The 271,668-nt window shown below is 44.1% G+C and overlaps 4 protein-coding genes across 4 annotated transcripts; all 4 read right to left on the bottom strand.

Moving 5' to 3' along the window:
* Window positions 1-337: 337 nt before the first annotated feature.
* Window positions 338-29,948, bottom strand: LOC130367285 (extracellular calcium-sensing receptor-like). The gene is made up of 7 exons (XM_056569690.1): window positions 29,781-29,948; window positions 28,093-28,313; window positions 20,633-20,924; window positions 15,730-16,545; window positions 7,351-7,575; window positions 7,125-7,248; window positions 338-1,266 (listed from the first exon to the last, which is right to left on the bottom strand). Exons 1-7 carry the CDS (start codon window positions 29,946-29,948, stop codon window positions 338-340), a joined length of 2,775 nt encoding a protein of 924 aa, XP_056425665.1.
* A 19,531-nt stretch (window positions 29,949-49,479) lies between these two features.
* LOC130367286 (extracellular calcium-sensing receptor-like) lies at window positions 49,480-107,679 on the bottom strand. Its single transcript, XM_056569691.1, has 6 exons — window positions 107,614-107,679; window positions 86,393-86,653; window positions 64,386-65,213; window positions 54,645-54,872; window positions 52,323-52,446; window positions 49,480-50,402 (listed from the first exon to the last, which is right to left on the bottom strand). The coding sequence occupies exons 1-6, from the start codon at window positions 107,677-107,679 to the stop codon at window positions 49,480-49,482; spliced, it is 2,430 nt and encodes an 809-aa protein (XP_056425666.1).
* A 16,771-nt stretch (window positions 107,680-124,450) lies between these two features.
* LOC130367287 (extracellular calcium-sensing receptor-like) lies at window positions 124,451-180,227 on the bottom strand. Its single transcript, XM_056569692.1, has 7 exons — window positions 180,179-180,227; window positions 170,973-171,217; window positions 166,437-166,634; window positions 163,834-164,661; window positions 145,573-145,800; window positions 137,795-137,918; window positions 124,451-125,367 (listed from the first exon to the last, which is right to left on the bottom strand). Exons 1-7 carry the CDS (start codon window positions 180,225-180,227, stop codon window positions 124,451-124,453), a joined length of 2,589 nt encoding a protein of 862 aa, XP_056425667.1.
* A 17,175-nt stretch (window positions 180,228-197,402) lies between these two features.
* Window positions 197,403-263,677, bottom strand: LOC130367288 (extracellular calcium-sensing receptor-like). The gene is made up of 7 exons (XM_056569694.1): window positions 263,559-263,677; window positions 256,694-256,985; window positions 246,346-247,173; window positions 229,878-229,955; window positions 222,182-222,409; window positions 211,347-211,470; window positions 197,403-198,328 (listed from the first exon to the last, which is right to left on the bottom strand). Exons 1-7 carry the CDS (start codon window positions 263,675-263,677, stop codon window positions 197,403-197,405), a joined length of 2,595 nt encoding a protein of 864 aa, XP_056425669.1.
* Between the last annotated feature and the right edge of the window lie 7,991 nt (window positions 263,678-271,668).

The following is a 271,668-nucleotide window of genomic DNA, read 5'->3' on the forward strand; positions in this document are numbered from 1 at the left end:
TTCAAACTAGTATTAGGGAAGGGGTTAACTCACATTTATAAAAAAAAAAAAAAATTTACTTTTTTTTTAGTCCCCATAGGGGATTATTACATGCATTGTTCTTGGACTGCATACACTGATCAATGCTATATCATAGCCTAGCATTGATCAGTGTCATTTGTGATTGATTGCTCCAGGCTGCTGAGGCTTCCTGGAGCATTGAGGAAGAGATTCGACAGTAAAGGCCAAATAACATCAACACCTTGTACTTTTATGTAGATTTATTCTATATATAAACCTTAACATGGATGGACAATGCTCATGGATGGACAACCTAAAACCCGATTTAACCCAATGTTCACATTCTCCAGGCTTTGACCGCAGGATATCTGTGTCCTTGCATCACATAGTCTTTAGAATTCCTATCAGGTCTGAACACTATAATAAAACATTTTGGTAGAAACATACATATTAAGATAGCCCAGCTGGAGGCCATGATAGCAAAAATTTCCATAGCCACTGTATACTTTCCCTGGGCACTGAGGGTGGCAGGAATGAAGGACACCCACACACAAAGAAAAGCCAACATGCTGAATGTTATATACTGGGCCTCATTGAAGCTGTTGGGAAGCCTCCTGACCAGGAAAGCCACCAAGAAGCTTATTGAAGCCAAGATGAACAAGTATCCCAACATAGACCAGAAAGCGATGGGCGATCCTTCATTACACTCAACAATAATGAGTGATGGGTTGGTGTGAATATTGTTCTCCATGAAGGGCGGTCTAAGAGAAAGCCAGCTAATGCAGAGGAGGAACTGAAATAGGAAGCAGGTAGATATTATAACGTAAGAAACTCGAGTGTTGGTCCATTTCTTCATGTTACTTCTTGGTTTTATGGCCATGAATGCGAACAGCACAATAATAGTTTTAGCCAAGATGCAGGATACACAGAGAACAAAGGCCATACCAAACGCAGCCTGCCTCAGGAGACATTTCTCGGGCTTGGGGTAGCCAATAAAAAAGAGAGAGCAAAGGAAGCACAATGAGAGGGATCCTAGAAGAAGACAACTTACAGAGTAGTTACTGGCCTTCACCAGGGCACTCGACCTATTCAGTGTTAGAATCCGCAAAATAAGGTAAGGACCCAGAGAAGACAGGATGTTAATGACAGCCAAGGTTGTCCCTAAGGGCTCCTCATAGGAGAGGTAATCTTCAGTTTTTTGGACACATTTGGTTTTCTGAAGATCTGGCCACTTGTCCCATGGACATTTGAAGCACCCGAGAGCATCTAAAATACATAAAACATTAGGGCTTTATGTTAAAGAGTACCTGTCACCAAATAAACTTTTCTAAACTAACCAGGCAGCATTCCCTAACTACTCCTAACACTCCTGCCACCTTTAAAAAAAAAAATTCAGGGCTTTAAAAAGCGGTGTATTATACTTTTATTTCTGCTCACACAGTGCAATCTCCAAGCAGGAGAAAGTGGGCATTTTCCAGCAGGCGTGACATCACTGAAGCCTGCTGGGGGATCACTTCCGCCCTCACATTGTTGCAGTGCTAGGATGAAAAGTAGACCTCAAGCTCAGTGCAGCAGCTTTCAGTCTGTGTATCTTTCAGTGAGGCTCTTTGCAGCTTCCAGTCTGTGCAGCTTTTAGTCTGTGCGGCTCTTTGCAGCAATCAATCAAGCTCAGTGCAGAGAAACACTTACTGATTTTGGTCTCCTGCCATTACAAGCACGAGACCAAAATCTGAGATTTTGACCAGACGGAATGTATTCTGGCCAAGAAGGGAGACCCCTGGTGGACAGAAGTATACAGCAGAAAAACTAACATAAAAAGTTTTTTTTTCATGGAAGCCATTTACAAAAGTTATTTATTTGGCATAAGGAATCAAATATTAAAATTAATGTTTAATGACAGTGCCCATTTAAGGAACTATTCATAAGACCTGAATTTAAAGGAAAACTTTAATGCAGAAAAACGTATCCCCTATCCAAATGGTAGGGGCTAAGTTTTAGTTTGCGGGAGGATGACCAATGGGACCCCCCCCCCCCCCCGCAATCTCCTGCACAGGCCCCCGGCTGTCCCTGGCTTTGTGAGGGGGTCAGCAAGCATCTGCCATATATCTCTATGGGGGGTGCCGGCCGCTGCATTGTGCAGGAGTTCACACGGTCCATTCCCTGGGAGAGCTCGGGTCCTATGCAGGAGAACGCGGAGGGGAGGGGGGGGGATCAGCTGTCAGACCCCCCGCGATCTAAAACATATCCCCCATTCTTTGGAGGGGATGTCATGGAAAACAGTAATTATAACTGGAAATTAACCTCAACCCCAGCCAAATAGTGGGTGCAGCTCTGGAGTATAAAACATATTAAATTAAGCAGTAAGCCAAAAAATAGTTTTCTAATAGTCATAAAGGAGTCCCCAGAGGTGTTGATCACTTTTTGGCTACTATTCCTTCAATCAGTCCAACTCATCCCAAAACATTTCCATTGTGTTAAGGTTGGGTGGTTGTGGAGGCCATGTCAGCCCTCCATCACTCTTCTTCTTGGTCAAATAGCCCTTACATAACCTGGAGATGTACTTGTGGGTCAGTGACCTGTTTAAAAACAAATGACGGTCCCACTAGATGCAAACTAGAGGCGATGACATGTCACTGCAGAATTGTGTGGTAGTTATTCTGTATAAGTTTGCCTCACATTTTGAATAAATCCCCAACAGTGTTACCATGAAAGCACCCCCACACCATTATACCTCCTCCTCCATGCTTCACGGGGGAAAACACACATGTGGAATCCATCCGCTTATATTTCCTGTATCTTTTCTCCGCTTCCTTTTCTGGAACAAAACATTAAAATTTTGTCTCATCTGATCAAGTATAGATTTTTATAGACCCAATGTCCATTCCTTGTGTCACCTGGACAACAAAATTCTCCTCTTTTTGGTTGATCGTCAGTTGTGGGTTCTTTGCAGCAATTCCACCAAAAAAGCCGCATCCTTCTAGTCTCCTCTGAACAGTTGAGGTTGAGAGGTGTCTTGTAATTGATCTCTGTGTAACATTTATGTCGCTCTAATTTTAGTTGATGGTATTTGCCGTTTCTGAGGCTGTTGGCTCCAATGAACTTATCCTCTAAATTAATTATTGGTCTTCTTTTCCTGGGGTGATTCCCCAGTTTCATTACAGCATTTTATGGGTTTGTTTCACTGCACTCAAGGAAAAAATTCAAAGTCCCTTCAATTGACTGGATTGACTGACCCTTACGTCTTAAATTAAAGGGGTTTTCTGGCCATAGGATAGGCTTTAAAGGAGTAGTCTAGTAGTGAACAAGTGGTGAACAACTTATCCCCTATCCTAAGGATAGGGGATAAGTTGCAGATCACGGGGGGTCCGACCGCTGGGGCCCCCCACGATCTCCTGTACGGGGCCCCGACGACGAAGCGGCGGTCAACATGCCCCCTCAATACAACTCTATGGCAGAGCCGGAGTGCTGCCTTCAGCAATCTCCAGCTCTGCAATAGCGATGCATTGAGGGGACGTGTCAGCCGCCGCTTCGTGCGGGGGTCGACACTTGCTATCTGGCCGGAGAGCCTGGCCCCCGTACAGAGAGATCGCAGGGTGCCCCAGCGGTCGGACCCCCTGCGATCTCAAACTTATCCCCTATCCTTATGATAGGGGATACGTTTTTCACCACTGGACTACCCCTTCAAGGATGAAGCCTTCAGCGAAACATTGGGTGGTGGAGGCTCGCACGTTCATTCCTCTCCATTGTGGTAATGATACTGGGTTAAAGGAGTAGTCCGGCACGCACTTTTTTCATTTTATCCCGTCCGGGCTGCAAAATAAAAGAAAACACACTTTCTCTTACCTGCCAACGAACCCCCGGAGCTTCGGTACACTCCGGTACAGGTGTTCGGTCCCCGGGCTGTATTCTTCTTACTTCCTGTTAGCCCGGCACGTCACACGGAGCTTCAGCCTATCACTGGCCACAGCAATGTCCCGCCTCGGCCAGTGATAGGCTGAAGCTCCGTGTGACATGCCGGGCTAACAGGAAGTAAGAAGAATTCAGCCCCGGGAACCGAACACCTGAACCGGAGCTCCGGGGGCTCGTTGGCAGGTAAGAGAAAGTGTGTTTTCTTTTATTTTGCAGCCCGGACGGGATAAAATGATAAAAGTGCGCACCGGACTACTCCTTTAATGTGCTTTTGTTTACATGTGTGATCTTCTTGAGGACCTCTGTGATTTATATGTCTCATGCACTATGCCACTTTACTTTTTAACATATTGTAACCACTATGGTCCCTATGATGTATATGGATTATATTCATTTGTTACTAAGTTTCCTGTTAAGTGTGTAGTCTCTACCTGTCAGTCGGTTCCTCCAGCACATTTGCTTTTAAATGTATGTCATTCAGTATTCAGTATATTTGTTCAATAAAGTATTTTATTAATTTAAACTTTTTTGGGTCGTCATGCGCTTATATCTGGTGTTTCTCTTAACTGCTATTCCTCTTTCTGTAGCTTCCAATCTTTCTATGCCTGCAAATTTTACAAAAAAAAAAAAAACAGATTTCCTGCATGTAATTCATGCATATGATTAATGAACCTTGTAGCCCCAGATTTCGATTTCTGGTGTTTCTCTTAGCTGATGTTCATAGTGTAGGTCTGCTTTATCTTTGGGACCCATGTTTAAAATATTGATGATTATAAAGAGGAATAGATTGCGATTCTTTATTATTAAGAAGATAAGCCGCCTTAATGCTTTGGGCCCCCTGGGGCTCAATGACCGTAACAACCTTTCCTCTTTTCTATAGCACAGATGATGTAAGATAGGTTCTTAGTGCAATATTGTGCTTTTAACTATGTACACGCCCCCCCCCCCCCACACTGTATTTGCATAAATGCACTATTCACCTGTGTGGAAACCAGACCGGAAGAAGCATCCGAGTGACATGAAACAGTCTCTTGTCTGTTTCCCTCCCCTGCACCCGTGTCCCCGCTGTTTGTTGGTTTCGCTTGTCTAGCTGTACACATCAAGACCCAGGATACAATAAATATCCACGCAGATGAACAGCAATTACGTGTGGGGAGTGCATTATTTTATCTCTCCAATGACTTTCAGTCTGTGACACTGTATTCACGGAAGGGCACCCCACATCCATTGCTCCAGGACATCTATCAAGGCTAGCAGTGCCTAGTGACTCTATACCTCTCATGGTTTCATGCTACTACTTTATGTGTTCCCCGCTAATGTTTATGCCTTTAAATGGGTACTCCGGTGGAAAACATTTATATATATATATATATATATATATATATATATATATATATATATATATACTGGTGCCAGAAAGTTAAACAGAATTGAAAATTACTTTTATTAAAAAATCTTAATCCTTCCAGTACTTTTTAGCGGCTTTATACTACAGAGGAAATGCTTTTCTTTTTGGATCTCTCTTTTTGCTCTCTACTGACCTCTGCTGTCCATTTTAGGAACTGTCCAGAGCAGCATATGTTTTCTATGGGGATTTTCTCCTGCTCTGGACGGTTCCTAAAATGGAAAGCAGAAGTCAGTAGAGAACAAAAAGAAGAGAGATCCAAAAAGAAAAGCATTTCCTCTGTAGTATAAAGCCGCCAAAAAGTACTGGAAGGATTAAGATTTTTTAATAAAAGTAATTTTCAAATCTGTTTAACTTTCTGGCACCAGTATATATATATATATATATATATATATATATATATATAAAATGTTTTCCACCGGAGTACCCATTTAATATGAATATACAATGTAAAAAATTGAAAAAACTAGCAAACATGGAATGAAAACGTGTGTCCAAAGTTTTGACTGATACTGTAATAGAGCCAGCAGAGATCCATTGGATAGGTTAAAAAATATGTCAAAACATTGGGTGGTATTCATGAAAAGTGGAGTAGGCACCAACTTTATGACATGGTGCAGGGCTTGTGATAAATCTGGTGCTGATCACATTTTGTTACATCAGTACTCCTCTTTGTATGATGTTTTTCTGGGACTTTATGTGCATTTTTTTAGTCCAAGGTACAATTATGCGACTTTTTAATAACATTTTTAACAGTTAGTTTGTAAGCTCTTATTTATCTGGTGGTGATTAATGCCGTTTTGGTGGGTTGTGCCAAAGTATGCCACTTTTTTAAAAAGTATAATTTTTATAAATCCCTGACCGGTGCAAAAAATAATTCAAAAACTCATCTACCACAGCAACAATCCAAAATCCAACCCAACTCATAGGGAAGGTGGTGGGAGGAAAATTTGCGATTACCTGCGGCTCGGCACGACATCACACACGTAGGGTCCGGGCTGCCGCCAGAATTCAAGTGCTAAATCAGTGTTGTAAACCAGGGTGCCTCTGGCTATTGCAAAACTAGAACTCCCAGCATGCCCGGACAGCCGAAGGCATGCCGGGAGTTGTAGCTTTGCAACAGCTAGAGGCACCCTGATTGACAAACACTGTCCTAAGCAATAATATGAGCACCTGATACTCACCTAGCCCCGGTCCCCTTATGTCTGACACAGATCCGTTCTCCTCCGTGCGGTCCCGATATCTTCTCTGTGATCCCGACAAGCAACTGGATCCAGGACCTTTCCCGCTCAGCCAATCAGTGGTCGCAGTGGTGTCACATGTCAGGCCAGTGATTGGCTAAGCAGGAAGGTCCTGTAAGTCTCATAAGATAATGGAGTGAACGGAGGAGAACAGGATCTGTGGTCCCTATAAGTGAGCATTAGAGATTTGTTTCCCTCACACAAGATTAATGGAAAGATGTGACATGGGGGGTGTGGACAGGAAATGGGGAGGATGCGACATTGGTAGGGGGAGGGGTGCGGTGGGGATGTGACATGAGAGGGAGAGATGTGACATGGAGGGGGGGAGATGTGACATGAGAGGGAGAAATGTGACATGTAAGAGGGGAGGGATGTACATGGAAGTGGGTGAGAGGGAGAGATGTGAAGTCGCAGGAAGAGTCGTACTGCGTCAAAATGTGGTGACAAATTTACCCAAGAAAACCAGGGTTAAATGCTTCATAAATAGCCCCCATTATGTTCCGCTGCCTGGTGAGACAGCTGTAACTATGAATGGAGCTTGGAAGTTTTTCTTCTAGAGGACAATTTACCTGTCTGGTTGGAGACTTCACCCAGTGGACAAGGGACACATTGGAAACAACAGACTGGTTCTCTCGAATTGGTAGCTTTCCAGTATCCTAAAGGACAAGCCTTACTGCAAACAGACTGAGGGACCTAAAGGAAAAGTAGGTATTAAGACATAAAATGTGTTGATGTCTATTTCTCCGTATGACATGCAGTGGCTTCATATCCAATACCCAATTATTCCAGACCTACCTGTGTTTCTCCGTTGTCCCATAGGATAGCTCCAGTTTTTATTGTGAAGATCCCGTTAGAAGTTGTGGAGTCATAACTTCCAATTTTTGCAGGTTGTATGGTGCCTTCTGGCCTCAGCTGCCAGTTTACAATGTCATAGATGGCGGGAGCGTCTCCATTCTCATCAAAGTAAAATTCTTTTCCATTACTCAACGTCACTCTCGCCTTCTTCATATAATACAGGAGCTGAAAGGTGACAGCACAGCTTTTACCCTTCACCTTAATTTTGCCTTTGATTATAATATGACGTTCTCAGACCAACAGGGTTAGATAAGACCACTAGAGGCAAGGCTGGTGCAAGGATTTTTCCCACCCTAGGCGAAAGCTAATTTTGCCAGCCCTTGACCCCACCCATTGGCTCTGCCCTTTGGCAGTCCCCACCTTACTACTGGGGTGACACACTGTAACAAACCTCCTCCTCATGGGGCGGATTTATGGAGGTGCGCGCAATGTCAGGATGCTGGATGGTCCTGACCTGCCTGTCTGGCCTTGGAGGTGGCACTGCGCTCCTCCAGCAGGCTGAAGAATTCAGATTATTATGGTATCAGGGGGGTATCATGCGACAGGGGTGCTGGCTGGGCGGGTGCTTTGGATACTGGCTGGCTACTAACTTTCTTGCAGCCTATAGGCAGAACAGGCCCTGACTAGATGAGTTGATTTTGAGGCCCACCCTCCATACCATATTGTTAGAGGTATGTTAAAAGTGGAAATCAGGGAACTCTGTTGTGACTAGTGTTGAGCGCAAATATTCAAAATGCAAATTTTTACCGCGAATATTGGCACTTCTTGATTTCGGGAATATTTAGAATATAGTGATGTATATTTGTAATGACAAATATTCATAATTTTATTTAGAATATGCGTATATATATGAGAATATATGCAAATATGCAAATATTCGCAAATATTGGCACTTCCAGTCAGAGGACACTGATCCCTCCCTTCTTTTAGGTGAAAGATATAATTGCTCATGCGCACTATGTGAATTTCATAAAAAATTTTCACATGAAAAAAAAAAGAGAACATACATAGCGAATATGCGAATTTCGCGAACATAGGACGAATATTCATACATATATTTGTGAAATATCGCAAATTCAAATTTGGTCCCTGCTGCTCATCACTAGTTGTGACATCAACAAGAGACGCTGTTACGCCGAGCGCTCCGGGTCCCCGCTCCTCCCCGGAGCGCTCGCTACACTCTCGCTACTGCAGCGCTCCGGTCAGATCCACTGACCCGGGGCGCTGCGATACCACCTCCAGCCGGGATGCGATTCGCGATGCGGGTGGCGCCCGCTCGCGATGCGCACCCCGGCTCCCGTACCTGACTCGCTCTCCGTCGGTCCTGTCCCGGCGCGCGCGGCCCCGCTCCCTAGGGCGCGCGCGCGCCGGGTCTCTGCGATTTAAAGGGCCACTGCGCCGCTGATTGGCGCAGTGGTTCTAATTAGTGTGTTCACCTGTGCACTCCCTATTTATCCTCACTTCCCCTGCACTCCCTCGCCGGATCTTGTTGCCATTGTGCCAGTGAAAGCGTTTCCTTGTGTGTTCCTAGCCTGTGTTCCAGACCTCCTGCCGTTGCCCCTGACTACGATCCTTGCTGCCTGCCCCGACCTTCTGCTACGTCCGACCTTGCTTCTGTCTACTCCCTTGTACCGCGCCTATCTTCAGCAGTCAGAGAGGTTGAGCCGTTGCTAGTGGATACGACCTGGTCACTACCGCCGCAGCAAGACCATCCCGCTTTGCGGCGGGCTCTGGTGAAAACCAGTAGTGACTTAGAACCGATCCACTAGCACGGTCCACGCCAATCCCTCTCTGGCACAGAGGATCCACCTCCTGCCAGCCGGCATCGTGACAGTAGATCCGGCCATGGATCCCGCTGAAGTTCCTCTGCCAGTTGTCGCCGACCTCACCACGGTGGTCGCCCAGCAGTCACAACAGATAGCGCAACAAGGCCAACAGCTGTCTCAACTGACCGTGATGCTACAGCAGCTACTACCACAGCTTCAGCAATCATCTCCTCCGCCAGCTCCTGCACCTCCTCCGCAGCGAGTGGCCGCTTCTGGCCTACGACTATCCTTGCCGGATAAATTTGATGGGGACTCTAAATTTTGCCGTGGCTTTCTTTCCCAATGTTCCCTGCACTTGGAGATGATGTCGGACCAGTTTCCTACTGAAAGGTCTAAGGTGGCTTTCGTAGTCAGCCTTCTGTCTGGAAAAGCTCTGTCATGGGCCACACCGCTCTGGGACCGCAATGACCCCGTCACTGCCTCTATACACTCCTTCTTCTCGGAAATTCGAAGTGTCTTTGAGGAATCTGCCCGAGCCTCTTCTGCTGAGACTGCCCTGTTGAACCTGGTCCAGGGTAATTCTTCCGTTGGCGAGTACGCCGTACAATTCCGTACTCTTGCTTCAGAACTATCCTGGAATAATGAGGCCCTCTGCGCGACCTTTAAAAAAGGCCTATCCAGCAACATTAAAGATGTTCTGGCCGCACGAGAAATCCCTGCTAACCTACATGAACTCATTCATCTAGCCACTCGCATTGACATGCGTTTTTCCGAAAGGCGTCAGGAGCTCCGCCAGGATATGGACTTTGTTCGCACGAGGCGTTTTTTCTCCCCGGCTCCTCTCTCCTCTGGTCCCCTGCAATCCGTTCCTGTGCCTCCCGCCGTGGAGGCTATGCAGGTCGACCGGTCTCGCCTGACACCTCAAGAGAGGACAAGACGCCGTATGGAGAATCTCTGCCTGTACTGTGCCGGTACCGAACACTTCCTGAAGGATTGTCCTATCCGTCCTCCCCGCCTGGAAAGACGTACGCTGACTCCGCACAAAGGTGAGGCAGTCCTTGATGTCAACTCTGCTTCTCCACGTCTTACTGTGCCTGTGCGGATATCTGCCTCTACCTTCTCCTTCTCTACTATGGCCTTCTTGGATTCCGGATCTGCAGGAAATTTTATTTTGGCCTCTCTCGTCAACAGGTTCAACATCCCGGTGACCAGTCTCGCCAGACCCCTCTACATCAATTGTGTTAACAATGAAAGATTGGACTGTACCATACGTGTCCGCACGGAGCCCCTTCTAATGTGCATCGGACCTCATCACGAGAAAATTGAATTTTTGGTCCTCCCCAATTGCACTTCCGAAATTCTCCTTGGACTACCCTGGCTTCAACACCATTCCCCAACCCTGGATTGGTCCACTGGGGAAATCAAGAGTTGGGGCTCCTCTTGTTTCAAGGACTGCCTTAAACCGGTTCCCAGTACCCCTTGCCGTGACTCTGTGGTTCCCCCTGTAACCGGTCTCCCTAAGGCCTATATGGACTTTGCGGATGTTTTTTGCAAAAAACAAGCTGAGACTCTACCTCCTCACAGGCCTTATGATTGTCCTATTGACCTCCTCCCGGGTACTACTCCACCCCGGGGCAGAATTTATCCCCTCTCTGCCCCAGAGACTCTTGCTATGTCGGAGTACATCCAGGAAAATTTAAAAAAGGGCTTTATCCGCAAATCCTCCTCTCCTGCCGGAGCCGGATTTTTCTTTGTGTCCAAAAAAGATGGCTCCCTACGTCCTTGCATTGACTACCGCGGTCTTAATAAAATCACGGTAAAGAACCGCTACCCCCTACCTCTCATCTCTGAACTCTTTGATCGCCTCCAAGGTGCCCACATCTTTACCAAACTGGACTTAAGAGGTGCTTATAATCTCATCCGCATCAGAGAGGGGGATGAATGGAAAACGGCATTTAACACTAGAGATGGACACTTTGAGTATCTGGTCATGCCCTTTGGCCTGTGCAACGCCCCTGCCGTCTTCCAAGACTTTGTTAATGAAATTTTTCGTGACCTCTTATACTCCTGTGTTGTTGTATATTTGGACGATATCCTGATTTTTTCTGCCAATCTAGAAGAACACCGCCAGCATGTCCGTATGGTTCTTCAGAGACTTCGTGACAATCAACTTTATGCCAAGATGGAGAAATGTCTGTTTGAATGCCAATCTCTTCCTTTCCTAGGATACTTGGTCTCTGGCCAGGGACTACAAATGGATCCAGACAAACTCTCTGCCGTCTTAGATTGGCCACGCCCCTCCGGACTCCGTGCTATCCAACGTTTTTTGGGGTTCGCCAATTATTACAGACAATTTATTCCACATTTTTCTACCATTGTGGCTCCTATCGTGGCTTTAACCAAAAAAAATGCCAATCCTAAGTCATGGCCTCCTCAAGCGGAAGACGCCTTTAAACGGCTCAAGTCTGCCTTTTCTTCGGCTCCCGTGCTCTCCAGACCTGACCCATCTAAACCCTTCCTATTGGAGGTTGATGCCTCCTCAGTAGGAGCTGGAGCTGTCCTTCTACAAAAAAATTCTTCTGGGCATCCTGTTACTTGTGGTTTTTTTTCTAGGACCTTCTCTCCGGCGGAGAGGAACTACTCCATCGGGGATCGAGAGCTTCTAGCCATTAAATTAGCACTTGAGGAATGGAGGCATCTGCTGGAGGGATCAAGATTTCCAGTTATTATTTACACCGATCACAAGAACCTCTCCTATCTCCAGTCTGCCCAACGGCTGAATCCTCGCCAGGCCAGGTGGTCTCTGTTCTTTGCCCGATTTAATTTTGAAATTCATTTTCGGCCTGCCGATAAGAACATTAGGGCCGATGCTCTCTCTCGTTCCTCGGATGCCTCGGAAGTAGAACTCTCTCCGCAACACATCATTCCTCCTGACTGCCTGATCTCCTCTTCTCCAGCCTCCATCAGGCAAACTCCTCCAGGGAAGACCTTCGTCTCTCCACGCCAACGCCTCGGAATCCTCAAATGGGGTCACTCCTCCCACCTCGCAGGTCATGCGGGCATCAAGAAATCCGTGCAACTCATCTCTCGCTTCTATTGGTGGCCGACTCTGGAGACGGATGTCGTGGACTTTGTGCGAGCCTGCACTGTCTGTGCCCGGGATAAGACTCCTCGCCAGAAGCCCGCTGGTCTTCTTCATCCTCTGCCTGTCCCCGAACAGCCTTGGTCTCTGATTGGTATGGACTTTATTACAGACCTACCCCCATCCCGTGGCAACACTGTTGTTTGGGTAGTCGTTGATCGATTCTCCAAAATGGCACATTTCATCCCTCTTCCTGGTCTCCCTTCAGCGCCTCAGTTGGCAAAACAATTTTTTGTACACATTTTTCGTCTTCACGGGTTGCCCACGCAGATCGTCTCGGATCGAGGCGTCCAATTTGTGTCAAAATTTTGGAGGGCTCTCTGTAAACAACTCAAGATTAAATTAAACTTTTCTTCTGCATATCATCCTCAATCCAATGGGCAAGTAGAAAGAATTAACCAGGTCTTAGGTGATTATTTACGACATTTTGTTTCCTCCCGCCAGGATGACTGGGCAGATCTTCTACCATGGGCCGAATTCTCGTATAACTTCAGAGTCTCTGAATCTTCCTCCAAATCCCCATTTTTCGTGGTGTACGGCCGTCACCCTCTTCCCCCCCTCCCTACCCCCTTGCCCTCTGGTTTGCCCGCTGTGGATGAAATATCTCGTGATCTTTCCACCATATGGAAAGAGACCCAAAATTCTCTCTTACAGGCTTCATCACGCATGAAGAAGTTTGCTGATAAGAAAAGAAGAGCTCCCCCCATTTTTTCTCCTGGAGACAAGGTATGGCTCTCCGCTAAATATGTCCGCTTCCGTGTCCCTAGCTACAAGTTGGGACCACGCTATCTTGGTCCTTTCAAAATTTTGTGCCAGATTAATCCTGTCTCTTACAAACTTCTTCTTCCTCCTTCTCTTCGTATCCCTAATGCCTTTCACGTTTCTCTTCTTAAACCACTCATTATCAACCGTTTCTCTCCCAAACTTGTTTCCCCCACTCCTGTTTCCGGCTCCTCGGACATCTTCTCCGTTAAAGAGATACTGGCATCCAAAAAGGTCAGGGGTAAAACTTTTTTTTTAGTTGATTGGGAGGGTTGTGGTCCAGAAGAGAGATCCTGGGAACCTGAGGAGAATATCCTAGACAAAAGTCTGCTCCTCAGGTTCTCAGGCTCTAAGAAGAGGGGGAGACCCAAGGGGGGGGGTACTGTTACGCCGAGCGCTCCGGGTCCCCGCTCCTCCCCGGAGCGCTCGCTACACTCTCGCTACTGCAGCGCTCCGGTCAGATCCACTGACCCGGGGCGCTGCGATACCACCTCCAGCCGGGATGCGATTCGCGATGCGGGTGGCGCCCGCTCGCGATGCGCACCCCGGCTCCCGTACCTGACTCGCTCTCCGTCGGTCCTGTCCCGGCGCGCGCGGCCCCGCTCCCTAGGGCGCGCGCGCGCCGGGTCTCTGCGATTTAAAGGGCCACTGCGCCGCTGATTGGCGCAGTGGTTCTAATTAGTGTGTTCACCTGTGCACTCCCTATTTATCCTCACTTCCCCTGCACTCCCTCGCCGGATCTTGTTGCCATTGTGCCAGTGAAAGCGTTTCCTTGTGTGTTCCTAGCCTGTGTTCCAGACCTCCTGCCGTTGCCCCTGACTACGATCCTTGCTGCCTGCCCCGACCTTCTGCTACGTCCGACCTTGCTTCTGTCTACTCCCTTGTACCGCGCCTATATTCAGCAGTCAGAGAGGTTGAGCCGTTGCTAGTGGATACGACCTGGTCACTACCGCCGCAGCAAGACCATCCTGCTTTGCGGCGGGCTCTGGTGAAAACCAGTAGTGACTTAGAACCGATCCACTAGCACGGTCCACGCCAATCCCTCTCTGGCACAGAGGATCCACCTCCTGCCAGCCGGCATCGTGACAGACGCATTGTGTAAGCCTTTCCCATGTGTGAAGGTAAGGAGAATGGAGCTGCTAAAATGGGCGAATTTCCTACCACCTTGAACATCTTAAATGAGTTTACTTGGTTTAGAAAATCTATTCTTATATAATCTATATAGTCCTTTATTCAGGGCTTCCAAAAATTAGCTAATGCTGTAAAAAGCACCTCTCTCTCTCCAGACGACCAAGGTTGTCCTAGCTTTACACAGAAACCTCATATATTTGAATGGACACTAGAGCTGAGCGAATTTTTATAAAATTGTCCCCCCAATTTTTTTTTTATTGTCCAAAAAAATTAGTTTCGGTCTGAATTTTTTTCTTGGCAAATCGCTATTAAGAGAGCCTCAATAGGGGTGTAGAACACGTTAACTTGCTGTTACATGCATAGGTGTGTGCTGGGTTAGTGAAATAATACTGTTATTCAGTATGACATGCAGATCAGAGGCGTCGCTATTAGAATCACTGTCGCAGAGAAGCACAATGACAGAGCCTGGAGGTGGCATCAGTATGAGGAGACCATATAGTGGCTGAATGGCACAGAGTGGAGGTGGCGGCAGCATAAGGAGAACATAAAGTGGCTGAATGACTCAACCTGGAGGTGGACATATGGTGGCAGAATGAGACAGCCTTGAGCTGGTATCAGCATGAGGAGAAAGTATGGTGGCAGAATGAGACAGCCTGGAGCTGGAAACAGCAGCATCAGGAGTCCTGAAAGTGACCAGATGACAGAGTGGTGTGGTGGGTGGCAATACCAGTACCCAGTGACGAAGGGGGAGGAAAAAAGCAGAACTTGGCATCAGATGTGTGGCATCAGGCGGGTGGCAGGATCAGAATAGTAGCTGAGGCAGGTAGCCTGAAGAAATTTGCTGCAGAAAATCTGCAGCGTATTTTGCTACCATTGACTTCAATGGGTCAGCAGAAAATCTGCAATAGAGGCCGATTTGCAGATATTCCTTCAGACCAATTGAAGTTAATGGTAGCAAAATTCGCAGCAGATTTTCCGCAGCAAATACGTTGCAGGAATTCCGCAGGTAATCCGCCCATGTGAACGTACCTTTAGGGTGCTCTGTGATCAGATTAGTATTAGACAGAACCTCTTCCTAAATTGGGTTTGTCCAATACGGAAAACCCAACTTTTATTATATTACTATAGACCCTTCAAGGGGTACTCCGGTTCTTCTGCGTTCTGAACATTTTGTCAGAGGCCATGATCGTGACGTCACGACCATGTCCCCTCGTGACATCCCACCAAGCCCCCTCCATTAATGTCTATGGGAGGGTGCGTGTCTACCAACACTTGACCTCCCATAGACCTGAATGGAGGGGGCGTGGTGTGACATCACAAGGGGGTGTGCACGTGATGTCACGACCACTTCTGCAGGAACCTGCCATTTTTTTAGAATGCTGGGTGCTGCGGGAGATTGCGGGGGACCCCAGCAGTGGGACCCCCGCGATCAGACATCTTATCCCCTATCTTTTGGATAGAAGTCTAGCAGTGGAATACCCTTTCAAGTGGATAGAGAATAGAAATGTATCAGATTACCTGCCATGGCTTGAAATCCAGAATATCAGCACAGCTTTTATTGATAAATGGCCCATTTCCCTTGTTACAAGTCTGGAGATCCATTAAAGCATTAGCAAAAGTATAAACTGCAGTGTAGACGTTGTACGTTGTCCTGAGGTTTGAGACGTCAATGTAACTATTTTGGAAACTTGTTAGACTTTCTGTTCCTGTGCATTGTCTTACAGTTTTTGTTCTATTTCCAATATCCAAAAATGTACAGTTGAAAACTACTTCCCAAAAGATCTTTTTCCAGGTTTGTGAATCGTCAAAAGGTTGGACCTTGTGTAGGAAGTGTTCATATCCTGGAATGATTCCACTGTAGAGGGCTAAACCAATGGTGCCTGAAAAGAATGGAGCAAATTTTTCCATGGAGTATAAGAAGGACGTTGACCAACCTTCACTGGCAACAAATATTTTCCCTCTGAGATTTTGCCTCAATATCTCGTCCGCAACCGGGATAAAGTCAAGTTCAGTAGAGAAGACAATGACCACCCTCACGGTGGACTCCTTCATGACTTTTACAATGTGTGGAGCGTTGCGGTCCGGTTTGCTTCCCAGGATATATGCAGTGAATGCAACGCAAGCACCAGCCTTCACTATGTCCTGAATGACCAGCTGTATTCCCTGATGACCGTAGTCATTGTCAACAGCCACCAGTCCCACCCAAGTCCAACCAAAATGCAGCACTAGATTAGCAAGGCCTTGTGACTGAAATGCATCACTGGGTACAGTCCTGAAGAAGGAGGGGAACTTGTTCCTGTCACTCAGAAGACGGCTTGTTGAGAAATGGCTGACCTGCATGGAAACAAAGGTTTAGTTAGATGGAAAAAAGACCTTACAGCGCATTTCTAAAATTGGGTTTCATCTGATGCTTGCTTATGGTATCTTCAGGGCCAGACTAGGGATGAAAACCAGCCCTGGAAATTATTGCATACCAGCCCCACCTGGCAGCGACACCCAGATTTATCCCTTTATAGTATACTATATGTCTATCTATTAAGCTGTTACTATCTTTTACCATCATACTGTTACTGAATACATAAAAAGAAATATATAACCAATCCTTCTAGGATTTTACCCCGAAGGGTACACAATGAATTCAAAAATAATATAGAGAAATTTCAATTGATATAAATTTTATTAGACATAGATAAAACAATTATATGAGATTGTATAAAATTACTCTAATCCTGGCACAGATATAATATAGGTGAATATTCCACTGGGCCCTAGTGGTATTGATCACCTAAAGTAGGAAGTATTTGTTCTGACAACCATAGATATGTAAAAAAAAAAAATTTAAAATTATAAAAAATTATAAAAATATACCGGTCTGGAAAAAGGTATTATGTCCTTCTCTGATGCAGCTGATATAATATATCTTTGCGGTAAATAGATGGGCAAGTGATGTATCCACTGTGCAGTTATTTTTTTCAGTCTATTTGACTAATACAGGCTTGGTCTGGTCTGTATTAAATACTGCTGTTACAATATATCTCACCCGCTCCTGGCGCTCGATGATATCTCCGTCCACCATACGCCGGCTGTGCTGGCACAGGGCTGTCACTTGTGCAGAGTTTTACTTGTGCAGGAGTACGTTTGGCACAACGTCCCCAGTGGCCTCCGTGTTGCTCCTGTGATGGTATTGCAGGGCGGGCGCAGCGCTGGCGTCCCTCGTGGTGGATGATGATGGAGAGTGGTAATTTCTCAGGGCGGGTGGAAGATGGATCTTTCCCAGCAGGTTCAGGTTGGTGGAAAATCACGGTGTAAGTCCAGATCAGACTGCAGCTGCGGTGGTTGTTGCTTCCAGTAAATGGTAAGTCTCTTTGCCAGGTTCACACCATCAATATATTGCTAGGTTAATTGCCGCACCTTGCAATGTATTGATGGTGTGAACGTGGCATAGAGACTTACCATTTACTGGAAGCAACAACCACCGCAGCTGCAGTCTGATCTGGACTTACACCGTGATTTTCCACCAACCTGAACCTGCTGGGAAAGATCCATCTTCCACCCGCCCTGAGAAATTACCACTCTCCATCATCATCCACCACGAGGGACGCCAGCGCTGCGCCCGCCCTGCAATACCATCACAGGAGCAACACGGAGGCCACTGGGGACGTTGTGCCAAACACACCCCTGCACAAGTAAAACTCTGCACAAGTGACAGCCCTGTGCCAGCGCAGCCGGCGTATGGTGGACGGAGACAACATCGAGCGCCAGGAGCGGGTGAGATACATTGTAACAGCAGTATCCAATACAGACCAGACCAAGCCTGTATTAGTCAAATAGACTGAAAAAAATAACTGCACAGTGGATACATCACTTGTCCATCTATTTACCGCAAAGATATATTATATCAGCTGCATCAGAGAAGGACATAATACCTTTTTCCAGACCGGTATGTTTTTATAATTTTTTATACATTTTTTGATAAATTTTTTACATATCTATGGTTGTCAGAACAAATACTTCCTGCTTTAGGTGATCAATACCACTAGGGCCCAGTGGAATATTCACCTATATTATATCTGTGCCAGGATTAGAGTAATTTTATACAATCTCATATAATTGTTTTATATATGTCTAATAAAATTTATATCAATTGAAATTTCTCTATATTATTTTGGAATTCATTGTGTACCTTTCGGGGTAAAATCCTAGAAGGATTGGTTATATATTTCTTTTTATATATTATTTATTCCCGGCCGTTGGGGTTTCGGCATATAACCAATTATATCCTCGGATTTTTGATTTGTGAGCTGCACACATTTTTTCCTTGTTACTGAATACATCCTGTATACAAAGACCAATAACACCAGTATTCAATGAGGAAATATTATCACGTTAATTATTACCACCATACTGGTAATGACCAAATCCTGTATACTGAGACCAATATTATCAATAATACCAGTATATAAGGAGAAATATCACCATACATATTATCATCATACTGTTACTGACCAAATCATGTATACTGAGACCAACATTATCAATAATACCAGTATATAAGGAGAAATATTAGCACTATACATATTACCATCATACTGTTACTGACCAAATACTGTATACTGAGGCCAATATTATCAATAATACCAGTATACAAGAAGGAGAGGAATATCATCACTAGAGATGGGCGAATCGAAGCTGACGAAGTCAAATTCATTCCGAATTTCATGAAAAATTTGAACAAATCCGAATTTCCTTGATCTTCGTGGTAAAAAATCACTTTATTCACTATTTTGTGCGGACCGGGGGGCTTAAATGATGGCTACACATGTGACGACATGGGGCAAGGAAGTCTGGGAAGTTGGATAGGTGGGATGACCCTGAATCACATGGCGGCATGCAGCCTATCAGCAGCCAGCCAACCAGCCCTGTGATGTCACGGCCCTATATATTTGTCAGCCATTGCCAAAGACGGCATTTCCTTCCCTGACGTTTTGCTGAGAGAGCAGAGTTTGTGTGCGCACTAATCACCGTTACTGAAAATACAGATCTTTACAGTGACGAATCCATTCACCTCAAGCCCGCATTCGTTTTGGTTAGAGAGAGAGCAGACACTGTGTGGTCACTAAACAGAGTTACTGACAATACAGATCAGCACTTGGGAAATCGATTGACCTCAAGCCCTCATCACTGCAGGCAGGCAGGCAAAGTTTAGAAGTCGTTTCATAGTCTGCAAATTGAGAACATCAAAGGAAGCAATCCCCATTCAAATACTGTATGCAACCATAGTGCAGGCAGGGAATACTGAATAACAGTATTATTTCACTACCCAAGCACACTCCCTATACGTGTTACGGCAAGGCAAAGTGTTCTACACCCCTATTGAGGCTCTCTGTAGCCCAGAAATAACAGTTTTTAATAGTAATTCACCACAAATATATCGAACCAAATTTTATTCCGAAAATGTGAAGAATCGAATTTTTGAAAAATTCGCCCATCTCTTATCATCACCATACCTATGTCCATCCCATTGTTACCGACCAAATCCTATATACTCAGACCAATACTATCCATAATACCAGTATACAAGGAGGAAATATTCCCTCCATACAGTGACCACATAGTGGTAGAAAGCAGTTGTACAGAAACTCTGCAGACTATATAAGTGATTGCATACAGTTACATCAAGTGACGTCTTTTCTGAACTCGGCTGCGGCACCCCAGATGACTGGCGATGAGTGACGGAGGCTCGTGATGTCACTGCCAAGGCCCGCTCGTGATGTCTCGGCCACGCCCCCTCAATGCAAGTCTGTGGGAGGGAGCGTGGCGTCAGTCACGCCCCCTCCCATAGACTTGTCTTGAGAGGGCATGGCCGTGATGTCACTAGCATTGAGCGGCATAGGCCATATTCAAATTTGCGATATTTCGTCATATATTCTCTAAGTTCGCATATTCGTAATATTCACGTTTTATTCTCACATATGTGAAAAGTCGCGTATGCGAAAATTAGCATATGCTAAAATTAGCATAAACCAAAATTAGCATAAGCGAAAATTTGCACGCCAGTCTCACACAGTCTCACACAGTAGTATTAGAGCCTTCTTTACACCACACAAGCTGGAAGCAGAGAGGGATGATCACTGTGATGTGTACTGTGAAAAAAAAAAAAAATGCGATATTCGCGAATAAAATTTGCATTGTGAATATTCGCAAGCAACACTAGATGTCACGAGCCTCCGCAGCTGCACCCGACACTCTAAATGAACACCGGGTGCAACAGGGAGATCGCGGGGGGTCCCCAGCGGCTAGATGCCCACAATTTGACATCTTATTCCCTATCCTTTGGATAGAGGATAAGATATCTAGGGGCGGAGTACCCCTTCAATAAAATCAAAAAGTCCATGGACCTGACACAGTAGATGATACTGACCTGTGGATACCTGAAGAGCCCGAGAATATGAGCCAATAGAAGTGAATTAGAGGAGACTGCAGCTCCTATGACACCACCGAGAGGAACATCCAATAGACAGCGGTAGTTTGGGGTAACTCTTCCGGATCCTGTCAATACTTGTAAGGCTCCTTCTAGATCGTATTGAAGAACGTTACAGGAATCGTAGACATGGTAGCCCAGGGTTATATTGGGGAGAATACTGGGATTGTTATTAATCTCCTCGACAGCGAAGAGCAGGGCCTGGATCTGCTGATAACTCTCCAGGTGAAACCTTCAGGATATGACATAAAAAAAAAACGACAAATCAAAATAAAAACATAAATCATCTCCTAACAAGAACCACCTGTAAGTATTATGAAGAGAACATGGTTAGAGGGGAGCAGGACCTGTTATATTTTTTGCACTGGGGCCCAAGTTACTTCTCTGCATGTATCCCTGGATGACCAAAGAAGGACCCCACTTACTAAGCATTCTAAGGGTTCGTTCAGACGAGCGGATTTACAGCAGATTTTACTCTGCAGATCCGCCGCTGAAGGACCGCTGTATGGTGCCTTTACATGGGCCTGCTCGGAGCGGCAATACGCCTCTACGTGCAGACACATTGAAGGGACGTGTGAGTCGCTGCGCATGCGCGGTGTACTCGTACATATCGTGGCCGCTCCTACTGCTCAATGAGCTAGGCTGAGAGCTGCCGCGATGTGCGATTATATTGCGCATGCATGCGGCGAATCGCACATCGCAGTGTGTCTGCTCAAAGCGGCATATTGGCGCTCCGAGCAGGCACATGTAAAGGCAGCATATAGAGGTCCTTCAGCAGCGGATGCGCAGCGAAATGCGCACGGAAAATCCGCTCGTCTGAACGTACCCTAAAGCACTTTTTCTTTAAATTAAAATCTTACACTTGTGAAATAATACCGCCACAATACCTTGCCTATATAAAGTATATCTATAATGTGACCGTTTGGTGGCCTGATAGCACTGCCATATACTGCCCACTAAATAGAAATACTCGATAGTCCAATAAACATGCTATACCATGATCCAATAATACCGTCATACAATATCTAATAATATTCTAACATTCTCATGAGGCGTCGACAAAATGCTGAATTTACAGCCCACATACGTGAATGTCCCCAGGTAGATCAGTGCAGGAGACAAGGCTGTAATTGTGACTGATCCCTTTGATAGGTATTATCCTGATTGTTACACGTGCACTATAGAGAAATTATACATTATAGTCGAGTACTTGACATCATGGGCATGCACAGACATTTGGAGGTCAGGGGCTCAAGTAAAACAAAAGGGCCAGTTACTGTGTGTATTACTCCTGTACTGTGACATCACTGTGTGTATTATTTCTGTACTGTGACATCCTTGTGTGTATTATCCCTGTACTGTGACATCACTGTGTATTATCCCTGTACTGTGACATTACTGTGTGTATTATCCCTGTACTGTGACATCCCTGTGTATATTATCCCTGTACTGTGACATCACTGTGTATTATCCCTGTACTGTGACATCACTGTGTATATTATCCCTGTACTGTGACATCACTGTGTATATTATCTCTGTATCGTGACATCACTGTGTATATTATCCCTGTACTGTGACATTACTGTGTGTATTATCCCTGTACTGTGACATCCCTGTGTATATTATCCCTGTACTGAGAAATCACTGTGTGTGTTATCCCTGTACTGTGACATCACTGTGTGTATTATACTTGTACTGTGACATCACTGTGTGTATTATCCCTGTACTGTGACATCACTGTGTGTATTATCCCTGAACTGTGACATTACTGTGTGTATTATCCCTGTACTGTGACATCACTGTGTATATTATCCCTGTACTGTGACATTACTGTGTGTATTATCCCTGTACTGTGACATCACTGTGTATATTATCCCTGTATTGTGACATCACTGTGTGTATTATCCCTGAACTGTGACATCACTGTGTGTATTATCCCTGTACTGTGATGTCACTGTGTGTATTATCCCTGTACTGTGACATCACTGTGTGTATTATCCCTGTACTGTGACATCACTGTGTGTATTATCCCTGTACTGTGACATCCCTGTGTATATTATCCCTGTACTGTGACATCCCTGTGTATATTATCCCTGTACTGAGACATCACTGTGTATATTATCCCTGTACTGTGACATCACTGTGTATATTATCCCTGTACTGTGACATCACTGTGTATATTATCTCTGTATTGTGACATCACTGTGTATATTATCCCTGTACTGTGACATTACTGTGTGTATTATCCCTGTACTGTGACATCACTGTGTATATTATTCCTGTACTGTGACATTACTGTGTGTATTATCCCTGTACTGTGACATCCCTGTGTATATTATTCCTGTACTGTGACATCACTGTGTATATTATCCCTGTATTGTGACATCACTGTGTGTATTATCCCTAAACTGTGACATCACTGTGTGTATTATCCCTGTACTGTGATGTCACTGTGTGTATTATCCCTGTACTGTGACATCACTGTGTGTATTATCCCTGTACTGTGACATCCCTGTGTATATTATCCCTGTACTGTGACATCACTGTGTGTATTATCCCTGAACTGTGACATTACTGTGTGTATTATCCCTGTACTCTGACATCACTGTGTGTATTATCCCTGTACTGTGACATCACTATGTGAATTTTCCCTGCACTGTGACATCACCATGTGTATTATGCCTGTATTGTGACATCACAGTGTGAATTATCCCTGTACTGTGATATCACTGTATATATTATCCCTGTACTCTGACATCACTGTGTATATTATCCCTGTACTCTGACATCACTGTGTATTATCCCTGTACTGTGACATCACTGTGTATTATCCCTGTACTGTGACATCACTGTGTATTATCCCTGTACTGACATCACTGTGTATTATGCCTGTACTGTGACATCACTGTGTATTATCCCTGTACTGACATCACTGTGTATTATCCCTGTACTGTGACATCACTGTGTGTATTATGCCTGTACTGTGACATCACTGCGTGTATTATCCCTGTATTGTGACATCACTGTGTGTATTATCCCTGTACTGTGACATCACTGTACTGTGACATCACCGTGTGCATTATGCCTGTACTGTGACATCACTGTGTGAATTATCCCTGTACTGTGACATCACTGTGTATTATCCCTGTACTGTGACATCACTGTGTATTATCCCTGTACTGTGACATCACTGTGTATATTATTTATGTACTGTGACATCACTGTGTATTATCCCTGTACTGTGACATCACTGTGTGAATTATCCCTGTACTGTGACATCACTGTGTGAATTATCCCTGTACTGTGACATCACTGTGTATTATCCCTGTACTGTGACATCACTGTGTATTATCCCTGTACTCTGACATCACTGTGTATTATCCCTGTACTGTGACATCACTGTGTATTATCCCTGTACTGTGACATCACTGTGTATTAACCCTGTACTGACATCACTGTGTATTATGCCTGTACTGTGACATCACTGTGTGTATTATGCCTGTACTGTGACATCACTGTGTGTATTATCCCTGTATTGTGACATCACTGTGTGTATTATCCATGTACTGTGACATCACTGTATTGTGACATCACCGTGTGCATTATGCCTGTACTGTGACATCACTGTGTGAATTATCCCTGTACTGTGACATCACTGTGTATTATCCCTGTACTGTGGCATCACTGTGTATATTATTTATGTACTGTGACATCACTGTGTATTATCCCTGTACTGTGACATCACTGTGTGAATTATCCCTGTACTGTGACATCACTGTGTGTATTATCCCTGTACTGTGACATCACTGTGTATATTATTTATGTACTGTGACATCACTGTGTATTACCCCTGTACTGTGACATCACTGTGTATTATGCCTGTACTGTGACATCACTGTGTGTATTATCTCTGTACTGTGACATCACTGTGTGTATTATCCCTGTACTGTGACATCACTGTGTAATATTCCTGTACTGTGACATCACTGTGTATTATCCCTGTACTGTGACATCACTGTGTATTATCCCTGTACTGTGACATCACTGTGTATTATGCCTGCACTGTGACATCACTGTGTGTATTATCTCTGTACTGTGACATCACTGTGTGTATTATCCCTGTACTGTGACATCACTGTGTAATATTCCTGTACTGTGACATCACTGTGTATTATCCCTGTATTGTGACATCACTGTGTTTATTATCCCTGTACTGTGACATCACTGTATATTAACCATGTACTGTGCACAAATCGCTGCAAAATGCTATAATGTGCCTGATACAAGGGCATCAAAGGGCAAGTGCAGAAAAAGGGCAGGAGCTCAAGTCACCTTATATGTCTGTATGTGCACGTCCCTGCTTGACATGTGCTGCTGCTATTGTTCTGTGTGCATTTTACTGGCACTAGTGATTTACTGTACACGGTATGTATTGTACTAGTGTCATACATGGAATTTATTGGTTCTGTTGTTATACATGCACTATACTGGCACAATTGTTATATATATACACTATAGTGATACTGGAGTAAATCATGCAATGTATGCACTATATTATACTAATGTCATACGTGCACAGGTACAATTATTCTGCACGTAATATGCTGTTGTTATATATGGACAGTACTGTACTATTGTTACAAGGCACTCTATAGGTACTGTTATATGTGCACTATACTGGTACTGTTATACTGACTGTTATACATGCACTGTATAGGTACTGTTATATGTGCACTAAACTGGTACTGTTATTCTGACTGTTATACAAGCACTGTATAGGTACTGTTATATGTGCACTATACTGGTACTGTTAAACTGACTGTTATATATGCACTATATGGGTACTGTTATATGTGCACTATTCTGGTACTGTCATACTGACTGTTATATATGCACTATATAGGTACTGTTATATGTACACTATACTGGTACTTTTATACTGACTGTTATAAGGCACTTTAGAGGTACTGTTATATGTGCACTATACTGGTACTCTCATACTGACTGTTATAAGGCACTCTATAGGTACTGTTATATGTGCACTATACTGGTTCTGTTATACTGACTGTTATACAGGCACTACATAGGTACTGTTATATGTGCAATATACTGGTACTGTCATACTGACGGTTATACAGGCACTCTGTAGGTACTATTATATGTGCACTATACTGGTACTGTTATAATGACTGTTATGCAGGCACTCTATAGGTACTGTTATATGTACACTATACTGGTACTGTTATACTGACTGTTATATAGGTACTGTTTTAGGTGCACTATACTTGTATTGTTAAACTGACTGTCATATATGCACTGTATAGGTACTGTTATATGTGCACTTTACTGGTACTGTTATACTGACTGTTATACATGCACTCTATAGGTACTGTTATATGTGCACTATTCTGGTACTGTTATACTGACTGTTATACATGCACTGTATAGATACTCTTATATGTGCACTCTACTGGTAATGTTATACTGTAAACCAGTGATTCAAAGCTCCTATATAGAAGACACCAGAGGACCAGGTCTGCAGACATGCATGGGCGCTAAGAGGCGACCCACACGTTTCTGCAGACCTGGTCCTCTGGTGTCCTCTATATAGGAGCTTCGAGTCACTGGTTTAGCAGAGAGTGCAGGATACTTTGCATTGCTTTGCTGTACTACACTGTTATATGTGCACTATACTGGTACTGTTATATTGACTTATACAGGCTCTATATAGCTACTGTTATCTGTGCACTATACTGGTACTGTTATACTGACTGTTATCTGTGCACTATACTGGTACTGTTATACTGACTGTTATATGTGCACTATACTGGTACTGTTATACTGACTGTTATATATGCACGATACAGGTACTGTTATATATATATATACACTATACTGGTACTCTTATACTGACTGTTATACAGTATATGCACTATATAGGCACTGTTATATGTGCACTATACTGTACTGATTTACTGATTGCTATATATGCACTATATAGGTACTGTTATATGTGCACTATACTGGTACTGTTATACTGACTGTTATATATGCACTCTTTAGGTACTGTTATATGTGCACTATACCGGTACTGATTTACTGATTGTTATATATGCACTATATAGGTACTGTTATATGTGCACTATACCGGTACTGATTTACTGATTGTTATATATGCACTATATAGGTACTGTTATATGTGCACTATACTGGTACTGTTATACTGATTGTTATATATGCACGATACAGGCACTGTTATATGTACACTATACTGGTACTGTTATACTGATTGTTATATATGCACGATACAGGCACTGTTATATGTGCACTATACTGGAACTGTAATACTAACTGTTATATATGCACTGTATAGGTACTGTTATATGTACACTATACTGGTACTGTTATACTGACTGTTATATATGCACTATATAGGTACTGTTATATGTGCAGTATACCGGTACTGATTTACTGATTGTTATATATGCACTATATAGGTACTGTTATATGTGCACTATACCGGTACTGATTTACTGATTGTTATATATGCACTATATAGGTACTGTTATATGTGCACTATGCCGGTACTGATTTACTGATTGTTATATATGCACGATATAGGTACTGTTATACGTGCACTATACTGGTACTGATTTACTGACTGTTATATATGCACTATATAGGTACTGTTATACGTGCACTATACCGGTACTGATTTACTGATTGTTATATATGCACTGTATAGGTACTGTTATGTGTGCACTATACCGGTACTGATTTACTGATTGTTATATATGCACTATATAGGTATTGTTATGTGTGCACTATAATGGTACTGTATACTATTATACATGCACTACACTGATACTGTTGTTATACGTGCACCATATTGGTACTGTTCTACTGACTAGTACTGTTGTTATATGTGCTCTATACTGATACTGTTATACTGTTTTATGTGCACTATACTGATACTAGTCTTACATAGTCACAGTTATACATGTACATTTACTATGCTGGTGCTATTACTGGGCTGTACAGACACTTTTCTGATACGGTTGTTACACATGTACTATGTTGGTGCCATTGTTATACTATATGCACTATTCTGCTATTTTTGTTGTTTGTGCACAGGTGCAGTTATTCTACACATATTATTCTACTCACAACATTGTTATATTTATTGTGTAACTCATGTCACGGTATTGATGTGTTTTTTGAGAGTCCATGAAAGACTATCGGTAATACTATCACGTTCTGTTATCATCTCAATACAGAAAAGATCAATCACAAAAATGCACCAATTCACTTCCGGTCGATATAAGCCATATGTAAGAAATTGTGTGCCCCCCCCCCCCCCTCCTCCCCTCCCCAACCGTTCCCATTAAAGTCCTACTTACATGGTGCACATAGTCTTTGAAGGTCTCTTGTCAAAGGAAACTTTTTGATAAATTCTGTCCAAGTGAAGCGGTATGAGGGCCCCCAGCATGATATCTCCGGGTTGGCTCATCCCCTCCAGTTTCGAGGCTGAGATTAGGTCACATCCGCCTCCGCCGGTGACTGGGACTAGATAAAATAGGACCAGGGCCCAGAGAACTCGGTGGACCATCTCCACTTTTGGCTGCAAAGAGAACCGGATACAATTAGATTGGCAGTCAGTTGGGATGTGTGTGTTGGGATGTGTGTTTGGCATCATCTATGGGGTCCTGGAAAGAACGTTGACGATCGGAACACTTAAGAACCTACTTGTACGAAATGTTGACTATATATATATATATATATATATATATATATATATATATATGTAGCAGAGCCAAGTTTGTCTCCATAGGACTCCATAGGACTGCTTTCTAGACCTGATATCTCAGGTGGTTTGCCTATTGTTTACATAAATGTTTCCCAACTGAAAGCATTAAGCTGTTGAAAAACTACAATTTCCGTCATGCCCGGACAGCCTTTGGCTGTCCGGGCATGGCGGAATTTGTAGTTTTCCAACAGCTGTACACACCCTGACTGGGAAACACTGGTTTACATGAAGACAGCCCATGTCCATGTTCTCTGTTAGGACATATAGATGTCATAGGAGATGTTGGGGGTCCCCTTTGGAAGTTATAGTATTGGGGTATGATCTGACATAGTTTGGAGACATACCCCAGATCAGGACCTCTGGTATTAAATGGGTACTCCGCTGAAAAACTTTATTTTTGTTTTTTAAATCAACTGGTGCCAGAAAGTTAAACAGATTTGTAAATCCCTTCTATTAAAAAAATCTTAATCCTTCCAGTACTTTTTAGGGGCTGTATACTAAAGAGAAATCCAAAAAAGAAATGCATTTCCTCTGATGTCATGACCACAGTGCTCTCTGCTGACCTCTGCTGTCCATTTAAGGAACTGTCCAGAGCAGGAAAAAATCCCCATAGCAAACATATGCTAATCTGGACAGTTCCTAAAATGGACAGCAGAGGTCAGCAGAGAGCACTGTGGTCATGACATCAGAGGAAATGCATTTCTTTTTTGGATTTCTCTTTAGTATACAGCCCCTAAAAAGTACTGGAAGGATTAAGATTTTTTTAATAGAAGTGATTTACAAATCTGTTTAACTTTCTGGCACCAGTTGATTTAAAAAAAAAAAAAAATAAGTTTTCCACAAGAGTACCCCTTTAAATTGGGAATTGTAAGGGAAAAGGGGGTTTGCGGATTTATATGGGTGATGTGAGATGTTTATATGCTAAAGATTTTATATATTGAGCTTAAATAAAAATTAAAAATAAAGTCAAATACAGGGCAATAACGTGTATTTTGACTGACAGGAATGGGTCTAATCCTAAAGACACAAATTTTTATTTTTAAAAAATTACAGAAAAATTCAGCTCTACCATGTGTCCAGAGTATATAGAAAAACTTTACTAAGTAGGGGTGTGCTACTGTTACTGATAGTTTTTAAGATGGTCACCAAGATTCCGAAGAAGTTGGCTTAACTAAAATACCAAGATGGCTCATAAATGGCTTACCATTACGTCTAAAAGACCAAGTAGGCCCATAGTGCAGGGGTTATCTCTGGGTTGCCCAAGAAGGGATACTAACTGACATCTGGATTGTCAAGTAATGTCCAAAGTGAAGCCTCCTCAGATATGTCCCACATGGGTTTCCTAGGACTGAGATGGTGTTCTGGATGGAAATGGCTTTGGGAGGTTGAGAGCGGATAAGATGTGTCTCGTATGGCTTCTCCCCTTCCTATAGCTCGCACAGTGTCCATGCTACACCTTTATAGAGATTGCTCACTGATAATTATGGTGTCATTAACCCTTGATTTTCTGGCACCATCTATAGTTTGAGTAGGTCTTGTCCATAATTATACTTCAAGAAGAGTTAACGGGATAGAATGTGAGGTAAGTGGATTGGGCCCTTGAACTATTTCCTTAGAGGAAAATTATTTCAATTTGCAGTGTAGATGAGATGTCACCAGGGCAGGATAATTGAAGTAAAACCCTATGGGATGAGTCCTGAACCAGAGTGACAGGAAACATGGTTACTGATGGCTTGTTGTAAATCTAACACCAAACAATAGAACTTAAATCAGCAACCAGATATACTGGAAATATGCAAAACTTTATTTAATCGTATAAAACAGGCACAATAAAATATATGTACTGCACAGTGCACAAGGCTGGTAGAAGAGGGCAGGACAATACAGGCTGTGACACAAGGTGTGTAAAAAGAAGATGGCTGACAGAAGTTGCTAAACTAACATGTATAATAAGACTTTAGAACTTGCGGATGTAACAATCAGACAACATGATGAATGGAAAGTACACATCTTAACCCCTTAAGGACGCAGCCCTTTTTCATCTTAAGGACTGAGCCTTTTTTCGCAGTTCTGACCACCGTCGCTTTACGAATTAATAACTCGAAAATGCTTTTAGCGAATATTCTGATTCTGAGATTGTTTTTTCGTGACATATTCTACTTTATTTTGGTGGTAAATTTTCGGCGTTACTTGCATCCTTTTTTGGTGAAAAATCCCAAAATTTCATGAGAATTTTGAAAATTTTGCATTTTTCTAACTTTGAAGTTCTCTACTTGTAAGGAAAATGGATATTCCCAATAAATTTGATTTTTCTGCACAAATACAATATGTCCACTTTATGTTGGCATCATAAAATGGACATATTTGGAAGGCGACATCCAGGGAAGTGGTGAAAGCAGTAAAAACAAGTTTGTCATTTGGCTCAATGAAAGTGCAGGGCCAATTGACCGTTACATGAAGGACCAATGCTTACAATGGTGGTCCCATTTGTTTTAATAAACCAATTGTAGTCTACTAATGACTACATTGAATCAATTTCGAGAACGTATAATATGGTCTGTTACCCTTTTGAATACTGCAATTAAATACATATCTTTTGGAAATTGACTTAAAGGAGTACTCTAGTCCTGAAAAACTAGTTTCAAATCGCTAGGGGGTCCGACCGCTGGGGCCTCCTGCGGTCTCCCGTATGGGGCCCCGGCTCGCTGGCCAGAGAGTGCGTGTCGACCACCGCATGAAGCGGCTCTGCCATAGAGTTGTATTGAGGGGGCATGACAATTGCCGCTTCGTGCGGTGGTTGACACTCCCCCATCTCGCGGGAAAAACTTATCCCCTATCTTAAAGGGGTACTCCACTGGAAAACATGTTTAATGTTTTCTGGTGGCAGAAAGTTAAACAGATTTGTAAATTACTTCTATTAAAAATCTTAATCCTTCCAATACTTATCAGCTGCTGTTATGATCCACAGGAATTTCTTTTTGAATTTCCTTTCTGCCTGACCACAGTGCTCTCTGCTGATACCTCCATTTTAGGAACTGTCCAGAGCAGGATAGGTTTTCTATGGGGATTTGCTCCTGCTCTGGACGGTTCCTAAAATGGACAGAGGTATCAGCGGAGAGCACTGTGGTCAGGCAGAATGGAAATTCAAAAAGAAAATAACTTCCTGTGGATCATACAGAAGCTGATAAATACTGGAAGGATTAAGATTTTTTAATAGAAGTAATTAACAAATCTGTTTAAGTTTCCAGCACCAGTTAATAATAATAAAAAAAAAAATTCCAGTGGAGTACCCCTTTAAAATAGGGGATAAGTTTTTCAAGACTGGAGATCTCTTTTAATATTGACTGAATTACAATGTAGAGGCACAAAGAAGGCCAACCTGGAGGTTGGGTGCACATCAGGTGGCCTAGATACAGTTTAGGGGCACAAATAGGTCCTAACTTCAGTGTAGCGACACAAGGGGCCTTATTACTTTTTGGGAGCAAAGAAGGGGGCACTGTTACTTTGTGGGACATTAAAAACAGTAGTATTACTTTGTGGGAGTAAATGGGGCATTATTATTATCTGGGGCACTGGAGATGGGGAGTTTATGTTGAGGCGAGTTGTGGGTGGAAAAAGTATTCATGGTTGTCTGGCATGGATGGAAAACCCTAAAAAGCCAACCACTCCATTTATGAAGACCAGACTATGTGTCCAGTAACTACACTACCCATTTTGACCTTATGGACGGGAGCATTTTTTGCAAATCTGACCTCCATCTTTTTATGCATTAATAACTCTGGGATGCTTTTACTCATGAACTTGATTCTGAGATTGTTGTCGATACTTGCATCATTTCTTGGTGGAAAAATTCGAAAATTTTATGAAAAATTCGAACATTTAGCATTTTCAAATTTAACCCCTTGGGGACGGAGTTTTTTTTTTCCATTTTTGCACTTTCGTTTTTTCCTCCTTATCTTTTAAAAATCCTAACCTTTTCAATTTTGCACCTAGAAATCCATATGATGGCTTAGTTATTGCACCATCAATTCTTCTTTGTAATGACGTCAGTCATTTTACCAAAAAATCTACGGTGAAACAGAAAAAAAATTATTGTGCGTCAAAATTGAAGAAAAAACGCCTTTTTGTTAATTTTGTGGGCTTCCGTTTCTACGCAGTACGTTTTTTGGTAAAAATTACATCTTCTCTTTATTCCGTAGGTCCATACAATTAAAATGATCCCCTACTTATATAGGTCTGATTTTGTCATACATCTGGAAAAAAATCCTAACTACGTGCAGGAAAATGTATACGTTTAAAATTGTCATCTTCTGACCCCTATAACTTTATTTTTCCGTGTATGGGGCGGTATGCAGGCTCATTTTTTGCGCCGTGATCTGAAGTTTTTAGCGGTACCATTTTTGCATTGATCAGACTTTTTGATCGCTTTTTATTCATTTTGTATTGTATAAAAAGTGACCAAAAATATGCTATTTTGGACTTTGGAATTTTTTTGCACGTACGCCATTGACCGTGTGATTTAATAAATGATATATATTTACAATTCAGACATTTCCACACGTGGCGATATCACATATGTTTATTTTTATTTACACTGTTTTTTTTTTTATGGGAAATGGGGGGGATTCAAACTTTTATTAGGGAAGGGTTAAATGATTAATGTTATAGCTCCCATAGGGGGCGATAACACTGCACACACTGATCTTTTACATTGATTTATGGTTTCTCATAGGAAACCATTGATCAATGATTCTGCCGCTTGACTGCTCATGCCTGGATATCAGGCACTGAGCAGTCATTCGGCGATCGGACACCAGGAGGCAAGGTGAAGGACCCTCCTGCTGTCCTAGAGCTGTTTGAGATGCCCTGATTTCACAGCGGCTATCCCGAACAGCCCTCTGAGCTAACCGGCAAGGTTTTACTTTCACTTTAGACGCGGCGTTCAACTTTGAGCGCCCGTCTAAAGGGTTAATAGCGCGCGGCACTGCGATCATTAGCCATGGGTCCCGGCCGTTGCTAGGTGATGGGCCTGACCCGCTATAACACGGGGCCACGGCATGGCCCTGTGTTACAGACAGGGAGTGGGCGGAGGGCGTACAGGTAGGCCCTCCATCCCCAACAGGTTAAGGAAAATGGTCATACCAAATAAATTATATATTGGTTCACATATACAGTGGCCTTTATTTACTATTGTAAACCCAACATATTTTGTCGGGTTGTGCACCAGATTCTGGCGCATTGCACCATTAAATTTGTCTCCACCGGAATTTGCGCCAGAATTCTGTCTCATTGCGTCAGAATTTTGTCTGCGGCAGAAAGGAAAAACCTGACCAACTCTCCATTTTACTGAGAAAACCCGGAAGAAGAATCTGTCTGAAATCTGTCTGAAAAAGGGGCATGGTCACAGAAAAGGGGCATGTTCCCCGACATTTTCACAAAAACCCAACATATTTACTAAGGTTTCCACAGAAAATGTGGTGGATTTGAGCTGAGGAAAATCTGACAGATCAGAACAGGTGTAAAAAAAGCAAAATGTAGGGAAAGTGCAAAATGGAGGGAAACCTTAGGAAACATGGTGGAAATAAATTGTAGAGAATTAAAACCCACAAAGAAACCTACACTCCACTCTCAGTAAATCAGGGCCAAGGTGTCTACTTTATGTTGGCATCATAAAGTTGACATGTTTTTATTTTTGGAAGACATTAGAGGGCTTCGAAGGAAAGCAGCAATTTCCCAATTTTAAAATATATAATAAATACTGACACAGAGAAAAATAGGATTTACTGTTTTATTTTATTATACAAGTTCAATAAAGTGCATATGCAAACGAACTGCCAATAAGGTGCTTTTGTAGGTCCTGTTAGTGGTCCAATTATAACTGTAACATGAACATATATAGATAAACTCAGGATTGTAATATAATGCAATTTAAAAAAAATACTATCTACAGTGAACGGGGGGTGATTACCTACCTATTCAGATGCTTAACCCCTTAAGGACCAAGGACGTTCTGGAACGTCCCCGCACCCTGGGCTTTAATGACAAAAGACGTTCCAGAACGTCCTGGTGTTTCTCTGGTCTCTGCCGCGCGCCGGGCAGAGATCGGAACTGCATGTCTGCTGTAATCGTTCAGCAGGCATGCCGTGCAAATGCCTAGGGGGGTCCCGGGACCCCTGCATGTCGGCAATTGCCGGAGGTCGCTTGCAAAATCACGCAAGCGATCTTCGGCGATTCGGGTCATTCGGGTCACTTGTGACCTGGTAATAAATGGGGATCGGCGGTGTACAATTCACCCGCAATCACCTGCCGCTGCTGGTGAGCGGTGACAATACTGTCACCGCCCCAGAAACGCTGCTATTGGCCAACGGGTGGAGCAGTGAGAAGAAGCCGTGAATCCCCCCTCGGAGCCAGAGCCCCCTCAGGAGCCGTAGAATAGGGAAAGCTGATTGCAGGGACAGGTAGGAGTTAATAGGTTAAAAAAAGTTCTATAAAAGTAAAAAAAAGTACCTCCCTCCCTCTGACCCCCTAATAGGTCCCCCAGGGTCTGATCCCTGACCCTGGGTCCTATTAGGGGTTCAGGGAGCTGCATGCGCCATCCCACTTTTTTTTTTTTTGGCCGCAGCTTTTATTTATTTTTATTAAAAAAATCCCCCCCCTGACCCCCTAATAGGTCCCCCAGGGTCCTATTATGGTCTGATCCCTTACCCCGGGTCCTATTAGTGGTTCAGGGAGCTGCGTTTGCCACCCTTTTTTTTTTTTGGCCGCAGCTTTTCTTTTATTTTTTTTCCTATTACTGTTATACACTTTTTACACCAGGCACCACACAGTACATACTTCCCCGCCCCCCCCCCGCACACACCCCCTCCCCCCCCCGCCACTGCCCCCCCCCCGCCACCGTAGAAAAAAGGCAATGACCCGCCGGGCATTTTCGGCAGCGGAGGCTTACGCTTTTTTAGCCTCCGACTCCAAATCTGCCAGTGAGGACGAGGAAGATCCTACTTTTTTATGTTCTTCCTCGCCCTCCTCCTCATCTAGTATTGATGATGAGTCCCCTATATGACGGCGGTGACGCCGCCAGGCGAGGACACGCACCCCCCATGACAGTGACCCAGTGGCCAACACTAGTACGAGTGGCAATGCCGCTAGTAATAGGAGTCCGGCCCCCCAGACAAGTGCACCGGAGCCCCGTTCCGATGACCCTGCCTGGAGCCCCCCAGAGGGCTATCAGCCACGGATTCCTGAGTTTGTTGGTGACTCAGGAATCCGGATTGATCAATCACATGGTGGAGCAAACGAACTTGTATGCTCAGCAGTTCATTGCCCACCACCCCGATTCACTTTTGGCCAGGCCCAATGAATGGTACGCCATTGATGCAGCGGAAATGAGGACATTTTGAGGCCTCTCGCTGCATATGGGCCTGGTCAAAAAACCAAGTGCTTGTCATTACTCTACCAGACCCCGCTTTACAGTATGGCGATGACACGGAGGCGGTTCGAGGCCATTCGGAAATGCCTGCATTATGCAGATAATGCGGCATGTCCAACCCGAGGTGATCCCGCCCATGACCAGCTTTACAAAGTGAGGCCGGTCATCGATCACTTTGGGTCCAAATTTTTTGGAGGCCTACGTATCGTTCAGGGACCTCTCGGTAGATGAGTCTCTCATCAGTTTTAAGGGGAGACTCATCTTCCGCCAGTATATTCCCTCGAAGCGGGCGTGGTATGGCGTGAAGCTTTATAAACTTTGTGAGAGTACATCCGGGTACACTTAAAAGTTTATAGTGTATGAGGGACGAGATTCCCGTATTGAACCCCCAGAATGTCCCCCCACTCTGGGTGTTAGCGGGAAACACCTTTGGGACCTTGCACACCCATTGCTGGATAAGGGTTTCCACATATACGTGGAAAACTTTATACCAGCATCCCTCTGTTCAAATCCCTTTCCGCCAGATCCACGTCCGCTTGTGGGACCATGCGGAAGAACCAGAGAGTCCTCCCTCTAAATTTTGCTAAGACGCCTGTCCCCAAGGGTGAGTCCCATGCCCTCACCCATGATAACCTGTTGTTGGTGAAGTATAAGGATAAGAGGGATGTCTTTATGCTCACCACAATTCATGGGAATGGCAGCACCCCTGTCCCTGTGCGAGGTACCGTGGGACCAGTCCTCAAGCCCGATTGTATTCTGGACTACAATCGGTATATGGGGGGAGTTGATCTCTCAGATCAAGTCCTCAAGCCATACAACGCCATGCGGAAAACACGGGCATGGTAAAAAAAAAGTTGCGGTCTACTTGGTATAGGTAGCCATGTATAGCGCTTTTGTACTATCCCAGTACGCTGGCAACACAGGGACATTCCTCCAGTACCAAGAAGAAGTCTTAAGGTTCCTGATCTTTGCAGACTGGGAAAGATCAGGCCGGACTTCCCAAGGGTCTGGAGTTATAGGCGCCAGGATCATCCCAGGCCAACACTTTCCAGGTGAGGTCCCCCTCCCCCAGTGGAAAGAAGGGACGATCCCAGAAAAAATGCAGAGTGTGTTACAGGAAGGGGAGATGGAGGGACACCACCATTCAGTGTGACACTTGCCCAGATAATCCGGGCCTCTGCATAGGCTTCAGGGAGTATCACACTTCCATGGAGCCCTAAATTTTCCCTTTTTATTAGAATTTTCCATAATTTGACCAATGTAACAAGTCCAGAGTACATTCCAAAATATAACCCCCATAAATCACTAAATTGCCCAAAAAAAAACCTTAAAAAAAAAAAAACTGATAAGACCTCTGGGGGTGTTTTGTCAAAAATGGGTCATAGGTCACTGAGTCACTATCATCGGGGTCTTTTTTTTGTTGCCTCAAATGTGCAGCGCTTTCTCTCCACCTGAGCAGGTGCGCATTTGAGGCAACAGGTTAGGGACGTCCACACACATCACATTCTAAGAATGATGACTCAGAGCATAGGGTTTGGGGCGGGCATATTTTTTTAGTTTTGGCTATGCTCTGGGATCATATCCTGTTTTATTATGTTTTATAATTTTCTGGCCTACTGTACCCCATATTACGGGCCTATGTACCCCACCTGTCTACCCCAGTTACGGCCCGTTGTCCCCCATAGTGTTCCCCTATTTTAGGGCTCAGTGCTCAGCCCATTAACGCTCCTTGAGGGGGGGGTCCCACATCCTGGCTCCATATCAAGCTCATGGTCCCTGACTGCGCTCCCACTCAAGCAAGACCTGCTGTGCACCCGCCAAGCCTAAATCATCAAAAAATAAGGTGTGTCCTTACTCCAAAGAAAAGTATTTACAAATTGTGGGGTGTCTTTTCTGCTATTAACCCTTGTAAAAATGTAAAATTTTGGGGGAAACACACATTTTAGTGAAATTTTTTTTTTTTACATATGCAAAAGTTGTGAAACCCCTGTGGGGTATTAAGGCTTACTTTACCCCTTGTTACATTCCTCAAGGAGTCTAGTTTCCAAAATGGTATGCCATGTGGGGGTATTTTGCTGTCCTGGCATCATAGGGGCTTCCTAAATGCGACATGTCCCCCCATTTCAGCAATTGGACATGTCCCCCCCACTTCTGAGCATTGTGGCGCTCCTGCATTGCACTTGATGTCCACTTATGGGATACCTCCATACTCAGAAGAGATGGGGTTACAAATTTTGGGGGGTCTTTTCTGCTATTAACCCTTGTAAAAATGTAAAATTTTGGGGGAAACACACATTTTAGTGAAATTTTTTTTTTTTACATATGCAAAAGTTGTGAAACCCCTGTGGGGTATTAAGGCTTACTTTACCCCTTGTTACATTCCTCAAGGGGTCTAGTTTCCAAAATGGTATGCCATGTGGGGGTATTTTGCTGTCCTGGCATCATAGGGGCTTCCTAAATGCGACATGTCCCCCCATTTCAGCAATTGGACATGTCCCCCCCACTTCTGAGCATTGTGGCGCTCCTGCATTGCACTTGATGTCCACTTATGGGATACCTCCATACTCAGAAGAGATGGGGTTACAAATTTTGGGGGGTCTTTTCTACTATTAACCCTTGCAAAAATGTGAAATTTGTGGGGAAACCCACATTGTAGTGAAAAAAAAAATATTTTTTACATATGCAAAAGTCGTGCAATCCCTGTGGGGTATTAAGGTTCACTTTACCCCTTATTACTTTCCCCAAGGGGTCTAGTTTCCAAAATATAATACCATGCAGGTTTTTTTGTGCTGTCCTGGCAGCATAGGGGCTTCCTAAATGCAGCATGCCCCCAGAGCAAAATTTGCTTCCAAAAATCCAAATGTGACTACCCCTCTTCTAAAACCTGTAGTGCGCCATCAGAGCACCTTTCACCCCACTATGGGGTGTTTTCTGAAATTGGGTTTCAAATTTTGGGGGGTATTTTCTGCTTTAACCCTTTGTAAAAATGTAAAATTTTTGAGAAACCAAGCATTTTCGGTAATTTTTTTTTTTACATATGTAAAAGTTGTGAAACCCCTGTGGGGTATTAAGGTTCACTTTACCCCTTTTTACGTTCCCCAAGGGGTCTAGTTTCCAAAATATAATGCCATGTGTTTTTTTTTTTTTTTTTTTGCTGTACTGGCACCATAGGGGCTTCCTAAATGCGGCATGCTCCCAGAGCAAAATTTGCTTCCAAAAAGCCAAATGTGACTACTCCTCTTCTGAGACCTGTAGTGCGCCAGTAGAGCACTTTTCGCCATCATATGGGGTGTTTCCTGAATCGGGAGAAATTGGGCTTCAAATTTTGGGGGGTATTTTCTGCTATTACCCTTTTTAAAAATTTCAAATTTGTGGGAAAACAAGCATTTTATGTAAAAAAAATTTTTTTTTTTTACATTTGCAAAAGTCATGAAACACCTTTGGGGTATTAAGGCTCACTTAATTCCTTGTTACATTCCCCGAGTGGTCTAGTTTCCAAAATGGTATGCCATGTGTTTTTTTTTGCTGTTTTGGCACCCTAGGGGCTTCCTAAAGGTGACATGCCCCCCAAAAACCATTTCAGAAAAATTTTCTCTCCAAAATCCCCTTGTCGCTCCTTCCCTTCTGAGCCCTCTACTGCGCCCGGCGAACAATTTACATAGAAATATGAGGTATGTGCTTACTCAAGAGAAATTGGGCTACAAACAACAGTAAACATTTTCTCCTTTTAAAATTGGGTCTACAAGAACATGCGAGTGTAAAAAATGAAGATTTTGAATTTTCTCCTTCACTTTGCTGCTATTCCTGTGAAACACCTAAAGGGTTAAAACACTTACTGTATGTCATTTTGAATACTTTGGGGGGTTTAGTTTTTATAATGAGGTCATTTATGGGGTATTTCTAATATGAAGACCCTTCAAATCCACTTCAAAACTGAACTGGTCACTGAAAAATAGTGAGTTTGAAAATTTTGTAAAAAATTTGAAAATTGCTGCTGAACTTTGAAGCTCTCTGGTGTCTTCCAAAAGTAAAAACTCATCAATTTTATGATGCAAACATAAAGTAGACATATTGTATATGTGATCCAATTTTTTTTTTTATTTTGAATATCCATTTTCCTTACAAGCAGAGAGCTTCAAAGTTAGAAAAATGCAAAATGTTAATTTTTTTCATCAAATTTTGGGATTTTTCACGATGAAAGGATGCAAGTTGCCACAAAATGTTACCACTATGTTAAAGTAGAATATGTCACGAAAAAACAATCTCGGAATCAGAATGATAACTAAAAGCATTCCAGAGTTATTAATGTTTAAAGTGACAGTGGTCAGATGTTCAAAAAACGCTCTGGTCCTAAGGTGTAAAATGGCCTGGTCCTTAAGGGGTTAAAAGGGGTATTCCGGGCAAAAACATCTTATCCCCTATCAAAAGTATAGGGGATAAGTTGTCTGATTGTGGGGGGCCCACCGCTGGGACTCCCCCGCGATCTCCCTGAAGCAGCCCACATTCTATGCGTAGCTGCGTCTGAAGTTTCGAAAACCGCCTGGCTTCCGAGACGGGGACGTGACGTCACGCCACGCCCCCTCAATTCATTTCTATGGGAGGGGGCGTAATGGCCACAACGCCCCCTCCCATAGACATGAATGGAGGGGGCGTGGATTGACGTCACGTCCCCGTCTTGGAAGCCCGGCGGTTTCTGAAACTTCAGACGCAGCTACGCTTAGAATGCGGGCTGCTGCAGGGAGATCGCGGGGGATCCCAGTGGCGGGCCCCCAGCGATCAGACATCTTATGCCTTATCCTTTCGATAGGGGATAAGATGGTTTTGCCCGGAATACCCCTTTAAGGATGTATACAGATAGAATAAGAGGCTCTTAAATGTAAAGTGCTAGAATTGCCATATTGCCATATTGCTGTATTAGGATCTATAATTCTAAGCCTATTTTAACATATACTTACTTATTCCAGATCCTAATACAGCAATATGGCACTTCCAGCACTTTACATTTAAGAGCCTCTTATTCTATCTGTATACATCCTTAAGCATCTGAATAGGTAGGTAATCACCCCCCCCCCTCCCCCTGTTCACTGTAGATAGTATTTTTTAATTTGCATAATATTACAATCCTGAATTTATCTTTATATGTTCATGTTATATAGATTGGTTGGAGCACTTTACATCCACATATGGGGTTACAAATATTGTGGTACTTTTTTTAATCTATTACTCATTGGTAACACCAGCATTTCAGTAAAAAAATAAAGAAAATTTTTCATTTTCACATCCAACTTTAATAAAAAATGCGTCAAACACATGTGGGGTGTTAAGGCTTACTGCACCACTTCTTATGTTCCTTCAGGGGTGTAGTTTCAAAAATGGGGTCACATTTGGGTGTTTTCCTTTTTGCGTTTATGTCAGAATTGCTGTAACTAATAGCCACCCCTGTGCAAATCAATAATTAAGCCTCAAATGTACATGGTGCGCCCTCACTCCTGAGCCCTGTTGTGCGCCCGCAAGAGCACGTTCACATATGGGGTATTTCTGTACAAATTTTGGGGTTCTTTTTCTCCTTATATCTATTGTGAAAATGAAAAATATGGGGCAACACCAGCATGTTAGTGTAAAAATGAAAATTTTTCTACAATAACAGGCTGGTGTAGCACTTAACTTTTCCTTTTCATAAGGGGTAAAAGGAGAAAAAGCCCCCCAAAATGTATACAGAAATTTGTACGGAAATACCCCATATGTGGCACTAAACTGTTGCCTTGAAATTTGACAGGGCTCCAAAATGAGAGAGCGCCATGCCTATTTGAGGCCTAAATTAGGAATTTACATAGGAGCGGACCCGGATGCAAGCATGGCCTCTGTCTGCTGCACCAACAATACCCTACAGCACTGTTTCCCAAACAGGGTTCCTCCAGCTGTTGCAAAACTCCCAGCATGCCTGGATAGTCAATGTCTCTCCAGCAATGATTTGAAATAGCTGAAGGCGCTGTTTAGAAAATAGAGCTGTACAAGATGTTTTTCATTTTTATTGGATGGGAGGGGGGGGTTCAGTGTTAGGGGTGTATATGTAGTGATTTACTCTTTATTTTGTGTAAGTGTAGTGTAGTGTTTTTAGGGTAAATTCACACAGGCGAGGGTGAACAGTGAGTTTCCCACTGGGAGTTTGAGCTGGGGCATAATATTTGCCACAGCTCACACTTGCATTGGGAAACTCACTGTTAACCACCCGCCCGTGTGAATGTACGCTGAACATTCACATGAGGGGGGGGGGGGGTTGATTGTGGATGCTTGGAGTTGTATTTTTGCAACAGCTAGAGGCACCCTGGTGGGGAAACACTCAGTTAGTCTGTTGCCTAACTCAGTGGTTTGCCACCAGTTTGCCTCCAGCTGTGGAAAAACTACAACTCCCATTATCGACGGTCTGTCCATGCATGCTGAGAGTTGTAGATATGCAACAGCTGGAAGCACACAACTACCACTCCCAGCATGCCCAGACAGCCGTTTGCTGTTCATGCATGCTGGAAGTAGTTTTTCAAAATCTGGAGGTCCACAGTTTAGAGACCACCACACAGTGATCTCCAAACTGTAGCCCTCCAGATCTTGCAAAACTACAATTGCCAGCATGCACAGACAGCAAACAACTGTCTGGGCATGCTGGGAGTTGTAGTTATGTTTACTTTTCTTATTGTAAAATTGTTCTGACACATGAATCTTTTTGGGTACTGATCACCACTTAGCTGAGTGTATTAGAAAGCTGTGTCCTATCATTATGATACCTTTGGACAAGCTGCATTATATAGTAGCAGTGCCAACTTCAACTCTGTATATGCTTACTATATGGGATGCCAAACTACTTTATGTGGGGGGCTAACTACTATATTGTTGAGCCTACCTATTATTTGATTTGGTCTAACTATTATACAAGCGGGATAACTACTAAACGAGACGGTTTATCTAATATATATTATATATATATATTACTAAAGATAGGTCAAACTACTACATGGGGGCTAACTACTATATGGGGCTAACTACTAAAGAGGAGCCCAACTACTACATGGGGAGTCTTATAACTATTTGGAGGGGCCTAACTACTGTATGGGAGACCAAACTCCTATATGAGGTTCTAACTACCATATGGGGGCCTAAATACTATATGGGGTCCTAACTAGTGGATGGGGACACAGCTTAAGGGGATTAACTACCATCTGGGGGGACAAAGGGGCCAAACTACTATGTGAGGCACAATTGGGCACTATCACTATGTGGGGCAATATAGAAAGGAGGTTGTAAAGAGGGGAAGATTGTGCTGGAGCAAGGAGCCTAAAATGTTTGGTCAGAAGATTTGATAAAGACCAGTTGTGGCAGTGGAAAGTCTTTATGGCAGTCTAAAGAGGATGGAAAAGAAATCGAGAAAAGGAAACTTGAACAACTTTTATCAGAGAAGAAGTTTGTAAGTCACTGGATATAACTGGACAGTAATCGCTTATATGGACTGCAGTATCTCATGTCCACTATTACCAGAACACCAGGGCAAAAAAAATGGCAAAGTCTGTGTAGTATGGATATATACTGCTATACGGTAACAGTATGTAGAGTATTTTGATCTTGGTATAGTGTTTCTGTAGTAACAGAATGGTGGTAATGGTGTGATAATATTATTAGGTAACAGTGTGGTAAGGTAATTAAGTCACTATGTGGTGGTCATGATGTGACAGCATAATTTGGCCCTTTTATATTGACAGTATTGATCTCCGTATACAGGATTTGGTTAGTAACTTTATGATGGTAATATACATGGTGACAATATTTTTCCAATATTTTATACTGGTATTATTAATAATATTGGTCTCAGTATACAGAATTTGTTCAGTAACAGTATGTTAGTATTATATATATTGAGATATTATTTCTTCCTGCATACTGATATTATTAGTATTATTGGTCTCAGTATACAGGATTTGGTCAGTATTATTGGTCTCAGTATACAGGATGTGGCATTAATCTAACTTAATGCTGGCATATTGTGTTTAATTTCGGTATGGACATATCTTTCTTGTTGCATATTTGGGTTATTGATTAGGAATTTTATTATATTTCTATTTATTGTTTCACAATTAACTGTAGGTTTATGAATGTATTCCTGTTCTGTGTTTACTCATTGCAACACCATAAATTACTCTATATAAAAGAACTTTTAGTAGAATGGTGCAGCCGGCACTAAATCTAAACACCAATATGGTCAACTCACCCCTGTGTTTGTTTATATGGAGCCAACTTGGTGTTTCTTGCTGTGTCCAGGTGCTCAATCGTCAACAGCATCAGGCTCTTTGAAAATGACCAAAAAGGAGGAAGAAACGATGATGGCACCCTCTGCAGCGTAAATGAGCTTTTCTTTATTGATGAGGTGACATAGGCAAAACAACACTGGAGCAGTAAGCAACGACCGTTTTGCAGGGGCCACCTGCTTCAACTGCAGAGAGTGCCATCATTGTTTCCTCCTCCTTTGTGGTCATAAAAGAACTTAACTTAAATTTGGGAATTTTTATGTCAATGTCAGGCCCAAATCATCTGAATTGCATGATAGCACGTTGCTGTATATCTGAATCAATGTCTGAACTTGGATCATGATGTGGATGGTTGGAGATCTGATTTGCACACTAAGGCCAAGAAATACCGCCATTATGTGTGCACGAGAAACTTAACCCCTTAAGGACCGGGGTTTTTTCCGTTTTTGCATTTTCGTTTTTTGCTCCTTGCCTTAAAAAAATCATAACTCTTTCAATTTTGCACCTAAAAATCCATATGATTGCTTATTTTTTGTGTGACCAATTCTACTTTGTAATGACGTCAGTCATTTTGCCCAAAAATCTACGGTGAAACGGAAAAAAAAATCATTGTGCTACAAAATTGGAAAAAAAACGGCGTTTTGTAAATTTTGGGGGCTTCCGTTTCTACGTAGTAAATTTTTCGGTAAAAATGACACCTTATCTTTATTCAGTAGGTCCATACGATTAAAATGATACCCTACTTATATAGGTTTGATTTTGTTGGACTTCTGGAAAAAAATCATAACTACATGCAGGAAAATTAATATGTTTAAAATTGTCATCTTCTGACCCCTATAACTTTTCTATTTTTCCATGTATGGGGCGATATGAGGGCTAATTTTTTGCCCCGTGATCTGAAGTTTTTAACGGTACCATTTTGGCATTGAAAGGACTTATTGATCGCTTTTTATTCATTTTTAAATGATATAAAAAGTGACCAAAAATGCACTATTTTGGACTTTGGAATTTTTTTGTGCGTACGCCATTGACCGAGAGGTTTAATTAATGATATATTTTTTATAATTCGGACATTCCGCACGCGGTGATACCATATATGTTTATTTTTATTTTTATTTACACTGTGGTTTTTTTTATGGGAAAAGGGGGGTGATCCAAACTTTTAATAGGGGAGGGGTTAAATGATCTTTATTCACTTTTTTTTTCACTTTTTTTTTTGCAGTGTTATAGCTACCATAGGGACCTATAACACTGCACACACTGATCTTCATCATTGATCACTGGTTTCTCATAGGAAACCAGTGATCGATGATTCTGCCGCTTGACTGCTCATGCCTGGATCTCAGGCACTGAGCAGTCATTTGGCGATCGGACAGCGAGGAGGCAGGTAGGGGCCCTCCCGCTGTCCTGTAAGCTGTTCGGGATGCTGCGATATCACCACGGCTATCCCGAACAGCCCACTGAGTTAACCGGAACTTTTTACTTTCACTTTTAGCCACGTGTCTCAGCTATGAGCGCGCGGCTAAAGGGTTAATAGCGCGCGGCGCCGCGATCGGCGCTGCACGCTATTAGTGGCGGGTCCCGGCTTCACTATGACGCCGGGCCCGCCGTAATATGATGTGGGGTTATATCACGGGAGCAGGACCAAGGACGTATCTGTGCATCCTTGGTCCTTAAGGGGTTAAAGGGGTTATCCACCATAAGGGGATTTTAGTACGTACCTGCCAGACTTTAATGCAGATGCTTAGGCTAAGTTTCCACTTGGTTTTTCTTTCTGGCAGTTTTTGGAAAACTGCCACAGCAGTTTTTGAGCCAAAGCCAGAAGTGTATTCAAAAGGAATGGGAAATATAAAGGAAGGACTTACACTTCTCATCCCTTATGGATCCACTTCTGACTTTGCCTCAAAAACTGCAGTGGCAGTTTTCCAAAAACTGCCAGAAAAAAAAAACAAGTGGAAACTTAGCCTTAGGAAGGATCTGTGCTTGTCTTGGGGCCAAATGGCTATGTTGTAAGATTACCATAACGCTGTGGCTAGCTTTTTGTGAACAGCTATTTCCTGTTTGAGTTTTCTTCTTTGCCTACAAATCCCATAATTCCATTTTCCTCCCTCCCACACATTAGCCACCCCACCCATGGAAACATAAATGAGCTGCATCCATTTAAAAGACCTGTGGTTTTCAATCAGGGTGTCTACTGTTGCATTAGTTGCCGATTGGTCACTCTCCCACCAAGTGATTGCTCCACCCATTGAAGCAGACAGGCTCCCTGTCATCAGATGACAACAGTCATTTTGTATGCTGTCAAAAATAAATATTGGGGTTAAAATCACAGAAGAATTGTGACACACACACAGGTACAGACACTATATTATGAACTACACTAACTTTACAGCCCCTGTAGCATAGTCAAATAAAAAAATCATGGAATCCCTCTTTAACCTATTTGTTTGCAATAACTCAAGTAAAGATCAACATCTCTTACAGATTTAACCAACAGTCCTTTATGCAGCCTTGGAAGGTGATACCTTTTCAAAGACAGAAACTGCCTATATACAGTCATGGCTGTAAATGTTGGCACCCCTGAAATTTTTCAAGAAAATGAACTATTTCTCACAGTAAAGGATTGCAGTAACATGTTTTGCTATACATATGTTTACTCTCATTGAGGGACATTTATCAATGTTTGCTTATGTATTCTTTTTTTTAGTAATTTTTTCCTTACTTTTTTTTTGCTTATGTGCGACGTATTTATCAACTGCTTTCAGCCTGTTGATAATTTTCTTTCACGTAAGCAATTTTTCCTTTTCTACTTTGGTAGTAGCTTTTTCTGCTCCATGTTTGAGGTGGAGTAAATTTAGTCAATTTTTAACGCTGTTGCGACTTTTTTTTGCGCAGTTGCGACTGTCGCAGTTAATAAATACCTAACTACCCGTAGTCCATTTTAAAATTATTACTACATAGTCAATTTTAGGAAAACTTGCTTTTCTCGCTTTCCAGTCAAAATGTCGCACGAAAAATCGTGTAGTCGCAGTTGCGACAATTTTGCGACAATTATAGTAAAGAAAACCTGACTAAACCCGTTGATAAATGTCCATATTTGTGTGTATTGGAACTAAACCAAAATCAGGAGGGAAAAAGCTAATTGGACATAATGTCACACCAAACTCCAAAAATGGGCTGGACAAAATTATTGCCACCCTTAACTTAATATTTGGTTGCACACCCTTTGGAAAGAATAACTGAAATCAGTGGCTTCCTACAACCATCAATAAACTTCTTACACCTCTCAGCCGGAATGTTGGACCACTCTTCCGTTACAAACTGCTCCAGGTCTCTCTTATTGCAATTTTAAGATATCTCCACAGGTGTTCAATAAGATTTAGATCTGGACTCATTGTTGGCCACTTCAGAACTCTCCAGCGCTTTGTTGCCATCCATTTCTGGGGGCTAAAACATGCAATCTTCTATGCCATTGCAAAGCACTGATCAGTGTAACCGGCGATCTGCTGCTGTCGATCAGACAACAGAGAGGCAGATGAGGACCCTCCCGTAGTCCGATAAGCTGATGGGGACATCGCGATTTTGTCGAGATAGTCCGGATCAGCTCCGCAAAGCTCCCGGGATTCTTTTACTTTCTTTTTAGATGCCGCAATCAACTTTGATTGCGTTGTCTAAAGGGGTAATGCCGGGCATCGGCCTGATCGGCCATGCCTGGCATTAGCCGTGGGTCCTGGCTGCCCGTAGCAACCAGGACCCACAGGGTTTAACCCGTTCTCTGCCGTTGAGAATGGTTTAAACCTGTTATACCCGAACAGGGCGTACAGTTACGCCCTGAGTCCTCAAGGATCAGGGATGCAGGGCATTTGCATACATCCTGTGTTCCCAAGAGGTTAAATATATCATTGCTTTTACTTACTCATTAATGTTTATTACCTATAACCAAGAAATCTGTATCATTTTATAGTAGCTGTGTATTATTTTATTTTGCATTGCAAAACTACTTCCTTAACATTAAAGGGGTACTCCGGCCCTTATACATCTTATTCCCTATCCAAAGGATAGGGGATGAGATGTCTGACTGCCGGGGACCTGCCGCTGGGGACCCCCACAATCTGTCATTCAGCACCCACCTTTGCGAGCTCTCCGCAGCGCTGGAGGCTCCGAGTGTGCAGGGTGATGACCACGGGGCCGGAGTATCGTGGTGTCACAACTCCGCCCCCCGTGGGACTTCACACCCCACCCCCTCAATGCAAGTCTATGGAAAGGGTCATGCCCCCTCCCATAGACTACCCCTTTAGTCATCTCATATCCTCAAAAAAAAAACAAAAACATTAACATATCTGAGAAATTGTCAACTTAGATGTGAATTGTATCGTTTATACTTGTCTGCAATTCACTGGGGTATACTTTTGATAATTTTATAATTTTCACTTTTTAAGTTATTTTAAATAATTTGTTATGACCATATTTCATGAGTCATAATTAGATTATGATATGCCGTTAAAATTACAGACATTTAGGCACCTGTACATAAGAAGGATATGACTGAATTGGAGAGAGTGCAGAGGAGGGCAACAAAGATAATAATGGTTTGGGACGATTACAGGACCAAGACAGGTTATCACTTGGGGTTATTTAGTTTGGAGAAATTATGTCTTTGGGGCAATTTGATCACAATGTACAAATATATGAATGTACAATACATAGATCTTTATAGTGATCTTTTTATACCTAGGTCGGTAACCGTGACAAGGGGGCATCCTCTTCTGTCTAGAGGAAAGAAGATTTCACCATCACCACAGACAGGAAATCTTTACTGTAAGAGCAGTGAGACTATGGAACTCTCTGCCATAAGATGTAGTGGTGTCTGACTCAATAAACAAGTTCAACGGAGGTCTGGATGTTTTTCTGGAAAAATACAACATTACAGATTGTGGATACTAGATCTATGGGGATAGAACGTTGATCCAGGGATTTATTCTGATGCCACATTGGGGTCAAAAAGGAATTTTTTCCCTCTGTCATGGCAAAATTGGCTTCAGCCTGCTCTCGATCAACACAATAGGGTTTTAGATTGAACTCGATGGACTCTTGTCTTTTTTTTTAACCTCACAAACTATGTTACTGTTAAAGTTAGGCCATATTTAAAATAGTAAATTATTATATAAATCGATTTCTAGGATGAATCCAGAATAATAAGATCATTTTTTTTAGCTATTCTAAGAATTGTATACATTATATTTCTGAAGGTTTATTCGGTCTATTATCTGCTTGTTGTCTCTTTATCCTTATTCCTCATCGTGAGATATTCTTTGGAATTCATCTCTGGTCTGAACAGTAAAATGAAACATTTGGGTAAAAACATACAAATCAACAATGCCCAACTAGAGGCCAGGATGGCGAATACCTCCATGGAGACTGTATATTTACCCTGGGCACTGAGATAGGCTGGAATAAAAGATATCCAAACACACAGAAAGGCCAACATACTAAATGTTATAAACTGGGCTTCATTAAAACTGTCTGGAAGTTTTCTTGCCAAGAAGGCCACTATAAAACTAATAGTAGCCAGAAGAAATAGATAGCCCAGCATGGCCCAGAAGGCGATGGGTGACCCATTATTACAGTCGACTATAATAAGTCCTGGTTTATCTTCAGTGTTGAATTGTGGGAATGGAGGAGCCACTGATATCCAAGTGATACACAATAATAATTGTAGAAGGACGCAGATAGAAATGATTGAGTAGGAGACTCTTAGGTTGGTCCATTTTCTTAGACTGCTCCCAGGTCTTGTGGCCATGAAAGCAAAAACCACCATGATCGTCTTGGCCAATATACATGCAACACAGAGAGTGAATACCAGACCAAAAGACACCTGACGTAGAAGACATTTATCATGATCAGGGTAACCAATAAATCCTAAGGAGCAGAAAAAGCAGAGACTGAGGGACATGAGTAGAAGACAACTTAGGGAGTAATTGCTGGCTTTCACAAGTGGAGTATTCCTGCGACTGAAAAAAAGCCTTAAGATAAGAGCTGTAAATATCGAAGACATTATACTGATAGCAGCTAGGCTGGCTCCTAGTATATCTTCATAAGACAGGCACTCTGTGGGTTTAGGGAGGCACCTGGATTTTTCAGGATTTGGCCATTGGTCCCATGGACATCTAAAGCAGTTCAAGGAATCTAAAATAAAAAAATAACATATTGTTTATAGGGACTTATGATATTTTTTGTGGTACAGTGTATCCAGTGGTGTACATTTGTCATGTATTTTGGATACCTCAAAAATGAATCACTATGTTTTAATATGTTTCATAGCATAATAGCATGATGTCAGCCATTTTGTGTATGTTCTGACATAGACCAAAATTAATTCTAAAGTCCTTCTGTGTATAAATGCCAGTCTGGGAGTACAATGCTGCTTGTATCTTCAGCTTATTTATGGTGTTTAGACAAGAGACTGATAAGGGGTCTGGTTACATTCTCTAAAACATTCACACATCTGTGAAAGAGACCTACATCAAACTCTTATCTCTTCAATAAGTTAAATTGTCTAATTGGAGACTCTATGTCTATGAGAATCCAGGTTTTGATTACTTATAGACGTCAAAAGTAATCCCTGTTTGTTAATTATTGGTCCATTCGTCAAAGTGTGGAATGTTGGTTTAAGACCAATTATTGACAAGTTAACCCTTAATGGTAATTATGCTAATTGCTTATGCAATAGCAACCCCTAGTGGATGGGTAGTTGACATTACACTGACAGGAAAGGCATTATGCGTGATGTGCTCAGTGCATTCTGGGTAGTAAGGTGATGTCATAGTCATTACCATATGTACACGCCCAACCTAGATTCATTGGGGAATTCCAATTTAGGAGGTTGTGTCTAACTAATTAAAAAGTCTGGTAAACCAGATGTTAGAAGGCTGATACTGAAGAGCTGAGACTGAAGTCTGAACTGCTCTAACTGGGAACTGGAGATAGGAGACTCTCTGTGCTGAGGGCTGTACTCTAGAGAAGACAAAGGAAAGAGGTCCACAAGATGGAAGCCATGTAGATCCCTGCAAGTCGGACTGATCAAACGGTACCAGAAAAATGGCTGTCCCTGACGATGAGATGGACCGTTCAGTGTTCCTCAGAGCAGAAGTAAGGTTCTTACAAATTTTTGGTAAGAGACACAAAAATGGTATTCCATTTAATTAAGACTAATTGGAATAATGTGGATGGAATTATACCCTTTAGATTGGCAAATAAATTAATTAAATAAAATAATTAATTATCTCGACATTGAGATTATAGTTTTAGGATATTGTGAGAAGAATCAAGCAGAAGAATCAAGACTCATAATCTATCAAAGCATTAAATAATTGCTTATCCATATTGATAGAATTCCTACTCGCCAAGCTAAGTGTTACAATATATTTCCCACACAGTAAACTTGTTTCAAGTTCTTCCTCCTAAAATATATTGCAAGATCCTATATCTCTGCTAATTGTCTTAATGTCTTAACAAAGTCATGTATAGAAAATAGTCCAGAATGGGGAGGAAATATATCATAACTCGCCTCTTCCTTTACATAATAATTTACATTATACCAAATGCAAGTACAATGTCAACACCAGAGCTACATATTCCATGAAGGACAGGAAGACAAATATTTACTAGAAAATGCAAAGGAAATAAACCACACAAAATCAACAAAAAATTGGTGCCAAAAAACAATGTCAGTTGAAAACATTTAAAAACATAACATGGAAATCTTGTCAACACCCGAAATAAAGGTGTGTGAATCATTCACTGGGCATCACCCATAATAAATAACCAAGGCCGATAGGTGTAAAAGTATAAAAAAAAAAAAAAATCAATGGCTGCTCCAGTGACTGACACAATTCCTTTGTTCTGTAGATTGGAGTAGTTCCCTATCGGTTATACTGTATATTGATGGCTTATCCTAAAGAAGTGTATTAAAAGCATTAGAAACATTTGAGAAGAAATATCACCCTAAGAAAACCCCTTTCTAAATTTTGGAAATGAGTAAGGGAGTTTGGGTTGAGGGAAAAATTATCTTTTAGGAGACATATATATTTTGTTGCTGAATATTACCTGTCTGATTTGAGATCTCCCCCTGTAGACATGGAACACAGGCGTAACAACATGTCGGTTTCCCCTGCAGAGGGGCCTTCCTGAATCCCACGATGCACCTGTCACTACAGTCTGAGGAAGGGACCTGGGAACATTAAACATTTAATTTTATGAATTATCACTAGAAAGTTCAAATCACTTTGTTTAGATTCCATATAAGTGATATCATATAATGTCCACATAGCATAAAAGACCATAAAAGTAAATGGAGTAAGTAGAATAAACTAGGGAGAGCTGTGTCCATTCAACTTGTGACTTTATATTTTATTGTTAAATTATCTTATTAAAAATATATAATAAATCAGGAATTTACTCTATAGGTGAATAAGGGGTGGGTGGAGTATCAATGTCAAGGATAATTGCCTCTCACTTACATTCCTTTTCTTCATCTTTCTATGATGTCCACCACCCCACACTCCTTACAATCTCCTCTCTCCATCCTTCACTCCATTTCTTTGCTAAGTCATTTACTTCTTCCTTCAATTATCACTCAATCTCTCACTCCTTCATTCCTTCACTCAGTCACTTCATTTTTACTCTCTTTTTTCCTCCTACTCTTCCCCACCTGAACTGTCTTCTTCTTACGATACTCTACTGCCAACTCTAACTCTACATCTCTATTCCTCCTTCCTTCACTGTATCTCTTAATTTTTCTCTCTTCGTCATTCCCTCGCTTTCCTGCCTCACTTCTTCTCTCTCCCTCCATCGTTTCTTTATCCTTTACTCCCTCCCTCTCTCCCACTTTCATTCCTTACCCATTTCCCATTTACCCAGTTCCTTCGTTCTTTTACTTCCTCCCTGTTTCCCTCCTTCATCTCTTTTTTCTTCACACTCTTCTTCCTCTTTCCTTTCGTAATTTTCTCCCCATCCCCTTTACTGTTTTCTCCTATCACTTACTGTACCAACAACTTTGTTGTCCTGCTTCTATAATCTCCTTTTCTATCCACCTCTCTTTCCACATCTATTTCTCTAGAGGTTTAACTTGAAAATCTTGGCCACCAGCACAATATATAAGAGGGCCTCCACCTACAATGTGTCTTTTATAGTAATGGCAAAAGGGACCTGGTCACCTTCCCTTTTGCTTGCATCTCTCCACCCATGTGTCATTCACTTTCTTCTTGTCCTTATTTCCTTTTATTTCTCCATCCCTCTTCAGTCAGCACTCGGAGGAGGGTTGGGACAGGGGACAGTAGGGCATATGCCCCCAGGCTGGTGCCCCAGTAGATGCTAAGGCCATGGCTGCCAGTAGTGTAATGATCATCCCCTCCAAGGAATCTGGGGCATATGTCCCGATATACATATAGTATGATGCAGGAAAAATTATGTTAACCATGTACAGATGGACAAGTGCTGTATTGTTGCCATCCAGGCTAAAATTTGCCAGCCATCACCTGTCAGCAATACTGCCAGGCCTCCTCTCCCACACCTCCTTTGTTGTGTCATTCGCTTTTCCCTCCTTTGTCCTTCCTGCTTTGTCCTTTTCCAGATCACTGCTTACTACTCATACATTAACTTTGATAGGAGTTGTTTTATTATTTACTTCTTGGTCTGGAAGCAGCAGAAGACACTGGAGAGCTCATAGTTTTCGTTTTGCCAGTAAAAGTGTTGACGTTTCTTAAAGGGGTACTCCAGTGATTTTTTTTTTTTTAATCAACTGGTGTCAGAACGTTAAACAGATTTGTAGGTTTCTTCTATTTAAAAATCTCAACCCTTCCATTACATATCAGCTGCTGTATGCTCCACAGGAAGTTATTTTCTATATGATCACAGTGCTCTCTGCTGACACCTCTGTCTGTCTCAGGAACTTTCAAGAGCAGGAGCAAATCACCATATCAAACCTATCCTGTTCTTGACAGTTCCTGAAAAAGACAGAGGTGTCAGCAGAGAGCACTGTGGTCAGACAGAAAAGACATTTAAAAAGAAAATAACTTCCTGTGAAGCATAAAGCAGCTGAAGGATTAGGATTTTTAAATAGAAGTAACAATTGATTTAAAAAAATTGTTTTTCTCCTGAATACCCCTTTAAATGTGATGCATTTTGAGAAACCTATGACATCCCCATCCAGCTCTTGTAAATATTTCTACTTTTAGGGGGAGATTTATCAAAATCTGTACAGAGGAAATGTTGATGAGTTGCCCATAGCAACCAATCAGATCGCTTCTTTCATTTTTAACAAGGCCTCTGCAAAATGAAAGAAGCGATCTGATTGGTTGCTATTGGCAACTCAGCAACTTTTCCTCTGGACAGATTTTGATAAATTTCCCCCTTAGTATTTTTACCCACCTGTTTACTCCCCAGCTTCCATGCAATCAGACTTGTATCCATGGTCAAAGTCTGAGAAGAAGGGGCTTTACTGTTATAGCCGCCAATCTTAATCTGTGTCAGGGTCCCGTCTGCCTTCAGCTGCCAGTTAATGATGTGGTAGACTGCAGGAGGATCCCCATTCTCATCGAAATATTTCTCATTCTCCACATTAATGTTAAGCCGGACCCTCCGTATATAGTAAGTGAGCTGTAGTGGGAAAAAGATTAGAATAAAAAATATCAATGATGTTATTCTGAATAATAATTTGATATGACAGAAATGACACTAAAAGCAGTGTAATGAATGTATGAGACCAGTCTGTGTATATTTATTTCCTAGTTAGGAAAGAGTTACAGTCTTAGACCAATAGGCAGCTAGGAGGGGTTATTTCAGGCCTCTAGAGACTTTTAGCCCTTGCTGCTTTTTTAAATTTGCTTTGCTATATACGTCTTTGTACTTTGTATAGCCATGGATTATTAGTTCTGTCCTATTTAGTTTTTACCTTGTTCTGTTTCTGTCGTTTATTCAAAGCCTTTAGTGTTATATGGTTATGATGCATTTAAATGGGCACTGTAAGATACAAAAACTTTTATTACGTTGTAAGGCATGTATAACCAATAGGTTTTGCAACTGCTTTCATTAGAAAATGTTCAGTATTTCATACTGAATAAGCCAGTCAAACAACTGCCCCCCCCCCTGCCTGCTTGGACACATACTAGTCCTGCTGTGTCCATGAGTCATCACCTATGTCATGGACACACTTCCTTGATTGACAGCTGTGTCAGCTTGTGTCCCGCTACTGTCAGTGAGGACAAGCTGGCAGTTGTAGTTTTGCTAATGCTAGGGGAGATGTGAGCAGACAGCATGAACAGACATGTTTTCTCTGCCACCTGGTGGAAAACAATTTATTTTAAATCAACCAGAAAGTGCCAGAAAGTTAAACAGATTTGTAATTTATGTTGTGCAAAAATAGCCCAAACCTCAAGGGTAGTATTTTTTTTTTTTTAGAAAAATATATTTACGAGACCGTGCTTCAATTAAACAAATATTTTATTAGATGTCAAATTTTTATTGGATATATTCCTCACACAGGGCCCTTGTGGGAGGAAGAATAAATGGCAAATATAGTATATTAAATAAGCAGTGATAAAATCAATATAAATCATTTTTATATTGAGTTTATACTATCCTTGAGGTTTCAGCTATTTTTGCACAACATATTTAGATTATTTCATCACTTCGGGTATAAGTGATTGCCCAGATTCCTCTGACAGTAGTACATTGTGAGCTGTACCAACCTTTTTTTCTTTTTTAGATTTGTAATTTACTTCTATTAAAAAAATCTTAATCCTTCCAGTACTTATGAGCTGCTGTATACTACAGAGGATTCTTTTTGAATTTCTTTTCTGTCTGTCCACAGTGCTCTCTGCTAACACCTCTGTCCTTGTCAAGAACTGTCCTGATTAGGAGAGGTTTGCTATGGAGATTTGCTCCTGCTTTGGACAGTTCCTTACATGGACAGATGTGTCAGCAGGGAGCACTGTGGACAGGCAGAAAATAAATTCAAAAAGAAAAGAACTTTCTCTGTAGTATACAGCAGCTGATAAGTACTGGAAGGATTAAGATTTTTTAATAGAAGTAATTTACAAATCTGTATAGCTTTCTGGCACCAGTTGACTTAAAATGAATTATTTTCCACCACAGTACCCCTATAAGTAACAAGTATCTAGCCTGTAGTGATATACGGTTCTGATGCATTTAATATTGTTACGCAAACACCTTCAGTACTTATTGTGCTGTCATCCCTGGGACGCAAAAAGCATGTTAAAGTTACACGTATCTGGCCTGTAGTGTTATACAGTTCTGGTGCATTTAATAATGTTCCTTAAATTTATTAGGCTGTCATCTCTGCTAAGCAAAAAGCATTCAAAGAGTTGAAAATTTGACAAGTAGGTTGGTGAAAATGCGCCCAAAAAGGATGAAAGTAACCAAAAAAAACATCTTGGGAAAACGAATTGGTAGACATGGTAGAGGGCAGAATGCCCCTGCCATGTTCTCTGCCAGTAAGAATGTTCATGGCAGTACTAGCACAGGTAGTGGTAACAGCAGCCAGGAGTAGTGTGGTAGCCATGTCAGCCATCTCAAGTTCTCACTGCCTGAGAGAGGTTATCTGGTTTTACAGTATGATCCGGCTTCTTCTTCTTCTGAAGAGGAAGACTCTGACAATCTGACACTGATCCACCAGTCAGTGAATTCCTTTGTATCTACTCTCACATGGGGAAGTGGAAAGGTCCTTCCTAGAAGCTATGCTTCCTCATCTCTGGCTTTGGCTCCCGCCGCTGCTATGCAGAAGGATAGCACTAGCCATGAGGAGGAGTTGCATTGGAGTGTGTTGGCGAGGTGGTGGAGGTGGAATCAGTGGTCGAGCCCAGCACAAGCTGGACTGGTGCTGGTAGGCATGTGGGGATACTGTAAGGCATCGAGGTGGCTTTGCTGATGGGGAGTAAGGGGCCCAAGAAGTTCATGCAGAGAGGTGTGGACAATGAGTAGTTTGACATCAATGATGATGTAATGTTGGACAGGACGTGGGAACCACCTGGGCACTAGCTAATGTGTTCAGAGCAGGAGGGTAGTGGCAGTGTCAGAAAAGAAGAGCGTAGCCAAGGTAGGGAAAAAAACTGAAACGTAACAGATGTAGGGCTGCAGGTGTGATGAGCTCAGGTGAAAGCAATATAGCTGCATGTTCAGGTTCCATTAAAAACCATCCATAGGAGAGGCACAGTCAGATGGTGCAGTCCCTGATGCAGAAAACATGGCAGTATGTCATCTCTGTAAACAGAAAGTAAGAGTGTATGAACCACGTCTCTACGTAGGCATATGGAATGTCACCACAAGGCCGCGTGGGACAGTCAAGAGGCCCCACAATGTAAGGAAAAAGCTGCTGCTACTGATGATCCTCCACATCCATCCCAACTGTCTAACAGCCAGGTCTCTTCCACAGGAAGCACATTTTTGGGAATTGCCTCCTCTGTGTGGTGACCTGCTCCTCCCTGATCCCGTTAGTTATATATTGGGGAATCCATGTCCTCCAGACAACAGTATTCTCCCAGTCATCCTGTTGTAGTGCAACTCAATTTGTACCTGACCAAGTTGGTGGTGATGCAGACCCTCCCATACCATCTTCTGGACTCCACGGCCTTTTGGCAAATAACGGAGTGTGCCCAGCTCAGGTGGCGTGTACTTAGTTGCCATTATTTTGCAAAGAAAGCTGTCCCCACTTTGCACAAGCATGTAGCGAAGAGGGTGGGCCACTCCATTAACTTGTCTGTGTGCAGAACAGTGCATGCCACTGTTGATTTGTGTTGTAGTAACTACAGCCAGGGGTAATACATGTCTTTTACGGCCCACTAGGTCAACATTCTGCAGAACGCGGCTCCACCGTAACGAGGCCAGGAAATTGTAGTGTCACCTCCACAGTTGCGCCTATCCTCCACGGACATCTTGCCCCTCACGGGAAAAAGCGTAGCTTATTCTCCTTCTCCTCCCCCACTCTCCTTTCATTGCTGCAAAATCAAGTGTTGCCATGCTGTGTTAGACCTGCTGAGCCTGGGCCAGAAAAGCCACACGGCGGAGGAACTGCTGCCCTATCTGCAACAAGAGGTTTCATACTGGTTCCCAACTCATGAGCTGACATTGGGAAATGTTGTTACCGATAACGGCACAAACAGCGCTGCGTCTAGGTAGCATGACACACTCTCCCTGTTTGGCACACGGGCTAAACCTTATAGTAAAACATTTCTTGGCAACTGGTCCGGGTTTAGCCGTTCGTATGCTTTTAAACATGACTTGCTTCCCCTACAGCTCCAAAACACTATTTCACAAAACTGCCTTATTTGCGACGTTCCAACACTTTACACATGTTGGATCGTCTCTATTAGCAGCACAAAGCGATAACCGGCTTTCCCATGCAAGAGCAAGACAATTTCTGGAACCAGTCGGATTAACAGCTAAGGGATTGGCAGCTAATCATGGACATTTTTTCAAACACCCTGCGGCCAGCCAGGGCTGCTGGCCAAATTAAGTAGCAACTGGCTACTTCCAGCCAGGCCTGTGCCACCTGGCTGGCTGGGGCAAAATTCAACTTTATTGCCCTTGCTTTTGCAAACAACGTGCAGCCAGCCAGGGCTGCTGGCCAATTTCAAATTGAATGAACGGGGGTCCAGTCTCCGCTCTCCGCAGAGTCAACGCTACTCAACCTCTGCCAGTAAAATTCAAATTAATTACAGTTTCTTTTGTTGGCAACTGGCTACTTCCAGCCAGGCCGGGGCTGCCACTCTGACATGCTGAAGGTTGCTGTTGCAACCTCCCTGCAGCCAGCCAGGCCTTGGTCACCTGGCTGGCCAAATTTGAATTAATTTTAAAGTGTCACAACCTGTTGCTTTACGCAGACTACTACTATTTTTCCTCTAGTAAGCCACTATGGCATGTTCTGCTAGCAGTTTCAGCCAGGTCTACGCACACACAACCCATGCATGTCAGCATCACCAGTTCAGGAACCATATAATTAAATTTTAATTGTTACGCCGATCGCTCCGGGTCCCTGCTCCTCCCCGGAGCGCTCGCGGCGTTCTTCTGTCTGCAGCGCCCCGGTCAGACCCGCTGACCGGGAGCGCTGCACTGTTACTGCCGGCGGGGATGCGATCCGCGTAGCGAGACGCGCCCGCCCATGGGTCGCATCCCATTTGTCTCACCTGTCCTGTTCCCCTGCTGTCATGTCCCGGAGCGTGCGGCCCCGCTCTCTAGGGCGCGCGCGCACCGGCTCTCTGAAACTTAAAGGGCCAGTGCACCACTAATTGGTGCCTGGCACAATCAGTTGTTAATCACTCCCATTCCTTATAAAACCCACTTCCCCTTCCTGTCCTTGCGGATCTTGCTGCCCTAGTGCCCTGAGAAAGCGTTTTGTGTCTCCCAAGCCTGTGTATCCAGAGCCGTTGCCCCTGACTACGAACCATTGCTGCCTGCCCTGACCTTCTGCTACGTCCGACCTTGCTCTTGCCTTATCCCTGTGTACCGTGCCTGTCTCAGCTGTCAGTGGGGTTGAGTCGCTATCGGGTGGAACAACCTGGGGGTTACCTGCCGCTGCAAGTCCATCCCGCTTTGCGGCGGGCTCTGGTGAAAACCAGTAACCCCTTAGATTCCGTTCCCCTGGTACGGCCCACGCCATCACCTCACTGATACAGAGGATCCACCTCCAGTGTCCTCTCTGCATACCAGTCCGGATCCTGACAGTAGATCCGGCCATGGATCCCGCTGAGGTCCCGCTGCCTAGTGTCGCTGACCTAACCTCCGTGGTCGCCCAGCAATCACAGCAGATCGCGCAACAAGGACAGCAGCTGACTCAACTGACCGTTATGCTGCAACAGCTTCTGCCGCAACTACAGCAATCATCTCCTCCGCCAGCTCCTGCATCTCCTCCACAGCGAGTGGCTGCTCCCAGTTTCCGCCTGTCTCTTCCAGACAAGTTTGATGGGGACTCTAAACTGTGCCGTGGATTCTTGTCCCAGTGTTCCCTACATCTGGAGAGGATGTCGGACCTATTCCCTACTGAACGATCTAAGGTGGTTTTCGTGGTCAGTCTCCTGTCTGGAAAGGCCTTGTCATGGGCCACACCGCTTTGGGACCGCAACGATCCTGCCACCGCTACTATCCAGTCCTTCTTCTCTGAAGTACGTAGTGTTTTTGAGGAGCCAGCCTGGGCTTCCTCAGCCGAGACTGCTGTGTTGAACCTTGTCCAAGGGAGTTCTTCTGTGGGTGAATACGCCATCCAGTTCCGCACCCTCGCCTCAGAGCTATCCTGGAATAATGAGGCCCTCTGCGCGACCTTCAAGAAAGGCGTATCCAGTAATATCTAAGATGTCCTGGCCGCACAAGAAATTTCTGCTAATCTGACAGAACTCATCCATTTTGCCACCCGCATCGACATGCGTTTCTCGGAAAGACGCCAGGAACTTTGTCAGGAAAAGGATCTTGTTCGCACCAGACGGTTTTTCTCCCAGGCCCCTCTCTTCCAACGTCCTTTGCAATCTGTTCCTGTGCCTTTCGCCGAGGAGGCTATGCAAGTGGATCGGTCTTGCGTGACCCTACAAGAGAGGACTCTCCGCCGAAACGAGAATTTGTGCCTGTACTGTGCTAGTACCGAACATTTCCTAAAAGACTGTCCTATCCGCCCTCCGCATCAGGAGAAACGCACGCACCTAATTCACAAGGATGAAACGACACTTGGTGTGAATTCTGCCTCTCCACGTCTGACTGTACCTGTGCGGATTTCTCCTTCTGCCAACTCCTCCTTCTCAGCAGTGGCCTTCTTGGACTCAGGTTCTGCAGGAAACTTTATCTTGGCCTCTTTCGTTAATAGGTTCAGTATTCCAGTAACCCGTCTCGTCAAGCCGCTCTTTATCTCTTCAGTAAACGGAGAGAAATTGGACTGCACTGTGCGCTACCGCACTGAACACCTGCCCATGAGCATTGGACTTCACCATGAAAAAATTGAATTTTTCGTTCTGCCTAACTGCACCTCTGAAGTTCTTCTTGGCTTGCCGTTGCTGCACCGTCATGCTCCTACCCTCGACTGGACCACCGGGGAGATCAAAAGTTGGGGTCCTTCTTGTCACAAGCAATGTCTCACATCTGCTTCCACTAGTCAAACCCCTGAGGCTTCTTCTTTACCGGGCCTTCCCAAGGCTTACCAGGACTATTCAAATGTATTCTGCAAAAAGCAAGCAGAGGTCTTACCTCCTCATAGACCTTATGATTGTCCCATTGACCTTCTTCCTGGTACCACTCCGCCCCGTGGAAGGATTTACCCTCTGTCAGCCCCAGAGACTCAAGCCATGTCAGAGTATATCCAGGAGAACCTAAAGAGAGGTTTTATTCTGAAATCTTTATCCCCTGCTGGAGCGGGGTTCTTCTTTGTTTCTAAAAAGGATTGATCCTTACGCCCATGTATTGACTATCGCAGTTTAAACAAGATTACCATCAAAAACCACTATCCCCTGCCTTTGATCTCCGAACTCTTTGACTGTCTACGCGGAGCAAGTATCTTCACTAAACTGGACTTAAGGGGCGTGTATAATCTTATTCGCATCCGTAAAGGTGATGGCTTTCAATACCAGAGATGGACATTTTGAATATCTAGTTATGGCCTTTGGGCTCTGCAACGCCTCTGCACTCTTCCAGGACTTTGTTAATGAGATCTTTCGGGACTTATTGTATACCTGTGTTGTGGTCTACTTGGATGACATCTTGATTTTTTCCTCTAACTTAGAGGAACACCGTCGTCATGTCCGTCAAGTGCTCCAAAGACTCCGTGAAAACCAGCTGTACACTAAATTTGAAAAATGTCTCTTTCAATGCAACAGTCTTCCCTTCCTAGGTTACCTAGTCTCTGGCCAAGGGCTTCAAATGGATCCAGATAAACTGTCGGCGGTTTTGGATTGGCAACGCCCTTCTGGACTCTGTGCTATCCAACGCTTCCTGGGATTCGCCAACTATTATCGACATTTTATTCCCCATTTCTCCACCATTGTGGCCCCGACTTCATATCCCATCCTCATATGCTGTCCTCATATCCTGTCCTTATGTCTCATCCTCATATCCTGTCTTTATGTCCCATCCTCATATCCTGTCCTTATGTCCCATCCTCATATCCTGTCCTTATGTCCCATCCTCATATCCTGTCCTTATGTCCCATCCTCATATCCTGTCCTCAGGTGGGACTGATTTGTGATGAAGATATTTTAAGCTAAAAATAGAAGGGGACATGACTTTGTGGGACTGAGCGTGATTTGCAAGCCAGACTGATGCGCAAAAAGGGTAGAGAATAAAAAGGGTGGGGATTAAACAGTGGGCGTGTCTTTGCGTGATGGGGTGTGGCTTGCAAGCCGGACTAACACATTCACCAGGAGATGCAGAGCGGAGCTTGTGGAGTAAGGTACTGAAAGTCCCATATACTTGCATGGGACTTGAAACAAAAAACATCTTTTATATAAGGGTGTAGGTAAGGGTTAATCTAACTATCATATATTTTTATTTTGCATATAAGTAATATGTGTACTAGGTATTACAGAAATATTTCCTGCTGTACGGAAGTTATGGGGAAACCTACATTTCCCGTAGATTTACATGGGACTTTAAACAAAAACCCCGACCCTCACAAATGGGGGTAGTTAAAGGTTAAATTAACTATCCTATATTTTAAGTGGACATAACTGTGATACATGTGACCAAGTATTATCAAAATATCTCCAGCCATTTGGAAGTTATGAAGTAACATATATTTCCCATAGACCTGTTTGGGACTTTAAACAAAAACCCCAACCCTGGTAAGTGGGGCTGAGTAATGGTTAAATTACCTATCCTATGTTTGTTGTTGACACATAAGTAACATGTGGCCAAGTTTCATGTTAATATCTTTAGCCGTTTGGATGTGATGCTGGAACATACACACATACACATACACACATACATACACATATTGGCCCTGATTACTAAGAGTGGACGTTTTTTGTGGTGCACTAGTGAATTGTGTCGCACAAACTCCGAGCTAAAGAAATTAGTTGTGTGAGTCAAAATGGTTTAGACTTGTTTGTTTAAAAATGTTTTCATGAATTAAAAGTATTCATGTGTTATCATTTTTCAAACATTACAATTATCCTTGTTTATCATCTTGGGTGTTAAAATGATTTAAACCTAATATTGCAAAATTTGTTAAAATGAAAAAAAAATTAAACATTAACTATCACAATAGCATTCAATATTTTATTCATAAAAGTGTTGAACTGTACAAAATATTTTCAGGTTATAAAACAAGTTACTTTCACAAAAAGCACAATGGCAAACAGTCCCTTGTTAGAAATTACTAAATTTTTTGAATTTCACTCGACCTCTTGGCTGTCGGTTATTGTGTGAGGCAAACTCACACTTTTTCTCGAGTAATTTTGAAAGTACTTTGAGTGTTTTTTTGTTTTTTGTTGGTAAAACGCCTATTTTTGCATGATGAGCAGGGGGCCATGATGAGCAGGGGGCCATGATGAGCAGGGGGGCATGATGAGCAGGGGGGCATGATGAGCAGGGGGGCATGATGAGCAGGGGGGCATGATGAGCAGGGGGGGCATGATGAGCAGGGGGCCATGATGAGCAGGGGGCCATGATGAGCAGGGGGCCATGATGAACAGGGGGCCATGATGAGCAGGGGGGCATGATGAGCAGGGGGCCATGATGAGCAGGGGGCCATGATGAGCAGGGGGCCATGATGAGCAGGGGGGCATGATAAGCAGGGGGGCATGATGAGCAGGGGGGCATGATGAGCAGGGGGCCATGATGAGCAGTGGGGCATGATGAGCAGGGGGGCATGATGGGCAGGGGGGCATGATGAACAGTGGGGCATGATGAGACAGTGGGGGAATGATGAGAGGGTAAGGAGGGGGGGGGATGGGTGTAAATGTGGCACAGGGGCTGATAAAAGGGGAGGAATGATGTGGCACTGGAAGGGGGGACCAAACTGAAGTTCAGGCAAAATCAAAGTTAGAGGGATGATGTGGCATTTAGTCTGTCATTTATCTTATATGTATTTTTTTTAACTTAAATTTCTCTATTAAAATGGGGGTGCATGTTATACACCTGTGCGTGTTATACGCCGATAAATACGGTATATATTATTACCTGCCATGGGTTAAAGTTCCAAGTGTTTGGACAGGTCCCATAAAAAAATGGTCCTTCACCTATTTTGCAGCTTTTCAGATCATCTAACGCTGTGGATATGACCTGGACTGCAGCAAACATAGCATAATTCAATTGCAAGCCAGCCATATAGCTGGAATTGTTCTTAATATCTTCTAGACGTTCTGATCCCGTACATATCTTTATTGGGTTCTCTGAAGAAATAGTTTGATTCTCAGGAAGAAATTTGCAGTTGAACACTGTCTCCCAATACATCCTGGTCCACTGTGATGTTATATTTGTAGATGGATCTATCTTGGCCAGAAATTGGCTTAATCCTGGGACAACATAATCATTGAAGGCCAAATTTAGACTACCAGATAAAATAGTAGAATAAGCACTTATGGACAATAACAAAGACCTGGCCCAACCCACATTCCCAATGAAAATCTTCCCTGTGACATTCTGCTTCACCATCTCATTCAAAATAGGAACCAAATCAACTCCAATAGCAAAAACAACTATAACCGTAGCTGTGGACTCTTTTATGGTCTTCACTACATATGGGGCATTGTAATCAGGTTGGCCAAGGCGAATATATTCCATAAAGGCCACACACGCTCCAGCCTTGACTATTTCTTCCCTTATTGGTTGAATTCCCTGAAGGCCATAATCAGTGTCAGTAGCTACAAGACCAATCCAGGTCCAGCCAAAGCTGAGAATAAGCTCAGCCATTCCTTTAGACTGGAACTTGTCACTCGGGAAAGTCCTGAAGAAGGATGGAAACATTTTCCTGTTACTTAAGAGGGAAACACTGGAAAAGGGACTGACCTGAAAATTAAAGAAAATGCACATGAAATATAAGGCAATAGGAATGCAAACAACTGATTTTTGCACTGTTATGCTAGAAGGATTTCCAGATGATAAACACATCTTAGGGTGTCCTACTATTGGGACTAGGGATGAGAGAATCAAAGCTGATGAATCTGAATTGGTTACGAATCTCATGAAAAAATTGTTTAGAAACTAATGCGAATATCGCCGCTTTTTTATTGTGGGAATCGCTTCATTAAACTCCATTTAGTGAGGTCCAGGCACCAGGGCATCTAAAATGGCAGATTAACATGTGAGGACATGGGGAAAGGAATCCTGGGAAGGCCGGAACAAGGGTAGGCGGGATGACCCTGAATCACATGCAGGATGCAGCCTATCAGCAGTCAGTCCTCCCTGTGATATCACAGCCCTATATAATCAGCAGCCATATTCCGGTCAGTCACTTAATCTTTACACTGCAGAGAGAGAGAGGACAGAGCTGTGTTACACAGAAAAGCTTTTTAAAAGCAGCGTTTCACTTCCTAGTCACCTCAGCCTTCTGTTTGCCAGAGAGCAGTGAGTTTTTGCACAGAAAATAATTCTTACTGCAGCACTTAACCTCCTAGTCACTGTCCAAAGCATTGTATTACAGAGAGAGACAGAGAGCTGTGTGTTGCCTCATACTTTTGAACAAGCTGGCTCAGCTGCAGAAATGTTAGCAGAGGAGGGAGAAATAATTTTTTAGGGAAAATTTGTGTTTTTGTTCCACAATAACTGGTCTGCGGGTTATACTAGTCTGTAGACGGTATAATACATACCCAGCAGTCCATTCCTAATAGTCTGTGAGAGAGTGCAGTTTTGGGTTTAGTACACAGTGACTGTGCTGCAGCACTGTTGTGTACTGCTGGTGTTGTGCAAAAATAAAATTTTTAAGTGCACTGTAGAGCATTTTTCTGCCCTCATAAGTGAATACCACATACCTACACCTAAGTAGTGTACTATTTTGTACCTGTTAATCTGTCAAGGGCCTAGATACTGTGAAAGGCCAGGCAAAAGTAATCACCGGCTGGTGTTTTACTCCAATATGTTTTTTAAGCGTACTATAGCGCATTTTTCTCCCCTCATAAGTGAATACCACATACCTACATCTAAGTGGGGTACTGTTTTGTACCTGTTAATCAGTAAAGGGCCTACATACTGTGGAAGTCCAGGCAAAAGTAATCACTGGTGTTGGTGTTTTACTCAAATAATTTTTTAAGCTTACTGTAGCACATTTTTCTGCCCTCAAAAGTGAATACCACATACGTACATCTAAGCGGTGTACAATTTTGTTCCTGTTTAAGTCTCAAGGGCCTAGATAATGTGAAAGGCCAGGCAAAAGTACGCACCATCTGGTGTTGTACACAAATAATTATTTAAGCGTACAGTAGGGCATTTTTCTGCCCTCATAGGTACATACCACATGCCTACATCTAAGTAGTGTACTATTTTGTACCTGTTAAAGTCTCAAGGGCCTAGTTACTGTAAAAGGCCAGCCAAAAGTATACACCTGCTGCTGTTCTAGCAAATACTGTTTTAAGCGTAGTGAATCACATTGCACTCCCCTCATATAAGAATGTCAGGCAAAGAAGTGCCTGGACGTGTACAGAGGAGAGGCAGATGCCTAAATTCAGCATGCAGAGGTCGTAGCAGACTAGGGGCCAGTGGAAGCAGGATTGACAGCGAGAGGCAAGATCTCCTGGTATCAGCTAGTGGTGATGTCTCGACCAGCAACCCATCTGCCATCATCGATTGGTTAACACGGTCATCCACTTCATCACAAGTGACATCTGACACCCCAGTCAACAGTCGGTGGGTTCCTCAGACACAACCCTCAGTTAGCATGGCCAAGGAGCAGACCCTGTTCTCCCATTGCCTCTGTCCTATGCTGGTCCCTCCCCTAAAGAATTATCTAACGCAGTGGGTTCAGCTCCACTATTCAGTAAGGGAGATCTAATAGAGGACAGTCAGCAGCTACTGCCCAGCCAAGAAGTGGAGGAGACATCCGCCATTTCCTCCGCTAGGTCGGACAAGTAGTGATGAGGAGAGTGACGTGGGAGGTGGTGTTTCCAGCATTCAGGGTTCTGAAGCAGACACTGTTGAGGAACCTGAGGAGGACATCAGTGACGTGCAGATACTTGTTGATGATGATGAAGCCGATCGCAATTGGGAGAGGCTTCATGATAATTAGGAGAAGAGGGTTGCAGGTTGCCCGTGAGGCAGCAGCTGAGCCAGCAAGGCAGTAATATGGTGTGCAGCAGCATGATGGCAGAAGTGGAAAATCTGGAGCCAAACGTTCCCGGGGGAGACAACCTGCTTTGCGGCAGCCTACCTTCCCGAGAGGTAGTTGAACAGGGGTTTCTGGAGACGGCACCAGTAGCAGTCAATTAGTGCGGACTGTTGGTGGGAAAATCAGCGGTGTGGCAGTTTTTCATCAAGCATCCGGAGGAGGTTAACATAGCAAGATGTGTTGCCAGAAGGTGAAGTGTGGCCAGGGTCCCAATGTTGGCACCACGGCCCTCCGTCAACATATGCTGCACCACCATAAAGCGGCCTGGGACAACTGTGGCTCAGATGTGGTGGTCCAGCCTGCTGCATCACCCTGTGGCAAGCCGCTCCTTCTTTCAGCCAGCCAAGAGTCCGCCACCTCAGCTGAAGGGAGCTGTGTGTCATACACTCTTGTCGCTCCAGATGCTCCTGCTCCTCCTACTTTCAGTCAGTCATTCCGCCAGCAATCCATCAGCTATGTCCAAGAGCCAACAGTGTGCACCCACTCATCCAACAGTGCAGAAGCTGAATGTGCTCCTGTCCAAATTGCTGGTGCTGCAGTCCCTCCCTTTTCAAATTGTGGACTCTGTATCTTACAGAGAATTGATGGCTTGTGCCGAGCCAAAGGTGGAGAGTGCCATGCAGTCATTTCTTTGCGAAGAAGTCAGTACCATCCCTGCACAATTTTGTGGAAGAGAAGGTGGGCCAGTCCTTGAGCCTGTCGGTGTATACTAAAGTGCACGGCAAACCCGATGTTTGGAGCTGTAACTACGGTCAGAGACAATACATGTCCTTTATGGCCCACTGGGTTAATGTGGTTCCTGCACAGCCACAACAGCAACTTGGACAGGTCACATCGCTTCCTCCTCCACGCTCTAAGGCCTTTTGTCCTGTCACAGTGTGCGACTCTGCCTCCTTATCCTCCACTGTTTCCTCAGCCTCCACTGCACGGACAAGTCTCAGTGGCCCTTCAGAATACCATGTGTGCAGGGCACGGCGGTGTCACACTGTTCTTCACATGGTTTGCCTTGGCGAAAAGAGTCACACAGGGGAGGAACTGTTAAAAATCATACGTAAAGAAATCGGAGCCTTGCTTACTCCACAAAAACTGGAAATGGGAACCATGGTGACTGACAATGGGAAGAACCTCTTGTCTGCGATGCGACAAGGAAGGCTGAGACATGAGCCCTGCATGGCACACATGTTCAATCTGGTTGTCAAGCGGTTCCTGAAGTGTTCCCCCCATTTGCAAGACATTGGAATTCCATCCTCCATATGTTGAACCGACTATAAAAAAGGGGAAAAGCCATCACCGATTTCTTGATGATCAAAGTGGATTGCGGTACTCCCCTGTGTAACTTCAATGTCAACCAGTGGCAGCTCACACGTAACACCTGCCGTTTGCTCAGGCCCTTTGAGGAAGCCACATTGTTAGTCAGTCGCCAGGATTACGGAATGAACAATATCATTCCACTGCTCCATTTCCTACAACACGTGTTGGAAACAATAGCTGGTCAGGGCACTGGCGCCTACATCTCACCAACATCTCACAGTCACATGAGCCCTGGGGGGCTGAACTGGAGGAGAGGGAGGGGAACAGTGGAGCACAGTTTAGGATTCGGCAAATGGTTGTTTTTTCTAGTCATCTGACAGGAGAGGAGGAGCAGGAGCAGCCAGAGGAGCTAGAGGGTTATGAAAAAGCGAGACCGAGGACCCCGACACGCTGTGGCATTATTCGAGTCACTTTGACAAATGGTACAATGCATGCTCACTTGCTTGCGTAGTGACCGCCGAATTGTCACCTTTCAGCAGCGGGATGACTTCTGGCTCTCCACCTTATTGGACCCTCGCTACCGCCACAAAATAGGGGCCTTTTTTTACACCCAATGAGAGGGAGGTCAAACTGACCTATTGCAAAGACATCCTACCGTTTGCTCAGGCTCTTTGAGGAAGCCACATTGTTAGTCAGTCGCCAGGATTAGGGAATGAACAACATCATTCCACTGCTCCATTTCCTACAACACGTGTTGGAAACAAAAGCTGGTCAGGGCACTGGAGACGAGGCGCCTACATCTCACAGTCACATGAGCCCTGGGGGGCTGAACTGGAGGAGAGGGAGGGGTACAGTGGAGCACAGTTTAGGTTTCGGCAAATGGGTGGTTTTTCTAGTCATCTGACAGGAGAGGAGGAACAGGAGCAGCCAGAGGAGCTAGAGGGTTATGAAAAAGCGAGAAAGAGGACCCCGACACACTGTGGCAGTATTCGAGTCACTTTGACAAATGGTACAATGCATGCTCACTTGCTTGCGTAGTGACCGCCGAATTGTCACCTTTCAGCAGCGGAATGACTTCTGGCTCTCCACCTTATTGGACCCTCGCTACCGCCACAAAATAGGGGCCTTTTTTTACACTCAATGAGAGGGAGGTCAAATTGACCTATTGCAGAGACATTCTACGTAGTCAGTCGGGGCCATCGTCCACCCTCTCGCAGGTCTGAGTCAGGGGCCCTATGCGTTCACCTTCCACTGCCATGGCTGCTGGGGTGGCAGGAGAAGTACCAGCTTCTTCAGCAGCAGCCTGGGTCTACAGTCGCTGATGAGCACCTTTCTTCACCCGCATAGTGAAGCAACTCATCAGCAGCAAGTAGACCTGGAGCAGGACCTGAAACGGCAGATGGTGGCATAGCTTGACATGCCCATGCCAACACAGCTTTAAGATCCGCTGGACTTCTGTGCAGCCAAACTTGATTTATGGCCGCAACTAGCAGAGTTTGCCCTGGAAAAGTGTGCCATCAGAGCAGGTGTTTAGTGCGGCTGGGGCCATAGTCACCCCAAGGAGAACTCGTCTGTCCATGAAAAATGTGGAGAGACTGACCTTTTGGGAAGTTAAATCAGGCATGGATCAGCCAGGATTTCCACCCACCAATGCCTGATGCATCAGAGTAGATTGACCATGGGGCCACACAAACACTTCACAAATATGGATAGTGCAAAACAGATTTAAGGCGCTGATCCCCAGTTACAAACATTCCTCTACATCAGACCTTATTTCACCCACCTTTGTCACCGGGTACTGGTATTGCCATGCACCACACCACTCTGTCACCGGGTCACTTTCAGGACTCCTGATGCTGCGGCTGCCACCTCCAGGCTGTCTCATTCTGCCACCATATGTTCTCCTCTTGCTGCCACCAACTCCAGGCTGTGCCATTCAGCCACTATATGGTCTCCTCATGCTTCAGCCAACTTCAGGCTTTGCCATGCAGATACTATATGATCTCCTCATGCTTCATCCACCTCCAGGCTGTGCCATTCAGCTGCTATATGGTCTCCTCTTGCTTCCGCCACCTCCAAGCTGTGCCATTCAGCCACTATATGGTCTCCTCATGCTTCAGCCAACTCCTGGCTGTGCCATTCAGCCACTATATGGTCTCCTCATGCTTCAGCCACCTCCAGGCTGTGCCATTCAGTCACTACATGGTCTCCTCATGCTTTAGCCAGCTCCAGGCTGTGCCATTCAGCCACTATATTTTCACCTCATACTTCAGCAAACTCCAGGCTGTGCCATTCAGCCACTATATTGTCTCCTCATGCTTCAACCACCACCAGGCTGTGCCATTCAGCCACTATATGGTCTCCTTATGCTTCAACCACCTCCAGGCTGTGCCATTCAGACACTATATGGTCTTTTGATGCTTCAGTCACCTGAAGGCTGTGCCATTCAGCCACTATATGGTCTCCTCATGCTTCAGCCACCTCCAGACTGTGCATTTCAGCCACCATATGGTCTCCTCATGATTCAACCAACTCCAGGCTGTGCCAATCAGCCACTATATGGTCTCCTCATGCTTCAGCCAACTCCAGGCTTCTTCCATTCTGCCACTATATGGTCTCCTAATGCTTTGGCCACCTCCAGGATGTGCCATTCAGCCAATATATGATCTCCTCATGCTTCAGCCAATTCCAGCCTGTGCCATTCAGCCACTATATGGTCTCATGCTTCAGCCAACTCCAAGCTGTTTCATGCAGCCACTATATGGTCTCATCATGCTTCAGCCACCTCCAGACTGTGCATTTCAGCCACCATATGGTCTCCTCATGATTCAACCAACTCCAGGCTGTGCCAATCAGCCACTATATGGTCTCCTCATGCTTCAGCCAACTCCAGGCTTCTTCCATTCTGCCACTATATGGTCTCCTAATGCTTTGGCCACCTCCAGGATGTGCCATACAGCCACTATATTGTCTCCTCATGCTTCAACCACCACCAGGCTGTGCCATTCAGCCACTATATGGTCTCCTTATGCTTCAACCACCTCCAGGCTGTGCCATTCAGACACTATATGGTCTTTTGATGCTTCAGTCACCTGAAGGCTGTGCCATTCAGCCAATATATGGTCTCCTCATGCTTCAGCCAATTCCAGCCTGTGCCATTCAGCCACTATATGGTCTCATGCTTCAGCCAACTCCAAGCTGTTTCATGCAGCCACTATATGGTCTCCTCATGCTTCAGCCACCTCCAGACTGTGCATTTCAGCCACCATATGGTCTCCTCATGATTCAACCAACTCCAGGCTGTGCCAATCAGCCACTATATGGTCTCCTCATGCTTCAGCCAACTCCAGGCTTCTTCCATTCTGCCACTATATGGTCTCCTAATGCTTTGGCCACCTCCAGGATGTGCCATTCAGCCAATATATGATCTCCTCATGCTTCAGCCAATTCCAGCCTGTGCCATTCAGCCACTATATGGTCTCATGCTTCAGCCAACTCCAAGCTGTTTCATGCAGCCACTATATGGTCTCCTCATGCTTCAGCCACCTCCAGACTGTGCCTTTCAGCCACCATATGGTCTCCTCATGATTCAACCAACTCCAGGCTGTGCCAATCAGCCACTATATGGTCTCCTCATGCTTCAGCCAACTCCAGGCTTCTGCCATTCTGCCACTATATGGTCTCCTAATGCTTTGGCCACCTCCAGGATGTGCCATTCAGCCACTATATGGTCTCCTCATGCTTCTGCCACCTCACGGCTGTGTCATTCAGCCAATATATGGTTTACTAATGCTGCTGGGCCTGGGACAATACCTAAACAAATTTAAAATTTAAATTTCAAAATTCATATTCTAATCTTAGAGATTGTGAAGCCCTATTGCCTACTCATGCTGATCCAAGCTGTGTCATTCAGCCACAATATGGTCTCCTCATGCTGGCGCCAATTCCAGGCTGTGTCATTCTGACAGATTATGATCTCCTCATGCTGCTGCCACCTCTTGGCTCTGTCATTGTGCCGCCATGTTACTCCTTGTTAGATTGGGTTTTGTGGTCATACAGTATTAGTTCAAAGTAAACACTGGGGCATTAAACTTGGGAATCTAATATAAATCTTAAATTTTAATTTAAAAAAAATCAATGTAATCTTTTCAAGACTTAGACCCTATGGTTGTTGACGTCATTTTACCTGTGGAATTATCACAAGAATCCAATGAAACAGCTTGGAGCGATAACAATGAACCATAACTGATTAAATGAAGCAAACAGTCAGGGGGGCGCTGAGAGGCAGGGGCTGAGACAGGGATGTCTGCCATGACTAAGGGCCAAATGGCCTGAAACGCGTCGGTGTCCAGAGGTGCTCCAACCTTGCACATATGCACTTTTGTCCTAGTGCTCATTTTTTCCTCCGCTTGTCTATGGACTTTTAACCTGGATTTCAATAAAGGAATGGTTTTACATAGTGCTGGCTCCACCTGTTCCTTTGTTTGCAGATTTGTAAATTACTTCTATTTGTAAAAATATTAATCCTTTCAGTACTCATGGGCTGCTGAAATTGAGTTGTTCTTTTCTTTCTAAGTGCTCTCTGGTGACACCTGTCTCGGGAACTGTCCATGGTAGAAGCAAATCCCCATAGCAAACCTCTTCTACTCTATGCAGTTCCTGAGACAAGCAGAGATGTAAGCAGAGAGCACTGTTGCCAGACAGAAAAGAACAACTCAACTTCAGCTTCAGCTGATTTTTTTTTAATAGAAGTAATTTACAAATCTGTTTAACTTTCTGGAGCCAGAAATAATAATAATTTATTTTCTATCAACTGGCTGCAGAAAGTTAAATCTGTATAACTTTCTGGAGCCAGTTAATATAAAATAAATTATTTTTTTCCTGGAATACCCCTTTAAGGGTAAAATTAAAGATGTCATTAAAAAGTATAATTAATTGAACAAAAAAAAGTCCTTTTATGGGTCTGTAGATGGAAAAATTCAACTTAATTAAACCTTAACCTGTTAAGGACCACGGGCGTACCTGTACGCCCTAAGTCCGCTCCCGTTCTATAACACGGGGCCACGGCGTGGTGGGGCCCGGCCTCTAACAACAGCCCGGACCCATGGCTAATACCACATGGCACTATTAACCCTTTTGACGCGGCTTTCAAAGTTGAACGCCACATTTAAAGTGAAAGTAAATCATTGCCGGTTGGCTCAGGGGGCTGTTCGGGATGTCTGGTGAAATCCTGAACAGCTGTGACAGAGCAAGAGCCTCCTGGTGTCTGATCGCCAAATGACTGCTCAGTGCCTGAGATCCAGGCATGAGCAGTCAAGCGGCAGAATCATTAATCAATGGTTTCCTATGAGAAACCATTTATCAATGTAAAATATCAGTATGTGCAGTGTTATAGCCCCTATGGGAATTATAACATTGCAAAAAAAAACACTGCACATACTGATATTTTACATTGATAAATGGTTTCTCATAGGAAACCATTGATTAATGATTCTGCCGCTTGACTGCTCATGCCTGGATCTCAGGCACTGAGCAGTCATTTGGCGATCAGACACCAGGAGGCTCTTTCCCATTAAAAAAAAACAGTATGAATAAAAATAAAAATAAACAAATGTGATATTGTGTGGTATTTTTTGGAAATATCTGAATTCAAAAAATATATCATTAATTAAACCGCACGGTCAATGGTGTGCGCGCAAAAAAATTCCAAAGTCCAAAATAGTGTATTTTTGGTCACTTTTTAAATCATGAAAAAATGAATAAAAAGCGATCAAAAAGTCCAATCAATACAAAAATGGTACTGCTAAAAACTTCAGATCAAGGCGCAAAAAATGAGCCCTCATACAACCCCATATGCTGAAAAATAAAAAAGTTATAGGGGTTAGAATATGACAATTTTAAACGGATGTGTCAGGATTCGGCAGGCTGGAGGTGGATCCTCTGTGTCAGAGAGGGATTGGCGTGGACCGTGCCAGCGGACCGGCTCTAAGTTGCTACTGGTATTCACCAGAGCCCGCTGCAAAGCGGGATGGTCTTGCAGCGGCGGTAGCAACCAGGTCGTATCCACCGGCAACGGCTCAACCTCTCTGACTGCTGAGATAGGCGCGGTACAAGGGATTAGGCAAGAGCAAGGTGGGACGTAGCAGAAGGTCAGGGCAGGCAGCAAGGATCGTAGTCAGGGGCAACGGCAAGAGGTCTGGAACACTCGCTTGGGATACACAAGGAACGCTTTCACTGGCACAATGGCAACAAGATCCGGCAAGGAAATGAAGGGGAAGTGAGGTAATATAGGGAAGTGCACAGGTGAACACACTAATTAAAACCATGCGCCAATCAGTGGCGCACTGGCCCTTTAAATCGCAGAGAGCCAGCGCTTGCGCGCCCTAGGGAGCGGGGCCGCGCGGTCGGGACAGCACAGACGGGGATCGAGTCTGGTAAGCGGGCCGGGATGCGCACCGCGAGCGGGCGCGTCCTGCATCGCGAATCGCATACCGGCTAGGGACATTATCGCAGCGCTCCCGGTCAGCGGGTCTGACCGGGGCGCTGCGAACAGGAGAACTCTGTGAGCGCTCCGGGGAGAAGCGGGGACCCGGAGCGTTCGGCGTAACAGTACCCCCCCCCTTGGGTCTCCCCCTCTTTTTAGAACCTGAAAATCTGTGAATAAGGTCCTTGTCGAGAATGTTATCCTCGGGTTCACATGACCTCTCCTCAGGACCGCAATTCTCCCAATCTACAAGAATTTTTTTTTTACCTCTGAGCGTCTTAGACGCGAGAATTTCTTTAACCGAGAAGACATCTGAGGACCTGGAGACAGGAGTAGGAGCAACAACCTTGGGAGAGAAGCGGTTAAGGATAAGCGGTTTAAGGAGAGAGACATGAAAAGCATTGGGAATACGGAGAGAAGGGGGAAGAAGGAGTTTGTAGGAGACAGGATTGATTTGGAACTTGATTTTAAAGGGTCCAAGATAACGTGGTCCCAGTTTATAACTGGGAACACGGAAGCGGATATATTTGACGGAGAGCCACACTTTGTCTCCAGGAAGAAAGACAGGAGGAGTTCTTCTTTTTTTGTCGGCATGCTTCTTCATCCGGGATGAGGCCTGTATGAGGGATTTTTGAGTCTCTTTCCAGATGGTGGAGAAGTCCCGGGTAACCTCATCAACAGCGGGCAAACCAGAAGGCGTGGGAGTAGGGAGGGGGGGAAGAGGGTGACGACCGTACACCACAAAGAACAGGGATTTAGTGGAGGACTCAGAGACTTTGAAATTGTACGAGAATTCGGCCCAGGGTAGAAAATCGGCCCAATCATCCTGGCGGGAGGAAACAAAATGTCGCAAATAGTCACCAAGAACCTGGTTAACTCTCTCCACTTGCCCATTGGATTGGGGATGATAGGAAGACGAGAAATGTAATTTGATTTTAAGCTGATTACAGAGGGCCCTCCAGAATTTTGACACAAATTGAACCCTCTATCTGAGACGATATGCGTGGAAAGCCCGTGAAGGCGAAAAATGTGCACAAAAAATTGTTGCAGAAGGAAGACCTGGAAGTGGAATAAAATGTGCCATCTTGGAGAAACGATCAACGACCACCCAAATGACTGTGTTGCCATGGGATAAAGGCAGGTCTGTTATAAAGTCCATAGCAATCTGAGACCATGGTAGCTCGGGAATAGGCAGAGGGTGAAGGAGGCCGGCAGGCTTCTGATGAGGAGTCTTGTCCCGGGCACAGACTGTACAAGCCCGAACAAAATCAGCAACATCTGCTTCCAGGGTAGGCCACCAATAAAAACGAGAGATGAGCTGGATGGACTTTTTGACGCTAACATGGCCGGCGAGGTGTGAGGAGTGTCCCCACCTGAGAATCCTGAGGCGCTGGCGTGAAGGGACGAAGGTCTTTCCAGGAGGAGCTTGTCTGATGGAAGCTGAGGAAGCGGAGATCAGACACTCAGGAGGAACGATGTGTTGCAGGGGGGCTTCCATTTCGGAGACATCAGAGGAACGAGAAAGGGCGTCAGCCCTGATGTTTTTGTCAGCAGGGCGAAAATGGATCTCAAAGTTAAAACGGGCAAAAAACAACGACCACCTAGCCTGGCGTGGGTTCAGCCGTTGGGTAGACTGAAGATAAGAGAGGTTCTTGTGATCAGTGTATATAATAATTGGGTATTTGGACGCCTCCAGCAGGTGCCTCCATTCCTCGAGGGCTAGTTTTATGGCCAGCAGTTCTCGATCACCAATGGAATAATTTTTCTCCGCCGGAGAGAAGGTCCTAGAAAAGAAACCACAAGTAATGTTATGTCCAGAAGAGTTTTTTTGTAGGAGTACAGCTCCGGCTCCCACCGAGGAGGCGTCTTCCTCCAGTGAGAAGGGTTTAGATGGATCAGGTCTGGAGAGTACGGGAGCAGAAGAAAAGGCAGTTTTGAGACGGTTGAACGCCACGTCCGCTTGAGGAGGCAAGGACTTAGGGCTGTCGTTTTTCTTGGTTAGGGCCACAATAGGGGCCACAATGGTGGAAAAATGAGGAATAAATTGTCTGCAGTAATTGGCAAACCCCAAGAAACGTTGGATAGCTCGGAGTCCGGAGGGGCGTGGCCAATCCAACACGGCAGACAGTTTGTCCGGGTCCATTTGAAGTCCCTGGCCAGAGACTAAATATCCTAGGAAGGGAAGAGATTGGCATTCAAAGAGACATTTCTCCATCTTGGCATATAATTGATTGTCCCGGAGTCTCTGAAGAACCAGGCGGACATGATGGCGGTGTTCTTCGAGGTTAGAAGAGAAAATCAAAATGTCGTCCAAGTAGACCACAACACAGGTGTCACGATGCCGGCTGGCAGGTAGTGGATCCTCTGTGCCAGAGAGGGATTGGCGTGGACCGTGCTAGTGGACCGGTTCTAAGCCACTACTGGTTTTCACCAGAGCCCGCCGCAAAGCGGGATGGTCTTGCTGCGGCGGTAGTGACCAGGTCGTATCCACTAGCAACGGCTCACCTCTCTGGCTGCTGAAGATAGGCGCGGTACAAGGGAGTAGGCAAAAGCAAGGTCGGACGTAGCAGAAGGTCGGGGCAGGCAGCAAGGATCGTAGTCAGGGGCAACGGCAGAAGGTCTGGAAACACAGGCAAGGAACACACAAGGAACGCTTTCACTGGCACTAAGGCAACAAGATCCGGCAAGGGAGTGCAGGGGAAGTGAGGTGATATAGGGAAGTGCACAGGTGAACACACTAATTGGAACCACTGCGCCAATCAGCGGCGCAGTGGCCCTTTAAATCGCAGAGACCCGGCGCGCGCGCGCCCTAGGGAGCGGGGCCGCGCGCGCCGGGACAGAACAGACGGAGAGCGAGTCAGGTAGGGGAGCCGGGGTGCGCATCGCGAGCGGGCGCTACCCGCATCGCGAATCGCATCCCGGCTGGCAGTGGAATCGCAGCGCCCCGGGTCAGAGGACGTGACCGGAGCGCTGCCGCGGGGAGAGTGAAGCGAGCGCTCCGGGGAGGAGCGGGGACCCGGAGCGCTCGGCGTAACAGTACCCCCCCCCCTTGGGTCTCCCCCTCTTCTTAGAGCCTGAGAACCTGAGGAGCAGACTTTTGTCTAGGATGTTGTCCTCAGGTTCCCAGGATCTCTCTTCAGGACCACAACCCTCCCAGTCCACTAAAAAAAAATTTTTCCCTCTGACCTTTTTGGCAGCTAAAATTTCCTTGACCGAGAAGATGTCCGAGGAGCCGGAAACAGGAGTGGGAGGAACAGATTTGGGAGAAAAACGGTTGAGGATGAGTGGTTTGAGAAGAGAGACGTGAAAGGCATTAGGGATACGAAGAGAGGGAGGAAGAAGAAGTTTATAAGAGACAGGATTAATTTGACACAAAATTTTGAAAGGACCAAGATAGCGTGGTCCCAACTTGTAGCTAGGGACACGGAAGCGGACATATTTAGCGGAGAGCCATACCTTGTCTCCAGGGGAAAAAACGGGGGGAGCTCTTCTTTTCTTATCCGCGAACTTCTTCATGCGTGAAGAAGCCTGTAAGAGAGAATTTTGGGTCTCTCTCCATATGATGGAAAGGTCACGAGAAATTTCATCCACAGCGGGCAGACCAGAGGGCAAGGGAGTAGGGAGGGGGGGAAGAGGGTGACGGCCGTACACCACGAAAAATGGGGATTTGGAGGAAGACTCAGAGACCCTGAAGTTATACGAGAATTCGGCCCATGGGAGGAGATCTGCCCAGTCATCCTGGCGGGAGGAAACAAAATGTCGCAAATAATCACCCAAGATCTGGTTAATCCTTTCTACTTGTCCATTGGACTGGGGATGATATGCAGAAGAAAAATTTAATTTAATCTTGAGTTGTATACAGAGAGCCCTCCAGAATTTAGACACGAATTGGACGCCTCTATCCGAGACAATCTGCGTAGGCAACCCGTGAAGACGAAAAATGTGTACAAAAAATTGTTTAGCCAACTGAGGCGCAGAAGGAAGACCAGGAAGAGGGATGAAATGTGCCATTTTGGAGAATCGATCAACGACCACCCAAATAACAGTGTTGCCACGGGAAGGGGGTAAATCAGTAATAAAATCCATACCAATCAGAGACCAAGGCTGTTCGGGGACAGGCAGAGGATGAAGAAAACCAGCGGGCTTCTGGCGAGGAGTCTTATCCCGGGCACAGATAGTGCAGGCTCGCACAAAGTCCACAACATCCGTCTCCAGAGTCGGCCACCAATAGAAGCGGGAGATGAGTTGCACAGATTTCTTGATACCCGCATGACCTGCGAGATGGGAGGAGTGACCCCATTTGAGGATTCCGAGGCGTTGGCGAGGAGAAACAAAGGTCTTTCCTGGAGGAGTCTGCCTGATGGAGGCAGGAGAAGTGGAGATCAGGCAGTCAGGTGGAATGATGTGTTGCGGAGAGAGTTCAACTTCTGAGGCATCCGAGGAACGAGAGAGAGCATCGGCCCTAATGTTCTTATCGGCAGGACGAAAGTGAATCTCAAAATTAAATCGGGCAAAGAACAGAGACCACCGGGCCTGGCGAGGATTCAGCCGTTGGGCAGACTGGAGGTAGGAGAGGTTCTTGTGGTCGGTGTAGATAATAACAGGAGAACTTGATCCCTCCAGCAGATGCCTCCATTCCTCAAGTGCTAATTTAATGGCTAGAAGCTCTCGATCCCCGATGGAGTAGTTCCTCTCCGCTGGAGAGAAGGTCCTAGAGAAAAAACCACAAGTGACAGCATGCCCGGAAGAATTCTTTTGTAGAAGAACAGCTCCAGCTCCCACTGAGGAGGCATCAACCTCCAATAGGAAGGGTTTGGAAGGGTCAGGTCTGGAGAGGACGGGAGCCGAAGAAAAGGCAGACTTGAGTCGTTTAAAGGCGTCTTCTGCTTGAGGAGGCCAGGACTTGGGATCAGCATTCTTTTTGGTTAAAGCCACGATAGGAGCCACAATGGTAGAAAAATGTGGAATAAATTGCCTGTAATAATTGGCGAACCCCAAAAAGCGTTGGATAGCACGGAGTCCAGAGGGGCGTGGCCAATCTAAGACGGCAGAGAGTTTGTCTGGATCCATCTGTAGTCCCTGGCCAGAGACCAAATATCCTAGAAAAGGAAGAGATTGGCATTCAAACAGACATTTCTCAATTTTGGCATAGAGTTGGTTGTCACGAAGTCTCTGAAGAACCATACGGACATGCTGGCGGTGTTCTTCTAGATTGGCAGAAAAAATTAGGATATCGTCCAGATATACAACAACACAGGAGTATAACAGATCACGAAAAATTTCATTGACAAAGTCTTGGAAGACGGCAGGGGCGTTGCACAGTCCAAAGGGCATGACCAGATACTCAAAGTGTCCATCTCTGGTGTTAAATGCCGTTTTCCACTCGTCCCCCTCTCTGATGCGGATGAGGTTATAGGCGCCTCTTAAGTCCAATTTAGTGAAGATGTGGGCACCTTGGAGGCGATCAAAGAGTTCAGAGATGAGGGGTAAGGGGTAGCGGTTCTTAACCGTGATTTTATTAAGACCGCGGTAGTCAATGCAAGGACGTAGGGAGCCATCTTTTTTGGACACAAAGAAAAATCCGGCTCCGGCAGGAGAGGAGGATTTACGGATAAAGCCCTTTTTTAGATTCTCCTGGACGTATTCGGACATGGCAAGAGTCTCTGGGGCAGAGAGAGGATAAATTCTGCCCCGGGGTGGAGTAGTGCCCGGGAGGAGGTCGATAGGGCAATCATAAGGCCTGTGAGGAGGTAGAGTCTCAGCTTGTTTTTTGCAGAAAACATCCGCGAAGTCCATATAGGCCTTAGGGAGACCGGTTACTGGAGGAACCACAGAGTTACGGCAAGGGTTACTGGGAACCGGTTTTAGACAGTTCTTGGAACAAGAGGACCCCCAACTCTTGATCTCCCCAGTGGACCAATCCAGGGTAGGGGAATGAAGTTGAAGCCAGGGAAGTCCAAGGAGAATTTCCGAGGTGCAATTGGGGAGGACCAAAAGTTCAATCCTCTCATGATGAGATCCGATGCTCATAAGAAGGGGCTCCGTGCGGAAACGTATGGTACAGTCCAATCTTTCATTATTTACACAATTGATGTAGAGGGGTCTGGCGAGACTGGTCACCGGGATGTTGAACCTTTTGACGAGAGAGGCCAAAATAAAATTTCCTGCAGATCCAGAGTCCAAGAAGGCCACTGTAGAGAAGGAGAAGGCAGAGGCAGACATCCGCACAGGCACAGTAAGACGTGGAGAAGCAGAGTAGACATCAAGGACTGTCTCACCTTTGTGCGGAGTCAGCGTACGTCTTTCCAGGCGGGGAGGACGGATAGGACAATCTCTCAGGAAGTGTTCGGTACTAGCACAGTACAGGCAGAGGTTCTCCATACGGCGTCGTGTCCTCTCTTGAGGTGTCAGGCGAGACCGGTCGACCTGCATAGCCTCCACGGCGGGAGGCACAGGAACAGATTGCAGGGGACCAGAGGAGAGAGGAGCCGAGGAGAAGAAACGCCTCGTGCGAACAGAGTCCATATCTTGGCGGAGTTCCTGACGCCTTTCGGAAAAACGCATGTCAATGCGAGTGGCTAGGTGAATAAGTTCATGTAGATTAGCAGGAATTTCTCGTGCGGCCAGAACATCTTTAATGTTGCTGGATAGGCCTTTTTTGAAGGTCGCGCAGAGGGCCTCATTATTCCAGGACAATTCTGAAGCAAGAGTACGGAATTGTACGGCATACTCGCCAACGGAAGAATTACCCTGGACCAGGTTCAACAGGGCAGTCTCAGCAGAAGAGGCTCGGGCAGGTTCCTCAAAGACACTTCGGATTTCCGAGAAGAAGGAGTGTACGGAGGCAGTGACGGGGTCATTGCGGTCCCAGAGCGGTGTGGCCCATGACAGGGCTTTTCCGGACAGAAGGCTGACTACGAAAGCCACCTTAGACCTTTCAGTGGGAAACAGGTCCGACATCATCTCCAGATGCAGGGAACATTGGGAAAGAAAGCCACGGCAAAACTTAGAGTCCCCATCAAATTTATCCGGCAAGGATAAGCGTATCCCAGGAGCGGCCACTCGCTGCGGAGGAGGTGCAGGAGCTGGCGGAGGAGATGACTGCTGAAGCTGTGGTAGTAACTGTTGTAGCATAACGGTCAGTTGAGACAGCTGTTGGCCTTGTTGCGCTATCTGTTGTGACTGCTGGGCGACCACCGTGGTGAGGTCAGCGACAACTGGCAGAGGAACTTCAGCGGGATCCATGGCCGGATCTACTGTCACGATGCCGGCTGGCAGGTAGTGGATCCTCTGTGCCAGAGAGGGATTGGCGTGGACCGTGCTAGTGGACCGGTTCTAAGCCACTACTGGTTTTCACCAGAGCCCGCCGCAAAGCGGGATGGTCTTGCTGCGGCGGTAGTGACCAGGTCGTATCCACTAGCAACGGCTCACCTCTCTGGCTGCTGAAGATAGGCGCGGTACAAGGGAGTAGGCAAAAGCAAGGTCGGACGTAGCAGAAGGTCGGGGCAGGCAGCAAGGATCGTAGTCAGGGGCAACGGCAGAAGGTCTGGAAACACAGGCAAGGAACACACAAGGAACGCTTTCACTGGCACTAAGGCAACAAGATCCGGCAAGGGAGTGCAGGGGAAGTGAGGTGATATAGGGAAGTGCACAGGTGAACACACTAATTGGAACCACTGCGCCAATCAGCGGCGCAGTGGCCCTTTAAATCGCAGAGACCCGGCGCGCGCGCGCCCTAGGGAGCGGGGCCGCGCGCGCCGGGACAGAACAGACGGAGAGCGAGTCAGGTAGGGGAGCCGGGGTGCGCATCGCGAGCGGGCGCTACCCGCATCGCGAATCGCATCCCGGCTGGCAGTGGAATCGCAGCGCCCCGGGTCAGAGGACGTGACCGGAGCGCTGCCGCGGGGAGAGTGAAGCGAGCGCTCCGGGGAGGAGCGGGGACCCGGAGCGCTCGGCGTAACAACAGGTATATAATAAATCACAAAAAATATCAATTATAAAGTCCTGGAACACAGCAGGGGCATTGCAAAGCCCAAAGGGCATAACCAGATATTCATAGTGTCCGTCTCTGCTGTTAAATGCGGTCTTCCACTCGTCCCCTTCCCTGATGCGGATGAGATTATATGCACCTCTTAAATCCAATTTGGTAAAGATGTTGGTGCCACGTAGCGGTCAAAGAGTTCCGAGATAAGAGGCAGGGGATAGCGTTTTTTTATAGTGATTTTATTAAGACCGCGGTAATAAATGCATGGTCGTAAGGAACTGTCTTTTTTGGAGACAAAGAAGAACCCTGCTCCGGCAGGGGAGGATAAATCCCCTTTTAAAATTTTCTTCGATGTATTCCGTCATGGCTTGTGTTTCAGGAGCTGACAGGGGATAGATTCTTCCCCGGGGTGGAGTAGTACCAGGAAGGAGATCAATAGGACAGTCATAAGGCCTGTGAGGAGGCAAAGTTTCTGCTTGTTTTTTGCAAAAAAAATTGGCATAGTCCAGATAGGCCTTGGGGAGACCTGGTATCGGAGGAGCCATAGGGTTTTGACTGGCAAGACTGGGAGCAGACGTAAGGCATTTTTTGTAGCAAGAAGTACCTCAGTTCTTGATTTCCCCGGTGGTCCAGTCAAGGGTAGGGGAATGGCGTTGAAGCCAAGGCAGTCCGAGAAGAATTTCAGAAGTGCAGTTAGAAAGGATCAGAAATTCAATCTTTTCGTGATGGGGTCCAATGCACATTAACAGGGGTTCTGTGCGGTAACGCACAGTACAGTCCAATCTTTCACCATTAACTGAGGCGATGTAGAGAGGTCTGGCGAGACTGGTCACTGGGATGTTGAACCTGTTAACGAAAGAGGCCAAAATAAAATTTCCTGCAGATCCAGAATTCAAGAAGGCCACAGCTGAGAAGGAGGAGTTAGAAGAAGAAATCTGCACAGGCACAGTAAGACGTGGAGAAGCAGAGTTCACACCTAGAGGTGTCTCACCTTTGTGCGGAATCGGAGTGCGTCTTTCTTGACGTGGAGGACGGATAGGACAATCCTTCAAGAAGTGTTCGGTACTGGCACAGTACAGGCATAGGTTCTCATTGCGGCGGCGTGTCCTCTCTTGTGGTGTCAGGCGAGACCGGTCTACTTGCATAGCCTCCACGGCGGAAGGCACAGGAACAGATTGCAGCGGACCAGAGAAGAGAGGAGCCGGGGAGAGAAACCGCCTAGTGCGAACAAAGTCCATATCCTGGCGGAGCTCCTGGCGGAGCTCCTGGCGTCTTTCGGAAAAACGCATGTCAATGCGGGTGGCCAAATGAATGATTTCATGCAGGTTGGCAGGGATTTCTCGTGCGGCCAGCACATCTTTGATGTTACTGGATAGTCCTTTTTTGAAGATCGTGCAGAGGGCCTCGTTATTCCAAGATAATTCGGAGGCTAGAGTACGAAATTGGATGGCGTACTCGCCTACAGAAGAATTACCCTAGACCAGGTTCAGCAGGGCAGTCTCGGCAGAAGAGGCTCGGGCTGGTTCCTCGAAGACACTTCGAATCTCCACGAAGAAAGAGTGTACGGAGGCAGTGACAGGATCATTGCGGTCCCAGAGCAGTGTGGCCCATGACAGGGCCTTCCCAGACAGGAGACTAACCACAAAAGCCACCTTTGACCGTTCAGTTGGAAATTGGTCCGACATCATCTCCAAATGCAGGGAACATTGCGAGAGAAAACCGCGGCAAAGTTTAGAGTCCCCATCAAACTTGTCCGGCAACGATAAACGGAGGCTGGATGCGGCCACTCACTGCGGAGGAGGTGCAGGAGCTGGCGGAGGAGATGGTTGCTGGAGCTGTGGTAGAAGCTGCTGTAGCATAACATTCAGTTGAGACAGCTGATGGCCTTGTTGCGCTATCTGTTGCGACTGATGGGCGACCACCGTGGTAAGGTCAGCGACAACTGGCAGCGGGACCTCAGCGGGATCCATGGCCGGATCTACTGTCAGGATTCGGCAGGCTGGAGGTGGATCCTCTGTGTCAGAGAGGGATTGGCATGGACCGTGCCGGCGGACCGGTTCTAAGTTGCTACTGGTATTCACCAGAGCCCGCCGCAAAGCGGGACGGTCTTGCAGCGGCGGTAGCAACCAGGTCGTATCCACCGGCAACGGCTCAACGTCTCTGACTGCTGAGATAGGCGCGGTACAAGGGATTAGGCAAGAGCAAGGTCGGACGTAGCAGAAGGTCAGGGCAGGCAGCAAGGATCGTAGTCAGGGGCAACGGCAAGAGGTCTGGAACACTGGCTTGGGATACACAAGGAACGCTTTCACTGGCACAATGGCAACAAGATCCGGCAAGGAAGTGAAGGGGAAGTGAGGTAATATAGGGAAGTGCACAGGTGAACACACTAATTAAAACCAGGCGCCAATCAGTGGCGCAGTGGCCCTTTAAATCACAGAGAGGCGGCGCGCACGCGCCCTAGGGAGCGGGGCCGCGCGCGCCGGGACAGCACAGACGGGGAACGAGTCTGGTAAGCAGGCCGGGATGCGCACCGCGAGCGGGCGCGTCCCGCATCGCGAATCGCATCCCGGCTAGGGACATTATCGCAGTGCTCCCGGTCAGCAGGTCTGACTGGGGCGCTGCGAACAGGAGAACGCTGTGAGCGCTCTGGGGAGGAGCGGGGACCCGGGGGGCTCGGCGTAACAGTATGAATTTTCCTGCATGTAGTTATGATTTTTTTCAGAAGTATGACAAAATCAAACCTATAACAGTAGAGTATCATTTTAATTGTATAAACATACAGAATAAAGAGAAGTTGTAATTGTTACCGAAAAATGTACGGTGTAGAAACAGAAGCCCCCAAAATCACAAAATGATGGGGTTTTTTTCAATTTTGTCTCACAATGATTTTCCTTTCCATTCCGCCGTAATTTTTTGGGTAAAATGACTGATGTCATTACAAAGTAGAATTGGTGGCGCAAAAAATAAGCCATCATATGGATTTTTAGGTGCAGAATTGAAAGAGTTCAGATTTTTTAAAGGTAAGGAAGAAAAAATGAAAGTACAAAAATGGAAAAACCCCTGGTCCTTAAGGAGTTAAACATGAGAAAAAAACTGAAATGCAACAACAACAAAAAAAATTCTATGTTCTAAGGGTCAAAGCTTCTTACCTGTGGGTATCTGAAGGCCCCCAAAACATGAGCCAAGATGATGGAATTGACCGAAAATGTGGACCCAATAACGGCAGAGAACAGTAGTCTAGAATTACACTGGTTGTCGTTGAAAGATCTACTAGAGTCAGTCAGGAACTGTAAAGCCCCTTGTAATTCATAGTGAGGTATATTACAGGTGTCATACATCTGGAATCCAATAGTCATGTTTGACAGAATATTGTGATCCTTGTTGATTTCCTCAACTGTAAATAAGAACGACTGCAAGCGGAGGTAAAATTCCAGGTTGAATCTTCCAAATACATAAAAGGAAAGAAAATTAACATTTTATAGATTCTTTTTTTTAAATTCCAAACTAAAGTACTGATTTAGCATTATCATAGTTAATTTTCTAATATGCCATCATCATGTCTTGTTCTTCTGTATCTTAATAATTTAAATTAAGTCATTATTCTTCCTTCACCAGCCTTTTGAGCACTTGGATCCAGTGTAATGACCTTTATACAGTAAAATATTTATTGAGTTGTTACTGTTACACTGGATAATACTTTGTGTGGTGCCTTCTATTGGCAACATATAAAGCCAAATTATCAGCGTCAAGAGTTTTGTCATAACAATGCCAGACATTGGCCAAATAACACATAAAAAAGACTTGTGGCCAACACAATGTGCCCCCTCAATGTAAAACATTTACAACCCTGATTGAATAATTCTACCCATCAACCGATAGTTCCGTTACTAAAATTAAGTTCACACCTATCTGATTTTTTCAGTTACTAAATAGTAATGCTATTTCATGCCACCACTGTTAAAAAATGTGTATATGTATATACCGTATTTTAAGCCTAAAGTCTATGTGCGTGTTATACGCCGATAAGCCGCTGCAGTTCAATGATTTAAAGCGGGCGCTTTAAATCAATGAACTGCAGCGGCTTTACCCTGGGGTCTAGAGCCCTGCTGCCGCCCTTCTCTCCCCCTGGGTATCTGCGCCGCTGCCCGTTCTCTCCCCCTGACTATCGGTGCCGGGGGGAGAGAAGGGGCAGCCGGCGCCGCTGCCCCGTTGCCTCCCCCCATCCCCGGTTGCATAATTACCTGTTGCCGGGGTCGAGTCCGCGCTGCTTCAGGCCTCCGGCGTGCGTCCCCTGCGTCGTTGCATGACGTCAGTGCGCCGCGCCGTGAAGTGCATAGCAACGACGCAGGGGACGCACACCGGAGGCCTGAAGCAGCGCGGACCCGACCCCGGCAACAGGTAATTATGCAACCGGGGATGGGGGGAGGCAACGGGGCAGCGGCGCCGGCAATGGGTGCCGCTGCCCCTTCTCTCACCCTGGCTATCGGCGCCGGCAATGGGGCACCGGCACCGACAGCCAGTGGGAGAGAAGCGGCGGCAGCAGGGCTCTAGACCCCAGGAAAGGCAGGGGCAGAGAAGCGGCAGCGACGGCCTCTCTCCCCCTGCCTTTCCGGGGGGTGTATCGGGGTATACACGCGCACACACGCACCCTCATTTTCCCATGGATATTTGGGTAAAAAACTTTTTTTACCCAAATATCTCTGGTAAAATGAGGGTGCGTGTTATAGGCCGGTGCGTGGTATACCCCAATAAATACGGTATATATATATATATATATATATATATATATATATATATATATATATCACTCTAAAGTGTCTAAATAGCAGTGACACACATTATACAAATACCACAATACATGGTGGAACACAAAAGTTAGATTACATATCATGGTGTAGTTCCTACTTACGATCGGCAGGTAGTCTTAAGTGGCCGGACACGGAATGTACTTTTTTGGTAAACTTTTTCAGAATTCATAGGCAGTAATACTCCTATCATGATGTCCCCAGGTTGTCTTATCCCCTCCAGATCTGACGTAGGTGGCAATCTACACATTGGACTCATAGAATAGGTAAATGGCAGGACGTGTAACAGAAGGATCTTTATTAATTCTTTATATATAGAAAACACATAATTGTAATGATCCATTGGCTGTGAATATAAAATATACATTATCACCTACTATGCATTATACCATACTGTATGGCTGAATAAGGTAAAGTACCCATTATGGGGGACTTTTATCAATGTTTGCTTATGTATTCCTTTTTTTAGTTTATGTGCAATTTATTTATCAACTGGTTTCAGCCTGTTGATAAATTTCTTTCACTTAAGCAATATTAATTTTATTTTTTTTGCTTTGGTAGTGGCTATTTCTGCTCCATGTCAGAGCTGGAGTAAATTTTTTTTTTTATGTGATGCGACTTTTTTGCGACTTTCGCACTTGATAAATCTCTGACCACTGCAAGTCAAAAAACACTTTTTGCTTTGGTAAGCAAGTTTCTTTTTTATAATTTTTTTTTTGCTTATGGCACTGCACAATCAAAAAGTCGCACAAAAAGTAGTTGCACATGAGAATTTTTTTGAGACAATTTTAAGAAAAAACCTACTAAATGCTTTGATAAATGTCCCCCTATATTTTAGAGAAGTCTCAAAAGACTTGTAAGTCAGAATAAAGTTAAAGGGGTACTCCGGCACTTAGACAACTTATGCCCCCGCCGCTGGGGACCCCCGTTATCTTGCATGCCGCACCCCATTAAAATCAGCCCCCGGAGCGTGTTCGCTCCGAGTCTGATTACTGTCGATCACGGGGCCGGAGCGTTGTGACGTCAACGCTCCGCCCCATGTGCGTCACGCTCCGCCCCCCGCAATGCAAGCCCATGGGAGGGGGCGTGACAGCTGTATCGACAGTGATCAGACCCTGAGCGAACACGCTCCGCGGGCTGATTTTAACGGGGTGCGGCATGCAAGATCACGGGGGTCCCCAGCAGCGGGACCCCCGCAATCAGGCATCTTATCCCCTATCCTTTGGATAGGGGATAAGATGTCTAAGTGCCAGAATACCCCTTTAAGTTAAAATAACCTCTTATAAATCTATAGTTTTATCTCATTTTTCACTATGATAAAGAAGTAGGAAGAGGTAATGTAATTGTTTATGGATTGTAGTTAACATTACCTATTAAAACAGTTACCATTTACTAAAAAGATCAATTAAATGTTGTACAAAGTAAACATTTCAAAGAAAAATTATATGTTATACATGAATTATAATTTCTAGAAAAAAACGTTATTATTTAGCTGTTTTTTAATTAAACATATCCAAAATATAACGGAGCTGGATGTGGATCCTCTAATCTGTGTGGCTGATGACTCGGACCGTATCGGGGAGCAGAGTCTAAGGTGCCGCTGGTCTTCACCAGAGCCCGCTGCAAGGCAAAATGAGCTTGCTGCGGCAGGCAACACCCAGGTCCTACCTCCAACATGGCTCTACCACACAGGTAGCTGAGCAAAGCGAGGTACCAGAGGATAAGGGAGTAGCGTAGTCAAACATAGCAGAAGGTCAAGGCAGACGGCAAAGGTGCAGAGTCAAATAACGTAGCGGGAAGGTCTGGATACACGGTAATGCAAACAAGCAATAATGAACGCTTAATCTCAGGCGCGGGGCACTAGCAGGGAAGTGTGGGAGGTGCAGGGACTTATAATGTGGTGTCAGGTGCAAACACTAATTATGGGCGCACTGGCCTTTTAAATTTCAGAGCTCCGGCGCGTGCCCCCTAGGAGACGGGGACGTGCATGCTGAGACACAGAAGCAGCACAGCGGGGTGAGTGAAAGCTGGAATTCACATGCGGGCGCGTCCCGTGATGCGAATCCCTGCCCCCCCAGCAGACGGGGACCCCGGGACACTGTGCTCTCGGCTGGAGCTTGCTGCCACAGCGCAGCGCGTGACACAAGAATTAATTTTACATTGAGCAATAATAATAATAATAATAATAATATAATTTTTATTCTATTTTTGGAAATGATTTATTTATTTATTTGAATACTGAAATTAAGGAAGTAGGAACAGATAATTCAATTGTTATATTAATTACATTGTTATATTTTAACATTAGGAAAAACTTTGACATGCCCTAGCAACACGTGAAATGTTTTGATCGGCTAGGGACTGAGTGTTTAGATCTCAATTATCAGGAGAACAAGTCGGGAGAAGTCTATGCTGCCACATGCTCCTCGCCCTGCTTCATGTCACGTGATCCAGACACGCTCCATAGACTTTCATTGCTAGTGTGCTTGATCACATGACACGGAGCCAGGAGAGAAGACACTGAAGGTGAAATTCTCCTGGCTAATCCTCCTGATCAGCAAAGGACTGAATACTCAGACCCCCTTTGAACAGAACTTTTGACATGTCGCTTGGATATGTCAAAATTTTTTCCAAATGATAGTGACCTTTCAACTATTAAAATGGTTAACATTTACAAAAATTATTGATAGCATTGAATGATTAATTTTTTGAATTTAGGAAAAAATATTCAATATTTTTTACATTTAGAGATTATTTGCAAAAGGTTGAATGTATTTTAGGATTAAAGAATAACATAGGTAAGTAGTTATAGCAGAAGTAAAGGGGTACTCCGGTGGAAAACATTTTTTTTTTTTTAGGTCTTTTATAAGTCAACTGGTGCCAAAAAGTTAAACAGATTTGTAAATTACTTCTATAAAAAAAATCCTGGAAATTCTGTTCTTTTTTCATTTATTTTTTTGTCTTGTCCACAGAGCTCTCTACTGACACCTCTGTCTGTGACAAGAACTGTCAAGAGCAGCATAGGTTTGCTATGGGGAATTTCTTCTGCTCTGGAGAGTTCCTGATACGGGCATCAGACGCCAGCAGAGAGCACTGGAGACAAGACAAAAAAGAAATTCAAATAGAACAGAATTTCCTCTGTAGCATACAGCTGCTAAAAAGTACAGGAAGGGTAAATTATTTTTTAATAGAAGTATTTTACAAATCTGTTTAACTTTCTGGCACCAGTTAATAAAAAAAAAAGTACTCCTTTAATAACTTAAGGACGGCGGGCGTATGCATACGCCCCCGTTTTAAAGTCCTTAAGGACTGAGGGCGTATGGATAAGCCCGTGGGAATTCCGGTCCCCGCCGCTCGCCGGGTGGGGACTGGACCGGGTTGACTGCTGATATCTATCAGCAGGCACCCCGTGCAAACCCCTGAGACCCCCCCCCATGATCGCCGCAAATTGTCGGTCAATTCAGACCAATGATTTGCAGCTTTTCCGGGTCAATTGGGTCTCTGGTGACCTGGAATAAAAGGGTGAATGGGGCTGTCCGAGACAGCCCCATTCACCCTTACCCAGCAGGAGTGAGGTGGCACAGGTGCAGCCTCACGATCACGTGATTGATCGGTCGGAACGACCGATCAATCACGACCCTGCTGGGCGGCGATCGGGATGGCGAAGATGTCGGAGATCGGCGTCGGCGGGCGTCTCCTACCATGCCCTGGTCCGGCGGGGGTCCCCTCGGGATCGGGGGCGGCGACAGGAGCAGCAGGATCGGCGGCAACCACGGTGGCAGTCCCAGCGGAAGGATACAGCAAGAGGTGAGGTTTGGTCACTTCCTGCTGTTGCTTAGCAACAAATCGCAGCATGCACAGGCAAAGGGCATGCTGGGAGTTGTAGTTTTGCAACAGCTGGAGTCCCTAATACAACTCCCAGCTGTCAATGCATGCTGATTGTTGCAGTTTTGCAACACACAATGAGTTTGTCAGCTAACTCAGTGTTTTGCAACCAGTGTGCCTCCAGCTGTTGCAAAAATACTAAAATACTCAAACTCCTAGCGAGAAGCTCATTGTAAACCTGCGCTTGTGTGAATGTATCCTAAAAACACTACACTTACACATAATAAAGGGTAAAACACTACATATACACATATCCCTAGTCCCCCCCACTCCAAAAAAAAACGTATTGTGTTTCCAAAACGGAGCCGCCAGCTGTTAAGAAACAACAACTCACAGTATTGCTGACAGCCACTGACTGTCAAGGCATGCTGAGAGTTTTGCAACAGCTGGAGACACACTGTATGGGGAAACACTGCCATAGGGTATTTTTGTGGCAGATTCAAATACCCTATTTAGTCCTCAAATGGGCATGGCACTCTCTCGCCCTGTCGTGTTTCAAGGAAAGAGTTTAGGGCCACATATGGGGTATCTCCGTACTCGGGAGAAATTGCGTTACAAATTTTGGGGGGCTTTTTCTCCTTTTACCCCTTATGAAAAGGAAAGGTTGGGGTCTACACCAGCATGTTAGTGTAAAAAAAAACAAAACATTTTTTTACACTAACATGCTGGTGTTGCCCCATACTTTTAATTTTCACAAGCGGTAAAAGAAAAAAAAGACCCCCAAAATTTGTAACACAATTTCTCCTGAGTAGTGTTGCTTGCGAATATTCGCAATGCGAATTTTATTCGCAAATATCACATATTCGCGAATTCGCGAATATTCGCGAATATAGCACTATATATTCGTAATTACGAATATTCGTTTTTTTTTTCACAGTACACATCACAGTGATCATCCCTCTCTGCTTCCAGCTTGTGTGGTGTAAAGAAGGCTCTAATGCTACTGTGTGAGACTGGTGTGCGAATTTTCGCATATGCAAATTTTTCCTTATGCTAATTTTGTATATGCTAATTTTTTTATATGTAAATTTTCGCATTCGCAAATTTTCTCATATGCGAAAATAAAACAAGAATATTGCGAATATTCGCGAATATATGATTAATATTCGTCCATATATTCGCGAATTCGAATATGGCCTATGCCGCTCAACACTACTCCTGAGTACAAAACTACCCCATAGGTGGGCGTTAACTGCTCTGCGAGCACACAACATGGCTTGGAAGTGAGAGCGCACCATGTACATTTGAGGTCCAAATTGGTGATTTGCACAAGGGTGACAAAACAATAAATACTCAGATGTGACCCCATTTTGGAAACTACACCCCTCACATAATGTAATAGGGGTACAGTGAGCATTTACACCTCACAGGTGTCTGACAGATTTTTGGAACAGTGGTCCGTGAAAATGAAAAATTGAATTTTTTATTTGCACAGCCCACTGCTCCAAAGATCTGTCAAATGCCAGTGGGGTATAAATGTTCACTGCAACCCTTATTCAATTCTTTGAGGGGTGTAGTTTCCAAAATAGAGTCCTATGTGGGGGGGGGTCCACTGTTCTGACCCCACGGGGGGCTTTGTAAACGCACATGGCCCCTGACTTCCATTCCAAACAAATTCTATCGCCATAAGCTCATTGGCGCTCCTTCTCTTCTAAGCATTGTAGTTCGCCCGCAGAACACTTTACATCCATATATGGGGTATTTCCATACTCAGAAGAAATGGGGTTACAAATTTTGGGAGGCTTTTTCTCCAATTACCCCTTGTTAAAATGAAAAATTTGGGGTAAAACCAGCATTTCAGTGAAAAAAAAATCTAATTTTTCATTTTCATGTCCAACTTTAGCAGAAATTTGTCAACCACCTGTGGTGTGTTAAGGCTCACTGTACCCCTTGTTATGTTCCTTGAGGGGTGTAGTTTCCAAAATAGTATGCCATGTTTGTTCCTTTTGCTGTTCTGGCACCATGGGGGCTTCCTAAATGTGACATGCCCCCAAAAAAACATTTCAGCAAAATTCACTCTCCAAAATCCCATTGTTGCTCCTTCCCTTCTGAGCCCAATACTGCCCCCGCCGAACACTTGACATACACATTTGATGTATTTCCTTACTTAAGAGAAATTGGGTTACAAATTTTGGGGGGCTTTTTCTCCTTTTACCCCTTGTAAAATTTGAAAAACTGGGTCTACAAGAACACGCAAGTGTAAAAAATGAAGATTTAGAATTTTCTCCTTCACCTTGCTGCTATTCCTGTGAAACACCTAAAGGGTTAACACACTTTCTGAATGTCATTTTGAATAGTTGGAGGGGTGCAGTTTTTATAATGGGGTCATTTGTGGGATATTTCTAATATGAAGACCCCTCAAATCCACTTCGAAACTGAACTGGTCCCTGAAAAATTCTGATTTTGCAAATTTTGTGGAAAATTGATGCTGAACTTTGAAGCCCTCTGATGTCTTCCAAAAGTAAAAATATGTCCATTTTATGATGCAAACATAAAGTGGACATATTGTATTTATTAATCAATATATCATTTATTTGGAATATTCATTTTCTTTACAAGCAGAGAGTTTCAAAGTTAGAAAAATGCTACATTTTCAAAATTTTGATGACATTTGGGGATTTTTCACCAAGAAAGGATGCAAGTAACAACGCAAATTTACCACTGTGTTTTTAAAGTATAATATGTCACGAAAAAACTTACTCGGAATCAAAATAATGGGTAAAAGCATCCCAGAGTTATTAATGCTTAAAGTGACAGTGGTCAGAATTGCAAAAAAGGGCTCAGTCCTTAAGGTGAAAAAAGGCTCAGTCCTTAAGGGGTTAACAAGTTCCATGATACCATACTGTATGTCTGCGTAAGGAAGAGTATCCATTAGATTTAAAAAAGTTTAAACAGAATTTAGTCAAAAGAACTTCACATAAATATTTGGAAATTGATGTTTAACCCCTTAAGGATGGAGCCCATTGTAACCCTAAGGACGGGAGCATTTTTTGCAAATCTAACCACTGTCACTTTATGTATTAATAACTCTGGTATGCTTTTACTTATAAATTTGATTCCAAGATTGTTTTTTCGTGACATATTCTACTTTATGTTAGTGGTAAATTTACGTCGATACTTGCATCATTTCTTGGTGAAAAATTCCTAAATTTCACGAAAAATTTGAAAATTTAGCATTTTTTTTAACTTTGAAGCTCTCTGCTTGTAAGGAAAAGGGACATGCCAAATAAATTACATATTGATTCACATATACAATATGTCTACTTTATGTTGGCATCATAAAGTTGACATGTTTTAACTTTTTGAAGACATTACATGGCTTCAAAGTATAGCACTTATTTTCCAATTTTTCCCGAACATTTCAAAATCCGAATTTTTCAGATACCAGTTCAGTTTAGAAGTGAATTTGAGGGTCTTTATGTTGGAAATCCCCTATAATGGACCCCATTATGAAAATTGCACCCCTCAAAGTATTCAAAATGAGATTCAAAAAGTTTGTTAACCCTTTAGGTGTTTCACAGAAATAGCAGCAAAATGGAGGAGAAAAATAAAAAAATCTCCATTTTTTACACTAAAATGTTATTGTAGCCCAATTATTTTTCATTTTTACAAGGGGTAAAAGGTAAAAAGGCCCCCCAAAACTTGTAATTCATTTTCTCTTGAGTAAGGAAATACCTCATATGTGGATGTAAAGTGCTTTGTGGGTGCACTAGAGGGCTCAGAAGGGAAGGTGCGACAATGGCATTTTGGAGAGCTAATTCTACTGAAATGGTTTTTGGGGGGCATATCCTATTTAGGAAGCCCCCATGACGCCAGAACAGTAAAAAAAAACACATGGCATACAATTTTGGAAATTACACCCCTCAAGGAATGTAACAAGGGGTAAAGTGAGCCTTAACACCCCACAGGTGATTGACGAACTTTCGTTAAAGTGGGACGTGAAAATGAAAAATTTGACTTTTAACACTAAAATGCTGGTGTTTACCCCAAACTTTACATTTTCACAAGGAGTAATAGGAGAAAATGCCCCACAAAATTTGTAATCCCATTTCTCTTGAGTAAGGAAATACCTCATATGTGGATGTAAAGTTCTCTGTGGGTGCACTAGAGGGCTCAGAAGGGAAGGAGCAACATTGGGCTTTTGGAGAGCGAATTTTGCTGAAATGGTTTTTGGGGGGCATTTCCCATTTAGGAAGCCCCCATGATGCCAGAACAGTAAAAAAAAAATAAAAATAAAAAAAAACACATGGCTTACTATTTTGGAAACTACACCCCTTAAGGAAGGTAACAAGGAGTACAGTGAGCCTTAATACCCCACAGGTGATTGACTAACTTTCGTAAAACTGGGACGTAAAGATTAAAAAAAAAAAGTTTTTCAATAAAATGCTGGTTTTACCCCAAATTTTTCATTTTCACAAGGGGTAATAGGAGAAAAAGCCCCCAAGAATGTTTAACCCCATTTCTTCTGAGTATGGAAATACTACATATGTGGATGCAAAGTGCTCTGCGGGAGAACTACAATGCTCAGAAGAGAAGGAGCGCCATTTTGCTTTTGGAGAGAGAATTTGGTTGGAATGGAAGTCGGGGGCCATGTGCGTTTACAAAGCCCCCCCATGGTGCCAGAACAGTGGACCCCCCACATGTGACGCCATTTTGGAAACTACATCCCTCACAGAATTTAATAAGGGGTGCAGTGAGCATTTACACCCCACTGGCGTTTGACAGATCTTTGAAACAGTGGGCTGTGCAAATGAAAAATTCCTTTTTTCATTTTAACGGACGACTGTTCAAAAAATCTGTCAGACATCTGTGGGGCGTAAATGCTCACTGTACCCCTTATTACATTACGTGAGGGGTGTAGTTTCCAAAATGGGGTCACATATGGGCGGGTTCCACTGTTCTGGCACCATGGGGGCTTTGTAAACACACATAGCCTTCAATTCCAGCCTAATTCTCTCTCAAAAAGCCCAATGGCATCCCTCTCTTCTGAGCATTGTAGTTCACCCGCAGAGCACTTTACATCCACATATGGGGCATGTCCTTACTCAGAAAAAAATGGTGTTACAAATTTTGGGAGGCTTTTTTCCTATTACCCCTTGTGAAAATGAAAAATTGGGATAATATCAGCATTTCAGGGAAAAAACAAACACATTTTTAATTTTTTTATTGGGGGGGGGGTGGAAGTGTAAGGGGGTGTATATGTAGTGTTCTACTTTTTATTATTTGTTAATGTAGTGTAGTGTTTTTACGGTACATTCACACTGGAGGGGGTTCACAGTGAGTTTTCTGCTGGGAGTTAGAGCTGCGGTGGAAAATTTGTCGCAGCTCAAACGTGTAGAAGGAAACTCACTGTAAACCTGCTCGTGTGAATGTACCCTGTAAACCTTCAGCTGTGGCAAAACTATAACTGCCAGAATGCACTGACAGACCATACATGCTGAGAGTTGTAGTTTTGCAACAGCTGTAGGCACATTGGTGGGGAACCACTGAGTTAAGAAACAGATCCTAGCTCAGTGACTCCAACCAGTGTGACTCCAGCTGTTGCAAAATTACAACTGCCAGCATGTACGGTCTGTCAGTGCATTTTGGGAGTTGTAGTTTTGCAACAGCTGGAGGCACACGGGTTGGAATCACTGAGTTAGGAAACAGACTCTAGCTCAGTGTTTCCCAACCAGTGTGCCTACAGCTGTTGCAAAACTACAATTCCCAGCATGCCCAGACAGTCAGGGATGCTGGGCGTGTAGTTCTGCAATATCAGGCCGTTATGCAACAACTGGGGAAGAACAGTATGGAGACCGCTAAGTAGTGGTCTCCAAACTGTAGTCCTCGATATGTTGCAAAACTGCAACTCCAAGCATGCCCAGACTGTCCAGGCATGGGAGGGAGTTGTAGTTCTGCAACATATGAAGGGCCAGACATTACAGAACTACACGCCCAGCATCCCTAACTGTCTGGTCACGCTGGGAATTGTAGTTTTTGCAACATCTGGAGGGCTACAGTTTGGTCTCCAAACTGTGCCACTTCAGATGTTGCAAAACTACAACTCCCAGCATGCCAAGAGAGTCAATGCATGCTGAAAGTTGTAGTTTTGCAACATCTGGAGGACCACAGTTTAGAGATCACTGCACAGTAGTCTCAAAACTGTGGCCCTCCAGATGTTGCAAAACTACAACTCCCAGCATGCCCAGACAGCCTTTGGCTGTCTGGGCATACTGGGAGTTGTAGTTTTACAACTTTTAGAATGCCACAGTGAAGATCACCTACCGGCGATCTTCACTGCAGCCTCCTCCACCGCCGCACTTTCTGGCCACACTCCTCCTTCTGCTGCGATCCCGCAGCTGCTACATGTTGCTGCCGGTCCAGTAAGCCGGCCATGATCCCCCCCTCGCCGCTCGTGTCCCCCCCCCCCTCTGTACTGGACTTCGATCGGTGGGTGGGCAAAGCAGGGGAAATGAACTCTAACCCCCCCCCAACTGCCATTGGTGGTCGTACTGACCGACCAATGGCAGGGGATAGAAGGAGGTTGCAACACTGTCACCTCGCTCCTATCCTTTAGGATGATCGGGGCTGTCGATGAAAGCTCTGATAATTCTTAATTTCCGTGCGCAATCACCGCACATCGTCGATCTGAATTGACCAGCAATTTGCGACAATCGCCAACATAGGGGGAGTCTCAGGACCCCCCTAGGTATTGCCACGGGATGCCTGCTGATAGATATCAGCAGTCATCCAAGTCTGATCACCACGCAGTGATCGGAAATACGGAGGGCTTACAGGTACGCCCTCCTTCCTTAAGTATGGGGACGCGAGGGCGTATCCATACGCCCTCCGTCCCCAACAGGTTAAAAATGTTAATTTAATTACATTTTTTTTATTTTTGTTTTTATTTTAACCAATGTTGTACAAGATAAAGCTTTTGAAAATAAATTATATATACTAATTCATTATAATTTATATATACTAATTCATTATAATTTCTGGCAAATAAACATTTTTGTTTAGCTTTTTTTTTTTTTTTTTTCTCAACCTATCCAATAATATATTATTATTATTATTCTAACTATTAATATTATTATTATTTTAAATATTAGTTATATTAATTTTGGAAATTATGTATTTATTTACTAATTATATTTTGGTATCAAATTCAAAATGAAAAGCCAAATAGTGTATGCAAAATTTGTATAAAGTTTTTCACTATGAAAAAGTAATGGTAACAGATTATTTAACCCCTTAACGACGCAGGACGTATATGTACATCCTGGTGATGTGGTACTTAACGCACCAGGACATACATTTACGTCCTGAGCATATCCGCAGGCATCGGAGCGATGCCGGCATCATGCGCGACAGGTCCCGGCTGTGGATCGCAGCCAGGGACCCGCCGGTAATGACGGACACCCGCGATCCCATGGATGTCCGCCATTAACCCCTCAGATTCCGTGATCAATACAGATCACGGCATCTGCAGCATCGCGGTCACTTAACAGGATGATCGGATCGCCCGCAGTGCTGCCGCGGTGATCCGATCATCCTGCACGACAGACGGAGTTCCCCTCACCTGCCTCTGCTGTCTTCCTGGAGTCTTCCGCTCTGATCTGCCTTCCCGCAGACCAGAGCAGAAGATGACCGATAACCTTGATCAGTGCTATGTCCTATACGTAGCACTGAACAGGATTAGCAATCAAATGGTTGCTATAAATAGTCCCCTATGGGGACTATAAGAGTGTAAAAATAAAAGTAAAAAGAGTTAAAAAAAATAAAGTAAAAAAAATGTGAAAAACCCCCTCCCCCAATAAAAACGTAAATTGTCCCATTTTCCCTATTTTACCCCCAAAAAGTGTAAAAAAATATTTTATATACATATTTGGTATCGCCGCGTGCGTAAATATCCAAACTATTAAAATAAAATGTAAATGATCCCATACGGTGAACGGCGTGAACGTAAAAGAAAAATCCAAAATAACTGCTTTTTTATAACATTTTATTCCAAAAATTTTTTTATAAAAAATTTAATAAAAGTTTTGTATAAGCAAATCTGGTATTAATAAAAAGTACAGATCACGGCACAAAAAATGAGCCCTCATAACCCCACATATACAGAAAAAGGAAAAAGTTATAGGTCTTCAAAATAGGGGGATTTTAAACGTACTAATTTGGTTAAAAAGTTTGCGATTTTTTTTAAGCGCAACAGTAATAGAAAAGTGTATAATCATGGGTATCATTTTAATCATATTGACCCAGAGAATAAAAAACACGTCATTTTTACCATAAATTGTACGGCGTGAAAACAAAACCTTCCAAAATTTGCAAAATTGCGGTTTTCTTTTTCATTTCCCCACACAAATAGTATTTTTTTTGGTTGCGCCATACATTTTATGGAAAAGTGAGTGATGGCATTACAACGGACAACTGGTCGCGCAAAAAATAAGCCCTCATACTAGTCTGTGGGTGAAAATATGTTTTTTTGAAGGGGAAGAGGAAAAAACGAAAGAGTAAAAATAAAATTGTCCTTAAGGTCCAATTGGGCTGAGTCCTTAAGGGGTTCATTATTGTATTTGTCATAATTAACATTGACTAGAAAAATAGTTAGCATTTACTAAAATGGTCTATTATTGTTATACTTTGTTTAAAAAGATTTTTAAGAAAAATTATATTTAATAAGTGAATTATAATTTCTAGCAAGCAAAAAAATTTTTGTTTAGTTTTTCTTAATTCAATTTAATACACAATTATTTTTAATATAAGATACAATTGTTAAAGGGGTATTCCGTACAAAAACATCTTATACCCTATCGAAAGGATAGGGGATAAGATGTCTGATCATAGGGGCCCGCTGCTGGGACCCCCCGCGGTCTCCCTGCAGCATTTGCATTCTATGCGGGGCTGCGTCTCCAGTTTTGTAAACCTCCAGGGTTCTGGGATTGGGGATGTGACGGCCGTCACGCCCCTTCCTATAGACATGAATGGAGAGGGCGTGGAGGGACATCACATCCCCAGTCCCGGAAACCCAGAGGTTTCTGAAACTGGAGACGCAAAGAAAAAGGAACAGGTAACTAAATTGTTGTATTTATAGTTTTTAACGTCAACTTATTAAATGGGCACTCTCATTAAAAGCAATTTTTGTAATTGCACTCCTTATGGTAAAAAAAAATATTTCTAATATACTTTGTTTAAAAAAATAAAGTTTTCTACGTTTTATTTGTGCTTAAAAAAGCTCAAGAGCACATTTTCCCCCATCTTACACACAGACTTTGGACCGAAGTCCAAACACAGGAAGTGCAGCCTAGAGTGCTGAGGGGGGGGTTCTCTAACCAACAGCATATGGCAGTTAAGTGTGAGAGGAGCTATGATTGGATGAGGCTGGACTACCCCTTCTCAGCACTCCAGGCTGCACTTTGTGTGTTTGGACTTCTGTCCAAAGACTGTGTATAAGACGGGTGGAAATGTGCTCTTGAGCTTTTTTAAGCACAAATAAAACATAGAAAACTTCTTTTTTTTTTAAACAAAGTATATTAGAAATATTTTTTATTTACCATAAGGAGTGCAATAGCAAAACTTTGTTTTAATGAGAGTTACCCTTTAACATAGTTAACATTTATAAAAATCAAGTAAATTGGTTTAAATAATTTTTATTGGATTTTTTTTTTGAGAAATTTACAAAAAAGGAAAGATTGGCCAAAGAAAACAACGTGGCCAAGGAACAATACATAACAAATATAACACAGTTATATAAATATTACTAAAGCAATCACTCAGCTGTATGTAGAAATATTAATTTGCAGAATCATGTCTTTGGATGTTGCGGATATTATAGACATATCCAGTAGATCATTATAGGTCACCTTGAAAAGTAAAAACTTCACATAAGCAGTTTTAAAGTATTTTATAGTCATACCTATAACTTCTTGCATTTAGAAAAATTATTTATATTTTGAGATCATTTGCAGATATCCTATCTGTTCTAGACATTAGTATATTACATACTGCAGAGAGGTAATTTCATGAGTCCCATGATACCATACAGTATGTCTGCATAAGATAAAGTATCTATTATATTAAGTGACATTTTAAAAGACTTGTAGCTCAGAAATGTATTCAGTAAAAAGAAAATAATTATTATACATTTTTTTTAACGCTATTGATGTTTCAATTTACTTTTTTTTCATACACCTATGACATTTTAAGAAATAATTTTTAATATAAGAAAAACCAATACTGAATTTATATCTTATTTTCCATTGTGATAAATTGTTAAATATATTAATGTATTTTTATTTTTCAATTCAACCTACCAATAATGTATTTTGACATAAAATTGACAATTATTATTACTAGTAATGTCCTTTCTAAATTTTTGTAAATTATTTATTTATTTAATCATTCATTTTTTGTAAAAAATGGAATAAACAATTAATATGTGTAGAATTTGTATAACATTTTTCACTATAAAAAAGAAGTAGAAACAGGTAATTCAAATGTTATATTTGTTGTAATTAAAATTAACTATGCAAATAGCCAATATTTAGTAAAATGATCTATTAATGTTATATGTTAATGATTAGAAAGAAAAATTATATATGATAAGGGAATTATAATTTCTACCAAATAAAAAAAATGTTTAAGCTTTTTTTTCATTCAATATATTTTTACAATTAAGACAAAACAATTGTTATTATTAATGCAATTTTTATACACTTATAACATTTTAAGAAAAAATATATATGTGTAAAATGTAGAATTTATATCTAATTTTTTTTACATAATAAACAAGGGGGACTGGTAACTAAATTGTTGTATTTATTGTTATTAACAATAACTATTAATAAAGTTAACATTTCTAAAAAAAAAAAACAATTCAATTGAAAAATGATTTATATTTTGAGATAATTTGTAGATAATATCTAATCTGTTATAGACATTGATATCTTACATTCTGCAGAGGTTTATTTTCTGATTCCCATGATACCATACTGTATCTCTGAATAAGGTAAAGTATCCATTATATTTAGAGAAATTTCAAATTACTTGTAGGCCAGAACAGAATTCAGTTAAAAGAACTTCATATAAATATTTTAAAAAAATTACATTTAAAAGTTTTAAATTAATTGAAATTATTTTATTGTGCTTGTTTTTTTTCAGCCAATGTTATAGAAGATATATATATATATATATATATATATATATATATATATATATATATTTTTTTTTTTTTTTTTAAACTAAATATAAGGGAATTTTTATTTCTAGCTAACAGTAATTTTTTAAATTTATTTAATACATCCAATAATGTATTTGTATATTAAAGACACTACAATTATATTATTATTATTATTATCATTATTATTATTATTATTATTAATAATAATAATAGTAGTAGCGTCAGTAATAGTAGTAGAATTTTTATTGCTTTTTTGGAAACGATTAATATATCTATTTGCTAATTTTTATATACTAATATGACATTTTAGTAAAAAAGTTTTTAATAAGAAAATAAACAAAAAAAATGTGTATGTAGAATTTATATCAAATTTTTCACTGTGATACATTTCTATATTTATTAACATCAACTATAAAAATTTACTGTAAAATATCTATAAAATGTGTTGTACAGATAAAGATTTCAAAGCTATAATAAAAAGATCAATTGAATAAGAACGTGAATATTTTGAGATTATTTGCTAAAGTAGTTATAGCAGAATTACATCTATAAGTATATATACATACATGATAACAGGCACACAAATTGTGTATGTCAGGAAATATAATGGACTCACTTAGAATATGCTTTATACTCACAGTTCCAATGGTCCTCCAGTCTGAACTTTTATCCATGTTGGTCATCTTTTATAGATATTGGTGTTTTATAGACTGTGGAGGAATAATTTCAGAGTCCCATAAGGGCATTGTATGAGTGATTGATTATGATGACAATATAATAGTCGCTGAGATCTGAGTTCCTCGAAAGGTAACTGTTCACATGACCCCTGGGAAAATAATGATGTGATAAGTAAGCAGATGTGACCTCTCCGCTGTATAGATTTAACTCCTTTTTCAGTGTAAAAAATCCTGACCGTACAATCACAATGTAGGACAGCATTAAGGTCCATACACACAAAAAGGAAAGAATTTTTGTAACATCTTCAAACAGCCACAATTCTTTCAAACAGATTCACATAAGGGCCTATGGGTTAATTTTTTTTTGTTGTAATATGCACAGTGAAACAGAAATGAGAAAAAAAACAAAAAAAACCCTGCAATTTGAGTACATTTTTGTGCTTTTCCCTTTGCAGTCATCTTTATTCTACAGGCCAGCATGATTCCAGTGATACCCAATTCATATTAACTTTTGAGATGTTTTAGTATTTTTTTCAAAAGTTAAAACATAAATAAAAAAACATTTTTTTCACCATATTCTGATCTGCATTAGTTTTTTTTTAGGGATGCACCGAAAGGGAAATTTTGGTCCGAAACCGAAAATTTAGGCTGTGATCGGCCGAAATCCAAGACCAAAAATGCATTGCCCCGCCCACCTTTTTTTCAATATGGTTTTTGTAAAATTGTATTATCAGAATTTTTCAATTACAGATTTACTTGAAGGTGACACCAGAACACATGTGGGGTGGCTCTAGAAGGTACTGGCCGGGCTTGGAGTCACAGCACTGCCACTCACTATACATTGACTCTATGACACACTACAGGGGTAAACACTTATCTGATTGGTTGGTATGGGCAACTACTCAATTTTTCCTCAGCACTTTTTCATAAATCTCCCCCTTATATCTTAAAAAAAAATATCAGTATGCTTAAAATGTTCTCTTCTGACCCCTAAAACTTTCTTATTTTTTCCATATATGGGGTTGTATAGGGCCTAATTTTTGCACTGTGATCTGTATTTTTTATCTGTACCATTTTTATTTTGATGTGACTTTTTGGATCCCTTTTTTTTCTTCTACATAAGTGAACAAAAATCAGCAATTCTGGCCATTGGTATTTTTTTTTTTACATTTACACCATTGACTGTGCGGTTTCATTAACATTATATTTTAATAGTTTGGACATTTATGCACATGGCGTTACCAAATATGTTTATTTTGGTTAACTTTATTTGAAAATGGGGGAGGGGGTTATTTAATCTTTTATTTAGGGGGAGGGGCTTTTTTTTTTTTTTTACATTTATTGCCTTTTTATTTTATACTAATTTATTTTCATAATCTTCTTTGTCCCCATAGGGCAGTGTTTTCCACAGTGTGCCTCCAGTTGTTGCAAAACTACAACTCTCAGCATGCCCAGACAGCCAATGTCTGTAGGGCATGCTGGGAGTTGTAGTTTTGTAACAGCTGGAGACACACAGATTCAAGTTTTCTACTTCTAGACACAGATCAATGCTGTGCCATAGGAGTCTATAGCATATCACTGATCAGTGTTATCAGCATTCCATTACTACAGGCTGCTAAGGCTGCCTGCAATATTGGAGCACCGATCGGACAGGATGGATAAAGGTAAGGAACCTCTGATTGTTTTCGGCATCTAAAAGGTTAATGCCAGACATCACATGCATCAGCGATGTCTGGCATTAGCCAGTATGAAGCGAGCTCAGGAGTATACACATGGCGGTCAGCCATGTAAGGGTTAAATCACCTCCTCCCAGCGCTTGGCACTGCTGGGAGGAGTGACAGTGGGCCCTTAATGGAGGGCCTGGATTGGACTGCACCACTCAAGACCTGGGGAAGGGGGGCAGGGGGATGCACTGCCGACTGCCCACAGTTCCCTCCCACGGCACAGGGAGGATGAGGCAGTATAGCTCGGGTGTACAGTTCTGCACCTCACACCAGAGACAGAAAAAGTTGAAAGCCATGCCCCTAATTTAGGTAATGGCCTTATTTAATTTTTTTCTCTATGAAACTTCATAAGGACACATTTTTTTGCCGCTATACTTTTTATTGGTGCTATTTTGGTGTTAAATGTGCACTCCTGTGCTCCAGTGTTCTGAACATTTTGTTCAGAGTGCTCTGAGCCGAAGGCCGTGATCGGGATGTCAAGAATAGGAGAAGGGATGAGGAACACATGGTATTGGCACAGTTTCAGTATAGCAGCACTAAGTAGGGACACAGATATGACATGACTCATTAGGGAAGTCCATCAGGCTGTGCAAGAAGAAGAAAGCATAATCTGACCTCAGGGTAGCCAATAATGGCTTGCACACAGTTCCAAGCCAATTAGGAGTCATTATAGGGGTAGTACAGAGGCCCCAGAAAAACATATGCATGGAGCGGCAGTGGCCATTTTGGAGATAATATCTCTGCTAGGGGCAGTGCTTGTTTTCAAAGGCTAGAAAAGCAGTGCTGCACTCCATTTGTTCACTATAATAGCACTATTGTGGCTGCATTGTGGTCAAATTATGGGTTGCATTTGCTTTGACAGGTCATGGTCAGAAAAAGATCTTTGAGGAACAGTTAGACTTGGTAAGGATAGAGTTTCACTTATTTTTTTGTCTGTGTTGTTTGGCAGCAAAATTGCCAGAAAACTGCCCCCTGCATTTTCCTGTGTTTTTTCCTTTTTTTCCTGGCGTTTTTACCTTAGTGTGGAAATGTTTTCCCCTTTCGCAGTTTTCCCTGAAAATCTGAGATAGCAATGGTGGTAGCACACAGGCAGCTTTTGAGAATTTCGTTGGGTACCACAAAAAATAGATGTAGCAGTGGTGTCTGAGGCATGTAGAATCTTTGTGGTTAGTGGTTATTCACAATCATTCATAAATACATAAAAAGGTATTTGTCTAGAACAGCAGCTGGTGTGTACTTTTGCCTGGCCTTTCACAGTATTTAGGCCCTTGACAGATTACCATGTAAAAATAGTAAACTACTTAGATGTACCTATGTGTTATGCACTTATGAGGGCAGAAAAATGCGCTACAGTATGCTTAAAAAAGTATTGGAGTAAAACACCAGATGGTGATTACTTTTGCCTGGACTTTCACAGTATCTAGGCCCTTGTCAGCTAACAGGTACAAATTGAATCCAATCAGTTTCTAGACAGGATTATTTATTTAAAAAAAGAAAAAAAAAAAGTAAAAAAATAAGAAAAATCCCCTTCGCCAATAAAAACATAAATCATCTGTTTTTCCCATTTTACCCCCCAAAAAGGTTAAAAAAAATAATTAATAAAAATATTTGGTATCACCACATGCATAAAAGTCTGAACTATCAAAATATATAGTTAATTGTCCCATATGGTGGATGGCATACACATAAAAAAAGGCTAAAATTGCTGCTTTTTTGTCACATTTTATTAAAAAAAATTAAAGTTAATTAAAACAAAAATATAAGCAAACATTGTACCGATAAAAACTACAGATTATGGAGCAAAAAATGAGCCCTTGTACCTCCCCGTATTTGGAAAACTGAGAAAGTTATAGTTGGTCAAAATAGTGCAATTTCAAACATACAAATTTTGTTGGAAAAATTTGAGATTTGAGATTTTTTTTAAACCATACGAATTATAAAAAAAAGGCATATAACGGGGGGCATGGCTTGGTGCGCTGGCGAGCAGAAGCATGATGTGAGGGCTCCGACCGGGCTGCCGTATAAACGGGCGAAATAGGAGGTGATTGGCAGTAAATCACGGGCAAAACTAGCCAGGAAGAAAGCTAAGCAGCAAGGACATCTCCCGGGCACCATTACCCGCTTCTTCACCCTCCCGCTACTCGCCTCTGGGACCCGGGAACAACCACAGCCTTCAGGCGCCATCTTGCCTCAGCAGAACTGCACTCCCGATTCCACGGGTGGTCCTGAGTCTCTCCACACACCCGCCGAAAGCCACCTGAAGGCCGGGGGGACACCTGTACCTGACTGTGACACCGCTGCCTCTCCTGTGCATCTAACGGAGTCTTTCCCCTCGGCTGCTGATCTACTTCTCGGTCTGCCGGGAGACGCTGGTGACTCCACGCGGCCTGCGCAAGTAAGTGCAACACAGGAGGCGCGGCGCACGGAAGCTCTGGGGCGACGTCTGCACTCTCAGAGCTTACAGCCTGCAGTGGGGATCTCACATTCTCCCCTCATGTCCTCTAAATCTCTGAAAGCCCTACTAGTGGAGGGGCAGGGGGAGCCCCCTACCACCCCATCCTATGCTGTGGTTGCCTCCAAGGGTCCCTCCGAAGGAGCTGCAGGGGTGATCGTCATACAGAGGGACACAGCTACCCAGGACCCTGTTTCTCCCACAGTACAGCCTCGCCCCGTGGCCCCGCCGGGAACCACGCCAAGACCGCAAGCCCTGAGCACTGCAGTTACCCCAATGGGCCCCACTTCCACCTCGGCTATTCCCACTGCGTCTCCCCATGGTGAGGAGTCCTGGCAAGTGATCTCTGGCAAGCACGGGCACATAGTCAAACTCTCACATACCCCACCCTCTATGCCAGCTGCACAGGGTAGCCAGCCAACCCCTGCATTAAGCCCTACCCCAGTCCTTGGACCCCCGGCGTGGGATGTCACGGACTGGTCCGCCAATATGGACTCTGATAACTCCCAGTCAGGGAGGGACTCTAATGACTCTTCTGTGGACAGCGATAATCCTGATTACTGGGGGAAGAGCCCCCCTGCAAAGAAGAAGTTATTCAAGACACCCTCAAAGCAAAGACAGAGTAGACGCTGTCATTCAGATTGTTCCTCTTCTGATGACTCCCACACCCCCACAGAGGACTCTGCTCAGGGTTTTCAACCATACCCAGTAAGTGCACCGCTTACCCTTGCGTCTCCATCTCTACCGTCACCTGTGATGGCTCTCCAGGCATTGCAGGACCACCCGGAGTTAAAGGCTTTACTGACCCTGCTGCCTACCAAAAACGACCTGCTTACCTTAGCGTCTGAATTGAAAACAGCTTGGAAACCAGATCTACAGCCAGTCAAAATGGCGGTTTCAGCCATGCAAGTGAAAATACAGTCCTTGGATGACTTTCACTCCTCAGCCTCCTCACAGCTCCAGAAACTACAGGACGCAACTGTTAGTCTGACCCTGCAACAGGCCCAACTGACTGATCACATGGACGATTTAGACAACATGAACAGACGCAATAATATTAGGATTAAAGGTCTACATGAGTCGGTGCTACCTCATTCCCTGCCTGACAACCTGCAAAAGCTCTTCAATGAGGTTCTGAAAAAGCCTCCTGATGACGTGATAGAACTGGACCGAGCGCATAGAGCCCTCAAGGCCAAGAACCCCGATCCTGGGAAGCCGCGAGATGTCATATGCAGAGTACACCACTTCTTGCAGAAAGATGAAATTATGCGCAAGGCACGTGATATTAAAAGTCTTACTTACAATGGGACTCAGATCCAGCTTTACCCAGACCTGTCACTACGAACCCTACGACTCCGGGCTTCCCTCAAGCCGTTACTGCAGCTGCTGCAGAGAGCCCAGATACAATATCGATGGGGATTCCCGTTATCTCTCATGGCGCGACATGGAACGACTCAGTCCACCTTACACAACCCAGGGGACTTGTACAAGGCACCACCACACACCTTACCCCGGAGATACTTGAGGCGTTCAGGCGGTACTATGCAGACCTGTACAATTTACCGGTCTCTAGTCCGTCTCCATCTGTCCCTTCCCTAACTGATTATCTTACGGAGACTGCACTCCCGGGTCTCTCCCATGACGCCAATGAATTGATGGAATGGCCGTTCGCGGCAGATGAATTGGAGGCTGCAATTTCGGCCCTCCCGACAGGCAAGAGTCCGGGCCCAGATGGGTACTCCTCCAAATTCTACAAGTCTTTCAGACAGGAACTCTCCAGTTCTCTGTTAAGTGCTTTCAATGATGTCACAGGAGACTCTCAGCTACCCCAATCTTTTCTTAGCGCTTACATTACAGTTATCCCCAAGGACGGGAAAGATCGGCTCCACTGCTCGAGGTATCGTCCCATCTCACTAATCAATACCGATACTAAACTATTTGCCAAGTTGCTAACCAACAGATTGTCCCCCTATATGTCTTCCCTAGTCCACCCGGATCAAGTGGGCTTCATACGTGGGAGAGAGGCGAGAGATAATACGCTCCGGGCTTTCTCGGTGGTGCATCTCGCTCGCAAATCACATACACTTTTATTCTTGCTCTCTCTAGACGCGGAAAAGGCGTTTGACAGGGTGGACTGGGAATTCTTGCAGGCTTCTTTATTGCAAATGGGATTAGGCCCCATGATGTCCCAGAGAATAGTTGCTTTATATTCAAACCCTAGAGCCCAAGTACGTTTAAACGGCCGGCTGTCTGCACCGCTTAGCATTTGCAACGGAACAAGGCAGGGGTGTCCGTTGTCTCCCCTCCTCTATGTACTCTGCATGGAGCACCTACTAGTGGCCATTCGCCAAAACCCAGACATCAGGAGTCTCTCCATGCCCTCGTGCCACTTTAAGTGTTTGGCGTTCGCAGACGACGTGCTATTGTTTGTTTCCTCCCCGCTCACTATGCTCCCCTCCCTACTGGCCACTCTAAAAAGATTCTCTGATTACAGCAATTATAAACTGAATCCGGCAAAAAGTTAGGCCTTAAATATAACCCTTACCCCCCAGACAGTGGAACTCATTAAATCATCTTACCCCTTTAAGTGGCAGCCTAAGTCCATTAAGTATCTGGGTATCCAGGTTCCGGCAGACACATCCCATGTGTTTAGTATTAATTTCCCCCCTTTCCTGCACACACTGCGCTCGGATCTGGCCAAATGGGAAAGAAAGGATTTCTCGTGGTTGGGTAGGGTCAATATATTTAAAATGAACGCCTTTCCCCGATTGCTTTACCTATTCTCCTGTGTCCCCACACACATTGCCCGCTCTTTCTTTAGGGAGGTTGCGATACTTCAATCTGGCTTTGTGTGGTCCCATAGACACCCGCGGATAGCCAGGGAGACTCTGTATAGACGTAAGGTGAGGGGAGGCTTGGCATTACCGGATTGCTTCTCCTACTACCTCACCGCGGTTCTCTCCAGGGTGCTGGATTGTTTCCACGGTGCAGAACTTAAGCAATGGGTCACCTTGGAACGCTTATCAAGTGGCCTCAACCCCAAATATATGTTGTGGATGCCATCCCTTCCCCCCGCCTTTCATGGCTTATTTACTCTTCCTCCAGTAATACATTCTATACTGAAGTCACATACCTCATACCTTAGACACCTCCGGGTTTACCTACCAGGACACCTACCAGTTTACCTACCCCTGACACCGTTGTTTGGTAATAGTAGAGCAATGGTCAGCACTATCTGAAAAGTGGTGGTGCACGAGGAAAAAAGTACTGTAATATAATAAAGGAGGTCCCAGCACTCACCGATGCAAGCAATTGGTATTTATTGTATATCCAAAGTCACAGGACGCGTTTCGGCACTTAGCCTTCCTCTGCTGTCAACTGGTTCGCTCGCAGGCGCCAGTTATATGCACGAGGAGGCGCCCTAAAATGACGTCACTTCCACTGGCCGGCACGCCAGGAGTGACGTCACGTTGTCATAGTAACATATCAACAAGGCGTCAAAATGTAAACACAGAGCGTTACATGTACAGTGTCAAATAGCAGTGTAATTCATACATAGTAACAAGAAGAACAAGAAGAAAGAGTGCGCCTCTTCCCCTCAGGAGCCACAGCGGGGGAAGAAACATCAGGTAGTAACAGTCATATAACTGTTCACTGCTGGATGGACGCGGTGCGCGCTCCCCCTGCAGGGGGGAGTTGGCGCAGCTAGCCGTCCGAAGACGTATTGCAAAACGCCTATGGCGGTAAGGTACTGTGACCCCAAAAGCCGCTCACGTCTGGCAGTGAACAGTGGCGCAATAAAAACCTGTCATTTAAGGGTGGAGCGCAGCCGCGCATCCAGCCGAAGCTGGTCACCCACTGAGTGACATTCAGGGAGGACCCACCAGAGCATATTTGCTCATGGGACCTGGTCGCAAAAAAGTTATGGTGGTATGATCCCATATCTGAAAAAAGGAGTGCAAAGTAGGTATAATGTCAGACAGATAGCTATTAATTGCAGCATAGCGTCCATATGTCATCCTAGAATAAAAAATCCAACAATCAACTGGTGGTCTGATCCTGGCAATCGGGGAGGTGGGTTGGCTTAGTCTATCCCCTCGGCTGATGGGTATGTTTTCTATATTTAAGTTCGTGTGCCTTCTCAGTATATAACTTGGTCTTCAGTTAGACCATATTGTTTTGCTACAATGTAACTAGGTGACTTTTACTACTTTGTTACGTGCCACAATGTCACCTCGTTATTACTTATTTTTCCCTGTGACCACTCAGTGGAAGTGACGTCATTTTAGGGCGCCTCCTCGTGCATATAACTGGCGCCTGCGAGCGATCCAGTTGACAGCAGAGGAAGGCTAAGATGCGAAATGCGTCCTGTGCCTTTGGATATACAATAAATACCAATTGCTTGCATCGGTGAGTGCTGGGACCTCCTTTATTATATTACCGTTGTTTGGTAACACTGCCTTCCCACCGGCGCTCTCGGCACCCACATTTCTATCATTTACAAGGGAGACCGCCCCACACATGGGTCACATGCTGACTGAAAAGGGAGTAAAGGACCTTGCGGTTATACTCGGCACATCGTCACATACTCTTATGCATAAATTCCAACATGCCCAACTGAAACACTGCTATGCCTCCTCTAGCCAGGACTTACAACTTCACAGTCCCTTGACTACATTTGAAAACTTGTGTGTGGCCTCCTCTCCCATCCCTCACATGATTAGCACCCTGTATGGCCTCATCTTGGACCTTAAGTCACAAGGGACCCCCCCTTTTTGCCGGGCATGGGAGAATGAACTGGGAGTATTGATCCCGGAAGATGTCTGGTACCGGGTTTTTGCCCGGTGCCACAAGTCGTCCATTTCTTGTAGGGCTCAGGAAACCTCCTTTAAGGTCCTTACTAGATGGTATAGGTTCCCTTCGCATCTGGCCAAAATATACCCCACGGTGACGGATACTTGCTGGAGGTGTGGTAGGGCTGGGGGAACTATGTCACATGTGTGGTCTAGCTGCCCATTACTGCTTCCTTACTGGACGAGGGTGTTGGAGGTCACCTCTCAATTAACCTCATTCACTATTACCCACTGTCCACAGACGACCTTACTCTCCATGCTTCCCTACCCAGCCTCCCGTGAATCTCTTAAGCTAGCTCGCTTTCTCCTGATAGCAGCCAGAGCGGTAATCCCGCGTCTCTGGAAATCAACATCCCCCCTGACTTTTTCAGCATGGCTTACTGAGGTATCTCACATTTGCCGTATGGAGGAGCTACTGGCTGACTCCAGACGCCAAATTGACAAGTTTAATTCCATCTGGTCTCCCTGGGTGACGTACATGGAGTCACCTGACTTCTTGACTCAACATCTCATAACATAACACGCACATATGGCCATCCTCCCCCCAAGTGAATACATAGTGCCACCTTCTGCCACTGCTACAGTCAATGTACAGGGTCTCAGCTCTGTTGTCCAGGTAGGTAACCTTTTCGTTTTCTCTACGGTCCTGCATCTCTCCTCATGCTCTTTTCCTCTCCCTGTTCCTCCCCCTCCCTCCTTCCTTCTTTTCTTTCCTTTCCCACTTTATGGTGGGTTTTCCCGACACGCTACCATTTGACGGCCTTTCCTGTGTAGCAGACACACGTTATTGCCAATATAGGCCGCACGTTGGTTTTTAATAGGATCTACAATCGGGGACTTGCCTGCCTTGGTATGTTGCATTGCATTACTGTATGATAACATTGCTTTATGTCATTCATTGGATCCGATGTGTGCTCATGTTATTATGTTGTTGCTTATACCTAAAAATTTTAATAAAAATTTTGAATTGAAAAAAGAAAAAAAAGGCATATAATATGGGTATCCTTTTAATCGTATTGACCCACACAATAAAGAAAACATGTCATTGTTACCGTAAAGTGTACAGCGTGAAAACATAACCTTCCAAAATTTGCTAAATTGCGGTTTTCTTTTCAATTATCCCACATAATTAATTGTTTTTTGTTGCGCCATACATTTTATGGTAAAATAAGTGATGTCATTACAAAGTAAAATTGGTGAGGCAAAACACAAGCCCTCATGTGGGTCTGTGGATGGAAATATAAAAGAGTTATGATTTTCAGAAGGCGAGGAGGAAAAAACGAAAATGCAAAAATAAAATTGGCCTGGTCCTTAATTAAGGGGTTAATACCACATGGATTTTATTTTGTTCTTTACCAATCTAAAATGGATCCATTACAACACAAACAGCCTCCACAAACAGCCTCAACCATGTTTCACCCAGCTTTCCTAGAGACCTACCATGCCCTCTGTATTCCATAGCACTAAGCACTCCTCATCATTATCTTCACTCTTCCCCCCACCATTGGAAAAAAATATTAATGGAACCTCACACATCTGGAAGTTATTATCCACACCCTGAAACAAAGGGCTATCTCTATTTAACATCCCATCAACAGCTACCAAAACTATTGGATGCTCACACGTTGCTGTATATCTGAATGAATGTCTGAACATGGATAATGATGTAGATGGTTGGAGATCTGATTTGCACTCTGAGGCCAAGAAAGACCGTCTTGATGTGTGTATGGGAAACTTAACCTATTTGTATGGAATAACTCAAGTAAAGATCAACAACTCTTACAGATGTTGCCAACAGTCCTTTATGCAGCATTGGAAGATGATACCTTTTCAAAGACAGAAACTGCCCATATAGCAGAGGACCTGAAGCCTGCTAACCTGTTTTGCTAGTGAAAAGCGCAAAACTTTATTTAAATGCTTCTGTAAACTAAGTCCTGTTTGTTATAGAATCTCCTAAGAAGGGGGATCTGTGGGTGAGAGCAGTTTGAAGAGAATTGCATAGCAGTTTTTTGTTATTTTAGGTCACACAGCTATGCCCATCTATAGGGGAGAGGGGAATGAGTGCACTACTCAGCCTCTAGTTTGCTATAACAGCATGTCAGTCTTCCTAGTAAAAGATCATTGTAATGGTCTGACCATAACCGCTGAGTAGTGGATCCGCTGTCCTGTGTGAACTATGACTGAACTGTACCAGGGAGAGGAGTCTAAGGTACCGCTGGTTTTCACCACAGCCTGCCGCAAAGCTTGATGGACTTGCAGCAGCAGGCGGCATCCAGGTCACTCCCCCTGTCACGATCCATCCACACAGGTTGCCCAGATTTAACTTGGCACAGATGATATAGCGTAGTCAGGACAGAGCACAGGTCAGAAGGCAGGCGGCAAAGGAGCAAGGTCAGGTCACAGGCTGGAGGTCAGGAACACTAATATGGCACACACAATGAAACGCTTTCTCTAAGCCACTAAGCACGAAGATCCGCCACCATGATAGGAAGGTGCTGGGCTAATATAGAGTCCGCCCTGCAGGCAACCAATTATGGGCATACTTGCCCTTTAAATCTAGTAATGCCGACTCGCACGTGCCCTAATGAAAGGGGATGCACGCGACATCAAAGTACAGAAGGAGAACGAGTAGGGACAGTGAGTGGTGAGGAGATGCAAGACTGAGACAGGGCTAACGGCCGAACAGAACACCCAGGACACGCGTGCGGACACGTCCTGGGACCGCTAATGTCAGGAAGATGGAGTGCTTAAGGCCAGAATGAAAGGCTGCAGCACTGCCCCTAACAGTCATAATGCTGAAGTGAGGGGTAATTGTTTTTATTTTAGGTTTGAAAAAGGCAAAGTCTCTGTGCCTTATGTCATGGACAACCTAGACATAAAAGCAAAGTCTTTGCTCATGTCTCTAAGAGGGATCCATAGAAAGCCAAGAAGATCTAAGATCAAAGCAACAATCAAAACCTGATGATGAGAAAACATCATAAATAAGTGGAATTTATTACGTTGTCACTGTGTTTCATTGAAAACATAAGTATCCTCTACCTAGCTAGTATATGGCATAAGGCCCAAAAAACAGGTGTATGTATGCTATCGTCCATGTGTATTTTTACTAATACTGGCTGCTGTTTTCTTCAGTCTACATGAAGCCCAAGGTGGGATAAAGTGTTGATGGAAGGACAGATGGCAGAATCCTAAACATCTTTTATCCGGTGCTGTGAGCTTGGGTACAGCGCTAACTGATACATGTTACATCAAGTTGAGGCCAACCCAGCTAACTCAAAAATGTGTTCAGCAGGGACAAGTGGGCAGAGCCCAAGAGATTCGTCAGCCGCCTCCAAAGTACATAAACGTGGGGAGATTCAACATAATGTATCAAGGTCACAGACATGAAGACATGATGCCAAAACACCATTTGCAAATCCGAGTCGCCAAGTGCCTGACAAGCAAGAAAGCCATTACTCTGAGTTAGAGGACCAAATAAACAATTTCAATAACGACATGTTTCCACAAAGTGCCTGACCAAAAAGATTTCTCTCTACAGTGGTCATTCAAATATTTTTGAATGAAATGATGTGATATGAACTGGCGCGTTTACCACTAATACCGTATCAATTAACGCATGTGAAGTTATCTAACGGAAAGGTTTGTGCGTTGGGTGTGTTTCGTAAAAATTGTGATTAATTTTTTCCAAGGTTTCAGCATTTCACCTTAAAGGGGTAATCTAGGGAACTAAACTTATAGCCCATCATTTCCCTTTCACCAACCTATTTATTTGTCTAAAAATCATTCATTAGCTATATAAAGCAGTTTCTCTCTTTCAGCTGTCACTTACATACAGGGAGTAAGAGAATGATGTCATATTCAGATCCTGCTTGTCTTTGTGTAAACCCCTCAATGAGACCAAACCCCCATTCTCCTGGAAGAAAAACACAGTCACACCTCCCCTCCCTCTCCCTGTGTGTCAGCAGAGAATCCCAGTGAAGATTCTCAGTCAAAACTCAGCATATAACACTGCTCTTTTCCTGTTGTAGATCTTATCACTGACTGCTGCCATTCAGAGCTTAGCATGATTTATTGCTGGGGGAAGGAAGGAAAAGACATGTAGTGCGTGCTGCTGACAACAACACAGCATGCACAAAGATAGTGAAAGCAATTGGCTGGTAACCATTACACAGAGCTGCACTGACTTGTGGGAGTCTGGGCTGCAGGAAAAATTATATTATGAAGACAACAGGGGTCACAAAAGCTGCAAAACTACATGGATGACTACAGGGGACACCGTACAAGTATTGTGGTGGCTTTGGGGCATTCTATTTTTTCTTATCTTCCCCGGAGTGTTACACAGGATCATTAGCATCTGTCAACATTCCAAAGGTGAATTGTAACATTACGCTCTAGGCTGCGCCAGGATGTGCATTACATTCTAACACTAATTAGAATCAACAATGATACTTTGTCTCTAAAGTGTCGAAGAGGTATACATTGTTTACCTTACACCTTCAGACTACAAACATGTAACAATTATGGTCTGAAAAGTCTGAGATGCCACCATGAAGTCTACTTAAAGGGGTGCTTCCTGGGAAAACTTTTTTTTTTAAATCAAATGGTGCCAGATTTATTAATTACTTCTATTTAAAAATCTTAATCCTTCTAGTACTTATCAGCTTCTATTTGCTCCACAGGAAGTTATTTTCTATTTGAATTTTATTTTCAGTCTGACCACAGTGCTCTCTGCGGACCCCTCTGTTGATTTTAGGAACTGTGTGGAGCAGGAGAGGTTTGCTATGGGGATTTGCTCTTACTCTGGACAGTTCCTAAAATGAACAGAGGTGTCAGCAGAGAGCAATGTGGTCAGACAGAAAGGAAATTCGAAAAGAAAAGGACTTCATGTGGAGCAAATAGAAGCTGATAAGTACTAGAAGGATTAAGATTTTTAAATAGAAGTAATTTACAAATATGTTTCTGTCTGGCACCAGTTTATTTGAAAAAAAAAAAAAATGTTTTCCACAGGACTACTCCTTTAAGGATTCAGCCCTTTTTTGCAATTCTGACCAGGGGAGTACCCTTTTAATTGCTCTGAAGTGTCATAGTTTGAGTTTGACAAGTTGAAAAGTCTCAAAACAGTTAACCCTTACTGGTAATGAGTCTAGACAGATATTGATGACATAGATTGTAATTTCCATATGTGCACACCCAGTACCAATTCATTGGTTGATTTCAATTCAGGGGAGCATGTGTAACAGATAACAGATTTGGTTTAACCCAGATTTTAAACAGACAAAAGAGGAACAAAATCAGCACTCTCTAGAGAGGTCCACCAATTTGAGAGACCATCATCATAAGAAGTCTACTTGAGTGATCTGGAACAGAGATTCTGAGACCAAAGTAGATCAGGGCCAATCCTTCATCTAGCTAAGTGTTATAAATGTATATTTACCACAATTAAAGGTGTTATCCACCATAAGGTTTAGTACTTACCTGCCAGAACTGGGTATTTCCTGTAGGAATTTGTACTCTAAACTACACATCCCACAGTTTCATGCTTGAAAGTTTGAGATCACTTTCCTTCCTCCCAAACATCAGCCACCCCACCCATTGAAGCACAGTGTTTTCTAACCAGGGGGCCTACAGCTGTTGCAAAATTGAGGCAGGAAAGGCTTCCTCTGATCACCTGACTAGTGATGTCAGGTCTCGACGCACTACAACCTGGGAAATCCCGAGACATGAGTAATTTTGTATGCTGTTAAAAATAAATATGGGGGCAATAATAAAATAAGAATTGTGAGACCACCTTTACAGCCTTTACAGACCCGGTAGCATAGTGAAAAATATTAAATAATTCCTGGAATACCCCTTTAAAAACTTGCTTCAAGTTTTTCCCGAAAAATTATAGTACAACAGGATCATATATCTCTGCTTGCTGTCTTAAATTTCTTACCAAAAGTCAGCTGAGGAAAAATAGTTCCTAATAGGCGGAGTGATACAGATCACCTCCATATTTGAATTTCTAAAATTGGATCTGCCAATTATAAATATCAAAAGGTCCTTTCCCCTCTACCAGAGTAAATGAATTATGTCTGAAGTAACTCAGTATCAGATGATACATCCAAGGGAGAAGTTAAAAGGATTTATTTCCCATGATGCAACGCGTTTCACGGTCACCCGCTTCCTCAGGCATCCTGTTGTTCCTTTTAACTTCTTATTTGGTCTCAGCACTTCCATTGATCCCGCTCTGCTACCTGGAGATTGCTTGTTTTTATCGTGATTCTATTTCAGCGGGACGAAGCTGCGGAGACCCTTTGATGATACGCCCTGTTCCATTGTTGTACTTGGTTGGAGTACAACTTCATGTGGTAAGCACAATTCACACTTAGCGTTACCAACTCACCTTTGTTGTTACACTACGGAGCGCATCCGTTTGTGCTTTTTTATTTCAATATCCAGGGGAGGACTGACACCACCACCAAATAAAGCAAGGGCCCCCAGCAAGACTCCACCCCTTCCCCCACCTCTGTCCCGCCCCTATTCCCACCCAGTATGCATATGAATATTTGCCATGGAAATGAATAGGGGATGCAGTGCGCTTGAGGCTATGGGGTACTTTGAGGGATGGCAATGCCAATTCCCTTAACCACACCGAGGGGAAGATTTATCAAAACTTGTGCAGAGGAAAAGTTGTCCAGTTGCCCATAGCAACCAGTCAAATTGCTTCTCTCATTTTCCGGAGGCCTTTTCAAAAATGAAAGAAATGATCTGATTGGTTGCTATGGGCAACTCAGCAACTTTTCTTCTGGACAGGTTTTGATGAATCTCCCCCCAAGTGCCTTAAAACACAGAACTCCTCCTTTTTGTGCCAAGTTGGGATCTCTCTTTGTGATACCCAGTCCAACTTGGCTCCAGCCTACACTCACCTTTAAAGGGGTACTCCGGTGGAAAACTTTTTTTTTTTATCAACTGGTGCCAGAAAGTTAAACAGATTTGTAAATTACTTCTATTAAAAATTCTTAATCCTTCCAGCACCTATTAGCTGCTGTATACTACAGAGGAAATTCTCTTCTATTTGGTATTTCTTTTCTGTCACGACCACAGTGCTCTCTGCTGACACCTCTGTCCATTTTGGGAAATGTCCAGAGCAGCATTTGTTTGCTATGGGGATTTTCTTCTGCTCTGGACAGTTCCTAAAATGGACAGAGGTGTCAGTAGAGAGCACTGTGGTCGTGACAGAAAAGAAATACCAAATAGAAAATAAATTGTTCTGTAGTATACAGCTGCTAATAAGTACTGAAAGGATTATAACATTTTAATAGAAATAATTTAAATATCTGTTTAACTTTCTGGTACCAGTTGATTTAAAAAAAAAAAAAAAGTTTTTCACAGGAGAGGTGCCTTTCACTGCTCACTACATGATGGCACAGTCAGATATATAACTCATCTCTGACCTCATATAGTGAGCAGTGAAAGGCAGGTAGAAAATAGCAACTAGTCCAAGTCACACACTTTACCTTTTTTGCCTCCTGCTTGAGTGAGGCCTCTTAGATTTATTACAGAAATAGCACAGCAGCACAGAGTATTTCTGGAGGGAACTGTAGTGAGGCAGACTGTCTGAAACACTCTGTGCTGCTGGTTAGCCTACTCTATCTTCTATCTGCCTTTTACCACCCCCTACATGATGGCACAGTCAGAGCTATAAGTTATATTTCACATATAACTAAGTCAGACTGTTCCATCATGTAGGGAGCCGTGTAGGCCACCCACCTGGCCAGCATACCCTGTTTATGTGTCCATGCAGATGCCGACTGAGAAAGCTGGAAGAGATCAGGGCACTTCTTCAGCAGGGCTCTGTACACCGAGGACAAGCGGGGCTCTGTACACCGAAACCAGGCGGGGATCTGTACATCGAGGACAGGCGGGGATTTGTACACCGAGGACAGGCGGGGTTCTGTACACTGAGGAAAAGCAGGGTTCTGTACACTGAGGACAAGCAGGGTTCTGTACACTGAGGATAAGCGGGGTTCTGTACACTGAGGACAGGCGGGGCTCTGTACACTGAAGACAGGCAGGGATCTGTACACCGAGGACAAGCAGGGCTCTGTACACTGAGGACAAGGGGGGCTCTGTACACCGAGGACAGGCGGGGCTCTGTACACCGAGGACAGGCGGGGCTCTGCACACAGTGTACAGAGTTCCGCTTATCCTCAGTGTACAGAGCACCGTTTGTCCTCAGTGTACTGAGCCCCGCTTGTCCTCAGTGTACAGAGCCCCGCTTGTCCTCGGAGGACAAGTGGGGCCCTGTACACTGAGGACAAGCGGGGCCCTGTACACTGAGGACAAGCGGGGCCCTGTACACTGAGGACAAGCGGGGCCCTGTACACTGAGGACAAGCAGGGCCCTGTACACTGAGGACAAGCGGGGCCCTGTACACTGAGGACAAGCGGGGCCCTGTACACTGAGGACAAGCAGGGCCCTGTACACTGAGGACAAGCGGGGCCCTGTACACTGAGGACAAGCAGGACCCTGCACACTGAGGACAAGCCGGGCTCTGTACACTGAGGACAAGCGGGGCCCTGTACACTGAGGACAAGCAGGACCCTGTACACTGAAGACATGCGGGGCTCTGTACACCGAGGACAAGCGGGGCCCTGTACACTGAGGACAAACAGGACCCTGCACACTGAGGACAAGCGGGGCCCTGCACACTGAGGACAAGCGGGGCTCCGTACACTGAGGAAAAGCGGGGTTCCGTACCTGAGGACAAGTGGGCCCTGTGAGAGCAGGTCGGCGGGCGCACAGTGAGCTCCAACGCGGCGCTTAGATGTGAGGTCACGTCACCCCCCACGGTGACGTGACCTCACGCGCCGCAGTGCCATGCTGGAGTTCAAAGTGCATCTCCCAGGCAGCCACTGTGGTTCTCTTTCAGGGCTGCCGTGGCTGTTTGGGAGATGCCAAACAGCAGCCAGCAGCACCATTCTCCGGGTCCGGGTGTGTGCCGGGCAATTAGATAAAAAATAGTTTTTATTTTATGTGGCAGGTGGCGGACAGCGGGCCCTTTCCCCCGTCCGGGCCTTCGGACCAGGGCCGATTGGACTGGCCTGCAGTCCGCCCTTGGATATAGCCATAACTCAAGTAAATCACTTCTTTATGCTTTTATTTCTACTGTATGTAGATTCTAACATAAGGTTATATTACTTTATTTATACCTTGATATACTCAAGTCTAATAGGTATTAATTTAAATATATAATTGTTTTTATTAAGTCATTAATGTTTATTACCTATAACCAAGAAATGTGTATAATTTTATAATAAATATGTATTATTCTATTTTGCATTGCAAACTTACCTCCTTAACCCCTTAAGGACCAAGCCCATTTTCACCTTAAGGACCAGGCCAATTTTATTTTTGGGTTTTTGTTTTTTCCTCCTCGCCTTCTAAAATGCATAACTCCTTTATATTTCCATCTACAGATCCATATAAGGGCTTGTTTTTTGCATGACCAATTTTACTCTGTAATGAAACCTCTCATTTCACCATAAAATATACAGCGAACCCCCAAATACATTTGATAGGGAGGAAATTTAAATGAAAACCACAATTTTGCGCATTTTGGAGGGTTTTGTTTTCACACTATACACTTTACGGTAAAAATGACATGTGTTCTTTATTCTGTTGGTCAGTACAACTAAAATGATACCCATGGCTAGATACTTTTATATTTTTGTACCGCTTACAAAAAATCTAAAACTTTTTGTACAAAATCAGTAATCTAACATAACCTTATTTTGACCACCTATAACATTTTCATTTTTCCATATACAGGGCGGTATGAGGGCTCATTTTTTTCACCGTCATCTGTACTTTTTATCGATATCACATTTGCATATATAAAACATTTAAAATCATTTTTTATTAATTTTTTTAACTAAAATGTGACAAAAAAGCAGCATTTTTGGACTTTTTTAATTTTTAACGTTTACGCCATTCACCGTACGGGACAATTAACATTATATTTTGATAGTATGGACATTTACGCACGTGGCGATACCAAATATGTTGATAAAAAAAATGTTTAAGCTCTTTGGGGGTAAAATGGGAAAAACTGACAATTTTCATTTTTATTGGGGGAGGGGATTTTTCACTTTTTTTTAACTTTTTATTCTTACATTTTTCTACTTTTATTTTACACTTTTTATGTCCCCATAGGGGACTATCTATAGCAATCCTTGAATTGCTAATACTGTTCAGTGCTATGTATGAGACATAGCATTGATCAGTATTATCGGTGATCGCAGACCAGAGCAGAAGAGCCGGGAGATGGCCGGAGCCAGGAGAGGGGACCTCCGGCCGCCACGCTGGATGATCGGATCGCCGCAACAGTGCTGCGGGCAATCCGATCATCCATTCAAAGTACCGCACTGCCGCAAATGTCGTGATCTATATTGATCACGGCATCTGAGGGGTTAATGGCGGACATCGGAGATCGCGGATTTCGGCCATTACTGGCGTGTCCCCGGCTGCTACCAGCAGCCGAAACCTGCCGTGTATGACGCGAGTATCGTTCCGATGCTCGCGGTCATACACAGGACATAAATGTACATCCTGGTGCGGGAAGTCCCGCCAACCAGGACGTACATTTACGCCCGTGGTCGTTAAGGGGTTAACATTAAAGGTGTGGGGACCCCCGTAATCTGTCATTCAGCACCCACCTTTGCGAGCTTTCCGCAGCACTGTAGGCTCTGAGGCTGGAGTATCGTGAAGTCACACGCCACACCCTCAATGCAAGTCTATGGGAGAGGCCGTCATGCCCCCTCCCATAGAGAACCCCTTTAATTTAATCTCATATCCTCAAAAATAACTTAACATATCTGAGAAATAGTCAGCTTAAATGTAAATTGTATCATTTATACTTGTCTGCAATTAATTTGGGCATACTTTTGATAATTTTATAATTTTCACAATTTAATTTTTTTATATGATTTGTTATGACCATATTTCTTGATTCATAATTAAGTTATGATATGCCGTTAAAATTACCGACTTTTGGACACCTGTTTACAAGAAGGACTTGACTGAATTGGAGAGAGTGCAGAGGAGGGCCACAAAGAAAATATTGGTATGGGAGAATTACAGGACCAAGAGGGTAAACATGACAAGGGGGCATCCTCTACTGCCAAGAGGAAAGAAGGTTTCACCATCATCACAGACAGGGAATCTTTACTGTAAGAGCAGTGAGACTATGGAACTCTGCCACATGATGTTGTGATGTCTGACTCAAACAAGTTCAACGGGGTTTTGGATGTTTTTCTGGAAAAATATAACATTACAGGTTATGGATACTAGATTTATGGTGATAGAACTTTGATCCGGGACTTATTCTGATGCCATGTTGGGGTCGAGAAGGAATTTTTCCTCTGTCATGGAAAAAATTGGCTTCAACCTCCTCTCAATCAACACAGTAGGGTTTTAGATTGAACTCAATAGACTCTTGTCTTTTTTTTAACCTCACAAACTATGTTACTATTAAATTTAGGCCATATTTAAAATAATAAAAAATTATATAAGTAATTTTCTAGGATGATTCCAGAATAATAAGATAATTTTTTTTAGCTATTCTAAGCATTGTATACATTATATTTCTGAAGGTTTATTCTTTATATTATCTGCTTTCTTTATCCTTATTCCTCATTGTGAGATATTCTTTGGAATTCATCTCTGGTCTGAACAGTAAAATGAAACATTTGGGAAAAAACATACAAATCAACAATGCCCAACTAGATGCCAGGATGGCGAATACCTCCATGGCGACTGTATATTTACCCTGGGCACTGAGATAGGCTGGAATAAAAGATATCCAAACACACAGAAAGGCCAACATACTAAATGTTATAAACTGGGCTTCATTAAAACTGTCTGGAAGTTTTCTTGCCAAGAAGGCCACTATAAAACTAATAGTAGCCAGAAGAAATAGATAGCCCAGCATGGCCCAGAAGGCGATGGGTGACCCATTATTACAGTCAACTATAATAAGTTCTGGTTTATCTTCAGTGTTGTATTGTGGGAATGGAGGAGCCACTGATATCCAAGTGATACACAATAATAATTGTAGAAGGACGCAGATAGAAATGATTGAGTAGGAGACTCTTAGGTTGGTCCATTTTCTTAGACTGCTCCCAGGTCTTGTGGCCATGAAAGCAAAAACCACCATGATCGTCTTGGCCAATATACATGCAACACAGAGAGTGAATACCAGACCAAAAGACACCTGACGTAGAAGACATTTATCAGGATCAGGGTAACCAATAAATCCTAAGGAGCAGAAGAAGCAGAGACTGAGGGACATGAGTAGAAGACAACTTAGGGAGTAATTGCTGGCTTTCACAAGTGGAGTGCTCCTGCGACTGAAAAAAAGCCTTAAAATAAGAGCAGGAAATATCGAAGACATTATACTGATAGCAGCTAAGCTGGCTCCTAATATATCTTCATAAGACAGGCACTCTGTGGGTTTAGGAAGGCATCTGGATTTTTCAGGGTTTGGCCATTGGTCCCATGGACATCTGAAGCAGTTCAAGGAATCTAAAATAAAAAAATAACATATTGTTTGTAGGGACTTATGATATTTTTTGTGGTACAGTGTATTCAGTGATATACATTAGGAGGATTTCTTGACATGCCTCCAATGGATTTATCCAACATATGGCACTGCAAAGACGTTAAGTGTCATACAGCATCCATTGGTGCTCATATTAAAAAAAAACGTAGACAAGTTTTTATTGGATGTATCTGCATGGAAAAGCCCAGGTAAAGAAAATCTGTCATTTGAATTACCGCACTAACCTATTGGTATAGGCTTATTGTGCCAGTGATACTGGTGAAAAAAATACTTACCACTCCCTGATCCGTGCTTTCATTACACTGATATTTTTTTTTATATGTTAATCAGGAGCTTGGTGCACAGGGAGCGATTCCAAGTCGCAATTGCACCATGAGGTCTGTCTTCAATCTTCAGAGGAAGCGCTTCCTCCCCTGTGCTGAGGCTCATAAACTGCAGAAAGGAGCTCCACTCTACAGCATAAAACCTCTCATATGCATTGAAATATCTTTTGAGAGAAGAGAGATTTCACTTCATACCAGCTGCGCAGGCGGAGGAGAGGCAAAGTAAAGTGCAGTAAATCCCTCGAGCACCAAACTCCTGATTAGCATCTGAAGAAAATAGAAGAATATCGGTAGAACAAAAACACGGATCAGGGACATGTAAGTATCATTTTCGTCAGTATCACCTGCACTACAAGCCTTTACCAATAGATTAGTACGTGTGATACTGAAGACAGATTCTCTTTGCTATGATATACAGAAAAAAAGTGTAGCCCCATGATGGAGGCCAAAAGGACACTATTTTGGCCAATTTTGTTGAGGTCAGCTTGGGTACATTTAGAAAGAAGTAGGAAGGATACAATGATCTGAATCACAAAATGAAGAAAGACGTCATTGAATCATAGAAATTACAGGACTGAGGAAACAAATATTTAGTACATATTGATTTATTCAGCATCGAGTAGGAGGGCCACATGAGTAATTACAGGCACATACATGCCTTGGAATGCTATCAATCAAGTTATTATGGTTGTCTGAGGAATGTTCTGCACATAAGTGCGCAAATCATCAAGATCTGCTGCCGGCCACTCTCTTTGCAATTGCTGACCAATAATGTCCCAGATGTGCTCTATGGAAGAAAAGTTCAAAAGTGCTGATGGCTAACATTATGCTACCTGGTATTGTCAAGTTGAAAAATGTCTCCTGAGACACTTCAGGGATATGGCCTTAACTAAATCAATGGAACGCCAAGCTGTTAGTGTACCAAAATTATGCCACCCCATACCATAATCCTAGAAATAGGACATTCCCTCTTAAAGGCCTCTTCGTGGCATTGTCCATGTGGCCTGCAGAGCAATATCCAGCTATTGTTGCATCCAAAACAAAAAAGGTACTAATTGCTAAAGAGCATAGACCTCCATTTCAGTCTCCATTGTCATCTTGCTCTAAGCCATGATAGCTTTTAGGAGCCAAGGCATGATGTCAAAGGAACTCCTATAGAAAGACATTAGGCTCGCAGCCCAATGTTGTGTAAGCACCTTCTAATGGTTTGTGTAGAGACTGTTTGATGCCCTAGACTCAGCGTGTAACTTAAACTTTCACTTGCACAGAATGGATCACTATACTCTTCCAATCGGATCATCCGTCTGTGCAGACTTTTACCTCTGTGCACCTCTCGCTTTACATAATAATTTACATTATACCAAATACAAGTACCATGTCAAAACCAGAGCTACATATTCCATGAAGAACAGGAGGACAAATATTTATTCTAAAATGCAAATGAAATAGACCACACAAAATCAACTAAAAAATTTGTGCCAAAAAACAATGTCAGTTAAAAACATTTAAAAACATGACATTGCATGGGACCGCCTTGACGGCATGACGCGTTAGCCATCTCTCCGCCCTCTCCCCCTCACCTCTCCTCCCGATGTTTGGGCGGGCCCCTGGGACCGATGGACTCCGGGCTTGATGGGCACTTGAGGCGTGTGGCCGCCCTGACTGTGTGCTGCGGCTTCCACGGGCCGGATCCCTTTGGAGATGCCTGGAGTGCCCTTCTTTGCCAGGATGATGGGTGCCGGGGGCTTTCCGGTCTCTCGCGAGACTGGTGGTGATGTCTTGAGACTCGAGACTACGCTGGGTTGTGCGTCGGTCACGTGATGGTGAGTGTCTCACGTGTCCGTGCACAGCGTTTGGCGCACTTGCCTCCGGACGGACTGCCGCGCTGGAGTGGGCGCTCGCAGGGAGAGACTCTGGACTGAGGTAGGACACCTTGGAATGCATTGTGTTGCCACATATGTTATCGTTCCCCCCCCCCTTTTCCTGGACTTGCACCGGGTCTGCTGGATGGACGGTCCCTGCGCTTGACATGTGGGGTGAATGGAGGCCGCCATTGTTGGTATTGGGAGGGGGGCAGGGTCTACCCTGGAAACTCTGTGGAGTGCATTTGGGGGGGGGCATTGGGTGGCAGACAGGAGACCCCCTCTTGAAGTTACTTTTGTTGTCCCCCCCTCCTTGCCTCACTTTTACTCAGGGTGGCTTAAATGCCCCTCCACTTGGTTTTCAGGTTGACTCAGGCTGCACCTGTACAGGCTCCAGAGGACCGTTGGCTACGTGGAAGTTACATCAGGATATGTGAGTGTGTATTTTATTATGTTGATGCTCTGACCTCCTGGATATCTGGGAAACGGAAGACTAAAGGGAACTATGAGGCACACTTACAGTCCATTTTCTGCCCCCCTCCTCTGATTTTGCTTTCCCTTTTGTACTCTCTGGCTTTATTCTAGCGTGGAGTGGCTTTTTGGGATATGGCACCAAAAAGAAATCCGGCTAATAGTCCCCTTAAGGATAAAGAAAAATCATGTACGGGAAAGTTGGACAAGTTGTGGTCCTCCCCATCTGTTACTAATAAAAATAAAGGTCCCTCTCCTTCAGTCAATAGGACTCAAGATATGAAGTGCTGGCTCGGGAGGAGGGAGAGAGTGAGAGGGAGAAGGAGAGAGTGAGAGGGAGAAGCAGCCTAATGAACAGATCTTACAGAACATACTTGCGGAGCTACAGCAGTGCAATCTGGGACTTAAAGATTTAGCTACTCAGCTGAGGACTGTATCCACTGAAGTGTCATTTATTCCGGATGACCTTAATAAAATCAGAGAGAGGGTGATGGCAATAGAAAAAGATGTTCCCGAAACTAAAACCAAAGTCGACCTGGTTAAATTAACAACGGATAAACTCTGTGAGGAGAACAATGATGGAAGGGGGGTTGGGGGGTTTAGGGGTGGGTGGGTACTCCGCCGATGCATTTTCAGATGTTTTTTTTCTCTCATTATATAGATGATAAGGATTTGTTCCTGGAATGTGAGGGGAATGTCGGACAAGATGAAGAGATGTGCTATTTTTGATCAAATTTCCCATTCACTCCCGGCAGTTGTAGCCCTCCTTGAAACCCACTTGACGCACGAAACTAAATCTAAAGTTGCTAGACGCTGGGCGGGTAAGGAATTTCACGCAGTGTACTCAAACTATTTGGCCGGGGTATCTGTCTATGTACATAGATCTATTACTTGTGAGATTATTGCTAAGGAGATAGATTTTAGCAAATATTTTTTTACATGGTCTTTTTGATCAGGTAGAATTGATTTTGGCTTTTCTGTATATTCCCCTGCCATTCTCATTGGAGGTTTTTGTTGAGTTGCTCCGATTTCTCCAGTCTTGGTCTGGCGTCCCACTTGTTGTTGCAGGGGACATAAATGCAGTTGTTGACCCCACAAGAGATAGGGTGGGCAGGACATCTACGACACCAAATAGGACTATGCTTAGTAAATTTCTGGAGGAAGTAGGTTGGCTGGACCTATGGAGGGCTCTGTATGGGGATTACACTAAATATACATGTTTTAGTACCTCTTACCAAGCAGCCTTTCATATTGATTTATTTTTAGGTAATAGAGAGGTGAGGGATAGAGTTAAAAAGATTCCATGCTATCCCTGCTCTATCGCTGATCATACCCCAATGGTCTTGTATTTGGAGACCGGGAAAGGTAGGGAACCCAAATTGTCTCTAAGAATTAACTCCCACTGGCATACAGCCCTTGGGAAGGATGAATTCTTGGAGGAAGAAATTAAGGTCTTTTGGTTAATAAATAAGAACTCGGACGATATTGGAGTAGTTTGGGATGCGTTTAAAGCTTTTTTTTAGAGGACTGCTGGTCTTTGAAATTAATAAGAAAAAAAAGTTTTTTAGGGAAAGAGAGGAGGCGTTAACTAACTTAGTTAGGGAAGCAGAAAATGAATTCTTTACACTTAAAACCACTGCTAATTTGAATAAATTAAAAGGGGCCCAAGGGATCCTGGCTATGTGGCAAAGGGAGAAAGCGCAGAATACGGTATTCTTTGCAGGCCAAAGGTATTTTTGTGAGGGAGGAAAGCTGAACGCCATGTTAGCCCGCTTACTTAAGTCCCAGGGTTCTAGCCAGATTAGTGGATCTATATATGATAATAATGGGGATTTGGTGAACGAGCCTGCGAAGGTAGTGGAGGTGTTTGAGCAGGCCTTCAAGAAAATATATGCCTCGGAAATTCATGTGGGGGAGTCTGACTGTAAGTGCTTCCTTGAACAGGCTAACTTACCAAGAATAACGCCTCAGGAGAGCTTGGAGTTGGACTCTCCCATAGAATTAAGTGAGGTGAGAGCAGTTATTCTCTCCTCTCCAGTTAAATCAGCCCCGGGACCAGATGGATTGCCCTTTGGTATTTATAGAAAATTTGTCAATGTACTGGCCCCTATAATCTTAGATATAATTAATAAATCCTGTAAGGGGGGGACACTCCCTAAATCCATGTTAGAAGCTCACATTTTACTAATCCCAAAAAAGAATAAATTTTTTTTATTTGCTGAGTCATATAGACCAATATCTTTACTGAACTCTGATGCGAAGATCTTTGCTAAGATCTTGGCGAGGAGATTCAGTCGCATTATTGGAAATTTAGTTAATAAGGATCAATCTGGTTTTATTCCGCAGAGAAGCTTATTTACCAATATTCAAAGGACATATGAGAATATTCAAAGGGGTGAGGGTAGGCTCCACTCCATCCTGTCTTTGGATGCCACAAAGGTGTTTGACAGGGTGGAGTGGAGCTTTCTGTGGGAAGTATTGAGGACAGTCGGGGTTGGGGAAAGATTTATAGCTCAGATTAAACTATTATACCTATCCCCGTCCGCTAGAATTATATGTGGTAAATATTTATCTAGAGGTTTTGTACTAGGTAGAGGGACTCGCCAGGGTTGCCCCGTCACCCCTCCTTTTCGCATTGTATATAGAGCCCCTGGCTAACTTGATTCGATCTCTATCTACAGTAGAGGGATTAAGATTATATGGCGAGGAACATAGACTTTCGTTATATGCGGATGACCTCCTTCTCTTCGTACAGGACCCAAGAGTGGCTTTGCCAGAAATTATAGAATTATTTGCAAATTTCGGAAAATATGCAGGGTTGGAGATTTACTGGCTGAAATAATATATTATGCCTATCGGGTTTAGTTTGGGGGTAGGGGATGTACCACTAAGAATAGTGAATGAGGAACAGAGTTTGGAATAATTGGGAGTTAAGATTACAGTCAAGCCGCAAAAATTTATGGAAGTTAATCTAAACCCCCTAGTTAAGAAAATGGAGAAAAGGATGCAGGTATGGGGGAAACTCCCACTCTCTATGGCTGATATGGTAGCCCTGATAAAAATGATAACTTTGCCCCAGCTTCTTTTTCTGTTAAATTCGTCTCCAGTCTGTATTCCAGAATTTTGGTTCGATCAATTCAGTAGGAAGTTAAATCGTTTTATTTGGGGGAGGAAAAGGCCGAGATTGAAATATGAGGTGTTGTGTGCAAAATCTGGGGAGGGGGGCTGCGCGGCCCCAAACTTCAAATTACCTGGCCCGTATAGTTAAGCTTATTTTGGATAAGGACAATTGCTTGTGCTTACAACACTGTAGGTTTGTCACGCTCCGGCTGGCAGAAGGTGGATATTCTGTGCCAGAGAGGGATTGGCGTGGACCGTGCTGGTGGACCGGTTCTAAGTTGCTACTGGTATTCACCAGAGCCCGCCGCAAAGCGGGATGGTCTTGCAGCGGCGGTAGCAACCAGGTCGTATCCACCAGCAACGGCTCAACCTCTCTGACTGCTGAAGATAGACGCGGTACAAGGGAGTAGACAAGAGCAAGGTCGGACGTAGCAGAAGGTCGGGGCAGGCAGCAAGGATCGTAGTCAGGGGCAACGGCAGGAGGTCTGGAACACAGGCTAGGAACACACAAGGAAACGCTTTCACTGGCACAATGGCAACAAGATCCGGCGAGGGAGTGCAGGGGAAGTGAGGTATAAATAGGGAGTGCACAGGTGAACACACTAATTAAGCCAACTGCGCCAATCAGTGGCGCAGTGGCCCTTTAAATTGCAGAGACCCGGCGCGCGCGCGCCCTAAGGAGCGGGGCCGCGCGCGCCGGGACAAGACCGACGGAGAGCGAGTCAGGTACGGGAGCCGGGATGCGCATCGCGAGCGGGCGCCTCCCGCATCGCGAATCGCATCCCGGCTGGGAGAGGTATCGCAGCGCACCCGGTCAGCAGGTCTGACAGGGGCGCTGCAATTGCGAGGATGTTGCGAGCGCTCCGGGGAGGAGCGGGGACCCGGAGCGCTCGGCGTAACAGTACCCCCCCCCCTTGGGTCTCCCCCTCTTCTTGGAGCCTGAGAACCTGAGGACAAGACTTTTGTCTAGGATGTTGACCTCAGGTTCCCAGGATCTCTCTTCTGGGCCACAGCCCTCCCAATCCACCAAGAAATTTTTTTTTCCTCTGACCGTCTTGGAGGCCAGAATCTCCTTCACGGAGAAGACGTCAGAAGAACCGGAAACAGGAGTGGGAGAAACAAGTTTGGGAGAGAAGCGGTTAATGATGAGTGGTTTAAGGAGAGAGACATGGAAGGCATTGGGAATACGAAGAGAGGGAGGAAGAAGGAGTTTGTAAGAGACAGGATTAATCTGGCACAAGACTTTGAAAGGACCAAGATAGCGTGGTCCCAGTTTGTAACTGGGGACACGAAAGCGGACATATTTAGCGGAGAGCCATACCTTGTCTCCGGGAGCAAAAATGGGGGGAGTTCTTCTTTTCTTATCGGCAAACCTTTTCATGCGGGATGAAGCCTGTAAAAGAGAATTTTGGGTCTCTTTCCATATGGTGGAAAGATCACGAGTCACTTCATCCACAGCGGGCAAACCGGAGGGCAAGGGAGTAGGGAGGGGGGGAAGAGGGTGACGGCCGTACACCACGAAAAATGGGGACTTAGCAGAAGATTCTGAGACTCTGAAGTTGTATGAGAATTCGGCCCATGGTAGAAGATCTGCCCAGTCATCCTGGCGGGAGGAAACAAAATGCCGTAAATAGTCACCCAGGACCTGGTTAATTCTTTCTACTTGCCCATTGGATTGGGGATGATAAGAAGAAGAGAAGTTTAATTTAATCTTGAGCTGTTTACAGAGGGCCCTCCAGAATTTAGACACGAATTGGACGCCTCTATCCGAGATGATCTGCGTGGGCAAACCGTGAAGACGAAAAATGTGTACAAAAAATTGTTTTGCCAACTGAGGCGCTGAAGGAAGACCAGGAAGAGGAATAAAATGTGCCATCTTGGAAAATCGATCAACGACCACCCAAACAACAGTGTTGCCACGGGATGGGGGTAAGTCTGTAATAAAGTCCATACCAATCAGTGACCAAGGCTGTTCGGGGACAGGCAGAGGATGAAGGAGACCAGCAGGCTTCTGGCGAGGAGTCTTATCCCGGGCACAGACAGTACAGGCCCGCACAAAATCAACAACATCCGTCTCCAGAGTCGGCCACCAATAGAAACGAGAGATGAGTTGCAAGGATTTTTTGATGCCCGCATGGCCTGCGAGGTGGGAGGAGTGTCCCCATTTGAGAATCCCGAGACGTTGGCGTGGAGAAACGAAGGTCTTCCCTGGAGGAGTTTGCCTGATGGAGGCTGGAGAAGTGGAGATCAGACAGTCAGGAGGAATGATGTGTTGCGGAGAGACCTCTACTTCCGAGGCATCCGAGGAACGAGAGAGGGCATCGGCCCTAATGTTCTTGTCGGCAGGGCGAAAATGAATTTCAAAGTTAAAACGGGCAAAGAACAACGACCACCTGGCCTGGCGAGGGTTCAGCCGTTGGGCAGACTGGAGATAGGAGAGATTCTTGTGATCGGTGTATATGATAACTGGAAATTTTGATCCCTCCAGCAGATGCCTCCATTCCTCAAGCGCCAATTTAATGGCCAGTAGTTCTCGATCCCCGATGGAGTAGTTTCTCTCCGCCGGAGAGAAGGTCCTAGAAAAAAAACCACAAGTAACAGCATGCCCGGAAGAATTTTTTTGTAGAAGGACAGCTCCAGCTCCCACTGAGGAGGCATCTACCTCCAATAGGAAGGGTTTAGATGGGTCAGGTCTGGAGAGCACGGGAGCAGAAGAAAAGGCAGACTTGAGCCGTTTAAATGCGTCTTCCGCTTGGGGAGACCAGGACTTGGGATTGGCATTTTTCTTGGTTAAAGCCACGATAGGAGCCACAATAGTGGAAAAGTGTGGAATAAATTGTCTGTAATAATTGGCGAACCCCAAAAAACGTTGGATAGCACGGAGTCCGGAGGGGCGTGGCCAATCTAAGACGGCAGAGAGTTTATCTGGGTCCATTTGTAATCCCTGGCCAGAGACCAAGTATCCTAGGAAAGGAAGAGATTGACATTCAAACAGACATTTCTCCATTTTGGCATAAAGTTGATTGTCTCGAAGTCTCTGAAGAACCATGCGGACATGCTGGCGGTGTTCTTCTAAGTTGGCAGAAAAAATCAGAATATCGTCCAGATAAACCACAACACAGGAATATAAGAGATCACGAAAAATTTCATTAACAAAGTCTTGGAAGACGGCCAAAGGGCATGACCAGATACTCAAAGTGTCCATCTCTGGTGTTAAATGCAGTCTTCCATTCGTCCCCCTCCCTGATGCGGATGAGATTATAAGCACCTCTTAAGTCCAGTTTGGTAAAGATGTGGGCACCTTGAAGGCGATCAAAGAGTTCTGAGATAAGAGGTAGGGGGTAGCGGTTCTTTACCGTGATTTTATTAAGTCCGCGGTAATCAATGCAAGGACGTAGGGAGCCATCTTTTTTGGACACAAAAAAAAATCCAGCTCCGGCAGGAGAGGAGGATTTGCGGATAAACCCCTTTTTTAAATTTTCCTGGATGTATTCAGACATAGCAAGAGTCTCTGGAGCAGACAGAGGATAAATTCTGCCCCGGGGTGGAGTAGTACCCGGGAGGAGGTCAATAGGACAGTCATAAGGCCTGTGAGGAGGTAAAGTCTCAGCTTGCTTTTTGCAAAACACGTCAGCATAGTCCATATAAGCCTTAGGAAGACCGGTTACAGGGGGAACCACAGGGTCACGGCAGGGAGTACTGGGAACCGGTTTAAGACAGTCCTTGAAACAAGAAGTACCCCAGCTCTTGATTTCTCCTGTGGACCAATCAAGGGTTGGGGAATGGCGTTGAAGCCACGGTAATCCAAGAAGAATTTCGGAAGTGCAGTTGGAGAGGACCAAAAACTCAATTTTTTCGTGATGAGGTCCAATGCACATTAGGAGAGGTTCCGTGCGGTAACGCACGGTACAGTCCAATCTTTCATTGTTAACACAATTGATGTAGAGGGGTCTGGCGAGACTGGTCACCGGGATGTTGAACCTGTTGATGAGAGAGGCCAAAATAAAATTTCCTGCAGATCCGGAATCCAAGAAGGCCATAGTAGAGAAGGAGAAGGTAGAGGAAGATATCCGCACAGGCACAGTAAGGCGTGGAGAAGCAGAGTTGACATCAAGAACTGTCTCACCTTTGTGCGGAGTCAACGTACGTCTTTCCAGGCGGGGAGGACGGATAGGACAATCCTTCAGGAAGTGTTCGGTACCGGCACAGTACAGGCACAGATTCTCCATGCGGCGTCGTGTCCTCTCTTGAGGTGTCAAGCGAGACCGGTCAACTTGCATAGCCTCCACGGCGGGAGGCACAGGAACGGATTGCAGAGGACCAGAGGAGAGAGGAACCGGGGAGAAAAAACGCCTCGTGCGAACAAAGTCCATATCCTGGCGGAGCTCCTGACGCCTTTCGGAAAAACGCATGTCAATGCGGGTGGCCAGATGAATAAGTTCATGCAGGTTAGCAGGAATTTCTCGTGCGGCCAGAACATCTTTAATGTTGCTGGATAGGCCTTTTTTAAAGGTCGCGCAGAGGGCCTCATTATTCCAGGATAATTCGGAGGCAAGAGTACGGAATTGGATGGCGTACTCGCCAACAGAAGAATTACCCTGGACCAGGTTCAGCAGGGCAGTCTCAGCAGAAGAGGCTCGGGCAGGTTCCTCAAAGACACTTCGAATCTCCGTGAAGAAGGAGTGTACAGAGGCAGTGACGGGGTCATTGCGGTCCCAGAGCGGTGTGGCCCAGGACAGAGCTTTCCCAGACAGAAGGCTGACTACGAAAGCCACCTTAGACCTTTCAGTAGGAAACTGGTCCGACATCATCTCCAAGTGCAGGGAACATTGCGAAAGAAAGCCACGGCAAAACTTAGAGTCCCCATCAAATTTATCCGGCAAGGATAATCGTAGGCCGGAAGCGGCCACTCGCTGCGGAGGAGGTGCAGGAGCTGGCGGAGGAGATGATTGCTGAAGCTGTGGTAGTAGCTGCTGTAGCATCACGGTCAGTTGAGACAGCTGGTGGCCTTGTTGCGCTATCTGTTGCGACTGCTGGGCGACCACCGTGGTGAGGTCGGCGACAACTGGCAGTGGGACTTCAGCGGGATCCATGGCCGGATCTACTGTCACGCTCCGGCTGGCAGGAGGTGGATCCTCTGTGCCAGAGAGGGATTGGCGTGGACCGTGCTGGTGGACCGGTTCTAAGTTGCTACTGGTATTCACCAGAGCCCGCCGCAAAGCGGGATGGTCTTGCAGCGGCGGTAGCAACCAGGTCGTATCCACCAGCAACGGCTCAACCTCTCTGACTGCTGAAGATAGGCGCGGTACAAGGGAGTAGACAAGAGCAAGGTCGGACGTAGCAGAAGGTCGGGGCAGGCAGCAAGGATCGTAGTCAGGGGCAACGGCAGGAGGTCTGGAACACAGGCTAGGAACACACAAGGAAACGCTTTCACTGGCACAATGGCAACAAGATTGTTAGAGTTGATAAAGATGAACACTTATGGCAAGAAAATAATGGTTATAATATATGGGTTATTACTGAAAGAAAATAAAAAGAAAATATACTTGAAATATAGCGCAACCTGGGCAAAGTGGCTGGGAGAGTTTTCAGAGTCTCATTGGGACAATATTTTGAGGAATATCCCCAATATTTCAATTAATAATAATTTTTGCTTTACTCAACTACGGATTCTGTATAATACATACCTATCCCCGAAACTACTGGCCAAGATGGGGCCCAATGTAGGCTCAACATGTCCTAGATGTGCAATGAGTGAAGCAGAGTTTATACACATTATATGGAATTGTCGGAAAATAACCTCTTAATGGGAAGAGGTAGGGCATCAAATTAATAATAGACTGAGAACTCAGATAGTCCTTACAGGCAGATTAGTAATTTTGGGAGAAGCATATCAAGGGGGTTTGCATATGTTGCTTGTCAATGAGGTTTTGTGCGAAATTATTGATTCTGAGGGTATGGCTATCTGTTAGGGCACCAAGTGTACTGGAATGGTTGAATTTGGTGGATAAAATAAAAAAATATATAGGCTCAATCTTCACCTAAACAAATGCAGAGATATAAAAAGATATGGGAGAATTGGTAATTATTATTTTTTTCTGCATCGGCAGGGGAGGTGGGAGTCTCGGAGTTGTTATTGTGTACTAGTTGCATGGACTATGTTATATGGATTTGTTGTATTATGATGTCCAAAGTTTTTGTATGTTATTGATTGTTTGATAAAATAAAATCTGTGAAAAAAAAAAAAAAAAAACATGACATGGAAATCTTTTCAACACCAGAGATAAAGGTGTGCGAATCATTTACTGGGCAGCACCCATACTAAATAACCAAGGCTGATAGGTGTAAAAGTATTTAAAAAAAAAAATCTATGGCGGCACCAGTAACTGACACAATCCCTTTGTTCTGTAGATTGCAGTAGTTCCCTATCAGTTATACGGTGCATTGATGGCTTATCCTAAAGAAGTGTATTTATTTAAAGTATTGGAAACCATTTGAGAAGAAATATCACCCTAAGAAAACCCCTTTCTAAATTTTGGAAATGAGTGAGGGAGTTTGGGTTAAGGTAAAAAATTTCTTTTAGGAGCCAGAGATATTTTGTTGCTGAATATTACCTGTCTGATTTGAGATCTCCCCCTGTAGACATGGAACACAGGCGTAACAACATGTCGGTTTCCCCTGCAGAGGAGCCTTCCTGAATCCCATGATGCACCTGTCACTACAGTCTGAGGAAGGGACCTGGGAACATTAAACATTTCATTTTATGAATTATCACTAGAAAGTTTGAATCACTTTGTTTAGATTCCATATAAGTGATATCATATAATGTTCACATAGCATAAAAGTCAATGGAGTAAGTAGAATAAACTAGGGAGAGCTGTGTCCATTCAACTTGTGACTTTGTATTTTATTATTAAATTATCTTATTAAAATATATAAGAAATCAGGAATTTACTCTATAGGTGAATAAGGGGTGGGTGTAGTATCAAGGTCAAGGATAATTGTTACTCACTTACATTCCTTTTCTTCATCTTTCTAGGATGTCTATCACCCCGCACTCCTTACAATCTCCTCTCTCCATCCTTTGCTCCTTTTCTTTGCTAAGTCACTTACTTCTTCCTTCACTCATGACTCAATCTCTCACTCCTTCCTTCCTTCACTCAGTCACTTCATTTTTACTCTCTTTTTTCCTCCTACTCTTCCCCACCTGAACTTTCTTCTTCTCACAATACTCTACTGCCAACTCTAACTCTACATCTCTATTCCTCCCTCCTTCACTCCCTTTCCTGCTTCACTTCCTCACCCATTTCATTCCTTCATTCTTTTACTTCCTCTATGTTTCCCTCCTTCATCTCTTCTTTCTTCACACTCTTCTTCCTCTTTCCTTTCGTAATTTGTTTCTTCTCCCCATCTCCTTTACTGTTTTCTTCTATCACTTACTCTACCAACAACTTTTTGGCCCTGCTTCTATAACCTCTTTTTCTATCCTCTTCTCTTTCCACATCTATTTCTCTAGAGGTTTAACTTGAAAATCTTGGACACCAGTACCAGTCTTTTATAGTAATGGCAAAAGGGACCTGGTCACCTTCCCTTTTGCCTGTATCTCTCTACCTATATGTCATTCACTTTCTTCTTCTCCTTATTTCCTTTAATTTCTCCATCCCTTTGCAGTCAGCACTCAGAGGAGGGTTGGGCCAGGGGACAGTGGGGCATATGCCCCCAGGCCGGTGCCCCAGTAGATACTAAGGCCATGGCTGCCAGTAGTGTAATGATCATCCCCTATAAGGAATCTGGGGCACATGTCCCTGTATAGAAATAGTATGATGCAGGAAAAATTATCTTAACCATGTACAGGTGGACAAGTGCTGTATTGTTGCCCACCAGGCTAAAATTTGCAAGCCATCACCTGTCAGCAATCCTGCCAGGCCTCCTCTCCCACACCTCCTTTGTTGTTGCATTCGCTTTTCCCTCCTTTGTCCTTTTCCAGATCACTGCTTACTACTTTGATAGGAGTTGTTTTATTATTTACTTCTTGGTCTGGAAGCAGCAGAAGACACTGGGGAGCTTATACTTTTCCTTTTGCCAGTAATGGTGTTGACCTCTCTTAAAGAGGTACTCCGGTGAAAAACAATTTTTTTTAATCAACTGGTGCCAGAACATCAGAACATTAAACAGATTTGTAAATTACTTCTATTTAAAAATCTCAACCCTGTACTTATCGGCTGCTGTATGCTCCACAGGAAGTTCTTTTCTGTATGATCACAGTGCTCTCTGCTGACACCGCTGTCTGTCTCAGGAACTTTTAAGAGCAGGAGCAAATCCCCATAGCAAACCTATCCTGCTCTTGACAGTTCCTGAGACAGACAGAGGTGTCAGCAGAGAGCACTGTGGTCAGACAGAAAAGACATTTAACCACTTAAACCACCATTTAACTACTTAAGGACAAAGGGCGTAGAGGTATGACGTTGCTCCCTGGTACTTAAGGACCAAGGGCGTACCTGTACGCCTGTGGAAATTTCGATCCCCGCCGGGAGTCCTCCTGGGGACCAGACCAGGGTGACTGATGATAGCAATCAGCAGGCACCCCACGCAAATGCCCAGGGGGGGTCATCTGAACCCCCATGTCAGCGATCACCGCAAATCCCAAGTGAATTCACACTTGTGATTTGCGGCGATTCCGGTGATGCGGTCACGTGTGACCCGGAGATACATGGTGATCGGGATGTAGGACACACCCCCAATCACCTCCTGTATCTATGGTGAGGTGGCGATTTTGTCACCAACCCCCTCAGGATCGCTGCTATTGGCCAATAGCAGCCGGCAGGGGAGGGGATAACAGCCCCTTCTCGCAGCTCTGCTAAGCCACTGAGTTAATTCAATGGGCAGAGCTGCGAGAAGGAGCCAGGAACCCCCCCCCCCTCTGTGAAGATCGGAGCCCCTCACAAATGAAGACCCCTTGTTAGAGCAGGGACAGAGTACAGCAAGGGACAGGTAGGGTTAAAAGTAAAAAAAAAATGTAAAAAAAGTAAAAAAAACATTTCCCCCCCCCCTGACCCCCTAATAGGACCTAAAGGGTCCGCCGCAATTTTTTTTTGCGTGCTCTTTTAGCGTGATCCAGGCCCTATTAGGGGTTCAGGGCGCTGCATTTGGCCTCCCTACTTTTGGCCGCAGCGCTTTTTTCCCCCCATACAGTTACACCAAGCACACACACTACATACTAACCCCCCCCCCCACACACACACACCCACCCCAAAGTGATCCCGCCTACGACCAACTTTACAAAGTGAGGCCGGTCATCGATCACTTTGGGGCCAAATTTTTGCAGGCCTACTTACCCCTCAGGGAGCTCTCGGTAGATGAGTTTCTTATCAGTTTTAAGGGAAGACTCATATTCCGCCAGTATATTCCCTCGAAGCGGGCGCGGTATGTTGTGAAGCTCTACAAACTTTGTGAGAGTACCTCCGGGTACACTCTCAAGTTTAGAGTATATGAGGGACGAGATTCCTGTATTGAACCCCCAGATTGTTCCCCCACTCTGGGTGTTAGCAGGAAAGTCGTTTGGGACCTTGTGCACCCAGTATTGGATAAGGGTTACCACGTGTACGTGGACAACTTTTATACCAGCATCCCTCTGTTCACATCCCTTGCCGCCAGATCCACGTCCGCTTGTGGGACCATGCGGAAAAATCAGAGAGGCCTCGCTCTAAATTTGATCCAGAAACCTATGCCCAAGGGTGAGTCCCGTGCCCTTACCCATGAAAACCTGTATAAGGATAAGAGGGATGTCATTATGCTGACCTCAATTCATGGTAACGGCAGCTCACCTGTCCCTGTGCTAGGTACCACAACACCGGTCCTCACGCCCAATTGTATTCTGGACTACAATCGGTATATGGGGGTAGTTGATCTTTCTGATCAAGTCCTCAAGCCATACATGGCCATGCGGAAATGACACGGTAATGGTACAAAAAGTTGCGGTCTACATGGTACAGGTTGCCATGTACAACTCTTTTGTACTGTCCCAGTAAGCTGGCAACACAGGGACATACCTTCAGTTCCAAGAAGAAGTCCTAAAGGTCCTGATCTTTGGAGACCGGGAAAGAGCAGGCCGGACTTCCCAATGAACTTAAGTTATAGGTGCCAGGATCGTTACAGGCCAACACTTTCCAGGTGAAGTCCCCCACACTGGAAAGAAGGAACAATCCCAGAAAAAATGCAGAGTGTGTCACAAGATGGGGATACGGAAGGATACCACCACTCAGTGTGACACTTGGCCTGATCATCCGGCCCTCTGCAGGGAGTATCACACTTCCATGCAGTACTAAATTTTCCCTTTTCATTTTCATTTTCCATAATTTGACCCCATTGTACCAAGTCCAGAGTACATTCCAAATTTGAAACACCATAAAACCACCAAATCTAAAAAAAATTAAAAATTAAAATTAAAAAATGATAAGACCTCTGGGGGTATTACAGAGTCACAATCATTGGGGATTTTTTTGTTGCAACAGGTTAGGGATGGCCACACACATCACATTCCCAGAATGATGAATCAGAGCATGGGGTTTGGGGTAGGCATATTTTTTTGTTTTGGCTATGCTCCGGGTCATCATTCTAGGGACATAACCTGTTTTATAATTTTATGTCCCACTGTATTCCGTTTTAGTTATTTAGTGTACCCCAGTTAATGCCCCTTGAGGGGGGGTCCCACTGTTCTGGCTCCAAAGGCAGCAATGCAGAAACTCAAGGCCCTTGAATGCACTCCTGCTCCTCTGAGACTGGTGTGCATGCTGTTTACTCCCAGATATGAGATATGTTCTTACTCCAAAGAAATGTATGTACAAATTAACAATGACATTTTCTCCTTTTACCAATTGTGAAAATGAAACATTTGGGGTAACTTCAGCATTTTAGTGTAAAAAATCTAATTTTTCATTTTTACATCCCACTTCATGAACATTTATCAAACACCTGTGGGGTGCTAAGACTCACTGTACCCCTTGTTATGTTCCATGAGGGGTGTAGTTTCCAAAATAGTATGCCATGTGTTTTTTTTTTTTTTTTTTGCTGTCCTGGCAACATAGGGGCTTCCTAAATGCGACATTTAGGAAGTCCCTTGAGTCCATATCCCTTTTGATACAATATCCTGCTGACCTTAGAAGCAGCTACCTGACATTGCATACTATTCTGCAGTCTATAATCTACAAGTCCCCCAGATCCTTCTATACCAGTGCCTTTCCCAGTTTAACCCCCCCCCCCCAAGACATACAATGCATGCCACGGCGGGGACCGGACCGAGGTGACTGCTTATATCGATCAGCAGGCACCCGCGCAAATGCCCAAATGCCCATGTCATAAGACCCCCAATGTTACAAATGTCATCAGACCCCCCCCCCCCCCATGTCGGCGATCGCCGCAAATCTCCGTGAATTCACACCGGCGATTTGCAGTGATTCCGGTGATGCGGATGACCCGCTGACCCGGAGATACATGGTGATCGTGGGTGTAAAACACACCCCAAATCACCTCCTGTATCTATGGGGAGGTGGCGATTTCGTCACCCACCCAGGATCGCTGCTATTGGCCGTCCAATAGCAGCCGGCAGGGGAGGGGTTAATGACCTCTTCTCGCCGCCTTACTGAGTTCAGTCAGGGGGCAGAGCTGCAAGAAGGAGCCAGGGACCCCCCCCCCCCCTCTGCCGAGATCGGAGCCCCTCAGGGAAGAAGACCCCTTCTTAGAGCAGGGAAAGAATACACTAAAGGGACAGGTAGGACTGGGAAAAAAGTTTTTAAAAAGTTTTAAAAAAATGTCCCCACCTTCCCCCCTAATAGGTCCTCAAGGGTCCGCCGCAGTTTTTTCAGCATGACTCGGTTCCTATTAGGGGTTCAGGGCGCTGCATTTGGCCCCCCCATTTTTTTGGGCCACAGAGTTTTTTTCCCCCATATAACGGTGAGTGATTTCTAATCACACATCGTTATAGATAAAGTTACACCAAGCACACACACTTCATACTCCCGCCCCACACATATACACAAAATAGTATGCCATGTGTTTTTTTTATTTTGTGGTTCTGGCAACATAGGGGCTTCCTAAAATGTGACATGCCCCCCCCCCCCCATTTCAGCAAAATTTGCAAATGTGACTCCTTCTCTTTTGAGCATTGTAGTGCGCCCGCAGTGCACATGACGTCCACACATGGGGTATTTCCATACTTAGAAGAGATGGGGTTTCAAATTTTGGGCGGCATTTTCTCCTATTACAAAATGTAACGTTTTGTGGAAAACCAGCATTTTTGAGAGAAAAAAAATCATTTACACATCCAACTTTAATGAAAAGTCATCAAACACCTGTGGGGTGTTCAAGCTCAGCAGACCCCTTGTTACGTTCCTTGAGGAGTGTAGTTTCCAAAATAGTAGGCCATTTGGGTTTTGTTTGCTGTTCTGGCACCATAGGGGCTTCCTAAATGGGACATGCCCCCCAAAAACCATTTCAGCAAAATTTGCTTTCCAAAATCCAAATGTGACTCCTTCTCTTCTGAGCATTGTAGTTCGCCCGCAGTGCACTTGACGCCAACACATGGGTATTTCCATACTCAGAAGAGATGGGGTTACAAATTTTGGGGGGCATTTTCTCCTATTACCCCTTGTAAAAATTTAAAATTTGGTAGAAAACCAGCATTTTAGTGAAAAAAAAAATATCATTTACACATCCAGTGAGCACAGTGAGTCATCAAACACCTGTGGGGTGTTAAGGCTCACTGTACCCCTTGTTACATTTCTTGAGGGGTGTAGTTTTCACAATAGTAGGCCATGTGGGCATTTTTTTGCTGTCCTGGCATCATAGGGGCTACCTAAATGGGACATGCCCCCCAAAAACCATTTCAGAAAAACTCACTCTCCAAAATCCCATTGTCGCTCCTTCCCTTCTGAGCCCTCTACTGTGCCCGCCGAACACTTTACATACACATATGAGGTATTTCCTTACTCGAGAGAAATTAGGTTACAAAGTTTAGGAAGATTTCTCTCCTTTTACTCCTTGTAAAAATTCAAAAACTGGGTCAATGTACCCCTTGTTACGTTCCTTGAGGGGTGCAGTTTCCAAAATAGTATCCCATGTGTTTTTTTTGCTGTCCTGGCACCATAGGGGCTTCCTAAATGTAACATGCCCCCCAAAAACCATTTCAGAAAAACTCACTCTCCCGCTCCTTCCCTTCTGAGCCCTCTACTGCACCCGCCGAACACTTTACATACAAATATGAGGTATTTCCTTACTCAAGAGAAATTGGGTTACAAAGTTTAGGAAGATTTCTCTCCTTCTACCCCTTGTAAAAATTCAAAAACTGTGTCTACAAGAACATGCAAGTGTCAAAAATTAAGATTTTGAATTGTTTCCTTAACTTTGCTGCTATTCCTGTGAAACACCTAAAGGGTTAACACACTTACTGAATGTCATTTTGAATACTTTGGGGGTGCAGTTTTTAAAATGGGGTAATTTATGGGGTATTTCTAATATGAAGGCCCTTCAAATCCACTTCAAAACTGAACTGGTCCCTGAAAAATTCTGCTTTTGAAAATTTTGTGAAAAATTGGAAAATTGCTGCTATACTTTGAAGCTGATGTCTTCTAAAAGTAAAAACATGTCAACTTTATGATGCAGACATAAAGTAGACATATTGTTTATGTGAATCAATATATAATTTATTTGGAATGTCTATTTTCCTTACAAGCCAAGAGCTTCAAAGTTAGGAAAATGCAACATTTTCAATTTTTTCATAAAATTTTGGAATTTTTCACCAAGAAATTATGTAAGTATCGACAAAAATTTACCACTAACATAAAGTAGAATATGTCACGAAAAAACATTCTTGGTAATCAGAATGAAAGGTAAAAGCATCCCAGAGTTATTAACGCTTAAAGTGACAGTGGTCAGATGTGCAAAAAACTCTCTGGCCCTACAGTAAAAATTGGCCTGGTCCTGAAGAGGTTAAGGGTTAAAAGAAAAGAACTTCCTGTGAAGCATACAGCAGCTGATACATACTGGAAGGATTAGGATTTTTAAATGGAAGTAATTTACTTATCTGTTTAACTTTCTGACAACAATTGATTTAAAAAAATAGTTTTTCACCTGAGTACCCCTTGTGATGCATTTTAAAAACCTATAACATCCCCATTCAGCTCTTGTAAATATTTCTACTTTTAGGGGGAGATTTATCAAAACCTGTCCAGAGGAAAAGTTGCTAAGTGTCCCATAGCAACCAATCAGATCGCTTCTTTCATTTTTAACAAGGCCTCTGCAAAATGAAAGAAGCAAACTGATTGGTTGCTATGGGCAACTCAGCAACTTTTCTTCTGGACAGGTTTTGGTAAATCTCCCCCTTAGTATTTTCACCCACCTGTTTACTCCCCAGCTTCCATGCAATCAGACTTGTATCCATGGTCAAAGTCTGAGAAGAAGGGGCTTTACTGTTATAGCCGCCAATCTTAATCTGTGTCAGGGTCCCGTCTGCCTTCAGCTGCCAGTTAATGATGGGGTAGACTCCAGGAGGATCCCCATTCTCATCAAAATATTTCTCATTCTCCACATTAATGTTAAGCCGGACCCTCCGTATATAGTAAGTGAGCTGTAGTGGGAAAAAGATTAGAATAAAAAATATCAATTACGATATTCTGAATAATAAGAGAGACCAGAGACCAGTCTGTGTATATATTTTTCCTAGTTAGGAAACAGTTACAGTCTTAGAACAATAGGCAGCTAGGAGGGGTTATTTCAGGCCTCTAGAGACTTTTAGCACTTGATGCTTTTTTAAATTTGCTTTGCTATATATGTCTTTGTACTTTGTATAGCCATGGATTATTAGTTTGGTCCTATTTAGTTTTTACCTTGTTCTGTTTCTGTAGTTTATCCAAAGCCTTTTTTAAAACCTCATACTTGCATATTCCTGAATTGAATAGTGTTCCTGAACCAGCTCTGTTGATCTGTGCCACCCATCCACAAAGCAAATTCAAGTGGCACCTATATACCTATAGGACCTTTCAACACAGTAATGAATATAATAGATTTCTGCAAACACCTTAAGTACGCATTGTCCTGTCATCCCTGCCATCAAAAAGCATGTTTAAGTTACACGTATCTAGCCTGTAGTGTTATATGGTTATGATACATTTAATATTATACCGTAAACACCTTCAGTACTCTTTATGCTGTCTTCTCTGCCACCTGGTGGAAAACAATTTATTTTAAATCAACCAGAAAGTGGCAGAAAGTTAAACAAATTTGTAAATTACTTCTATAAAAAAATCTTAATCCTTCCAGTCATTATCAGCTGCTGTATACTACAGAGGAAGTTCTTTTCTTTTTTAATTTATTTTCTATCTATCCACAGTGCTCTCTGCTGACACCTCTGTCAGTGTCAAGAACTGTCCAGATTAGGAGAGGTTTGGCTACGGGGACTTGTTCCTGGTCAGGACAGTTCCTAACATGGTCAGAGGTGCCAGTAGAGAGCACTTTGGACAGACAGAAATAAATTCAAAAAGAAAAGAACTTTATCTGTTGAATACCGCAGTTGATAATACTGGAAGGGATAATATTTTTTAATAGAAGTAATTTACAATTCTGTATAACTTTCTGGCACTAGTTGACTTAAAATAGATTGTTTTCAACCGGAGTACCCCTTTAAGTAACATGTATCTAGCCTGTAGTGTTATACGGTTCTGATGCATTTAATATTGTTATGCAAACACCTTCAGTACTCATTGTGCTGTCATCTCTAGGACGCAAAAAGCAGGTTAGAGTTACACATATCTAGCCTGTAGTGTTATACAGTTCTGGTGCATTTAAAATTGTTCCGCAAAACTCATTATGCTGTCATCTCTGCTAAGCAAAAAGCATTCGAAGAGTTTAAAATTTGAAGTAGGTTGGTGAAGATTCACCCAAAAAGGATAAAAGTAACCAGAAAAAAACATGTTTGGAAAATAAGTTGGTGGACAGGGTAAAGGGCAGAAGACCCCACCATGTTCTCTGCCAGTAAGAATACTTATGGCAGTACTAGTACAGGTAATGGTAACTGTAGCCAGGTGTCGTGTGGTAGCCATGTCAGCCATCTCAAGTTCTCACTGCCTGAGAGCGATTATCTGGTTTTACAGTATGATCCGGCTTTACCGGAATTTTTCTCTCATATGACTTCTGAAGAGGAAGACTCTGACAATCTGACACTGAGCCACCAGTCAGTGAATTCCTTCATGTCTACACTCACATGGGGAAGTGGAAAGAACCATCCTAAATGCTATGCTTCCTCTGGATTTGCCTCCCCCGCTGCGATACAGAAGGATAGCACTAGCCACGAGGAGGATATGTGCAGGGACAGTCAAGCATTGGAATGTGTTGACAAGGTCGTGGAGGTGGAATCAGTGGTCGAGCCCAGCACAAGTGGGACCGGTGTTGGTAGGCATGGTGGGGATATTGTAAGGTGTTGAGATGGCTATGCTGAGGGGGAGAAAGGAGCCCAAGAAGTCCATGCAGAGAGGCATGGACGATGAGTAGTTTGACGTTAATGATGATGGGATGTTGGAGAATGTGGGAACCACCTTGGCACTAGCTAATGTGTTCAGAGCAGAAGGGTAGTGGCAGTGGCAGCAAAGAAGAATGTAGCCGAAAAAAAATCTGTGAAATGTAACAGATGTAGGGCTGCTTGTGTGATGAGCTCAGGTGACGGCAACATAGCTACATGTTCAGGTTCCATTGAAAAAAACATCCATAGGAGAGGCACAGTCATGTGGTGCAGTCCCTGTCCGATATTCTCATGCGTGAAACTTTTTTTCCACCTTACCTGATGCAGAAAACATGGCAATATTTCATCTCTACAAACAGAAAGTAAGAGTGTATGAACCACATCTCTATGTGGGCATTTGGAATGTCACCACAAGGCCAAGTGGGACAGTCACAATGTAAGGAAAACGCTGCTGCTACTGATGATCCTCCACATCCATCCCGACTGTCTAACCTGTCTAAAAGCCAGGCCTCTTCCACAGTAGTGTTGCTCGCGAATATTCTCAATTGGAATATTATTCGCGAATATCGCATATTCGCGAATTCGCGAATTTCGCGAATATAGCGCTATATATTCGTAATTACGAATATTCGTTTTTTTTTGTTTGTTTTTTTCACAGTACACATCACAGTGATCACCCCTCTCTGCTTCCAGCTTGTGTGGTGTAAAGAAGGCTCTAATACTACTGTGTGACACTGGCGTGCGAATTTTCGCATATGCGAACATTTGCATATGCTAATTTTCGCATATGCGAATTGTTGCTTATGTTAATTTTGGTATATGCTAATTTTCGCATATGTAAATTTTCGTATACGTGAATTTTTCGCATTTGCGAAAATAAAACGAGAATATTACGAATATGCGAATATTCGCGAATTTATGACGAATATTCGTGTCACGATGCCGGCTGGCAGGTAGTGGATCCTCTGTGCCAGAGAGGGATTGGCGTGGACCGTGCTAGTGGACCGGTTCTAAGCCACTACTGGTTTTCACCAGAGCCCGCCGCAAAGCGGGATGGTCTTGCTGCGGCGGTAGTGACCAGGTCGTATCCACTAGCAACGGCTCACCTCTCTGGCTGCTGAAGATAGGCGCGGTACAAGGGAGTAGGCAAAAGCAAGGTCGGACGTAGCAGAAGGTTGGGGCAGGCAGCAAGGATCGTAGTCAGGGGCAACGGCAGAAGGTCTGGAATCACAGGCAAGAAACACACAAGGAACGCTTTCACTGGCACTAAGGCAACAAGATCCGGCAAGGGAGTGCAGGGGAAGTGAGGTGATATAGGGAAGTGCACAGGTGAACACACTAATTGGAACCACTGCGCCAATCAGCGGCGCAGTGGCCCTTTAAATCGCAGAGACCCGGCGCGCGCGCGCCCTAGGGAGCGGGGCCGCGCGCGCCGGGACAGAACAGACGGAGAGCGAGTCAGGTAGGGGAGCCGGGGTGCGCATCGCGAGCGGGCGCTACCCGCATCGCGAATCGCATCCCGGCTGGCAGCGGAATCGCAGCGCCCCGGGTCAGAGGACGTGACCGGAGCGCTGCCGCGGGGAGAGTGAAGCGAGCGCTCCGGGGAGGAGCGGGGACCCGGAGCGCTCGGCGTAACAGTACCCCCCCCCTTGGGTCTCCCCCTCTTCTTGGAGCCTGAGAACCTGAGGAGCAGACTTTTGTCTAGGATGTTGTCCTCAGGTTCCCAGGATCTCTCTTCAGGACCACAACCCTCCCAGTCCACTAAAAAAAAATTTTTCCCTCTGACCTTTTTGGCAGCTAAAATTTCTTTGACCGAGAAGATGTCCGAGGAGCCGGAAACAGGAGTGGGAGGAACAGATTTGGGAGAAAAACGGTTGAGGATGAGTGGTTTGAGAAGAGAGACGTGAAAGGCATTAGGGATACGAAGAGAGGGAGGAAGAAGAAGTTTATAAGAGACAGGATTAATTTGACACAAAATTTTGAAAGGACCAAGATAGCGTGGTCCCAACTTGTAGCTAGGGACACGGAAGCGGACATATTTAGCGGAGAGCCATACCTTGTCTCCAGGGGAAAAAACGGGGGGAGCTCTTCTTTTCTTATCCGCGAACTTCTTCATGCGTGATGAAGCCTGTAAGAGAGAATTTTGGGTCTCTCTCCATATGATGGAAAGGTCACGAGAAATTTCATCCACAGCGGGCAGACCAGAGGGCAAGGGAGTAGGGAGGGGGGGAAGAGGGTGACGGCCGTACACCACGAAAAATGGGGATTTGGAGGAAGACTCAGAGACCCTGAAGTTATACGAGAATTCGGCCCATGGGAGGAGATCTGCCCAGTCATCCTGGCGGGAGGAAACAAAATGTCGCAAATAATCACCCAAGATCTGGTTAATCCTTTCTACTTGTCCATTGGACTGGGGATGATATGCAGAAGAAAAATTTAATTTAATCTTGAGTTGTTTACAGAGAGCCCTCCAGAATTTAGACACGAATTGGACGCCTCTATCCGAGACAATCTGCGTAGGCAACCCGTGAAGACGAAAAATGTGTACAAAAAATTGTTTAGCCAACTGAGGCGCAGAAGGAAGACCAGGAAGAGGGATGAAATGTGCCATTTTGGAGAATCGATCAACGACCACCCAAATAACAGTGTTGCCACGGGAAGGGGGTAAATCAGTAATAAAATCCATACCAATCAGAGACCAAGGCTGTTCGGGGACAGGCAGAGGATGAAGAAAACCAGCGGGCTTCTGGCGAGGAGTCTTATCCCGGGCACAGACAGTGCAGGCTCGCACAAAGTCCACGACATCCGTCTCCAGAGTCGGCCACCAATAGAAGCGGGAGATGAGTTGCACAGATTTCTTGATACCCGCATGACCTGCGAGATGGGAGGAGTGACCCCATTTGAGGATTCCGAGGCGTTGGCGAGGAGAAACAAAGGTCTTTCCTGGAGGAGTCTGCCTGATGGAGGCAGGAGAAGTGGAGATCAGGCAGTCAGGTGGAATGATGTGTTGCGGAGAGAGTTCAACTTCTGAGGCATCCGAGGAACGAGAGAGAGCATCGGCCCTAATGTTCTTATCGGCAGGACGAAAGTGAATCTCAAAATTAAATCGGGCAAAGAACAGAGACCACCGGGCCTGGCGAGGATTCAGCCGTTGGGCAGACTGGAGGTAGGAGAGGTTCTTGTGGTCGGTGTAGATAATAACAGGAGAACTTGATCCCTCCAGCAGATGCCTCCATTCCTCAAGTGCTAATTTAATGGCTAGAAGCTCTCGATCCCCGATGGAGTAGTTCCTCTCCGCTGGAGAGAAGGTCCTAGAGAAAAAACCACAAGTGACAGCATGCCCGGAAGAATTTTTTTGTAGAAGAACAGCTCCAGCTCCCACTGAGGAGGCATCAACCTCCAATAGGAAGGGTTTGGAAGGGTCAGGTCTGGAGAGGACGGGAGCCGAGGAAAAGGCAGACTTGAGTCGTTTAAAGGCGTCTTCTGCTTGAGGAGGCCAGGACTTGGGATCAGCATTTTTTTTGGTTAAAGCCACGATAGGAGCCACAATGGTAGAAAAATGTGGAATAAATTGCCTGTAATAATTGGCGAACCCCAAAAAGCGTTGGATAGCACGGAGTCCGGAGGGGCGTGGCCAATCTAAGACGGCAGAGAGTTTGTCTGGATCCATCTGTAGTCCCTGGCCAGAGACCAAATATCCTAGAAAAGGAAGAGATTGGCATTCAAACAGACATTTCTCAATTTTGGCATAGAGTTGGTTGTCACGAAGTCTCTGAAGAACCATACGGACATGCTGGCGGTGTTCTTCTAGATTGGCAGAAAAAATTAGGATATCGTCCAGATATACAACAACACAGGAGTATAACAGATCACGAAAAATTTCATTGACAAAGTCTTGGAAGACGGCAGGGGCGTTGCACAGTCCAAAGGGCATGACCAGATACTCAAAGTGTCCATCTCTGGTGTTAAATGCCGTTTTCCACTCGTCCCCCTCTCTGATGCGAATGAGGTTATAGGCGCCTCTTAAGTCCAATTTAGTGAAGATGTGGGCACCTTGGAGGCGATCAAAGAGTTCAGAGATGAGGGGTAAGGGGTAGCGGTTCTTAACCGTGATTTTATTAAGACCGCGGTAGTCAATGCAAGGACGTAAGGAGCCATCTTTTTTGGACACAAAGAAAAATCCGGCTCCGGCAGGAGAGGAGGATTTACGGATAAAGCCCTTTTTTAGATTCTCCTGGACGTATTCGGACATGGCAAGAGTCTCTGGGGCAGAGAGAGGATAAATTCTGCCCCGGGGTGGAGTAGTGCCCGGGAGGAGGTCGATAGGGCAATCATAAGGCCTGTGAGGAGGTAGAGTCTCAGCTTGTTTTTTGCAGAAAACATCCGCGAAGTCCATATAGGCCTTAGGGAGACCGGTTACTGGAGGAACCACAGAGTTACGGCAAGGGTTACTGGGAACCGGTTTTAGACAGTTCTTGGAACAAGAGGACCCCCAACTCTTGATCTCCCCAGTGGACCAATCCAGGGTAGGGGAATGAAGTTGAAGCCAGGGAAGTCCAAGGAGAATTTCCGAGGTGCAATTGGGGAGGACCAAAAGTTCAATCCTCTCATGATGAGATCCGATGCTCATAAGAAGGGGCTCCGTGCGGAAACGTATGGTACAGTCCAATCTTTCATTATTTACACAATTGATGTAGAGGGGTCTGGCGAGACTGGTCACCGGGATGTTGAACCTGTTGACGAGAGAGGCCAAAATAAAATTTCCTGCAGATCCAGAGTCCAAGAAGGCCACTGTAGAGAAGGAGAAGGCAGAGGCAGACATCCGCACAGGCACAGTAAGACGTGGAGAAGCAGAGTAGACATCAAGGACTGTCTCACTTTTGTGCGGAGTCAGCGTACGTCTTTCCAGGCGGGGAGGACGGATAGGACAATCTCTCAGGAAGTGTTCGGTACTAGCACAGTACAGGCAGAGGTTCTCCATACGGCGTCGTGTCCTCTCTTGAGGTGTCAGGCGAGACCGGTCGACCTGCATAGCCTCCACGGCGGGAGGCACAGGAACAGATTGCAGGGGACCAGAGGAGAGAGGAGCCGAGGAGGAGAAACGCCTCGTGCGAACAGAGTCCATATCTTGGCGGAGTTCCTGACGCCTTTCGGAAAAACGCATGTCAATGCGAGTGGCTAGGTGAATAAGTTCATGTAGATTAGCAGGAATTTCTCGTGCGGCCAGAACATCTTTAATGTTGCTGGATAGGCCTTTTTTGAAGGTCGCGCAGAGGGCCTCATTATTCCAGGACAATTCTGAAGCAAGAGTACGGAATTGTACGGCATACTCGCCAACGGAAGAATTACCCTGGACCAGGTTCAACAGGGCAGTCTCAGCAGAAGAGGCTCGGGCAGGTTCCTCAAAGACACTTCGGATTTCCGAGAAGAAGGAGTGTACAGAGGCAGTGACGGGGTCATTGCGGTCCCAGAGCGGTGTGGCCCATGACAGGGCTTTTCCGGACAGAAGGCTGACTACGAAAGCCACCTTAGACCTTTCAGTGGGAAACAGGTCCGACATCATCTCCAGATGCAGGGAACATTGGGAAAGAAAGCCACGGCAAAACTTAGAGTCCCCATCAAATTTATCCGGCAAGGATAAGCGTATCCCAGGAGCGGCCACTCGCTGCGGAGGAGGTGCAGGAGCTGGCGGAGGAGATGACTGCTGAAGCTGTGGTAGTAACTGTTGTAGCATAACGGTCAGTTGAGACAGCTGTTGGCCTTGTTGCGCTATCTGTTGTGACTGCTGGGCGACCACCGTGGTGAGGTCAGCGACAACTGGCAGAGGAACTTCAGCGGGATCCATGGCCGGATCTACTGTCACGATGCCGGCTGGCAGGTAGTGGATCCTCTGTGCCAGAGAGGGATTGGCGTGGACCGTGCTAGTGGACCGGTTCTAAGCCACTACTGGTTTTCACCAGAGCCCGCCGCAAAGCGGGATGGTCTTGCTGCGGCGGTAGTGACCAGGTCGTATCCACTAGCAACGGCTCACCTCTCTGGCTGCTGAAGATAGGCGCGGTACAAGGGAGTAGGCAAAAGCAAGGTCGGACGTAGCAGAAGGTCGGGGCAGGCAGCAAGGATCGTAGTCAGGGGCAACGGCAGAAGGTCTGGAATCACAGGCAAGAAACACACAAGGAACGCTTTCACTGGCACTAAGGCAACAAGATCCGGCAAGGGAGTGCAGGGGAAGTGAGGTGATATAGGGAAGTGCACAGGTGAACACACTAATTGGAACCACTGCGCCAATCAGCGGCGCAGTGGCCCTTTAAATCGCAGAGACCCGGCGCGCGCGCGCCCTAGGGAGCGGGGCCGCGCGCGCCGGGACAGAACAGACGGAGAGCGAGTCAGGTAGGGGAGCCGGGGTGCGCATCGCGAGCGGGCGCTACCCGCATCGCGAATCGCATCCCGGCTGACAGCGGAATCGCAGCGCCCCGGGTCAGAGGACGTGACCGGAGCGCTGCCGCGGGGAGAGTGAAGCGAGCGCTCCGGGGAGGAGCGGGGACCCGGAGCGCTCGGCGTAACAATTCGTCCATATATTCGCGAATATTCGCGAATTCGAATATGGCCTATGCCGCTCAACACTATTCCACAGGCAGTACATTTTTGGGATTTGCCTCCTCTGTATTACCTGCTCCTCCCTGATCCCATAAGTTATATATTGGGGAATCCATGTCCTCCAGACAACAGAATTTTCCCAGTCATCCTGTTGCAACTCAATTTGTACCTGGCCAAGTTGTTGGTGATGCAGACCCTCCCATACCATCTTGTGGACTCCACGGCCTTTAGGCAACTAATGGGGGTGTGCCCAGCTCAGGTGGCATCCACCTAGTCGCCATTATTTTGCAAAGAAAGCTATTACCGCTTTGCACAATCATGTGGCGGAGAGGGTGGTCCACTCCATTAACTTGTCTGTGTGCAGAACAGTGCATGCCACAGTGGATATGTGTTGTAGTAACTACAGCCAGGGGTAATGCATGTCTTTTACGGTCAACTAGGTCAACATCCTGCAGAATGAGGCTCCACCACAACGAAACCAGGAAATTGTAGTGTCACCTCCACAGTAGCACCCAGGGCTGCCATCAGAAATTTCGGGGCCCCTTAAGCAGCTCAAGGCCTGCCCCCCCCCCCCCCTCCCAGGGTCTGCCCGCCATTTTTATTTTCTAGACATATATATCTCTAATTAGATTAGAGCAGAGTGCAGTGTTGAATAACACTGTGCTATTAAAGGAGTTGACAGGTAAAAAATAACTTAGCCCCTATCCAAGCATAGGAGATAAGTTATAGATTGCGCGGGGTCAGAGCATTGGGCCCCTTGCTATCTTGGCTGGAAGGGGGGCGTGCCGTACCCGCACAGAGCACCGACTGACACGGCCCTCCATGTACCCCTTAGAGATACATGGAGGGGGCTGGCACACCCCTGTAGGGTACAAACGTCAGCTTCCAGCAAACTGCCGGGGCCCCGTGCAGGAGATCGCAGGGGGTCCCAGCGCTTGGACCCCCCTGTGATCTATAACTTATCCCCTATCCTTGGATAGGGGATAAGTTATTTTTTTACCAGAAAACTCCTTTAATAGCACAGTGTTATACAGCACCGCACAGGCATTTTAGAATAAGCAGCCCATTTTTTTTGGTGGGGGTCTGACTGCTGAGACCCCCACCGATCACCTCAGTTGAAGTGGTTCTCCAGCTGTTGGAAAGCTAAAACTCCCTTCATGTCTGGAGAGCCTCAGGCATTATGGGAGTTGTAGTTTTGTAACAGCTGAAGAGACACAGATTGGACACAGTTTAACCCATCATCACTGCAGAACTTACAAGTCCAGACATCATTGGCTCCTCACTGTCAGCAGATCCTCATCCTCTGCATGAAGACAGTAATCATTATAACCAGAAAGTGTACCCTAAATAAAATACTGCCCCACACTGTACCCTGAATATAATACTGCCCCACACTGTACCCTGAATATAATCCTGCCACACACTGTACCCTGAATAGAATACTGACCCACACTGTACCCTGAATATAATACTGCCCCACACTGTACCCTGAATATAATACTGACCCACACTGTACCCTGAATATAATACTGCAATACTGTACCCTGAATATAATACTGCTCTACACTGTACCCACTAAATATAATCCTGCCCCACACTATACCCACTAAATATAATACTGCTATACACTGTACCCACTAAATATAATCCTGCCCCACACTGTACCCTGAATATAATACTGCTATACACTGTACCCACTAAATATAATCCTGCCCCACACTATACCCACTAAATATAATACTGCTATACACTGTACCCACTAAATATAATCCTGCCCCAAACTATACCCACTAAATATAATACTGCTATACACTGTACCCACTAAATATAATCCTGCCCCACATTGTACCCTGAATATAATACTTCTATACACTGTACCCACTAAATATAATCCTGCCCCACACTGTACCCTGAATGTAATACTGCTATACACTTTACCCACTAAATATAATCCTGCCCCACACTGTATTCACTGAATTTAATCCTGCCACACACTGTACTGAATATAAAACTGCCACACATGCATACACATCATATATACATATACACCCCCTCTTATCCTGTGTCCTCATCACCCCCATAACCCCCGCCAAACCTCTCCTCATCACTACTATAACCCCCCCCCGCACCTCTTCTCATCACCACTATAACACGCCACTACACCTCTCATCACCCCCCCTGCACCTCTCATCACCCCCATAACACCACCCCCTACACCTCTCGTCACCCCCATAAAACCCCCTGCACCTCTCATCACCCCCATAACACCCCCTTGCCCCTCTCATGACCCCCATAACACCCCCCTGCACCTCTCATCAACCCCATAACACCCCCTGTACCTCTCATCAACCCCATAACACCCCCTGTACCTCTCATCACCCCCATAACACCTCCTGTACCTCTCATCACCCCCATAACACCCTCCTACACCTCTCATCACCCCCATAACACCCCCCTACACCTCTCATCACCCCCATAACACCACCCTACACCTCTCATCACCCCATAACACCCCCCCCCTGCACCTCTCATCACCCTATAACACCCCCCTGCACCTCTCATCACCCCATAACACCCCCTACACCTCTCATCACCCTCATAACACCCCCCTGCACCTCTCATCACCCCATAACACCCCCTACACCTCTGATCACCCCCATAACACCCCCCTGCACTTCTCATCACCCCTCCTGCACTGCACCTCTCATCACCCCCCTGCACCTCTCATCACCCCCCCTGAACCTCTCATCACCCCCCCTGCACCTCTCATCACTGCACCTCTCATCACCCCCCTGCACCTCTCATCACCGTCTCCCCTGCACCTCTCATCACCCCCCCTGCACCTCTCATCACCCCCCTGCACCTCTCATCACCCCCATGCACCTCTCATCACCCCCCCTGCACCTCTCATCACCCCCTGCACCTCTCATCACCCCCTGCACCTCTCATCACCCCCCCTGCACCTCTCATCACACACACACACCCCTGCACCTCTCATCACCTCCACCCCAAGCACCTCTCCCCCCGCACCTCTCATCACCATTGCAAACCCCCCGCCCCCGCAAGTTCACCTACCCTGCTGGCAGCAGAGGCTGCTGCTGCTCCTGTGCATGGGGAGGATCGTCTGGACTGGAGATCACGCAGGGACAGGTCATGTGAATAGAGTAGACGTGCGTGCCTTCGCGAAGCACATCGACTCCCATCAGCCCCTGGCCTGTCCGGCCCTGCCGTGACTCTTAAGGGGCCCGCCCCCCTAGAAAGAGCGGGCCATGGTCCTGCGGGCCCCCCGGACTATGAGGCCTGGTCATAGTCCTGGGGGCCCCCAGCGGTCAGTGAGCGACAGTCGCAGTCACTCACTGACAGGCCGAAAAAAAAAAAAAAGGTCCAGGGCCGGCCAGGCCTCCATGAATCTCCGGGCCCCATACAGGTGTATGGGTTGTACCCCCCCTGATGGCGGACCTGGTTGCACCAATCCTCCACGGACATATTGCACCTCACGGGAAAAAGCGTAGCTTATTCTCCTTCTCCTCCCCCACTCTCCTGAAAAATCAACTGTTGCCATTTTGTGTGAGACTTGCTGAGCCTGAGCCAGAAAAGCCACATGGCGGAGGAACTGCTGTCCTGTCTGCAACAAGAGGTTTCACACTGGTTCCCAACTCATGAGTTGATATTGGGAAAGGTTGTCACCGATAATGGCACAAACATCATTGAAGCGCTGCTTCTAGGTAGCATGACACACTCTCCCTGTTTGGCACACCGGCTAAACCTTGTAGTAAAATGTTTCTTGGCAACTTGTCTGGGTTTTGCTGTTCGTATACATTTAAACATGATTTGCTTCACCTACAGCACCAAAACACTGTTTCACAACGCTGCCTTATTTGCGACATTCCAACACAGTGGAACTCCACTTTACACATGTTGGATCGTCACTATTAGCAGCACAAAGCGGTAACCGACTTTCCCATGCAACAGCAAGACAATTTCTGGAGCCAGTGGTATTAACAGCTCAGGGATTGGCAGGTAATCATGGACATTTTTCAAACACCCTGCAGCCAGCCAGTACTGCTGGCCAATTTAAACAAGTTTTTTTGTGAATTCAACTAGAGAAAGACATGGTCCACAATATGTATTTTGATCTACTTGCTTCTCAGCATAAATTCAAAAACTAACATGTTGTTAGTATACATTTTGATCAAAAAGTACAAGCCCTGCCACGTTACGCCACCTATTTAGAGTGGGTCCCTAACTTCCCTAGCATAAAATGGCGTAGCACTGGGCAGTGACCGTCGCAACACCTGTGCACACAGGAGGAACGACCCACTGGCAGAGCCGCCCCAATACCACTCAAACCAGCCCCTGGGCCACACTCCCCACAGACATGGCGCCACAGCAGCAATGGATGCCACACAGCACCACACCAGTGTGAACAGGGTGTAAAAGCTCACTCACCATGTGCTCCCAGTCAAACTGGGAGACTGCTAGAAAAGAAAAGGCCTTTGTGTAGCTACCTGCTACTTAATATAGGGTTGGGCTGAGGGGGTGGGGCAGAATGCTGACCAATAAAAAAGGAAGGGATAGAAAACACAATGTGAATTCAAGTAAAGAAAGACATGGTCGCACATCCACTATACGTATTTTGATCTACTTGCTTCTCAGCATAAATTCAAAAACTAACATGTTGTTAGTATACATTTTGATCAAAAAGTACAAGCCCACTCACTACGTCAAGGCCACCTATTTAGAGTGGGTCCCTAACGTCCCTAGCATAAAATGGCGAAGCACTGGGAGGCGACCACCACCACGGCAACACCAGTGCCCACAAGGGGAGCAACCCACTGGCAGAGCCAACCCAATACCACTCAAACCAGTCCCTGGGCTGCGCTACCCACAGAAACGGCACCACAGTAACAATGGACACCGCACAGCACAACACCAATGTGAACAGGGTGTAAAAGCTCACTTACCATGTGCTCCCAGTCAAACTGGGAGACTGCTAGAAAAGAAAATGCCCTTGTGTAGCTCCCTGCTACTTTATATAGGGTTGGGCTGTGGGGGTGGGGCGGAGTGCTGACCACCCATTCAGCCCAGGCATTTTTAATTAGCAGGAGACTGCATATGGGTGTCCTCCTAGCATATGGTAGGTTTCCCACTGGTGTGTTTCTCTGTGGCAGCCATTGATTCTGTGATGCTTTGTCTGTGGGGTGTCCCAGGGGCTTGGTCGGGCAGCAGTGGGGCTGCCTGGCCACTGGGTCACTCCCCCTGTGGGCATGGTGTCTCGGAGGCAGTTGTCGCCGCCCGGCGCTACGCCACTGTTGGGTTGGGGACCCACTCTGACTAGGTGGCCTTGACGTGGCGAGTGGGCTTGTACTTTTTGATCAAAATGTATACTAACAACCTGTTCGTTTTTGATATTATGCTGAGAAGCAAGTAGATCAAAATACAAATGGTGGATGTGCAGCCGTGTTTCTCTATTTGTGTTGTACATGAAAATAGTTTATTTTTTTTGCAACCGGCTACTTCCAGCCAGGCCGGGCCACCTGGCAGGCTGGGGAAAAATTCAACTTTATTACCCTTGCTTTTGCAAACAACGTGTAGCCAGCCAGGGCTGCTGGCCAATTTCAAATTGATTGAACAGGGGTCCAGTCTCCGTTCTCTGCAGAGTCAATGCTACACAACCTCTGCCAGCAAAATTCAAATTATTTGCAGTTGCTTTTGCAAAAACACTGTGGCCAGCCAGGGCTGCTGGTCAAATTCATATTTTTTTTTGGGCAACCGGCTACTTCCAGCCAGGCCTGGTCTGCCACTCTGACATGCTGAAGGTTGCTTTGCAACCTCCCTGCAGCCAGCCAGACCTGGGTCACATGGCTGGCCAAATTTGAATTAATTTTAAAAGTGTCACAACCTGCTGCTTTACGCAGACTACTACTTTTTTTCCCTTTAGTAAGCCACTATGACATATTCTGCTAGTAGTTTATGCCAATTCTATGCATACACAACCCATGCATGTCAGCATCACCAGTTCAGGAATCATATAATTTAATTTTTATTTTCATTTCAAAATTTAAAACTTAATTAAAACATTTTTAAATTACCACCTTCCTGCTACTACCAGTCTTCCCTCACCTGCTGTACCCTATTGACATAACTCCACCATCTCATCCTGTACACTACTAACACCACCACCACCTGCTGTACACTGGATACTACTAAGAACACCAATGCACCATCACCCTACTTCCAGCCAGGCCTACACCTATGCAAGCCATCATCTGGGATAGAGTTTCTGTGTCTTTCCATGCCTCTGCGTTTATATTAACACCAGCAGGCATCTACCGACAACCAGGGATACTTTATACCCCTTTATTTGGTGTGAATAAGCCTAAAAAGGGACGAGCTGTAATAGTTACCATGGGTTACAGTATGTTGCCTTACCTGAGCCTTTAAAACACTTTAAAACTAGTTGAATACATTACTAACAGTGTTAGACAGGGGTTTAGAGCTGTTAGGCAGTGTCATAAACGTATTTAGTTCGAGTTGAACCGAGCCAAACTGAAGTTGCGATTTTCAAAAAGTTCAGCGAGTCCAGTGAACCACACTTTTCAAAAGTTTGCTCAACTCTAGTCAAGGACTATTATCTATTGTGCAGACCAACAGTAAGAAAAGTTGCAAGAGCTCAAAGGGGACAATACTAAACTAGTCAGCCACTAAGCCATCTGTGACCACAATAGAAACTTTGCCCGAGTGACTTCTACCCTCAGCTGCCCTTGGCTACTCCACCCATCCTCCTTGTGGGCACCACATCAGCATATGTAAAGAAGATCTTTTTAGGTTTTCCTTGTGTATACCTACTTTCGCTGATGTGGTTGTCTGCCATTTTGGGTTGTCTGCCATTTTGATTCCTTCTTCTCATCTGATATATACATATAACAATAGAATAAGAAAGAAGTCGGCGACTCACCGGAGCTGATTTTCAAGCAGTTTCTTCTTTATTGGTACTCACATACATGGGGAGAGAAAGACGTACAGGGGGTACAGCTGTCTGGCTACGGAACCGTTTCACATGTTCCACATGCTTCATCTGGCCTATGCTGAGTAACTAATACGTGACTCTAAATACAGGTAAGGACCTCCTATTAACCTATCACCTGGTGACACGTAGTCAGTGACGGAAAAGATGGGTGGTAACTCTAATAGTCTTAATCCATCTATAGAAGTTAAAATCATGTAATACAAAACTGTGTAGAAAAGTAACTTTAAAAACATGGGGCTAAATCAACTCGATCATTCAGACCCAAAGGGCCAGTTGCTTCCGTTTTTAAAATCCAATAGGTTTCTCTCTGAAGTAAATATTTGTCACGTGATATACCTGGTCTATGCTCCATTCTTTCTATTCCTGCAAAGGATATGGCTTCTGGATTTGCTCCGTGCGCTTCAACTATGTGGTTAATCAGACGCGGCGCACCTTTTCGGGTGCATAAAGAATAAATATGTTCGCGTATGCGATTAAATAGAGGTCTGATAGTTTTTCCCACATAGAAAAAGCCGCACGGGCAGAATATTACATACACAACATATTTTGTGCGACAAGTAATGAGGGTATTTACCGTGTGTGCTACGGATCCTATGCGCATAGTTTTTAGACCATTTTAGACCATAGTTTACAATAATTACAACTTTTGCATTGGTAGTTACCTACAGGGACGATATCATTAAACCAAGATCCTTTTGTAATTCTGGATTTTTTTGTGTGATTTTTCAAAGTATCACCCAGTTTTTTATTTTTTTTATATGCTATAAGTGGTTTCCTTTTAGCTACATTTCTCAGGTCCTCGTCTCCTTCTATTATAAACCAGTTACTCCTAATCGCTTGCTCGATCACTTTATTCACTGGTGAATTTTTGAATGTAAATATAAACCTCTTATCATCCTCATTTCTCTTTTTTCTGTTTTTCGACCTAAGTAGGTCCTCCCTTTTTAAATTGTCTGCTCTTTTTCTAGCTGTTATTAACATTGTATCGGGATATTTCCTTTCTTTTAATCTACTTTGTAATTCATCTGCTTGAACTTTATACATGTTTTCTGATGTATTATTTCTTTTAAGCCGGACGAATTGTCCATACGGAATTCCCTTTTTGACACATTCTGGGTGTGAGCTTTCATAGTGTAGTATTGTGTTTTTAGCTACACTTTTACGGTACCCTTCACTTGTTATTTTGTTACCTGTTGCTAACAAGCGGACATCTAGAAATTCTATTGATTCTCCCCCTACTTGGGACGTAAAGGACATATTCATGTCATTGGTGTTATTTAGATATGTGACAAATTCTTGAAATTGGGACTCTGTCCCTGACCAAATTATCAAGATGTCATCCACGAATCTCGAATATGACTGAATATACTGAATGAAAGGATTTTTACTAGAATAAACATACCCATTTTCTAGCATCGCTAGGAAGATATTAGCGTATGTACAGGACACCGGTGTCCCCATCGGGGTCCCGGTGTCCTGTCTGTACCAATCTTCCTCATATTTAAATGTGCTGTTTGTCAGAATAAAATGTAGGGATTCGCAGACGAAGTTAATGTACTCTGCTGTTTTATCAGTGCTTTCCAAAAAATGTCGTACTGCCCTAACCCCCGCTTCATGGGGGATGCGGGTATATAAACTTACGACATCGATCGAACATAATAACCATCCTGTCTCCCATTTTAAATCTCCCACTAACTGAAGTAGGTGTTGAGTGTCCTTAATATAAGCTGGTATAGCTGTTAACAAAGGACGTAATAACCAGTCCGTATAGTGTTTTTAAAATTACTTTTCTACACAGTTTTGTATTACATGATTTTAACTTCTATAGATGGATTAATACTATTCAAGTGTTTATCCCTGGAATAAACACTTGAATTTTGCACTAATTTTGGTGTGCTGCCTACATTGATTTATATTTACTACGGACCGGAGCACCGAGGTTCTAGGGCGTGCACCCAACCATACTCTTTTCAGGAGGTGCCGCTTTCATTTGGATTATATATATATATATATATATATATATATATATATATATATATGTAAGTACACTTCACTAACAGGATATACTTCTTATATTAAATGTTCTATCTCAATTGTACCCAACATATATGTGTTATTAACTAATGAAAGGAAGGGTATCCAGCTCCCAAAGCAAAAATATAGAAAAAATTAAAAGTGCAAAATGTATTGATCCATATTAAAAGCATTAAAGAAAAACACCAAGTGAAGGTAAAACTCCTACGCCGATTCGTTTTGGTCCGAAACACATAAGCGAAGGGGTTTTACCTTCACTGTGTTTTTCTTTAACGCTTTTGATATGGATCAATACATTTTGGACTTTAAATTTTTTCTATATTTTTGCTTTGGGAGCTGGATACCCTTCTTTTCATTATTCATCTACGCCGAGGAAACGGCTCGGCATTATCCTGGCTTCCTAATGAATAACAACGAGTGCCCGGGGACTGATCCACTACGAGCGATGAGCTGGCTATATTTTTTCTTTTGAATATATGTGTTATTACCTTCCATGGGTTAAAGTTCCAAATGTTTGGACAGGTCCCATTAAAAATTGGTCCTTCATCTATTTTGCAGCTTTTCAGATCATCTAACGCTGTGGATATGACTTGGACTGCAGCAAACATAGCATAACTCAATTGCAAGCCAGCCATATAGCTGGAATTGTTCTTAATATCTTCTAGACGTTCTGATCCCGTACATATCTTTACTGGGTTCTCTGAAGAAATAGTTTGATTCTCAGGAAGAAATTTGCAGTTAAACACTGTCTCCCAATACATCCTGGTCCACTGTGATGTTATAGATGTAGATGGATCTATCTTGGCCAGAAATTGTCTTAATCCTGGGACAACATAATCATTGAAGGCTAAATTTAGACTACCAGATAAAATAGTAGAATAAGCACTTATGGACAATAACAAAGACCTGGCCCAATCCAAATTCCCAATGAAAATCTTTCCTGTGACATTCTGCTTCACCATCTCATTCAAAATAGGAACCAAATCAACTCCAATAGCAAAAACAACTATAACTGTAGCTGTGGACTCTTTTATGGTCTTTACTACATATGGGGCATTGTAATCAGGTTGGCCAAGGCGAATATATTCCATGAAGGCCACACACGCTCCAGCCTTGACTATTTCTTCCCTTATTGGCTGAATTCCCTGAAGGCCATAATTAGTGTCCGTAGCTACAAGACCAATCCAGGTCCAGCCAAAGCTGAGAATAAGCTCAGCTATTCCTTTAGACTGGAACTTGTCATTCGGGAAAGTCCTGAAGAAGGATGGAAACATTTTCCTGTTACTTAAAAGGGAAACACTGGAAAATGGACTGACCTGAAAATGAAAGAAAATGCACATGAAATATAAGGCAATAGGAATGCAAACAACAGTTTTTTGCACTGTTTTGCCAGAAGGATTTCCAGATGATAAACACATCTTAGGTTGTCCCACTATTGGGACCCCTAAGGAGTGACCTTGACAACACTGATTGCAGAACTAGATTGAAGAACTAGTGTAATGACTCGTCCCAGTCTGGCATGAAAGGTTAAAGTTTTCTAGGTTCTGATTTAGCTTGTATTTGGTTGCTGTGGTTACACTCTGACCTATCCGTGGGTCTGTCTCAGTACCTTTGTGACCACACCTGTTCAGTGGCCTTTTTAAAGCCTTCATTGGCTAATGCACCTTGCCAGTGAAAGAATTCTGTTTCTGTAGCAAGCATTTCTGTCCTGCTTTTTGCATTTGCTCTTGATTACCTGGTATTTTCTGACCCCGGCTTTCGACTTTGGATATTGTATCTGGTTTGCATATTTGCTCATTCTGTCCTCTTGGTTCTAACTCGCCTTGTTGACAATACTCTTTGTTTGTTCCTATTTATTGAATAGTGTGTATTTACCTTTTGTTTCCCTGACAATTCCCTGACCTGTGACTGAGCTTTGTGTAGTTTTTTATTTCGCCAGGATGCTTCCAACACTTAGTCAGACAGGGACCGTCTTTGTGGATCTTCATAGGACAGATATGCAATAGGTTAAGGGGTTGTGGGTGAGATTAGGGCCTCACTACTTCCCTGTCCATTTGTGACAACTAGGCTTTACCTCTAGCAGTCACCTTTCCTGGGTCCTAACATGACTCCCAGTACTCAGATCCCGCAAGACTTATGAAAGGGCAGAAACAGGAGACCAGTCAGGAATCACACAAGAAATATTCGCAAGTACATATCAACGTAGGGAGCAAAAATAAAAGTAAAAACAGTAGTTTAGTAATCTTGGAGAATGGACTCAGATAAGGGGCAAATAACAAACAAGAGCAGAGAACCACGTATTACAAGACAACACAGACAACTAAAGTGTTGCACAGGAAACTAAAAGTTAAGTAAATAAGATAGGGTAGTTGGATGAGAGTTGCCCTGGATGCACATAATGCTGTTACTCTTGAAATTGAAGCAGTCCCAATTTTATGTACAATATAATGTGCTGTCATGTCCAGCATTTTAAACCTTGTTCTTTAACCCTAAAGGACACAGGGCATACATGCATACCCTGCCTGGTACTTGGTAAACCAGGACGTACCTGCAGTGATAACTTTGCTCGCTCCATAGATTGTGAGTATCGGCTGCTATCAGCAGCTGGGACTCACCTCTAATGACGGTCATCAGCGTTCAGGCTACTTTCTGTCGTTAACCCTTTACATGCCATGATGAATGCCGATCACAGCATCTAAAGTATAAAATGAAAGGCGTTCGGGGGTTTAATCGGGACCATTTCAGGGCATCAGTCGCAATCAGTTAAGATGTATATTAAAATAAATGAATAAACATATTTTGGTATCATTGAGTACAGAATTGTCATAATTTATCAAACAAAATGTTTACGATCCCTCACAGTGAAGAGCACAGATGTAAACATACCCGGGATGTCCTCTCCTACGTTTACCCCCATGTGGTCTAAATTGTCACATACCAGTCTCACAGTTGTGTCATGACGGAAGGATTCCAACAGAAGTTGAGCTTAGAGACCTGGCACCAGAGGTATCTACATCTTTTTTACACACTCAACACTTCCGCAGTTGTTGTGCTGCCTTCACAAAAAAGCATTTTCCCTACGGGAACTAACAGACTTTGAAGAATCATTGACTTCACTCACAGACAAGGAGTAGAAGTTATCCACTGCCTTGGAAGCCTGCCGACGGGCGCGGCTGAGGATCAGACCAGGATACATTGCCTCTTGGGAAAAAGAGCTCAACCGATCTTCATTGATGTGGAGGTTGATCTTATTCTCACTTCCTCCCATGGTCACTCCAGCTGCGTAAGCCTGCAGGAGACGCATTTTAAAATATTTTCCAGGTGGTATAAGGCCCCTGAATTCCTTTACGCCCACTGACTTGCCACCACAAATCTTTTTTTGGCTTTGCAATACCCCTATTGGCACTCATGCACACATCTGGTCGCAATGCCCCCTTATGTCCCATTTTGGGAAGCCATTGAAGCTGCGCTGAAAACTGTCACCGGTACAAACATATCCCTTACCCCCCGAGGCGACCCTGTTGGGCTGCCCTTCCATTTCTTATGTACCCTCCACAGACCTACTGGTCACCCACCTTCTGACAGCTGCAAAATCATTGATCCCCTTGAAGTGGCTCCAGACCTCCCCTCCTGTACTGCAGGACTGGACTGAAAAGGTTAATCAAATCTGTAGATTTGAGGAAATGACTAGCCGTGCAAACCGCTTACATGATGTGTTTCTTAAAACATGGACGCCCTGGTTTAATTCAATATACTCTCAACAGTGATACTGCTTGTAGTTGCTCCCTTATTGATACTCTGACTTTTTCCCTTTTTCTCCTCTCTTTTTCTTCTCTCTTCTTCTTCTCTTGTTACACTCCCTCCCCTCCTCCCCCCCTACAACTTTTTCCACATGCCCTTCCAATCCGCTCCTTGCCTTATCTCGTCCTACATTCCTTTTGCTTGGCATTATTTTGTCAATGTCAATGATTCGATCTTATTTACTACGTACATTTGTTGTATACTTTGTAGCAATGTAAAAACCGGAGCTTGTTGTTTTTGTCCCCATGTTTGGGGCCTGATTTCTTGTTTGATGTTCCGTGCTCAATAAAAATTATAGTTGAAAAGAAAAATGTAAACATACCCAACACCAGAAAAAAAATGAATAAAAAGTGTCAGAAGGGTCAGAATAGTGTAAAAGTTAGGTATACTTATTTTGTTAAAAAAATTGACATTTTTTAAAAATAGTATAATAATAGAAAAGCCATATAAATATTGGTATCGTAATTGCAATGACCCATAGAATAAAGATAACTTGTCAGTTTTACTGCCAAACTGTGTAGAAACAAAAAAAACAAAAGTTGCAAAAAAAAAAAAAAAATCCTTGCAAATAAGCTTTTTAGTTAGGCCATATCATTTAACCTCTTAAGGACCCATGACGTATGCATACGTCATGGGTCCCGGTCCTGCGATATAACGCGGGGTCACACGGTGACCCCGCATCATATCGCGGCGGGCCCGGCGTCATAGTGAAGCCGGGACCCGCCTCTAATAGCGCGCGGCACTGATCGCTGTGCCGCGCGCTATTAACCCTTTAGCCGCGCGCTCAAAGCTGAGCCGCGCGGCTAAAAACGAAAGTAAAAGTGCCCGGCTAGCTCAGGGAGCTGTTCGGGATCGCCGCGGTATAATCGCGGCATCCCGAACAGCTGTAGCACAGGAGGAGGTCTTCTTACCTTCTCCTGTGCTGTCCGATCGCCGAATGAATGCTTCAAGCCTGAGATCCAGGCTTGAGCATTCAATCGCCGAAAACACTGATTGATCCATTCCTATGGAGATGGATCAATCAGTGTAAAAGATCAGTACATGCAATGTTATAGCCCCCTATAGGAGCTATAATGTTGCATAAGAAAAGTGTAAAAAAATCATTAACCCTTTCAATTATCCCTTCCCCTAATAAAAGTTTAAATCACCCGGCATTTCCAAAAATAAAAAAAACATTATGTAAATAATAATAAAAATAAACATATGTGGTATCGCCGCGTGCGGAAATGTCCGATTTATAAAAATATACCACTTTTTAAACCGCTCGTTCAATGGCGCACGCGCAAAAAAATTCCAAAGTCCAAAATAGCGCATTTTTGATCACTTTTTATACCACAAAAAAGTGAATAAAAAGTGATCAAAAAGTCTGATCAGAACAAAAATGGTACTGATAAAAACTTCAGATGACGGCGCAAAAAATGAGTCCTCAAAGCACCCTGAACACAGAAAAATAAAAAAGTTATAGGGGTCAAAAGATGACCATTTTAAACGTATAAATTTTCCTGCATGTATTCATGATTTTTTTCGGAAGTGATACAAATTCAAACCTATACAAGTAGGGTATCATTTTAACCGTATGGACCTACAGAATAAAGATAAGGTATCATTTTTGACAAAAAATGTACTGCGTTAAAATAGAAGCCCCCAAAACTTACAAAATAGTGTTTTTTCATCAATTTTGTCGCACATTGATTTTTTTTCCCGTTTCACCGTAGATTTTTGGGTAAAATGACTAATGTCATTACAAAGTAGAATTAGTGACGCAAAAATTAAGCCATTATATATAATTTTAGGTGAAAATTTTTAAGAGTTATGATTTTTTTAAGTTAAGGAGGAAAAATTGAAAATGAAAAAACGGAAAAAGCCCGGGTCCTTAAGGGGTTAAAGGGGTTATCCAGGTAAAAACATTTTTATTTGTCTCCAGAAAGTTAAACAGATTTGCAAATTACTTCTATGAAAAAATCTTAATCTTTTCAGTACTTATGAGCTGCGGAAGTTGAGTTGTTCTTTTCTGTCTAAGTGCTCTCTAATGACACCTGTCTCGAGAACTACCCAGAGTAGAAGCAAATCCCAATAGCAAAGCTCTACTACTCTGTGCAGTTCCCGAGAAGAGATGTCAGCAGAGATCAGTGTTGCCAGACAGAAAAGAACAACTCAACTTCAGCAGCTGATAATTATTAGAAGGATTACGATTTACAAATCTGTTTAACTTTCTGGAGCCAGTTAATATAAAAGAAAAAAGGTTATTCTGAAATACCCCTTTAGTGGTAAAATTAAGCGTACCTGTATGCCCTGAGTCTGCTCCTGTTCTATAACGTGGGACGGGCCTGGCCAGGACCCGTGGCTAGTATCGCGCGCCACTGATCGCGCTATTAACCCTTTAGAAGCGGCGTCCAAAGTTGAACGCTGCATCTAAAGTGAAAGTAAAATGTCGCCGGTTTACTCCGGGGGCTGTTTCGGGATTGCCACGGTGAAATCATGGCATCCCGAATGGCTGTAGGACAGCAGGAGGGTCCCCTTACCTGCCTCCTTGTGTCCGATCACCGAATGTCTTCTCATTGCCTGAGATCCATTGATCAATTGTTTCCTATGAGAAACCATTGATCAATGTAAAAGATCAGTGTGTACTGTGTTACAGCCCCCTATGAGATAACAATGATCAATGTAAAAGATCAGTGTGTGCAGTGTTATAGTCTCCTATGGGAGCTATAACATTGCAAAAAAAGTGAAAAAGAAGTGAATAAAGATCATTTAACCCCTTCCCTAATAAAAGTTTGAATCACCCCCCTTTTCACATAAAAAAAAAAAAAACATTGTAAATAAAAATAAACATATGTGGTATCACCGCGTGTGGAAATGTCCGAATTATAAAAATATATTGTTAATTAATGTGAATCCAGGTCGAAAACACAGATATGGCTTCACAGCCAATTTTGATATAATTGCTTCTCAGCATAATTTCAAAAACTAACAGGTTGTTAGTATACATTTTGATCAAAAGGTGCAAGCCACGTCAAGGCCACCTATTAAAGGTGGGTCCCTAACGTCCCTAGCATAAAATGGCGTAGTACTTGGCGGCATCCACCACCGCCGCGACACCAGTGCCCACAGGGGGAATGACCCACTGGCAGAGCAGCCCCAATACCACTCAAACCAGTCTCTGGGCCGCACCCCCCTACAGACACGATGCCACGGCTGCAATGGATGCCGCTCTGCCAGTGGGTTGTTCCCCCTGTGGGCACTGGTGTCGTGGGGGTGGTGGACAGGGGTGGTGGACTAATTTCATGTGCAAATTCTGGCGCAGACAGAATTTCAGGTGCAATGCGCCCGAATCTGGCGCACGACCCGACAAAACATGTCGGGTTTGGAATAGTAAATGAGGGCCAGGGTGTCAATTTTACTGAAAAATGTACTTCGTAGAAACGGAAGCCCCCAAAAGTTACAAAATTGCATTTTTTCTTCAATTTTGTCGCACAATTTTTTTTTTCCGTTTTGCCATCGATTTTTGGGTAAAATGACTGATGTCATTGCAAAGTAGAATTGGTGGCACAAAAAATAAGCCATCATATGGATTTTTAGGTGCAAAATTGAAAGGGTTTTGATTTTTTAAAGGCAAGGAAGAAAAAATGAAAGTGCAAAAATGGAAAAATGCTCAGTCAAGGGGTTAAAGATGTCATTAAAAAGTACAAATAATCGAACAAAAAACACCCTTCGATGGGTCTGTAGAAGGAAAAATGAAAGAGTTATGTCTCTTAAACATGAGGGGAAAAAATATGCAACAAAAAAATAAAAAAAAATTTATGTCCTAAGGGTCAAAGCTTCTTACCTGTGGGTATCTGAAGGACCCCAAAACATGAGCCAAGATGATGGAATTGACCGAAAATGTGGACCCAATAACGGCAGAGAACAGTAGTCTAGAATTACACTGGTTGTCGGTGATAGTTCTACTAGAGTCAGTCAGGAACTGTAAAGCCCCTTGTAATTCATAGTGAGGTATATTACAGGTGTCATACATCTGGAATCCAATAGTCATGTTTGACAGAATATTGGGATCCTTGTTGATTTCCTCAACTGTAAATAAGAATGACTGCAAGCGGAGGTAAAATTCCAGGTTGAATCTTCCAAATACATAAAAGGAAAGAAAATTAAAATTTTATAGATTTTTTTTTTATTCCAAACTGAAGTCCTGATTTAGCATTATTATAGTTAACTTTCTAATATGTTATCATTATGTCTTGTTCTTCTGTATCATAATAATTTTAATTAATATTTATTGTTCTTCCTTCACCAGTCTTTTGGGCACTTGGATCCAGTGTAATGATCTTTATCTGATAAAAATGTTGATCAAGTTGTTACTGTTACACTGGATAATACTTTGTGGGGTTCCTTCTATTGGCAACATATAAAGCCAAATTATCAGCGTCATGAAAAGTTTTGTCATAACAATGCCAGACATTGGCCAAATAACACAGAAAGAAGACCTGTGGCCAACATCCCCCCTCCCCCCAAAAAAAGCTGATGTACAAGATGATATAGTCAAGGGGTGTGTACTAGGCAGACATGCCCCTCAATGTAAAATATTTACACCCCCTGACTGTATTATTCCACCCATCACCCGATAGTTCCGTTACTAAAATTAAGTTCACACCCATCTGACAAGTCCTCTTCATCAGCTACTAAATAATAATGCTATATCATGCCTCCACTGTTAAAAAATGTATGTGTATATATATATATATATATATATATATATATATATATATATATATATACATATATACAGTACAGATCAAAAGTTTGGACACACCTTCTCATTCAAAGAGTTTTCTTTATTTTCATGACTATGAAAATTGTAGATTCACACTGAAGGCATCAATACTATAAATTAACACTTGTGGAATTATAGACATAAAAAAGTGTGAAACAATTGAAAATGTCATATTCTAGGTGGAAAGTGTCCCCAAGGGCAGTCACAAAAACCATCAAGAGCTGCAAAGAAACTGGCTCACATGCGGACCGCCCCAGGAAAGGAAGACCAAGAGTCACGTCTGCTGCGGAGGATAAGTTCATCCGAGTCAGCAGCCTCAGAAATCGCAGGTTAACAGCAGCTCAGATTAGAGAGAAGGTCAATGCCGCACAGAGTTCTAGCAGCAGACACCTCTCTAGAACAACTGTTAAGAGGAGACTGTATGAATCAGGCCTTCATGGTAGAATATCTGCTAGAAAACCACTGCTAAGGACAGGCAACAAGCAGAAGAGACTTGTTTGGGCTAAAGAACACAATGAATGGACATTAGATCAGTGGAAATCTGTGCTTTGGTCTGATGAGTCCAAATTTGAGATCTTTGGTTCCAACCACCGTGTCTTTGTGTGACGCAGAAAAGATGAACGGATGGACTCTACATGCCTGGTTCCCACCGTGAAGCATGGAGGAGGAGGTGTGATGGTGTGGGGGGGGGGGGCTTTGCTGGTGACACTGTTGGGGATTTATTCAAAATTGAAGGCATACTGAACCGGCATGGCTACCACAGCATCTTGCAGTGACATGCTATTCCATCCGGTTTGCGTTTAGTTGGAACATCATTTATTTTTAAACAGGACAATGACCCCAAACACACCTCCAGGCTGTGTAAGGGCTATTTGACCAAGAAGGAGAGTGATGGGGTGCTGCACCAGATGACCTCCACAGTCACCAGACCTGAACCATATGAAGGCAAAAGTGGCAACAAGTGCTAAGCATCTGTGGGAACTCCTTCAAGACTAGTGAAAGACCATTTCAGGTGACTACCTCTTGAAGCTCATCAAGAGAATGCAAAGAGTGTGCAAAGCAGTAATCAAAGCAAAAGGAGGCTACTTTGAAGAACCTAGAATATGTCATATTTTCAGTTGTTTCACACTTTTTTGTTATGTCTATAATTCCACTGCCACGATGCCGGCTGGCAGGTAGTGGATCCTCTGTGCCAGAGAGGGATTGGCGTGGACCGTGCTAGTGGACCGGTTCTAAGCCACTACTGGTTTTCACCAGAGCCCGCCGCAAAGCGGGATGGTCTTGCTGCGGCGGTAGTGACCAGGTCGTATCCACTAGCAACGGCTCACCTCTCTGGCTGCTGAAGATAGGCGCGGTACAAGGGAGTAGGCAAAAGCAAGGTCGGACGTAGCAGAAGGTCGGGGCAGGCAGCAAGGATCGTAGTCAGGGGCAACGGCAGAAGGTCTGGAAACACAGGCAAGGAACACACAAGGAACGCTTTCACTGGCACTAAGGCAACAAGATCCGGCAAGGGAGTGCAGGGGAAGTGAGGTGATATAGGGAAGTGCACAGGTGAACACACTAATTGGGACCACTGCGCCAATCAGCGGCGCAGTGGCCCTTTAAATCGCAGAGACCCGGCGCGCGCGCGCCCTAGGGAGCGGGGCCGCGCGCGCCGGGACAGAACAGACGGAGAGCGAGTCAGGTAGGGGAGCCGGGGTGCGCATCGCGAGCGGGCGCTACCCGCATCGCGAATCGCATCCCGGCTGGCAGCGGAATCGCAGCGCCCCGGGTCAGAGGACGTGACCGGAGCGCTGCCGCGGGGAGAGTGAAGCGAGCGCTCCGGGGAGGAGCGGGGACCCGGAGCGCTCGGCGTAACATCCACATGTGTTAATTGATAGTTTTGATGCCTTCAGTGTGAATTTACAATTTTCATTGTCATGAAAATAAAGAAAACTCTTTGAATGAGAAGTTGTGTCCAAACTTTTGGTCTGTACTGTATATATATATATATATATATATATATATATATATATATCACTCTAAAGTGTCTAAATAGCAGTGACACACAATATACAAATAACACAATACATGGTTGAACACAAAAGTAAGATTATATATCATGGTGTAGTTCCTACTTACGATCGGCAGGTAGTCTTAAGTGGCCGGACACTGAATGTATTTTTTTGGTAAACTTTTTCAGAATTCATAGGTAGTAATACTCCTATCATGATATCCCCGGGTTGTCTTATACCCTCCAGATCTGACGTAGGTGGCAATCTACACATTGGACTCACGGAGTAGGTTAATGGCAGGACGTATAACAGAAGGATCTTTATTAATACTTTATATATAGAAAACACATAATAGTAATGATCCATTAGCTGTGAATATAAAATATACATTATCACATACTATGAATTATACCATACTGTATGGCTGAATAAGATAAAGTACCCATTATATTTTAAGAGAAGTCTCAAAAGACTTGTAGGCCAGAACAAAGTTAAGTTAAGACAACCTAATTTAAATGTATAATTTATATCTAATTTTTCACTATGATAAAGAAGTAAGAAAATGTAATGTAATTGTTGTATGTATTGTAGTTATTAACATTACCTATTAAAACAGTTACCATTTACTAAAAATATCAATTAAATGTTGTACAAAGTTAAAATTTCACAGAAAAATTATACATTTTACATGAATTCAAATTTCTAGAAAAACAAAACTTTTTTATTTAGCTTTTTTTTAGTTAAAAATATCCAAGAATGAATTTTACATTGAACAATAATAACAATAATAATAATCGTATAATTTTTATTCTGGAAATGCTTTTTTTATTTATTAATTTGATTACTAAAGTAAGGAAGTAGGAACAGGTCATTTAATTGTTATATTTATTACATTGTTATATTTCAATGTTAGGAAAAACTTTGACATGCCCTAGCGACATGTGAAATGTTTTGATAGGCTAGGGTCCGAGGGTTCAGATCTCAGTGGTCATCAGAACAAGCCGCGAGAAGTCTATGCTGCAACATGATCCTCACCCTGCTGCATGTCACGTGATCCAGACACACTCCATAGACTTTCATTGCTAGTGTGCCTTGATCACGTGACACGGAGCCAAGAAAGAACACACTGAAGGTCAACTTCTCCACGCTAATTCTCCTGATCAGCAAAGGACTGAATACTCAGACCCCCTTTATCACAACTTTTGACATGTCGCTTGGATATGTCAAAATATTTTTCCAAATGACAGTGACCATTCAACTATTAAAATAGTTACCATTTACAAAAATTGATTGAATTGAATGATGACATTTTAGAATTTAGGAAAAATTATTTAATATTTTTTATATTTTGAGATCATTTGCAAAAGATTGAATGTATTTTAGGATTAATGTATAAAATAGGTACATAGTTATAGCAGAATTAATTAATTAAGTCCCATGATACCATACTGTATGTCTGCATAAGGAAGAGTATCCTTTAGATTTAAAAAAAAGTTTAAAAGACTTGTAGGCCAGAACAGAATTTAGTCATAAGAACTTCACATAAATATTTGGAAATTTAAGTTTAAAAATGTACATTTTATTTCAGTTTTTTTTATTTTGTTTACTTTATTTTAATCAATGTTGTACAAGATAAAGATTTTGAAAATAAATTATATATAATAATTCATTAATAATAAAGCTATAAATTATGATATCCAGTAAACATTTTTTGTAGCTTTTTTTTTATTTTTTACAAAATGTATCCAATAAGATATTATTATTCAAATTATTATTATTATTATAAATTTTCGCTTTATTGATATAGGGAATTATGTATTTATTTACTAATTACATTTTTGTATAAAATTCTAAATGAAAAGCCAAATAGTGTGTGTAGAATTTGTATAAAACATGTCACTATGAAAAAGTAATGGTAACAGATGATTTAATTATTGTATTTGTCATAATTAACATTGTCTAGAAAAATAGTCAGCATTTACTAAAATGGTCTATTATTGTTAAACATGTTAAAGATTTTTTAAGAAAAATGATATATAATAAGTGAATTATAATTTCTAGCAAAAATGTTTTTGTTTAGTTTTTTTTATTCAATGTAATACACAACTATTGTTAATATAAGATATAATTGTTAATATAATTACTAACAATTTTTTAAAACTATTATCTATTTACTTATTTTTGAAATAATTATATGCAAATAAAAAAAATATGTATCAAATTTTAAGAAAAAGTTGGAAAAATATACATATTATATGGAGAATTTATATCTAATTCTGTACTATACTAAGGAAGAAGGGACAGGTAACTAAATTGTTGTATTTATTGTTTTAACGTCAACTATTAACATAGTTAACATTTATAAAAATCTAATATATTGAATAAAGAAACTGCATTTAGAAAAATGATTTATATTTTGAGATCATTTGCAAATATCCTATCTGTTCTAAACATTAGTTTATTACATACTGCAGAGAGATAATTTCATGAGTCCCATGATACCATACAGTATGTCTGCATAAGATAAAGTATCCATTATATATAGAGAAATTTAAAATGACTTGTAGCTCATAAATGTATTTAGTAAAAAGATTAAAAATCATTGTTACTAGCTATGAGTAAGGATCAATAGATCGGAAACGCGTCAGCTTTTGCTTGGGACCTCTTTCTTTTTCTACATGTGCAATATTTTAGTATTTTTTACATGTCCATGTTTGTCTGCCACCTGAAGGTTTTTTAATATGGAAGATTCCTGAATAAAAGTCAAGTTTTATGCTTCTACTTGCTGGCCTTTTTTGCATTGTTCTTCTGCTGTCTGGAGGTATAGAGCAAGTCCCAGGTGAGCTGAAATGTTTTCTACATATATATATATATATATATATATATATATATATATATATATATGTATAATGTTGAATTTATATAAAAATTTTAATAGTGGGGGCTGGTAACTAAATTGTTGATTTTTTGTTATTAACATTAACTATTAATAAAGTTAGAAAAAAAGCTATTTAATTGAAAACATTTTTATATTTTTCGATCATTTGCAAAGTGTCTTACATATTGCATAGGGTTATTTTCTGAGTCCCATGATATCATACAGTATGTATGAACAGAATTCCAGAACAGAATTCAGTTAAAAGAATTTCATATAAATATTAAGCAACTATTTTATTGCGTTTGTTTGTTTTTTAACCAATGTTATAGAAGATAAAGATTGTTTTTAATTATAAATAAGGAAATGTTAATTTCTAGCAAACAATACATTTTCTTCAGATTTTTTATTTATTTAATGTATCCAAGAATGTACTTTTACATTAAAGACACACATGGTTATTATTATTATTATTATTAGTAGTAGTATTATTAGTAGTAGAAGTAGTAGAATAATTGTAATGTTTTTTTTGGAAACTACTAATGTATCTATTTACAATTTTTTATATACTAATGACATTTTAGGAAAAAGTTTTTAATAAGAAAAAAAATGTGTATGTAGAATTTATATCTAATTTTTCACTATGATAAATTGCAATATTTATTAACATCAGCTATTAAGATTTACAAGAAAATATCAATAGAATGTGTTGTACAGGATAAGGATTTCAAAGCTATAATAAAAAGATCAATTGAATAAGAACGTGAATATTTTGAGATTATTTGCTAAAGTAGTTATAGCAGAATTACATCTATAAGTATATATACATACATGATAACAGGCACACAAATTGCGTATGTCAGGAAATATAATGGACTCACTTAGAATACGCTTTATACTCACAGTTCCAATGGTCCTCCAGTCTGAACTATTTTTCTGTGTTGGTTATCTTATATAGATATTGGTGTTTTACATACTGTGGAGGAATAATTTCAGAGTCCCATAAGGGCATTGTCAGAGTGATTGATTATGAAGACAATATAATAGCCGCTGAGATCTGAGTTCCTCGAAAGGTAACTGTTCACATGACCCCTGGGAAAGAAATGATGTGATAAGTAAGCAGATGTGACCTCTCCGCTGTATAGATTTAACTCCTTTTTCATTGAAGACTAAATACTCCTGACCATACATTCACAATGTAGGACAGCATTAAGGTACATATACACACACAAAAAAAGAATGCACTAAGACCCAAAATTGTTTAACCCCTTCTCTGTCAGAGATTTTAGCAATTTTTAAAATCCTCATCTTTCATATGGATGGGGGGCCTGTTTTGTGCAATATTCTTTGTGTGCAATTGTTCTTTTTTTTATAGAATATATATATATATATATATATATATATTTACATTCACACACACACACACACACACACACACACACACATATATATATAGATAGATAGATAGATAGATAGATAATTTACAGCAAAACAGAAATTAAAAAACACCTGCAATTTGAGTAAATTTTTTTGTGCCGTTCCCTTTGCATTGAAATTGGCATGCCGTCTTTATTCTACAGATCAGCATGATTCCAAATCACCATATTCTTATTCCTATAACTTTTTTCTTTTTTTTTTTGTCTATGAAACTGTAAAATAGTAACATAGTGACATAGTTTGTAAGGTTTAAAAAAGACAAAAGGCCATCGACCTAGAGCCCTACTATGTTGATTCAGAGGAAGGCAAAAAAAAAAAAAAAAACATGAGGCTGATACCAATTAGTTCCCAGGATCACATTTAAACCTCTTTTTGAATATTGGTACCACATTTGCTAAGCGCCTTTCCTACAGAACAATCCTTGTTATAATAGAATCTTTAACCCCTTAAGAATGCAGGGTATATGGTTAGACCTTAAGGACCTTAAGGATTTAGGGCATATGGGTAGACCCTGCATTCTTTTGGCCCCTGCCGCTCGCCGAGCAGGGACTGGCCTCGGATGCCTGCTGATATCGTTGAGGTCCCCCCCTATCAGAGATCGCTGCAAATCACCGGTCAATTCAGACCGGCAATTTGCTGCTATTCCATTCCCCGCGGCTTGCCAGGCAGGGGTTGGAGCCGGATGACTGCTGAAATCATTCAGCAGGCATCCCGGTAGAGTGCTGAGGGGGATCCTGAGGAAAATAGGTAAATACTAACCGGCGGTCTGTGGCAGTTCCGGGTCATCTGGGTCACGTGGGACCCGATGACCCGGATAATTATGATGATGGGTGGTGTAACATACATCATAAATACAGTAATGGGGCGGCCCTGTTGCCACCCCCCAGTACACCAGTGATTGGGCGGCCGCAGTGATTGCACCAATCATTGCAGCATGGGGAGGGGGAGGTGGGTGCAGGAGCATGCTGCTTCATTCTGCCCACCATTTCACAGAGATCTGTGTGGAGGACGGACGTCGTGGTGCCATCTCCCCACTCAGAAGAAAAAAAGTGCCCCCTTGCCCCCTTTCTGTGGCCCCTTGGCACAGAAAGTAGTCAGGGAAAGCATAAGATTAGGTAGGGACAGTTAGGGCTTAAAAAAAGGAATTTTTATTTGGTGTACCGTCTGTAGGTATCCGCGGGTCCATAGCACCTTTAGCTGCGTGACCACTGCCCTATAGGGTCACCGTGGTCTGATCTCAGTGTTTGGTTTTGGGGGGGGGGGGGGCGCAGTTATATATATATATTTTTTCAGCATACCAACTTTAGGTGTCCGCAGGTATTTTTTTGCACCTATAGGCGGTCCGTGCCACCAGTAGCAGGCCTGTGCTGTGTGGATGGACCGTACCTCTGTGTGCGGCCTGCCCCACCGCGGTCGGTGATTTGGAGTGTGGCTTGCAAACACATTCACCAGGGGATGCAGAGGGGTGTCCCCTAATGCGTGCGCATGCCGGTAATTGGTAATTGCCAGGTGCAGACCCTATAAAGGGGACTGACTTCCCCTTGACCCCTGCTGGATCTTTGTGTCTCCTAGAGCCTTAGAGAGAGCGTTTTCCTGTGTGTTCTGATTATCTGTGTACCGTACCTCCCTGCTACTTACTGACCTTGTTCCTGTGCCGCCAGCCTCTGACCACCTTGCCACGTCCCTGACCACGCTGCTGTGCTGTCAGCCCTGAGCTTTTGCCTGACCTGACTACAGGCTTTCTTTATCCTTCCTGTGCCACGCTACACCTCGGCAGCTTGTGTGGACGAGTCGTATCAGGGGTATCGACCTGGGTGCTGCCTGCTGCAGCAAGTTTGTACCGCTTTTCGGCGGGCTTTGGTGAAAACCAGCGGCACCTTAGACTCCGCTCCCTGGTACGGCCAACGTCCTCTTTCACACAGGTACAGCGGATCTACTTCTCCTTCACCAGCCGTTACAGTAAGATCCCACCATGGATCCCACCATGATGAAGCAGCTCATCTGCATGTAGCAGTAACAACAGCGGCAACCTGCTCCTGAGTCCTCCTCGGGGACCGCTCCCTCCGTGGTGTCCCTAGGTCCCAAACTTCATCTGTCTATGCCTACCAAGTATGAAGGGGACCCTAACTTGTGCAGGGGATTTGTTACTCAGTGCTCAATGCACGTGGAACTCATGGCCGATCAGTTTCCGTCTGAACGTGCTAAAGTGGCTTTCGTAGTAAGCCTTCTTTCTGGCAAGGCTCTGGCCTGGGCTACCCCTCTCTGGGACAAATGTGATCCTGTGACATCCAATCTACAAGCCTTCTTGTCGGAATTCCAAAGTGTCTTCAAGGAGCCAGCACGGGTGTCTTCAGCCAAAACAGCCCTCCAGAACTTCCGCCAAGGGGACTCTTCTGTGGGCAACTACGTGGTCCATTTCCATACTCTAGCATCTGAGTTGGATTGGAATGATGCAGCCCTGTGTGCTACCTTCAAGAAGGGACTTTCTAGCAGGGTAAAGGATGCTCTAGCCACACGGGACTCACCATCTTCCTTGAGTGAATTGATTCTGCTGGCAACCCGCATAGATGTGCGTTTTGCCGAGAGGCAAGAGGAGCTCCAACAAGAGCGCTCACCTGCTCGTACTCATGGTCTTTCCCGTTTTTCTCCAGTTTTTCAGCGGCAGCCTCAACCTACCTCCTTTACTCCTGCTGAAGAGCCCATGCAGGTGGATCGTGCTCACCTGTCCCCACAAGAGAGGTCACGTCGATGGGAAGAGAACCTTTGCCTGTACTGTGCCAGTCCTGAGCATTTTCGCAATAATTTCCCTCTTCGGGCCTCAGCGTCCGGGAAACGCAGGCACCTAGGGCACATGGGAGAGGTGTCTCTAGGTGTGAATACTTCCTCGCCTCATTTACACTTGCCTGTCCAGCTCTTCACCTCTACCGGATCCTCGCTTTACGTTTCTGCCTTTGTGGACTCCGGTTCTGCATGGAACTTTGTAGATGCCACTTTGATTTGCAATTATTATCTACCAGTCACACAACTCTCAAAACCACTGTACATCTCCTCCATCAAAGAGGAGTGTCTGAATTCCACTGTGAAGTTCATCATAGAACCTCTGAGAATGCAAGTGGGTGCTATGCACAAAGAATGGATAAGGTTCTACGTGCTACCTCACTGTTCTTATGTACTCCTCGGTCTGCCTTAGCTGAAATGCCACACCCCTGTGCTTGATTGGCGTTCCAAAGAAGTATCACGTTGGTGCCAGGACTGTCAGAATCGCTGTCTGTTGACAATTCAACTGAAGCATCCCATTCCTTGTAACTCTCTGCCGGGTCCGCCTACCTCGTAATCAAGACTTCGCTGATGTGTTTTGCAAGAAGCAACCGGAGAGTCTTCCACCACATCGACCCTATGATTGTCCAATTGATCTTCTGCTGAGTACTCTACCCCCTCGGGGAAGAATCTACCCCTTGTCAGCCCCAGAGATGCAGGCCATGTCTGAATACATCAGAGAGAACATACAGAAGGGTTTTATAAAGAATTTGTGTTACGCCGAGTGCTCCGGGTCCCCGCCCCTCCCCGGAGCGCTCACAGCATTCTCCTATTTGCAGTGCCCCGGTCGGCAGGTCTCTGTCGGCAGGTGCGCTGTGATAATGTTCCCAGCCGGGATGCGATTCGCGATGCGGGACGCGCCCGCTCGCGATGCGCATCCCGACTCGCTTACCAGACCCGTTCCCCGTCTGTGCTGTCCCGACGTGCGCGGCCCCGCTCCCTAGGGCGCGCGCGCGCCGGGTCTTTGCGATTTAAAGGGCCGGTGCACCACTGATTGGCGCATGAGCTTTTAATCAGTACCGTCACCTGTGCACTTCCCTACTTATACCTCACTTCCCCTGCACTCCCTTGCCGGATCTTGTTGCCATTGTGCCAGTGAAAGCGTTTCCTTGTGTGTTCCTAGCCTGTGTTCCAGACCTCCTGCCGTTGCCCCTGACTACGATCCTTGCTGCCTGCCCTGACCTTCTGCTACGTCCGACCTTGCTCTTGTCTACTCCCTTGTACCGCGCTTATCTCAGCAGTCAGAGAGGTTGAGCCGTTGCCGGTGGATACGACCTGGTTGCTACCGCCGCTGCAAGACCATCCCGCTTTGCGACGGGCTCTGGTGAATACCAGTAGCAACTTAGAACCGGTCCACCGACACGGTCCACGCCAATCCCTCTCTGGCACAGAGGATCCACCTCCAGCCAGCCGAATCGTGACAATTTGATGGCTTTTAATACTCATGATGGGCATTACGAGTACCTTGTGATGCCTTTTGGTCTCTGTAATGCCACGGACATTTTTCAAGAAATTGGCAATGACATTTTCCGAGATCTCCTTCACACTTGCGTGGTGGTGTGTCTGGATGACATTTTGATCTTCTTGCCCAACTTAGAAGCTCATCGCACTCTTGTGCGTCAGGTTCTGCGACGCCTTCGGAGCAAACGCCTCTGTGCCAAGCTCGCGAAATGCCTTTTTCGAAAAATTGAGTTTACCTTTCCTCGGCTATATTGTCTCCAACCAAGGCCTACAGATGGATCCTGATAAGCTGTCTTCGGTTCTTAACTGGCTGCGACCTTCTGGCCAGGGGCTATTCAATGTTTCCTTGGGTTTGCCAACTATTATCGGCAGTTCATTCCACACTGCTCCACCTTGGTAGCTCCGATTGTCGCCCTTACCAAGAAAGGTGCCAACCCCAAGTCCTGGTAATCTGCAGCGGAGGAGGCTTTTTCTCGTTTGAAGTTGGCATTTGCCTCAGCACCTGTACTAACGAGACCTGATCTTGAAAAGCCATTCTACCTCAAAGTGGATGCCTCTCTAGTTGGTGCCAGAGCAGTTTTGACTCAGAAATCCTCCAAGGGCAAAATGCTGACCTGTGGCCTCTTTTCTAAAACTTTTTCTCCTGCTGAGAAGAATTACACCCTCGATGATCGGGAACTCTTGGCCAGACTTGTTAGAAGAGGCAATTTTTCCCATCAATATCTATAAGGACCATAAAAATCTTCTTTACTTACAGTCCTCACAACGACTGAACCCTCGGCAGGCCAGGTGGTCACTTTTCTTTTCCCGATTTAATTTTCTCATCCATTTTTGTCCAACGCACAAAAACATCAGAGCCAATGCACTCTCCAGAGCCTCCGATGTGGTAGACCAGGAACCTAAGCCTCGTTATATACTGAGTCCTGATCGATTGACTTCGGCAGCACCAGTCGATCTTCAGCAAGTTCCCCTGGGAAAGACATTTGTGCCCACTCGCCTTAGGGCTAAGGTGCTGAACTGGGGACATTCTTCCTTTTTGGCTGGCCACCCAGGAGTACAGAAATCTACTTTACTCGTCACCCCTCATTACTGGTGCCCAAACCTGGAGAGCGATATTTCTGACTTTGTCCGCACCTGCGTAATTTGTGCCCATGACGAAATGCCCCGTAGCAAACCTGTGGGTCTCTTACAGCACCTGCCTGTCCCTGAGTGTCTGTGGACCCATATTGCCATGGATTTTATAACCGATTTGCCATCTTCCTCCAATTGCAAGATAATCTAGGTGGTCGTTGATTGTTTCTCTAAGATGGCTCATTTTGTACCAATGCCTGGACTTCCTTCTGCTCCTCAGTTAGCAGATCAATTTTTCTGACATATTTTCTGCCTGCAAGGTCTTCCACTACACATCGTCTCAGACAGAGGGGTTCAGTTCGTCTCCAAGTTTTGGCGGGTTCTCTGCTCTTGTCTCAATGTCAAAAGGGATATTTCATCAGCATACCAAAACAATTGCCAAGTAGAATGGGTGAATCAAGTCCTTGGAGATTATTATAGATGAGTGAATTGAAGCTGACGAATCCAAATTCATTATTCATGAAAAATTCAATTTGCAATGAATGTGAATATCGCCGCGGTTCTATCGCGCAAATCACTTCATTAACCCCTTAACGACGCAGGACGTATATTTAGCTGACCGCCGCTTCTAAAGCGAAAGTGAAAGTATCCTCGCTAGTCAATCGGGCTGTTCGGGACCACCACGGTGAAATCGCGGCATCCCGAACAGCTTATTGCACACTGGGAGGGCCCTTACCTGCCTCCTCGGTGTCCGATCGACAAATGACTGCTCCGTGCCTGAGATCCAGGCAGGAGCAGTCAAGTGCAATAACACTGATCACAGGCGTGTTAATACACGCCAGTGATCAGCATAGGAGATCAGTGCGTGCAGTGTTATAGGTCCCTATGGGACCTATAACACTGCAGAAAAAAAGTAAAAAAAAAGTGTTAATAAAGGTCATTTAACCCCTTCCCTAATAAAAGTTTGAATCACCCCCCTTTTCCCATAAAAAAATAAAACTGTGTAAATAAAAAAAAAATAAACATATGTGGCATCGCCGCGTGCGTAAATGTCCAAACTATAAAGATATATCATTAATTAAACCGCACGGTCAATGGCATACGCGCAAAAAATTCCAAAGTCCAAAAAAGCGTATTTTGGTCACTTTTTATACCATTAAAAAATGAATAAAAAGTGATTAAAAAGTCCGATCAAAACAAAAATCATACTGTTAAAAACTTCAGATCATGGCGCAAAAAATGAGCCCTCATACCGCCCTGTACGTGGAAAAATAAAAAAGTTATAGGGGTCAGAATATGACATTTTTAAATGTATACATTTTCCTGCATGTAGTTATGATTTTTTTCAGAAGTAATACAAAATCAAACCTATATAAGTAGGGTATCATTTTAACCGTATGGACCTACAGAATAATTATAAGGTGTCATTTTTACTGAAATATGCACTGCGTAGAAACGGAAGCCCCCAAAATTTACAAAATGGCGTTTTTTCTTCGATTTTTTCGCGCAATGATTTTTTTTCCCATTTTGTCGTGAATTTTTGGGTAAAATGACTAATGTCACTGCAAAGTAGAATTAGTGACGCAAAAAATAAGCCATAATATGGATTTTTAGGTGGAAAATTGAGAGGGTTATGATTTTTAAAATGTAAGGAGGAAAAAACGAAAGTGCAAAAACGGAAAAACCCTGAGTCCTTAAGGGGTTAAACTCCATTTAGTGTGGTCCAGGCTCCAGGGCATCTAAAATGGTGGATCCACATGTGAGGACATGGGGCCAGGAACTCTGGGAAGGCAGGAAGGTGAGTAGGCAGGATGACCCTGAATCACGTGCAGGATGCAGGCTATCAGCAGCCAGTCACCCCTGTGATGTCACAGCCCTATATAATCGGCAGCCATATTCAAGCTAGTCATTTCATTCATTACACTGCAGAGAGATACGACAGACAGCCTATGTGTGTGTGTTACACAGAAAAGCTTTTTCCAGCAGCATTTCACCTTCTAGTTACATCAGCGTTCTGGTGGACAGAGTGGAGTGCTTTTTTCACTGAAAAGGATTTTTACTGCAGCCATTAACCTCCCAGTCCCTTTCTATAGCATTGTATTACAAAGAGGGGCAGAGAGCTGTGTGTTGCCCCATATATTTCAAAAAGCTGCCTCAACTTCATGAACATTAGCAGAGAAGGCAGGAATAATTTTTCAGCGGAATTCTGTGTCTTTGTTCCACAACAAATCATCTGCTGGTTAAACTAGTCTGTAGACGGTATAATACCCAGCAGTCCATTCCTATTAGTCTTTGACAGAGTGCATTTTGGGTTTTGTACACAGCTTTTGTGTGCTGCAGCACTGTTGTGTACTGCTGGTGTGCAAAATTACATTTTAAGCATACTGTAGCACATTTTTCTGCCCTCATAAGTGCATACCAGATACCTACATCTAAGTAGTGTACTATTGTGTAGCTGTTAATCTGTCAAGGGCCTAGATACTGTGAATGTCCAGGCAAATGTAATCAACGGCTGGTATTTTACTCCAATACGCTTTTTAATCGTACTGTAGCACATTTTTCTGCCCTCATCAGTGCATACCACATATCTACATGTAAGTAGTTTACTATTTTGTACCTGTTAATCTGTCAAGGGCCTAGATACTGTGAAAGTCCAGGCAAAAGTACTCACTGGCTGGTGTTGTACTTAGATACTTTTTTAAATGTACTGTAGCACATTTTTCTGCCCTTTTAAGTGCATACCACATACCTACATCTAAGTAGTGTACTATTTGGATTTGTTAAACTCTCAAGGGCCTAGATACTGTGAAAGTCCAGGCAAAAGTAATCACTGACTGGTGTTTTACTCCAATACGTTTTTTAAGCGTACTGTAGCGCACTTTTCTTCCTCATTGTTCCACAACATTTGGTCTGCTGGTTATACTAGTCTGTAGACTGTATAATACGCACCCAGCAGTCCATTTCTTATAGTCTGTGAGAGAGTGCAATTTTGGGTTTAGTACACAGCGACTGTTTGCTGCAGCACTGTTGTGTTCTGCTGGTGTTGTGCAAAAATACGTATTTTTAAGGGTACTGTAGCACATTTTTCTGCCCTCATAAGTGCATACCACATACCTACATCTAAGTAGTGTACTATTTTGTACCTGTTAATCTGTCAAGGGCCTAGATACTGTGAAAGTCCAGGCAAAAGTAATCACTGGCTGGTGTTTTACTCCAATACGTTTTTTAAGTGTACTGTAGCGCATTTTCTGCCATCATAAGTGCATACCACATACCTATATCTAAGTTGTGAACTATTTTGTACCTGTTAAACTCTTAAGGGCCTAGATACTGTGAAAGGCCAGGGAAAAGTAATCCCAGGCTGGTGTTTTACTAAAATAAGTTTTTTTAAAGCGTACTGTGGAGCATTTTTCCGCACTCATAAGTGCATACTACATTTGTACATCTACGTATTGCACTATTTTGCACCTGCTAATCTGTCAAGGGCCTAAATACTGAGAAAGGACAGCCAATAGTACACACCTGCTGCTGTTCCAGACAAATACTGTTTTAAGCATAGTGAAGCGTATTGTACTCCCCTTATATACGCAAAAGGTATGTCAGGCAGAGTAATGCCGGGACGTGCACAGAGGAGTGGCAGAGGCCTAAATTCATGAGGTGCAGAAAGAGGTCTCAGCAGAGTAGGTGCGTGTGGCAGCTGGAGTCACAGCGAGAGGTCTGAGCTCCCGATGTCAGCTAGCAGTCATGTCTCGACCAGCAACCCAGTGGCCATGATTGATCGGTTCACACGTTCATCCACTTCCTCCCAAGTGACATCCAACACCCCCAGTCAACAGTCTGTGGGTTCCTCAGACTCAACCCTCAGTTGGCATGGCCATCATGCTGGTTCTGCCACATCCAGGCTCTGTCATTGTGCTGCTCTATGGTCTCCTCATGTTAATGCTACCACCTCCTGGCTCTGTCATTGTGCCGCCATATGGTCTCCTCATGCTAATGCTGCCACCTCCATGCTCTGTCATTGTACCACCTTATGGTCTCCTCATGCTGATGCTGCCATATCCAGGCTCTCTAATTGTACTGCTCTATGGTCTCCTCATGCTGATACTGCCACCTCCAGGCTCTCTCAGTGTGCTGCTCTATGGTCTCCTCATGCTGATGCTACCTCCTCCACGCTCTGTCATTGTGCCACCATATGGTGTCCTCATGCTGATGCTACAACCTCCAGGCACTGTCATTGTGCCGCCATAGTGTCTCCTCAAGCTGATGCTGCCACCTCCAGGCTCTCTAATTGGGCTGCTCTATGGCCTCCTCATGCTGATGTTACCACCTCCAGGCTCTCTCATTGTGCTGCCATGGATACTGCAAAACACAATTAAGGTGCTGGTCCCCAGTTTCAGAAATTCCCCTGCATTAGACCACAAGTAAGTATTGAGGATATGCATTACATAAAACTTTTCTTAGGATAAACTATATATACCCACATTTTTTTTTAAATCAAACAAAAGGAAAGGTGTGCAAAAAACACCACTTGCCACCAAGTATTTATGCGATGCAAAAACCTCTAAAAGGTGGAAGAGAACAACGTACGGTCCATTGTAACAGGTGTGGGTAAAAAATTCCCCTGTAAGGCCCTACTCTTGCACTATTAATTCCCTTGTTGGCAAGTGCTACTAGTCCTAAAAAGGGCAGCCCCACACAGGAACCTCTCCCTTTTTCCAACTAAAGACCATGAGAAATGGCTACATTTTTAGGTAGAAATAAGGAGAGGTTCCTGTGTGGGTCTGCCCTTTTTAGGATGCGTAACACTTGCCAATTAGGGAATTAATAGTGCAAGAGTAGGGCTTACAGGGGAAGTTTTTACCCACACCTGTTACAATGGGCCATATGTTGTTCCCTTCCACCTTTTAGAGGTCTTTGCATTGCATAAATACTTGGTGATATTGGTGGCACATGGTGTTTTTTGCACACCTTTCCTTTTGTTGGATTTAAAAAAAAAATTTGGGTCCATATATTTTATCCTAAGAAAAGTTACGTTTTACGTAATGCATATCCTCAATACTTACTTGTGCATACAAAGACTCTGACAAAAAAGACAGTTTTCTTCTTCCTACCTACCTCAGCTACTATTCTGATCCTTCCACCCGCCTGATGCCACACATCTTATGCCAAGTTCTCCGTCTTTCACCCACCTCCATCACAGGGTACTGGTATTGCCACCCATTGCACCACTCTGTCACCAGGTCACTTTCATGACTGCTGATGCTGCTACTGCTGCCACTTCCAGGCTTTATCATTCAGCCACTATATGGACTCCATGCTTCAGCCACCTCCAGGCTGTGCCATTCAGCCACTATATGGTCTCCTCATGCTTCACCACCTCAAGGCTGTGCCATTTAGCCACTATATGTTCTCCTCATGCTTCACCACCTCCAATCTGTGCCATTCAGTCCCCATATGGTCTCCTCATGCTTCAGCCACCTCCAGGCTGTGCCATTCAGACACAATATGGTCTCATCATGCTGCCACAAACTCCAGGATATGCCATTCAGCCACTATATGTTCTACTCATGCTGCCATGAGTCCAACTCCAGGCTGTGCCATTCAGACACTATATGGTCTCCTCACGCTTCAGCCAACTCCAGGTTGTGCCATTTAGCCACTATATGGTCTCCTCATGCTTCAGCCAACTCCAGGCTGCACCATTCGGCCACTATATGGTCTCGCCATGCTTCAGCCAACTCCAGGCTGTGCCATTCGGCCACTATATGGTCTCCTCATGCTTCAGCCACCTCCAGGCTGTGGCATTCAGACACTATATGGTCTTCTCATGCTCTCACAAACTCCAGGCGGTCATTCAGTTACTATATGGTCTCCTCATACTGATTCCACCTGCATGCTTGTGCAGCAATGTGACATAGGGCTCCTTGCTAAAATTGGTCCTTTGTAACCACACGCCAGGACCTGGGACATTAAAACGTGGGAGTGTAATCTTAAATTTCAATTTCAAAATCTTATTTAAATTTAAAAAAATCGATGTAATCTTTTCAAGACTGAGGCCCTATGGTCGTCGACATCATATAGTAGCTGTGGAATTACCACAAGAATCCAATGAAACAGGTCGGAGCTATCACAATGAACCATTACTGATTACATGAAACATTTGCAGTTCCACAAAAGAGTAAGACAGTGGGAGGGGGGACGACGGGGGCGGTGATAGGCACGGGCTGGAACAGGTGGTAGCTGGAGCTGCATGTTTTAGCTTCCCAGTCTATATCAGGGTAGTTACAGTTCCCCATAATTATGACATCATCCTTCTTTGCTGCCCCATCTATTTGTCTTATTAGTAGTTTATTTTTAATTTTTTGCTGCTTCTATCATACTCTGCAACATATAACAGACCTCTAGCAGTAATTTATTGTTCTTACCCTCTCCCCTAATTTCCACCCACAGAGACTTCACATGTATGAGGGCTGATTTTCTGCTGCTGACTTTTCATTGGTACCATTTTGTTGTCAATGGGAATTTTTGATAATTCATTTATTAAAAAATTTTTCCGGGATGTGATGTGAACAAAAGTTTTCAAAATTCATTATGTGAAATAATTTATGTAAAATTTTAATAGTTTGGGTGTTTTCTCATGAGACGATACATTCTCCCAACAAGGAGAACAAGTACATAACAAAGTTATGCACAAAAAGACCAAATTTCTGACCATCCAACCTCAGGTTACGGCTTGCATACAGCACCAAATGAATAAGAAGGTAGTATAGGGGTGGGACAGTTTTTGGCTGCATTTAAAACTAAAATAAAAAACAAGTGGAAACTAAGCCTAATAGTGTGCATGCTCAGAGCCCACAGAACCACTGCTGCATCTTTGTAAAGTGTGCCATTTTTCTTGTGGCACACTGAAGGAAATAAGGAGTGTAAACAAGTGTGTGTTACATTTGGACTCAGTTGAACTCAATTCAAGTGTGCGTGTGTTTGGCAGGTGGGAGAAACCACCCAGAAAGCACATTGCGTAATAATGTCTACCACAGATACAAGTTTATACACGAGTATATTTAATAAGTAAAAATTTTCAAAAAAACAAACTTTTTCTGTGAGTTTCTAAAAACACATTGCCTAAATGTTGCTGAATTAATTATATTCCAATCACAAGGGATCGCATATGAGTTCCAGGTGTAAGCATTCATGCTGTCAGTCTGGAAGGAAAGCTGGGTGAATGGCACGCACGAAAGCTCTGGCTGGAGCGAAGGACTTTTACTAAAATGCTGCAACCCTGATCAGTGATAAGCCCTTGGGTGAATATTATGTTCTGTTTAAACTGTCTCCGTTTTTAAAGTTTTTGTATGAAAACATACGGAAGAAGTAAAGTATATGGAATTAAGAACTTTGCTGTATTTATGGACATTGTGCTGAGGATTTGTGGAGGCTCAGTTGCACTACGTCACACCCAGGTGATACCTCCTCCGACCCATATCTTCTATTGACTTCTTCTTTAAGCATCTCCTCTGTCCACTGATAATTCTCCCTCGATCTGGGGCTCCTTGCAAGATCTCATCCCGTGGTGTCAAAATGATCCCAAGAACGGTATGCAAAAATCCCAGAACCACACGGGGGGAAATAGTGAATGACCTGCAGAGAGCTGGGACCAAAGTAACAAAGGCTACCATCAGTAACTCACTATGCTGCCAGGGACTCAAATCCTGCAGTGCCAGACATGTCCCCCTGCTTAAGCCAGTACATGTCCTGGCCATCTGAAGTTTGCTGGAGACCCTTTGGATGATCCAGAAGAGTATTAGGAGAATGTTATATGGTCAGATGAAACCAAAGTAGAATTTTTTGGTAAAAACTCAACTCGTCGTGTTTGGAGAAGAAAGAAGAAAGAGTTGCATCCAAAGAACACCATACCTACTCTGAAGCATGGGGGTGGAAACATCATGCTTTGGGGCTGATTTTCTGCCTAGGGACCAGGATGACTGATCCGTGTAAAGTAAAGAATGAATGGGGCCATGTATTGTGAGATTTTGAGTGAAAACCTCCTTCCATCAGCAAGGGCATTGAAGATGAAACGTGGCTGGGTCTTTCAGCATGACAATGATCCCAAACACACTGCCCGGGCAAAGAAGGAGTGGCTTCATAAAAAGTATATCAGTGTCCTGGAGTGGCCTAGCCAGTCTCCAGATCTCAACCCCATAGAAAAAATATTTTTTTTGCGCTGTTCCCTTTGCAGCCATCTTTATTCTACAGGCCAGCATGATTCCACTGATACTCAATTCATATACATTTTTTATATGTTTTAGTATTTAAAAAAAAGTTCAAATGTAAATTAAAAACATTTTAATCACCACATTCTGATCTGAAATAATTTTTTTAGGGGTGCACCAAAAGGGAAATTTTGGGCCAATACCGAGAATTTAGGCTGTGCTTGGCAGAAAACCAAGACCGAAAATGCATTGCCCTACCCTCTTTTTTTCAATATAGTTTTTGTAAAATTGTATTATCAGAATTTTTGAGTTACTGATGTACTTCAAGGTGAAACCGGAACACATGTGGGGTGACTATAGAAGGTACTGGCCCGGCTTGGAGCCACAGAACTGCCACTCACCATCCATTGACTCCAGGACACAATATAGGAGTAAACACCTATCTGATTGGTTGCTATGGGCAACTACTCCATTTTTCCTCAGCACGTTTTGATAAATCTCCCCCTTATCTAAAAATAATAATAATAAATAAATCAGTATGCTTAAAATGTTCTCTTCTGACCCCTATAACTTTCTTATTTTTCCCTATACGGGGTTGTTTAGGGGCTATTTTTTTGCACTATGATCTGTATTTTTATCAGTACTATTTTAATTTGATGGGACTTCTTGGATCACTTTTTTTCTGCTACATTAACCCCTTAAGGACGCAGCCCTTTTTCACCTTAAGGACTGAGACCTTTTTCACAATTCTGACCACCGTCACTTTACAAATTAACGCGAAAACGCTTTTACCGAATATTCTGAGATTGTTTTTTCGTGACATATTCTACTTTATTCTGGTGGTAATTTTTTGGCGTTAATTGCATCCTTTTTTGGTGACAAATCCCAAAATTTCATGAAAATTTAGAAAATTTTGCATTTTTCTAACTTTGAAGCTCTCTAATTGTAAGGAAAATGGATATTCCAATTAAATATGTCCACTTTATGTTGGCATCATAAAATGGACCGAACTTTTGCTTTTTGAAAAAATTAGAGGGCTTCAAAGTAGAGCAGCAATTTTCAAATATGTCATGAAAATTGCTAAATCTGAAGGGACAGATGTTACAGAACTACAACTCCCAGCATGCCTGGGCAGTCGAGGCATGCTGAGAGTTGTAGTTTGGCAACATCTGGAGGGCTACTGTTTGGGCACCACTGTAACAGTGGTCTCCAAACTGTGACCCTCCAGATGTTGCAAAACTACAACTCCCAGCATGCCCAGACAGCCTTTGGCTCTCTGGGTATGCTGGGAGTTGCAGTTTGGCCCCCCTAGTTGTTGCCACAGTAAAGATTGATTTACTTTCACTTTCAGTCCCCCTCGCCCCCCCCCCCCCCCCCCCCACTGTCAATTCCCTACCTGATCAGGATCCTGCAGGCTCCAGCGAAGATCCCAGGTCTCCAGGCATCTTCTCCTGCAGGTACGGCCTCCATCTTCTTCCCAGAGCCCCTCGACATCCAGGGGCGGGCAGAATGGGGGGTTGCCATGGCAACCCCCTGTCCTGCGCTGCCATTGGTCAGAACTCCGTTCTGACTAATGCCAGGGGATAGGAGTAGATCGCAGCTTTGCGACCTCACTCCTATCCTTTAGGCTGATCGGGGCTGTTGCTGACAACTCCGATCAGCCCTATTTTCCGGGTGATCGGGTCACCAGAGACCCGATCAGCCCGGAATTGGAGAAAATCGCATGTCTGAATTGACATGCGATTTTCTCCGATCGCCAACATGGGCGGGGTCTCAGGACCCCCCTGGGCGATGTGCAAGGGTGCCTGTTGAATGATTTCAGCAGGCATCTGGCTCCGGTCCCCAACCGGCTAGCGGTGGGGACCGGATTTCCCACGGGCGTATGGATACACCCTCGGTCCTTAAGGACTCGGAATGCAGAGCGTATCCATACGCCCTGTGTTCTGAAGAGGTTAAAGGGGTACTTCACTAGAAAACATTTTCTTTTTAAATCAACTGGTGCAAGAAAGTTAAACAGATTTGTAAATTTCTTCTATAAAGAAAAATCTTAATCCTTCCAGTACTTTTCAGCGACTGAATGCTCCAGAGGAAGTTCTTTTCTTTTTGAACTTCCTTTCTGTCTGACCAGAGTGCTCTCTGCGAGAGGTTTGCTATGGGGATTTCTTGTGGTCAAACAGAAAGGAAATTCAAAAAGAAAAGAACTTTCTCTGTTATATACAACAGCTGATAAGTACTGAAAGTGTTAAGATTTTTTCATATAAATCATGTACAAATCTGTTTAACTTTCTGACACCAGTTGATTTAAAAGAAAATGTTTTCCAGGGGAGTTTCCTTTTAAGTGAACAAAAATCAGCAATTCTGGCCATTGGTATTTTTTTTTTTACATGTACGCCATTGACTGTGCGGTTTCATTAACATTATATTTTAATAGTTTGGACATTTATGCACAAGGCGTTACCAAATATGTTTATTTTTGTTAACTTTATTTTATTTAAAAAAGTGGGGAGGGTGATTTAATCTTTTATTTAGGAGAGGGGCTTTTTTTATTTTTTACATTTATTCCCTTTTTATTGTTTACAAATTTATTTTCACAATATTTTTTGCCCCCATGTGTTTTCCACAGTGTGCCTTCAGTTGTTGCAAAACTACAACTCCCAGCATGCCCAGACAGCCAATGGTTGTAGGGCATGCTGGGAGTTGTAGTTTTTTAACAACTGGAGAAACATAGATGTCATTTTTTACTTCTAGACACAGATCAATGTTGTGCCATAGGAGCCTATAGCACAGCACTGATCAGTGTTATCAGCATTCCATTACTACAGGCTACTAAGGCCAAGTTTCCACTTGGTTTTTTTCTGGCAGTTTTTGAGCCAAAGTCAGAAGTGGATCCATAAGGGAGGAGAAATGTAAGTTCTTCATTTATATGTCCAATTCCTTTTGAATACACTTCTGGCTTTGGCTCAAAAACTGCAGTGGCAGTTGTCCAAAAGCTTCCAGAAAAAAAACACAAGTGGAAACTTAGCCTGAGGCTGCCTGCAATATTGAAGCACCGATCGGACACGATGGACAAAGGTAAGAAACCTCTGCCCATCTTCTCAGCTGATCCGGACCCCGCGGGTTTTGCTATGGGTGTCCCGATCAGCTCCACTGAGTTACCGCAGATTGTTTTCGGCATTTTAGATGCCGCAATAAACTTTCTAAAGGGTTAATGCCGCACATCACATGAATCAGCAATGTCTGGCATCAACCAGTATGAAGCGAGCTCAGGAGTATATACAAGGCGGTCAGCCATGTAAGGCTTAAGTCACCTCCTCCCAACGCTTGGCACTGCTGGGAGGAGTGACAGTGGGCCTGTAATGGAGGGCCTGGACCGGACTGCGCTGCATGAGACCTGGGGAAGGGGGGGAGGCTGGGGGATGTAATGCCAACTGCCCACAGTTCCCTCCCACGGCACAGGGAGGATAAGGCAGTGAAGTGCCAGCGTACAGTTCTGCACCTCACACCAGAGAGTGGAAAAGTTGAAAGCCATGCCCTTAATTTAAGCCACGCCCACCAAAATTATTGGCAGGAAATGCTTTTAGCTGAAAAGGCTGAGACGGGCATTTTCAGCCAAAAATTTTCGGCAGCCAAAATTTCGGTGCATCCCTAGTTTTTTTGATTTATTTTATTTTTTTCTCTATGAAACTGCATAAGGGCACATTTTTTTTGCCGCCATGACCTATACTTTTTATTGGTGCTATTTTGGTGTTAAAGGTGCAATCCTGTGCTCCAGCATTCTGAACATTTTGTTCAGAGTGCTCTGAGACAAAGGCCGTGATTGTGATGTCATGACCACACCCTTTGTGCCATCACATCACGCCCTCTCCATTAATGTCTATGGGAGGGGGCATGTTACTTGACATGCCCTCTCCCATAGACATGAATGGAGGGGGTGTGGCATGATGTCACAAGGGGATGTGGCCATGGCATCATGACCACTGCTACAGGAACCCAGAATTTGTTTAGAACGCCTGGTGCTGCCTGAGATCGTGGGGCCCAAGCAAAGGAACAGAACCAGTTGAATCCAAGTTATGTCAGAACTATGTAAAATCTTAGCTCCATTGCTAAGGTGAACATTGGGCTGTGTGTTTTGACCAAACCTTATAACATGATCATAATAACATGGTAGAATAGGAGAAGGCACAATTTCAGTATAGCAGCAGGAAGTAGGGACACAGATATGACATGACTCATTAGGGTAGTCCATCACGCTTTGCTAGAAGAAGAAAGAATAATCTGACCTAAGGGTAGCCAATAATGGCTTGCACACAGTTCCAAGCCAATTACAAGTCATTATAGGGGGTAGGACAGAGGCCCCAGAAAAACCTATGCGTGGAGCGGCAGTGGCCATTTTGGAGAAAACATCTCTGCTAGGTGCAGTTTGTGTTTTCAAAGGCTAGAAAAGCAGTGCTGCACTCCATTTGTTCACTATAATAGCACTATTGCAGCTGAATAGTGGTTAAATTATTTACTTTGACAGGTGACGGCAAGAAAAAAATCTCTGAGGAACAGTTCCTTTGGCAGCTTTCCCTGAAAATCTAAGATAGCAGTGGTGGTAGCACACAGGCAGCTTTTGAGACTTTCGTTGGGTACCACAAAAAAAAGATGCAGCAGTGGTGTCTGAGGCATGTAGAATGTTTGTGGTTTGTGGTTAACCACAATCATTCTATTCCAATTAACCTACATTCCTTTGAAGTGATTTGAGTAAAAAAAAAAAAAAAGACATAAAAATGCCCACAAAAACGCTAATGTTAAAACCCATATTGGGTTTTTTGCTCTTCCATAGACTTCTATTGGACAAAAAATGTCCAGACTTTAAGAGGAAAAAATGCCATAGTCTCAACACGCTTCAGTTTTGAAAATGAAAGCTAGAGAACCCAAAAATGCCATTGTCTAATTGTCAGTGATTTAACCATTCCAGTTTATGCAGCTCCCAATCCCTGTCATTTGTCTAGCAGACAGGCCTCATCCACAGGTAGTACAGTCACCATGTTGTCATCACTGTCATCTACTGTTCCTCCTACTAATAATATTTTTTGTTGCAGAAGTGGTGATGGTGGAAGTAGTGGCCAAGTATAGCTGTGATGGTGGGAATGGTGGTAGGCATGGTCATAGTGTCAGCCATGAAGATGGATCCGGTAGGGGAACAAAGAGCCCATGAGACATAAAAACAGATTGAGAAAGACTGAGAGGAGTGGTAGTGAAATTAGGAGGACTATAATGATATGGAAGTCACATCGTCAGAGCAAAGGGATAATGGTGGAACCATCATCAAAAAATAGCCGAGCTGAGGTAGGGCCAGAACATCTGGACATCTGGACAACCAGGTACAGCATCTTCATCTGCCATGCTTAGTGGCTGCCCTACCGTACCTGTGTAAAGTATTTATCATAAACAACTAAAGAATTAGCTCAGTAATTCATCTTTTAATAATATAGTAATTAGTTTAGTAATAACATCATTTTAATGTACTTACAAACAGAAAAAACTTAAAAATTATGACACATTTCCCTTAAAGCATTGAAATAACATTCTAGGATGATTCCAGAATATTAAGATCTATTTTACAACAAATATTTATTTATATCTATAATCTGCTTGTTGTTTCTTTATCCTTATTCCTCATAGTGAGATAGTCTTTGGAATTCATCTCTGGTCTGAACAGTAAAATGAAACATTTAGGAAAAAACATACATATCAACAATGCCCAACTAGATGCCAGGATGGCGAATACCTCCATGGCGACTGTATATTTACCCTGGGTGCTGAGATAGGCTGGAATAAAAGATATCCAAACACACAGAAAGGCCAACATACTAAATGTTATAAACTGGGCTTCATTAAAACTGTCTGGCAGTTTTCTTGCCAAGAAGGCCACTATAAAACTAATAGTAGCCAGAAGAAATAGATAGCCGAGCATGGCCCAGAAGGCGATGGGTGACCCATTATTACAGTCGACTATAATAAGCTCTGGTTTATCTTCAGTGTTGTATTGTGGGAATGGAGGAGCCACTGATATCCAAGTGATACTCAATAATAATTGTAGAAGAATGCAGATAGAAATGATTGAGTAGGAGACTCTTAGGTTGGTCCATTTTCTTAGACTGCTCCCAGGTCTTGTGGCCATGAAAGCAAAAACCACCACGATCGTCTTGGCCAATATACATGAAACACAGAGAGTGAATACCAGACCAAAAGACACCTGACGTAGAAGACATTTATCATGATCAGGGTAACCAATAAATCCTAAGGAGCAGAAGAAGCAGAGACTGAGAGATATCAGTAGAAGACAACTTAGGGAGTAATTGCTGGCTTTCACGAGTGGTGTGTTCCGGCCATTAAAAAAAAGCCCTAAGATAAGAGCTGGAAATATCGAAGACGTTATACTGATAGCAGCTAAGCTGGCTCCTAATATATCTTCATAAGACAGGCACTCTGTGGGTTTAGGGAGGCACCTGGATTTTTCAGGATTTGGCCATTGGTCCCATGGACACCTGAAGCAATTCAAGGAATCTAAAATAAAAAAAAATTAAAAATTAAAATAATTGTTTGTGGGGTATTAGGTTTTTGTGGCAAAGTGTATGTCCGTGGTATTTTTTGACATACTTCCAATAGATTTGACCAACTTGTGACACTTTAAAGACGTTCAGTGGTATATAGTGCCATTGGCAGTGTTTTACTAGAGTGTTTTATTAGATGCATCATGATAGAATAGCACAGTTAAAGGGACTCTGTCATCTGCAGTAACCCATTGGTAAAAGATTGTAGTACAGTACTGATTAGAATGATACTTACTGATCCATGATCCATTCTTTTTTCCCTACCTATATTCTTTTTCTTCCTTCATATGCTAAGTTGGAGCTTTGTGCACAGAGGGCATTCTCAAGCCCCGGGTGCACGGTGACTCCTGTTGTAAATCAGTGCTTCCTTCCCTTTGCTGAGTCTCCTATGCTGCAGAATTGAGCTCTACTCTGCAGCAGAACAACTCTCCTCTGCAATGACATAGAAATTTCACTTCATACCCGCTGCACATGTGGAGGAGAGGTGTTGTGCTGCAGAGTAAAGCTCGGGAACCCCTTCCATCCACCAAGCTTTTCATTAGCAAATGAAGAAAATAAGAAGAATATCAGTGGAACAAAAGCATGTATTGGGGATAGGTAAGTATCATTTTCATCAGTATCCCTAGCTCTACAAGCCTACACCAATAGGTTATCACGTACAGAAAATAAAAGTGTAGCACCCTGATAAGGGTGAAAGGCCCCCCTTTCACCTATATTGGGTGAACTGGCACCTTTGAATACATTTGACATGTGCACCGGGAGCTTTCAGAATGAATACACCAAATGTGTATTGCAAAATGTCCTGGAATTATAGAACTGACAGGATTGATAATAATATGCAAGTGCACAGCAAATGCAAGAAATGATAACAAGTATTAAAGGGGTACTCCGGTGGAAAACAATGTTTTTCATATCTACTGGTTTCAGAATTTTAAACAGATTTGTTAATTACTTCTTTTAATTTTTTTTAATCCTTTCAGTGCTTATCAGCTGCTGTATGCTCCAGAGGAAGTTGTGTAGTTCTTTTCTGTCAGATCACAGTGCTCTTTGCTGGCACCTCTGTCTGTGTCAGGAACTGTCCAGACAATGAGTAAATCCCCATAGCAAACCTCTTCTGCTCCGGGCAGTTCCTGACACAGACAGAAGTGTCAGCAGAGAGCACTGTGGTAGGACTGAAAAAAACTACACAACTTCCTCTGAAATATACAGCAGCTGATAAGTACTGGAAGGATTACGATTTTTATATAGAATTTAATTACAAATCCAAAAGTAAAAGAAAAAGGGAAGGTTATGTGGAGATCACACTTAAATATTCCCTGAGGTCAAATGGACAAGCAGCTATACCCAAGCTGCAATATACAAATGTAGAAAAAGAGGGTTTTTTTGTGTCCTGCTGGAGGTCCGGACAAAAAAAACCTCTTTTTCTAAATTACATATCCGTTTAACTTTCTGGCATCAGTTGATTTAAAAACATTTTTTTTTAAATCCACCGGAGTACCCCTTTGTTATCATTTTTTTAAATTATTTGTATATAATTAGCATGTTTCTCCCTGGGTACCCCTTTAAGTAGGAGGGCCACATGCAGAAATACAGGCACTTACATGTCTTGGCATGATATTAATTAGGTTATTAATGGTTGTCTGAGGAATTTTTTGGCACGATAAATCCACATAAGTGAAAATCATCAAGAATGGCCGCTGGCTGCTCTCTCTGCAATTGCTGACCAATAATGTTGCAGATATGCTGGATGGCAAACAAGTTCAAAGGTATGGATGGCCAGCAATATGCTTCCTGGCATTGTCAAGTTAACCTGTTGGGGACGGAGGGTGTTCCTATACGCCCTACGCCCACTCCCTTTCTATAATGCGGGGCCACGCCGTATTGGACCTCATTTGCCAAGTGGATGCCCAGGTACTTAGTCTATCCAAGTCATCTTGTAACTTATACACATCCTCTATAGACTGTACCATGCTATAAAGCTTGGTGTCATCTGCAAAGATAGAAACAGAGCTGTTAATACCATCCTTCATATCATTAATAAATAAATTATACAAGAGAGGGCCGAATACTGAACCTTGGGGTACACCACTAATAATCGGGGACCAATCAGAGTACGAATCATTGACCACCACTCTCTGGGTACGATCCTTAACCTTTTAAGGACCCATGACGTACCGATACAACATGAGACCCTGGTAATTAACCCCTTCAGGACGGAGCCCATTTTGGCCTTAAGGACCGGAGCGTTTTTTGCACATCTGACCACTGTCACTTTAAACATTAATAACTCTGGGATGCTTTTAGTTATCATTCTGTTTCCAAGATTGTTTTTTCGTGACATATTCTACTTTAACATAGTGGTAACACTTTGTGGTAACTTGCATCCTTTCTTGGTGAAAAATCCCCAAATTTGATGAAAAAAATGAAAATTTTGCATTTTTCTAACTTTGAAGCTCTCTACTTGTAAGGAAAATGGATATTACGAATACATTTTTTTTTGGTTCACATATACAATATGTCTACTTTATGTTTGCATCATAAAATTGATGTGTTTTTACTTTTGGAAGACACCAGAGGGCTTCAACGGTCAGCAGCAATTTTCCGATTTTTCACAAAATTTTCAAACTCAGTATTTTTCAGGGACCAGTTCAGGTTTGAAGTGGATTTGAAGGGTCTTCATATTAGAAATACCCCATAAATGACCCCATTATAAAAACTACACCCCCCAAAGTATTCAAAATGACATTCAGTAAGTGTTTTAACCCTTTAGGTGTTTCACACGAATAGCAGCAAAGTGAAGGAGAAAATTCACAATCTTCATTTTTTACACTCACATGTTCTTGTAGACCCAATTTTTTAATTTTTACAAGGGGTAAAAGGACAAAATTTTTACTTGTATTTGTAGCCCAATTTCTCTCGAGTAAGGACATACCTCATCTGTCTATGTAAAGTGTTCGGCGGGCGCAGTAGAGGGCTCAGAAGCGAAGGAGCGACAAGGGGATTTTGGAGAGTACGTTTTTCTGAAATGGTTTTTGGGGGGCATGTTGCATTTAGGAAGCCCTTATGGTGCCAGAACAGCAAAAAAAAAAACACATGGCATACCATTTTGGAAACTAGACCCCTCGGGGAATGTAACATGGGATAAAGTGAACCTTAATACCCCACAGGTGTTTCACGACTTTTGCAAATGTCAAAAAAAAAATAAAACATTTTTTACCTAAAATGCTTGTTTTCCCAAAAAATTTTAATTTTTAAAAAGGGTAATAGCAGAAAATACCCCTAAAAATTTGAAGCCCAATTTCTCCTGATTCAGAAAACACCCCATATGGGGGTGAAAAGTGCTCTGCTGGCGCACTACAGGTCTCGGAAGAGAAGGAGTCACATTTGGCTTTTTGAAAGCAAATTTTTCTCTGGGGGCATTCCGCATTTAGGAAGCCCCTATGGTGCCAGGACAGCAAAAAAAAAAACCACATGGCATACCATTTTGGAAACTAGACCCCTCGGGGAATGTAACAAGGGGTTAAGTGAACCTTTATACCCCACATGTGTTTCACGACTTTTGCATATGTAAAAAAAAAATAATAATTTTTACCTAAAATGCTTGTTTTCCCAAAAATTTTACATTTTTAAAAAAGGTAAAAGCATAAAATACCCCCCAAAATTTGTAACACAATTTCTCCCGAGTACGGCGATACCCCATATGTGACCCTTAACTGTTGCCTTGAAATACGACAGGGCTCCAAAGTGAGAGCGCCATGCGCATTTGAGGCCTAAATTAGGGACTTGCATAGGGGTGGACATAGGGGAATTCTACGCCAGTGATTCCCAAACAGGGTGCCTCCAGCTGTTGCAAAACTCCCAGCATGCCTGGACAGTCAACGGCTGTCCGACAATACTGGGAGTTGTTTTACAACAGCTGGAGGCTCCGTTCTGGAAACCGTGGCGTACCAGACTTTTTCATTTTTATTGGGGAGGGGGGCTGTGTAGGGGTATGTGTATATGTAGTGTTTTTTACTTTTTATTTAATTTTTTGTGCTAGTGTAGTGTAGTGTTTTTTAGGGTACAGTCGCACAGGCGGGGGGTTCACAGTAGTTTCTCGCTGGCAGTTTGAGCTGCAGCAGAAAGTTTGCGGCAGCTCAAACTTGCAGCCAGATACTTACTGTAATCCTCCGCCCATGTGAGTGTACCCTGTACGTTCACATTGGGGGGGGGGGGGGAACATCCAGCTGTTGCATAACTACAACTCCCAGCATGCCCGTTAGCTGTCGGTGACTGCAGAGAGTTGTAGTTTTGCAACAACTGTAGGCACACTGGTTATGTATCACTGAGTTTGTGACCCAACTCAGTGTTTCACAACCAGTGTGCCTCCAGCTGTTGCAAAACTACAACTCCCAGCATGTACGGTGCATGGTGTACGGTGACTGCTGAGTTGTAGTTTGCAACAGCTGGAGGCACACCGGTCGTGAAACACTGAGTTAGTAAGAAAAAACTCTGAATTTCACAACCAGTGTGCCTTCAGCTGTTGCAAAACTACAACTCTCAGCAGTCACCGACAACAAATGGGCATGCTGGGAGTTGTAGTTATGCAACCAGCAGATGCACCACTACAACTCCCAGGATGCACTTTAGCTGTTTGTGCAAGCTGGGAGTTGTAGTTATACAACAGCTGAAGGTACACTTTTCCATAGAAAAAATGTGCCTCTAGCTGTTGCAAAACCATAAGTCCCAGCATGCCCATAAGGGAATGCTGGGAGTTGTGGTGGTCTGCCTCCTGCTGTTGCATAACTACAGCTCCCAGCATGCCCTTTTTGCATGCTGGGAGCTGTTGCTAAGCAACAGCAGGAGGCTGTCACTCACCTCCAACGATCCAGCCGCATGGTGTCAGTCCCGCCGCCGCCGCTGCTCCTGGGGCCCCGATCCCAACATTGACGCCGGGGATCGGGGTCCCCAGCACCCGGGGTGCACGTCCCGCTCACGTCCTCCGGAAGAGGGGCGGAGCGGGTGCGGGAGTGACACCCGCAGCAGGCGCTCTGATTGGTCGGCCGGTAATCCGGCCGACGAATCAGGGCGATCGTGAGGTGGCACCAGTGCCACCTCACCCCTGCAGGCTCTGTCTGTTCGGGGCCGTCAGAGACAGCCCCGAACAGCCAGTAATTCCGGGTCACCGGGTCACTGGAGACCCGATTGACCCGGACTGAATTGTCCAGCGATCTGCGGCGATCGCCGACATGGGGGGGCATAATGACACCCCTGGGCGATATGCCGGAATGCCTGCTGAACGATTTCAGCAGGCATCCGGCCCCGGCTCCCCTCCGGCTAGTGGTGGGGGCCGGAATTCCCATGGGCGTATGGATACGCCCTCGGTCCTTAAGGTCTCGGGATGCAGGGCGTATCCATACGCCCTATGTCCTGAAGAGGTTAAGGACCCATGATGTACATGTACATCTGTGGGAATTTCGGTGCCACGCGCGGGGTGGGGACCGGACTGGGGTGACTGCTGGTATCAATCAGCAGGCACCCCATGCAAATCACTGCAAGAATTCACACCGATGATTTGCGGTGATTCCGGTGATGCAGGTCATGTGTGGCCCGCTGACCCTGAGATGCGTGGTGATTGGGGGTGTAGAACACACCCCCAATCACCTCCTGTATCTATGGGGAGGTGGCAATTTCGTCACCTCCCCAGGATCGCTGCTATCGTCTGTCCAATAGCAGCCAGCAGGGGAGGGGTTAATGACCTCTTCTCTTCTCGCTGCTCTGGCGGCTAACTGAGTTCAGTCAGCGGGCAGAGCTGCAAGAAGGGGCAAGGAACACCCCCCTCTGCCGAGATCAGAGCCCCTCAGGAAAGAAGACCCCTTCTTAGAGCAGGGAAAGAATACACTAAAGAGACATGTAGGACTGTAAAATGAAAAGTCAGCCCAGTGCTCTAAAAACACAAACCCTTCCCCCTCATACCACGACTTAAGCCATGCATTTAACTCCCTAAGCTCCCGCTATGTTTCCTGCGGTGCACATGGCACTTAAGTACTTAAGTATATTTATTAACCCTGGTGCGTTCCAAGATCAATGGAACGCACTTACCAGTTCCAGTATAGCCCACAATGATATGCGCACATCTCTTCGTTCTATTCTATTCACTATATCAGGTCTCTATGTTAGCGTTCCATACCGGAGGATAGTGACACGCATTCGTCACTTCCGGCTACATCTGTGGAACACACACGTCATTTCCGGAGGTGCCGTTTGCATAGCATTATGCGCTCCCTACCTTATATGGGTGGAGCGCATGCGCTATGCTTACTTCCGGAGCCGGGGCAATGCATACATGGCATCCCACATGGCATCGGGGATGGCGTCTTTATGTTATCACTAATGGCGCCAGGAATTACGCTGGACCTCAGGATGATACAGGTGTGTGAATTAATTATCAAATCCCTCACATATCTTTCACTATGATATAAAAGGAAACATCAATGCGCCCAGTGTTAGGGACGCACGGCATCCATGTACACCTCAGCTATGGGGATATGCTCTCATATCATCATCCATATAATTTCCCTACATAGCATTTAATCTTATATCTGTTTGACTCCCTCCTGAGGAACCCCAATACCATTTAAAATGGGGGGGAACGCGTAGAGGAAGAACATTTTTTTTTATCTTTGGTTTGTTATATCTATTTTTGAGCACATTATCTGCACTGTGTTTTTATGCTTAGTCTGTAAGTGGTGATGCATCATCATTAGGGCTTCCTATGACTGTATAGGGTTATACAAGGCTGTAGAGCGGACAGTCAACAGTTCAAGTGGGGGCTCATGCTCGACTGTTAGGCAGGGTGAGTGCAGGATTGGAACCATAGGGTCAGATGCAATATTGCATGGCTTATTTCTTGTACCATCTTTTCAGTGGAATGTACCTTACTACATTCCCTGGTTTTGCTATCATCTCCTCCTGCGACCACCTGCAAAAACTGTAAGTGACCATCTACCACATCAAAGTTTTCGGATATCTTTATTTTATGGTTTACTAATCATTGTTATGCATTCATATGCCTATTGTATCCATTAATAGTTATGTGCAGGATATGCATGTGTTTAATATTGTGTATCAGGGTGGATATATATCACTATACTTCAGGTATATTGATTACTTACTTAAAAGAAGCTACATATTTTCTCATGATGCATTATTTTTTGGCTATGTATGTAATTTAAATATTCATAGTCCGGGTATACACCTTACAGACTACATTCAATAGCCTCATTATCATATTTTGGTGCATTTTCGAGGATCTCAATCAAAGTTATATTTCAAAATTAATACTTACAGGGACTTTAAGCTCCTAATTTTACCTCCTGCTTTTTTAAACTTTTGTTTTTGTAATTTCACCATTATATCCTCAGCTGCACTTTTATCCACAAGCTATCTCAACCAGAGCAGGACTATCTCCACCAAAGCAGGACTATCTCAACCAGAGCAGGACTATCTCAACCAGAGCAGGACTATCTCAACCAAAGCAGGACTATCTCAACCAGAGCAGGACTATCTCAACCAGAGCAGGACTATCTCAAACATGGCTTACCCTAGGAAAAGGCTATGTATTAACCCCTTAAGGACCAGGCCATTTTACACCTTAAGGACCAGAGCGTTTTTTGCAAATCTGACCACTGTCACTTTAAACATTATTAACTCCGGAATTCTTTTAGTTATCATTCTGATTCCAAGATTGTTTTTTCGTGACATATTCTACTTTAACATGGTGGTAACATTTTGTGGTAACTTGCATCCTTTCTTGGTGAAAAATCCCCAAATTTGATGAAAAAAATTAAAATTTTGCATTTTTCTAACTTTGAAGCTCTCTGCTTGTAAGGAAAATGGATATTCAAAATAAATGTTTTTTTTGTTCACATATACAATATGTCTACTTTATGTTTGCATCATAAAATTTATGAGTTTTTACTTTTGGAAGACACCAGAGGGCTTCAAAGTTCAGCAGCAATTTTGAAATTATTCACAAAATTTTCAAACTCGCTATTTTTCATGGACCAGTTCAGGTTTGAAGTGGATTTGAGGGGCCTTCATATTAAAAATACCCCATAAAAGACCCCATTATAAAAACTACAACCCCCAAAGTATTCAAAATGACATTCAGTAAGTGCATTAACCCTTTAGGTGTTTCACAGGAATAGCAGCAAAGTGAAGGAGAAACCCAATTTCTCTCGAATAAGCACATACCTCATATGTCTATGTTAATTGTTCGGCGGGCGCAGTAGAGGGCTCACCTTTAGGGGGGGCATGTCACCTTTAGGAAGCCCCTATGGTGCCAGGACAGAAAAAAAACACATGGCATACCGTTTTGGAAACTAGACCCCTCGGGGAACGTAACAAGGGGTAAAGTGAATCTTAATACCCCACTGGTGATTCACGACTTTTGCATATGTAAAAAAAAAAAAATAAATGTTTTACCTAAAATGCTTGGTTTCCCAAAAATGTAACATTTTTAAAAAGGATAATAGCAGAAAATACCCCACAAATTTGAAGCCCAATTTCTCCCGATTCAGAAAACACCCCATATGGGGGTGAAAATTGCTCTGCTGGTGCACTACAGGTCTCAGAAGAGAAGGAGTCACATTTGGCTTTTTGAAAGCAAATTTTGCTCTGGGGGCATGCCGCATTTAGGAAGCCCCTATGGTGCCAGAACAGCAAAAAAAAAAAACACATGGCATACCATTTTGGAAATTAGACCCCTCGGGGAACGTAACAAGGGGTAATGTGAACCTTAATACCCCACAGGTGATTCACGACTTTTGCATATGTAAAAAAAAAAAAAATGTTTTACCTAAAATGCTTGGTTTCCCAAAAATGTTACATTTTTAAAAAGGATAATAGCAGAAAATACCCCCCAAAATTTGAAGCCCAATTTCTCCCGATTCAGAAAACACCCTATATGGGGGTGAGAATTGCTCTGCTGGTGCACTACAGGTCTCAGAAGAGAAGGAGTCACATTTGGCTTTTTGAAAGCAAATTTTGCTCTGGGGGCATGCCGCATTAAGGAAGCCCCTATGGTGCCAGAACAGCAAAAAAAAAAACACATGGCATACCATTTTGGAAATTAGACCCCTCGGGGAACGTAACAAGGGGTAATGTGAACCTTAATACCCCACAGGTGATTCACGACTTTTGCATATGTAAAAAAAAAAAAATGTTTTACCTAAAATGCTTGGTTTCCCAAAAAGTTTACATTTTTAAAAAGGATAATAGCAGAAAATACCGCCCAAAATTTGAAGCCCAATTTCTCCTGATTCAGAAAACACCCCATATGGGGGTGAAAATTGCTCTGCTGGTGCACTACAAGTCTCAGAAGAGAAGGAGTCACATTTGGCTTTTTGAAAGCAAATTTTGCTCTGGGGGCATGCCACATTTAGGAAGCCCCTATGGTGCCAGAACAGCAAAAAAAAAAACATGGCGTACCATTTTGGAAACAAAACCCCTCGGGGAACGTAACAAGGGGTAAAGTGAACCTTAATACCCCACAGGTGATTCACGACTTTTGCATATGTAAAAAAAAAAAAATGTTTTACCTAAAATGCTTGGTTTCCCAAAAATGTAACATTTTTAAAAAGGATAATAGCAGAAAATACCCCACAAAATTTGAAGCCCAATTTCTCCCGATTCAGAAAACACCCCATATGGGGGTGAAAATTGCTCTGCTGGTGCACTACAGGTCTCAGAAGAGAAGGAGTCACATTTGGCTTTTTGAAAGCAAATTTTGCTCTGGGGGCATGCCGCATTTAGGAAGCCCCTATGGTGCCAGAACAGCAAAAAAAAACACATGGCATACCATTTTGGAAATTAGACCCCTCGGGGAACGTAACAAGGGGTAATGTGAACCTTAATACCCCACAGGTGATTCACGACTTTTGCATATGTAAAAAAAAAAAAAATGTTTTACCTAAAATGCTTGGTTTCCCAAAAATGTTACATTTTTAAAAAGGATAATAGCAGAAAATACCCCCCAAAATTTGAAGCCCAATTTCTCCCGATTCAGAAAACACCCCATATGGGGATGAAAATTGCTCTGCTGGTGCACTACAGGTCTCAGAAGAGAAGGAGTCACATTTGGCTTGTTGAAAGCAAATTTTGCTCTGGGGCCATGCCGCATTTAGGAAGCCCCTATAGTGGCAGAACAGCAACAAAAAACCACATGGCATACCATTTTGGAAACTAGACACCTCGGGGAATGTAACAAGGGGTAATCTGAACCTTAATACCCTACAGATGTTTCACGACTTTTGCATATGTAAAAACATTTTTTTTTTTACCTAAAATGCTTGGTTTCCCAAAATTTTTACATTTTTAAAAAGGGTAATAGCAGAAAATACCCCCCAAAATTTGAAGCCCAATTTCTCCCGATTCAGAAAACACCCCATATGGGGGTGAAAAGTGCTCTGCTGGCGCACTACAGGTCTCAGAAGAGAAGGAGTCAGATTTGGCTTTTTGAAAGCAAATTTTGCTCTGGGGGCATGCCACATTTAGGAAGCCCCTATGGTGCCAGAACAGCAAAAAAAAAAAAAACATGGCGTACCATTTTGGAAACAAGACCCCTCGGGGAACGTAGCAAGGGGTAATGTGAACCTTAATACCCTACAGGTGTTTCACGACTTTTGCATATGTAAAAAAAAAAAAAACATTTTTTTAACCTAAAATGCTTGGTTTCCCAAAAATTTAACATTTTTAAAAAGGGTAAAAGCAGAAAATACCCCCCAAAATTTTTTCTCCCGAGTACGGCAATACCCCATATGTGACCCTAAACTATTGCCTTGAAATACTACAGGGCTCCAAAGTGAGAGCGCCATGCGCATTTGAGGCCTAAATTAGGGACTTACATAGGGGTGGACATAGGGGTATTCTACGCCAGTGATTCGCAAACAGGGTGCCTCCAGCTGTTGTAAAACTCCCAGCATGCCTGGACAGTCAGTGGCTATCTGGCAATACTGGAAGTAGTTGTTTTGCAACAGCTGGAGGCTCCGTTTTGGAAACAGTGGCGTACCAGGCGTTTTTCATTTTTATTGGGGAGGGGGGCTGTGTAGGGGTATGTGTATATGTAGTGTTTTTTACTTTTTATTTTATTTTGTGTTAGTGTAGTGTTTTTAGGGTACAGTCACACGGGCAGGGGTTCACAGTAGTTTCTCACTGGCAGTTTGAGCTGCAGCAGAAAATTTGCCGCAGCTCAAACTTGCAGCCGGATACTTACTGTAAACCTCCGCCCATGTGAGTGTACGCTGCACGTTCACATTGGGGAGGGGGAACATCCAGCTGTTGCAAAACTACAACTCCCAGCATGTACGGTCTATCAGTGCATGCTGGGAGTTGTAGTTTTGCAACAGCTGGAGGCTCCGTTTTGGAAACAGTGGCGTACCAGACGTTTTTCATTTTTATTGGGGAGGGGGGCTGTGTAGGGGTATGTGCATATGTAGTGTTTTTTACTTTTTATTTTTTGTTAGTGTAGTGTAGTGTAGTGTTTTTAGGGTACAGTCTCACAGGCAGGGGTTCACAGTAGTTTCTCACTGGCAATTTCAGCTGTGGCAGAAAATTTGCCGCAGCTCAAACTTGTAGCCGGATACTTACTGTAAACCTCATGTGAGTTCACCCTGTACGTTCACATTGGGGGGGGGGGGGGGGACATCCAGCTGTGTCAAAACTACAACTCCCAGCATGTACGGTCTATCAGTGCATGCTGGGAGTTGTAGTTCTGCAACAGCTGGAGGCACACTGGTTGTGAAACACCGAGTTTGGTAACAAACTCAGTGTTTTGCAACCAGTGTGCCTTCAGCTGTTGCAAAAGCTACAACCCCCAGCATGTACGGACAGCGGAAGGGCATGCTGGGTCTTGTAGTTATGCAACAGCTAGAGGCATACTACTTTGGCTGGGGATGCTGGGGATTGTAGTTATGCAACAGCTGGAGACACACTGGTTTGCTACTCAACTTCAGCTGTTGCAAAACTACAACTCTCAGCAGTCACCGACAGCCAACAGGCATGCTGGAAGTTGTAGTTATGCAACCAGCAGATGCACCACTACAACTCCCAGCATGCACTTTAGCTGTTTGTGCAAGCTGGGAGTTGTAGTTCTACAACAGCTGAAGGTACACTTTTCCATAGAAAAAAATGTGCCTCCAGCTGTTGCAAAACTATAAGTCCCAGCATGCCCATAAGGGAATGCTGGGAGTTGTGGTGGTCTGCCTCCTGCTGTTGCATAACTACAGCTCTCAGCATGCCCTTTTTGCATGCTGGGAGCTGTTACTAAGCAACAGCAGGAGGCTGTCACTCACCTCCTGCTGCTGCTCCACGCCGCATCAGGTCAGTCCCTCGACGCCGCTCCTGGGGCCCCGATCCCAACATTAACGCCGGGGATCGGGGTCCCCAGCACCCGGGGTGCACGTCCCGCACCCGCTCACGTCCTCCGGAAGACGGGCGGAGTGGGTTGCGGGAGTGACACCCGCAGCAGGCGCCCTGATTGGTCGGCCTCTGACGGCCCCTATCAGCCAGTAATTCCGGGTCACTGGAGACCCGATTGACCCGGAATCGCCGCAGATCGCTGGACTGAATTGTCCAGCGATCTGCGGCCATTGCCAACATGGGGGGGCATAATGATCCCCCTGGGCGATATGCCGCGATGCCTGCTGAACGATTTCAGCAGGCATCGGGCACCGGCTCCCCTCCGGCTAGCGGCGGGGGGCCGGGAATGGACAGGACGTACTCCTACGTCCTCGGTCCTTAAGGACTCGGAAACGGGGGCGTAGGAGTACGTCCATTGTCCTTAAGGGGTTAAAAGTCTTGGAAAACTTTTTAGGAGCATTTTCCCCCTAGGAAAACCCCTTTCTATATTTTGGAAATGTGTAAGGGAGTTTGAGTTAAGGGGTACATTATCTTTTTGGGGCTAGAGATATATTTTTGTTGTTGAATATTACCTGTCTGATTTGAGATCTCCCCCTGTAGACATGGAACACAGGCGTAACAACATGATGGTTTCCCTTGCAGGGCGACCTTTCTGAATCCCATGATGCACCTGTCACTACAGTCTGAGGAAGGGACCTGGGAACAGTAAACATTTTATTTCATGATTTATCACTGAAGAGTTCAAGTCAGTTTAATAAGATTCCGTATAAGTGATATCATATAATGTGCACATAGCATAAATGACCATGAGAGGGTATCAGAGTGTCACGATGCCGGCTGGCAGGTAGTGGATCCTCTGTGCCAGAGAGGGATTGGCGTGGACCGTGCTAGAGGATCGGTTCTAAGTCACTACTGGTTTTCACCAGAGCCCGCCGCAAAGCGGGATGGTCTTGCTGCGGCGGTAGTGACCAGGTCGTATCCCCTAGCAACGGCTCAACCTCTCTGGCTGCTGAAGATAGGCGCGGTACAAGGGAGTAGACAGAAGCAAGGTCGGACGTAGCAGAAGGTCGGGGCAGGCAGCAAGGATCGTAGTCAGGGGCAACGGCAGAAGGTCTGGAATCACAGGCAAGGAACACACAAGGAACGCTTTCTCTGGCACTAGGGCAACAAGATCCGGCGAGGGAGTGAAGGGGAAGTGAGGTGATATAGGGAAGTGCACAGGTGTAAACACTGATTGGAACCACTGCACCAATCAGCGGTGCAGTGGCCCTTTAAATCGCAAAGACCCGGCGCGCGCGCGCCCTAGGGAGCGGGGCCGCGCGCGCCGGGACAGAACTGACGGGGAGCGAGTAAGGTACGGGAGCCGGGGTGCGCATCGCGAGCGGGCGCTACCCGCATCGCGAATCGCATCCCGGCCGGAGGTGGTAACGCAGCGCCCCGGGTCCGTGGAACCGACCGGGGCGCTGCAGTGAGGGAAGTGTAGCGAGCGCTCCGGGGAGGAGCGGGGACCCGGAGCGCTCGGCGTAACAGTACCCCCCCCCTTGGGTCTCCCCCTCTTCTTGGGGCCTGAGAACCTGAGGATCAGACTTTTGTCCAGGATATTGTCCTCAGGTTCCCAGGACCTCTCTTCTGGACCACAACCCTCCCAATCCACTAAAAAAAAAAGTTCTTCCCCTGACCTTTTTAGAGGCCAAAATCTCTTTGACAGAGAAGATGTCCGAGGAGCCGGAAACAGGAGTGGGAGGAACAGATTTAGGAGAAAAACGGTTGAGGATGAGAGGTTTAAGAAGAGAGACGTGAAAGGCATTAGGGATACGAAGAGAAGGAGGAAGAAGAAGTTTGTAAGAGACAGGATTAATTTGACACAAAACTTTAAAAGGACCAAGATAGCGTGGTCCCAACTTATAGCTCGGGACACGGAAACGGACATATTTAGCGGAGAGCCATACCTTGTCTCCAGGGGAAAAAATGGGAGGAGCTCTTCTTTTCTTATCTGCGAATCTCTTCATGCGAGAAGAAGCCTGTAAGAGAGAATTTTGGGTCTCTTTCCATATGGTGGAAAGATCACGAGAAATTTCATCCACAGCGGGCAGACCAGAGGGCAAGGGGGTAGGGAGGGGGGGAAGAGGGTGACGGCCGTACACCACGAAAAACGGAGATTTGGAGGAAGATTCAGAGATTCTGAAATTATACGAGAATTCGGCCCAAGGTAGAAGATCTGCCCAGTCATCCTGGCGGGAGGAAACAAAATGTCGTAAATAGTCACCCAAGATCTGGTTAATTCTCTCTACTTGTCCATTGGATTGAGGATGGTATGCAGAAGAAAAATTTAATTTAATCTTGAGTTGTTTACAGAGAGCCCTCCAGAATTTAGACACAAATTGGACGCCTCTATCCGAGACGATCTGTGTAGGCAACCCGTGAAGACGAAAAATGTGTACAAAAAATTGTTTAGCCAACTGAGGCGCTGAAGGAAGGCCAGGAAGAGGGATGAAATGTGCCATTTTGGAGAATCGATCAACGACCACCCAAATAACAGTGTTGCCATGGGATGGGGGAAAGTCAGTAATAAAATCCATACCAATCAGAGACCAAGGTTGTTCGGGGACAGGTAGAGGATGAAGAAAACCAGCGGGCTTCTGGCGAGGAGTCTTATCCCGGGCACAGATAGTGCAGGCTCGCACAAAGTCCACCACATCAGTCTCTAGAGTCGGCCACCAATAGAAGCGAGAGATGAGTTGCACAGATTTCTTGATGCCCGCATGACCTGCGAGATGGGAGGAGTGACCCCATTTGAGGATCCCAAGGCGTTGGCGTGGAGAAACAAAGGTCTTCCCTGGAGGAGTTTGCCTGATGGAGGCTGGAGAAGTGGAAATCAGGCAGTCAGGAGGAATGATGTGTTGAGGAGAGAGTTCAATTTCAGAGGCATCTGAGGAACGAGAGAGAGCATCGGCCCTAATGTTTTTATCAGCAGGCCGAAAGTGAATTTCAAAATTAAATCGGGCAAAGAACAGAGACCACCTGGCCTGACGAGGATTCAGCCGTTGGGCAGACTGGAGGTAGGAGAGGTTCTTGTGATCGGTGTAAATAATAACTGGAAATCTTGATCCCTCCAGCAGATGCCTCCATTCCTCAAGTGCTAATTTAATGGCTAGAAGCTCTCGATCCCCGATGGAGTAGTTCCTCTCCGCCGGAGAGAAGGTCCTGGAAAAAAAACCACAAGTAACAGCATGCCCGGAAGAGTTTTTTTGTAGAAGGACAGCTCCAGCTCCCACTGAGGAGGCATCAACCTCCAATAGGAAGGGTTTAGATGGGTCAGGTCTGGAGAGCACGGGAGCCGAAGAAAAGGCAGACTTGAGTCGTTTAAAGGCGTCTTCCGCTTGAGGAGGCCAGGACTTGGGATCGGCATTTTTTTTTGTTAAAGCCACAATAGGAGCCACAATGGTAGAAAAATGTGGAATAAATTGCCTGTAATAATTGGCGAACCCCAAAAAACGTTGGATGGCACGGAGTCCGGAGGGGCGTGGCCAATCTAAGACGGCAGAGAGTTTATCTGGGTCCATTTGTAGTCCCTGGCCAGAGACCAAGTATCCTAGAAAAGGAAGAGATTGGCATTCAAACAGACATTTCTCTATTTTGGCATAGAGTTGATTATCACGAAGTCTCTGAAGAACCATACGGACATGCTGGCGGTGTTCTTCTAGATTGGCAGAAAAAATCAGGATATCGTCCAGATATACAACAACACAGGAGTATAGTAGATCACGAAAAATTTCATTAACAAAGTCTTGGAAGACGGCAGGGGCGTTGCATAGACCAAAGGGCATGACCAGATACTCAAAGTGTCCATCTCTGGTGTTAAATGCCGTTTTCCATTCATCCCCCTCTCTGATGCGGATGAGATTATAAGCACCTCTTAAGTCCAGTTTGGTAAAAATATGGGCACCTTGGAGACGATCAAAGAGTTCAGAGATGAGGGGTAGGGGGTAGCGGTTCTTAACCGTGATTTTATTAAGACCGCGGTAGTCAATGCAAGGACGTAGAGAGCCATCTTTTTTGGACACAAAGAAAAATCCGGCTCCGGCAGGAGAGGAGGATTTACGGATAAAGCCCTTTTTTAAATTTTCTTGGACGTATTCAGACATGGCAAGAGTCTCTGGGACGGACAGAGGATAGATTCTGCCCCGGGGTGGAGTAGTGCCCGGGAGGAGGTCAATGGGACAATCATAAGGCCTGTGAGGAGGTAGAGTCTCAGCTTGTTTTTTGCAAAAAACGTCCGCAAAGTCCATATAGGCCTTAGGGAGACCGGTTACATGAGGAAGCACAGGGACACGGCAAGGTTTACTGGGAACCGGTTTTAAGCAGTCCTTGGAACAAGAGGGCCCCCAACTCTTGATCTCCCCAGTGGACCAATCCAGGATTGGGGAATGGAGTTGAAGCCAGGGAAGTCCAAGAAGGATTTCAGAAGTGCAATTGGGAAGGACCAACAGTTCAATCCTCTCGTGATGAGATCCGATGCACATTAGAAGGGGCTCCGTGCGAAAACGTATAGTACAGTCCAATCTTTCATTGTTTACACAATTGATGTAGAGGGGTCTGGCGAGACTGGTCACCGGGATGTTGAACTTGTTGACGAGAGAGGCTAAGATGAAATTTCCTGCAGATCCAGAGTCCAAGAAGGCCACAGCAGAGAAGGAGAAGGCAGAGGCAGACATCCGCACAGGCACAGTAAGACGTGGAGAAGCAGAGTAGACATCAAGGACTGTCTCACCTTTGTGCGGAGTCAGCGGACGTCTTTCCAGGCGGGGAGGACGGATAGGACAATCCTTCAGGAAGTGTTCGGTACTAGCACAGTACAGGCAGAGATTCTCCATGCGGCGTCGTGTCCTCTCTTGGGGTGTCAGGCGAGACCGGTCGACCTGCATAGCCTCCACGGCGGGAGGCACAGGAACAGATTGCAGGGGACCAGAGGAGAGAGGAGCCGGGGAGAAGAAACGCCTCGTGCGAACAGAGTCCATATCCTGGCGGAGCTCCTGACGCCGTTCGGAAAAACGCATGTCAATGCGAGTGGCAAGATGGATGAGTTCATGTAGGTTAGCAGGGATTTCTCGTGCGGCCAGAACATCTTTAATGTTGCTGGATAGGCCTTTTTTAAAGGTCGCGCAGAGTGCCTCATTATTCCAGGATAATTCTGAAGCAAGGGTACGGAACTGTACGGCATACTCGCCAACGGAAGAATTACCCTGGACCAGGTTCAACAGGGCAGTCTCAGCAGAAGAGGCTCGGGCAGGTTCCTCAAAGACACTTCGAATTTCCGAGAAGAAGGAGTGTACAGAGGCAGTGACGGGGTCATTGCGGTCCCAGAGCGGTGTGGCCCAAGCCAGGGCTTTTCCAGACAGCAGGCTGACTACGAAAGCCACCTTAGACCTTTCAGTGGGGAACTGGTCCGACATCATCTCCAAGTGTAATGAACATTGGGAAAGAAAGCCACGGCAAAACTTAGAGTCCCCATCAAATTTATCCGGCAAGGATAGTCGTATTCCAGAAGCGGCCACTCGCTGCGGAGGAGGTACAGGAGCTGGCGGAGGAGATGATTGCTGGAGCTGTGGTAGTAACTGTTGTAGCATAACAGTCAGTTGAGACAGCTGTTGGCCTTGTTGCGCAATCTGTTGTGACTGCTGGGCGACCACCGTGGTGAGGTCAGCGACAACTGGCAGAGGAACTTCAGCGGGATCCATGGCCGGATCTACTGTCACGATGCCGGCTGGCAGGTAGTGGATCCTCTGTGCCAGAGAGGGATTGGCGTGGACCGTGCTAGAGGATCGGTTCTAAGTCACTACTGGTTTTCACCAGAGCCCGCCGCAAAGCGGGATGGTCTTGCTGCGGCGGTAGTGACCAGGTCGTATCCCCTAGCAACGGCTCAACCTCTCTGGCTGCTGAAGATAGGCGCGGTACAAGGGAGTAGACAGAAGCAAGGTCGGACGTAGCAGAAGGTCGGGGCAGGCAGCAAGGATCGTAGTCAGGGGCAACGGCAGAAGGTCTGGAATCACAGGCAAGGAACACACAAGGAACGCTTTCTCTGGCACTAGGGCAACAAGATCCGGCGAGGGAGTGAAGGGGAAGTGAGGTGATATAGGGAAGTGCACAGGTGTAAACACTGATTGGAACCACTGCACCAATCAGCGGTGCAGTGGCCCTTTAAATCGCAAAGACCCGGCGCGCGCGCGCCCTAGGGAGCGGGGCCGCGCGCGCCGGGACAGAACTGACGGGGAGCGAGTAAGGTACGGGAGCCGGGGTGCGCATCGCGAGCGGGCGCTACCCGCATCGCGAATCGCATCCCGGCCGGAGGTGGTAACGCAGCGCCCCGGGTCCGTGGAACCGACCGGGGCGCTGCAGTGAGGGAAGTGTAGCGAGCGCTCCGGGGAGGAGCGGGGACCCGGAGCGCTCGGCGTAACACAGAGAGGGCTGTGTCCATTAAAATCTAACTTCTTAAAAAAATATTCTTACATTATTTTATTAAAAATATATAAAAAATAAATCAGGATTTTTTCTGTAGGGGAATAAAAGGGTGTGGGGAGTATCAGGGTCAAGGATAATTGTCTCTCACTTCCTTTTCTTCATCACTTCATCTAGGATGTCTACCATTCCACACTCCTTACCCTCTCCTCTCTCCATCCTTCACTCCTTTCTTCCTTCACTCAGTCACTTCTTACAATAATTTATAACCTACTCTAACTCTACATCTCTATTCCTCCCTTCTTCACTCTATCTCTCGAACTTCCTCTCTTCCTCCTTCCCTCCCTCACTCACTTTCTGCCTCACTTCCTCTCTATCTCCTTTCATTATTTCCTTCTCCATTACTCCCTCCTTCTCTTATACCTTCATTCCTTACCTATTTTATTACTTCTTTTTCTTACTCACTGTTTTCTGCCTTCATCATCTCTTTCTTCACTCTCTTCTTCCTTTCTCATTTTTTTCTCTCCCTCCCCTTTACTGTTTTCTTTCATCACTTCCTACTCTACCAATAACTTTTTAGTCCTTCTTGCATAACCTCCTTTAATATTCCCTCCTCTTTGCACATCTATTTCTCAGTAAATTTTACTTGAAAATCCTGGGACCCAGTAAAAGATATACAATGTGTCATTTATAATAATAGCATCTTTAAATTTGGCAAAAGGGACTTGGGGACCTTTCCATTTCCCTCCATCTCTCTCTATCCATATCTCATTCACTTCCTTCTTGTCCTTCTTTCCCATTAGTCCTCCATCCCTCTCCATTCAGCAATCAGGTGGGCAGTGGATCATATGCCCTGCAGGCCGGTGCCCCAGTAGATACTAAGGCCGGGGCTGCCAGTGGTGTACTGATCATTCATTAGCTGCATATTCATTCATTAGTTGCATATTCAAAGTGCTGCAATTTCTAAGTGCATTGGACATTGCAGGAGACTGACTTGGAGTTTTCAACTGCAACATCTGTGTTTTTGCTGACCGCTGCTTGAGAACAGGTAAGGAATTTGTTCAGGTGTTAGCTATTGTGTGTTTGCTAATGGGCATAGCTCATTAATCCCTTAACGTCCAAAGACGTATATTTACGTCCTTGGCCGGCTCCCGCGATATAACGTGAGGTGACGCGGTGACCCCGTATCATATCGGGTCGGTCCCGGCATGTAACTCATGCCAGAACATGGGGTGTGCAGTGATCATGGTGCCGCCCGCTATTAACCCTTTAGATGCGGCTTTCAAAGTTGAATGCCGCGTCTAAAACTAAAGTAAAAGCTTCCCGGCTGCTCTGTTGGGCTGATCGGGACCACCACAGTGAAAATGCGGTGTCCCGATCAGCTAGGATGCGAACGGAGGTCCTCTTACCTTCCTCTGGCACGTCCGTTCAGCGATTGATTGCTCCAAGCCTGAAATGCAGGATTGAGCAATAGACCGCCGATAACACTGATCAATGCAAAGCTATGGCTTTGCAGTGATCAGTGTATAAGATCAGTGTGTGCAGTGTAATAGCCCCCTATGGGAGCCATAACACTACAAAACAAAAGTGTAAAAAAAAGTTAATAAATGTGATTTAACCCTTTCCCTAATAAAAGTCCAAATCACCCCCCTATTTCCCATTAAAAAAAAACATGTAAACAAAAATAAATATAAACATATGTGGTATTGCCACATGTGTAAATGTCCGAACTATAAAAATATATCATTAAATAAACCACACGGTCAATGGCGTATGTGCAAAACATTTTCCAAAAAAGCATATTTTTGGTCACTTTTTATATCATGAAAAAAAAAGTGATTAATAAGTCCGATCAATACAAAAATGGAACCGCTAAAAACATCAGATCACGACGCAAAAACTGAGCCCCCATACCTCCCCATACACGGTAAAATAAAAAAGTTATAGGGGTCAGAAGATGACAATTTTAAACGTATAAATTTTCCTGCATGTAGTTATGATTTTTTCCAGAAGTACGACAAAATATATAAGTAGGGGATCATTTTAATCGTATGGACCTACAGAATAAAGATATTGAAAGGTGTCATTTTTACCCAAAAATTTACTGCTTGTATACGGAAGCCCCCAAAAGTTACAAAATAGCGTTTTTTCTTCCATTTCATCAGACAATAATTTTTTTCCCTGTTTCGCCATAGATTTTCGGGGTAAAATGACTGATTTAACTGCAAAGTAGAATTGGTGGCACAAACAATAAGCCATCATATGGATTTTTAGGTGCAAAGTTGAACGAGTTATGATTTTTAAAAGGTGAAGAGTTAAAAACGAAAGTGCAAAAATGGAAAAAACCCGTGGTCCTTATGGGGTTAAGGTACTACATTTGTTTTGGGGGAGGAGCTTGTGAGGGAGTGTGTGTATATATAGGCACCTACTCATTAGCAGGCCTAATTCATTAGCTGCATATTCAAAGTGCTGCTATTTCTAAGTGCATTGAAGAAATATTGCAGGAGACTGACTTGGAGTTTTCAACTGCAACATCTGTGCTGACTCCAGGAACCCCTGTTCTACTACCTCCCGGGAAGGTAGTTTGCCGCAAAGCAGATGGTCTACGTCAGGTTTGGCTCCAGACTTCCCACTTCTCCCACCATGCTGATTCCCAACCATTCTACCACCTTACTGGCTCAGCTGCTGCCTCACGGGCAACCTGCAACCCTCTTCTCCTGATGATGATGAAGCCCCTTCTGATGTGTCTGCACGTCACTGATGTCCTCCTCAGGTTCCTCAACAGTGTCATCTGCAGGAGCCTGAATGCTCGAAACACCACCTCCCACACCACTCTCCTCATCACTACTTGCCTGCCTAGTGGAGGAAACGACGGATGTCTCCTCCAATTCTTGGCTGGGCAGTAGCTACTGACTGTCCTCTAGTAGATCATCCGCACTAAATAGTGGAGCTGAACCCACAGCATACGATACTTCTGTGGAGGAGGGAACAGCATAGGACAGAGGCAGTTGGAAGACAGGGAATGCTCCGGGGCCATGCCAACTGAGGGTTGTGTCTGAGGAACCCACCGACTGTTGACTGGGGGTGTTAGATGTCACTTGTGATGATGTGGATTACCGAGATTACCAATCAATGACGGCAGATGGGTTGCTGGTTGAGACATGACCGCTAGCTGATACCGGGAGCTAAGGCCACTCGCCCCTGGTCTGCTGCGACCTCTGCCTGCACCTGATGAATTTAGGCTTCTGCCACTCCTCTGTGCACGCTCCACTACGCTCAAAATTATATTTGGCTAAAAAAGCAGGTGTGTAGTTTTTGCTGGCCTTTCAGAGTAACTAGGCCCTTATGACTTTAACCCCTTAATGACGCAGGACGTAAATGTACGTCCTGGTGCGGTGGTACTTAACGCACCAGGATGTACATTTACATCCTGTACATGACTGCGAGCATCGGAGCGATGCTCGGGTCATGTGCAGCAGGTCCCGGCTGCTGATAGCAGCCAGGGACCCACCTGTTATGGCCGACATCCGTGATCGCGCATGGCCATCACTAAAATGGATGATCAGATTGCCCACATAATCATCAATAATGGTGGACGGAGGTCCCCTCACCTGCCTCCGTCGGTCTCCCGGCGTCTTCTGCTTTGGCCTGAGATCGAGCAGACCAGAGCAGAAGATAGCTGATAATACTGATCAGTGATATGCCCTATGCATAGCACTGAACAATATTAGCAATCTAATGATTGCTATAAATAGTCCCCCAATAAAAATGTTACTTGTCCCTTTTCCCAATTTTACCCCCAAAAAGTGTAAAAAAAAATTTCTTAATTTTTTTTTCACCGCATGCGTAAATATCAGAACTACTAAAATAAAGTGTTAATCATCCCATACTGTGAATGGCGTGAACGTAAAAAAAGAAAAAAAAAGTCCAAAATTGCTGCTTTTTCTAACATTTTACAGTTTACACTTATGAGAGGAGGACAATATGCTTTGCTACAAGTTGTATTAGGCTACAAAAACAAGTGTGTACCTTTGGCTGGCCTTTCACAGTAACTAGGCACAAATTAGTTTAACAGGGGAAAAAAACCTACACCACGTAGCTGTACGCACAGTTTACACTTATGAGAGGAGGACAATACGCTCTGCTGCAAACTGTATTAGGCTACAAAAACAAGTGTGTAGCTTTGGCTGGCCTTTCACAGTAACTAGGCCAAAATTTGATTGACAGGAAAAAAATCGTACACCACCTATGGATGCACAGGTTACACTTATGAGAGGACAATATGCTCCGCTATGCAACCTGTATTAGGCACTAAAAGCAGGTGACTATGGCTTTTTGTGCACTGCTCGCCCAAACTGGCCCCTATTAGCTTTATAGTTGTTGTACACCCCAGTGCAGCAGTACAGAGTCACTGTGTAGTACACCCAAATGTTTACTTTCTCTCTCTCCCTTCCCTGTCAGTGCTTTTCTGCAGTGATTTGGGCTTGTGGTGAATCGCTGCTGTAAAACTGTTTTTCTGTGCAACACACACACTGCTCTCTCTCTGTGCAATAAAATGCTCTCTGTGCATTAAAACACTGAAATGGCAGGCTGCAGCAATGGCTGCTGATTATATAGGGCTGTGACATCATGGCTGGCTGGCTGCTGATAGGCTGCATGCTGAATGTGATTCAGGGTTATACTGCCTATTCGCTTTCCCAGGGTTCCTTGCCCCATGTCCTCACATGTGAAGCCACCATTTTAGATGCCCTAGAGCCTGGACCGCACTAAATGGCGTTTAATGAACCGATTTGTTTTATCGAATTGTGGTGATATTCGGATTCGTTACATATTGAATTTTTCATGAAATTGGTGACGAATTCGGATTCGTCAGATTCGATTTGCTCATCCCCACTTAAATCATTCCCATCCAGTTCTTGTAAATATTGATATTTTTAGTATTGTTACCTACCTGTTTACTCCCCGACTTCCACGCAATCAAACTAGTGTCCAGGGTTAGAGTCCGAGAAGAAGGGCCTTTACTATTATAGCTGCCTATCTTAACCTGGGTCAGGGTCCCATCCCCCTTCAGCTGCCAGTTGATGATGGCGTAGTCTCCAGGAGGATCCCCATTGTAATCAAAATATTTCTCATTGTCCACATTAATGTTAAGCCGGACCCTCCGTATATAGTAAGAGAGCTGAAGTGGGAAAAAGATTTGATTAAAAAATATCAATGATTTTATTCTGATTAATAAGTCGACATTACAGCTATGACTAGAGAGGAGCGAATTGAATCAGACGAACCCAAATTCGTTCAGAATTACATGGAAAATTTGATTCGGGCTGAATCTGAATATCCACTCGATTCGAAATAACAAATTTCTTCATACACTCCATTTTGTTATTACTCTAAGGCTAAGATTCCACTAAGTTTTTGCAGTAAAAAAAATGTATTTAACAATTTTTTTTTCTATTACAAAATTTTTAGTAATTTTTATACAGGGACCAATTAATGTAGGCAGGCATGGGCCTAAATATGTAGAAAGCGGCCATTTAAATGTAAAAATAATATATATTTTTTTAGAATTCATTTTGTTAAACTTTTTCTTAGTAATGTATTTTAATAATGTGTTTAATAAAGTGTGCATGCTTTTAACTTTTTAATTTTTTTTTCTTTATTTTTTACATTTTTTAGGTAGTACTATTACTCCCAACATGGAACAGACTGTTCCATGATGGAAGTAGTAATACCTGTGTTAATAGACTGATCGCCCTGGGTGTCACTGAATAATGTATAGATGCGGGCGGCTGGCCACTCTTCTGCGTGATCCTGCACTATGTTCTGAGATATAAAGTTCTTCACATCACAGATTCATATTTCCCGCAGAGAGCTGTAATTGGCCAAATGGTTCCAGCCAATCACAACTCTCTGCGGGAAATATGAATATTAGGTATATATATGGCAGTGCAGGACCAGAGAAGAGCATCCGTGCCCCGCATATATACATTATACAGGACGATCGCAGGGTGTTTCAGGAGTGACACCAACTGTGATCTTTCCTTAACTGCAGGTACTAATGCTCCCAACATGGAGCACACTCTGCTGACAGTTTACTTAATTTACCAAAAATCCATAAATTTACAGAGGTCTTCTATCAGAAATTAAAGATACTTCAAATTGTTATTTGAGGAGGCAGATGGCCGGGAAAATAATGCATGTATGTAGTTAATGTCATTTTGAAAGACAATGTCATTGTAATTATACAGTATGAGCTGGTTTAAAATGACAAATTACTGCAAAACTCTTCTTGCAATTCCAATATCTCTGCTCTGTATGTGAAAAATCTTTTATTTTTTATGTAGGGGATGATAGGAGTTGTAATTCCTGAATTCCAGTACAGTGGTTGCAGCGAGACGGGCAGGGAGTCTATGGCCGTCCTGGGACCATATGAATGGAAGAAATAAAGCTTTGAAATATACAGTAGCTGTTATAATTAGAGCAAATTAAGGTTAATTGAATAATGAGACTACATCCAATTAAAGGAGTAGTCCGGCGCGCACTTTTCTCATTTTAACTGGTCCGGGCTGCAAAATAAAAGAAAACAAACTTTCTCTCACCTGCCAACAAGCCCCCGGTGCTCTGGTACAGGTGTTCGGTCCCCGGGCTGTATTCTTCTTACTTCCTGTTAGCCCGGCACATCACACGGAGCTCCAGCCTATCACCAGCAGCAGCGATGTCCCGCCTCAGCTGGTGATAGGCTGAAGCTCCGTGTGACGTGCCGGGCTAACAGGAAGTAAGAAGAATACAGCCCGGGGACCGAACACCTGTACCGGAGTTTACCGGAGAACCGGGGGCTCGTTGGCAGGTAAAAGAGAGTTTGTTTACTTTTATTTTGCAGCCCGGACCAGATAAAATGAGAAAAGTGCGCGCCGGACTACTCCTTTGAGGTAAAATAGGTAATAGAACATCAAAGGAATGTAGGTCAAGTGGTTTAACCATAATTGGCATTGGTTTTATTATTTAATTAAGGTCTATCCCTTCTATTTCCTGTTCTTCATTCATCTGTCTGCTGTGTGAGCAAAAAAAAAAAAAAAATATATATATATATATATATATATATATATATTTATGAGCTAATGTGAAAGTTTGCATCTACATACATCTAAAGTATATATTATTACATATTATCATATGGTATATATACTCGATTTGCTGGGTCCTGCCGCAGTCAGTTTGCAAACAGTGCAAAATATATGTTTGCAAACTGTCCGTGGGTACCGCCGATCCTGCAGCATATCTGACCTGGGTTGAAGGAACGAGACCCACATCCTATTTGAGTACCTATGGACAGTTTGCAAACATATATTTTGTACTGTTTGCAAACTGAATGTCGGTGGGTCCAGCAGCATATATCAATACTGTTGCAGGGTCCAGCATATCAAGTATATGAACCATATGGATAATATGTAATAATATATACTGTAAATGTATGTAGATGTAAACTTTCAAATTAGATCATATATATAAATATATATATATATATATATGTGTGTGTGTGTGTGTGTGTGTATATTTGTTATATATATCGTATATACTCGAGTCTAAGCCGAGTATATTTTTTGTGCTGAAAATGCCACCCTCGGCTTATACTCGAGTGAACAAAAAATCGCTTCTGGCATACAGGTGGTGGAGGGGGGGGGGCGAAGCAGTGGGGGGTGGACCCGGCCGTCCATCTTCGCCCATCTACAATACAGGGACAGTCCGCATTCCGGTGGGGAGGGTGATTCGGTCCAGGCCGTCCATCTTCACCTGAAGGCCCTCTTCTCCGCTCCAGGCCTGGCCCTGGACTAGTGATGCTGCATTAACGATGACGCGCAGGGACGTCCGTGCGCAGGGACCGGTGGGGAGGGTGAGCTGGTCTGGGCCATCCATCTTCTCCCGGAGGCCCTCTTCACCATTCCGAGCCTGCCCCAATCTAATGACGCTGCCGCGCAGGGACGTCCGTGCGCAGCAGATGTCCGTGACGTCAGTGGTATCCCTGCGCACGGACGTCCCTGCGCGGCAGCGTCAACGCAGCGTCATTAGATTGGGGCAGGCTCAGAGTGGTGATGAGAGCCTCCCTGTGAAGATGGACGGCCCAGACCGATTCACCCTCCCCATCAATCCCTGCGCACGGACATCCCTGCGCGTCATCGTTAATGCAGCATCACTAGTCCGTGGGGCGGCCCGGAGCGGAGAAGAGGGCCTTCAGGTGAAGGTGGACGGCCTGGACCGGCTCACCCTCCCCACCGGAATGTGTACGGTCCCTGCAGCTACTAGGCAACAGGAATGAGATAACTGGGGAGGTGAGTAGACAACGAGATGTATGTCTGGATGATGACGGAGAAAATTGACAGGGGGTGATGATGAAAGAGGGTTTGACAGAGGGTATGGGGGGGGATGATGACAGGGGGTCTGGATGATGACAGGGGGTGATGATGACAGAGGGTGTCTGGATGATGACAGGGGTGATGATGACAGAGGGTGATAATGACAGGGGGGATGATGTATTTCCCACCCTAGGCTTATACTCGAGTCAATAAGTTTTACAAGGTTTTTGGGGTGAAATTAGGGGCCTCGGCTTATATTCGGGTCGGCTTATACTCGATATATATATATATATATATATATATATATATATATATATATATATATATAGATATATATCTAAAATGTCCCGGAAACCTTATTAAATAAAACTTCACTTTTAATAAGTCCTTTTAAAAAATGCTGAAATAGATTATCAAAACTTAGATACACTCTGACTGCCACAGTGCTCTTGAGCGCAGTAGAGTCCCCTTATTTTGCACTATAGTTCTACATACTGTAAACTTGACTGTTATTGCACAAATTGCAGAGCAGCATACGGCATTACTGCATGTTATTGCACACTTGTCCGTACCTTAGATTATTTCTGCTTGTGTGGGAGTTCAAGATACAAAATTACAAAAAAATATATAAAAGTCCAGATATTCTATTGCAGCTTCCTCATAATCAGATAGATCCTATATATATATATATATATATATATATATATATATATATATATATATATATATATATATATACAAAAGAGGTGGAGAACAGCACTGGGTCCCAGCTGTTAGTGCAGGTGATCGTCCAGATAACCAGTCCAGTATATCGACATCCACACACCAACAGGTCACAGCACAAAAGCAGCAGACTCCAAGTTCAAATAGGCTGTTGTCTTTTATTTGTTACCAGCAGTGCAACGTTTCGCTTGACAAAGGCTAACATATAGCCGAAACCTTGCACTGCTGGTAACAAATAAAAGACAACAGCCTATTTGAACTTGGAGTCTGCTGCTCTTGTGCTGCGACCTATTGGTGTGTATATATATATATATATATATATATATATATATCATATATGTAGATATATTATTATTTTTCGCTCACACAGCAGACAGATGAATGAAGAACAGGAAATAGGAGGGAAAGACCTTAACTGAATAAAAAAACACATAGCCAATTAAGGTTAAACCCCTTGACCTACATTCCTTTGATGTTCTATTACCTATTTGACCTTAATTGGATGTGGTCTCATTATTCAATTAACCTTAAAGGAGTAGTCCAACGGTGAAAAATTCTATACAGTTAGCAACAGTTTTAAAAGTTATATAACTCTGCAATATACTTACTTAAACCAAGTGGAACGGAAAGTAGCTTTTTTCCTGGTTTTCCTCTGGACAGGAAGTGCTGCATAATTCAGCATGTCGACCCACGCATTCTCTTCACCCGCGGCCATTTTGAGGTCGGCTTGTCATTTCTCTCTGCTCTGCTGCCCGGCCCATTCATTATACCCTCTCCTCCCCCTGTACAGCCCCTCTCCTCCACAATGCACATTGGCTCTGTAGTCAGAGCCAATCACTGATGCTTTGCTGCGCAAGCGCAGCATACTCTATCCCCTGAAAAATTCTGACCGCAGAGCCCGAGGTCTGCAGGAGATAAGCCACGCCCCCTCCCCCCCCTCCCCCCCCCCTCCCGGAGGATGGAGAGTGCAGCTCTTCATAATACAAGAAGACAGTGCAGGGGGAGAATGAGGACTTACACCAGTGGTCCTCAACCTGCGGACCTCCAGATGTTGCAAAACTACAACTCCCAGCATGCCTGCTAGGAGTTGTAGTTTTGCAACATCTGGAGGTCCGCAGGTTGAAGACCACTGACGTACACAGCTCCTTCACTCCCCTGCTCTGTGTTTTCCCCGTGAAAACTTGAAACCTCCCTGTGATGAATGAGGTCGTGTGTAGACAGAGCTGGGGGAGGGGCTGTGTCCGTCCTCATTCTCCCCCTGCACTGTCTTCTGCAGTAAAAAAAAATCCAACCCATGGCTGCTCTGTGTGTCCTATGTAGACAGAGCAGGGGAGGGAAGGAGCTGTGTATGTCAGTGGTCTTCAACCTGTGGACCTCCAGATGTTGCAAAACTACAACTCCTAGCAGGCATGCTGGGAGTTGTAGTTTAGCAACATCTGGAGGTCCACAGGTTGAGGACCACTGGTGTAAGTCCTCATTCTCCCCCTGCACTGTAAGTCCTCATTCTCCCCCTGCATATTATGCATCTTGTATTATACATCTTCTTGTATCTTTTTATGTCAGGCTAGTGCAGCTAGCCTGACTTGAAATGAATGGGCGTATATACAATGTCGGTCGGCATGTGTGGGCTGTGATTGGTGGTGCTATGAGGACTGTGATTGGTGAGCATTAGGAAGGGCAATGACTTAGCATAGTAGGGCGTGTTAGAGGACGGCTTGGGGGCGTTTTTTTATTGTATGGGGGCGTACATTATGTTTTGTACTTGGGAGAAAGTCGGCTGTGTGAGAGTGAAAAGGATCATGGGAGCTGAGCTCCATAACCAGGAAGTACAGGGATTTTCACTGCAGCATATCTCACAAACTGGAGTGGTCAGACAAATAATGAAAAGTGCTGTGTGATGATGGAGGCAAGGTCTACATTGTGGCAGGTACTTCATTTCGTTTTTTTCACTATTGAATATCTCCTTTAATACCTCTAATTAGAGCAGCAACTGTATATTTCAAAACTTTATTTATTCCATTCATATGGCCCTAGGACGGCCATAGACTACCTGCCGGTCCCACTGCAACCACTGTACTGGAATTCAGGAATTACATTACATCATTCCCTTACATCATCCCCAACATAAAAAAAATAATATTTTTCACATACAGAGCAGAGACATTGGAATTGCAGTAAGTTGCAATAATTTGTCAATTACAACCAGCTCATACTGTATAAATACAATGACATCATCCTTCACAAATACATTATACACATACATACATTATTGTCCTGGCCATCTGCCTCCACAAATTACAATTTGAAGTGTCTTTAATTTCTGATAGAAGACCTCTGTAAATTTATGGATTTTTGGTAAATTAAGGAAATTGTCAGCTTTTTTTTTGCCTACTGTAGTATACATACTACTGATGTCCCTGTCCTCATCTCGTCTTTGACCTCTGCAATTATTCATGCCAGCACATCTAAATGCCCGAAAAAATAAAATAAATGGGGCTAAAAAAGTAAAGTGAAAATATATATAATATCGCTCCCGATAATTAGTCCTGCAGTACCTGCATTAATAGACAGATCAGAACAGGTGTAAGAAGTGACACCTGTTGCGATCTGTCTATTAATGCAGGTACTACAGCTCTCAGCATGGAGCAGAGTGTGCTCCATGTTGGGAGCAGTAGTACCTGACACCCCCTGCGATCGTCCTGTATAATGTATAGATGCGGGGAACGGCCTCTCTTCTCTGGTCCCCTGCAGTGCCATATATATACCTATTATTCATATTTTCCCTCAGAGAGTTGTGATTGGCTGGAACCATTTGGCCAATCACAGCTCTCTGCGGGAAATATGAATCTGTGATGTGAAGAACTTTACATCGCAGAACATAGTGCAGGATCGCGCAGAAGAGCGGCAAGCTGCCTGCTTCTATACATTATACAGGAGGATCGCAACGGGTGTCAGAAGTGACACCTGGGGTAATCTGTCTATTAGTACAGGTACTACTACTCCCATCATTGAACAGTCTGTTCCATGCTGGGAGTAGTAGTACTTCTTAAAAAATGTAAAAAATGAAGGAAAAAAAGTAAAAAAAAAATGTTAAAAACACACATACACTTTATTATATTGATTTGCCACGAATTTATTCAGATTAAATCAATTTTTTTCAAAAAATTTGGTGAATCAGCCGAATGGAATTTTTCTAAAAATTCATTCATCTCTAGCTATGACAATAATTGGATTTATAGACCAGAAGCTTATCAGATAATTTAAGCATTCCAAGAACTTTCCCGCCTTAATGAAGAACACCACTTTAGATAAACGTATTCCCTATCTACAGGTGGATTGCAGCTATACAGATGCATGTAACATGACTTCCCTCAGATTAGACCAAGTCCAACCCCTTCTCCCCAGAGGGCTGGAATCAGTCTAGTCTAGCTCAGTCTGTCTCAGTCTGCGAAGTCAGGAGAAAATAAGGTATATTCGGCCCAGTTCAGTATTCCAGAAGCCACCTAAAGTCTGCTGTGAAGCAAATAACCCTGGCTCCTGCCAATTTATCTACCCTCTGTTACTAAATTTTACCTGAGTCAGTTCTGGGTCGGTTGCAGTGATCAAGGCACAGCATTGGGTTTCAGATGGTTTTACTGTATCCAGTCCACGCTAAGAGGGAATTCGACTCAAGTATCCTTTACTATTCTGAGACAGAGACTCATTTAGATAGAAGGGTGAATAGCTGAGCAAGTAATTTTCTTCAATCACTTAAAGTAGGCCAGAGTTAGTGCCCCTTGGCTTAAACATCACGATTATGTGTATCTTCTGCCCTGCCATAGGAAACCGCAATACCCGCAAATATGAGTATAAGTATCTACTCCACAGTTAATCAAGTGTTGCTCGCTAATATTCGCAATGCAAATTTTATTAGCGAATATCGCATATTGGCAAATTTGCAAATATTCGCGAATATAGCACTACATATTCGTAATTACGAATATTCGTATTTTTTTTTTTTTTTCACAGTACACATCACAGGGATCACCCCTCTCTGCTTCCAGCTTGTGTGGTGTAAAGAAGGCTCTATTACTACTGTGTGAGACTGGTGTGCAAATTTTCGCATATGCGAAAATTTGAATATGCGAATTTTCGCTTATGCTAATTTTTGTACATGCTAATTTTCGCATACGCGAATATTACGAATATGTGAATAGTACGAATATGCGAATTTAGTGAATATATGACGAATATTCGTCCATATATTCGCGAAGTATCGCAAATTCGAATATGGCCTATGCCGCTCTACAATATTAATCAACCTGTATAGACCCTTACTGGTAAATAATTATTTTGTAAGTTTGCAAGTTACATCTTTGTCCAGAGTACACTGCTCAAAAAAATAAAGGGAACACTTAAACAACACAATGTAACTACAAGTCCCACTTCTGTGAAATCACACTGTCCACTCAGGAAGCAACACTGATTGACAATCAATTCCACATGCTGTTGCGCAAATTGAACAAACAACAGGTGTAAATTATAGGCAATTAGCAAGTTCTGTAGGTGGTGACCACAGACCACTTCTCAGTTCCTATGCTTCCTGGCTGATGTTTTGGTCACTTTTGAATGCTGGCGGTGCTTTCACTCTAGTGGCAGCATGAGACGGAGTCTACAACCCACACAAGTGGCTCCGGCAGTGCAGCTCATCCAGGATGGCACATCAATGCGAGCTGTGGCAAGAAGGTTTACTGTGTCTGTCAGCGTAGTGTCCAGAGCATGGAGGCGCTACCAGGAGACAGGCCAGTACATCAGGAGACGTGGAGGAGGCCGTAGGAGGGCAACAACCCAGCAGCAGGACCGCTACCTCCTCCTTTGTGCAAGGAGGAGCCGGAGGAGCACTACCCCAGACCTGCAAAATTACCTCCAGCAGGCCACAAATGTGCATGTGTCCACTCAAAGGGCCAGAAACAGACTCCATGAGAGTGGTATGAGGGCCCAACGTCCACAGGTGGGGGTTGTGCTTACAGCCCAATACCGTGCAGAATGTTTGGCATTTGCAAAAGAACACCAAGATTGGTAAATTCGCCACTGGTGCCCTGTGCTCTTCCCAGATGAAAGCAGGTTCACACTGAGCACATATGACAGACGTGACAGAGTCTGGAGACGTCGTGGAGAACGTTCTGCTGCCTGCTCAATCCTCAAGCATGACCGGTTTGGCGGTGGGTCAGTCATGGTGTGGGGTGGCATTTCTTTGGGGGGCCGCACAGCCCTCCATATGCTTGCCAGAGGTAGCCTGACTGCCATTAGGTACTGAGATGAGATCCTCAGACCCCTTGTGAGACCATATGCTGGTGCGTTTGGCCCTGAATTCCTCCTAATGCAAGAAAATGCTAGACCTCATGTGGCTGGAGTGTGTCAGCAGTTCCTGCAAGAGAAAGGCATTGATGCTATGTACTCGCCAACCCGTTCCACAGACCTAAATCTGATTGAGCACCTGAATCTGGGACATCATGTGTCACTACATCCACCAATGCCACTTTGCACCACAGACTGTCCAGGAGTTGGCGGATGCTTTAGTCCAGGTCTGGGAGGACATCCCTTAGGAGACCATTTGCTACCTCATTAGGAGCATGCCCAGGCGTTGTAGGGAGGTCATACAAGCGCGTGGAGGCCACAAACATTTCTGAGCCTTATTTTGACTTGTTTTAAGGACATTACATCAAAGTGGGATCAGCCTGTAGTGGGGTTTTCCACTGTGATTTTGAGTGTGACTCCATATCCAGACCTCCATGGGTTGATAAATTTGATTTCCATTGATAATTTTTGTGTGATTTTGTTGTCAGCACATTCAACTATGTAAAGACGAAAGTATTTCATACGATTAGTTCCTTTATTCAGATCTAGGATGTGTTATCTTAGTGTTCCCTTTATATTTTTTGTGAAGTGAATTTGAACACAACCATCATGGGTACACTGCCCAGACACCTCATGCAAGGGTACCCCATAGTCAAGGACTACTATCTATTGTGCAGACCCACAGGGGGAAATACAGAACTATTCAGCAGCAAAGCCATCTCTGACTACAATAGAAACTTTGCCCGTGTGACTTCTACTCTCAGTTGCCCTTTGCTATTTCATCCATCCTCCTTGTGGGCACCACATCAGCATATGTAAATTAAATTATTTTAGGTGTTCCTTGGATATATGTACCTTAGTTGATGTGGTACGAATGGGTTGTCTATCATCTTGATTCCTTCTTCTCATGAGATATGGTTCACCAATATCAGCCTACATTTCCCATTATGCCTATGGCTTTGCAGTGGCAGAGGGAAGGGAATCTTATCACTACATTTGCTAACTAGCATACACGCATTCTCTCAAAAGCATGTGCACTTTTGAGTCTCACAATAATACAGTATATGCTTGCAAATGTGCAGAACATGGTCACTCTTAGACTAGCCAAACACTTCTCCTTCAGGTGAAGAGTAGGATAAAGATGCACTGAGAGTCTTTCCAAGCAAAAGGATCAATTTACCCATCATGCAACGGGTTTCATGGAGATCCGCCTCGTCAGGAATCAGCAAACACGTTGCATGATTGGTAAACAAATCCTTTTGCTTGGAAAGACTCTCTTCACCTGTTTATCCTAATTTGCACCTGGATCAGAAATGTTTGGCTATTTTAAGTGATTTGTGACTAGGAGTGGCTGCAGGGATTCTCATTTGTTTGGGTAATCTATGCTTTTTCCAATGTTGTACTTGGTCGTATACAACCACTGTTGGTAAGTGTACACATTTCATTTGTGTGTTTGCCAATCTCTCCTAAGGATAACACACCACTGAGTGCTTTCTATATATATTTTACTTTTAGACTAGGTGTGGCACATAGATCTGGCGGGGACATGCTGTAGTATATGCTGTCATCCCAATCTCCTGAGTTTCCGGTGCAGTGCCGTGGATTGTAATTAGCCATAGATTGTGATGGTGTGACTCAGCAGTTTTCCCTGCTCGAGCGCTCCGCCTCCATCACATTCTATAGGCTGACACTCGCACACCACCCCCCAACCATTGGTTACTGCGGGGGCTGGGGGGGGGGGTGTGCGAGTGTCACGTGACATATTCAACCATCTGGTATCGCAGCTCATGGCAGTCTCACTTGGGCTATCACAGGGAGAGGATCTCTCCCTGTGATAGCCCGAAGCTGCACGGAGCTCTTATGGCGTCTGTGGCCCGATTATGAGAGCGGAATGGAGCCACAGAAGTCAATCCATTTACTGTGTCCTCCCCGCACAAGCTGACAGTGTCACCCGCCAGCGCGATCAATATTCACCGCTAACGGGGCCCCTGTGCCCGATAGCAGTGTTATGTGTCCCCGCTGCGCCTCAATGTTCACTGCTAACGGGACCCCTGTGCCCGCTAGCAGTGTTATGTGTCCCCGCTGCGCCTGTCAGCTTGTGTGCCCCTCACACAAGCTGACAGTCAGTGTCACCCGCCAGCGCGAGCAATGTTCACTGCTAACGGGACCCCTGTGCCCGCTAGCAGTGTTATGTGTGTCCTCCATCCACCCCGCCCGCCCGCGGCTCTGTTCCCCTCTCCCTGTTAGCTCAGGGAACAGGAAACAAATTTAAAGTACTTCGGGCGCAGCACTAGCCATTGCGCATGCGTAGGTTTGAGCGCAGCTAAATTTGTACTGCGCATGCGCAGCATTACGCAAATAGCGTAGGGCTATAGTTAGTGTAGTTTAGCATAGTTTAGTATTAAAAGTGAAAGGGGGTTAGGCACCACAACTCCCAGCATGGCTGCCCAGGCATGCTAGGAGTTGTAGTTTAGCTTAGATTAGACAGCGAAGGGACTACAACTCCCAGCATGCCCACACAGCTGAAAGCTGCCCGGGTATGCTGAGAGTTGTAGTGCAGTGAAGGGACCACAACTCCCAGCTAAAGGCTGCCCAGGCATGCTAGGAGTTGTAGTTTAGGACTACAACTCCCAGCATACCCAGACAGCTAAAGGCTTCCCAGGCATGCTGGGAGTTGTAGTTTAGGACTACAACTCCCAGCATGCCCAGACAGCTTAAGGCTGCCCAGGCATGCTGGGAGTTGTAGTTTAGGACTACAACACCCAGCATGCCCAGACAGCTAAAGGCTGCCCAGGCATGCTAGGAGTTGTAGTTTAGCTTAGATTAGACAGCGAAGGGACTACAACTCCCAGCATGCCCAAACAGCTAAAGGCTGCCCAGGCATGCTGGGAGTTGTTGTTTAGGACTACAACACCCAGCATGCACAGACAGCTAAAGGCTGCCCAGGCATGCTAGGAGTTGTAGTTTAGCTTAGATTAGACAGCGAAGGGACTACAACTCCCAGCATGCCCAGACAGCTAAAGGCAGCCCAGGCATGCTGGGAGTTGTAGTTTAGCTTAGATTAGACAGCAAAGGGACGACATTTCTCAGCATGCCCACACAGCTGAAGGCTGCCCAGGCATGCTGGGAGTTGTAATTTAGCTGATGGGACCACAACTCCCAGCATGCCCAGACAGCTGAAGGCTGCCCGGGTATGCTGAGAGTTGTAGTGCAGTGAAGGGACCACAATTCCCAGCATGCCCGGGCAGCTTTCAGCTGTAGCTTTCAGCTGCAGCCTCTTTAGCACTTTCAGTTGCTGCTCGGGCTGGTCACGTGATGCGCACGGCACGTCTGTAATGTCCCTGCCCGGCCCCGCCCCCGGCTGCTCACCACCACCAGACAGGAGCGCAGCTAAAGGTTGCCCAGGCATGCGGGGAGTTGTAGTTTTACACAGGTATAAAGTAGTTAGCGTAGCGTTAGCTCAATTTTAGCGTAGCTTTAGTTTAGTGTTAGCGCGGTTTTACAGTTTTTAGCGTAGGATAGTGTTAGCGCAGTTGTAGCGTATTTAGCATAGCGTAGTGTTAGCACAGTTTTAGTGTATTTAACGTAGTGATAGCGCAGTTTTAGTGTATTTAGCGTAGTGTTAGCGCAGTTTTCGTGTATTTAGCGTAGTGTAAACGCAGTATTTAGCGGAGCTTAGTTTTAACGCAGTTTTAATGTATTTAGTGTAGTGTAGCATTAGCACAGTTTTAGCGTATTTAGCGTAGTGTATTGTTAGCGTGGTCTTAGAGTAGTTAGCGCAGCGTAGTCTTAGAGTAGTTAGCGTAGTGTAGTGTTAGTCCAGTTCTAGCATAGTTGGCGTAGTTGTACACGGGTGTAGCGTAGCTAACTTAGTTTTACAGGCAGATGAAGTGTAGTTTAGAGAGTTTAGCGTGGGGTGTAGCTTAGCTTAGTCATAAAGTGAAGGGGCTACAACTCCCAGCAAGCCCAGACAGCCAAAGGCTGTCCGGGCAGGATGGAAGTTGTAGTTTTGCAAAAGTAGCAGAGGCAGTTGCACTCTGCTACATTAATGTAGTATACAGACACCTGTATAGATGGCTGGATACGATGATCACAAGGCCACTTACCCACCTCCGTTCCTGCTCCGTCACTGGACTATTAGCAATGCAGGAAGATGACGGAGCTCGAACGGGGGTGGTAAGTTAGGCTCTCCAGGTACTAACCCATTTATTTTTGTGTTTGTCTTCTCATTTCAGATACGGGAATGCGGAGGACTACATCGGAATCGGTGGACTACAACGATGACCTGCATTTTTTTCTTTTCTTTTAATAAAATGGTTAACGAGGGCTGTGGGGGAGTGTTTTTCCTAATAAAAATGTTTTAACTTGTGTGTGCTTTTTTTCTTTGTTATTACTTTACAGGCTTAGTAGTGGAAGCCGTCTTGTAGACGGAGTCCATTACTAAGTCGGGGCATAGCGTTAGCCCCCAAAACAGCTAGCGCTAACCCCGAATTATTACCCTGGTACCCAACGCCACAGGGGTATAGGGAAGAGCCGATACCAACAGGCCCAGAGCGCCAAATATGGCGCTCTTGGGCCTAGGCGGTAACAGGCTGGCATTATTTAGGCTGGGGAGGGCCAGTAACAATGGTCCCCGCCCACCCTGGTAAAGTCAGGCTGTTGCTGTTTGGTTGGTATTTGGCTGAAAATGAAAAGACGGGGAACCACACGTTTTGTTTTTTTTTAACAAAAAACAAAATGTGTGTGGTTCCCCTTTTCATTTTAAGCCAAATACCAACCATACGCTTAGTAATGGACTCCGTCTACAAGACGGCTTCCACTACTAAGCCTGTAAAGTAATAATAAAGAAAAAAAGCACACACAAGTTAAAACATTTTTATTAGGAAAAACACTCCCCCACAGCCCTCGTTAACCATTTTATTAAAAGAAAAGAAAAAATGCAGGTCATCGTTGTAGTCCACCGATTCCGATGTAGTCCTCCGCATTCACGTATCTGAAACGAGAAGACAAACACAAAAAAAAATGGGTTAGTACCTGGAGAGCCTAACTTACCACCCCCGTTCGAGCTCCATCATCTTCCTGCATTGCTAATAGTCCAGTGACGGAGCAGGAACGGAGGTGGGTAAGTGGCCTTGTGATCACCATATCCACCCATCTATACAGGTGGCTGTATACTACATTAATGTAGCAGAGCGCAACTGCCTCTGCTACTTTTGCAAAACTACAACTTCCATCCTGCCCGGACAGCCTTTGGCTGTCTGGGCATGCTGGGAGTTGTAGCCCCTTCACTTTATGACTAAGCTAAGCTACACCCCACGCTAAACTCTGTAAACTACACTTCATCTGCCTGTAAAACTAAGTTAGCTACACTACACCCGTGTACAACTACGCCAACTATGCTAAAACTGGACTAACACTACACTACGCTAACTACTCTAAGACTACGCTGCGCTCACTACTCTAAGACTACGCTAACAATACGCTACACTGAATACGCTAAAACTGTGCTAATGCTACACTACACTAAATACATTAAAACTGCGTTAAAACTAAGCTACGCTAAATACGCTAAAATTGCATTTACACTACGCTAAATACACGAAAACTGCGCTAATACTACGCTAAATACACTAAAACTACGATATCACTATGTTAAATACACTAAAACTGTGCTATCACTACGTTAAATACACTAAAACTGCGCTAACACTACGCTATGCTAAATACGCTACAACTGCGCTAACACTAAGCTACGTTAAATACACTAAAACTGCGTTAACACTAAGCTACGCTACAACTGCGCTAACACTACGCTATGCTAAATACGCTACAACTGCGCTAACACTATGCTATGCTAAAAACTGTAAAACCGCACTAACACTAAACTAAAGCTACGCTAAAATTAAGCTAACGCTACGCTAACTACGCTAAAATTGCGCTAACACTACGCTAACTACTTTATACCTGTGTAAAACTACAACTCCCAGCATTCCTGGGCAGCCTTTAGCTGTCTGGGCATGCTGGGAGTTGTGGTGACTTCACTGCACTACAACTCCGAGCATGCCCGGGCAGCTTTCAGTTGTCTAGGCATGCTGGGAGTTGTGGTCCCTTCACTGCACTACAACTCTCAGCATACCCGGGCAGCTTTCAGCTGTGTGGGCATGCTGGGAGTTGTCGTCCCTTCGCTGTCTAATCTAAGCTAAACTACAACTCCCAGCATGCCTGGGCTGCCTTTAGCTGTCTGGGCATGCTGGGAGTTGTAGTCCCTTCGCTGTCTAATTTAAGCTAAACTACAACTCCTAGCATGCCTGGGCAGCCTTTAGCTGTTTGGGCATGCTGGGTGTTGTAGTCCTAAACTAAAACTCCCAGCATGCCTGGGCAGCTTTAAGCTGTCTGGGCATGCTGGGAGTTGTTGTCCTAAACTACAACTCCCAGCATGCCTTGGCAGCCTTTAGCTTACTAAACTATGATAAACTACACTAATTATAGCCCTACGCCATTTGCGTAATGCTGCACATGCGCAGTACAAATTTAGCTTCGCTCGAACCTACTCATGCGCAATGGCTAGCGCTGCGCCTGAAGTACTTTAAATATGTTTCCCGTTTCTTGAGCTAACAGGGAGCGGGGAACAGAGCCGCGGGCGGGCGGGGTGGATGGCTCGCGCAGGCAGAGGACACACGTAACACTGCTAGCGGGCACAGGGGTCCCGTTAGCAGTGAACATTGCTCGCGCTGGCGGGTGACACTGACTGTCAGCTTGTGTGAGAGGCACACAAGCTGACAGGCGCAGCGGGGACACATAACACTGCTAGCGGGCACAGGGGTCCCGTTAGCAGTGAACATTGAGGCGCAGAGGGGACACATAACACTGTTAGCGGGCACAGGGGTCCCGTTAGCGGTGAATAGTGATCACGCTGGTAAATGACACTGTCAGCTTGTGCGAGGGGCACACAAGCTGGCAGGCGCAGTGGGGAGGACACAGTAAATGGATTGACTTCTGTGGCTCCATTCCGCTCTCGTAATCGGGTCACAGACGCCATAAGAGCTTCGTGCAGCTTCGGGCTATCACAGGGAGAGATCCTCTCCCTGTGATAGCCCAAGTGAGACTGCTGTGATGTGCGATACCTGATGGTTAAATATGTCACGTGACACTCGCACACACCCCCCAGCCCCCGCAGTAACCAATGGTTGGGGGGTGGTGTGCGAGTGTCAGCCTATAGAATGTGATGGAGGTGGAGCGCTCGAGCAGGGAAAACTGCTGAGTCACTCCATCACAATCTATGGCAAATTACAATCCATGGCACTGCACCGGCATACAGTATATTGTAGAATTTTTTCATAGGAACATAGTAAAGCACTTACCCGTAGTAGATGCAAGAAGGCACTTTTATTCCATATGGTTCAAAGATGGCACAAAGCAGGTAGGGGAGGAAAGAAACCGAGCTTGGGAGAGCTTGTGGGTGACGGTCCCATTTTGTGAGTCTTCCCGCTTGGTCACTCCCCATGGGGCGTGATCAAGCAGGAAGACCCACAAAATGGGCCCGTCACCAATGAGCTCTCCCAAGCTTGGTTTCTTTCCTCCCCTCCCTGCTTTGTGCCATCTTGAAACCACATAGAATAAAAGTGCCTTCTTCCATCTACTACGGGTGAGTGCTTTACTATATTCCTCTCTACAATTTGTATCACTGTTGTCTAAGTAAGTGCACCCCTGAGATGCAAAATCACACTGTCAGGATCCGGACTGGTATGCAGAGAGGACACTGGTGGTGGATCCTCTGTGTCAGTGAGGTGATGGCGTGGGCCGTACCAGGGGAACGGAATCTAAGGGGTTACTGGTTTTCACCAGAGCCCGCCGCGAAGCGGGATGGACTTGCAGCGGCAGGTAACCACCAGGTCGTTCCACCCGATAGCGACTCAACCTCACTGACAGCTGAGACAGGCGCGGTACACAAGGACTAGACAGAGGCGAGGTCAGACGTAGCAGAAGGTCAGGGCAGGCAGCGAGGTTCGTAGTCAGGGGCAACAGCAGAAGGTCTGGGTACACAGACTTGGGAACACACTATAACGCTTTCTCAGGGCACAAGGCAACAAGATCCGGCAGGGAATGGAAGGGAAAGCAGACTTTAATGCACAAGGAACAGATGGAAGCTAATTAGATTGATTGGGCCAGGCGCGCGCCCTAGAGAGCGGGGCCACAGGCACCGGGACCCAGCAGGAGATTGTGACAGGTGAGTGGGACGGGATGCGATCCGCCTAGCGGGACATGCCTGTCCGCGGATCGCATCCTCGCCAGGCACAACAGAGCAGTGTCTCTGGTCAATGCTGCTGACCGGAGTGCTGCAGGGCAGAAGACGCCGTGAGCGCTCCGGAGGAGGGGGGGGTCCCAGAGCGCTCAGCGTAACAGTACCCCCCTTTTGGTCTCCCCCTCTTTTTGGGGCCAAGAAACCTGACAATGAGGTTCTTGTCTAAGATGTTGGCTTCAGGCTCCCAGGATCTCTCCTCAGGACTGCAATTCTCCCAATCCACCCAAAAAATTTTATTACCTCTGACCACCTTGGAGGCGAGGATCTCTTTGACAGAAAAGACATCAGAGGAATCGGAGACAGGGACAGGAACCTTAGGAGAAAACCGATTAAGGATAACAGGTTTAAGTAACGAGACATGAAAAGAGTTAGGAATGCGGAGAGAGGGAGGAAGGTGGAGCTGATAGGGCACAGGGTTAATCTGTCTTAGGACTTTGAACGGGCCTAAGAACCTGTACTCGGGACCCGGAAACGAATATATTTGGCGGAGAGCCATACTCTATCACCCGAGGAAAAAATGGGAGGAGCCCTTCTGCTCTTGTCAGCATGTTTCTTCATCCGGGAGGAAGCCAATTGGAGAGAATCATGGGTGTCACGCCAGATGGAGGGGAAATCCTGAGTCAGCTCATCCACAGCAGTAACACCAGAAGAAGTGGGCAATGGGAGGGGGGGAAGAGGGTGACGGCCGTACACCACAAAAAACGGAGATTTAGCGGAGGACTCAGAATTTTTTAAATTATAAGAAAATTCGGCTCAGGGCAGGAGGTCGACCCAATCATCTTGGCGAGAAGAAACAAAGTGCCGAAAACCTGGTTCACTCTTTCCACTTGTCCATTAGATTGTGGATGGTAGGCAGATGAAAAATTTAGTTTAATCTTACACTGGGTGCAGAGAGCCCTCCAGAAATTAGAAACAAATTGCACGCCTCTGTCAGAAACAATATGCATGGGAAGTTCGTGGAGGCGAAAAATTTGCAGGAAAAAATGTTTAGCCAACTGAGGAGCAGAAGGAAGACCTGGCAGAGGAACAAAGTGGGCCATCTTGGAGAAACGATCAACGACCACCCAAATGACTGTGTTACCATGTGAATCAGGAAGATCTGTAATGAAATACATGGCAATTTGGGACCATGGTTGCTCAGGGACGGGCAAAGGATGGAGGAGTCCAGCAGGCTTCTGGCTAGGAGTTTTATCCCGGGCACAAACAGTAAAAGCCCAAACAAAATCAGTAACGTGACTCTCCAGTGTAGGCCACCAATACAGACGGGAGATTAGCTGAATGGACTTTTTAATGCCAGCACGACCAGCCAGGTGAGAAGAATGCCCCCATTTGAGGATCCTGAGGCGAAGGCGTGGAGGAACAAAAGTCTTTCCAGGGGGGGTTTGCCCCAGTAAAGCTGGAGCAGAGGAGACCAGGCACTCAGGTGGTATAATATGCTGCAGAGGGGCTTCAGACTCGGAGGCATCAGAAGAACGAGATAGGGCATCAGCTCTGACATTCTTGTCAGCGGGACGGAAGTGTATCTCGAAGTTCAAGCGGGCGAAAAACAACGACCATCTAGCCTGGCGAGGATTCAAACGCTGAGCGGACTGGAGGTAAGACAAATTCTTGTGGTCAGTGTAAATGACAATGGGGTGTTTGGAACCATCCAAAAGATGTCTCCCCTCCTCGAGAGCTAACTTGATTGCCAGGAGTTAACGATCTCCAATAGAGTAGTTCTTTTCTGCCGGAGAGAAAGTCTTTAAAAAAAAAAACACAAGTAATGTTCCGTCCAGTAGCTTTTTTTGTAGAAGAATGGCTCCGGCTCCGACTGAGGAGGCATCTACTTCCAGGAAGAATGGTTTCAACAGATCAGGTCTGGACAAAACTGGTGCAGAGGCAGAGGCAGCTTTGAGACTTTTGAAGGCCTCATCCGCTTGTGGAGGCCAAGACTTAGGATTAGCATTCTTCTTAGTCATAGTCAGAGCCACAATAGGAGCCACAATGGTGGAGAAGTGGGGAATAAACTGTCGATAATAGTTGCCGAATCCCAGGAAGCGTTGGATAGTACGGAGTCCAGAAGGGCGTGGCCAATCCAAAACCGCCGACAGTTTATCTGGATCCATTTGAAGCCCTTGGCCAGAGACTAGATAACCTAGGAAAGGAAGACTGTTGCATTCAAAGAGACATTTTTCAAATTTAGTGTATAGGTGGTTTTCACTGAGTCTTTGGAGCACTTGACGGACATGACGACGGTGTTCCTCTAAGTTAGAGGAAAAAATCAAGATGTCATCCAAGTAGACCACAACACAGGTATACAATAAGTCCCGAAAGATCTCATTAACCAAGTCCTGAAAGACTGCAGGGGCGTTGCAGAGCCCAAAGGGCAGGACTAGATATTCAAAATGTCCATCTCTGCTATTGAAAGCGGTTTTCCACTCATCACCTTTACGGATGCGAATAAGATTATACGCGCTCCTTAGATCCAGTTTGGTGAAGATATTTGCTCCACGTTGACGGTCAAAGAGTTCGGAGATCAAAGGCAGGGGATAGCAGTTTTTGATGGTAATCTTGTTTAGACTGCGGTAGTCAATACATGAGTGTAAGGATCCATCCTTTTTAGAAACAAAGAAGAACCCCACTCCAGCAGGGGATGAGGATTTCCGAATAAAACCCCTCTTTAAGTTCTCCTGGATGTACTCCGTCATGGCTTGAGTCTCTGGGGCTGAAAGAGGGTAAATCCTGCCACGGGGCGGAGTGGTACCAGGAAGAAGGTCAATAGGGCAATCATAAGATCTATGTGGAGGTAAGACCTCTGCTTGCTTTTTGCAGAATACATCTGAATAGTCTTGGTAAGCCTTGGGAAGGCCCGGTAAAGAAGAAGCTGCGGGGGTTTGACTAGTGGAAGCAGACTTGAGACATCGCTTGTGACAAGAAGGACCCCAACTTTTGATCTCCCCGGTGGTCCAGTTGAGGGTAGGAGCTTGATGCTGGAGCCACGGCAAGCCGAGAAGAACTTCAGAGGTGCAGTTAGGCAGAAAAAAAATTTACATTTTTTCATGGTGAATTCCAATGCTCATGGGCAGGGGTTCAGTGCGGTAGCGCACAGTGCAGACCAATTTCTCTCCGTTTACTGAAGAGATGAAGAACGGCTTGACGGGTTACTGGAATACTAAACCTATGAACGAAAGAGGCCAAGATAAAGTTTCCTGCAGAATCAGAGTCCAAGAAGGCCACTGCTGAGAAGGAGGAGTTGGCGGAAGGAGAAATCCGCACAGGTACAGTCAGACGTGGAGAGGCAGAATTCACACCAAGTGTCGTTTCACCCACGTGAACTAGGTGTGTGCGTTTCTCCTGCCGCGGAGGGCGGATAGGACAGTCTTTTAGGAAATGTTCGGTACTAGCACAGTACAGGCCCAAATTCTCGTTTCTGTGGCGAGTCCTCTCTTGTTGGGTCAGACAAGACCGATCCACTTGCATAGCCTCCTCGGCGGAAGGCACAGGACATTGGAAGAGAGGAGCCTGGGAGGGAAACCGCCTGGTGCGAACAAGATCCTTTTCCTGACAAAGTTTTCCGAGAAACGCATGTCGATGCTGGTGGCCAAATGGATAAGTTCAAACAGAATAGCAGGAATTTCTCGTGCGGCCAGGACATCTTTGATGTTACTGGATAAGCCTTTCTTGAAGGTTGCACAGAGGGCCTCATTATTCCAAGATAGCTCAGAGGCGAGGGTGCGGAACTAGATGGCATATTCGCCCACAGAAGAACTCCCTTGGACAAGATTCAGCAAAGCAGTCTCGGCTGAGGAAGCCAGGGTTGGCTCCTCAAATACACTACGTACTTCAGAGAAGAAGGACTGGATTGTAGCAGTGGCAGGATCGTTGCGGTCCCAAAGCAGTGTGGCCCATGACAAGGCCTTTCCAGACAGGAGGCTGACCACGAACGCCACCTTAGACTGTTCTGTAGGGAATTGATCTGACATCATCTCCAGGTGCAGGGAACACTGGGACTGGAATCCACGGCACAATCTAGAGTCCCCATCAAACTTGTCTGGTAGAGACAGGGTGGAGCTGGGAGCCGCCACTCGCTGCAGAGGAGATGCAGGAGCTGTTGCAGCATAGCGGTCAACTGAGTCAACTGCTGTCCTTGTAGTGCGATCTGCTGTGATTGCTGGGTGACCCCGGAGGTTAGGTCAGCGACACTGGGCAGTGGGACCTCAGCGGGATCCATGGCCGGATCTACTGTCAGGATCCGGACTGGTATGTGGAGAGGACACTGGTGGTGGATCCTCTGTGTCAGTGAGGTGATGGCATGGGCCGTACCAGGGGAACGGAATCTAAGGGGTTACTAGTTTTCACCAGAGCCTGCCGCAAAGCGGGATGGACTTGCAGCGGCAGGTAATCCCCAGGTCGTTTCACCCGATAGCGACTCAACCTCACTGACAGCTGAGACAGGCGCGGTACACAAGGACTAGACAGAGGCGAGGTCAGACGTAGCAGAAGGTTAGGGCAGGCAGCGAGGTTTATAGTCAGGGGCAACAGCAGAAGGTCTGGGTACACAGGCTTAGGAACACACTATAACGCTTTCTCAGGACACAAGGCAACAAGATCCGGCAGGGAACGGAAGGGGAAGCAGACTTTAATGCACATGGAACAGATGGAAGCTAATTAGACTGATTGGGCCAGGCACCAATTAGCGGTGCGCTGGTCCTTTAAATCTGAGAGCCCCAGCGCGCGCATGCCCTAGAGAGCGGGGCCGCGCGCACCGGGACCCAGCAGGAGATCGGGACAGGTGAGTGGGACGGGATGCGATCCGCGGACGGGCACGTCCCGCTAAGCGAATCGCATCCCCGCCGGGCACAACAGAGCAGCGTCTCCGGTCAGCACTGCTGACCGGAGCGCTGCAGGGCAGAAGATGCCGCGAGCGCTCCGGAGGAGGAGGGGGACCCGGAGCGCTCGGCGTAACACACACATCCACATCGGTGTCTGTTCCCCTTACACCTTGGACATACTCCACGTAGCTTGCAGTCCCGAGACTGTTTCCTTCTATGTACACATATAGCAGAAATTGATGTCAGATAGATCTAAACCTCATTTCCATTATTAATCACAGCAGTGCCTCCCACCTTTGTAATCACAACAGTATATTAAACTGTGTATACAGTATATTATTCCATCAGATGCCACAACAGTGCTCCCTTTCCTTTAAAGGGGTACTCCCCTGGAATACATTTTTTTAAAATAAACTGGTGCCAGAAAACAGATTTGGAAATTACTTCTATTTTAAAATCTTAATCCTTCCAGTACTTATCAGCTGCTATATGCTCCACAGGAAGTTCTTTTCTGTTTGAATTTCCTTTCTGTCAGACCACAGTGCTCTCTGCTGACACCTCTGTCCATTTTATGAACTGTCCAGAGCAAGTGAGGTTTGCTATTGGGATTTGCTCCTACTCTGGACAGTTGCTAAAATGGACAGAGGTGTTAGCAGAGAGCACTGTGGTCAGACATAAAGGAAATAAGTACTGGAAGGATTAAGATTAAGTAATTTACAAATCTGTTTAACTTTCTGGCACCAGTTGATAAAAAAATATGTTTTCTAGGGGAGTACCCCTTTAAGTCTTGGCAGTGCTTCCCATTCCTATTGGAGAATTAGGACTTACTTACAATAATGCCAACAGAGCCCAGAAAATGTATTCAATGGGGGAGATTTTCCAGAGGAAAAGTTGCTGAGTTGCCCTTAGCAACCAACCAGATAGTTTCTTTCATTTTTAAAAAGGCCTCTGAAAAATTGAACAAGCTTTCGGATTGGTTGCTATGGGCAACTCAGCAACTTTTCCTCTGGACAGGTTTTGATGAATCTCCCCAATAATTCTACTGCTTCTAGTTTAACTAACCAAAACAGGGTGTTTTTGGTTTTTGAGTTTAATGTCTCCTGTCTAGATCCCAAGGTATAAAACTTTTTGACACGCCAAATATTAACATTAATATTTTTAAAAAATCCTCCTTAATAGCCTCCTTAATATCCTTTATCTATATATATATATATATATATATATATATATATATATATATATATATATATAGCTCAATGGGGTATTTGTTTCAAGCCCCATACAGGTATATGGGACTTCTGGTACCTTACGCCACAAGCTCTGCTCTGCATCTCCTGGTGAGTGCGTCAGTCTGTCTTGAGGACTTGATATGAGGTCAGGAAATGAGAACAAAAGATTCTTCTGCTGTTGTTTTTCCTCCCCCCCAAGGATTAGGTATAAAAAAAAGTGGGCAATTCCGGGTACTCAGCTAGTAAACTATAAAATATATAACAACTATATAATATATACAGTAAGTACATTTCACTAACAGGATATACTTCATATAATGAATGTTCTACCTAAACTGGACCCAACATATATGTGTTATTACCTGCCATGGTTTGAAGTTCCAAATGTTCGCACATGTCCCATAAAAAAATGGTCCTTCACCTATTTTGCAGCTTCTCAGATCTTCTAAAGCTTTGGTAATAACTTGGACAGCAGCAAACATAGCATAAGTCAATTGCAAGCCAGACATATACTTGGAATTGTTCATAATATCTCCTAGACGTTCTGATCCCGTACAAATCTTTACTGGGTTCTCTGAAGAAATAGTTTGATTCTCAGGAAGAAATTTGCAGTTGAACACTGTCTCCCAAAACATCTTGGTCCATTTTGATGCTTCAGATGTAGATGGGTCTATCTTGACCAGAAATTGACTTAATCCTGGGACAACATAATCATTGAAGGCTAAATTTAGACTACCAGATAAAATAGTAGAATAAGCACTTACAGACAATAACAAGGACCTGGCCCAATCCAAATTCCCAATGAAAGTCTTCCCTGTGACATTCTGCTTCACCATCTCATTCAAAATAGGAACCAAGTCAGCTCCAATAGCAAAAACAACTATAACCATAGCTGTGGATTCTTTTATAGTCTTTACTACATATGGGGCATTGTTATCTGTTTGGCCAAGGCGGATATATTCCATGAAGGCCACACATGCTCCAGCCTTGACTATTTCTTCCTTTATTGGCTGAATTCCCTGAAGGCCGTAATCATTGTCAACAGCCACAAGACCAATCCAGGTCCAGCCAAAGCTGAGAATAAGCTCAGCCATTCCATTAGACTGGAACTTGTCACTCGGGAAAGTCCTAAAGAAGGATGGAAACATTTTCCTGTTACTTAAAAGGGAAACACTGGAAAATGGGCTGACCTGAAAATGAAAGAAAAATGCATATGTATTATAATGAGATAGGAATGTGAACAATGTACAACTATTTTGCTAGAAGGATTTCCAGATGATAAGCTCATCTTAGGGTGTCCCACTATTGGGACCCCTAAGGATTGATCTTTGACAATGCTGATGGGTTTCTAGATTGCAGAGCTTGGCTTTACCTTTAGCAGTCACCTTTCCTGGGTCCTTACATGACTCCCAGTACCCAGATCCCCCAAGACTTATGGTAGGGCAAAAACAGGATACCAGTCAGCAATCACTCAATGTAGGGAACAAAAATAAAAGTTAAAGCCTAAGTTTAGTAATCTTGGAGGATGACTCAGATAATGTGCAAACAACAAACAAGAGCAGAGAACCACATATAACAAGACAACACAGCTCAACCAAAATAATCTGATAAGAGCCGGAACAGAAAGCACAATATACAAAAACTCAGAATTTAACCAGAGAAGGTTTACAATATCAGATGCTACAGGGGTTGGACAAAATATTTAGAACATCAACATGACTAAATCATGTTGAATTCTTCCTTACAGAGCTCCGTTTCCAGTAGAGCCACCTTTTTTTCTCAGTCAGATGGCTTATGTGGCTTTTGGGAAGCTTTATCACTTATGCTGTTCTATAAATGCATATATATATTTTTTAGGAGTGTGTTACTGTAAGTCAGGAAAAACAAATTTAGGGGAAACCTCCCAAATGGGTACCCTAAACTAGAAACCCCCCAAAACAATAATAAAAAATAACTTTTATTGAACTCTTAAAATGTAATGGTGAAATAATTTATAGTGATTCACATGGACACCACTAGGTGTCAGTATAACACAGAAAAAGTTAAAAAAAACACAGCTGTAGTCAAACACTTATTTTCAATTGATGCTCATAGTACTGCCAAAGTAACGGTGTGCCACCATATTTTTTGGGACACTCGAATGGCTAATACATAATAGAACTTAAGGCTGACTAAACACGCTGCTAGTTAAAATGTCACATAAGCCGAAGTCCTGACGTTTCGCTGGAGACCCAGCTTCATCAGAGAACTGGCAGCTAGTGAGCACCGGAAGTGAAATCACCCCTTATATAGACTACCTTGATGTAATCAATAAGTGCCCGTTTGATCCAGCCAATGAGTATGCAAAAAAAAGTGTCACATGTGTTTATCCATACATGAGGTCATCACCTGGCGCCGCTCAAGGCGATAATGCGCATGTTAGAATCCGTGCTCACTATGCGCTCGCGATATGTCTACTGCACATGTCAAAACTTATGCGCATGACATCAAACTTAGACGTGCGTGTCGGCGTGATGCTGATATTGCGGCTGCGCAGAAAAATAGCGCATGACAGCGGACTTAGAACTGATCGTGGGCACTGTGTTAATGGAATATGCGTGCGCATGGACTTATATGTCGATAGTATTGTATTCACCAAACGGTATGGATAAAGGCACCAAAGGGATAGTTCGGGACTTACAATAAGATCCTACAAACCCCTGCTGATGAATACGTACACTATTATGGTCATAATGCCACATGTTACTGGCAAAAATACTGTTGATTAATGTATACTCAGCACCAATAGTGATAGAACCACTCTCCACAATACATATTAATATAAATATAGTTCAAGCAAACCAGTGCATACTAAAGTGAGTGCAAGTGTGTAACCTATTGAGTGAGTGTAACATTGGACCTAGGTAAGTATATATATCATCCTAAGAAGGGAACTATACACTCCAAAATATATATCAAATGTGAACTAATGATATCAGTAGGACAGGGCATGGGAGAAAAATAAGGATCTGGACATGTGTGATTCTGAAAAATAGATACAAAAATATACAATCATTAAATTAATCCAAAAATGCGGAAAACAAAAAACCTTCATTGAGGCCAGCTGGACTTCATCTGGCGTTAGCCCCAAAAGAATAATGCATCAATTCTACAATCATGTTGTCATCTCATATGTCTAGCCAAAGGAGTATCATTATTGGTTCGAATGGTACTGAGATGTTTGCTAATTCTGCCACAAAGTTCTTATGTGGTCTTCCCAATATAAAATTTTGGACAAGGGCACTAAGCAACATAAATGACATTTTTACTACTGCAATTGATAAAATCAAAAATAGAATAACTACGTCCATCTGGGGGATTAACAAAGGTCTTTTTTTCAGGTGTTTACAGAAACTACAATGTCCACAGGGGAAAGACCCCTGTGGTCATTCAGGTAACTAAGTGGATGTTGGTTTATTCAGTTCGTGAAGATGACTGTGTACCAACAGTTCATGAAGATTGGAACCTCTATGGTAAGTAATGTTAGGTTTAGGACTTAGGTGAGTGGTTCTATCACTATTGGTGCTGAGTATACATTTATCAACAGCATTTTTGCTGGTAACATGTGGCATTATGACCATAATAGTGTATGTATTCCTCAGGAGGGGTTTGTAGGATCATATTGTAAGTTCCGAACAGGTATCCGTTTGGTGCCTTTATCCATAATGTTTGGTGAATACAAACCTATCTACATATAAGTCCATGCGCACGCGTATTCCATTAACACAGTACCTGTGATCAGTTCTAAGTGCACTGTCATGTGCAATTTTCTGCTGTCTAACTCTGAGTTTGATGTCATGCGCATACGTTTTGACATGCGCAATAGACATACCACGAGCGCATAGCGAGCGGCGCCAGGTGATGACTTCATGTATGGATAAACATATGTGACACGTTTTTTTGTATACTCATTGGCCGGATCAAATGGGCACTTATTGATTACATCAAGGGAGTCAATATAAGGGAAGATTTCACTTCCGGTACTCACTAGCCACCAGTCCTCTGATGAAGCTGGGTCTCCAGCGAAACGTCAGGACTTAGGCTTATGTGAAATTTTAACTAGCAGCGTTTTTAGTCAGACTTAAGTTCTATTATCTATTGGCCATTCGAGTGGCCCAAAAATATAGTGGCACTCCGTTACTTTGGCAGTACTATGAGCATCAATTGAAAATAAGTGCTTGCCTACAGCTGTGTTTTTAACTTTTTCTGTGTGATACTGACACCTAGTGATGTTCGGGTGAATCACTACAATTGTCTTTCCCCATTACATTTTAAGAGTTCCATAAAGGTTATTTTTTATTATTGTTTTGGGGGGTTTCTAGTTTAGATTACCCCTTTGAGGAGTGTCCCCTAAATTTGTTGTTCCTGTAATTACCCTGTTTCCCCTCCGTGGTTTGCTGTTTGATAGTGTATGTCAGACATGACATAATATCAAAGGAAAATGATTGTTATTTGGTGCCTGGCAGGAGCATCTGTGACCAGGGTTGTTTAATTTTTGTGAGTGCTGAGGTCAACTGATCCTTTGGTCAAACCTCAGTATGTAAAAACTGACAAAATATTTGCAATAGAAGTAGCTGTATTAAAAAGTAGAAGCTTGATGCAAAATATCAGCACGGATTGTTGGTCTCAATCAGTTAAGATATTTCATAAAATAAACAAATAAACATATTTCAGTATCATAAACATAATGTTTATGATCCCACACAATGAGCAGCACAAATGTAAAAAAAATACCCAACGTCTGTGCGGATGCCTATACTCAAGTACAATACACTTGTCACGATGCCGGCTGGCAGGTAGTGGATCCTCTGTGCCAGAGAGGGATAGCGAGGACCGCGCTAGTGGACCGGTTCTAAGCCACTACAGGTTTTCACCAGAGCCCGCCGCAAAGCGGGATGGTCTTGCTGCGGCGGTAGTGACCAGGTCGTATCCACTAGCAACGGCTCACCTCTCTGGCTGCTGAAGATGCTGAAGATAGGCGCGGTACAAGGGAGTAGGCAGAAGCAAGGTCGGACGTAGCAGAAGGTCGGGGGCAGGCGGCAAGGATCGTAGTCAGGGGCAACGGCAGGAGGTCAGGAACACGGACTAGGAACAGACAAGGGAACGCTTTCACAAGGCACAAGTGCAACAAGATCCGGCAAGGGAGTGCAAGGGAGGAGACTAGATATAGGGAAGTGCACAGGTGAACACACTAATTGGAACCACTGCGCCAATCAGCGGCGCAGTGGCCCTTTAAATCGCAGAGACCCGGCGCGCGCGCGCCCTAGAGAGCGGGGCCGCGCGCGCCGGGACAGAACAGACGGAGAGCGAGTCAGGTAGGGGAGCCGGGGTGCGCATCGCGAGCGGGCGCTACCCGCATCGCGAATCGCATCCCGGCTGGCAGCGGAATCGCAGCGCCCCGGGTCAGAGGACGTGACCGGAGCGCTGCAGCGGGGAGAGTGAAGCGAGCGCTCCGGGGAGGAGCGGGGACCCGGAGCGCTCGGCGTAACAGTACCCCCCCCCTTGGGTCTCCCCCTCTTCTTGGGGCCAAAGAACCTGAGGAAAAAAAAATCAATTTTTCCGTGATGAGGTCCGATGCACATTAGGAGGGGTTCTGTGCGGAAACGCATGAGACAGTCCAATCTTTCATTGTTAATACAATAGATGTAGAGGGGTCTGGCGAGACTGGTCACGGGGACGTAGAACCTGTTGATGAGAGAGGCCAAAAAATTTTTTCCTGCAGATCCGGAATCCAAGAAGACCATAGTAGAGAAGGAGAAGGTAGAGGCAGATATCCGCACAGGCACAGTAAGGCGTGGAGAAGCAGAGTAGACATCAAGAACTGTGTCACCTTTGTGCGGAGTCAGCGTACGTCTTTCCAGGCGGGGAGGACGGATAGGACAATCCTTCAGGAAGTGTTCGGTACCGGCATAGTACAGGCAAAGATTCTCCATGCGGCGTCGTGTCCTCTCTTGAGGTGTCAAGCGAGACCGGTCAACTTGCATAGCCTCCGCGGCGGGAAGCACAGGAACAGATTGCAGAGGACCAGAGGAGAGAGGAGCCGGGGAGAAAAAACGCTTCGTGCGAACAAAGTCCATATCCAGGCGGAGCTCCAGACGCCATCCGGAAGAACGCATGTCAATGCGAGTGGCTAGATGAATGAGTTCATGTAGGTCAGCAGGAGTCTCTCGTGCGGCCAGAACATCTTTAATGTTGCTGGATAGGCCTTTTTTAAAGGTCGCGCAGAGAACCTCACTATTCCAGGACAACTCGTAAGCAAGAGCACGGAACTGAATGGCGTACTCGCCAACGGAAGAAACACCCTGGGCCAGGTTCAGCAGGGCAATCTCGGCTGAAGAAGCTCGGGCAGGTTCCTCAAAGACACTTCGAATTTCCGAGAAGAAGGAGTGTACAGAGGCAGTGACGGGGTCATTGCGGTCCCAGAGCGGTGCGGCCCATGACAGGGCTTTTCCAGACAGAAGGCAGAACACGAAAGCCACCTTAGACCTTTCAGTAGGAAACTGGTCCGACATCATCTCCAAGTGCTGGGAACATTGCGAAAGAAAGCCACAGCAATACTTAGAGTCCCCATTAAATTTGTCCGGCAAGGACAGGCGGAGGCTAGGAGTGGCCACTCGCTGCGGAGGAGGTGCAGGAGCTGGCGGAGGAGAAGATTGCTGGAGAAGTTGCGACTGAAGTTGGTGCGAAATGGTGGACATTTCTGACAGCTGACGGGTTAGAAGGGCGATCTGTCGGGCTTGCTGGGCGGCCACCGTGGTGAGGTCAGCGACAACTGACAGAGGAACTTCAGCGGGATCCATGGCCGGATCTACTGTCACGATGCCGGCTGGCAGGTAGTGGATCCTCTGTGCCAGAGAGGGATAGCGAGGACCGCGCTAGTGGACCGGTTCTAAGCCACTACAGGTTTTCACCAGAGCCCGCCGCAAAGCGGGATGGTCTTGCTGCGGCGGTAGTGACCAGGTCGTATCCACTAGCAACGGCTCACCTCTCTGGCTGCTGAAGATGCTGAAGATAGGCGCGGTACAAGGGAGTAGGCAGAAGCAAGGTCGGACGTAGCAGAAGGTCGGGGGCAGGCGGCAAGGATCGTAGTCAGGGGCAACGGCAGGAGGTCAGGAACACGGACTAGGAACAGACAAGGGAACGCTTTCACAAGGCACAAGTGCAACAAGATCCGGCAAGGGAGTGCAAGGGAGGAGACTAGATATAGGGAAGTGCACAGGTGAACACACTAATTGGAACCACTGCGCCAATCAGCGGCGCAGTGGCCCTTTAAATCGCAGAGACCCGGCGCGCGCGCGCCCTAGAGAGCGGGGCCGCGCGCGCCGGGACAGAACAGACGGAGAGCGAGTCAGGTAGGGGAGCCGGGGTGCGCATCGCGAGCGGGCGCTACCCGCATCGCGAATCGCATCCCGGCTGGCAGCGGAATCGCAGCGCCCCGGGTCAGAGGACGTGACCGGAGCGCTGCAGCGGGGAGAGTGAAGCGAGCGCTCCGGGGAGGAGCGGGGACCCGGAGCGCTCGGCGTAACAACACTGGCGTCTGCACAGATGTTGTCAAGACACCCAAGATTTTATATTTTAAGATGTTGGAATAAAATTTGAAGATAAAGAGTACATTCGCCAAACTTTTCAGAAATCAAAAGTTCGACTCTGTTTGACTCAAATCGGCAATGAAATAAGCCACTAAGCACGTTTAACCCCTTAAGGACCGGGGTGTTTTCCATTTTTGCATTTTCGTTTTTTGCTCCTTGCCTTTAAAAAATCATAACTCTTTCAATTTTGCACCTAAAAATCCATATGATGGCTTTTTTTGCGCCACCAATTCTACTTTGTAATGACATCAGTCATTTTACCCAAAAATCTACGGTGAAATGGAAAAAATAATAATTGTGCGACAAAATTGAAAAAAAAAACGCTGTTTTGTAACTTTTGGGGGCTTCCGTTTCTACGTAGTACATTTTTCGGTAAAAATGACACCTTATCTTTATTCTGTAGGTTCATACGATTAAAATGATACCCTACTTATATAGGTTTAATTTTGTCGGACTTCTGGAAAAAATCATAACTACATGCAGGAAAATTAATATGTTTAAAATTGTCATCTTCTGACCCCTATAACTTTTTTATTTTTCCGTGTATGGGGCGGTATGAGGGCTCATTTTTTGCGCCGTGATCTGCGAACCATTTTTGCATTGATAGGACTTATTGATCGCTTTTTATTCATTTTTAAATGATATAAAAAGTGACCAAAAATGTACTATTTTGGACTTTGGAATTTTTTGCGCGCACGCCATTGACCGAGCGGTTTAATTAATGATATATTTTTGTAATTCGTAAATTTCCGCACGCGGTGATACCATATATGTTTATTTTTATTTTTATTTACACTGTGTTTTTTTTTTTATTGGAAAAGGGGGGTGATTCAAACTTTTAATAGGGGAGGAGTTAAATGATCTTTATTCACTTTTTTTTTGCAGTGTTATAGGTCCCATAGGGACCTATAACACTGCACACACTGATCTCCTATGCTGATCACTGGTTTCTCATAAGAAACCAGTGATCAACGATTCTGCCGCATGACTGCTCATGCCTGGATCTCAGGCACTGAGCAGTCATTCGGCGATCGGACAGCGAGGAGGCAGGTAGGGGCCCTCCCGCTGTCCTGTCAGCTGTTCGGGATGCCGCGATTAGCCGCGGCTATCCCCAACAGCCCGACTGAGCTAGCCGGGAACTTTCACTTTCACTTTTAGCCGTGCGGCTCAGCTCTGAGCGTGTGGCTAAAGGGTTAATAGCGCGCGGCGCCGCGATCGGCGCTGCACGCTATTAGAGGCGGGTCCCGGCTTCACTATGACGCCGGGCCCGCCGTGATATGACGCGGGGTTACTGTGTAACCCCGCGTTATATCGGGAGAGCAGGACCGAGGACGTACCGGTACGTCCTTGGTCCTTAAGGGGTTAAAACACTTCCTAATACCTCTAAACCCCTGTCTAACACTGGTAGTTTTAAAGTGCTTTAAGGCTCAGTTATGGCGACATGCAGTAACCTATGGTTACTATTTCAGCTAGCCCATTTTTTAGGCTTATTCACACGAAAATAAACTGGCATAAAGTATCCCTAGTTGTCGATAGATGCACAGAGAGGCATGGGAAGACGCATTGGCTTTTTCCAAGCATGCCAAAAATTATCCCTTTTTTTGTGAATGATGGGTTGTGTACATTTAGGCCTGGCTGGAGGTAGGGGGATAGTGGATTGGTGTTAATAATAGTGGCCAGCGCACAGCAGGTGGTGGCAAACAGATTTTACTAGCATACAGCATGAGATGGTGGAGTTATGTCAATAGTGTACACAGGAGATGGCTGACTGGTAGCAGCAGGAAGTTGGTGGTAGTTAAATTCATTTTAAAAATATTTCAATATTCAATATCCCAATGTGACGGGATCCGGGAGGAGGAGGGCATGACAAAGATGAGGCAAATCCTGAAAATTTGCTGCCTGTAGAAGAGGCCTGGCTGTTAGACAGTTGGGAGGGATTTGGCGGTTTATCAGTAGCAGCAGCAGAGTTTTCCTGTCTCACGTAGCCCTGTGGTGACGCTTCATATGCCTACATAGAGACATCATTCTTTCACTCAGACCCTGACCACGGCTTTATTTCTGTTTGCAGAGACAACATATTGCCACATTCTCTGAAGTTCCACACATGAGAATATTGGACAGACTGTGCCCTTCTTTTTTCTTTTTAACGGAACCTAAACAGGCAGCAGTGTCGCCATCACCTGAGCTCATCAGAACAGCAGCCCTACGCCTGTTACGCTCTGAACACGTCAACTCATGCCCAGGTGGTTCCCATGTCCTGTCAAACACCACCTCATCGTCAACATCAAGCCCCTCATCGTCCACGCCATTACTCTTTGCATGGACTTCTTGGACTCCTTGGTCCCCCTCCGCATAGCCACTTCAATGCCATACAGTATGCCCACCATGCTTACCACCACCAGTCCTGCTTGTGCTGTCCTGCTTGTTTCTCTCTTTCTAATCTTTTGCTATCTGTTTCTAATCACTAACTGTCCCTATTTCTCCTCTCTATGTAATCTGTATCTCTATCTTTCTAACCACTAACTGTCCCTATGTCTCACTTTCTCGTAATCTCTGTCTGCTCTATGCAAAAGTTCCAGAACTATGAACACTGTGGGTGATGGCAGTGCCCTTTTATCTGTGCCCCTGGCTGTCCTATTGGCCTTTGTGCTTGAGTGACACAGTAAGCAGCAAATCACATGATAGGCCAGAGTTATCATGTGATCTGCTGCTTTCCCTATGTCATCTCACCTCTCCCTTCCTGCCCTGCTTCTTCCGTCGACCAAAAACCATGCTTTCTGTTTTTTCGTGCTATGTACTGGCTTGCAAAACAAAACCGGCAAAACCTTGAGTATTCGCTGAGCGAAAAAAATTCTAAAGTTTGGTTTGAATCTGAGTTTGCCAGCTTTGGCTCATCTCTAAAGAGACTGGTGAGTGCCACTGCAATATTTTCTTTGTATTTGCTTCACAAAGTACAGAGCACTCCTATGGGTAATGTCTCTTAAAGGGCAAGAATTAAAAAACAAAAATGCAAAAGGAAAATAAAATTGTCTGTGTCTATAGGACAACATTTCCTGGGTCCTAAGGGGTTAAAGCTTCTTACCTGTGGGTATCTGAAGGCCCCCAAAACATGAGCCAAGATGATTGAATTGACTGAAGTTGTGGAACCAATAACGGCAGAGAACAGAGATCTCGAATTACATTGGTTGTCGGTAATGGTACTACTAGAGTCAGTCAGGAACTGTAAAGCTCCTTGTAATTCAAAGTGAGGCATATTGCACGTGTTATACATTTGGAATCCTAATGTCATGTTTGACAGAATATTGGGATCCTTTTTAATTTCCTCAATTGTAAACAGAAATGTCTGGAACCAGAAATAAAATTCCAGGCTGAATCTTCAAAAAACAAAAATATTTTTTTTAAAGATTTATCTTTAAATCTCAAACTAAAGTACTGATTTCACATTATGATAGCTAACTTTATAACATGTCATCATTATGTCTTGTTCTTCTGTGTCTTAAAGGGGTACTCCACTGGAAAACATTTTTTTTTTAATCAACTGGTGCCAGAAAGTTAAACAGATTTGTAAATTAATTCTATTCAAAATTATTAACCCTTCCTTATCAGCTGATCCACAGGAAGTTCTTTTCTTTTTGAATTACCTTTCTGTCTGACCACATTGCTCTCTGCTGACACATCTGTCCATGTCAGGAACTGTCCAGAGAAGGATAGGTTTGCTATGGGGATTTGCTCCTGCTCTGGACAGTTCCTAAAATGGACAGATGTGTCAGTAGAGAGCACTGTGGTTAGACAGAAAGGAAATTCAAAATAGAAAAGAACTTCCTGTCTATCATACAGCAGCTGATAAGTACTGGAAGGATTAAGATTTTTAAATAGAAGTAAATTACAAATCTGTTTAACTTTCTGGCACCAGTTGATTAAAAAAAAAGTTTTCCAGTGGAGTACCCCTTTAATAATTTCCATTTCTAGTCATTCCTCCTTCACCAGCCTTCTTTATTCTTGGATCCAGTGTAAAGGTCTTTATGTTGTTACCAGCATCATAAAGAATTTTGTCATAACAATGCCAGACATTAGCCAATCAGGTGATGGTGGGATTATATAGTCAAGGGGTGCTTACTGGGCAGACAGGCTACTCAATGTAAATAATTCTAGCCCCATGCCTCTATAACCCCGCCCATCAATTGATAGCCATGCCCTTCTGACTTATTCCATAATTTGTCATACTATAAACTCACAAATACCAAACAATAATGCTATATCTTGCCACCACTGTAATTAAAAATATCACACTAAAATATCTAAATAGCAGTGACACACAAAAAATTATACCACAATACAAGGAACACGAAAGGAAGGCTATTCATTATTAAATACTATTATTATTTATAGAACTATGTTACATAACAACTAACATATCATAGTGTAAGCCCTACTTACAATTTGCAGGTAGTCTTAAATGGCTGGACACTGAATGTATTTTTATGGGTAATCTTTTCAACGCTCATAGCATGTAATAATCCTATCATAATATCTCCGGGTTGTCTTATCCCTTCCAGATCTGACATAGCTGGCAATCTACACATTGGACTCATGGAGTAGATAAATGGCAAGATATGTAACAGAAGGATCTTTATTAATGCTTCATACATAGGAAACATATTATAGTATGTATCATTGGCTTAGCTGTAAATACATAAAATATGCATTATGACCTACTATACATTATACCTGCATAACGTTAAGTATCCTTTACATTTAACAAAGTTTTCAAACCTATTTTGACTTTTAGGCCAGAACAGAATTTAGTTAAAACAACAATTAGATTATTTTATTTTGTATTTATTTTATTTTGAACAATGTTATACTAGGTAAGAATTTCAAAGACAAATTATTGAAACACAATTTTCATTTAACGCATGCAAGAATGTATTTTTACATTTAAGGCACAATTATACTACTACTACTACTACTACTAATAATAATAATAATAATAATAATAATAATTATTATTATTATTATTTGCATTTATTTTTGGGAAATTATGTATTTCTTTACTTTTAATTTTTTTGTATACTTTTATGACATTTCAAAAAACAATTACTTAAAAATGAATATTGCATGTAGAATTTATATCACACTTTTCACTATGATAAATATTTTGGAATAGGTAATTTGTTGTTGTTTTTTTTTTTTTTATTGTATTATTATTGCAAAATTTTACAATATATCATCCAAGAAGAAAGAAAAAAAGCACAGCATTAACATCCTGTATGATACAAGTACATAAAGGGAGTTTATATCCAAGGCGAGTTTCCCCCCCAAAAAATAAAAAAATAAAAAAAGGGAAGGGAAAGAAAGGATAAATAAAAAAAAGATACCCACCCATCGCCCCATCTCTCCACACTCGGAGCCTCCTTAGCTTCTATTCAGCCATTTGCTCCATATTAAACTAAGCTTTTGTAGTAATCCCCTTTTAGTATATATTGCTTTCTCCCACGCCACTATCATGTCCATCTTCTTAATAAAATGTTTTATAGTCGGAGGGTTGGAATCCTTCCAGCCTTGAGCTATAAGCTTCCTAGCATTAAATAGCAATCTACTGACAGCAATTTTTTGATAAGTTGGTATAGTTATGTCCTGCATACCTCCCAGTATACAAGTTTTTAGATCCATGGGTCTAACAATATCCCAGACCTCCCGCACAATATCCACCATCGATTGACAGTATCTCTGAATGTGTATACATTCCCAAAACATATGCAAAATGTCTGCAGCATCAGATGAACACCGCGGGCAACCTGCATCTTTTCGATAACCAATCTTTTATAGAAGGGCCGGAGTTCTGTATGCTCTATACAAAATATATAGTTGGGTTAGCCTTGCCCCTTCACCGAGTGCTTGGTTTGGGATATTACAGAGGATCGACTTCCATTGCTCCCCACTGACCCCAGCCTCCACTTGCCATTTCAAAAAAGCCGGTGTCATATTTATGGTAAATTTTTAAGCTAACAGTTGGTATGTCCTCAAAATATGTCCCTTCTGTATCCTTGAGTTTATAATATGATTCAGTACTAAATCCCCCTCAACTAACAAGGGAAAGTGCTTTTGCTGGGCCAGAATAGCATGCCGTAGCTGAAAATATTGGAGGAAAGCTTCAGTAGGGGCATGGAAACCCTCCTGCAGCTCTTCAAAAGAGTGCAACCTATCCAATTTGAAAAGATCCCTTACCCATATCACCCCAAATCGGCCCACATAGCAGAACTTTCCAGTTTATATATTTCTAGGAGCATTGGATTATCCCATAGTGGGGTGTATTCATAAATTTTACCCACCCCCCTAATTTGTTTAATTTTAGTCCATGTTTTATGTATTAAATTAAAAGTTGGGAGGAGAGGATAGCTTCGTTTCCCAAATTGATCAATCTCTAGTGCCATGACTAAATTATCCCCTGGTAATGCACTTATTATTATGGCCATATTAGGATTAGAGAGATCAAGATTGTCCCATCCCCTTAGGTGCTGAGATTGTGCCGCCAAAAAATATACCCAAGGGTTGGAAAGAGCAACCCCCCCCCCCCCCCCCTCTTTCTTCTGGCGTTGTAAATATTCCAGTTTTAATTGGGGCTTCCACCCATTCCAGATCAAATCCCAAAACTGCATATTGATTCTCTGAAAAAGATGGTATGCAAGCCAGATGGGAGAATTATGTAGCAAGTATAGCAACTGCGGCATCACTATCATTTTATTGACATTAACTTTAATAATAGTTGCCATTTACTAAAAATATCATTTAAATATTACAAGATATATTTTTACATTTAGGACATGTAAAAATTACATTTAGGACACAATTTAGGACACATTTATTATTTCATTATTATTGTTAATATTGTTATCAACATTAACTATTAAAATAGCTAACATTTACTCTGATATTTATTGAATTGAAAAATGTAATTCTTGAATTTAGGAAAAATTATACAATACTTTTATATTTTAAGGTAATTTTTAAAAGGTTGAATCTATTGTAGGACTAAAGGATAAGATGGGTAAGTAGTTATAGCTGAATTAATACTGTATGTCTAAGTCAGGGAGTATGATAGACTCATCAATACAGCTTCTACTTATAGTTCCTAAGCCCCTTTATCTGTATTTTTATATCTCTTATAGACATAGGTTTCTTATACACTGTAGAGGGACAATTGTTAATTAGTCTCATAAGTCCCTTGATACTATACAGTATGTCTGCATTGGGTAAAGTATACATTAGATTAAGAAAACTTTTAAAACACTTGTAGGCTAGAACAAATTAAGTCAAAAGAACTATACATTAATATTTGGTAATTTATATTTTAAAATTAAAATTTTGTTTCAATTTATTTTATTTAATTAATGTTAACATTTGCATTTAATTTCAGTTAATTTTATTTTGTTTACTTTATTTTAACCAATGTTGTACAAGATAAAGGATTTGAAGATAAATTATATAAAATAATTCATTATATTAATACTATGAATTTCTATCAAATTAACGTTTTTGTTTGACTTTATTTAATTCAAATTATCCAATATTTATTTTTAAATTCCCCACAATTATGCTTATCATTAATAATAATAATGATAATAATAAAAATATTATTGTTATTATTCTTTTTTTGAAACTACTTATGTATTTATTTATTTACTAATTTTTTTGCATACTAACATGAAATTTTAAGAAAAAAATTGGGAATAAAAAATGAATAGTGTATGAAGAGTTCTTATCAAATTTTCAGTATGAAAAAGAAGTAGTTATATCAGGGACTGACAAGGGGACAGGGAGAGTGAGCCCTAAACTTACCCTAAAACATCTCTCCCTGCCTACTTGCCCATCCACCCTAAACGGTGGAGCAACAACTGGGCGCCGGTCCCACCCTGAACTAAAGTGCATGGGCCATAAAAACACATGCTAATAAATAGTCGGTCACAAACCAGAAAAATAACAGGAACATAGAACTATATAATAATTTTAAGTTCAGTGGACACAGATCAGTAAGCAGCACAGAGGACACTATAGACCTATGGTAAAGCACAAGGGAAAACACTAGCTAAGTGATCATTTACTCTAAGATCAGTGCATGTACAAAAACTCCAAAGATCTGAATAATGAATTAATAAACATATGGAGTTCAAATTTATATCTCATTTTCACTATGATAAAGAAGTAGAAACAGGTCATTTAATTGTTATATTTATTTATTAACTAACAAAACTATTGAATGTTGTACAAGATAAAGATTTCAAAGCAACAATAAAAAGATCAATTGAATTGAATAATTTGAGATAATGTGCAAAAGTGGTTATAGAAGAAATATATATATATATATATATATATATATATATATATATATATACATGATAACAGTCCCAAAGACAGTATGCATATGTCAGGGAGTTTGATGGACTCACTAAGAATATGCTTTATACTCACAGTTTCAATGGTCCTTCAGTCTGATCTTTTATCCGTGTTGATCCGTGTTGAAATCGGTGTTTTATATACTGTGGAAGAATAATTTTGGAGTAGTCCCAGTAGGACATTGTATGAGTGATTAATTATATTACAGTTCTGGGTTTCCCAACAGGTTACATGACCCTTGGGAAAATAATGATGTGATAAGTAAACAGATGTGACCTCTCTACTGTATACTTTTTTAACTCCTCAAACTCTTGAAGAGTAAAAAATAATGACAATACAATCACAGTATAGAACAGTATGAAGGTCCATACACACACAAAAAAAGAATGTACTTAGCCATAATTATTTTATACAAAGTCACACGAGGGCTTGTCTTTTGCAAGATGAGTCTAACTTTTTAAAGACACTATTCATTTTACCATAAAACGCACAGTAAAACAATAAAAAAAATATTTGTAAACTGAAATAAAAAGAGTGCCGTTTTCTTTGCAGTATAACGGACACCCTAATATATTTTTTTATTTTTTAAGTTAAAATATTTGAAAAGTACTAAAACATAACAAAATAATTTTATTTTGTTTTAGTATTTTAACAGATTTTTTTTACTTAACTTATGTTAAAATCATTCAATGTTTATAGTTTTTTTTTACTTTTTTATATACTTTTTTTGTGAGGATGTGATAAAATGTCAAAAATGAGCAATTCTTCCTTTGATATTTTTATTTTATTAAAATGCATTGTGTGTATTTTCATTCAACATTATTTTTATTAAAGTTAAATAGATATTGTTACTTTATGTATATGTAATAGGTTTTTAAATTTTACATAACAATAAAGACAAATCAAAAAGAAGAAAAACAAGGATAAAGAATGCAACAATACTAGAGATGAACGAGTTGAATCAAGCGAACCTGAATTCGACCCGAACTTTTGGATTTTTCTGGCTTGGCCAACACTCAAGCTTTTACCAGTTCAGCTCACACAAGCTGTTAAATAGCGCAAAAAAAACCCCAGAAAGCATGTTTTTTGGGTGGGCCAAACAAGTAGGACGGGCAGGGGGCGGTGAGATGACATAGGGAAAGCAGAGGATCACATGATAACCCAGGTCTGTTATGTGATTTGCTGCTTACTGTGTCAATCAAGCAAATAGGCCAATAGGACACAGATAAAAAGGCCATTGACATCATCCACGGCGTACGCAGTGCTCGGAACTTCTCCAGAGAGGAGACAGAGAGAAGGAGAGAGTCAGACATAGGGACATAAGTGGTTAGGAAGATAGAGATACAGATTAGAAAGAGAGAGAAAGATAGATAGATACAGATAAGAAAGAGAGATATTGTGTGTGTGTGTGTGTGTGTATGTGTGTGTGAACATGAAACCTAAAGGGGTTCCTATACAGCAGATAAGGGGACATCCTTCTCACAGCCTTTGAAGGACTCATCTTTTGCTACCACAAATCCAAAGCCTTTTTCAAGGTTCATACCTGCAAATACCTGAATTGAATAGTGTTCCTCAACCAGCTAAAGTAGCCAGTGCCGTGACCTACATCTAGCCTGTAATTCTGGCGCATTTCATAAAGTGCCGAAAGCACCATCAGTACATGTGCAGTCATCTCTGCCTGTCAAAAAGCGTATTGAAGTTCTACATATCTAGCCTGTAGTTTTAATACAGGTCTGTTGCATTTAATACATTTCCACAAACAATGACACTCGTACTGTCATCTCTGGCACGCAAAAGCGTGTTCCTCTGACACATATCTGGCCTTTTAACAAAGTTTTATTGAATTTCATATTTTTCTGCAAACACCCCTTAAATCTTTATAGTTGTGTACACACAAACACATATTATACTAAAAGCCTGTGCATTCCAAACACATTATGCTTCTAAAGTGACTGTGTTTTTAAAATTTTGGTTCTATTAAACTTGCCTTATACGTACCTTGTTGTAAGATAAACACAGTTCAAAGCATTGAAAGTTAAAGTTGACAAGTAGGTTGGTGAAAAATCACCTAAACAAAGATATATAAAAAAAATATGTCTGGTAAAGGAATTGTCTGTCCTAGAGGGTCTGTTTCCTCATCTCAGTCCTTGCTTTCCCCCTACTGCTATGCAGAAGGATAGCGCTAGCCACGATGAGGAGTTGGATCACAGTCAACCTTTGGAGCGTGTTGCTGAGGTGGGAGAAGGGGCTGCAGTTGCCGAGCATAGCACTAGTGGGACTGGTGGTAGTCATGGTGAGGATTCTGGAAGGCATCATGGTGGATGTGGGGCAGGAGAAAAGGGAGGCCACGATGACACAACAGAAGTGCTAACTGAGAGGAGTTGTGTACATGATGAAGAGGTGTTTAAAGAGGAGGATGTCAGCGGGTCTTCCGGTCCGAGCATCTCAGGGGCAAGTAACGATGCTAATGCTGGATCTGAAGGCTTGAGAAAAAAAATACATTCTAGAACAGGGGCACAGTCAGGTGTTGATTTACCTAGCTATTTATAGTATCCTGCCGTGTAGAAATTCTTTATTATTGTTATGGAATGTCTTTTTGTGTTTCTAAACCAGAAAGCTGGATAGAGTGAAGGTTGTTTTCCCCACTTGTTTGGGGAGGCTCCTGTAAATGTCAACCAAAACTAACAAATGTATTGTCATTTACATGTAAGACTATGGTACGGCCCTAGTGGCCAGAAAAGAATGTTTAGCTGCACACAGTCAGGATTTTCTTTATGTGCCTCCATTTTTTTCTCTAAAAGACAAAACAAGCAAAACTTTATTTACATGCAAAAGGAAGGTGTCAATTTTTACTTTTTGTTGACCCCCTGCCCTTTTGCTAACAGTGCAGATACCTAAGTAGCTACTGTCACGATTCGGCTTACGGGTTGTGGATCCGCTGTGTCAGCGAGGGATTGGCGTGGACCGTGCTAGTGGACCGGTTCTAAGAGGCTACTGGTTTTCACCAGAGCCCGCCGCAAAGCGGGATGGTCTTGCTGCGGCAGTAGCAACCAGGTCGTATCCACTAGCAACGGCTCAACCTCGCTGACTGCTGAGAAGGCGTGGGACAGAAGGACTAGGCAGAGGCAAGGTCAGACGTAGCAGAAGGTCGGGGGCAGGCGGCAAGGTTCGTAGTCAGGATGGATAGCAGAAGTTCAGGTAACACAGGCTTTGGACACACTAAACGCTTTCACTGGCACAAGGCAACAAGATCCGGCAAGGGAGTGCAAGGGAGGAGATCAGATATAGCCAGGGAGCAGGTGGAAGCCAATTAAGCTAATTGGGCCAGGCACCAATCATTGGTGCACTGGCCCTTTAAGTCTCAGAGAGCTGGCGCGCGCGCGCCCTAGAGAGCGGAGCCGCGCGCGCCAGCACATGACAGCAGGGGACCGGGACGGGTAAGTGACCTGGGATGCGATTCGCGAGCGGGCGCGTCCCGCTGTGCGAATCGCATCCCCGACGGCCATGACAGTGCAGCGCTCCCGGTCAGCGGGACTGACCGGGGCGCTGCAGGGAGAGAGACGCCGTGAGCGCTCCGGGGAGGAGCGGGGACCCGGAGCGCTAGGCGTAACAGTACCCCCCCCCTTAGGTCTCCCCTTTTTTTTGTCCGGTAACTGCCCCCCCTGGGATGAGGACACCGGGAGTGAATGGAGGGTTTCCTCAACGGCAGGCAGTACAGCAGGAGTTGGAATGGGGAGGGAGGGCAGAGGGTGAAGCTTGGCACGGGGCAGGGTGACACAAGGACGGGAGCCAAGAGGAGACACAGAGGCTTGCCTGACGGGACTGGGAGGGGGGGAGAGGCACTTCCGATGGCAAGCAGAGTCCCAGTTCTTGATCTCCCCGGTGGTCCAATCAAGGGTGGGAGAATGAAGCCGGAGCCATGGCAGACCGAGGAGGACCTCAGAGGTACAGTTGGGGAGAACGAAGAGCTCAATCCTTTCTTGGTGGGGTCCAATACACATCAGGAGGGGTTCTGTGCGGTAACGCACGGTGCAATCCAGTCTGGCTCCATTGACCGCGGAGATGTAGAGCGGCTTGACGAGACGGGTCACCGGGATGCGGAATTTGTTCACAAATGACTCCAAAATAAAATTCCCAGAGGCACCAGAGTCCAAGCAGGCCACGGCTGAGAGGGAGGAGTTGGCTGAAGGAGAAATCCGCACGGGCACCGTGAGACGTGGAGAAGCGGACTTAGAACCAAGAGACGCCACACCCACGTGAGCTGGGTGCGTGCGTGCGTTTCCCAGACGTGGAGGACGGATAGGGCAATCCACCAAGAAATGCTCAGTACTGGCACAGTACAGACAAAGATTTTCTTCCCTACGGCGATTCCTCTCTTCCTGGGTCAGGCGAGACCGATCCACTTGCATGGCCTCCTCGGCGGGAGGCCCAGGCGTAGACTGCAAAGGATGCTGTGGGAGAGGTGCCCAGAGATCAAAGTCTTTTTCCTGGCGGAGCTCTTGGTGTCGCTCAGAAAAACGCATGTCAATGCGGGTAGCCAAATGGATGAGTTCTTGCAGGTTGGCAGGAATCTCTCGTGCGGCCAGCACATCCTTGATGCGACTGGATAGGCCTTTTTTAAAGGTCGCGCAGAGAGCCTCGTTATTCCATGATAACTCGGAAGCAAGAGTACGAAATTGGATGGCGTACTCGCCCACTGAAGAATTACCCTGGACCAGGTTCAACAGGGCAGTCTCGGCAGAAGAAGCTCGGGCTGGCTCCTCGAAGACACTCCGGACTTCAGCGAAGAAGGACTGGACTGTGGCTGTGGCAGGATCATTGCGGTCCCAGAGCGGTGTGGCCCAAGACAAGGCCTTTCCTGAAAGAAGGCTTACTACGAACGCCACCTTAGACCGTTCTGTAGGAAACAAGTCCGACAACATCTCCATATGCAGGGAACACTGAGACAAAAATCCACGGCAGAGTTTAGAGTCCCCATCAAATTTGTCCGGCAGGGACAAGCGGAGGCTAGGAGCGGCCACTCGCTGCGGAGGAGGTGCAGGAGCTGGCGGAGGAGATGGTTGCTGCTGTAGCAGAGGCAGAAGTTGCTGTAACGTGGCGGTCAACTGCGACAGCTGCTGTCCTTGTTGGGCAATCTGCTGCGATTGCTGAGCGACCACCGTGGTAAGGTCAGCGAGACTTGGCAGCGGCACCTCAGCGGGATCCATGGCCGGATCTACTGTCACGATTCGGCTTACGGGTTGTGGATCCGCTTTGTCAGCGAGGGATTGGCGTGGACCGTGCTAGTGGACCGGTTCTAAGAGGCTACTGGTTTTCACCAGAGCCCGCCGCAAAGCGGGATGGTCTTGCTGCGGCAGTAGCAACCAGGTCGTATCCACTAGCAACGGCTCAACCTCGCTGACTGCTGAGAAGGCGTGGGACAGAAGGACTAGGCAGAGGCAAGGTCAGACGTAGCAGAAGGTCGGGGGCAGGCGGCAAGGTTCGTAGTCAGGATGGATAGCAGAAGTTCAGGTAACACAGGCTTTGGACACACTAAACGCTTTCACTGGCACAAGGCAACAAGATCCGGCAAGGGAGTGCAAGGGAGGAGATCAGATATAGCCAGGGAGCAGGTGGAAGCCAATTAAGCTAATTGGGCCAGGCACCAATCATTGGTGCACTGGCCCTTTAAGTCTCAGAGAGCTGGCGCGCGCGCGCCCTAGAGAGCGGAGCCGCGCACGCCAGCACATGACAGCAGGGGACCGGGACGGGTAAGTGACCTGGGATGCGATTCGCGAGCGGGCGCGTCCCGCTGTGCGAATCGCATCCCCGACGGCCATGACAGTGCAGCGCTCCCGGTCAGCGGGACTGACCGGGGCGCTGCAGGGAGAGAGACGCCGTGAGCGCTCCGGGGAGGAGCGGGGACCCGGAGCGCTAGGCGTAATAGCTACCTTTACTAGAATAGCTTGGGTGACTTTTGCCTGACCAGCAGGGGGCATGGGAGTCTCTATCTGTATATACGGTTTCAGTAAGAGTATTGCTACCTGTGCACATAACTCCTTCAGGTTACCTTGAACCTGTTGGAGAAACAAGGCTCTTGTGTTGTTGTCTTTCATGGGAATAGACAAGTGAGTTTTATTCGGGAAGCTGAGAGGTTTCCCTGGAAAACGTTGCTTTGGAGGAAGAATGTATATTTCCTTTCCCAGTCCGTCTGGATTTACCTGGATTACTCTGCTTCATGTTTCCAGTAGAATAGCAACTTGATGAGATATGGACACTATGACCACATGTAATACATTTAACTGAACAGTATTTACTTTGAGTTTTGTTACCATGTGCTTTCCAGTATCTAGCAATATGGCCTAAAACACCACATGCAAATCAAGTCTTTACCATTTTAGCTGTACATGCTCTTTTTGTCTCTTCCTCTTCCGGGCCAGCGACCATAACACCTTGCATTCAACTTCCTGGTGGGACCTGATTATCAACAGAAGGAATGCAGCTACTTGTCCATTGCCTGTTTCAGTCTCATACTTGCAGTAAGGATGCCCCGAAGCTAAGTATTTCAGTATTATATACTTTTGTCTGTTTTATATTTTATCTTTTTTTCTTAGTTAGAACGTGTTTAGTTAATTGTTTATGAAACATTTTTATCTCTGCCAGTAGTTGGGTGTGTAGAGTAAATTTGGGCATTGGATATTAGGACACAATTCTTTCAAAATTCCTAATCAAAAGGTTGGCCTGTGGGGTGTTTATTTAGATTTGGGCAGCCATCTTGATGACCTCAGGCAAATGGCCTGCAGATATTTGACTAAGCAATTACTGTAAAACCTTTTGAGCCAAATCTACCCCAAAGCCATGAACCACAACAACTATGTTACCAGATACTGGACAACAGGCATGGTGCTATCTCTGCAGGGAGAAAGTGAGGCACAGGCAGGGTTCAAATTTAGGAATTAGGCCTTTATTTCAGCGCCTTAAAGGGGTACTCCAGTGGAAAACTGGAGAAAAATAATCGTTCCAGTAGTTTTTAGCAGCTGTATGCTAAAAAGGAAATTCTTTTTTGTCTTGTCCACAGTGCTCTCTGCTGACACCTCTGTCCGTGACAGGAACTGTCCAGAGCAGCATAGGTTTGCTATGGGGATTTTCTCCTTCTCTGGACAGTTCCTGATACAGGCATCAGGTGTCAGCAGAGAGCACTGTGGTCAAGACAAAAAGAAATTCAAAAAGAAAAGAATTTCCTCTGTAGCATACACCTGCTAATAAGTACTGGAAGGACAAATATTTTTTAATAGAAGTCATTTACAAATCTGTTTAACTTTCTGGCATCAGTTGATTTAAAAAAAATACACAATTGCACCTTGCTGTGGCAAATTCAAAGTATACAAAAAATAAGGTTGCAGCAGCACTCTTGGTCAAAAAAGGGAGGCTCTGAGTGCACTTTTTGATCAAAATGTGTCTAGGCCGCCTGGCTGGGACAAAATTAAAATTGATTTTGAAGGTTTCTCAACCTGTTGTACGTAGAATATTACAACTTCCTCCAGTAAGCTACTATGACATGTTATGCTGGTAGTTTTAGACAGGTCTACAGGTCTACACAATCAGCATCACCAGTCCAGGAACCATATAATAGGATTTTTATTTTAATTACATTTCTATTTTAAAATTAAATTCCTTTTGGAGCAGATGCTGACACCGATGATGGAAGAAGGAGGGATGATGGCAGCAGTATGGATGTTCTCCTTGTGGAGGAGGAGTTGGATGAGGAGGTAGTGGGACCTGAGGAGGAGGCTTTGGAGATGGACTCTATAAAAGAGAGAAGGGATGAGGACCCTACTAGAGGTAACATTGATGAGGATGAGGAGATGCATCACCAACCTTGGCAGTGTGGGACAGAGGTGGAACAAACTGGGCCTTCAGAAAATCTGGCAAGGATGGGTAGGTGTATGCTTTCCTGCTTCCAAAATAACAAGCATATTCTTGGCTTGAAGGGAAGAGAAGAGTACTGGATAGCCCCACTTTTAGACCCATGTGGGGGAATTTTTCGCATCTTCAAAAAAGGATAAGCTATGCAGACAGCTTGCCAAGGCTTTCTAGCAACAAACACCAACTGACCAGGGGTCCAGTCTCCACTCTCTGCAGAGAAGACGGTCTACTACCTCTGCCAGCACTACCCCTGCAAGAGGCAGGATGCTTCTTGCTACCCTAGCAAGAGGCATCAGCAGCAACGGCGGCATCTTGATGGTGAAGTTTCTACATCCTGTGTGTTTAGGGGCTTATTTTATTGCCGATTCGAGCAAACCGAACTCGCGATTTTCAAAAAGTTTGGCTAGTGCAGCAAACCAAACTTTTCCAAAGTTTACTGAACTCTAGACAATACCAAATATGTCTTATTAAAACATGACAAAAAAAGGCTGATTTAAACTTTTATTATAGGGGGCTTTTCATGTGTTACATTTTTTACCTTTTTTATTTTTTTAAATATTTTTTTATTCCCCCCAATGAGACTTTAACAATGATGTTTCTTAAACTAATCCATTGATTGCAACATGCATGTCTGCATCTGGACTGCACCAGTGTGAGACATAATGTAACAGAAAAAAAAAAATAATCATAGAGGGGCGTGGCAACAAATTTCCATGAACAAACCTTCATATTTATTTTTTTCCTTCGAAAATTTTTGTTTTTTAAAAAGATAGTTATATTGGGAAAATTGATGACCCCAAAATAGATGGTCTGAAAAAATAAAAAACGACACCATATCACCCATTCCCTTCACTTCTGGACCTCTCAAATGTTTTTGGGTTTGTTTTTCCGAGTGATTTTGCTTGGCACTAGGTTTTATAATGTGTCTATACTCATTTATTTACAAAAAATACAATGTGCCCCAATACTGCAAATAAATAAATGAGGGAAAAAAACACATGGATTATTGAACCTACAACAAAAACAACCCTACACTCTTAAGAAATGAGGGCCATTGTCCAATTGTTACTGATTGAAGTGTGTGGTGCCACTTAAAGTGCCAGATTTATAGTTGTTGAGAAAACACATTGGGGGAGATGTATCAAGCAGATTTTGTGAATATTGGCCCTAATTTTCTAAGAGTGTAGTGCAGTTTGCTTTGCATGCTTTAGTTTCCAACAGGTTTTCATGGCATTTTCTTTTATTTATGGTATTTCATGGTATTTTCTACTGTATCTTGTATTTGGCAATTTTCTCTACGTTTTGCTCTTTTTACACATGCTTTGAGTTGTTGGGTTTTCCAGAGCTTAAATCTACCACATTTTATGTGGAAACATTAGTAAATTTCTAGATGTCTACACTAGGGATACAATCTATATCTCTCTAATGGGGTGCAGCAACCTACTGGGAGCACCTGTCTACTTACTGGAGGGGGGCACTTGGCTACCAACTGAGAACATCAATCTACCTACTGGAGGCATGACGCTACTTATTGAGGCAACAACCTACTAGGTAGCAGATATCTAAATGGAACCAAAATTAGAGGGGCACCATGACCAATTAGAACATTACAGATAGGGTCAAAGGTAAGGAACATAAGATACTAGTCCAACAGATTCTGGGGATATGAGTTATGGATGGGAGAAGTTGTCATGGTGGTCTTGACCAGATGGAGAAGAGAAGAATATGATTTTTATCTAAGATGTCACCTTTCACTAG

This window comes from Hyla sarda, chromosome 4 (genome assembly GCF_029499605.1).
Source record: "Hyla sarda isolate aHylSar1 chromosome 4, aHylSar1.hap1, whole genome shotgun sequence".
NCBI lineage: Eukaryota > Metazoa > Chordata > Amphibia > Anura > Hylidae > Hyla > Hyla sarda.

What these genes read in the sequence shown, in the direction of transcription:
- LOC130367288 (XM_056569694.1), bottom strand. Translation starts at nt 263,677, where the DNA reads ATGACTGCACATGTACTGATGGTGCTTTCGGCACTTTATGAAATGCGC. An exon ending in AGGAACACTATTCAATTCAG is followed by an intron (nt 256,986 to 263,558) that starts GTATTTGCAGGT and finishes TGTTTTTTGAAG; the next exon opens with ATTCAGCCTGGAATTTTATT. An exon ending in GGGCCTTCAGATACCCACAG is followed by an intron (nt 247,174 to 256,693) that starts GTAAGAAGCTTT and finishes TTTCATTTTCAG; the next exon opens with GTCAGCCCATTTTCCAGTGT.
- LOC130367285 (XM_056569690.1), bottom strand. Translation starts at nt 29,948, where the DNA reads ATGGACACTGTGCGAGCTATAGGAAGGGGAGAAGCCATACGAGACACA. An exon ending in TCAAAGACTATGTGCACCAT is followed by an intron (nt 20,925 to 28,092) that starts GTAAGTAGGACT and finishes CATATCCTGAAG; the next exon opens with GTTTCACCTGGAGAGTTATC. An exon ending in GGGACAACGGAGAAACACAG is followed by an intron (nt 7,249 to 7,350) that starts GTAGGTCTGGAA and finishes CTTTTCCTTTAG; the next exon opens with GTCCCTCAGTCTGTTTGCAG.
- LOC130367287 (XM_056569692.1), bottom strand. Translation starts at nt 180,227, where the DNA reads ATGCAGATGAGCTGCTTCATCATGGTGGGATCCATGGTGGGATCTTAC. An exon ending in ATCCATGGTGGGATCTTACT is followed by an intron (nt 171,218 to 180,178) that starts GTAACGGCTGGT and finishes TCTTATTTACAG; the next exon opens with TTGAGGAAATCAACAAGGAT. An exon ending in GGTCCTTCAGATACCCACAG is followed by an intron (nt 166,635 to 170,972) that starts GTAAGAAGCTTT and finishes CGTCTCCTGCAG; the next exon opens with GCTTACGCAGCTGGAGTGAC.
- LOC130367286 (XM_056569691.1), bottom strand. Translation starts at nt 107,679, where the DNA reads ATGGCGCCTGAAGGCTGTGGTTGTTCCCGGGTCCCAGAGGCGAGTAGC. An exon ending in GGAAGCTGGGGAGTAAACAG is followed by an intron (nt 52,447 to 54,644) that starts GTGGGTAAAAAT and finishes TAATGTTCCCAG; the next exon opens with GTCCCTTCCTCAGACTGTAG. An exon ending in GGAGATCTCAAATCAGACAG is followed by an intron (nt 50,403 to 52,322) that starts GTAATATTCAGC and finishes TTTTTATTTTAG; the next exon opens with ATTCCTTGAACTGCTTTAGA.